At 37.4% G+C, this 241,059-nt stretch overlaps 5 protein-coding genes across 6 annotated transcripts; 3 read left to right on the top strand and 2 right to left on the bottom strand.

Annotated features, from left to right (window-relative positions):
- The first annotated feature begins 4,086 nt into the window (after window positions 1-4,086).
- On the top strand, window positions 4,087-45,725 carry LOC593868 (multidrug resistance-associated protein 5). Its single transcript, XM_030981637.1, has 26 exons — window positions 4,087-4,240; window positions 11,769-11,927; window positions 21,137-21,284; window positions 21,772-22,005; window positions 23,940-24,098; window positions 24,662-24,809; window positions 25,401-25,549; window positions 26,475-26,582; window positions 28,277-28,475; window positions 29,029-29,153; window positions 29,544-29,813; window positions 30,491-30,694; window positions 31,349-31,521; window positions 32,062-32,150; window positions 32,857-33,047; window positions 33,681-33,818; window positions 34,577-34,706; window positions 34,925-35,207; window positions 36,070-36,256; window positions 36,885-36,974; window positions 37,577-37,763; window positions 39,118-39,277; window positions 40,587-40,665; window positions 43,520-43,633; window positions 44,346-44,510; window positions 45,218-45,725. The coding sequence occupies exons 1-26, from the start codon at window positions 4,095-4,097 to the stop codon at window positions 45,308-45,310; spliced, it is 4,128 nt and encodes a 1,375-aa protein (XP_030837497.1). The 5' UTR covers window positions 4,087-4,094; the 3' UTR covers window positions 45,311-45,725.
- Window positions 45,726-49,155: 3,430 nt separating this feature from the next.
- Window positions 49,156-94,316, bottom strand: LOC105447431 (multidrug resistance-associated protein 5-like). Its single transcript, XM_030981636.1, has 26 exons — window positions 93,559-94,316; window positions 89,391-89,549; window positions 88,582-88,732; window positions 84,593-84,826; window positions 82,974-83,150; window positions 82,181-82,328; window positions 81,601-81,749; window positions 79,988-80,095; window positions 77,873-78,077; window positions 77,244-77,401; window positions 76,061-76,330; window positions 74,896-75,099; window positions 72,555-72,730; window positions 70,956-71,128; window positions 67,131-67,321; window positions 63,696-63,830; window positions 62,140-62,269; window positions 60,691-60,973; window positions 57,667-57,853; window positions 56,754-56,843; window positions 55,927-56,116; window positions 54,684-54,843; window positions 53,917-53,995; window positions 53,280-53,393; window positions 52,392-52,556; window positions 49,156-51,739 (listed from the first exon to the last, which is right to left on the bottom strand). The coding sequence occupies exons 1-26, from the start codon at window positions 93,792-93,794 to the stop codon at window positions 51,647-51,649; spliced, it is 4,365 nt and encodes a 1,454-aa protein (XP_030837496.1). The 5' UTR covers window positions 93,795-94,316; the 3' UTR covers window positions 49,156-51,646.
- Window positions 94,317-110,901: 16,585 nt separating this feature from the next.
- On the top strand, window positions 110,902-156,188 carry LOC588101 (beta-arrestin-1). Its single transcript, XM_030981634.1, has 13 exons — window positions 110,902-111,550; window positions 123,250-123,386; window positions 135,866-135,896; window positions 141,094-141,154; window positions 141,952-142,193; window positions 144,394-144,493; window positions 147,309-147,472; window positions 148,152-148,309; window positions 150,612-150,764; window positions 151,326-151,415; window positions 152,247-152,326; window positions 153,394-153,445; window positions 155,983-156,188. The coding sequence occupies exons 2-13, from the start codon at window positions 123,352-123,354 to the stop codon at window positions 156,077-156,079; spliced, it is 1,263 nt and encodes a 420-aa protein (XP_030837494.1). The 5' UTR covers window positions 110,902-111,550; window positions 123,250-123,351; the 3' UTR covers window positions 156,080-156,188.
- Window positions 156,189-176,876: 20,688 nt separating this feature from the next.
- LOC115922829 lies at window positions 176,877-182,531 on the top strand. Its single transcript, XM_030982541.1, has one exon. The coding sequence runs from the start codon at window positions 176,877-176,879 to the stop codon at window positions 182,529-182,531; it is 5,655 nt and encodes a 1,884-aa protein (XP_030838401.1).
- A 32,837-nt stretch (window positions 182,532-215,368) lies between these two features.
- Window positions 215,369-228,486, bottom strand: LOC115922575. 2 transcript variants are annotated; one of them, XM_030981632.1, is made up of 9 exons: window positions 227,557-228,486; window positions 224,649-224,758; window positions 221,102-221,329; window positions 220,346-220,576; window positions 219,331-219,466; window positions 218,945-219,144; window positions 218,475-218,640; window positions 217,794-217,912; window positions 215,369-217,083 (listed from the first exon to the last, which is right to left on the bottom strand). In XM_030981632.1, exons 1-9 carry the CDS (start codon window positions 227,690-227,692, stop codon window positions 216,769-216,771), a joined length of 1,641 nt encoding a protein of 546 aa, XP_030837492.1. In that variant the 5' UTR covers window positions 227,693-228,486; the 3' UTR covers window positions 215,369-216,768. The 2 variants fall into 2 exon arrangements, with proteins under 2 accessions (XP_030837492.1, XP_030837493.1); XM_030981633.1 differs by having other exon boundaries at window positions 222,055-228,486.
- Window positions 228,487-241,059: the final 12,573 nt, after the last annotated feature.

Genomic DNA, 241,059 nt, shown 5'->3' with positions numbered 1-241,059 from the left:
GAGAGAGAGAGAGAGAGAGACTAGTTGATGAAGCGCAATCATAGTTTACATTTATTATCATCACACTCAAAACATATTGTTTAGGTCAGGTCAGCTAAGAGGGTCATATGTCGCAGTTAGTGTTGACTTAGAGATAGGTTTACGGTTGGGTTAGGGTTTGGGTTAGGGTTGGCATTAAAGTATAGATGTAGTTTAAAATTACCCTTAGTCTTTTTTTTTTTACCTTATTGTGCATAAATACAGGGGGATCCTATTTAGTTAAAATAACGAATAAGATAAATATATATAACAAATTATTAATTTATTAATTTGAGAAAAGAATACAACGATTCACATTTTTCGTGGCATTAAACTTTCGCAAATATGAACCTCTCCCGAAATTCATGAAAACTTGAGGCCCGCTGTAAAGTTTACGAATAACATCTATGGCAAGAGCTGTGTCCAGAGCCATCTATACACAGAGTTTGGCCAACTTGGTTTCACTGGGTCACAACATGGCGTATATTCTGTTGTTTTGTGCTTGCCCAACAACGCAGTAGTCGCCATGTTGTGTCCAACTCGAACCGGGTTGGCCAAAATCTCATAATCAATGGCACTGGCTTTGCCTTAGATCTAGCGCCCGCTTTTGCGCTTGCTCTCTGTAAGAGAAATTTGAAGACGATATGCAAGCGATGAACCTCGATCACAGCTCATCAGCTCGGCTTGAAGTAAAGACGACTCAATGTGACCTACATACAATTACAGGTGAGTCTCTTTTGTGTCTTCTGCTCTAGTTTGTTTCCCCGCCGCTCCACATTCATAAAACACTGTATTTCAACAAACGGCATGTTAGTTGAAGACCTGTTGAGTATGGCTTTGGAGTAAACAATTGGCCATGTTAGTACATTGCTTATCAAAAATGAGACACAACATTCGTAGCTAATGATTAAATAGTCATAACCAAACTGACCTTAAAATCTATTTTTAGGTAAAAAGTAACATTTTTTGTGTCTAGTGATACCCTTTTTATATTTTTTATGCCGCGGATGGCTGGACACCAGGAATTTAAAAAGTGTCATCAATATCTCCTTTACCAAGTTTGGTTTGATTCACCAAATGTGGGTCAGGAGTCACTAAATTATTTGTAAAGAGTCCACTATTTCTTGATATGACTCATGGTATCTCTCTCTGCCCTTCGTCCGGTTTACTATTACACATGCATAAGCGTAGGGTGGCTATTCGAACAGCACATGAAATTTCAGATGTTTACTTACCTCAAAGACTTAGTAAATGCCATAAAGAAGACATGTTTATAACCACCAAAGGTACATGTATTGACGGCAGACTTTCATGAGAAAAAAAAGCACCCCAAACATTTGTGTCCATTTTGAATGATTTAATGACAAGGCTAACCTTAGAAAAGGAATGTTAAAGAATACTCAAAACAGCTTTTTTTGCATGAGGCAGGGATTACCTGTTGTTATCCATGTTTCTAAATAGGCAATTTACGCAATAAATAACCAACAACCGTACGAGACGGTATATTTTTTTATTATTTCTTGTTCACTTGTCTATTTTTCTTCAACCGCCACAGGACTATTTACTCTTAAATAGCTAAATATCGTTTACCAGGAGTGAACGCGGAATAATATAACTCATGCAATAGTCGTGACTCTGTAAATCATGGCTGCAAGGAATCATGCAATAAGTGTTTGGTCGGTTGTTCTTTGATTCTCATTTCAGATTGAATATGGCTAAAGGTTTTCAAAGAAAGGATGGTGGCATTGATGTCCAATATGAGGGCATAAATGAGGAAGAGAAAGTGGATATAATTTCTGCTCCTCGAAGGTTACCAGCAATGAAATGTAATTCACCAGGTGAGAGTAAATAGAAATATGGATCATAATGATGATGATGAGGATGATAGTAATAATGATATTGATGAAGATGATGATGATGATGATGGTGATGATGATGATGATGATGATTCTGACAAAGGTGAACAATATTTGTTCCTAAATCTTAATACCACATACGTGTTTCGTCGAATGTGCTCATTTCTGTGTGATGCTCTTTGTGTATAATTTTCAGCAAGAATCAGTCAGTGCCCGGTGCCTGAGACAGACCAATGTACTAACATATTCAAATATTATGCATACTTTTTAAACAAAGGTTGTTCTTGACAACCTGAAGGCTTGCCCGCAGCTTGCCAGATATAGCAACAGATAATATATGCAGACTGGATTCCTAGTATTGTAGTCCATTCATTCATAATAGGTTAATGAATGGAATACATCGCCACTAGGTCCCCAGAAAAGATAATATATTTCGATATATTAGTTAACTGGTCTTTTGTATTAAAAACTCAGGAAGGAAATCATATAGCAAAGTAACTCAAAACCATTTTGTCTAGTCAAATAGGTAGAGATAATCAAAAGGTGCCGTATCAAAATTCTGAACATTTTAAATGCATGGAGGCCACTACTGTTTTAATTTTTAAAAATTGTTATACAGTTTTCACCTTATGACAAATATGATAACCAATAAGAGGAATAATTTTGTCCAACTTACATATGTACAAATAGATGCTGTTAGAGTCATAAATAGGGCTGCTGTTCATTTCCATAGCAACTCGAACGGAAATGGGGTAGAAAATTATGAATTATGTATGGAGATTCTTCAGATGTTTTGTCCTACAATGATACAATAAAAGTCATAATATTCTTTACTGCCAAAATCGTAAAGAGCGATACAGAGATTAGAAAAGAAAAGTGCAGAGAAAGGGACAACATTTTGTACGTGTCTTTCAATATTATTGTTTTTTACCGTTAAGGGGGTGCAATACAAACCAAGATTGCTTGAAATGTAAAATGATTTGAGTATTTCCATAGCGACAGGAAGAAGAGTGAGATAGAGAGATAAGGGGGAGGCAAGCTTCTTTCAACCTCTGAAATCTTGCAAAGGGATGTGATAACAAGTCACGAATGCTTGCCATGGAAAGATTAGAGCGTTCATTTCCATAGCAACACAAACTGAAGAGAGGTGACGAACAACAATTAACCTTTTTCTTTTATTTGCCCCTTGTGTTTTTAATGCAATAAAAGTTGCGATATATGTCGTAGAAATGTATATGTACATGTATCACATAAAAGGATATAAAAGTATATTTAGCTACGTTAGCAGACACAAGACATTAAGGAAGAAGGAGGACTTTTTTTTTCTTGTTGAAGGACCATTACTCAAAAATGTGCACCCAGTGGCTTACGCATGATTTTTTTCAAGGGAGGGGTTTTAAAATCGGGCCCAAAATTTGCTCCCGAAAATTTGAAAATCGCGCCGGCCGAAAAGTCGCTCAGTGTGGGGGGGGGGGATGGGGGGTAAGCGGACACTTTTTTTTTTGTATTAAAAAAAAAAAAAAAAAAAAAAAAAAGGGGGGGGGGGGGTTTCACAAAAAAACATACACATAACAAAAACTCAAAGGGGGGTTAACCCCCACCCCCCTCCCCTCCCCTCCCCTGCATACGCGCCTGTGTGCACCTACTTTTAATACCTCGAAAATCTTCCGCTTTTATTGTTAGTCGTTGTCTGAGAATCCTCTCTCTCTCTCTCTCTCTCTGACTATCCCTTTTTAGTTGCAGTTGTTTGGTACTTTATGTATGTATGGGCAGACATTTATGAACATTCCATTTTTTGCAATAATTATCATGATTATCATTTATTATCATTATCTCTTTATTAGTATTCTGGTTGTGATTGGTAGTAGCAGTATTAGTATTATAGTTACCATAAATATCATTATTATTATTATTATTATCATTATATTATTATTATTATTATTATCATTTTAATCGTCATTGTTAGTGATAGTTGTAATAGCAATATTGTTGCTGTTGTTGTTGTTGTTGTTGTTGTTGTTGGTGGTGGTGGTGGTGTTATCATCATCATCATCATCTTATCATCTTTATATAAGCTATGATCTCGTATTTAGCGCTTAGTTACTTCGGTGGAAAGAGCTCTATAAGCACCGTTTTTATTATTATTGTTATCATATTGTCATTGATATTATTATCATTATAATCATTATTACATTTCCCCATCCATATCCAGATGAGACGATGAACCAGCGAGCCCCTATTGAGTGTGACCCGGAGACTAGTCATATCATCACCGGGCTATTGACAAGACCCTGTCAAACAAGGGCTACAACCAACAAATACAAAGACAGTCTCAAGTTACTCATTCCAATCAGGCTCAAACCAAGGTACGTCAAATAATTTCGAAATAAATTCGAAATTTGATTCCCAAGACTTGATATTAAAACAATAACGCTTAAATTTTGTAATCCGTAATACGTTGACTGGCTCATGATAATTAACTTTTCATTAAAATGATTATTTACTTTAAAAACTTGTTTATTACATGTCTTATCTTTCTTTGGATAATGTAGAACAAGTTTAAACAAATATCTGTTTTGTCATTGTTTGTTAAAGAAGAAAGACTGATTGATTTAAACATGGATTAGGAATCCTTGGTCAGTAATGAAATACTGGTTGCCAAACTAAAGACAGGTTTATGATTTCTAAAGAGCATACATATGCCTCGTACATCACATAAATGCTTTTACAACCGCTATGATCAAAATCATCATTGTGTGAATTTCAGAATTTATAATAATTTGATTGTCAACTAAATCATGATGACTCAGTTAGTGTATACTTGTAAAGTGAACCAAAATAATGACATACATGCTTGGCGATGGGGATATGATAGCAAAAGCGAAAACAAATTTATATTCAGCTATCAGTTTAGTAGTGATGATATTTTTAGGTGTCAAAGGACCAATGTTTAGTCTATACACTCTATACTGTGTTTTGTATGTCAGATAGCAAACTATTGATATTTGAGGTCGTGAGTTTATCACCGATATGTTCGTGGAAGGTTAATCAAAGGAAATCAGGATATAACCTTATTTTGGTGCATGCCAAATTTATCTTTACACAGTATATCTCTTCATATGTTTTGGTACATGATTATGCATAAGTACATCTATTTGGTGATAAGTTATTATGGCAAAAGAAGGTCACTTCTCTCCAGCAGTAAATGCTTATTATTTCTTTGTTTATTGTTTATTTCTTATTGGAGGCTTAAAACACCAAAAGAGTCAGAGAGAAAAAAAAATACAATAGGCTAAATGATTAGGAAAAGGAAAAGGGAAGAAATGAATTGCTTAAAGTGATGACGAAATTATGGGGAATATTAGTATAACTCAACCATGTACGTGTGAAAACACTGGGAAAACCCGTTGTTTACGTAAAATAACCCAAAAAATCTCATTCTAAATCATTTACTCTTGAAATATAATTTGACATCTGTGTGTTCCTTCAACAAAAACAACAAAAAGGGAGAGTATTTTTACGAATCAAATGTACAAACAATATAACTAGTACTCTGAATTTCCAACGATATATTTTCTGTAACTATGCGTCGTAATTAACAAGACAAAATTCTACGCACACTTGGTTATCCGTAATATTTAACATATGATACTTTTATATGTTCCATAATTTTTCTGCTAATTTCCCTCAAAGTTAATTCTGCATCCCTCATTTTACTGCCATTATACAGATATAGGCAAACTTTGCTTAAGCGCCAATACGTAATAAAAAGCACTAATGTGTCCATTGCATCGAAAATGTGACACCCATTTTATCTCCCTCTCAATAGCATTAAAACACAAGATGTTCTTAACTTTCACAAGTCTTTACATTCGGTAGAATTGTTGATGAAATAATATATTTTCTGGACAGCTGGAGGATCACACTAGACTTTTTCTCAGGATCTTATCTTTTGTATTGCGGAAGATAGGCTCACCTTGTTTTCCGTTTCTACTTTGCGAACGTTTATAGGAAAGTTGGAACGAACTTTGCTTCAGTTATCGAACTTTGATTCAGTTATCGACAGATTATATATTCTACATCTTGGAATGTTTCAATCCTGTGCTCAAATATAATTTATGGTATTAAGTCAGTAGTTTAATGCAGTGAGCCTTCATGCAACCGAATCCAGCTTTGATTAAGTTCACTTTCCATTTCCGTATTTAATGATTTACTGAACACTCTTGCATGTCGTTAATTATTATGATTTGCTTCCATGTTACTTAAAGAAATGGGAATGTTCAGCAAAATGTCTTATGCTATGTTAATTTTGCATGGAATATGAATCAAGCAATCAATCATAAGGTTATATGGTTCATCTTTATTGTCCATTTAACAATGGAAATTCATCGTTTTACATGATATTGCGATACACATATATTAACATAATACACTCATACAAAAATCAATAAAATAATATTTGAGTTGACAGTAAACAAAGATATAGTCATGCATCGAAAATAAGTCATGTATATCAAGTTAGGTGGAATGACTATAGGATTTTAAAAGTATCGATACCAGATGCGTATAGGCTAGTCATTCCAAACGATAGTTTTACTACATGTATATGAACTAATTATATCATGTATATGTATGGTTATAAACACTGCACAACGGTGAATAAGTCATGCATGTAACACACTATGCGCAATTCAATATGTCATTTTAGTAATGTAACAATATTTAATGCATACGTCCTAATTTTATTCACCAACAATAATATCAATAGTCATAGAAAATATACATTTATCAGATGTTGCTAGGTAGGAAAGAACATTATGGGTATGCCGCCCTACCTAACAACACATAATATATGCAATTCGCATTCTGACTATTGATTGAATACAATTATTCGTAACAGGTGAAATAAATAATTCGCATCGTGGCGCTTCACGAAGACGTATATACATACGTCTTTAATGTTTGCACTACATTACAAGAGAGACATCGGCAACAGACCGGTTTACTAATATATTCAAATTGTATGCATACTTTTTAAAGAAGGTTGTTCTTGACAACCTAAAAGCTTGCCAGATGCTTGCCCAACATAGTAACATATAAAGTAAGCAGACTGGATTCCAAGTATGTTCATTCATTAATATACAAATAATACACAGCAGTGAGGGCATTAGTAAGAATTACCCACACAAGGTACCTTTGGAACAGTCTAACACGCCCGAGGCGATAGCCGAGGGTGTGTCGGCTGTTTTGAAGGTAACGAGTGTGGGTAATTTTACGAATGCCCGAACAAAATGATGTGTATTGTTTGTTTTATAAGATTATGTTTTATTTGTTTTATAAGATTATGTTTTATTTGTTTTATAAAATGATGTTTTATTACATGATTTTACTAATGACCGGTCATTACCATTAGATAATGACCAGTCATTATCGAAATTACGCGTTAGGCAAAACAAATGCCTGGTCACGTATACGCTCTCGACCAATCATTTTGATTAGGATCCACGTCATCATCTTATAATAACAGGTTAATGGACTACCTCGTCACTACTTTCCCATGAAGGGTTATCAAAAGCATGAGCCTCATAATTCATATTCGTATCACTAGAGGTACATGTAGGCGTATCTAAAGGTCCAATGTCATGCGGTAGGTCATAGTTCGACTGGCACAATGTATACCTGAATTCCGGTGGTATCACTACTTTGGTATCACTACTTTGGTATCACTTCATATTGACATTGTGTAAGCATAATAGTCAGAAATTCCGCGTAAGGGGTCGTTCAGACATGACGCGGCAAAACCGCGGCGGATTTTTAAACATGACTTGAGTACATAAGGTCACATTTACGCATCTTATATCACAGAGCTCAGTGAATAAGGGAGTTTACAGATACAATCTGCGCATGGGCAGATAAAGGTCATTTGTACCAAAAAGGTAAAACCCACCAGAGAAGAATACTGGATATGCGCTCATGAAAGTTATGTAACATTATTCATTTATGCACCAACGGTACATTCTTATACCCCATTCACAGTGGCCTCAAACACCGCGACAGCAGCGGGACTGTCCCGCTGCTGTCGCGGTGTTGTCTTCAGTGTGAAGGCTCGGACCCGTTATAAACTATCGCGGGATAACACCGCCTCGCGATAACGCCGCGACAAACTATCGCTAGGTTCGCCTAGCTACAGCAGCGGGACAGTCCCGCTGCTGTCGCGGTGTTTACTCAGTGTGAAGGCTCTCCGCTATAACACCGCGACAAACACGTGTGATTTGTTTACTTAGGCCTAAAAAAAAAAATTGATGACTTGGCGTAACCCGCCCGACCCTATTTTTATCGCCGACCCTACGCTTTTTTTTTTGATTTTTTTTTTTTTTTTTTTTTTTTTTGATAAAGGATTCTGAAATACTGGAGACATTTTTTAACTGTTTGTTATTACAGAGCCATTCACAATTGTAAATATTTTCACAAGTTGTAATTGGCTACTCTTTTCAACCCTCATTCTTCAAGATTTTGGATACATGTTAACATGTTAACATGTTAACCTCTAGACAAGTTATAAAATGCTAGTCAATACATTGTGAAAATACTAATATTTGTGAACAGCCCCTTCTAAACCTACATATTCACCTGTTTATCCTGTTGAAGACAGTGTCTGAGATATCTCAGGCTGGGGTCTGTTGGAAACCTATTAATGCGTTCGTATGTTTGCATTTTATGTGCATGAGGGTGTATGTACATGTACATGTATGTATGCAGAGGGGGGGGGGGGCAGGTGTATGTATTCATCCCCCAGGTCCCAAGGTGATCAAGATTTCAACAATTTCTTGCTCACTTTGCTCACACAGTGTGTGTGTCCATATATGTGTGTGTGTGTGTGCGTGGAGTTATTTGAACATATTGTGGTCTACCCCTCTCATCAGATCATCCCCAAGGTCTGAGGACCTATCTACGCCACTGTATGTATGTATGTGAATGAATGGCTAATTTCATGTATGCAAATATAAGCAACAACAACAACAACAACCAAAAAAAAAAAAAAAAAAAAATCGCCCTACCTACCCTAATTTTCAGTGACCCGTTACGCCAAGTCATCAATTTTTTTTTTTAGGCTTTACCTATCACTGACCTCTTTTCTCCAGCAATGGGGAACATAAAGTGAAATAGAAATAAAGTAACCAGTGGATTCAAATTGATTTTATTATTATGTAGATATTATAATTATCCAAATACAAATATTTCACACTTCAAAAAATTAAGATATTCTGACTGGAAGCAATAAAAATGCTAGTTTTTTAAAAAGTAATATGATCGAGGATACAAAAAGCAACTTGACATGTTTACCCTAAAACCCCGCGCTGAAGTATTTCCGGTCATATCGGGGTCACTCGCGGGTCATGAGCCATGCATACACGGGTTTGTTACGGAGGTAATAAAAATCACCCGCTGCAGCGTGAAAGGGTACATGATATTTATCCCGCTGCTGCAGCGGGATAACTTTTCTACTGTGAATGCATTTGTAGCGGTGTTATGGCGGTGTCGCCGCTCCGCTACAACGCCGCTACAAATTTCAAAACCACTGTGAATGGGGTATTAGATACGCAGGTGGAAGTATTTTTTCAAGAGGGCAAACAAAAGGTATTCATGAAGTACATCTAGGACTACCCCATTCACAGTGGCCTCAAACACCGCGACAGCAGCGGGACTGTCCCGCTGCTGTCGCGGTGTTGTCTTCAGTGTGAAGGCTCGGACCCGTTATAAACTATCGCGGGATAACACCGCCTCGCGATATAACGCCGCGACAAACTATCGCTAGGTTCGCCTAGCTACAGCAGCGGGACAGTCCCGCTGCTGTCGCGGTGTTTACTCAGTGTGAAGGCTCTCCGCTATAACACCGCGACAAACACGTGTGATTTGTTTACTTACCTATCACTGACCTCTTTTCTCCAGCAATGGGGAACATAAAGTGAAATAGAAATAAAGTAACCAGTGGATTCAAATTGATTTTATTATTATGTAGATATTATAATTATCCAAATAAAAATATTTCACACTTCAAAAAATTAAAATATTCTGACTGGAAGCAATAAAAATGCTAGTTTTTTAAAAAGTAATATGATCGAGGATACAATTTCAAGCAATCGAAAACCCCGCGCTGAAGTATTTCCGGTCATATCGGGGTCACTCGCGGGTCATGAGCCATGCATACACGTGTTTGTTACGGAGGTAATAAAAATCACCCGCTGCAGCGTGAATGGGTACATGATATTTATCCCGCTGCTGCAGCGGGATAACTTTTCTACTACCCCATTCACAGTGGCCTCAAACACCGCGACAGCAGCGGGACTGTCCCGCTGCTGTCGCGGTGTTGTCTTCAGTGTGAAGGCTCGGACCCGTTATAAACTATCGCGGGATAACACCGCCTCGCGATAACGCCGCGACAAACTATCGCTAGGTTCGCTTAGCTACAGCAGCGGGACAGTCCCGCTGCTGTCGCGGTGTTTACTCAGTGTGAAGGCTCTCCGCTATAACACCGCGACAAACACGTGTGATTTGTTTACTTACCTATCACTGACCTCTTTTCTCCAGCAATGGGGAACATAAAGTGAAATAGAAATAAAGTAACCAGTGGATTCAAATTGATTTTATTATTATGTAGATATTATAATTATCCAAATAAAAATGTTTCATACTTCAAAAAATTAAAATATTCTGACTGGAAGCAATAAAAATGCTAGTTTTTTAAAAAGTAATATGATCGAGGATACAAAAAGCAACTTGACATGTTTACCTTTTGCAAGCTTGCCTCATCGAGCTAGCTACATGAGGAAGAGTGTGTAAAGTACAGCTAGCGCGCGCAATTTCAAGCAATCGAAAACCCCGCGCTGAAGTTTTTCTGGTCATATCGGGGTCACTCGCGGGTCATGAGCCATGCATACACGTGTTTGTTACGGAGGTAATAAAAATCACCCGCTGCACCGTGAATGGGTACATGATATTTATCCCGCTGCTGCAGCGGGATAACTTTTCTACTGTGAATGCATTTGTAGCGGTGTTATGGCGGTGTCGCCGCTCCGCTACAACGCCGCTACAAATTTCAAAACCACTGTGAATGGGGTATTAGATGCTCAGAGTGGAACTTCTCCATGTGTAAAAGATCTGTGGATATTTGGGGTCATTTGTACCATGTGCTATCTGTAAACTCCCGTATTTACGAGAGTCCTTTATTGCGTGCAGTTGTCATTCATAAATACACGTTATGCTACGGTCACAAATGTTCGTAAGAACGATAATTTGGTACGAATCTCCCTGTTTTTCAATTGTCTTCCCGAATTTCCATTGTCTGAAAATCGTTCGTACGGCGTTCGTAGCAGTTCGTAATGGCATTTGTGTTAAACAAAGTCGCGGCGGCTTTTTTGCGCAAACAGGGGAAATTTTCGTGGATGTTCGCAAACATTAAAATGATCACGGATTTGAAAAGGGGATAATAAGGGGTATGTTTTTGAGGTAGCAAGTCAATTCACGATCAAATGGTCATAAACTTTCATGTATATATATGATGGGGTATCCAAAGTTTGCGCTCATTAAACAAAACCAAAATAAATCAGTGATGTGATATTCGATCCATGATTGCTTATATTCTTCAAAAAATATTTAGACCAATACCAAATGTTATCGTTTTATTACTCTGCTAATGATCATGTGATATACCTTTGAAAATAAGAAACCAACAAGACCTGAATTATTTTTTTTCAGACCCGGGATCCGGGTCGGTATTTTTTGAAAGTGTATTAAGAAGGTTTACGGTCAATTATGAAGTAGGAATTGTGAGTTAAGATTAGTTTAGCACCCTACGTGATTAACTTTTCTGAGTTATGTTATCATTTTGTCCAGGTCGCAGGAACCCTCTCCATTAGATCAAAGTGGGTTTCTTTCATATGTATGGATGAGTTGGATGTCACCGTTGTTCTACAAGGCTTACAAGAGCACCCTGGAGTATGGAGACCTTTGGACTATATCTGATAACGATAGAGGCGAGATCAATGGAAAGAGGTAGGTGGAGGTATGATGCGATGGGGAATGGTGATGAGGATGAGGTGAAACACGAGGTGGATGGTGATGATGATGATGATGATGACGATGGTGATGGTGATGATGACGTGGTGATGATAATGGTGACGATGATAGTGATGACGATGGCGACGATGGTGAGGATAAGTGTGACAATGATGATGACGATGGCGATTTGTAATCATGTTTCTATCTTAGATGGGTAATTACTGTTATTATTAATTACTGTAGGATTACCAGGCCAATTTCGCAACTTTACTAATCGAATTAATATTGCGTCCATTCAATTTATTACATTTCAACCCTGCCTTCCTATTGGATAGTTCAAATCCGTCATCTGTGCATTCCAATTCGTGTTTAAGTCAGACAAATTATGTTTCTCATTCAAATTCATGTTTATGCACGCTTTTCGTCATGAATATCAAGCATTCATTCAATAGGCCGGTTTACTGAGTGACATATTCAAATGTAGGGATGTTTCTCTCCTGGGGACCTAGTGACGAGGTGTTCCATTAGCCGGTTATTAAAGTAGATATTCATTGATTTTAAAAACTAACTATATTTTCATTATTGTTAAGTTGAAACTTTGATTCGACGAGGTTATCAAAATTCAATGCTTGGAAACATTCGAAGTAATAATTATTATAAATGACAAAACGCTTGAATACAGACCCGGCATAGCACCTGAAGAGCTCGCCGAACCCTGCTGAGATGTGTGATATCACAGTATGGACATGATTTGCACAAGCAGACGATGTCCCATGACATCTCACACATTTTCAGTGCCTGTGTTTTCATCTTTTCTTGAGTTCTTACTCTTACTTCACTACCGTCAGGCTAAATGAATACTCTATTGCCTCACTCTAAACCCCGCTCATGGTTTTATTTTGATGACAAATGCAGCGATACAAAAATAAAGGAATCTGTCGCTTGTAAACAAAATAAGACGCCATTGTATATTCAGCTGCACATACCGCTGTATGTTCGGCATTTCAAGAGGGAACAAATGCCGTCCTTACTGTCATTACGGTTTTTTTTTCAATTAAACGTCTGGTTTCTTTGATTGTTAATTAACCCCTATCATGTGTATTTACAAGCAAAAGATTTTAGTTATCAGAATCAGGTCCTATCCCCTTTTGAATGGTTTGACATGCCATTACATTTATAAACACTAAACTCATTATAATTTGACAAATAATAGCTTTGCAATTATGTTCATTCTTTATGAGATGTCGTCTGCTTGGGCAGTATTGGTCCATATAGTGACGTCATTAAAACATCGTTATTTTTCCGGCGAATCTCTCGTATATCCCAACCGCGATGGATGTGGTTGTATTTGTATTTTTATAAATCACCCGATATGTAGTTGACCTAAAACTTGTACAATGGCCATCTGTTAGCTTACCAGTTTCTAGTAATACATTAGCTGACATATTTGTGATTTTCTTTGAATTTCACCTTTAAAAAAAGAACTACAATTCTTATAATTCAGTCTGCATAAATTACTTGTTGCGATATCGGGCATGCCTCGCACTATGAACATGATGGACAAAGAAAGAGGACAAAATATACAGTTCCTCAGGTGGACAAAGGAACATCCCTTCACTGCTATTATGTAAAAATGAGTCAAACAGGTGAATATGCATGTGACACCTGTTCTACACATTTTTACATAATAGCAGTGAAGGGATGTTCCCTTGTCTACCTGAGGAACTGTATATTTTGTCCTCTTTCTTTGTCCGTCATGTTCATAGTGTCGGGTACACTTTTGGGTTGTCAAGAACTACCTTTCGTTAAACAGTATGCATACAAATTTACAAATTTGAATATGTTAGTAAACCGGTCTATGCAGAATCGAATGAATCTTAGCACATGCGCTAGACGGGATTAATTTGAATGATAAAAGTGCATAATCCCGTGCCCAAAAAGCTAAATTGAATAACAGTCCCGCTGAAAATGAGTGTTTGCGCTAAATTGAATAGATGTTTCATCAAATGGACGGAAAAGCTGCGAAATTGGCCGGGAAAAACTACTTTTACTTTAGTCATTACTAATTATTACAACCCTTCTAATCATAGAGCGCTATATAAATGCCAATATTATTTATTTTTATTTATTTATTATACTAATTATCTGCGATATGCTGTGCTGAGAAGCGCAAAAAAACTCTCCACTCGTTAAAAATATTTCCACAAAAAATGGGAATATCGTTTGCAAAATGCAGGATGACTCCTTCAAAGTCATCAAAACACCTGATGACTTGTTTGATGTTGGGCTAAATCACATCAAATATGAAGATTTTAAACTCTCCATAATGTAAATGACTTATAAATATTATGATCAACAAATGTTTTATTATTTAAATGGAACAAAATGAGACATCTGTGATTCAATCACATAATGTTAGCCCTCATTTATTTGATAATACATTATCAGAGCAAATGTTACATTCATTCTGTATTTAACATGTTAATATCAGATCTCTTAATAAGAACTTTGATAATCTAAATTTGTTATATGAAGATACATTAAAAACAAAATTTGATATAATTGCCTTAATATCAGAAGTGTGGAATGTTTCAAACAAAGGTATTTTAGGTTTAAATCATTATGTCCTTGAGGTAAAGTGTAGAACAGGTGGCACAAAGGGGTGGAGGAGTTGGAGCTTACATTCACTCTTCATTAAAATATGTTATTCTTGACCATGAAGTCACTCACACAGAAAGTCTCTGGTTAGAAACTGACCTGAATGGTAGGAAAATTACTGTAGGTATTATTTATCGTAAGCCCAATACTGATATTGATCAATTTCAAAACTCTTTGCTGGTAACATTAGAAAGATTGAAAATTGATAAAGCAAATGTAGTTTTACTTGGAGATTTTAACATTAATGTACTACACAAGGAAGGAATAGATATGAAAGCAGAACAATTTTTAACTTCTTTACAATGTTTGGGTATGCAGCAACTAATCACTTCACCAACAAGAGTAACTAAAACAACTTCCTCTCTTATTGACCATGTGTACACTAATGTAACAATTTCTTCTATTAATGCTGGAGTTATAGAAACTGATATATCAGATCATTTCCCTATCTTTGTTGCATTTGAGCATCTTAGAAAGGCAAGTAAAACAAGCCACAAAAAGTCTGTGTTTCGTACCTTCAGAAATTATGATATTAATAAATTCCATGATGATCTAGGTAAAATTGATTGGAACAATGTAAGTGGTTGTACAAAATTAAATGAGTCGTACTCTGTATTTTACGACTTAGTTACGCAAGTCTGTGACAAGCATGCACCAATTATATCATCAACTTCGAAGAACCTAAAAAAGGGGGAAAATGCTGGAAGAAAACCATGGATGACTAATGCTATTTTAAAATCAGCCAAGAAAAAGCACAAGTTGTATTCTAAACTAAAGGCATCAAATTTCCAACAGAAAGACGAGGAAGAATACAAGAGGTATAGAAATGTTCTAACTACAGTTCTACGAAATGCAAAGAGACAATATTATAGTAACCTCTTCTTCATTAATAAGAATGATAGTCGTAAAACGTGGAGAACAATTAACGAGTTGTTGAGTGGTGGAAATGTCAAAAATAAAGTGACCAATGTAGAGAAATTATTAAGCTCAGGTGGTGGAGAAAATAGAGGGATAACTTCTGACAATGAAATAGCTAACGAATTTAACAACTTTTTTGTAAACATAGGTCCAAAGCTGGCAAAGGAAATACCACCAGTGAATTCTGACTTTACAGAATATTTAGGATATAGAACAGAAACATCACTATTTTTAAAACCAATAACAGAGAATGAATTGAAATGCCACTTACAGACTTTAGATACAAAAAAAGCATGTGGCTATGATAATTTGCCAGCAAGAATGTTGAGGGATGCTGCCCTATCCATTTCAAGCTCATTAACATATGTTTTCAATCTTTCCATAGAAAGAGGTAAATTTCCAGACGCACTGAAAGTAGCAAAAGCGAGACCTATTAATAAAAAGGGGCAAATCGATCTAGCTGGTAATTACAGACCTATTTCAGTTTTACCTATACTGGGTAAAATCTTTGAGAAAATAATAAATAATCGTGTAATTGACTATTTGGAAGCAAACAATATCTTGTTTCAACACCAGTATGGTTTCCGTAAGAAACATCTTGCAAATACACTATTGAAATACTTTGATGAGGGTAGAACAACAGTTGGCATCTTTATTGACTTTCAAAAGGCATTTGATACTATAAACCACAGCATTCTCCTCAAAAAATGTCACACTATGGAATACGTGGGTTAGCCTTGCAATGGTTTGAAGATTATTTGTGTAAACGATCACAGTTTATACAATATAAAGACAAAATGTCTTTGAAATTGAATATAACATGCGGTGTCCCTCAAGGCTCCGTTCTTGGACCAACATTATTTTTACTATATATAAATGACTTACCTAACTCCACAAACTTTTTCAATTTCAGATTATTTGCTGATGACTCAAATCTTGTTCATACTTTTAATCCTAGACAAAAAGAAATTGATTTAGAAATTGTAAGTGAAAATTTAATGAAGGTGCAGGAATGGTGTAATGCAAATGAAGTCACAATTAACCTACAGAAAACAAACTATATGATTATGAAATCTATAGGTAGATCAATAGACAAAAAGGGATCTGTGAGAATATCAAGATCAGATATTAAAGAGGTATCTGTTGCATTATTTGTAGGAATTGAAATTGATTGTCACCTTTCATGGAAAGAACATATTCAGACAATAAACAAATGCATAAGAAAGAAAGTAGGTATTCTGTTTAAACTGAGACATTTTGTTCCCAAGAATATACTTGTGTTATTATATAAGGCTTTTATACAGCCTCACCTCTCTTATGGAGTAGAAGTATGGGGGAGCACTTACAAAAGTAATCTAAATTGTATATATTTAAGTCAAAAAATGGCAATGAGAGCAATTACATTCAGTCCACTTAGAACAGACTCCAAAGCTCTTTTTCATAGTCTAAACATTTTAAATATTTTTCAACTTCATGAACTTCTTGTATCAACATTTATGTATGATTTGGTAAAAGGTTTTTTACCACACTCTTTAGTGGATTATTGTCAGATGATACAGCACAGATATGCAACTAGGAGAAAAGAAAGTGGCTTACTGTATCAACCAAAATGTAAGACAACGCAAGGGCAATTTTGTATTTCGTTTGTAGGAACAAAGCTGTGGAATGATCTGCCAGATGAAATTAGATTAAAAACATCAAGGTTATCTTTTCGGAGACATCTTTCCACCTACCTTCTATGTAAATGACGTGGGCTCAATCCCATCCCCTTCGTATTTTCCTTTTATATTACTTGTCTTCCTTTTATATATGTATACACTTCCTTGTTAACGATTATAGCGGCCTTAAGCTTTTACAGGATTTGTGCATGTACGTACATGTGTATGATTATTTTTATTAATACATCCTTTTCATTTTTATGAACACATTGATGATTTTATTTCTTCAAAGATTTGTCTTCTTTCATTATAATGCTTTAACGCTTAAGCTTTTTTATTTTTATTTTTTCATTTTAGTAAAGAAAAAAAGTTACATGATATTGTATTATTTTGTTGTATATATGTAAATACAAAACAAACAAGTTTTACATTCATATGTAAAAACAAATTAACAAAAAAAAATTTTTGCCAAAGAATGGAACTAGGCTCGACTAGCACTTGTGCTAACTTCTAGTTCCCATTAACAACTTCACCTAAACATAGTAATATACATATTTACGTATATATCTTTTGTACATTTAATAGTATGCAGATGTATGTCTAAAAAATATCGTTTTAAAACCATTACTGTTCAATCGACATTATTCTTGTGTTATGTATACATGTATCAGTATTATTCTTTGCATTATATGATTGTTCATATGTACTGTCATTATTGTGATGTGTTGTTGTTAATAAATTCAAATTCAAATTCAAATCTACCATCCCCTCCCCCTGTTTTAATGTTTTAAATATCCCCTGCATCATCAATTGGTCGTCTCTCCCCTTTAATTTACCTCTGTACCTCTTCCCTCCTCAGCCCCCTGCCCCTGCCTACACATGAATACCTTTCTTTCTATTTCTCCCTCTGCCCCTCTCTCCTAACTCTCTTTTTCTTTAGTAACTTACCCCCACCATAACTTCCCGCAGCCTCACCCTCTCCCTCCACTTTCTCTTCTTGCCACCTAACAACTCACGATTGGATTCATCTCTCATTTACTCTTTTTATCTCTCATTTATTATCCGTCTGACACCCCCCCCCCCCCTCTCTCTCTCTCTATTTGGTTGAGCAGTCTGGTATTGTTGAGTACATTTATCAGGCAGCCTAGTGCGCTCTAATCACTCAGAATCCATTTTCTAGGCTCCAAGACAAATGTAGGATCTATTGTCCTCATTTTTAATGAGTCGTCTGTGACCTATATAAAAAATTCCCCTGCTGGGAGAAATAAACTGAGAGTTAGGCAATGTTTCTTTTCTATTATTGTCATATTTCATAAAACATACTTTGGATGAGCTCCTTAAGTAATACTTTACTTTGTAAGATCCGTGGGAAAAGTGGCAGTCCGACTAGTGCATTGTATTTCTACGCTTGATGTCCAATTGAATTGGTTTGTAAACCCCAATATAGCTTTAAAATGATTTTAGACGAAAAATTATATACTGATTATGATACATCTGTAAAGTGCTTAGACACATCGTTGTATCGATGTATTGGGCGCTATATAAAAGCGGAATATTTATCATAATTATTATTATTATGTAGATGGTGTTTTGTATATTGTATGAATAATGCATGTTAGAAAAAGATCCGATTCCCTCTTTACTACATGTTTCCAAATTCACAAATAGGAAAATTTGCCAGTAGTTGATCTATCTATGGAGTTTAACACCCCGATCTATGAAAGGAAAAACATGTCTTTGAATAGTTATTATTTCGGGAACCTTTTCTAATACATGTCTCATCTTCGTTTCATGTAGCAGGTAATCATAGGAATACTTTAAAGCCCCTCTAAAGTTTCGGGAGCCTCAACAATTTGATGGCAAACTTTCACTTAAATGATATAATGATGTAAAAGAGTATGTATTTAACACACACATCTGAAAGTATTATGTTAATAAATGTGTTTGAAGACGAATATTGATGAAGTTTCTGCGTACAACAGAAACACAACATTTTGTATTCTTCATCAAATATTGGCCTCAATAATGTATATATTTTGAAAATCCTTAGAGAAGTGTGTTTTTCTTCTTTCACATATTTATACAATTTAAGTGACGTTTTGCTACCAAATATTTGAGACTCCCAACACTTTAGAGGGGCTTTAAGTGTGAAGAGTTCTATCACGTGTTGGAAATGAATGTCAAATTTAGTATTTGTAACACCTTACTTATGCGGTTTTCTTTAAGACAGCAGGTGCGTGTGTAATAAAAACAAAATTTTATTATGAAATTTTATCTGAACATGAATAGGACCTTTGACATTTGCGTTCCTGGCAGTGACCCGTATAATCGCACACTTTGACTGAATCTTGAAGCTCCCCTCATCACATTCTCATTCTCTCTCTCTCTCTTTCTCTCTTCTCTCTCTCTCTCTCTCTCTCTCTTCTCTCTCTCTCTCTCTCTCTCTCCCTCTCCCTCTCTCTCTCTCTCTCTCTCTCTCTCTTTCTCTTTTTCTCTTTCTCTTTCTCTCTCTCTCTCTCTCTCTTTCTCTCTCTCTCTCTCCCTCTCCTCTCTCTCTCTATCTCTCTTTCTCTTTCTCTCCACATATCACTCTCTTCGTTTTCTTTGTAAATCGCTTTCTCTTCATGTCTCCATTAATTAAAAACGCATACAGTCTAGGTGTGTAAGTTCGTTCTCCTTATTGATGGCAATATGAGTGTGGGTGTGTGCAGGAGGCTTGTGGTCTCTTTGCATGCATCGTTTACTATCATTTTTGTTTCGGACTGTGAATCTGTTCTAAAATAATGTATGAATCTGTCCAGGGGGCCCGGCCCCCTCCCCTGGGGAAAAAAGTGTAAAACACGTTACAAATAGTGCTCAATACCCCCCCCCCCCCCCCCCCCCCCCCCACTGAGCGAATTATCGGCCGGCTGTTTCGCCGCTAAATATTTTCTCAATAATTGGGCCCCTGCCGCCGGCTGTACCCGCCCCTGATCTGTATTAGAAAAGACCAAAGTCTTGTCTACCCCTTTGTATCTTAGAAAATAGAAATGAGACAATTAGTTTAATTGTTTCAAGTAGAATCCCCATGGCTGGTCTCCTTTGGTAATCCATAAATAGATTTTCTTGAAAAGGTTATCATTTAATTGAGTAGAACCCATGGAACTTTAAATTGGTCTTTGAAAAGTGGAAGCGCCGTGGGTTATTGGTGAATTCCCTTGGCTCTTGGACATGACGTTTTGCCCGTATTTGTCTTTAGCGAAATGAATTACGTGGGTAAACTTGGTTTAGACCTCTATAATAAAAGGGTCACTGTTCTTTGCAAAGTCAAGTCAGCATTCAACGTCAGGACTTGTCCTTAGAGCCACATCCATTCCAGGATGATTAATAGAGCAATACATTCACATCCAAGAGGTTCGTCCCGTTTGATAGATGGGGCAAGGGCGTATCCAAGCTTTGGTGTCAGATTTACAACTGAATATGACCCCTGGTGCTGCCCTTTCAAGTGTACTATTTAATATTTTGAACCTTGTTTAGGGGGGCCATGAATGCAGGTGAATTACTTATTGATTTGGCTATTAAAATATAAGATACATGTAAGACATATCCGAATAAATATTCATTTAATTCGTATTGTGATGTAATCAACCTTTAACAAATATCATAATGAAAGAAGAAGGAAGAAGGAGAAGAAGGAGACGAAGAAGAAGAAGAAGAAGAAGAAGAAGAAGAAGAAGAAGAAGAAAAAAAAAGAAAAAAAAGAGGAGAATGGCGACATTTATTCGTAACTTAATAACCCAAAGAGTGCTCGCGCCGCTCATATTTAATAAAATACAACAGAAAACAAGTCATCGGAAATAAAGTAATAGTGATGATAACTGATAATGATGCATTTTGGTATTTTGCCTATAACATTAGGATGGGCTAAGAAGAAATGCATGTGGATATCACATCCGTTCTATTTAAAGTGGATTTGCTTTTCTTTATCAGGTTTGAGAGATTGTGGGAAGATGAGGTAGAAAGAAAAGGAAAAAAAGCTGCTTCTCTTGGATGGGTTGCACTGAGGTTCGTTAGAACGAGACTGATTGTTGCTTTACTTGCATTAGTTATCTCTACTATAGCTGCCTTTGTTACCTCGGTAAGTTTCTCCTCTTGGAAGGATGTGTTTCCATTATCCATATCTAAGCTGAACAAATTAATTTTTCAGCAGTGAACTGAATATGTCATTCTTAAACAATGATTGTTTTGATAACAACAAAAAATAGCTTGCAGGAATTCGTTGGATGATATCAATTGATAGGAAGACTATGATGACTGACAACTTGGGGGGAATGGGCTAAATTTATCGTGTAGGTAGGTGGACCTTGGCCCTGATTCATGATAGTTTTTTTTTTGATAAATAACAAAAGCTCCTGAGATAGTGGCATTTGATAGGCTGAGAGGAGATTTGTCATATCATTTTAGAATTTGTTATTGATAACAGGTTTTATGAAACAGAGCCCTGATCTGATGGATTCTTAATTTTCAAGCCTTTTCGGTACTGACGTAGCCAACAAAAACGTCCCTTTACATGCATAATGTTTTTTAAAATGATGTTTATGTTAGTTGTTTGTTCTTCTATCCAGGCTGTTCTTGTTCGGAAACTACTTGCATACACTGAGGCTGTTGAGGTTGATTTACGGTATGGTATTCTGCTTGTATTCAGTATCTTCATGATGAATATCATCAGGATTTGTGGCGATGTATTCTTCTGGGTGTTCAGCTGTCGGACGGCTACACGGCTACGGAGCGGCGCCTTGGCATTGGCGTTCCGTAGACTGGCATACCTACGCAGTCTCCAAGACTGGAGCGTAGGAGAAGTAAGTGGTCGATGAATGCACTTAGAATAAGTACATTAAAGATAAACGCCACTACCATTACTTAAATAACACTTGTTAATACCTTGTGAGATTACTTAATACATACCTGTGTCCCCTGCTTGAGAAAATCATTTGTTAGCTTGTCAGAGACTTTGGATACAAGGACTACTCGCGTGCACTCCCGGCCCAGGTATAATTTAGTTTTTTAAAAACACCTGGATTCGCCACTGACTGGTGAATTTGAGAAGGCAAAGAAAAAGTCGCTCCTCTAAAAGGATGTTTACTGACTATTCACCACCTACTTTTCATTGATCATATGTGTAGATTACTGATTGTCATGAATAAACCAGTTCGCAGTTAGCTTTGGTTTACCCCAAAATATCCACAGATCTCATATACAAGGAGAGGCCCCACTTTGTGCAATTCAGAATAATCACTGCCAAAATGATGGAGGTGCTTCACGAATACCTTTCGTCTGCCCTAATGTGAAGAACATATCCAATTATGTATCAGAGAATGTGACGTCGGTGAATAAATTAATAATGATTACAAAACTTTCAAGACACAAATCCAGTATTCGTTTCGCTCAGTGGATTTTACAATTTTTGTACAAATGACCTTTATCTGCACATGATAGTGTAGATCGTATCTACAATTGGCTCTTGAAACCACTTTCTGAAGAAAAAAATTGCAGATAACCTTAAAAAAAGGATATGTTCAATCTTTTTTGCCGATACAAATTAGGGTTCTTCCTTTAAAACGTTGTTATAACACTTAAAAATAAAATTATTCTCAATCTTATCGTTTCAATTCATTAAAGTAAATAGTTGTTTAAATCTAACTACACTGTAAAAAAATAATAGTCGAAATAACTCAATAAAATTGAGGAAAAGAATTGCCTTATTTTTATTAAGTAAATATTACCTATGGCATCTTAAGTAGAATTTACTTATTTAGCTGAATAAATTTTAATTCAGTTAAATCGAGTTACATTAACGTAAATAATTTAAGTATTGTAATCATTTTAGATAATTAAAAAAAAGCTATGATAGGATTACATATTTCATATATTACATTAATCTAACAAGTAACATCCACTAATCATTCACTTCTTCTATTTAAGATTTAACCGTATATATATATATATATATATCTACCACCATCACAAACTATTACATACGCTTCAATTCGACACAGATTGAAAGGCTCCAAATTTTATATATACTTGATCGTAGCATCTTAAAAGGAAAATTGGTTGACAATTTCCTGAAATATCAAGTTTTGATTTGTTTTGAACTGGGTAACAATTAAAAATTGTCTTGTCTTTGCTTAGCCATGTTAAATGAATTAGTAAATGTTTTAAAGTCCTTAAATTTTCATTCAACCACAAAAAAGAATTGTTTTATTTAAAAAAGAGTTTAATTTGGTCTTGATGAATATTCATAAATTATGTAAATATTTCTATTACGCACTGCATCGGTCCTTACTTTAAAAAGATAAGAATAATCAACATAAATTGTTTGAGTAATACGTATAATTTCTGATTTTGAGTTAAAATTACTAAATTAATACAAGCTGAAATTACTTTACTAAGTTTTTATGTATTTGATTTTACTTAAATATTCCACGTATGTTCTACTAATTTGAAAGTTTGAGTTAGCAAGACTTAAATTTAGTGCGTAAGTGGCAAAACTAATGTTTTCAAGTAAATTCTACATGGAAAAAATACGTAAAAATTACCAATGAACAAATTCTTTTTTACAGTGTAGCTTTGTAGCCATTGGCTGAATTGTGCGTGTTTACAATAACATTTCATCGTAGGGGCCTACAATATAATTCACATTGCATTACGCCATTGGCGATTGAAGCTAGGTTTAGATTGATACATTTTCTCCTTCATATCATTTTCATTTATATTTGTCCGTACTGTTCAGATAGTCAATGTGTGTGCCAATGATGCTTGCGTCATTGGTAACTTCCTCATCTCATCCTTGGTGATGTTGGTAGCTGCTACCATAGCAACGTATCTCATCATTGGACCTGGTGCTCTCATTGGAACGGTCATCACTTTCTCCCTCTTCTTCCCATTACAGGTAAGACATTCCACACACGGGTCACTGTGTTTTAGGAGAGATGAAATGGCACGAAGAGAAAACAATTCAATTTATTAACACAAATTGTCATTGGTGTCTCTGAGTGTAAGATATGCCGTTTCTAATAATGTTTCATAAAATTGAGGCTGTACCAAAAATAAGTTCTAAGTGCAACTTAGTAAACATCTTTCGCGGCACCCATGTTCAAAAGCGCTGCTCTAGAGAACACTTTAATCTTGCACCCAAAGGTACCTTTAAGAGCTGAACCGTGAGGGCCTACGTAAACAGATGCGTCACTATAAGGGGTGTAGGTTCTGACACCTCCTCCCCCCCCCCCCCCCCCCCCCCCCATTTATGTTAGCATTATACCTGTCGGGCACATGAAGAAAACAATCAACCCTATGTCGGCGCATTGAAATTCTGTATTCTGTTGTTGTTTATTGCCCAAATTTTCGGAAAAATTCAGTTAACAAGATCCCGACGATAGCGACGCTCTTTTGTGAACAGCAATAAATTGGAATTTGCATTACATTTAGATCTGTATCTGTTCTTTCATTTTGAAGATGATTTTAGGGCGTGCAGTTTCTATGATAAGAATCAGATGCATCAGGGTTACAGATGAGAGAGTGAAAAAGATGAACGAGATACTCTCCTACATCAAACTGATCAAGATGTATGCATGGGAGAAACCCTTCATGAAGACCATTGCAGGTGAGTTAAGTGAAAATGATGATGATGACGATCTTGATGATAATGATCATAAAAATAATAATAATGATCATGAATAATGATAATAATGATAATAATAATATGCCATACTTATATCGTATATCACAAATATGTCCCTTTGCGCTGTAATGGAGAAAAGGAAAGAAAAGAATATAAAAGATTCAAATACGCTCAGCAAAGTTAAATATGGAAATTGTTTTTTCCAAAAAAGAAACCTTTTAAGATTTAATGTTTAAATTTAATTAAATTTTAATGATGAGGATGGTGATGAAGAGATGAATGATACTTACCCACGTCACGATGTAAATGTTGGAGAAATAAAACCTTGCAAAGGTAATTGCAGATAATGTATTGTTAATCGAGGGAATTTAAATGACAATCTAATACAGTACACAATAGTAACCATGGTACATACCTACCACAAAATGCATATTTTCTCCTGGTCTTGTATTTGATATATGTTTACAGTGTTACATCCATTATTCAGTGTATGTATTCAATTATTCAATTATGAACCCCCCCCCCCTCGCCCATAAAAGAGAATCATTAAAGTTCTATTCCACTTGATGTTAGGTATTCGAGCCGTTGAGAGGCGTTTGTTGGAGAAAGCAGGATTGATTCAGAGTTATAGCATCAGTATTATCCCAGTCGTACCCAGTCTAGCATCAGTATCATCCATTCTGATTCATGTTGCCATGGGCAACACCCTCTCTGCCTCGGAGGTGAGTGTATGATGCATTATGAATATATTCTCAAATGACAATTGCTAATTTTACTACCTATGCATATCTATTATCTTTATTAGGAAATGGGAGTTTCAATAGGTATCTCTTGCGACTATTAATAGCTTAGGCGCAGTTTTGATAACCACAGTTAACAAATGACTTATTCATACCCCTTGTAAGCTTGATATTTTTCGTGCCTTTCGTAACTCAAGAATGAAGGTGGACTGTTTGAAATAGGGCCTTTAAAAATACTTTCTAGATGGAAGCTAATAATATGCCACATTCTCAACAACAAAAAAATCGGGACTATTTTTTTAATTTTAATAATTGCTAGCTGTATTTACTGTAAATCTTTGTTTGGTTTTGTGAATACGTACTTTTTGTCATCATCGGAGTTCAAAATTACAGTGGCTCTTAGTTCAAATTGAAATGGAGGAGAAGTAGTGAGAAGAAATGAAATGATGATGATGATAACGGTTGCCGTTCATCGATTTTCTTTTTCAACTTATTGGTTTAAATGTAAATATAACACTTCATTTGCCATTTAATTTAACATGGCATGCAACCAAATATCAGGTTATGAAACTCCGATGGTGTATTTTGTCCAATGTTTCCAAAAATAATTGATAGTACCGTTAAAGACGCACATGGATATTTTATTGTTGGTTGTATTTTTGGCGTTCAGTCAAATTTGACTTTTTACGCCGAGTCTAGTTTTTAGTTTAATCAGTCGACGTAGTCGATTCGTTAAAGTTCCTAGCTTCGAAACTATGTGCGCATGTGCTTCCTTGTTCCACTGCTTTGGATGTATCATCCCGACAAACCCTGCTACGTATATTGATTGAGTTTATCAATCCTACACGGATGATAGTATGGCTATTGAAATTTTTAATACATTTTTTTGTTCATTGTTATCCGTCAGGCCTTCACCCTGGTGGCTCTTCTGAATGTAATGAGAGTGGTGATAGGACCGACTCCGTTTGCTGTGAGAATGGTAGCAGAAGGGTCCGTTGCTCTCAGAAGACTTAAGGTAATCATGATAACAATGAATTACATTTATAAAGGCGCGATGGCTCAATGGTAGAGTAGTGGTTTCGTAACCGAGAGGTTCCGGGTTCAAAACCAAATCGATGCGCTATATAGCGCCATATGGCCCTTTGGTAAGTCATTGATCCTCATTATCAAGTCCCTCGGAGAGGACTTAAAGCCATCGGTTCCCTGGTTGCTTACTGGTTGCAGTCAGGTAAAATAAACAACCAACCAACAAACCAACCAACCTACCTCCAAACCTTTATTATTAGTGAATACTGAATTATGCGATATATAATAATTTATTTTCACCACAGGACCCTGTAACATAAAGAGTTACGATTGGTTGTATCTCCCAAATTTTAATCCCATCTTCTTCAATCAATCGCATTTTCACGTTAAGTAATGTAAATATACTTCCCTAGAAAGAAAAAAGCGGTAACTTTATAAAGGTTTTATGTCACAGGTATAAACGAGGTTTAATAAGATACACTTAATTGCAGGATTAGAGATATTAAATGTAAGTCGGTTTTCTGTTTCAGGGCTCTGGTTACTGGAGTCTATTTAATGTGCACCACACACCATGAAGGTATTCTACGACATTATAATCTGTACTAATCAGATTCATTCATCATTTAATTAATAAAACATGTTATATACCTCACTTAAGAAATCCAGCCATCTGATTGGTCGAAATTGCATTCATAAACTTTAACTGTTCCTGTAATATTCCCGGTAAAATTCCAAACCCATGTAATAGTTCTAAAAAATAGTTCTAAAATCCCAGTAACCATGGTTACCGGGAAAATAGTTCAGTCTGGGTGAAATACCCATGGGTTTACATGTTAAAGAATGGTCTGAGCGATCGAGGATACCGTACGTGTGCGAAGAATTGGTCGGTAATTTCAATACAATTGAATCTCGATCGATCTTACCGACAATTTTATCTTGCATTGTTGACATGAAGACGAAAATAAACTTCCAAAAATAACATCAGCCGATAGATCTTGATCTAAGTTCGTGCCAATGCATTGCAAAAGTAAAAGAAGGGCCCGTTTAATGGAGCTGCCGCGAAGCATCCAGCACGCGAAGCCGTTTTCAATCCATTTTAATGTATATATTAAAGAAAACTGCTGGTTATGGTATCAGTGTGCGATGGCCGAGCGGTCGAAGACGGTGATTTTAGTCAAATCATCGTTGGTACGCAAGAGATCGAATCCCATCTTCGACAAAGGTTTTTTATTTTTTATTTTTTATTTTTCAGTCTACTCTCAAAAATACACTCATAAAAAACAACCGTGCAGATAAACTAGATAAAGACCAAGGTGGTGTCATAAGTTGACTCTTTTTTTTCGGCATATAAAAGTATTAATGACTGCACGCCTCGGGCAATAGCACAATTCTAACCTTCCCTTGATCGTATAAAAACAACTATTTCTCTCAAAGCAGTAATTAATACTATACTAGTACACTAGAACATGTGCTGATAATATTGCTTCTAGCGCAGAATTAGTATGATATTCCTAATTTTATTAATTGTGTTATTCATCAGAAATAGTGAATTTGATGGGGAAAATGAATTTGATTCAAACGCACTTGGCCTGTACATCGATGTATTAATATTTGATCTAAATAATTACTTACATTTCTAGAAGTTCATATTTTCCTAAATCATTTTTCTTTTCCCTTCTTGAGGCTATTATCATCTTAGAGAGGATAGAACCTAACCCAAGACTGGAAGATACTTCAGACATCATGGTCGAGATCAGAGAAGGAACATTCGGTTGGGATGTTGTCCAGAGAGATAAGAAGACCGGGAAGAAGAATGACCAGAAGGACACTCATATTCCTACAGAGAGAGAACAGATATCACAAGAAGACAAGTATCATGAAGGTACACTTTGGTCAACTCATATACATCCTTATCCAGGTTTTTTGCTCATTTTTTCTCGAAAAGATGGTCATGAATCATGTGCATATCCTTATGATATATACCTTATAAATTACAAATAATACACAGCAGTGGGGGCATTAATAAGAATTACCCACACGGGGTACTTTTGGAACAGTCTAACACGCATTAGCAAAATAAATAGAGAAGAAGTCAATGAATTTGAGAAAGAAAAAAAATTTATTCAAGTTTGTATAAATGATATAATTTCTGAATGCAAATGTTATGTTCTATGTTTACTATCTGATGCTCACAAAGATCATCTCTTTTTTTAATTTTTAATCAAAATCTCCTCGTTAGGTTTCAGTAAAATTAAGATTGGCCTGGCGTTAAAGTATATTATACCCTCTCCCTCCCCTCTCGCTCTCTCTCTCTCTCTCTCTCTCTCTCCGTTTCTCTCTCTCTCTCTCTCTCTCTCTCTTTTTCTCTTTCTCTTTCCCTCTCTCTCTTTCCCTCTCTCTCTCTCTTTCTCTCTCTCTCTCTCTCTCACTTATAGATGACATTATGTCTAATACTTGCCTTACCAATGGAGTCAGATTGACTACGCTTCCCAGCGGAGTGATTTATGATTCGAGTAAGATCTCTCCTACACTATACAGTATCAACCTACAGCTCAAAAAGGTAAAATTTAAAAACAGACTCTATCTCTGGGCGGGTAAACTTCATTTATCTATTCAAGATTCATTGACTTAATGCCTCTTATTACACTCCACTAAATGAATTAATATACACTTCATTTATTAAATCTAAACATACGCAATATAAATTGCACTGGCTTTGCTGAAGTGTTAACATTACAAAGTCAGTGGTGCTTAAATAAGGGTATTAGATTAAGCCAATAAAACGTGTTTTTTGAACAGTGAATGCGTAGGCATTAATTATTGCAGTTATGTACAAGTTGCCTATCTAAATGTCAAGGTGCAACTAAAATAGGTTTCCTTTCAGGCTTTGCGATCTTGTAACATTGTAGTGATTTTGTTTACCCGCAATTACATTTTGTTTATTGTATAGGGTGAAATCACAGGTGTTTGCGGTCTGGTTGGGAGCGGGAAATCATCTCTTCTTTCTGCTATCCTTGGTCAAATGCACACCTTAGAGGGCGTCTGTCAAGTTGCAGGACAGTTCGCCTACGTGGCCCAGGAAGCATGGATATTCAATGCCTCTGTGAAGGAGAATATTTTATTTGGTGAAGAGATGGATGAAGAGCGTTATAGGATGGTGATTTCAGCGTGTAGTCTTGGACCAGACCGTGATGTATTAAGAGACGGCGATGAGACCGAGGTAGGTAGGTGCTCATAATCAAAAGGGCGTTGATTGCTTCGGCATTGGGGTAGTACCTGGCTTTGAGTTCTGGTTTATAAAAATGCCTTATTCAGCGACTAATATCACATGCTTTAAATCTATGAGAAAAGGATTAAATACACTAGTTTCAATTCTTCAGGGCAGTACTATTGCACTAGATAGTTCGATGATTTATACAGATACTTCAAAATGGTTTACTTCGAATCATCGGTAATCACGTCGGGTCGAGTAGTTACCCGACCTTTTGTAAAAATGTCCCCCTTATTCACGAAATTTGGGGGCTAAAGTTTGTGAAACAAACCTTTCTCATCTACAACTGGTCTGGTCCAATTTACCCCAACATTTGTGAAAAAAAACCTGGTAAATCTACAAAATTTCGCATGGTCTTCCGTTTCGTTTTACGAAAAGTCGTGTAACCCGACCGGACGCGATGACCCGATGATTCGTAATAAGCCCTCCAAAACTGTTTGTATCCCATTCTATCTAAAGTTGAAGTTAGAATAACCTTTACTTGAGAGAGAACATTGGAAAATGCTTAAGTCTAAACATCACAACTTGATAATTGAATTGCGTATGTGCTAATATATGTATACTATAGATTGATGATTATACATTATAATCATTATATATTCAATCATTCTTCTTTGATTCCAAAGATAGGTGAACGAGGGGTCAATCTGAGCGGTGGTCAAAAGCAGAGAATCAGCCTAGCACGAGCAGTCTATGCTGATCGAGATGTATATCTGCTAGACGACCCTCTTAGTGCTGTAGATACACACGTTGGTAGACATATCTTTACCAACTGCATCATGGGAACTCTGAGGGACAAGACGGTGTTATTTGTCACTCATCAATTACAGGTCATTACTAAAGAATAATTATAATGATGATGATAATAATAATGATACTACTAGTAATAATAATCATAATAATGATGATAATAACAACAATGATAATCATATTATATAATAATTATAATCATAGGAAGAAGAAGAAGAAGAAGAGGTAGGAGGAGGAGAAGAAGGAAGAGAAGAATGATAATGGGGACTTATTTAATATATAGCATACATCTTTGTGATGCTTATGGCACTCCAACCTTATATTACCCCCGTCATAGCCGAGAGGGTGGCAAATGTGGATTAATCTCTTGTTAAGGAAGTTAATGCCGGGCTGGCGTTCGAAACACCAACCTGGGATTAGTGAATAAACCACTTTACCATGAGACCTTCACACAATTAAAGCGACCCTCCGTGATCGTACTCAGCATGGAACGTAGTGCCATACCCCTATCTATAAACAAAACAAAAAGAGAGACCCGTTTCATGTCTTGTTATCTATAACAAAATGCTAAATTTCCATGACAAATTTGCTCTCAGCCAATCAGATGCCATGATTTCAGTAGCGTATAACAGCAGTAGCTTGTAACTTGTTATTGATATAAAGTTTTATGAAACGGGGCCCAGTATAAGCTTTTACAAATGATAATATTCTGTGTTTGTGTTAATGCTTGACAGTATCTGCAAGCCTGTGACACCATCCTGGTGATGTCCAATGGACGTATCGCTGAGCAGGGTCCTCATGATGACCTCATATCGGAAGGAGGGGAGTATGCACGATTCATCACTGCTCATAACATCAAAGATGGCGAGACGAGAGAGGGCGCAACTAACCTGGAAACGAACAAACAGTTAGTCTATGAACAGATGATATTTTAGACATGTTGCTTATGTTGTATGCTGATTATAAAATAAGACCGTTTGGTATAAAAAAAAAATATCCAATTTGTATTAGTTCAGTTGAAATCAACAGAATCTGATGTAGGAATTTGTATACAAATTAAAAAAAGAAAAAATATTTGAGAATATAAGTCGGTACATTTTAAGAGTAAAAATGAAATGCCCCGACGGTTTTAAGTTTTAGTTTATACAATTTCATGGCCATGAGGCATATTCGATCTCAAAGTGGGTATTGGATCCGAGGAAATTGGTGTTGAAGGCTCATTACTTCAGTGATCAATCTAGTACTCTTTTGTTTTATGGTCACAAGTTTTACAGACCTATGAATATTTTTAAAGCCTTAACATTTTGAAAATAAACTATTGTAACAATGAAGTGTATTGTGAAAATATAATATAATTTCTGAAAGGGTCTTATTTGCTATCTGAAACCTATGTTCAATACAGTCAGAGTATTCTTACTACTAAGTTACTGCTGGAAACTCTTTGCAGGCATGTGATGCGACATATCTCTGAAGTACAGAGCTTACCAGGTGATCTAGATGGACAGAGTGAATCATCGATTCATGAACGTGATGAAGGTACTTGGAAGTAAATCTACATATTATGTATTGATAAAATGGCTCCAGCATGAATTGCATTAAAAGGAGTGAGCCTGGTATGGTATTGTATTTTTTCTCCAAATCACAATATAAAAAATAATGCAAATAAAATATAAAAATATAAAATATAAAATCAGGGTAAAGTGAATGGCTTGAGCCCACTCATGCAGCTTTGTCAATACGACAAAACTGTTCTTCCTTGGGGTCAAGAAAAATAAACGAAAAGTAAACTTACAGTTTAAATAATACAGTAATTCTACTTAAAGTCGTAAAATTGACAACTAATGGATACGTCACTTGACTGTGAATCACATGGTGCGTGGTTCGAGTCCCGTCACAGCGCGGATGTCCTTTGGGAAGATATTTATCTACATTTGTCACCCTTCACCCAGGTTTAGTAAATAGGTACCCGGGAGGACGATATTCCTTGAATGCTTGAGCACCTCATCATGGTAACTCGGCAAAAGCCAGGGTAATACAATCATTGCAGGGCCCTCACGGAAAATTATTAATACTTATGAGGCTACCCTTGGTATTAAAGACATGTCATTATTTGTATAGTTGTTATTATTATTATTATTGATATTATCATCATTATTATTATTTTTGTCATTATTATTATTTGAACGTTTGTTCGTCTTCATAGTTGTTTAGGATAATCAATTCCCTCTAATTGTATTTTCAGACAGTCCGTTGTCTGCAGAATTGACTTCTACCAGGGGGCCTGGATGGCATACATACCATGCCTACGTAGAGAGCATGGGAGGTTATCTCAATGCCACTGGTCTCTTTCTCTCCTTCATAGTGCTAGTTGGTCTACTGGTATTCAATAACTGGTGGCTTGGGTACTGGATTCAGACCAGTAACTCCAGCCAGGTGAGTGTTGTGTAATTCAGAGCACTGTTTTGGAAAGATTAATGGAAGAGATATGATAAGACTTGATTTTAAAAAATATCACATTCATCCATATTAAACTATGCAAACCTCAGTGTGACACAAGTACTCTTCAAGCATAAGTGTCATTTTTCAAATATTTATTTTTGGTTGTTTTGATTTTCGTTGCCCTGTTTTATTTCACATAATATACAATCTTTGCTAAAAATAATATGTTAATTATTGGAGATCTTATACATTATATTTGTTTTGCTCTTTTTGCAACGCTTCTGCTGAACTTTGGAACAAAATACCTTAAAATGTCAAAAACTGTCAGAATGTTAACCAATTCAAAACTTGTCTTAAGACACATTTATTCAAAATTGCTTTTGATGATTATATTACTCTGTACACATTGATGTATATTTCATATGTATTGTAATTTGTAGGTTTATTTGCATTTTTTTGTTGTTTTGTTTGATATGTAATTGTTTATCATTGTATTTTGTTTGTTATAGCGCTTAAGGACTTCGGTGGTAAGTGCTTTATAAGCACCGTTTTTATTATTATAATTATTATTGTTTTCGTCATCTCTGACTCTCAGTTTTTCTGATATTTCACTGATGCTGTGTACAGGGGAATAGCAGTGGATTGGAAGGAGATGAGATGAGTTTGTCAGAGGATGCCAATCTAGGTTTCTACGCGCTGGTGTATGCAGTATCTCTGGCTGTCGTCTTTGTTGTGGCAGGTCTTAAAAGCCTAATCTATATGAAGGTAAACATGATGATAGTCATTGTAGCAAGAATAATGATGATGGTGATGATGACATGGTGACGGTGATGGTGGTGATGATACCACCATCATCACCACCATCACGGTGTTGATGGTGGCGATGATGATGGTGATTACGATGATGATAACGGTGATTAGGATAATGACTAGAACAATGATGATTTTGATGATAGTGATGATGAAAATTATGATAATAATAATGATAACAATAATAATACTAATAATAGTATTAACATTAATAATAATGATATTGATGATAACACTAATGATAATAATAATGATAATAACAATACATAGAATTACAGGGACAGCACACTTGTAGGCAGTTTACACTGGTTTGAACCAACTTTTACATTCATAATCTAACTGATAAACACGTAATGGTATTTGTTTTCTGTGAAAGTAATATATAGCCAGTTTGGCAATGGCATTATATCTTGTACAGGCAATGTGAAAGAGTAAATATATAAATGGGAGTGATTTTATATTTATTTCATGATGACATGATTCATGTATATTAAAACTTTCATTCAAATTGTTTTTATTTTATTTTATCTTCCTTGAGGCCTCTTAGATGTATAAATTATATAAGATGACATGAAAGCTCTTCATTGACAATTTTCCCTTCAAATTGCTTTTGTTTTTTTCCTGGTAATTCCTTTCTTAGATTTACAGTCAATGCCCGAACACGTGTCTGCAAACAACATGTAACAGTGTTATAATCTTTTATGTGATTTCAGTTGACTATGAGATCATCATCCACCCTTCATAACAGGCTGTTCGAGCGAGTGGTAAGGAGCCCGATGAGATTCTTTGATACCACACCTACCGGTCACATCTTGAACAGATTCTCTAAAGATATGGATGAAGGTGGGTTTGGAAGAGAAGTTCTGGTAAAGTTGGAGTAGAAAAAAGTGTACTTCTTAATTTGTTTTAGTCAGTTTTGAACAAGGTTATAATAGAACAAAAATATTGTTCTTTAAATGCCCTCATATTCAAAATATGACAAGAAATCGAGTATGTGTTTGGACCAAACGGTTGGGCAACATGTGGGTGTAAATTATATATCACCCTTGTTTTGTCATCAGTGGACGTCATGCTCCCCGTCAACGTCGATATCGCCGTAATGAACACCATGGTCATCATTGCCTCCATCGTCAGCATCTCTGCGGTATTTTATTACTTCATGATCGTCATCATTCCTGTCTGCATCGTTTCCTACTTCATCTTCGTCTTCTATCGTCGTGGGGTCAATGATCTCAAGAGGCTAGAGAACAGTAGTCGCTCGCCATGGTTTTCACACATCGGATCAACAACGATGGGCTTGTCAACTATCCATGCCTACGATAAGACTGAAGAAGTCATTGCAAAGTAAGTATTACCCTGGTTTTACCGGCTTTAATATTTCGAGTCGTCGGCTCGGGTCGGGTGGTCGCGTTACCAGACCTTTAGTGAAAACATGCCCCTTTATTCAAAATGTCGATGGTAATGTTTGTGAAATAAAACCCTCTCTTCTACAAACGGTCTGGTCCAATTTACCCGAAAGTTTGTGAAAACCCATCGGCAAATCTACGAAAGGTCGCGTCCTTTAACGTAGATCTTCAATTGAATTTCCGCTTTCGTTTCACGGAAGGTCGACCACCCGACTTGACGCGATGACCCGATGATTCGAAGTAAGCCGGTATTACCATAGAGGCTTATTATATAAGTGAGCTTCATAATCTCTATTCTCTTTGGATAGTAAATGAGCTTTTTTAGAATGTTGTCACAATTTGTAAAGTCCATAACAATTTCTTTGAATCGTGCTTTGTTCATAACTGTGTAGTACATTACTGTATTTCGCTCATAATGATGTACCTGTAATGTAGGTTTTGTTGTTTGTTATTTTATATAAATTCTGATAAATGGTTGGTCTTGGTAAAATAAAAAGCACTGTACAGAGAAAGATGTATATGGGACTACACAGATGGTGTCGGGGCTACTAACCTTGATTTCCTAATCTCTCTATGCTCATTACTCAGCCAGTATACATTTTCTACCGAAATTGTTTGGCAATTGACATTTATCTGTAATCTTGAACATTCAGTGTAAGTTTCGTTTGATTCTGTGGGAATTCATTTTCTTTGTTTAAAACCAGAACTCACCTTTAACTTTAAACTTCTGGCAAGGCAATGAAGCTCATGAAATTACCGCGGACTACACACCTGGAATTTTTAAACTTTTATTTTCTCAGGTTCTTGGATCTGTTGGATATGAATGCATATCCACTAATGCTCTTCAGAATGGCAATGAGATGGGCTGGAGCTCGCCTTGAACTACTGGTCCTTGTTATCATCACCATTACAAACCTAATGGTCGTCCTGAAACATGGATCAGTGCCTCCTACTCTTGCAGGTTTAGCCATCTCATATGCAATGCAGGTAGGCTGTTGTGGTTAGGAAGAGGGGGAGAGGGTTGGACAGAGAGAGAGGGCGAGGGGCGGGAAAGACAGAGTGATAATATGTTTGAAAACAATGTTTGAAAACAATATTTGATAAAAAGGAAGAAATTGATTTTGAAAATGGGTGAGTAACGGTATAAACGACATAAAAGAACATTTCTTGACGAAGGGAACAATTCGTCCCTATTTTCACGAAGTGACGGTAGTGAATGAAAATCACATACAATTTGCATGCGGATTTTCCTCACTACCGTCACTTCGTGAAAACAGGAACGAATTGTTAGATGCTCTGAATACCATAATAGAGTTATTGCAGGAATTCGACACCCGGTTGATAATATGATGTTAAAAGAAATACACTGTACTTGGAAAACATTTTAATTTCTGCTTTCAAATCTAATATAAAATTATTAGCATAGGTCGGGGCTGGGCTACAATCACCGTTCCAAAAGTCCCTTGGGAAAGTTTTGTCGATGGATTTCATATTTTGTCGGGTAGAAATTAACCGTCAAAAAGAGAGGAACATGTGTTCACCGGCTTTACCATATATTGATAAGCCTCTGTCAGATAAATTTTTTCTTCTTTGTCTGTTTTTTTATTTTTCCTAGCTAACGGGATTGTTTCAATTCACCATGTCCATGGTAGCTGATGCTGAAGCACGCTTTCTTTCAGCTGAACGCATCCTTCAATACACCAAGGTATTCAGGCTATTACTGGTCAAATGTATCTACAATGATTTCTTGAAAAACCAAATGAAACGAACATTGAATTTTCAAATCTAGCTATATCAGATATGTAGTTACGATAATAAACTAGAGTTTCCGAAGTAGAATAATCAAATAGATCAGTATAATTTGGAGAAAGACTGGATGTAATACAAAGGTTTTGATTTTTCAGTGATATGCGGAATGTAGTCGCATTAAAATATGCTCCAACGCTAATAATTCTCGCTCTTTGTGAAACCCACAATACTCGAATCTTCCCTTTTAATCTTCTTATTATGTATGACATTTTGACGTTTGTGAGAGGTTATGTATTCCCAGAACTTGTCATCTAACAAAGTCTTTCCTACTATTGAATAGGAAAAGTGGATGATATAAACAACTTTTCAAATAACAAAAGACTCCACCATTAATTATATCACAAGTATAGCAGCATTGTCAATGGAAGTTTCTTAATATTTTTCCCAAATTCCGTTTTTGTTCGAATTTCTAAATAGGACACACTCCCTTTAAGTGATCGACCGCAATTTCTTTTTTTTTAAATAACACCTGTTATGTTTCAAATTCATTATCCCCAGCTCCTGGAGTTGGAGGCCCCTGACGAGACGACAGAGAAGCCTGACAAACAATGGCCTTCACAGGGAGCCATCAAGTTTAACAACTTCAAGATGCGTTACCGTGACAACCTCCCTCTGGTGCTGAAGAGCATCACATGCAACATCCAGGCAGGGCAGAAGATAGGCATCGTAGGGAGAACAGGATCGGGTGGGTTACTAAGGGCACCTGATGTGATAAACTTATACCTTGGGGGTGTTTCACAAAGGTCTAAAGTCAAACTTAACTCTAAGTTGGACTTAAAAATCATGGAGAGCCATTTGTAGCCTTAAAATAAAATATATTTAAAAGCGAAAATTGAAGTATTTTACACTTTTTATAAATTCCACATCAAGAACGTGAAATCTCCTTGATAATAGAAAATATGAATGATTTGAATCAACATTTTATGCCATTTGAAATAACTTTATTTTACGTCTTTTAAAATATTTTCATAGCTGCTAACGGCTTTCCATAATTGTTAAGTCCAACTTAGAGATAAGCCATAAGTTCAGCTTAGGATCTTTGTAAAACACCTAACCGGTTTGATATCCATCTACCTTCAATGTATGACTAAATGTGAATACCTGCACGTGTTATGTTGACGTTGATATTTATTTCACCTGACTGCTAATTAATTAATTACATACTTCCAATTAATATCCCTTGTAAACTTGATACTTTTTGTGTTTTTCGTAACTCAAGGTTGAAAGGTGGACTGATTGAATTAGGGTCTAAGTTGAATATTTTTAGATTTTAGTATGTCACATTCTCAATAAACATAATTGGGACAAATGCGTTTTCCACATACTTAAAAAACTAGGTAAGAATATTAATAATTCAGTTGCTATGCTAACTATATATATAATCAGCCATGGACTTTCATCTCTAAGACTCACCCGCAGAACTTGGCACCTAATTAATGTAGGCCACGTATAGGCATCAAACTATTGGTTTGTGTTTATCCCCTAGATTGATCCCTTGGCTCGAGACCACAGATCTATACAAACACGAAGCCATCACGCCTCTTCATAATTTTGTCCAGCGTTTTTTGTTTATTAGCAGAGGCAGTAGAGGGCATATTTGTATCCCGAATGGATAATAAGAAGGGGAAAATGTTGATTATATTTCCCAAAAATGTTTGAAGGCTCGTTTGGATAGGACACGGCATAACCGCAGCGGGTTTTTCTTTTCTTAGGGTGTCAAGTGTCATACGCTTCACATTTCTGTATGTTATAACACAGAGTACAGTAAATACTTTACACATTTAAACAAAAATGGGGCGGTGTACCGCTTCATATCTGAAAAAAGCCTTAAGGTTGATATTGAAATATCTTGCTCGTTGAAATACCCATTCAAAGGTTTCAAGTCATATTCAAAACCAAAACCAATTTATGTCTATGCAAAAATGCTTGATATAAGCTTGATAATCCAAGGATTTAATTGCCTTCATGAATTCATTTATCTGCCTGCACATCAGTCTTTCAACTTCCGTTTGCGATTAAATTTCTTATCATCCCTCCAGGCAAGTCATCTCTAGGAGTCGCTCTGTTTCGCTTATTGGAGGCAGTAGAGGGCAGTATTTTCATTGATGGTGTCGACATCAGCAAGGTTGGTTTGACCCACTTGAGATCGAAGCTATCGATCATCCCTCAAGATCCGGTTCTCTTTATCGGTACAATCAGGTGAGGAAGCATACATTCTACCCAACCTAGCTGAATGCCTTTACACTGCAACCCAAAATCGTCGATTTTTCTCACATTCCAGTGTTTTGCTGGTAGATGCTTTGCTCTGCTATGCAACTACCGGCAAGCGCGGCGAAAAATTCACATCTGGAGTGTGTTTTATTTTATTAACCGCCTGCCAAAGTGTCACCAATTTTTGCAATATAAATCAAAACTTCGATACGACTCCGGTTTTTCGTCACGGGACTCTCCTCGCTTCTGCATATTTTCAGAGTTCAGGGTTTACTCTCAAAATGTGTTGTATAAGTCACAAACAATGATATTAACAGTGACCTTTTGTTACTTTGATCTTCTGTAGATATAAACATGCTTTATCAGAGAAGATTTGTAATCAAAAACTTTTCTTCAAGTGGTGTGATTGAGCCAAACCTAAAACCTTTCGTGAAAAATGAGAATCAAAGACAGCAATCCTCGGATAGATCATCCGTCCCCTCCCCGAAAACCTACTCCTGGGACAATTACCACTTGTACTCATTTTACATTCGCCAGGGTTAATTCTCGGAGGGTCACCAAGATATTTTCTTAGGGTATGGATGAAAATCGTTTTACTAACATATTCAAATGGTATTCATATTTTTTAAACAAAGATTGCTCTAGACAACCTGAAAGCTTGCCAGGGGCTCGCCCGATATAGCAACAAGTTACGTATAGAGACTGGATGATTCAAAATATTGAAGTTCATTCATTGAATACAGGTTAATGGATGAACACGTCACTAGGTCCCCAGGAGAGAAACATCCATACCTTCTAATATGTTAGTAAACCGGTCTATTGGTGCAGAATCTATTTAGTATTTGAATAGATGGTAGATAAGGGTAAGTAATCTAAGGATCTCAAATGTACTCGTCCTGATACTAATATATATCTATAAATGAATGTGTGTTACCATACAGGTAGGTCCTATCAGGTTAGGCAGGCTTCCTGAACGCATTATGCTTAGGCTAAGATGGATATTGTAAATATCTTATGACAATGACGCCGACTTATTAAGAGTTGCAATTGATCCGCATTGATCACAAGTCTCTTTGTCACAGAGCTGGAATGGATATCAAGTAGTGATTGATTTAAATGGATCTCGACTGTTTATAAGACGGATACCACAATAATCGTGCATGCATATTTTTCTCTTTGTATTATTCACCTGTTATACATATGTAAAGATTTTACTAAATTTCTTATTATCAAACATACAAGGTAGTGGTTTTATTTCGCAGAAGATAAATCGGTTTTCTCTAACTTCTTTTCTCAGATACAACTTGGATCCTTTCAGGGAGCATGAAGACGAGGCTTTATGGCAGGTTCTTGACAAAGTGTACATGCAAGAAAAGGTTAGTAGCTTTCTACATTAGCTGGATAGGTTGTGGCAATCTTTTATTGTGTCACGCTCATAATTCTTTCACAGAAGACTATTCCTCTACTCCAGTTGTCATGCAGCAGCGTTATATGAACTAATTCACAGTTCACTTGCCTACATTTATAGGATTGTTCATTTGATTAAAGTGTTCTATACGAGACCATAAAAAATACCTTTTCATTATTTTGTGTTTACAGTCCAATCCTTTGACTGTGGACAAAGGTCTTAAAGGAAATTGCACACATATAATAGCGGAACAACCAGCTAAAGTTTGCCTGGTCCTACCGATTGTATGGATTTTGAAGAAAAAAAAACACGAATCATTCTCCAAAAGTGTACCTAAAGAAAAACAATTTCCTTAATTGCTGAAGAAATTACCTCTTTTTCTTAAAACCGACGAAACTGATATTGGGTTTACTCTGCATTCCTTCAGCGAAATTCTATTGTCGAAGGAAAGGACTGTCTTTGAATTTGTTAAAATTATTTGAAGCCAGTTGGAGATTTTACTATCTATTTTTGATAATAATAACTTTTTTTGTGTAGCACTCATGCCTGTCAGACTTGACACTCACATTTTCTCTACAAACATTGTCCTGGCCTTAGCAAAGCAGCCATTATTGTGCTAAAGCATTTTAAGGTACCCATTTACCTTACTTGGGTCGAGTGTGTCAAATGCAGATTAATGTCTTGCCAAAGAACGTAAATGATTTGGCATGAATACGAACCCCGGACCATGTAGTTCACGGTTCGAAGACTTATCAACTAGACCACAGGGCCTCTACACCTTCGTATAATAAATCTATGTCAACTGTGTAATTTTGACTGAAGTTTAGCAATGATGATAATGATAGTCAAATTTGTATTGCGCATAATACTACATTTCTAAGTGATCTGCATTGTAATCATTATTACCATGGTCAGTGAATCCAATTGATAATACGCACATGATAATATACACGTTCCACTCCCTGAGGAGTATTGCAATGTCACTCGTCTTTACTAAAGATAATTATATTCTTCATCAAAAGAATATATATCGATAACATAAATTTTGTCTAGTGATGGGTTTTCTGGTAGAATCAAAGCAGTTCACATTCAATTACGAGTACCTTACTATTTCACAGATCAGTTCCTTGACGCACGGCTTGGTTCAAAACAGTTCACATTCAATTACGAGTACTCTTACTATTCCACAGATCAGTTCCTTGACGCAAGGCTTGGTTCAAAACAGTTCACATTCAATTACGAGTACTCTTACTATTTCACAGATCAGTTCCTTGACGCACGGCTTGGTTCAAAACAGTTCACATTCAATTCCGAGTACCTTTACTATTCCACAGATCAGTTCCTTGACGCACGGCTTGGTTCAAAGCAGTTCACATTCAATTACGAGTACTCTTACTATTCCACAGATCACTTCCTTGACGCACGGCTTGGATCAAAGGAGTTCACATTCAATTACGAGTACCCTTACTATTCCACAGATCTGTTCCTTGACGCACGGCTTGGTTCAAAGCAGTTCACATTCAATTACGAGTACTCTTACTATTCCACAGATCAGTTCCTTGACGCACGGCTTGGATCAAAGCAGTTCACATTCAATTACGAGTACCTTACTATTTAACAGATCAGTTCCTTGACGCACGGCTTGGTTCAAAACAGTTCACATTCAATTACGAGTACTCTTACTATTCCACAGATCAGTTCCTTGACGCACGGCTTGGTTCAAAACAGTTCACATTCAATTACGAGTACTCTTACTATTTCACAGATCAGTTCCTTGACGCACGGCTTGGTTCAAAACAGTTCACATTCAATTACGAGTACCTTTACTAATCCACAGATCAGTTCCTTGACGCACGGCTTGGTTCAAAGCAGTTCACATTCAATTACGAGTACTCTTACTATTTCACAGATCAGTTCCTTGACGCACGGCTTGGATCAAAGCAGTTCACATTCAATTACGAGTACCTTTACTAATCCACAGATCAGTTCCTTGACGCACGGCTTGGTTCAAAGCAGTTCACATTCAATTACGAGTACTCTTACTATTCCACAGATCAGTTCCTTGGCGCACGGCTTGGATCAAAGCAGTTCACATTCAATTACGAGTACCCTTACTATTCCACAGATCTGTTCCTTGACGCACGGCTTGGTTCAAAGCAGTTCACATTCAATTACGAGTACTCTTACTATTCCACAGATCAGTTCCTTGACGCACGGCTTGGATCAAAGCAGTTCACATTCAATTACGAGTACCCTTACTATTCCACAGATCTGTTCCTTGACGCACGGCTTGGATCAAAGCAGTTCACATTCAATTACGAGTGCTCTTACTATTCCACAGATCAGTTCATTGACGCACGCCTTGGATCAAAGCAGTTCACATTCAATTACGAGTACCCTTACTATTCCACAGATCAGTTCCTTGACGCACGCCTTGGATCAAAGCAGTTCACATTTAATTACGAGTATTCTTACGATTCCACAGATCAGTTCCTTGACGCACGGCTTGGATCAAAGCAGTTACTATTCCACAGATCAGTTCATTGACACACGGCTTGGATCAAAGCAGTTCACATTTAATTACGAGTACTCTTACTATTCCACAGATCAGTTCCTTGACGCACGGCTTGGATCACAGCAGTTCACATTTAATTACGAGTACTCTTACTATTCCACAGATCAGTTCCTTGACGCACGGCTTGGATCAAAGCAGTTCACATTTAATTACGAGTACTCTTACTATTCCACAGATCAGTTCCTTGACGCACGGCTTGGTTCAAAGCAGTTCACATTCAATTACGAGTACCTTTACTATTCCACAGATCAGTTCCTTGACGCACGGCTTGGAGTCCTTGGTAACCGAAGGAGGGGATAACTTCTCTGTAGGGGAGAAACAACTCCTGTGTATGGCAAGGGTACTACTTAGAAACAGCAAGGTATTCATAGTGTTGCCAATGATTTTGTTTTCTTTGTACATTTTAAGAAAATCGCTAATTGTTTGTTTAGCATGAAGATGTTGAGTAACATAGTTGACAGAAGATTGACAAAACTCAAGCCCCATGACACTTTAAACCTATTAAAATATGTTGTGTTCAGGCCTTCTGATAGTTTGTTATACGGGGGGGGGGCACCTTCTATAAATTAGTTCTTGTAAATGCCGATGGGGTATGACTTCTTTTTATTTGATGCTTTTGGAGAAAATGGATTGATTATAAAAAGGGAATTGCCGTAATGAGGTGTACATGTTTATTTTATTCATCCGATGAACGACATGGCACCGTAACATGCTATGATGTTCTTTTTTTCTTTCTCAAACCATTATTATAAAAGAGTCGATATTGTAATAAAGTAGATAATCATTGATGACTAACTTGCAATCCTGGATATTGTCTCTGATCCCCTCCATCTGATGGAGTATGAAGCTTATACCGGTACTTCTTTGATTTAAATTGTTGCTTTTGTTGTTGTGCTTCCTGCAACATAAATACATCTACATAGCATTCAGTGGTCATTTCATGCTTACCTCGGAAAAATCTAACAAATTACAACAACAAATCCTGGTTATCATCACCGTGGTAACAAAGTAACACAAATCTCTTTCTTCAGTTATTTATGTAGGTGCAACAATCAATACCCTTCCTCTTTCAGATCCTATTCTTAGATGAGGCGACTGCAGCCATTGACACAGAAACAGATAGCTTGATACAGCAGACAATACGAACAGCTTTCAATGACTGTACCACACTCACCATAGCACATCGACTCAATACAATACTGGATTCTGACAAGATTCTAGTTATGGATGATGGAAAGGTAACTTGTTTTGTCTGACTTTTATAAGCTCTGATTTTGTGTAGAGAAGGGGCAATTGCTCATTGGAAAAGCAGTGCTTTCGTAGTTGAAAGATCCCGGGTTCGAAACCAAGTTGATGCACTGGTGTCGATTTGGTTTAAGGCATTATTCATCCATCCTAAATCCCTAGAAGAACACGTGAAGCCACCAATCGCCTGGTTGTGACATTGCAAGCATACTCATGCTTTATACACAGTAATGGAAACAAATTTTTAAAAAAACATCAAAATAACAGCATTCAAGAGGGAGGTTGATAGCTTGTGAGACTACCCATTCAAGTTTTGGTGGATAGAGGAAAATTAATTGCACTAGTGTGTGCATAAAGTGCTTTCAGATGACTTATTAGAGGGGAAATGAACATTTGAAATAATGTATGTCCGACAAGGAAAAAATAGTGATGGGGACATAGGGTTGTGGCACATGTATGTAAGCGTATGTCGAAAAGTATTTGAAAAGCAGATTTTGTCCAAATCCGCCACTTTGGCTGCCGGACTAACTGAGCATTATAACTCTGTCTACCTTTAATTAATGTACGTGTGTAAATTGCGGGTATTGCAGTTTGTCAAATAAGAAGTAATGCTTTTGATTCAGTACGTTTTCAACTTTCAGGAATATGGAATAGGGGACTTCCAAAAGATTTAAAGCGATTTGTTTCGTTTCTCTTGTAGATTGTTGAGTTTGATTCTCCTTCCGACCTCCAAAGCGATCCGACCTCTATCTTCAGCAAGATGGTCCTTCCAGCAGAATCTCAGAACGAGTGACCTTCAGGACTGGTCTAAATGGATGAAAGCATACAACACTTCATTAAGTGTTTAGTTGATCCCTCCTAGCATGCTAAACAAACCAATCTTTATATTCTTCAATAAGATTTTCAAAACAAACGAATTACAGGCCTGGAAGAAAGCATATAGCGAGCACGTCATAGCGTATATGTTAGGTTTGACCCCTTCTTGGATTCTGAACAATCCAATATTTATTTTCTTCAATTAAAACAAAAGCCATTTCATATCGAACGACCTACATGCCAGGATAAAAGCACACAACAAGCACTTCATTGAGATCTTACACGTTGAGTTTGATTCCTTTTAGCATGCTGAAGGATCGCATCTCTGTCTTGGGTATTAGATGACCGTGTGGTAATATGCACTTTTAGATTTGCGTGGACTGCTACGTGTGACGTCCACTGTCAGTGCCTTAAAAGGACGTCACACGTAGCAGTCCACGCAAATCTAAAAGTCCCTATTAAAGCTAACAAGTGATCTGAATGAAAGCATTTACCCCCTCTACGTTGACTATACATGTCAACAGTAACACCGTAAACATTCTGATAGAGGACAGTCATCTCTGTAGCAATCGCTCCGGTGATTTTCTATCTGCACCCTAAAGTCGGCTCAAGAAATATCTGTGCAAAACTGTAACCGACCGTTTTTGTACAATGTGTCCAAGAAAGAAGAAAAAACGAAACCGGGTTTCATAACAGAAAGGTATGAATGTTTTCATACGGATTTAATGCAATGTAAACTTTACATCCAGGAACTCTGACGTGATTCAGAGACAATTTGAGGCCGAATAGTGCTGCATCTACAGTGTTTCCCAGAAAAAAACGAAACCATATTTCATGGCAAAACCTTTCTTTCATAATGTATAATTACCCTGAAGGGATATACATTTATGAAAAGCTCTGCTTCTCTTTCATTTGATACCAAACTTATTATTCAGAATTTATGCATGATTGAATTAAATGTAGTTTTCACACACACATTGCAACTTTGAATGAGTTTTGAGGGTATATATGTACAGGAGTACAGTAAACATATTATATGTGTGATAGCGATAAGGGCGATTTACGATAAGTGATTCGGTAATATTGTTGAAGGTTGATGAAAAAAATGCGTAATTTGCGTATGAAATGTCACTTATTATATTCCTTCTACTGTATTTAACCCTCTTGCATGAAAACAAATCCTGAAACAATTCTCAAACCATCAAGATATTTATGGTTTTCTTTGAAGGCGTCACTGTGCGAAACCCTCTATTCAGTAAATTATCCCAACCATTTTTGAATTTTCCAAACCGTTTTTCTATGAAAAAAAGACCTAAAGATAGGCTTTAATAAATCTGTAAACACTACAATGTTTGGAATGGCATATAGAGCCAATTCATTGCTTTGTGACGATTTACATTCATCTAAAACGTAATTAGATAATAATAATAATAATATCAGATATTTGTAAAGCGCACATATCCACCCTGTTATAATATATTCAGGAGAATTAAGGGATCGATCAGATTAGTTTTTCCCAATTTTTATCTTTAATAACGGTCTGTTTTTACTCAAACTTTCATATTATCTTAATTGTACATCTAGTATTAAAGTCACTACCGTAACACCATTGTCTATCATGTGAATAATGTTACCGAGTCCCTTTAAGATATATTATGGGTTGAATGGTAAAATAATCAATCAATCAATAACATTCTAATAAATACATTGTTTACTTTTTATTTTTAGTAAAATAAATAGGTTCAGGGAGATGGGGGTTTAACTCTATATCCCATCTCTATGCTTGTGGTGTTTCAAAAAACTTGTTATCAGTGACAAATGACAGTTTTTGTTATAAGCTACTGAAATCCTTGTTTCTGATTGGTTATCAGCAGATTTGTCACTGATTTTTGTCATTTGTCATTGAAAAAAGGGCTTTGTGAAACAGGTCCCTGTACAACGTGCATTAATATGCGTGATACCGATGATGGCGATTAACAACATAACTATAAAGATATATTATGGGATTATGGTGAAATAATCATACAATTACATTTTTTTTAAAATACGTAGTTCACTATTATTGCTAATAAAATAAATAGGTATACAGGAATACAACGTTCATAATTATGTATGCGTGATACCGATGATGGCGATTGACAAACTTTAGAGCTATCTTTAATGTTGCTTGTATGGTAACATAATCATTCAATAACATATACTTACATTGTTTACTGTTATTGCTAATACAAATTGATAGTGTTGCAAACTCAGCATTTGTATCATTCAATTATTTGAGATGAGACTTCTTGTTGTTTGTTAGAACCAGCCTCGGGCAATATCCCAATTGCAACCTTCACTTGAGCGTATAAAAACAACTATTTCTCTCAAAGCAGTCATTAATACTATACTATAATACTAATACTACTAATACTGCTACTACTAACAACAACAAAAATAATTAAGTGATAATGATAATAAATTATAATCATGGGAAATATTGCGGGGAAAAAATTTGTTCATAAATATCTACCCATACATACATAAAGTACTAAACAACTGCAATTGAAAAGGGATAGTCAGAGAAAGAGAGACAGAGAGAGAGAGAGAAAAGAGAGAGGTTTCTCAGACAACGACTAGCAATAAAAGCGATATTTACTGGAAGATATTCGCGGTATTTAAAATAGGTGGATATTTTTGTGTAATAGTCCTTTAAAAAGAAAAAAAATACACCTTCTTCCTTAACGTCTTGTGTCTGTTAATGTAGCTAAATATACTTTTATATCCTCTTATGTGATACATGTACATATACATTTCTACGACTTATATCGCAACTGTTATTGCATTAAAAACACAAGGGGCAAACCATATCATACCATACAAACCACCATTCATTTACCATACTACCACTGATACCATGCAGACCATCATCCATCTACCATACTACCACTGAGACCATACATACCATCATTCGTGTACCATACTACCACTGAGACCACACAGACCACCATTCATCTACCATACTACCACTGAGACCATACATACCACCATTCATTTACCATACTACCACTGAGACCATACATACCACCATTCATCTACCATACTACCACTGAGACCATACATACCACCATTCGTGTACCATACTACCACTGAGCCTGTACAGACCACCATTCATTTACCATACTACCACTGAGCATGTACAGACCACCGTTCATCTACCATAATACCACTGAGACCATACATACCACCATTCTTGTACCATACTACCACTGAGACCACACATACCACCATTCATTACCATACTACCACTGAGCATGTACAGACCACCGTTCATCTACCATACTACCACTGAGACCATACATACCACCATTCTTGTACCATACTACCACTGAGACCATACATACCACCATTCGTGTACCATACTACCACTGAGACCACACAGACCACCATTCATCTACCATACTACCACTGAGCATGTACAGACCACCGTTCATCTACCATACTACCACTGAGACCATACATACCACCATTCTTGTACCATACTACCACTGAGACCACACATACCACCATTCATTACCATACTACCACTGAGATCATACATACCACCATTCTTGTACCATACTACCAATGAGACCATACAAATCACCATTCATTTACCATACAACCACTGTTTTACTACCCTACAGCCACCATTCAGTCGAAGTTACATTAGCAGAATTTTGGCTGTATATAGTGAGCATTATTGATAATGTTAAGGCTACACAACCATCCAAATAAATAGATTACTTGACTCAAGAAATATTTTTTTAAAAGTACTGTATTTACAATATAATATCTCTCAGTCACTAGTACTTTTTTTTAGTGGATAGCATTATCTCCCAAAAATGGTTGCATAGTAAGACCTTCTTTATTTGTTATACAAAATACAATATAATTAAAGTATAAGTTTACCTAGCAAAGAATTATTACACTAACCTGTGATATGATACTGTCTCTCAATAGACCGGTTCGTTATAAGCACACGGTTCAACTGACCCGGATTATCCACAGATATTTGATATGATACTGTCTCTCAATAAACCGGTTCGTTATAAGACACGGTTCACTTGACCCGGATTATCCACAAATATTTGATATGATACTGTCTCTCAATAGACCGGTTCGTTATAAGACACGGTTCACTTGACCCGGATTATCCACAAATATTTGATATGATACTGTCTCTCAATAAACCGGTTCGTTATAAGACACGGTTCAATTGACCCGGATTATCCACAAATATTTGATATGATACTGTCTCTCAATAGACCAGTTCGTTATTAGCACACGGTTCAATTGACCCGGATTATCCACAAATATTTGATATGATCCTGTCTCTCAATATACCAGTTCGTTATAAGCACACGGTTCAATTGACCCGGATTATCCACAAATATTTTAAACTTGGAGTAGTCCCAAATTGTGCATTTCAAAATAACCACCGCTGCCAAAGTCATGGATGTACTTTATGAATACCTTCTGTTTATGATATTGATAATAATACTCAGTTTTTATATAAATAACGCTGTTTACCCTCATGATAAGAATACTCCCACATATGTGCCACATAACGTACTGTCAGTGCATTATAATTATGATCACATAAGTTTCATTCTAAGTGTATTTCAGTACTAGGTGGGTTTTAAAATGTTGTACAAATGACCACTATCTTCCCATGCAAAGTTAGCGACTACAAACTGGCTTATAGTTAGACCGATTATAATTAGTTGTTGCTAGGTTGGACAAACATTATAGCTTATCATACCTAACGACACGTTATTATGTACAATTTGCATGCTGAATATCAAAATACAATTTGTTCGTAACAGATGAATGAAAAAACAACAATTCGTAACGAGGCACATAACAAAAACATACATATTAAATTTGACTACAAAACGAAAAATTGATATCCTAATTGGCCTATCGGGTCCTCAGAAGAGGGAAACAAAAGCCTACATTTCCACACATCTGAACATACTCGAGATTCTATTGCCATGAATATTCTGTTTATTGAAGTTTGAGCCTAACTATTCCAAACGCTACCTCAAACAATTAGAAATTGATGAACTGACTCAAAGTGAGAAGAAGAAAAAATCGTACATCAGGAGCGTGTGTTATGTATATGGTTTGGTGTAAAAATGTCAGATGTAAAAATGTCAGAGGTAAACAAATGTCAGAGGTAAACATGTCAAAGGTAAAAACTCTAGAGGTGAAAACGTCTAGAGGTAACAATGGCATGTACTCGTATACTTGTACTGGCTGTAAACACGAAAGGTTGTAAAACCAAAGAGATAATACAGCTGGAGTTACTATACGTGCTTGTCTTTGAAGAAAAAAGAAGCTTCTGTGCCGCCAAACAAAGCATGACAAATATGTACATGTACTTCCCATGCGGGTGATGAAAACATTCAGATAGCCTCATCTTGCACAACGAAGAGACACTAACAATGGGCAAAGTGTTGGGTTTTTAAAAGTTGCATCACACTGCCCCTAAATTGTCCTAACATCCCGGACCAAATGGAAATATTTCGAGTGGGCATGTGAGGGCATTAATAGTAAATGTTTTATTTTACAGAATAAGCTTTCATGATAGAAATACTGAATTACAGTGCTTGGAATGAATGAGAAAGAGACTTGAACTCTGCACATGAAGCGTATGTTTGTGACACTTTCTAGGCTTTATATATCAAGAAGTTTTTAAACTTTGAGGCTTTGTTACTATAAATGATTATAATGCAACTGCGTGTTTACTTATTGTGCTTCTTGATTCATCATATTAATTGAGCATAATAATACTTTAAAATCTAAACATCTTTTTCAATCGCTGTTGTCTACCTCGGCGACGTGAAACCTCCGACATCGAAGAATCAAAGCATTTCAGAGATTCATTTGTGCATCCTTTCAATTATGTCAGCTGTATGCAATCAATATAGCGAGCTGGGACTCCATTTTGTAATACCTCTATGATTCAACTAATGCCAATTACACCATCTTATATCTTAGAAATAATTTGTCTTTAGCTAGCTGTTCTCAGATTCAGCCATGACACTGTTTTCCTGAATGGCTACCATGTTGCACAATTGTTCAATGTACGTTAAAATATGTGAGGTAAATATAAAACTATGGCAGAAATAAAAGATTCCGGAGGTACAAACAGTAATTAGACTAATATGAAGCATTTGTATAGCGCACCATAACAATACGTCAAGCTCTAAACATCTTTCTCAATCGCTGCTTTCTGACTCGGCGGAGTGCGACCTCTGACGTCACCTTTCCTGGATAGACTCTTGAGCTAGGTGTTCTGAGATTCAGCTGCGGCTAACATCCCCCTGAAGATAGACTTTGGGTTTGCCCGTAGAGCTATGGGCGAGTCGAACTCAGCAACCTGGGGTATGGACACACATACAGAACAAATATGACACATGAATTTATGAAGATGATATTTTAGGCCAAATGAAAATAATTTCTAATTTCTCGTTTCCTCCTCTTTCCCTTTCTTTCGGCTCTTCTCGTTTTGTTTTGAAATTGAATTAACCACAATTTGAGTAAATCTATACGATTGGGTAAACTAATTTGTTGATATATGCAAACCGCATAATGCTTCTAGTCTCCGTATTGATGATATGTAAAATAACCAAATCTGTATTGAACTTGACCTAGTATTTCTATTTACAGAAACATGTAACACCTCAATTGGTACTCCGGAAAAAATAAAGTCGTCTTGGTTCTATTAACCCGTAAAAGGCGTCCAGCTGGAGTGCTAATAAATAATTCTGACAGTAATTTTTGCATGGAAGATATTAATTTCGGGGATTTCACCCCTCTCGAGATCCAAAAGTGAGAAGGGGGAAAGGGAGGTGGTAGCTTATTTCCTTCTTTTGTTGTTGTTGATGTTTCTTATTTTTCATTTAAGCTTCGATTCCTAATTTTCGTCTTTTCATATAACAACAAGGGAAGACGAACAAACACAAATACACACACACACACACACACACACACACACAAGAAAATAAATTGAGAGGATAAAACCCCACTACCTTTCCATCATCCATGACAAGAATCTTATCTGAGTCTAGTACTGTAATAAGTCGATGTGCTATGGTGAGTGTGGTACAGTCATTGAAAGCTGTTCGTATTGTCTGCTGTATCAAGCTATCTGTTTCTGTATCAATGGCTGCAGTCGCCTCATCTAAGAATAAGATCTGAAAGAGCATCGGTAATGTAATTTGTTTTCAGTTTGGTACTAGAAAAAGAAAAAAAAGAAAACATAGTAACGTGTATCAAGGAAACAGAAAGTGAAATAGCAAATATTGTGAGACAGACAGAGAAGGACACAGAGAGAGAGAGAGAGAGAAAGAGATGAATATTGAGAAACAAGAAGGACGTACACAGAGAAAACTATGTAAAAGAAAAGAAGGAGAAATAAAGGGAGAGGAAAAGCGGCTAGAAAACGAAAATAGAAGGCCAAGGGGTTGTATGGATAAGACAATCATTTATCAGCCTTTATCTTAAAGGGAGTATAGCTTGGCAAATACTGGTTAACGTCATCTACGTCTCCTTTTGGACAACTGCACGTAATCGAATGGACTTGATTAACGGTAGTCAGCGACTTAATCTCTACATTGTCAGCGTTCGCGAAACAGACCGAAGTCCTCCTCACGCTTCGGTTTCGCGTATGTTGCACTCAAGTGATCGCTGCGGTCGCGTCGTCCGTATTGGCCCCGAGTCAGGCCACGGGAATGGCACGTAGTCTCGTCAGGCTACACTCCCTTTAAATGCTTTAACAAGATGAGCTGTTTAGTTTTGTTTGCTTTCATATCTGAAATTGTAAGCGGCTCGGACTATAAAGTCAGACAAGTTAACATGCTCTCGTTTTCACATTGGTGGTAGATTGGCGAGCGCACACAACAGTTTGAATTTCCCACCTTGCTATTCCGAAGCAGTGCCCTCGCCATACACATCAATTGCCTCTCACCAACAGAGAAGTTATCTCCTCCTTCTGCAACAAGAGCATCGAGACCGCCATCTAGAGAACTAATCTGAATATCATGAATTAATAACAAATAATAATAATGAGCATTACAACTTATAGAAAGCTCCTATAATAATAATAATAATAATAATAAATTTAATGTGATGTTTGAGTATTAGTCTAGCGTCGTTTACCTTTAAATCCACTCCAGTTCACAGAGTATTTGGTATAGCGCACATTCCTCACAGGTATAGAGCCCAATCATAATTTGTTTTCCGCTTTAATCCGATTTAATAAACAATGACAATGATAGAGTGTAGACATGCTCTAATACCAAGTAAAAAACTATATTGGTATGTTTATTTTAGTATGTTGTTCTATATACTATATTTCATTACGTGAACTAATCGATAATCAACTTAGACACGTTTCAAATAAACGCTGACTCATCAGTTCATTGATGCTTATAATATGTAATGCCCTACTTCAACAGAAGGGAGAAAAACTTGATATCTAGTGTGTGTAGTCTATGTATTCAGCTTCGCGATCCAGGAACTCAAATAATTAAAAGAAATGGAACCAGTACAAACCTTCTCCCTCATGTAGGCCTTTTCTAATGCTTGCCACAGATCAGCATCATTATTTTCACCAAATGGGTCCAAATTATATCTAAATAAACAGAAAAAATATATTTCAATTTTAACAAAACATCTCATAAAAACAGAAACAGGAAACTTGATAAAGAAGCAATCCAATCCAAAAGATATTTGATATAGCGCCTTTTCCTTGCAGTTATAAAGCGCTGCACACACGCTCCACAATGTTTGGGCCACAAACAAAAGCAGGCGCTAGAAAGACAGACAGATATAGTCTAGAGAGAGAGAGAGAGAAAGAGAGAGAGGTACATATGAGAGAAGAAGGAACCCAAAATCGCGTTCCAGAAGATCTAATGTAAAAATATAATTGTATTCCAAAAGGTTTCCCAAACTATCCCTTTTATTGCTTTTGAGGAGAACTAGTTTTAGGAAGTATACCTCTTTACATTATGGAAATTACTTGTGTTTAAAGGCGAGAAGAGCTATGTAATGTTGCTAATACAAGAATCAAATGGTGATGAGGGACTAAGAGACTACTGTGATGTGAATGTCGTATTCACAGCCGAGATGACTGCGCCTCGACTATCCGATTACTTCCGGGGAGCCAGGCCATCTATTGACGGGTTAGTTGTTACAAGCACAACAAACTACGATGCATTTGTTACTGGCACGTTATTACCTGATCTTATTGAGAATAGTAATAAAATCAATGATGCTATCGTCCAGAAGAGATTTATATGACGAGTGGTGATCACTCTTACCTTACGGTACCGATGAATAGGACAGGATCTTGAGGAATAATGGATATCTTAGATCTCAGATCAAATAGACCAAGTTCCGATATATCGACATCATCGATAGTTATTGTTCCTTTAACAGCCTCCACTAGACGAAACAAGGCAACGCTCAAAGAAGACTTCCCTGATCACAAGATAACAATCCAGACATGAATTATTCATAATTACCTGTAAAATTACTACTACCAATACACTTTACTACTACTACTACTACTACTACTATGTACCTCTACAAATCATAATAAATTTATTATACTAGTACTGATACTTCTTCTACTATGACTACTACTACCACTACTACTACTCCTCATTACTACTGCTACTACTACTACTACTATTACTATTACTACTACTACTACTACTACTGCTACTACTACTACTACTAATACTACTATTACTACTACTACTACTACTACTACTACTACTACTACTACTACTACTACTACTGCTACTAATACTACTACTACTACTGCTACTACTACTACTACTACTACTATTAATACTACTATAAATATTACTCATACTACTACTACTACTACTTCCACTACTGCAAGTATACTAATTATTTTACTGATCATTTTCATTTTAAATTAGACATCACATTTTATCAAAATAAGTTATGATGGATCATTTAATGAATTATAAAGGACGTAAAATGTACACATGTCTAAATACATAAAAGCAACAGCAATCAAAGGACTGGTTGTCGATTGCTGTTATTGAGAGATTATAAAAGCTTACAAGAGACAGTCAGAGATAAACAATAATACTACTTTAATACTACTATTATTATTACTACTACTACTACTACTACTACTACTACTACTACTACTAATTACTACTACACCAATAACTACTACTACTAATTCTACTACTAAAACTATACTTATACACTAACAACTACTACTACTACTAAATATACAACTCTTACGATTACTATGATTACTACTACTACCACTAGGCCTATACTACTACAGTAATTATATTACTATAACTACTAATACTACTACTTCTACTCTTCTACGACTAATACTATAGTAACTACTACTTCTACTTCTACTACTACAACAGCCAGTATCATTTCTTTTGTTGTGTGAGGAGCATGTGTCTTCCCCCACAGGCAAACCTTATACATCTAGCTACCCCCTATCTCGACCCTCTCCTCCTCCTCCTTCACCACTCTCTCCAAAGTGGTGGAAGTACCCACCTGATCCGGTCCTCCCCACGATGCCAATCCTCTCTCCTGCCTTGATAGTGCACGTTACATTCTTGAGAACCAGCGGAAGGTTTTCTCGGTATCTCATCCCGACATGATGTAGTCGGATCTCCCCTCGACTTGGCCAGCCTTTCTCGGGCATCCTCGACTTGATGGTTTCAGGAGCCTCTGGTTTAATGTCCTGTACATTTGATAGAATGGAAAAAGCCATAGATGTTATCTGTATTTTATGCATGTGTATACATTCTACCCACAATGAAAAGTGTACTAGCGATGGTTTTATATTTTTCTTGCGCATGCATGGGACCTCAGATCCCTTTGAATAATTTGTTCGAATTTAATATCCTAGCATTAGAATAATTATATAAACCCCTAAGTTTTCCCAGCAGTGTAGTATTTTCTGTAGCTTTTGTACCTCTTGCATTACAGACTGTTTGGAGGAAACTGACAATTCCTTTTGTAAATGTTGATAGCTTACACTAGATTTGGGGCTTATATGCTACATGGTCAGACGTTCGTGCATGAATTTAAAAAGTCAAGGAGAAAATAAAATACAGATTATTATAATTTTTTGGTCAGTTGATGCATGTTAAGGCGCAATAACATTCATTCACAAGATGATATTAAAAAAAACGACATAGATGAATATTCATATTTATCGTAATATTTAAATCATATTCCGTTAAGTCTCAATAAAACCTATCAAACTATTCGAATGAAAATTATAATTGCAAGTACTTGGGATATGATCTATAACTCAAGTGGTGTTGTGAGGGGGAAGGGGGAGAATGCATATTGTACACACAACATAGACCTACCCTTATATACTGCATTATCCTTTGAGCAGAAGAGAATCGTGCTTCGGTATCTGTCAGCGTATTCATTGTCAACTGGAACTTCCCTGTTAGCTGTGAGCAGAAGGCAGTAAACACATAGAAAATAAATCATACTGATTAAAGAAAGAATAGTTTGATACAAATTTATAAATAAGAGAAAGAAAGAGATAGGGGTTGACAAAAAGACTATTATACAGAATAATAAACTAATTTGGTGCCGCAATTTTTTTATTAACGTCACAAAGTGTGGCTGATAAATATTTAAAACCACTTCATCATGAGAACAGCATAATTATTTTTCCGACGAAGTTATAGGTAATTATTTTCTTTAACCCATTAGTTAGCCCAATGAAAATCATTGGGTCATACCCGCTATTTGGTCTAGCTAGTGCGATCTACCTACCGTCGCTAGCGCTTTCCTTTTTAGTTTTCCACTGGTTGGTGATTGCCCTGTTAGACCTACCTCCTAGGGGGCATCATGGATTTTATCTACACATATATTGGCCCCCCTTATTAATTTGGCCGACTTTCGGCGCCCTTCCATTTGGCGTCATTGATTCCTTCTACCTACAAATTGGCACCGCGGTGAGTATCCATTGATTTGGGCTAGTGTGACCTATCTTGAGTTTTTAGCGCTCATTTCACCAGACTATTGGCATTAGTCTGTCCCTGTAGTGCTTGATGAGTATATTTCGATCCTAAAACCAATTATTTGATATGATTGATATACATTATATAAACGCGATATCCATCAGCAATGCGTCTTTTACTAATGACTTCATCGACATCATCGACTGTGGCTTCACATGTTCAGTTCTAGCTCATATCCAAACGGCAGGATATGTGTATTAATGATCCATGGAAATATAGTGCTGAAATTGAAAGCCAGACATACCTGCATTGCGTATGCGACGGCAAAGCCAGCGGTTGAGGCCGGTAGTTTACCGTGATAGAGAACAACCATGAGATTGGTGATGGTAACCATGAGAACAACAAGTAGCTCAAGACGTGCTCCAGCCCAACGGTTCGCCATCCGGAACAGCATCAAAGGATATGCGTTCACGTCCAGTAGATCGACGAACCTGCAATACATGCAAAGGGAATGGACTAATGTCAATGGTTGTTGTTGTGTTCTCGACTCCTTTAATGGAGCTCTCACACTCTGCCGTGTAGGCCTACCGTCCACCTGCCGGGCTATTAAAAAAACAACAGAGTCCAGAACGTTGGTTTTGAGCGAACTTGTCCCCGGCCGCAAAAAAAAAAATCATAAAATTAATCTTTTCACCGTTTCGTTGCCATCTTCTGACCGTTCTCACCGGGCGCATACCGGGTGTTGAACGTGCTTCTACCGTCTTCACCGCCCAGATTGACTTTTGTTGAACATTTTGGCCGTTTCCATACCGGGCCCATACCGGGTCTCGAACGTGTGCACCGGGTTTGTAGCAGCCACCTACCAGTCACTTAGCGTCCCCTCACCGCTCGGAGCGTCCTGTGAGCGAGTCCCCGGACTGCTGACGTCATGACACGACTGCCATAAATACCCCGATTTGAACGGCAACGGTCAGTCCGCTCTCCATTTTTCATCACCGTTCTGTAACGGGTTATGAGCGTGTTGTGAGCGTGTTCATACAGTGTGACCGTTTTTTATAACGTATTCATACCGTCTTCATACCGTTCAACACCGTCCTCTTGCCGCTTACTTGCGGCCGGTGCCAGCCGGCCAAAGTTTTGAACATGCCCAAAACTTTCGCCGGGTCCCACCGGGTGTAAATAAGCGCCAACGCCCTATTAACGTGTTGCCCGCTTTGATAACGAACCACAGTGTGCCCTCGCCGTTCTCCACCGTCCGCAGACATTTTCGCGCACGGTGGCACACGGTAGGCCTACACGGCACATCACCTAAAAGTAGCCCGCTCGGCAGCCGGGCGGCGAGTTTGAGCTAATTTCGCCCAGGCACCGAGCGGCGGCCGCCCGGGCACCGCTTGTTTTTAGGGCATCGCTCGGTCGCTGCTGAAGTTTTAGCGCGGAGTTAAAATTCGGGCGGCGCCTGCTCACTTTCACTCGCCGCTCAGAGTATGCTCGGTGCCCGGGCGGCTAATTTTTTTTTCCCAAACAGGTTTGCCAATGCTAATATTTCCGGTCATCTGATTGGTTGATATGTTACGTCATTAGCAATGACGTAACCGTTAGGGTGAGTGATAGGGTTATAGAAATCATGCAGAATCACTTTTTATCAACCATCGATGGCTCAATTGGTAAGGTCAGCGTAATTCAATCTCAGAGTTGTGGGTTCAAGTCTTAGTTTATTCTGTTATTTCCTTTATAAATAGTGAGGCAAAACAATAGAAAATCAAAGTCTAATTGCTTGTGACCTCTTTCTAAAGTGACTCTCACACTCTGCCGTGTAGGCCTACCGTGTGCCACCGTGCGCGAAAATGTCTGCGGACTGTGGAGAACGGCGAGGGCACACGGTGGTTCGTTATCAAAGCGGGCAACACGTTAATAGGGCGTTGGCGCTTATTTACACCCGGTGGGACCCGGCGAAAGTTTTGGGCATGTTCAAAACTTTGGCCGGCTGGCACCGGCCGCAAGTAAGCGGCAAGAGGACGGTGTTGAACGGTATGAGGACGGTATGAATACGTTATGAAAACGGTCACACTGTATGAACACGTTCACAACACGCTCATAACCCGTTACAGAACGGTGATGAAAAATGGAGAGCGGACTGACCGTTGCCGTTCAAATCGGAGTATTTATGGCAGTCGTGTCATGACGTCAGCAGTCCGGGGACTCACTCACAGGACGCTCCGAGCGGTGAGGGGACGCTAAGTGACTTGTAGGTGGCTGTTACAAACCCGGTGCACACGTTCGAGACCCGGTATGGGCCCGGTATGGAAACGGCCTAAATTTTCAACAAAAGTCAATCTGGGCGGTGAAGACGGTAGAAGCACGTTCAACACCCGGTATGCGCCCGGTGAGAACGGTCAGAAGATGGCAACGAAACGGTGAAAAGATTAATTTTATGATTTTTTTTTTTGCGGCCGGGGACAAGTTCGCTCAAAACCCAACGTTCTGGACTCTGTTTTTTTTTTAATAGCCCGGCAGGTGGACGGTAGGCCTACACGGCAGAGTGTGAGAGCTCCATAAGCTGCTAATGACGTAGAACATATCAGCCATTGAGAAGAACGGAAATATAAGAAATTGCAAACCTGTTTGGGAATAAAAATTTCGCGCCCGGGCGGTCGCCGTCCAGGCACCGATCTAATCGAGCGTTCGCCGTCGAGCGATTTAGGTCAAAAATCGAAGCCGCTAAGTCAAAAGCTGCTGAGCGTTCGCCGCCCTGTCGCCGCCCAGTCGCCGCTGGGAGATCTGTCCGTCACTTGGCGGCGAGTTCAAAATTGGTCAGCAACCTTTGACCTAGCGGCTTTGATTTTTGACCTAAATCGCTCGACGGCAAACGCTCGTTAGGTCGGTGTCCGGGCGGCGCAGGCACCGAGCGTATTTTGGCGCCCCGCCGATCACCGGCCGGCTGTCGGGCAATTTCCTTAAAATTAGCCAGTGGCCGGTGGGAGACCGCTTGGGTATCGGTCGGTCATCGGTCGGTCACTGCCGGGACGCCGGCCGGAGAAGTTCTCCGATTTCGCCCAGTTTTGACCTAAAATTGACCGGCGACTGACGGGAAATCGACAGGGCACCGCTCAGGTATCGCTTGGGCTCTACAGCCTGCTCGACTTCTCCAAAAAATCATTGGGCGATGCCTTAATTCCAGCGGCGACCGAGCAGGATACTAATCGGTCGGTCGCTGCTCTGATTTGTGACCAAAACTTTACTTTGTATTTTCATTTTTTGCCGTATGACTTGATTTTACTGTATTTTATCAAAAGCTGAAATGAATGAAGGAATGGTTGAATGGACTCACTTCGTGATAACATCATTGGTCTTGCCATAGGCATGGATGGTGGCCAGTCCCATTGCAGTCGATCCGATGTGAGAAAACCATGGAGATCGGCTCACGTTTTCCAACTGCTTAAGGTCGTTGACGCCCTTGCGATAGAAGGACATGATGAAGAAGAAGATGACGATGACTGGGATGACGGCGCATAGGAAATACGGGAATACTATGCAGATGGTGATCAACGATGCAACGATCGTCAGGACATAATTAAGACTCATTTCCATGTTGATTGGCAGCATCACATCCACTAAGAATGGAAAATGAAAATAATTCTTTGAGTGCGGTCGCTAAATCTTTCGAGAAATCAACCCAAAACATGTTCGGATTGCATGGTACGTCATTGTAATAATCGCACATGTCAACAGGTGATGAAAAAGGTTATTGAAATCACATTAGGTTGAGTTTCGACGTCTCTTTGTTTATCGGATTTATGTTGAGATAATCTATTCAATAAAAATGAGTGTGATAAATACATTCAAATGTGCTTGGAAAATGTAATAACTAGTTACGAGGCCTGCTCATCAAAATCAATTCCGTATTAGAAAAGCCCAAGCAAAGAATTGCCCTCCCCAAGTGTCGTATATGTATATGCCTACACAAAAGGGCAGAGCTATGTTGTCATGGGGGCTCTCGCAAATGGTAATCATGAACTCTGGTAATGATGCAATATATCTTCAAGAGATTAAACAAAAACATTTCATATTATAATTTGGTTTAAAAACGGATGTAATAGCTGTGAAGTATTAAAGCAAAACAAAAAAACACCAATATTTATCGACCTCGCTGTTCCAATCTCGTGATTTATGCTAGACCACGTTACTTTATAAGATTTCCAGGAAATTTGTTTGTTCTTAGCTTATGCTTTTTATTTTGCTGGTAACAAACAGACCTACTGGATGAAAAACGATTCAACATTTAACTGAAACTCCTTTTTATAATTCTCTCCAAATAATGTTCCATAACCTAAACTCTGGTTTTTAACGAGTTTACTTATCACAACTTTAAAGATAAACTTTAGTACTGGTGATGCGATTGCAATGTGAAAGAAAAGGTGTGGAAAGGATCAGAAACAGTTGATCATGTAGCATGTAAGTATTGGTGTGCACTGCAAGGTTCTGGATTCATCAAAATCATAATAAATTTGACCGAGTCTTGGTAAAGTAACAGGCACTCACATAGAAAGCTATATATGGGACAACACGCATGGTGTCGGGGCTAGTACTACCTTGATTTCATTGTCTTTCTATGCTCATTACTCAGCTAGTATACATTTTCTACCAAATTGTTTGGCACATGTCATTTATTTGTAATCTTGAACATTCAGTGTAAGTTTCGTTTGATTCTGTGAGAATTTTTTTTTGTTTACCAGTACTGGAGTTTATCTTTAAATTCACATATTGAAAGTCTACTTACGCTCATCTATATCTTTAGAGAATCTGTTGAGCACTCGTCCAGTAGGTGTGGTATCAAAGAAACTAATTGGACTACGTATAACTGCTCGGAATAGATTATTGTGTAACGTGGACGATGCTTTTAGTGTAAGCTATGAAAAAAGTGGGTAAGATAGAGGCTAATAATTTGACAACAATTAAAACATGATACATTATTGATTCCACATCATTATACAGTGTCTTCAAAAAGGAAAACTATACTCAGGACCAATATTTTATAATAGTAGGCTTAAAGTTGCTGAATCATATTTGCGTGATATAGAAGATGGGTTCTTAATGTAGGCATTTCATTCAAAGTTAGGTTGTAAGTTACTGACCAATGTCCATTAAAAAATACAAATCGTCTTTGCAAAAGTTTTGGAGGAATGGTTTTCAAGATTTTTTTCTCCATAATTTGTGAATGCATTCAATTGCAATGGAAACAATTTCATCAAACATTTTGGTTAATCATTCATTCAATTCGCTGGGCAAAATCATTTGAAAAGCAAATACTGCTGTTCAGCTGAACACGGCCAGATTCTATTCATTGAGAAGTTCACTTTTAGGAGATGATTCACAACCAAATATAGAGAATAAATCCGGTTTTCTTTTTGTGTTGACGTACTTATGATTCCCAATTGCATAACTTGTGTGACGCCATTTTAAATATTGACGTAATGTCGTGTTGCCAAATTTGTTCTTGACTTAACGATAGTGTTACTTGGAAAGCTGTGTTTCTTTCATATTTTGTGGCCTTCTTTTGTAATTTTTTCCCTACATACGCTTCTATTATAAAAGCATCATGCTTGTAATGTTCATAATCGAACTCTTCTACAAAATACTTTTGTTTTCAAAGTGTGAGCCGTAACACCATTTTGAATCGGAGAGAGTGTCGTACCCAAGTTTGCATATTTTGTTTTCTTCGATAGACACAATAAAGGGGAAAGAAGGTCTCGGATTTCTAAAATGTGCGACAAAGATTTTTAAAAAAAGGCCCTCGCATTTTTAAATAGTCCCTCCAAGTGTAAACACATGACGTTAGATTGCCGAGTCCATACCGGCAGAGGTTATACAAAAAAGGAGTGAGTTCTTCCCACCCCTATATCCTTGCTCTTGGATATTTGATATAATTTACCACTGCAGGTTAAGATTTGAAATAACAAGCATTCAGTACACTGTCAAGAGTAAAACTATTTCACACCAAATACAAAACATGTTCCAAATGTGTTGCATCAACATTAAACGTAACGTTGCAACAACATGACTGTAACGTTGCATTAACTTGAACATAATGTTGTGTTAACTTAAATGTAGGTACAAAGTTTGAAATAAATTTAAAGGCGTTTGAACAATTTCCAAAAAGATATACTTTTTCAAGAATTTCTGTGGAATAAGCTGATTTGATGATAGTTATTTGACAGTGTCCCTTTCCTTGGTTACATGTGCGATCACCAGCTTTACTGCGGGGTATGAGGCATGTGAACAGTTTAACATGACGTTTAAAATAAATTAATAGGACCACGTAAACGCCTATCATACCTTCATATAGATGACACTCTTACTGGCAGCCACAATGAAGATGAGAAGTAGGGAACCTCCGTACACCAGCATGTAAAACCAGAGATGAGGGTCGTTTACTAGCGATGGTGCTTCCTCATCCAAAGTCTCGTTGTACTATGTATTAAAGTCATGTTACAAATATGAATAATGGATGAACAATACAAGTGTCACAGTGGTCTCCCACCTAGCCGAGTTGTATTAGCGAGTTATGGCGACTTGTGGTGGGTTGCCTCAAAGAGGCACTCGCAATAACTCGCGAACAATTCGGTATGGCTTAGCGTAACTCCTTACAACATTCCCCGACTCTCTCCAAAGTCGCGAGCACCTCCAAAATTTTGAAAATGCTCAAAAAAATTAGCCGATTCATTGTAATTCGAGGTAAACTCGCCTACACTCGTAATATACTCGCATTACCCGTAACAAGCTCGCGCTGCACTCTTCATAACTCGTAGCAACTAGCCAGGCGCGGATCCAGGGGGGGCCGAGCGGGCCTTGGCCCCCCCCCCCCCCCGCAAAAAAAAAAAAAAAAAAAGAGAGAGAAGAAAGGAAAAGAAGGGAAAGGGAAAGAGGAGAGAAGGGAAAGAAAGAAGATAAAGAAAAAAAGAAAAGGGGGAAGAAGGAGATCGGGGGAGGGGGGTCGAAAGGGCCTTGCCTCCCAGGCTGTTGAAGGAAAGGGAAAGAAATGACATAATTCCGAGATTTTTCCTCACTTTTGAGTAAATACGTTTCTATGTGTTTGTTTGAAAATGACAAATTACTAAATTTACAGCCAGGCAAGAAATATGATTCTTGAGATTCCTGCATGTCAGGCCCAAGGTGGGGCGGGGATCGGGAGCCTCGAGCTCCCTCCCCCCCCCCCCCCCCCCCACTTTTTTGAGAAAAAAATATTAAAGAGAAATAAAATAGAATGAGAGCAAGAAAGAAACAATAGTTAACTGCCAGTGTTAAAAATTAATGAGGCATCTAAATATGCTCATCTGACCGTGATTAAATGCCTAGAACCCCTAAGCTCCCGGGGGCTCTGCCCCTGGATTCCACCTAGGACCCTACGGCGGGCCCTTAGATGCTCATCTGACGGTAATTTAATGCCTAAAACCCCTGATTGGGGGGGGGAGGCTTCGCCCTATGGAACCCACCAGGGGCCCTAAGGCGGCCCCTAAATGCTTGCGGGGTCGGACAAGGTATCAAAATGTGTTTATCTGACCGCAGGCGCGTAGCCAGGGGGGTGGGGGGGGGGCGGTCCCCCCAAATCGGAAGAGGACGTAGGAAGAAAAAAGAGCAGACAAAGAACACATTTAAAAAAGGATTAAGAGTATAGACAACGGTACAACGCATCGTCTTCTTTCTCTAATGATTTAATGAAACGTAAAAGCTTCCGCGCTTCGCGCGAGAGGGGGGGGGGAACCTGAATTCAGACGAGGATTAAGAGTCGAGAACTGTACAGCCAATCGTCTTCTTTCTCTCATAATCTTAATGGAACTTAAAAGCTTCCGCGCTTTGCGCGGGAAAGGGGGGGGGGGACCTGAATTCGGACGAGGATTAAGAGTCGAGAACTGTACAACGAATCGTCTTCTTTCGAATGATTCGCGCGTGATGTAGGGGGAACTAAATTGCGACGAGGATTATTTTCGAGAACGGTATAACGAATCGTCTTCTTTCTCTGATTCAATGAATCGTAAAAGCTTCCACGCTTCGCGCGGAAGGGGAAAACAGATTTCAGGCGAGGATTAGAGTCGAAAACGGTACAACGAATCGTCTTCTTTCTCTAATGATTAAAGTAAACTTAAAAAGCTTCCGCGCGAAGCGCGGGAGGAGGGAACCTGAATTCAGACGAGGATTAAGAGTCGAGAACTCTCCAAAGAATCGTAATAATTTAATAAATCGTAAAATTTTCCGCGCTTCGCGTGGGAGGGGAAAAACTAAATTCAGACGAGAATTATTTTTGAGAACGGTACAACGAATCGTCTTATTTCTCTAATAATTTAATGAAACTTCAAAACTTCCGCATTCGCGGATGAGGGAGGGGGAAACTCGCCCCTCCCTGCATCGACCCCCCCCCCCCGCATTACGTCACTGTTGGTCACCATTACGTACCAATATTTGGCTCGCATAATTTCAAATTTGGGCCCCCCCCCCCTAAGAAATCCTGGATCCGCGCCTGCAACTAGCCACCTTATAAAGAGTGTAGCGCGAGCTTGTTACGAATAATGCGAGTATATTACGAGTGTAAGCGAGTTCACCTCGAGTAAAAACGAATTCACCTCGAGTAACAACGAATCAGTGAAAATTTTGAACATGTTCAAAATGTTCGGTGATTCGTTGTAGCTCGAGGTGATCTTCTCTAACACTAATATACTCGTAGCAACTCGCCACCTTATGAAGAGTGCAGCGTGAGCTTGTTACGAGTAATGCGTGTATATTACGAGTGTAGGCGAGTTTACCTCGAATTACAACGAATCGGGGAATTTTTTTTAACATTGTGGATCTGCTCTCCACTTCGAGGAGAGTCGTGTTGTAAAGAGTTAAGCAGGGCTCCCACTTAGCCGAGTTGGAGCCTCGAGTTGTGGCGAGCTGGCGCAAGCTTATGGCAAGTCATTTTATCATTAAAACATATTTCTTGATATCAAGAATTCGATTTCGTGATATTAAGAATTGAATTCTTGATATCAAGAAATATGTTTTAATGATAAAACGGCTAGCCATAAGCTTACGCCAGGTCGCCACAACTCGAGGCCCCAACTCGGCTAAGTGGGAGCCCTGCTTTACGCTAAGCCAAACCGAATTGTTCGCGAGTTATTGCGAGTGCCTCTTTGAGGCAACTCACCACAACTCGCCATAACTCGCTAATACAACTCGGCTATTAGTGGGAGCCCTGCTTATAAGACAATCCGTTTCATTTTCAGATGCCATTTTGTGTACCATCTGTTCGGGGAAGGGGTGTCGGATCAAATTTCACTTTTTGTTTGGGATCGGATGATCCGCAGATTGCGCACATAAATTTTACCGAGGCTTTATTTCTTCAGTCGAAGAACCAGGATTTTGGTTGAAGTCGATTGGTGCTAAACATTGACGGCAGAGTATATAAGAAGAGTTGGGTTGGAGTTTATTATAGCAATCACCAACAAAAATTATGAGCTTTAAATATTTATTCTATGAAGAGATATTGCAGTTTAAATACCTGACAGATAGGAAAGCATAATTATGTATATGCTCAGTGGAGTATCTACGGGGTTAGGGGGGCAGTATGGGCACAGGCGCTCTATTAACTCCGAGCGACATTTTGTATAGAGGATTGATGTCTTTTCAAACGGCACTAGTCCATGGACTTGGGTTTAAACCTGGGACCTTCAGGGTACGAGACCCTGATCTACCACTGAGCCCACTGTTCTATAGATAGCAGAGGTCGGCACTCACCGGTCGGTTGCTACTCTCTTCTATCCAGTAAGCTAGCCACCAGTTGTTAAATGTTAGCATCCCAATCACCACGATGTAGGTAAAGATGATTGAGTAGGCAGCAATGTAGCCTCCCATTGCTTGTATGTAACCCCTGTAGTCCTCCCAGGTCGGTGGTCCACTACACCGTATTTCTGATGTCATGAGCTGACCTGTATTTATAAGGTACATACAGTGAGACATCTGTAGACTTGAAATTAGTCATTTTTAGGAGAGCATGGTCATATGACAATGATACTACTACTAATTGCTTCTTATAAAGCGATAAATAAAAATTAATATAAGGAATTGGTGATTTCAACAGCCACAGCACTACTTGGGATATAGAGAAATGAACGAAGATGGTGAGACATGGGCAGATGCTAAACAGCTGTCCCTCATTCATGACGCTAAGCTTCCTGCCTCTTTCAACAGTGCAAGGTGGAGACGTGGCTACAACCCTGACCGGATATTTACATCTACCAGGATTGCTATTAAACCAGTGTGAGAAAGTCGTTCTCGACCCAATCCCCCACTCTCAGCACCGACCGATAGGGCTTAAGGTTAATGCAGTCATTACTCCACGAACAGTGCCCTTCCGACATCGTTTCAACCTGAGGAAGGAAAACCTGGGGAAAGTTCGCTAAGGAGTTTGACTCCTACATCCAGGACCTACCTGCCACCCCCAAAACTACGACACCTTTGTAGAGTTAATGAAGAAATCCTAAAGGCGTAACATCCCCCGAGGATGTCGCACAAGCTACATTCAAGGCTTGACGGACAATTCCAAGGTGATGTATGAAGACTACATCGAACACTTCCAGATAGACCCCTTTAGTGAGGAGACACTGGAATCTGGAGAACATCTGACCAAGGAAATTGGAGAATCTAGAAGGAGGAAGTGGCAGGAATTCATTCAATCCACTGACATGACACATAGCAGCAGGAAGGCATGGAGAACGATCCGGATATTGGGCAACGACTAAACAAAGGCCCAACCAAGATCTCAAGTCACTGCCAACCAAGTTGCCCACCAACTCCTAGTGAATGGCCGGGGAAACCCTGACCATCACCCCAGAAGAGCCAGACTCCCTAACGTCACAGACGCTCCAAGCTCTCAAGATGTCCCAGGCTTCACTAGACCGTTAACCATAAACGACCTGCTTGCTGCCATCAAAGCAATGAAAAACAACAAAGCTGCTGGACTTGATGACGTCCTCTGCGAGTAGGTCAAACAACTTAGACCAGGTGCCCTCAACTGTCTTCTCAAAATGTTGAACGAATGTTTAGGCACCAACAACATCCCAAAGCTCTGGAGGAAATCCACAAAGTTATTGCCCTATTGAAGCCTGGCAAAGACGCAGCCAGTCCAAAGAGCTACAGGCCTATCTCACTACTTTGCCATACATATAAGCTGTTCGAGCGGCTTATCCTCAACCGCCTCGCCCCATTCGTGGATGAACATCTCATTCCGGAACAAGCAGGGTTTAGGCCAGAAAAATCATGCACTGGCCAACTCCTAAACCTCACTCAGTTCATTGAGGACGGGTATGAGAGTAAGGTAATCACCGGAGCTGATTTAGTTGATCTCTCTGCTGCCTACGACACTGTGAACCACAGAATCCTTATCAGGAAGATCTTTGAGCTGACAAAGGACGTGAGACTGACTGGACTCATCCAGACGTTGCTGTCCAATCGGCGATATTTTGTGTTTCATCAATGGCATTCGCAGCAGATGACGCTGACAGAAAAATGGCCTACCACAAGGAAGTGTACTTGCACCGCTGCTTTTTAACGTGTACACGAACAACCAACCGATCCAACCCAAACACCAGGAGCTTCCTCTACGCCGATGATTTCTGCATCGCCACCCAGAACCAGTCTTTTATGAAGTTGGAGGAGTCCCTCAGTGATGCCCTGGCCGGTTTCATCCCATACTATGCGACCAATCACCTGAGAGCTAACCCTGATATAACTCAGATAAGCGCATGCCACCTCAAGAACATGGATGCCTACCATCAACTAAGGATCAGCTGGTGTGGGAAAAGGCTTAGGCACTCTCCTAACCCAGTCTACCTAGGCGTCACACTGGATCGCTCCCTTACCTACAAGAACCACATTGCCAACACAAAGGCAAAAGTTGGAGCCCGCAAAAGCATCCTCAAGAAGCTAGCACCCACTGTGGGACTGACGCCAGAACAATCCGGACGACAGCCCTTGCGCTTTGCTTCTCTGCAGCGGAGTATGCTTCACCAGTATGGAGTAGATCGGCCCATGCACCCAATATCAACCCAGCTCTAAATTCATCTTGCAGAGCGATCACTGGCTGCCTTAGGCCAACTAAAATACCTGCTCTGCGGTATTGCCCCTCCACACGTCAGAAGGTTGGTTTTGTCCCAGAAAGAAAAGGGCAAACAAGAGAACAATCCACTCCACTCACTTTTCGAACAAGCCGGTGGGCAAGCGGCTCAAATCCAGACGCAGCTTTCTGCACTATGTAGAGCCCCTTAATACCAGCCCTCACAACCAAATGATGACTTTGTGGTCTAACCACCTTCAGGCCACTCCACATAAACTCTCCCTCAGCCCGAAGGAATCCCTCGCAACCGGCTCCAGTGAGACTTGGCCTACCTGGCTAAGCCTCAACCGCCTAAGAACTGGCTACGGTCGATGCAGAGTCCCTATGCAGAGGTGGGGTCTAGGAGACGAACAAACAGCATGTGAATGCGGCCAGGAACAGACAATGGAACACCTGCTAGTCTGCCCACTCCTGCCAGAGCCATGCACCCAAGATGACCTGGAAGCTGTGAATTGCCGTGCCAAAGCCTATGTGGACCACTGTACGGGACTTGTGTAGTGACTCGAAAAGAAGAAGAATATAAGGAATGTTGCTACAAGGCCTTACTGAAGGACATATTAGGTGTCGTGCCGGGTTTCGAACCCACGACCTTTACATATCCATTAAAATGATCATGGCAATGCATTAGAGAAATGTATTCAATTTCAAACTGAAAAGAGAAATGGGTGTTTCCAATTGACTTTTGTTTTAAAAAACTTAAACACCATTATTTGTTCTATTTGCAACCAAAATCGAATTCTGTAGAACTTTGCAGAAATATGTCCTATCTGTGCAATTTAAAAGTTAGCAGTGTCCTAGTATTCAAGTTATGCAAGGAAACCCGTCTATTTTCTAAACTTCACTCTCAGACACTATTGAGTGACTGACTGACTTCTTTTTTTCTTTGGTAATTACATACATAAAATGAGCAATAAAGGATACATGAGCATTTGTCTGCATCAATAACTAACTTCTTGTAATGGCCAAAATTAAACTGATTGAATCTTTGCGCAGCACAAAACGTACGACCATGCGGTACAAGGGTCTGAAAATCAGGCAACAATCCCTAAATTCGATTCAACAACTAACGGTCGTTATTTTCGGACAAAAAGACCTTTTCAAGCCTTTTTGTTTTGAGGGAAGTTCTAAATTAGTATTATCTTTCAAATGCCGTTGAAATTTGACCTTTTCATTTTTTGGCCTGCAAATGGGACATAGTTCCAGAACATCACTACCACAGACCATTACTAACACACGTACATAAGCGCCACACAGCCCAACCCACACAAACATATAACAAAATAAAGTTCTTTTTATGGGGAAAGTATGACGCTCCACACTCTTTAGCGATATCCAGGCAGGCGGGAAATAAAGTTCCTCACATCTTTACACATGAAAAAAACAGTTGAAGAAAAGAAATGCTGTGGAAAATGACAGAAACTACCGAATCATGAAATAATAACACTAACCATCATCTTCTTGAGTATCGATAGCTGCGTCATCATAACTCGAAATACTTGATGTTGATGATCTCTTTCTTTTGCGTTGTGTAATTGGTGGCATTGTTGTGCTTGTCGATGATTTCCGTCTTCTTTGGTTTCCACTGTTCGCCGTCGGCGACGAAATTCGTCTAGTACGCTCTCTGATGTATTAAACACACACAAAAGAGGACGGTGTGAGTTATTATATCGCCTCCTATTGTTTTGCTGGTTTGACTAGCTTATTTGAAACGGGCGAGAGAGATAATTTGCCTCATGCTCACTTCGATTTTCTGATCAAGAAAAAAGAATAACGCAATTTATTTAAAAAAAAATTAAGACAAGTATATATGCAAGATAATGATTGTAAGGTTGCTCTCAAAACGTCGCGGAGTATGGACATTTTTATATCCATCACAGTACAAAATATTTTTGTTTCGGTTTCTTTTACTTTCAGATTTGCTATTGCACATTTCACGTCAACAATAGGAGTTTTGTTTTAATACATGTAATTTATATAAACACAAGTACATAACATATATGACGTCACTTTGGTTTGAAAAGTAAGGACTATTAAGTGAAAATGGGAATGAGGATACGAAGGAGCCCAAGATAGAGCACAGCTTGTAGATTGTACATAGGCTCCAAAGGTTATTACAATATTCTAAGTTGAACAGAGTTGTGAGAACGAACTAGGAACAGTTGAATAAATGAACCATTACATTATACATTGAATGTAGTTGAATTATCAATACTGTAACGAAGACTACATAGATGAATATCTTAATGACACCCTCCAAATATAAACACCAGCTCCTAACCTTAACTTAAAGGTAATACAAAGTTTTGTAAGGGGTCATGAATTTGGTTCAAATGAACATATCGGAAGCATATGCGATTTTATAATATTCAAGGATCGTTGTCGCGGTTGAAATCGAGTCTAAAGTGATGAAGTTATAAATAATAAACTCTTTATGTTGTATAGCTTCCCATCAAGACTGATATTACTTTAGCTTAAAACAATGTTTCTTGTCTATAATCGACCGATTTGCTATTCCTGTTTGTAAATTATATATCAGAACTGTATAATTATTCTGAGATTTTCAGGGTCGCAGCTACCATGGAATGGCCTTAGGTAATATTTGGAATATTCAAAATTTTACCTGGAGCACCGGTAAATGTTTGATTATTAAATTTCTCAAAAGCAGAAGTGTTTTAGGGGCTAAATTTTTTAGTGCTTATAAAACACCCACAGGGGGATCCAAATATATCAAATTTTAAAGAATTACTATCCATCCAATTTTCAAAATGTCCCAATACTTTGAATTACCTTTAACAACTGACAATATATATTATCCCATATCTAGACTGAGGTATCTCAATTATAGATTCTGCCATTTCTGCCAAAAAGCGCACTCCAGCACTTCAGCATACCAGCATTATGTTCATGTTCTTCGTTTTAATATAACAAGTATCAATGTACAGTTTGATGTATTAGTGTAAAATAAAATACTTGTCAATTTCACAATTACAAGAAGAACCAAGTTAAGGATTGCATCTATTATATACCTTATGAAAACGGATTGTTACCTGGTTCTGGAGGAAAAGACTTCGTCTTCTTCTTCGAGTATATCTTCGAGGTACGTGCAGTGTGTGGTGATAAGTCGAGCATATTCTCCTTTCTCTGACATGAGTTCACTGTGACTTCCTTGTTCCTTGATTCGGCCATTCATCATCACTGCTACAGAGTCACAGTCTTGTAAGTACTGCAAGAAGAAATACAATTATTAGGATCACTGAGCACTTAGTTGTTTTCGTTAAACTAGAATTTGAGCCACTTCTCTCTAGCAATATTACATATACGTTCGGTCTATTAAATAAAGGTTGGCATATTTCAAACCGTGAGTGGGTGGAAAGGCATTTGTCAACCGTCAGAATTTTTATAGAATGAGTACAGATAAAGGGAGCCTGGGCAGTTACAGCCAAGGATGTGCATGATACGCGACTTTATTTTTGGTGGGTGATTTTTCAATGAATAGAATTCCAGGAAGATTAACAGATGGATAAGAACTGCCATGGATCACATGATGCAGCTCAACAGATTTCGTATTGGTTTTGGTAGAAGTGATGCAAACATACACAAGTGGGGATATCTTGACTCTATCAACAGACTACAGACTACAATGACAGCCCTCAGACCATGGACCATCTACTGAGCTGTGACATGCTGAATGATGGTCCTCGGACCATGGACCATTTACTGAGCTGGGACATGCTGAATGACGATTCTCAGACCATGGACCATCTACTGAGCTGTGACATGCTGAATGACGGCCCTCAGACCATGGACCATTTACTGAGCTGTGACATGCTGAATGACGGCCCTCAGACCATGGAACATCTACTGAGCTGTAACATGCTGAATGATGGCCCTCGGACCATGGACCATCTACTGAGCTGTGACATGCTGAATGATGGCCCTCGGACCATGGACCATTTACTGGGATGTGACATGCTGAATGACGCTTCTCAGACCATTGACCATCTACTGAGCTGTGACATGCCGAATGACGGCCCTCAGACCATGGACCATTTACTGAACTGTGACATGCTGAATGACGGCCCTCAGACCATGGACCATCTACTGAGCTGTAACATGCTGAATGACAGCCCTCAGACCATGGACCATCTACTGAGCTGTGACATGCTGAATGATGGCCCTCAGACCATGGACCATCTACTGAGCTGTGACATGCTGAATGACGCTTCTTAGACCATGGACCATTTACTGAGCTGTGACATGCTGAATGACGGCCCTCAGACCATGGACCATCGACTGAGCTGTAACATGCTGAATGACAGCCCTCAGACCATGGACCATCTACTGAGCTGTGACATGCTGAATGATGGCCCTTGGACCATGGACCTTCTACTGAGCTGTAACATGCTGAATGATGGCCCTCGGACCATGGACCATTTACTGAGCTGTGACATGCTGAATGACGCTTCTTAGACCATGGACCATCGACTGAGCTGTGACATGCTGAATGATGGCCCTCAGACCATGGACCATTTACTGAGCAGTGACATGCTGAATGAAGCTTCTCAGACCATGGACCATCGACTGAGCTGTGACATGCCGAATGATGGCCCTCAGACCATGGACCATTTACTGAGCAGTGACATGCTGAATGACGCTTCTCAGACCATGGACCATCGACTGAGCTGTGACATGCTGAATGATGGCCCTCAGACCATGGACCATTTACTGAGCAGTGACATGCTGAATGACGCTTCTCAGACCATGGACCATCGACTGAGCTGTGACATGACGAATGATGGCCCTCAGACCATGGACCATTTACTGAGCAGTGACATGCTGAATGACGCTTCTCAGACCATGGACCATCGACTGAGCTGTGACATGCCGAATGATGGCCCTCAGACCATGGACCATTTACTGAGCAGTGACATGCTGAATGACGCTTCTCAGACCATGGACCATCGACTGAGCTGTGACATGCTGAATGATGGCCCTCAGACCATGGACCATTTACTGAGCAGTGACATGCTGAATGACGCTTCTCAGACCATGGACCATCGACTGAGCTGTGACATGACGAATGATGGCCCTCAGACCATGGACCATTTACTGAGGTGTGACATGCTGAATGACGCTTCTCAGACCATGGACCATCGACTGAGCTGTGACATGCTGGGTGACGGATGGAATGAGAGGAACCTGGCAGCGGCCATCTTACTTTTGGAAAATCGGTGTGATGACTCGAAATGATGATGAATATTTTGCTGGTCGAAACAACCCATCCATTGCATAATGAAATATTTCGAGTTAATTAGAACCAGCAAGCTCTCTGAAGCGAAATCACGAATAGCTTAAAGAAAGATCGTATGAAAAACTAAAGATCTATACCTGAAGCTGGTGTGTGACGAACAAAATGGTTTTCTCGTTTAAGACTCCATTGATGCACCTCTTGAAGATGTGTTCTCCGACGTGTGTGTCTACAGCACTCAACGGATCATCTAGGAAATACACGTCATGATCAGCATACACAGCACGGGCAAGACTGACCCTCTGCTTCTGACCACCACTCAAATTGATTCCTCGCTCACCGATCTAAGGAAAGGATAATGACATACATAATACCTATAACAAGTGCACACTTTGAATATATCCTCCACAATTATACTTTCACGATATCTCCATGATTGATTTGTTTCTCATGAAATAATTGGTGAGGGTCTATTCAATAGGATGGTACTAAAATTATTGACAATATTTTACGCTTAAGAGAGCACTGGTTATAAAGTTTGAACAACTCGCGGAAATTGTTTTCAGCTAAAAATGTTCAGTTTTTATCAAGAGCAAAGCGCTTATCAGATCAAGAATGGATTTGAACCATCAGTTGATCTTTGGCCTTACATCCGCAGTCGCGTACCGTACCTCTCACACGTATACAAACAAACAAACACACACACACACACACACGCACACACAAGTTAAACAAACACATACACAAATACCATACACCCAACGATCGCGTGTCCACGCACATAAAATTGCAGGTAATTGTCTTTTCAGCACTGAATTCCCATTTTTATCTTCGACAGTGTGTAATGTGGTAAAGAAAATGTGCACATTTTGTTCAATTTGCATAAAAGATAGAACAAAATCTAAATATTTACACAAGTAATTTATTTCCTTTGTTTGTCACATGTCTTTCATCTGATTTTCATGATGCGTTGCTGTCAGTGTGAGACAAGCCAATATGTTTTACCGCCATGTTTAATTGAAGAAAGCAAAACAATACTTTGTCATTTGATATGTTTCTTTTCTTAATATCTATTTTCTTGTGTAACACCTTGTCTCCTGGGTCTTGTGATTTTAAAGGTGAATACGAAATATAAAGAAGAAAACAGGTTTATGTTTAGGTTCTCTTTCTCTCACTACATTTAGTCATTCCAACGCTATCAAGATGTTTTTCCTACTTTAAGTTTTCCTTCTCTACCTAGATGTAGATGACCCTAGCACTGATGGTGACGTGGCTACCCTGTGTAAGAAAGGCCCAGTTTATTACCTCTGTTTCATCTCCATTGGTTAAGATCGTCAGATCTTGTTTGAGGCTACAGGCATCTAGGACCATAGCATAACGCTTCTCGTCCATCAGTTTTCCAAAGAGAATGTTCTCTCGCACTGTGGCGTTGAATATCCAGGCTTCCTGCGCAACGTAAGCGAACTTTCCCCTGACCTTGCAAGTGCCTTTGACCTTCTCCATCTGACCTAAGATGGCATTGACCAGCGAAGACTTCCCGCTGCCGACAGATCCGCATACTCCAACCAAATGTTCCTAAGATTGAGCACGATTGTGCATTAAATATGGGTGATTAATTCAATTAACGTCAATAATTAATAATAATAATAATAATCAAAATGAAAATACCATGACATATATGATTACAATGTAAAGAGGAGGAGAAATACCTTGAGAACATGAGGCTTGTGACGTGGTTTCCATTAGCATACAAACATCCCTACATGATACCTATAAACTATATCAAATATCTGCATTGAAAAGAATTTCTTTATATTACGATAAAGGGCAATTGAACGCATTTTTCTTATAAAAAGAGAAACTGATTATTCATTTAACCATGCGAAATACTCAGTTGTAATAAATAATTCGACTATTATGCAAATTGGAATACTCCACCATTTACCTCCAGTTGTGAAATGTAGGCTATATTCTGTTTTAAAGGTACTCGACATTAATAGGCGAGCACTAATAGGGGCAAGGACTTCAAACAAAATCAGTTTTGTAAAATGATAATACCAAACTTCCCTTTTTACACAATTTATAACTTTGCCCACTAGGGGAACGGTGCAGATATTCAAATTTGACAGAAGTCCAAAGAAGTCCAAAGAGAGTTTTTCCAACAACAAAAATTACCATGAAATGTTGGCTCGTGCAAAGCTCCCCCCCCCCCCCCCCTCCCTATGAAAGCCTCTGGGTCAAAGTAAGTCTGTGAATAGAGCAAAATCGTGAAAATGAGGTACATTGATGCGTACGGGCCTGAGGCGCCTCCCTCTGTGATCAAAAAGCGAATGGGCAATAATGCTTGAGTAACACTCAGTATATTCAAAATTAAATCAGATTTTTCCCGTATATTTCTTCTACATAATGTTTTATGTTACAAGAGAATTGCGAAGATTGATATAGATCAAATGGCAGGTAAGAATCGATCCAGGGACCGTACACTCACATTTGGGAGGTCAAAGTTGACATCGAAAAGTACTGATACAATATTATTCGAGAATTCATCAGTCACACTATTACACTCGTGTTGTTTTACGTCAGATGTCTGTTCTTTAATTCCATTTGAATCGGCAGCATTGTGTGATCCGTTCTTTATCATCACTTCTAGAGAGAGAGTAAGAAAATTTTATTTTGGATTTCCTGATATTTGTAACCCTTCAGCATAAATTAATACATCAACTGTTTAAAGCCATTTTTGCCTTCGTTTTAGAACAAACACTTTTTGGTAGTTTAAGGCTGAATCGTGACGATCTACGGTGAAAACAACTTAAATGAAAACTTAAAAAAAAACTGTCCTGTTTAAAGTCTGTGTGTAATAGATGATCTCTTTCTAATTCTGTCATATGAATAAATCCACTTGTGACGACTGTCTGATTATAGCATCTGCCTTTTTTAACGTTATGTTGAATGATAGGGGTTAACACCTCGGCATTCGTTATGTTCTAAAATAATGACTAGTTTGGAAATAAATAACCTTGAACCTAATGTTGATCTTACTATTACATGATGACAGCGGTGGGATTAACCACGTGATCCAAGTGACTGGTGAAGATCTTTTACATTATAAGAACATACCTGGTTCACCGCTACCATTCGTGTCGATAACTTCATTTTTGTTCTCATCTTCGGAGGTAGTTTCCATGGTGATGTCATCTTGGATCGCATCTTCGTTGTGTGAGATGTCATCCCATCCGAACTCTCCTCCTCTGATTTCAACCATGTTCTCACTACTATCTTCAAGCTTCTCATTCGCTTTCGCTTGGTCCATGATCATGATTGACTGTGATTAAACGCATACGATTTTACATTGTTTGAATGAGACACAGTACTCATACCTATATATAAATCGTACTCTTCGAATGAAACTACAATATCATTAGACATGAATATATATATATATATATATATATATATATATATATATATATATATTTCCTGATGGAGGTTCCTAATGGTTATTATGAACGATGAAATAGAAATACCTAACCGCCTGACGTCTTAATCTTTTAGATTAGTAGCCAGCAATCGGGGTTTTTCTTCACCTGAAAGGCCTACGCTACGCTAGAGTTACACATTTTACGCATTTTATACATTTTACATTTTTACACATTTAGTATGTAGATACACTGTTGGTCGTAATGGTGGAATAATTATTTTTACCCCAGTTTAGGGAAGGATTTTAAAAAATTATTTATTTCTAATAAATCTAGATAATGGCATACATTCTCAGATTTTATTGAATATTAAATTGCGTGTGTTTGTTTTGCGTGACTGCTAAATCATATGTGTGCTACTATGCTAATCAGCTAGGGAACCTACGTCCTTAAATCATAATTGACAGTAATGAGGATTAATGCCTCACAAAAGGGCACTAATATAGCTGATCGACACGATTTTTATCCTGGGGCCTCACAGTAACGAGGCCATAGCTTAGCCCCTGAATCATGACTGTACGCAGTGTTTGCTAGGGTACGCGGCCGCCCCCACAAATCCCCCAAAACGAAGAAAATGCAATAAATTGTCAAAAATTCATTGCATTTTTACCCGGCCCCACAACAGGAAAAATTCCGCTGTGCGGCCATGCTTTGAACCATAATGCATGGCCCTACAAAATCTGAGAATGTATGCCATTATCTAGATCTTTTTAGAAATAAATAATTTTTTAAAATCCTTCCCTAAACTGGGGTAATAATAAATATTCCACCATTATGACCAACAGTGTACATGCATCAGCAAAAACAGTTTAAAATATTAATCCTAGGTCGGACCACAGTCAGATGTTATGCTGTTGGTCTTCAGCTAATACAAATATTACTCCTAGAATCACAACTAATTCTGATAAAACCAAAACAAACAAAAAATTGTTTGGTTGTCCTCGATTGCTTTTCTGGAGTAGGGGCGGGCGGGCGGATTTATTTTGTTTTTATTTTTTTTGTTTAATAATTTCTTTTCCATAAAAAAAAAAATCATTGGGATTGTCAAGCATTTAAACAAACAAAGTCTATAAAACACTTTAATATGGTAAAAGACTAGTTTAATGTACAATGAATATCACGACCAACACAGAAAGTATTTTGGGCTTTGAAATACAGCACCTTTTAAATCTCCATTGTACTACTTATATCTACTTGCGCCCTCTATGTAGCAAACAATGCCTAATCGGTGACCATTGGTCCCCAAGATCCTCTTTTTCTTATGTTAACTGAGAGCTGATTTGATGAGATAACCACCTGTCCAGTGACCTTGCAGGGTGGTCTAATCCCTCCTATAAACTAGTACAGATGGGCTTTATAATGAGTTTAAGAATGCTCAGAACCTGATATGAATGAACGGCATTTTGACATAGAAAAATAAAAATGGCAAGTTTAATAAATACCTAATTGCGTACTGAAAAGACCAAACTGGCAACGGGACGCATTTTGATCCTTGCAAATGCATAAAATGGTATGTTTGGAATTTACGATTGCTCCCCCCCCCCCCCCCAAAAAAAAAAAAAAAAAAAAAAATGAATTAAAAAAAAAAAAAAGTGATTTAAAAAAAAAAATACGAGCGGCCCGAAAATGACGAGCGGGCGGTCGAGGACAACCAAATGATTTTTTTTTTTTTTGGCCTCGTGGTGATTTTCATTGTGTATTAAAAGATAAAATTATAATGGACTCCCTCTCTCTCTCTACCCCCACCCCCACATACCTTCAGTCGATCCAGTGCAACGTTAGATTCAGCCAGCATGCGGACTGCAAAGGGAGCAGGTCCAATAACAGCCCGACAAACGTTCAGAAGTGACACGAGAGTGAACGCCTGTGAGAACGCGAACCCGGACATATTCGTTAAAGGTAATGCAAAGTTTTGGGAAATTTCGAAAATTGGATTGATAGTAATTCTTTACAGTTCTGATATATAATTTCCAAACGGGAATAGCAAATCGGTCGATCGTAGTCAAGAAACATTGTTTTAGAGTTAAGGTAATATCAGTCTTGAGAGAGCGCTTTACAACATGAAGAGTTTATTATCTACAATTTCATCACTTTAGACTCGAATTTCAACCGCGACAACGATCATTGAATATTGTAAAATCGCATATGCTTACAATATGTTCATTTGAACCGAATTCATGACAATTACCAAAACTTTGCAATACCTTTAAGTTCGAAGTAGAATTAACAAAAACAACTTAAAGTCCCGAATGTAGTGATTAACAATATGAAGACAAAAATCAACTTCAAAGTGTTTGAATCATGCGTAAATCTATTTTTAAGCTGCTTGGGAAAGTATTTTGGTATTGTATCACATCGGAGGATTAAAAGTTTAGGAATTTAGAATTGCAAATTGCACATTAAGGCGTCCTTGCGTCAACTGATTTGATCATTTATAAAGAAGTCTTCTGTAAAATAGCGTATAATACACAGGACTGCACAGGATAAGTTGAGCCGTGTTCTATAGCATCGACATTTTATTTCCTAGGCCAGTTTTCCACCAATGCAGAAGTTCTTTTTTTCCCCAGCCTCCCCCTAAACATTGTGCTAGGCCCTTGCGTCTGTGTAGAGAGACATCACTTTTGCCTGCAGTCCTTTCTATTTTTTATCATTGAATATCCATGTTTGGCGCAGTGTGAATGACGCCCCGTGCAGTAAGCATAATAATAATAATAATATTGGGTTTTTGTTTAGCGCTCATATCTGTCAAACTTGACACTTCTGGCGCTCCCGATTATTACACTGGCTTTAACACGGCTGCCATTACGGCGCTCTGGCATTTACCTCCCAAGTACTCATTTACATCACCTGGGTTGAGTGTGGCAAATAAAGATCAATGTCTTGCCAAAGGACATTAGTGCCGCAGCGGGACACGAAACGCGGACATTGAGATCCACAGTCCAGTGACCACAACACATCTCACCAATCAATAGGATATTCATTGTTCACTGTCTTTATACAATTATTCATCTATTTTCATTTGCCTTTAATAATGTGCCCTTTCCTTGTCGTTTCTTTTGTCAAACACTAAATCACACAGCTTCATACTAATGTATTAATGATAATTTTAGAGGGGCTTCCCATTACAAGCCACGCTTTTCAATAAGCCCCTTTTTCACATGCCATATACAAATAGTCTTACCTATAATATTGTTCAAAGTGTCAAATTGGTTTAATAAATCGTCGATCACGTAATTAAACTATTTCAATGTTTATAATATTGTTTCCATATGAAATACCCTCCATTTTGATATACTAATGGATGTGTGTATACATTCAAGCATGTGAAATAAATAAATTCAAATTCAATTTAAAAAATATATATATTACCTCAGCTGCAGTGAGTGAGTTGCCCATATAGATGTGGATGATGATGGATAGGACTGAAGCAAGACTTGGAATGATGGGAACGTTGGATAGACTGAAACTCTGCAACATTCCCGCCTTTTCCAAATGCGACTTTTCTTGGCGGCGTAAAGCTTTACATTTGTGTAAGAAATAATGAGTGGTGGCAGTGTTAAACCGGTGAAAATACAACGATAACTATTTTGCCAATCCATAAATAAAAAATAATGTTCTATCTTTATTAGCTGCACTCATTCGTGTTAACACTTACTTCTTTAATGCAGTTTGGTGGACAATAATATTTTCTCATTAGACCCCAATCTCCACACCCTACAGTATACATGTAAGTAGACATTTGTGATTCATGTTAGTGGCAGCATGACGTTGTTCTGTTTTGTGTTTGGCTTTTATTAGTATCTACGATAACCATGAATTAACCAGAAGCAGACCATGACTTTTGAAAATGAAACAGAGGGATGCTTGCACAATTGTATGCATGGCTGATGCTATATTCCGAAAAAGAGGGACATGCATCGAAATCTGAAGGACAAAAAGATGAAAATACCTTTTATTGACTTGGCGAATGGTAGCTCCCAGGCATACATCTTGATCAGTTTAATGTAAGTGACAAGTTCATGCATCTTCTGGACACGGACATCGATGATCTCGATACATTGTATTCTTATCTTCGATATGGTCTTACCAGCTATGACCTATGAGTCATGCAGAACAAGACACAGAAAGAGCAATAAAGAAACTTAATTGAGCGAGTACGGATTTCTACCACACATATTATACCGAGTGTAAGGATTCTAATTACCGAGTGAACTTCATAAATGACTTTCGGCTTACGCTAAGATACTTTTAGTTTGCTTTGCAGTGACTTACAACACCTAAGATGGAAGTGATTATTATAAGTTGCAGAAGATTTTCAGTAAATATAAGATACGCGGGCCTGGCCTGTATTCGACTCCGAGTACGTCCAAATGCAAATCAATAGAGTTTGACAGCACCGTTATTCCAAAGTCTTATTAAGAGGTTCTTACAAAGAAAATAATTATGAGAGTAAAGAAATACATCTTAGAATATACTTTATATGGAGTCTTACAGGTGTAATATTTAGTTCACTTTATGTGCCCTTAGAAGCTGTTTTACAATTATTTTGCACAAGGCAGTGTCATTCATCAGGAGAGTTTGGCCAACCCGGTTCTATTTGGGCACAAAATGGCGAACACTGCTTTGTTGGGCAAGCACAAAACAAACGCACATACACCACTTTGTGAACGACTGAAACCAAATTGGCCAAACTCTGTGTATTATCGATGGCTCTGGGCCATGGCTAGCACCGACGCCCTCACCTGCATAGGGACGAACAAGATGAATGTTGCGAGTGTCCCGATCAACGCCCCAGTTCCGACTATGAACTGTGTTGTAATGAGGGTTGCTAGAAGCAAGGCTGGGGAGGAGATCAGGAAGTTTCCTACCACGCATACGTTGAAGAGACGTTGACTGTCGTTGGCACATATGTTCACAATCTGGTAGTGGTAGATTAAAGGAGTGAAGATAATATAACATCATTTCAGGAGACATGATAGCTCAGTAGATTCGACGCGCTAGGGTGTACTATAGATTTATGAATCCTCAATTACAAAGTTCCTTGGGTAAGGTTATTACATTTGCCATGTCAATGTATATTAACTAGTTGCTTACGTATCAGTCGGGTAAAATAATGATTTTTTAACCTTACAAAAATCGCTACATTTAAAATGGCAAAAGATGGGAAATATGAATGGCTGGTGGATGATGAAAAGCGGGAATTGTCCGAATATATGGGACTTGAAGTGCTGTTTGAAACCTGTAATCTGCATCCTTAAAGGTAATACAAAGTTTTGGGAAATTTTGAAATTGGTTGGATAGTGATTCTTTACAATTTTGATATATTTGGATTCCCCTGTGGATGTATTATAAGCGCTAGAAAATTTAGCCCCTAAAACGATTCTGCTTTCGAGAAAAATTGAATATAACAATTTACCGGTGCTCCCGGTAAATTTTGATAAATTTTTAAATAGCGCCTACGACCGTATAATGGTAGCTGCGAACATGACAATCTCAGACTATGTAGTTGTGATATATAATTTCTAAATGGGAATAGCTAATTGGTCGATTTTTGTCAAGAAACATTGTTTTATAGCTTAATTAGTATATTGACCTTGAGAGGGAGCTATACAACATAAAGAGTTAATTATTTACAATTCCATAACTTTAGACTCGATTTCAACCGCAACAACGATCACTGAATACTGGAGGATCGCTTATGCTTCCAAAATGTGTATTTGAACCAAATTCATGACCCCATACCAAAACGTTGTATTACCTTTAACATTTTGGACGTATGGCTACGAATGACCGCTTTCCTGCATTTGATCGATATTTGGGGGAAGGGGGGGGGGAGAAATGGTCGCTGTATGGGGGCTGGACCTTAGGTAATGCTATGGTCACATTACCCAAAAGTAGGCTGCTCGGCGGCCAAGCGGCGAGTTTTTAACCAATTCTGCCCGGCGGCTGGCCGGCCACCGAGCGGCGGCCGCCCAGGCACCGCTCGTTTTTAGGGCATCGCTCGGTCGCCGCTGAAGTTTTAGCGCGGAGTTAAAATTTGGGCGGCGCCTGCTCATTTTTCACTCGCCGCCCAAAATACGCTCGGTGCCTGGGCGGTCGCCGCCCGGGCACCGACCTAATTGCTGGGCAATGCCTAATTCCAGCAGCGACCGAGCAGGCTACTGATCGGTCGGTCGCTGCTCTGATTTGTGACAATAGCTTTATGCAGATGGTATCAATGAAATGCCTGATATGGATAAGTTCATTAAGATCCGAAGGAGGGGGGGGGGGCTATGACTGTCAAGACGAGTTTGGAATCCCTGCAAAATTGGCAGTTATCTTTTGTTGGAATTTGATAATATGAACAATTAAGATCTCCTACCTCCCCGACACTGTGTTGCTGTAGACTCCTTAGGTTAGCTAGCTTGCGAAACGCCATAGTCAGCATACCGCTCCGTAGACGTGTGGCTGTTCGACAGTTGAATGAGCGAGAGAAGACGTCGCCCGTTATCCGGACGATTTGGAGGATGAAGATACAGACAACGAGTACGATGCCGTACCAGAGGTCGACCTTCTCCTCCTCAGTGTACTCCAGTAACCTATGTACAAGGACAGCCTACAAACACACACATAATTATGATAGATTACATGGGGGAATCTTGGGAAACATCGGTCTATATGCACATCCATAACCAGTGGCGGATCCAGGGGGGGCCGAAACGGCCGCGGCCCCCCCCCCCTATTGGCGGCGCAAAAAAAAGGAAAAAAGAGGAAGAAAAGAAAGGAAAAAGAAAGGAGGAGAGGAAAAAAGGAGAAGAAAGGAGAAGAGAAAAGAAAAAAAGAGAAAAGAAAGAGAGAGAGAGAGAGAGAGAGAGAGAGAAAAGAGAAAGAAAAAAGAAGAGAGGAGCCGGGTGAGAAATGAAGAAAGACAAGGAAATGGCACAAAGTGACAGAAACAACGAGTTAGGGAAAACTGGGGGGGGGGGGAGTATGCGCGTGTAAAATGCACGCGAATGGATGGGGGGGGGGGTGACTGTCCGTATTGTAATTTTTAGGTTGTGCAAAACTGAGTCTGAATTCAGCTTATTTTCAATAGTTCTAAGCATACTTGTTTATGAAAAGAGTTGTGCAAAAACACTTCTGAAAAGGCTGCGCCCGGCCCCTCCAAAGGGCGGCAGAATGGTAATCAGGAAATTTTGGGGGTCATTCCCGAAGGCTTGGGGCCGTTATTGAAGAGGGGCCGGCCATATGTAAATGGCATCGACGGTAACGGTGGATAAGGGAATAAGGAGGAAGGGGTTGCACATGACTGTGAACTGCAAGCGTATACTGGGAATGATCACCCTATCATTTTAGTTTTTGCAATCCGGGTCGAAATCCAGCATAATATATTTATTTTTAAAAGGTTCATGTAAAAGCACTCATGATGAAACCCCGCCCGGCCCTACAAAGAGGAGCAGAATTGTAATCGGGAGACCGGGGGTTATTCCAGAAGGCTTGGGAGACGTTATTGGAGTGGGGGGGGGGGGTATTGAATAGAGGGGGCAGGCTACATTAAATCCTGAGCCGCGGACTCGAAGTTAAACGTTTAAAACAGACCTGCGCTCAGAGGCGTTGCTAAAGGGGGGGGGGGTGGGGTGCGACACCCCCACCTGTCAGGATATTGTCGGTAAAATTGTGCAGCTATCGGGAAAAGTGAGGAGAGGGGAAAAAAAGGGGAAAGGCAAAGAAAAGAAAACAAGAAAAGGAAAAGAAAGGAAAGAGAAGAGAAGAAAGAAAGAGAAAACAGGAAAATGACAAAAGAAAATGGAATGGAAAAGGAAAAGAAAGAAAAGAAAGAAAAGGAGAAAAGGAAAAAAAAACGAGGAAAAAAAAAACGAGGATGAAAGAGAGGAGAGAGAGAGATGTAGGTAAGGGCCTGAGGGAAGAGGGGTGTGAGTAAGAGAGAGAGAGGGGGATGTTGGGTGGAGTCGCCACGTCGAGGGAGCAGGCAAGATACGCATTATAATTTTGTTGCTGTGTCAGGTCCGCAGTGTCGATGGGACAGAGAAACATTTTTGAAAATTCAGACAATGATTAAGAGTCGGTACAACGAATTGTCTTCTTTATCTAATAATTAAATGAAACGTCTAAGCTTCCGCGCTTCACGCGGTAGGGGGTAACTGAATTCAGACGAGGATTATGAGTCGAAAACAGTACAACGAATCGTATTCTTTCTCTAATAATTTAACGAAACGTCAAAGCTTCCTCGCTTCGCGCAGGAGGGGAAAATGAATTCAGACAAGGATTAAAAGGAATAATTTTTAATGAAACGCCAAAACTACCTTGCTTCGCGCGGGAGGAACTAAATTCAGACATGGACACGGTACAACGAATCGCCTTCTCCTCTAATAATTTTATTAATCTGAAAGCTTCTGCGCTTCGCGCGGGATGGGCGAAAATGAATTCAGACAAGGGTTAAGAGTAATGATTAAGGGTAACGTAAAGGTTCCGCGCTTCGCGGGGGAGGGGAGAAAACTGAATTCAGACAAGGATTTGAGTAGCGATCGATACAACGAATCGTCTTCTTTCTCTGATAATTTAATGAAACTGAAATCAGACAAGGATTAAGAGTAGAGAACGGTACAGCGAATCGTCTTGTTTCTCTTATAATTTAATGAAAATGTCAAAGCTTCGCGCGAAGCGCAGGAGGGGGAAACTGAATTCAGACAAGGATTTAGAGTAGAAAACGGTACAACGAATTGTCTTCTTTCTCAGATAATTTAATGAAACCGAAATCAGACAAGGATTAAGAGTCGAAAACAGTATTAGTCTTCTCTCTCTAATAATTTAATGAAAGGTCAAAGCTACCGCGCTTTGCGCGGGAGGGGGATCTGAATTCAGACAAGGACACGGTACACCGAATCGTCTTCTTTCTCTAATAATTTAATGAAACGTCAAAGCTTCCGCGCTTCGCGTGGGAGAGGGGGAAACGAAACCAGACAAGGATTAAGAGTCGAAAACAGTACAACCAATCGTCATCTTTCTCTAATGATGTAATGAAACGTCAAAACTTTCGCGCTTTGCGCGGGAGGGGCGAAACATGAACTAAGAGTCGGAACGGTACAATGAATCGTCTTCTTTCTCTAATAATTTAATGAAATGTCAAAGCTTCCGCGCTTCGCGCAATAGGGGAAAAAAGGCATAAATTAAAAAAAAAAGGGCGGATGTTGATATCGGACAACATATATGACGCGAGCCTGCCCCCTCTCCAAAATTGTGCCCGCTTGTAGGTACCGGTAAGGTGCTATGACCTTGTCAGTTATGTTGAAATATTGGTCTATGCGATTTTAAAATTTTCGGCCCCCCCCCCCCCCCCCCCTATTGGAAAATCCTGGATCCGCGCCTGCATAACCTGTTATATAGGGAATGGTGGCCCGATCGGAGTCACAGTGATTTTTTTAGCTTTTCCCCTCCCTGGCACAGGTGACACCACATGTTTGATGATAATAATAATAATCAAGGTTAACAAGACTTGTGTGCTCGGCAGAAGGGCGCGAAGACAACAACAATTATTCGCATTCCTCATTTCTTTAGTTTTGTAATATAAGGACAGCGAAATATAAGAGAAGTATAACCAAAGAATTGATATGCAAACTAAGTTGTCTTCTCCAGATACGATGATAAGAGGTCAATGCTTCAAAATCGAATTTCAAGGAAATTACTTCTGCATGCGTCTGTTTGCGTCCGGATCTGTAGGGCACACAAGATGCTTTCAAGACTTGCTGAAACTGTACTGTATAATAAACTAGATTTAACTGGTTTTACAGTATTTTTGATTTGCTTTAATGACTGGAAACTCTGGATGAGGAGAAAATGTATTTGACACGTCCGACCGACTTCATAAAGAATGGATTACATTTTTCAAATGGTTGAAATCTTTCAATCATAGATTTAACAAAAAGAGGAAGAGGAGAAGAAGCATTAAGGAGAAGAAAACAAATGAGAAGAGGAAAAAGAAGAAGAATGACGAAGGGGAGGAGGAAAGAAATGAACAAAGAATGAAAGTACCAAAAAATAAAGCTCAATTCATACAGTTTGTTCAGGGTCCTGTTTCATAAAAAAAAAATCTTATCAATAGAAATGCCAAATTTCTATTACAATTTTATTCTCATTCAATCAAATGCAAGGATGCCAGCAGCTTATTGAAGTTATCATAACTCGTCATTAATAACAAGGATCATGAAACAGGGCCCGCGAAACAAACGAGGTTAGGTTCCTTACTTCATCCATAATTTATAATCGTATGGATATATGTCCTTCAAGACATACAGACGATTGCTACAATAACTATTTTTGAGCGAGGTCTAAGGAGGAATATTAAATGCTTACAGATGTGACGAAAGACGCCATCAGCGCGACGACAAGCACAGCAGCTGATATGATCTGCCTAGTCCTTACAAAGCGAATGGCTACTCTCCCGATAGAAGCTTCCTCCTCACTACCACTCAGAGCCACTTCTTCCATCCACAGTCTCTCCAGTCTGCGTACAATCAATGATTGGGTTAAGAAACATCATTTTTGGGGGGCTTATGATGCAGTTTAAAGAATAATTGAGGTACATGTTTTATACACGATGGTGTTTAGGTTAGATTTCCCCTTTTATCTTGACAATAATCGTACACCTTCAATTCAATTGATTAGCTAGAAATAGGCATTGTGTCATTGAATCTGCAATATTGTACCGCCATCCATTCATGAACGTCTTGGTCGGAACACAAAATATATTCGTAAAAAAGAGTAGAAACAGGAATCTCGGAATGCTTATAAAATAAACCTGATGAGTTGTACGTTTTGCGGTACGTCCGATGTCCTCAAAACGTAATCACTGGTAATTTGTAAATCGTAAATGGTGGGCAAAATGATTTAGATATTAAGCTAAAGATAATGTTAGAAAGGTAGCATCGCCCCCATCCCCATCATCGTCATCCTCATTATCAACATCATTGCCGTCCTAATATAAAGATCTCCCTTTCAATTTATTTCTGTTATATTTCTTTATCCCCCTTTTAAAGGTTATGAGTGGGAGAATTGGGTCATTGGAACCTAAGGAACTAATGTATTTTATTTTAATGTTAGCAGAGTCCACTTGAATTTTACAAAACGTGGTCTACATGGGTCGTTGATAAAGAATACTTTACCTATCTCCGTTATAATCGCCTCTGTCATACTCCGACATCGTTCCAAGATCGGCATACTCGAGCGTCTTTTTATAAGCCTTGAAGAACAAGGACGTCATCCATGACAGCCATACGAATGAAAGAAGTCCACAGTGATCCAACGGTGAATATTGTTGATTTCTGCATAGGAAAGACACAATAAAGTTTTCCACTTAAAGATTTAGACCAGTTCTGGTCATGCGATTGCATTGTGAAAGAAACATTGTGGAATCGATCAGAACAGGTTGATCATCTAGCATATAAGTATTGGTGTGTACTGCAAGGTTCTGGAATCATTAAAATGATACGACTGATATGGCCAATAAAGAACATGTAATAGGAGTATTTATGGATTTATCAAAAGCCTTTGATACACTGGACCACCAAATTTTACTGAAAAAATGTTACTGTTATGGAATTCGTGGAGTTGCACTGTCATGGTTTGAGAGCTATTTATGTAACAGAAAACAATATGTATAACGATGTTTTGTTTAGTTTCCTGCCTACCAAATATGGAGTTCCTCAAGGATCAATTTTAGGCCCTTTACTTTTTCTTTTATATATATATATTAATGATTTAATCAATACAACATTTTTTTTTAATCATTTGTCCTATTTGCTGATGACACAAACATCTGCTGTTCACGTCCAAATTTAAACAATTTGGTAAATACACTTAATAATGAGTTATCAAAAGTATCTCTATGGTTTCAATGCAATAAGTTATCCCTTAATATAAATCAAACAAATTTCATGTATTTCAAGCACGCAAATTAACATGTCATTGACTTTCCTTACAACATAAATATAGATAACGTCCCTCTCGAAAGAAAGAGAACAACGATATTTTTGGGTTCATCATCGATGAAAATCTAAATTGGAATGAACATATACGTCATATCACTTCTTCTATTTCTAGGGATGTTGGTTTATTATATAAAATTATATTATTTAGAAATTAATCCCATGTTATACGCTTGTTATGCTTTATATGTATATAACATATTTCAATTTAGTATGGGCCACCAGCACCAAACCCAAAATCAACTCTATTCATTTGTTGCAAAAGAAAGCCCTTCGTATATGTACGGGTTCACCATATTTATCTCACACCAGTCCAATATTTTACAAACTGAAAACCGTATACAGTATTCGACATAAATTCGCTACAAAGTTTATTGATCATGTTAAAGTATTTAAATAATATGCTCCCTCTTTCATTTAAAAACGTTTACACTATGAATAAAGCTGTTCACTCTAACCCTACCCGTTATTCCTCAAATTTTCATTTAGTAAACTCGAAATTACCAATTGCCCATATATCCATAAGACACCATGGTCCTGACATATGGAACTCTCTCCAAGAATCTAAAATCATGTTGCTCCCTCTACTCATTTACGGCCAAAGTTAAAAGATGTTATTATCAGAATACTCAAGGTAAAAATTTTGTGTCAACTCTTCATTCTTATTATTATTATAATTGTATGAAAAGATTTACACGTTTCCGGAGCGTTGGTAAGCAGGCAAAAGTTCAGATCAAGTATGACGCTTGGCATGACGTCATTTTCCTTTCATAATAATTGACGTGAAACGGGTCACGAGTGATGTGAAAGAACTATGAAATTACTTTGCAATATGCCCGAGGCGTTCGTATATCCTTTTAAATGCTTGGGAACAGATAAACTCATCCAACCAACTGTATCAAACAATATGAATAATATAATGGTGAAATACAAGTGGAATCTTAATGCTACTTTCGACCTTGAATTCTTTGACTGCTAGTATATCGGTTGTTTCTCTATGTACGTACAGCCTGCAAAATCTTAGTTCTTGTCAGGGTCGGAAGTAGTTATAGAAATTGGGAACTGTTTTTGTTTTTAACGACATTGCAACTACAGAGTTTCGTAATATTATGACCATCTTCATCCTTTAAGCGGTTTTGTTTTAGAATATTAAAAAGTAAGTCATGTCTCACAATAAGATCTGTAACTAAATTGTCGGCATCATAATCAATACTTTTATAGAAAAATGTAATGATCAAACAACGACACTGAAGAAGCAGCAATGTTGCTTTTGTTGGAACAAAATAACAGGGGGGGGGGTCATACAATTTGCTCTTGATAAATGATATTATTTATTGAAATCACTATACTGGGCTTGTACCAAGATATTCGTTTATCTCCCTCTCTGTCCCTTTCTGTTTGTTCCTCTCCCTACCTCTACCCTTCCACGGCTTCTCTCCCCAATCCCCTCCCCCCCCCCCCTCTCTCTCTCTCTCTCTCTCTCTCTCTCTCTCTCCCTCTCTCATCCCATCTCTCGCTATCTCTCTCTCTCTCTCTCTCTGTTTCTCTCCCCCTCTCTCCCACACTCTCTCTTTTCTCCCATCCCCCTCTGTCTCCTCTGTCTTTCTTCTTTATATAATAGGAAGCCTGTATCAAGGGAAAAACAAAATACATGAATTCATTTCCTGAATAAATCTTGTAACGTCTGTCGATTCATTCAAACCCCAAACTTGCAAATCACAATATCTGCACGAAAAAATATGAGAAATGCTTTGTCATGCAATCAACAATGAACAAAGTACGCCAAGAATCAAGTGGAGATAATTGGCCATACAGAATCGTAAAGAGTGAAACATCTTTGAGTTGTCAACCAAATGATGTATTATATAAGACTGTAAAATAGGTAAGTCACTCCTGCTGTTGAGTCGACTTCACTGTACCAAAGGGAATGAATTGTTTTTCTCTCCCGTCTCGATCATGCCATATCAGCGAACGAGTTTTGATTTTCTATTCGCAATTCTATTCGTTGGTAGACAACGACTTTTTCAGCAATTTGTTTTGCTTTCTGTTTGGTTCATTTTTTCTCTCCAAAACTTACAAAAGGGAATATTATTCCCCCTCCCCCCGGATACGCAAGCGCTTGCCTCCAGTTTCTAGGCCAGAAACTGTTGGTTATTTAATAATCGAAAGAGTCGATATCCTTATCATGAATGCCTGATATAGTTTGACTCCTTCTGATTTCAAAGAACGCTCCCATAGTCGTGATCACAATCACTTTCAAACAATATCTCTTTTCTATCATTGGCAGCGGCTTGAGCGTGCGCTCAACCTAAAGATTGAGGGGATGGTGTATAGACGTCACAATGATGTGACGTGAAGAACTGTCAATGCAGATTTTTTCCCCCCAAAGTTTTCATTGTTTTCATAGTCTTGAACAGCATCATCACCCCCGATTTTGACCTCCTTCTGATTTCAAAGAACGCTCCCATTGTCGTGATCCTAATCTCTTTCACGAACAATATGTCTTTTCTATCATTGGCATCGACTTGAGCGTGCAGTCAAGCCGAAAGCTTGGGGGGGGGGGTGTATATAGGCGTCATAATGATGTGACGTGTGAACTGACAATGCCGTTCCCCCCTCCGTAGTTGTCATTGTTTTCATAGTCTTGAACAGCATCATCACCCCCGATAATGAACAAAACAAGTACTGAACATCAAAACAGACATGTTTGCTATAATACGACCGTACGAATTCCACCCTCCCCCAATGACGAAGCGTGAGACAGTCCACTCATTGCGGGACAAGGAAACCATTGGAAGGAGCTAGGCACTGGTCTCATTCGGAAAGTGTAATACGAATTTATTCCCCCATGTATCTCATATATTACGTGCTATAAATATTCTTTTTTTTAAATCACTTTCGGCATCACAAGACTCTCGAGGGAATGTATATCTCAAATCGTTTACATGGTGAGAGGGGGAGCCCCCTCCTACATCAATCCTTAATACTATATGCGCTGAGGTCGGTGAAGTATGGTTCTAGCAGATTTGGGGCTCCATTATCACCCTGCGTTCTTTTGAGATATTTCTACTACAGTGTATTATACTACCACTAACAAAAATAATAATAATGATGATGGTGATAATAATGATAATCCTATAGTAATAACAATAATACCGATATTAATGCTGCTTCTATACTACTAATAATGGTGAGGGAGACATTTATAGTGCGAAACAATCCACCCATGCAGATAGTGCTCATGGCGCTGAAAACATATTCGATAGAAAACACATGACTGAAAGAAATACATATTGCCCGACTAAAAAAAAGTGGGGGGAAAAAAGGAAAAAGAAAGAAAACATACGTAGGCTTGAGTCTAATGGGTATAAGTAGCTTGACGCTTTTCCTGTATTTAAATGTGTCTCTCCCACTGTCATCCATTTGAATACTTTCTTTATCATCGACGTTCTCATCCTGCTTGGTCGCCTCAACCTGGCTCGTCATCGTCGTCGTCGTCGTATTCGTCTCGTCCATTGAGGTCAAGTCGACCGCTGTCATTTCGACCCCACCATCTTTGGAAAGACAGGGAATATATAACATAATTATGTAAGAGTGATTGAAGTCGGTGCTATTGGTATATGGTGTTAGTAGTGGATTCAGGTAGTAGGTTGAACCCCCTCTTATTTAAACTTCGCTTGTTCATAATTATTCGAACTATGAAGCTTGTTAAAAATATAAAATATATAGTTTCTAAAATTCTTTGTGTCATTTGTTTGTTCTTCTTCTCCTTCTTTTCAATCTTCTCCTTCTTCTTTATTGTTTTTCTTTTCATTCTTATTTTCTTCTTCTTCTTCGCTTTCTTTGCATGCTTGTCAGCCTAATTTGGTACATGTGCCTCCCTTACGGCTAGAACTTACATGCTTATCGTTTGGACCCGGACATTTATAATATCTATACAATGTAAAAAAATCCAATATAAAGCTTCATAGGACTCAAAACATTTATTTGAGAAGTCAAAAGTATCCAGATTTGATAATTCCAATGACTTTAAATTTAGGTAGGAAAACAGGTACACTCTAAAAACTAAAGTGCTGTTTTTAGCATTTGGAGGGCTATGTATATATATATATATATATATATATATATATATATATATATATATATAAAACACTTTTCTGTGCTTATATAGTAACTGTATTTGCAGTGCTGCTTTAGCACCACTATAGGTGCTACTAATCTACACTATTGGTGGTAATGAACAGACATACGGGCTATTAACAGCACCTTGAGTACGCCTTACATGAGATTCATTTACATGTACAATTCTTATTTTCATGAATAAAAAAAGGTCTGTATAAATCATAAGAGGTAGTAAAATAACAACAATTACAAACTAAGCGACTAATTTCTTAATCATTATTCTTGTTGTTTATGGAACGAGTATATATTTGAGACGCTGGCTGAGACAATAGGTAATTCAGTCTGTTTGAACGAACTAAATCCTAAAAAAATGTGTATTTTCGTCAAACAATATGTAAATGACATGCACAATTTCCAGAGCTCTTCAGGGGCTAATTCATTGGCCTCATTGAATTCTTTGGCTCAACAATTGTTTTAGCACCCATTTCCGATTCTGCACCGCAACAGCTTTTGTCAAAAATGGTACTTAGGGTGCTAGCATATTTAGCACGACAAGTGAAAGGCTAACGCAGCACCTAATTTTTAGCACCTCGATTTATTTTAGTGTAGCTTTGACACTCTCTGGGTGTTTAAGTTAAGAGCCATGGTAACTTCCCCAACTTTGTATTCCATGAAATAAAGTCAAACATTAATAACTCATCTCTGTGAATTAATGCGTCATGGATTATGAGCTCAATATTAATGTCAAAATAGGCCAGTTAGTTTGCCATCAATATTGAAATATACTATGGCAACATTCACTCAACAGCCAATCAAATCAAGGTTTTCATGGAAGTTACCATTAAAGCTATCACATTTAATATCAATGGTGAGTTTTGTGCAACGGGGATCAGATAGCTTTCAAACTGCTAAATTGAATAGGAGTTCTTTGATATGGCTCACTGCAGGTCTATGCGTCGGGTCGGGTCGTCGTTTACATTTCGTGAACATATACCCCAATGTATACAGTAGGCTGACGGGGAGGATTTGTGAGTCCTGAAAAGGACTGTCGGTAATCTTTCTTTCTTGAGAGTGTGTGTAGTTCTGTAAAGGACTGTTAGTAATCTTTCTTGAGCTTATATGTCTGAGGAGAACTACAGCACCGGTTGGAGAGGATGGGTAGTAGGAGTGGCTCGACGTTTCGAACAGGTTGACTATCCGTCGTCAATGAATTCAAGAAAGGTCGCGTATACTGAATGCAAATACAAATCACAATATTTTCCAATGATATTATAAATACATGTTAACCAAAAAAACGGTCATAAACTTTGAATTGCTCACCTGACGTCATTGCATCATCTGTTTCTGACATCATGACATCACCTGATACATCACTCTCTTCTAAATGCGTGTCAAGCATTATTGAACTTTTTTCTAGAAAAGACCAAAAAGAAAATGGTGACGTCATTTATATGCAAAGTATCTTTTAGTGCAGTAAAGCCTCAGTCTGACTTTAAAGGTAAAGACCAGTTTTGGAAACGCCCCCCCCCCCTCTCAAAAAATGAAATGAAAGCTCTTGTCTGGACAAGGAATGAAAGGTGCAACACAAATGGCAGGTGAAAGAGTTGCATGGCGTGCTCTCGTGAAGACCTTAGCAGCGCTTTACAGCGCCACCTGAAGTTGATGATGATGAGTGAAAGAATATGTTTTGACCATACGTGATGATACAAATTTTGCCGGGAAACCGCCTACTAATTGATTTATTTGGTAAATTATTAATATCTATCTGGACCGGATAGATATATCACACACGTGTCCTGTACGTGTCGCGTAGTCCCATATACATCTTTCTGTGTACAGTGCTTGTTACTTTATCAAGACTGGGCCAAATTTCTTATCATTTCGATGATTCCAGAACCTTGCAGTACACACCAATACTTATATGCTAGATGATCAACCTTTTCTGATCGATTCCACAACGTTTCTTTCACAATGCAATCGCATGACCAGAACTGATCTTTACCTTTAAACACATTTACAGAGGGCCGGTTAACCCGCCATCGAACTGCCTTAAATGTTATCATTGCATTCACACGAGACAGGGTCAGCCAGCGTTTAAACCCCGTGTGTGGCTATGGATCCATCTATATTATCGAAATTCATCTACATTCAAAATAATACATTTCGAGTTTAGCGCTATCATAATTATATTTCGCAACGATTTGTCTTTTTAAGTGAATTAGCTAAATTTTACATTATGACAATAATAACGTCTGTATGCGCTTCCAAAACTTTAGATATAATTACCCCAGTTTAGCCTAATATCATTCGATGTCTCAAATTTAGTACTGTCGTCACAAGCTGTGAATTGATGAAACCAAACAGAGAAATAACGGTTAAAACATCTATCTCTTACCTGTTTTCTCCTCGATGTACACAGCTATCTCTTTAATAAAAGATGTTATAGCCTATATGTATATAGTTTAGCTGGGTTTAACAAGTTAAGCCTTTGTGAATAAATCTATTCTTCCTCCTCTTGGCAAGACTACTGATAACAGTATTCATTACACCATGATTTCACCCATTATATATATACCTCACAAAGCAGCTTATATATAGACGCATCGTTCCGTGATGTAACAATAGTGCATCATGCTATTAAAGTGAAACATGACCATGACAAAACATTTCGATTTCTTTATTCTTATACTAGGTTTTTTTCAACTTTATTCAAAAGGTTGACCCAGACGTAGGGGCATATGAAAATCAATATTTGCAGTTTTATTTAATTCAGCACGATGATGAAATATCTAGTATGGTTCTTTGGCAAGCTTCCAGGGAATAGCTGTAATTTGTAAATCAATTTCAGCGTGGACAAAGTAGATGAAGATAACGAGCTCGATATCTTGTAGAAAACAAGTCAGCAAAACTTTTGAAAACAGCGGGATTCAAATCTGCCATTTATCGCTTGCCGGGAAGCGGCTCTACCATCAGGGCTCGTTCCTTAGCCTTAGTCGCAATACCACCGGATTATTACAAAAGTAATATCAGGGAAATGCAATTATTGAAATGAATAAGTAATACAAAAAAGATTGAAAATGATACCAAGAAATAAGAGATGCAATATACTTCCAAATTTGTGTAGATTATACAACAGAAGTACTTATAAAATATAAGTGTGAGTATTTCATTACATGACCGGTGAATCAGTTTTGTTCTTGAGATTGGTACCCCCCGGATATTTTCATCTGATAGTTTATAAAAATACACCCTTATATTCTTCTTAATAAAAATACAATGTTTTGACAGTACAATATTCAAATGACAAAACTTTGACATTCCAAACGTTAAAACTCATGTTTTAATTAAAGTATATATTTTACACGTTTGAAGATAGAATTTATCTCGAAAGCAATATGGGTCTGAAAACTAGAGAATACACTTTTATCTATGGGTTGCCTGTCGTGGCAGATTACCCATCCTATCGAGGATTTTACAATGTGGAAATAAACACATATAATCAGTTCAGTTAAATGGGAAAAGCCTTAGATATAACCATGGCATATTTTTAAAAGATTTTCAAATAAAAAAAAAACAATAACTCCTTGTTTAAGTGAATGTGTAGTAAGATCATAGCCGGAGGATTTCTTGTCCTTTTTTTGCCAGCCATAGTCTACCCAATAAATGACTTGTGATGGCGCTGCCCATTGACTAAATAGTTATGACAGAGATATAACAGTGTCGGAGGCGTCATAACTACTTAGTCAGGATGTTGTCGTTGATCTTGGCAAAGAGGGCTTGGTGAAACACGTAGCAGACAAGTTGCTCACTAACGTTGATTTAGTCAAGAAGTTAGACTTATGACGCTTTGTAGGAACGGGCCACTGGGACAGCCAAGGTCCAGCTGGCTGGGTCATAAGCCTTCAGGGGGCCGTTTCTCGAAACCGTCATAACTAAAAGATCAACGACATCTCGCCACTGTCACGCAACTGGTCAGCTAAGTGTTTCACGAAGCCGTCTTTGCCAAGATGAGCGACAACTTCCGCGACAAGCGAGTTGTCACTGCTCCGAACCCGTCATATCTTTTTAATTGCTGTAAAGCGCCATCACGAGTCAGTTATGGGCCGCGAAATGTACGATTAGTTTCACTATCATTTTTGAGAAAAATATAGACGAGTTCGGTACGTAATTCTCTGGGATGCGAAATGCAAATGTAAAAAAGTGATAATACAAATTATACAGAAACTTTAAAAAGCTGAATATAAACATTAAATCTCAAATCATTAAACTATAACATATAAATAAGAGAGATAAGAATGTTACACACCGTTTTCCATAGTCGATCCGTAGTCTTTTCTTAGGATACCGTCATACCTTTGGGGCCTATGTGCATTATTATTCCCTCTCTAATAACTTCTTCTAAATAATATTTTCAATATCAAATCAATTATATAACGAGTATTTATGAGACTCTAGAATAAAAACTGGCTGAGAAAAGGTATTTTGCCTAAAATTCCTCGTCACAATAAACAAAAAAGTACGTATTGATAAACTATCATATTACGGTATCCTTCAACTAACTTTTGATTCGACTGTCGAGAAAAAAACACTTGCCGGTTTTTCTTCAATTTAAGAATCTTTACAGAAATATGCAAATCGTTTGACGATCAACATTTGATAAAGACACTATTTATTATTCATTTTAGGAGAATTTATATGTATATGTTTCTTTTTTAACAACTTTAGCCCCAAAACTTGTTTTGGGTTATTCTTGATAAATCAAATGGATCGTGACAAATTAAGACTATGTTCTTGAGCTGCTAGTATCGCGATATATCGATATCATGTCTGTCATGGCTTGTCATGGCTTTGTGAAACGGTTTATCCACTTCATGACATCTCCGTAGGTCGGCGACAAAGATATGACTGTCATGGAGTTGGTTTCGAGAAACGGCCCCCAGGCCATCACTGTCCGTTTCATGAAACCAACTCCATGACAGTCATATCTTTGTCGGCGACCTACGAAGATGTCATGAAGTGGATAAACCGTTTCACAAAGCCATGACAGACATGATATCGATATATCGCGATACTAGTAGCTCAAGAACATAGTCTTTGTCACGATCCATTTGATTTATCACGAATAACCTAAAACAAGTTTTGGGGCTAATATCGTTCAAAAAGAAATATATACATATAAATTCTCCTAAAATAAACAATAAATAGTGTCATTATCAAATATAGATCATCAAACGATTTGCATATTTCTGTAAAGACTCTTAAATTGAAGAAAAACCGGTCAGTGTTTTTTTTTTTTTCGACAGTCCAATCAAAAGGTAATTGAAGGATATACCGTAATGTGATAGTTTATCAATACGTACTTTTTTTGTTTATTGTGGCGAGGAATTTTAGGCAAAATACCTTTTCTCAGCCAGTTTTTATTCTAGAGTCTCATAAATACTCGTTATATAATTGATTTAATATTGAAAATATAATTTGGAAGAAGTTATTAGACAGGGAATAATAATGCACATAGGCCCAAAAGGTACGATGGTATCCTAAGAAAAGACTATGGATCGACTATGGACAACGGAGTGTAACATTCTTATCTCTTTTATTTATATGTTATAGTTTAATGATTTGTGGTTTAATGTTCATATTCAGCTTTTTTAAAAATTTTTGTATAGTTTGTATTATCACTTCTTTACATGTTCATTTCATCTCCCTGTTTCTCTGATCTGACATGATACTATCTATATCTTATCGCGTGCTCTCTCTCTCTCTCTCTCTCTCTCTCTCTGTCTTTCTCTCCCTTTCGCTCACTATATTCTCTCTTTTCCTTCCCAATACCATTCACTCTCTCATATATACCTCCTACCCCAGGGGATCGTCCCCTCTCTCTCTCTCTCTCTCTCTCTCTCCTCCCCAATCATATGCCATTTTCAGGAGCTCTTCTCGCTAACCATCCGTCACATCCAAATTATCGCAACATTTAGGCATAAAAATGATGTTGTACTTTCGATCTATTTTTTTTTTTTTTTTTTTCAATTCCAAGTTTCTTTAGCGATAGATAATCGCTCTTCTTCAAGAAACCACTTCCCCTTCTAGGCTTCGGCCAGCCGTTCATAATATATTGGCAATTTTAATAATTCAAGGTTCATTCTCATTGAGCATTTCATGTATATCATTATCCTGTTTTTTATCATTCCATTCTGTATTTGTATGTTTTTAATGTGTTTATGAAGAGTATTGAATAAACTTTGAATTTGAATTGATCAATTGCAGCTTTGTTTACCCGAAATGATATGGATAAAAAAATAATACATTGCTGTTTTCAATTAAAAAGGGTACTTTAAGTTTAATTGGTTCGCTTACAATGATTATGGTTTGAATGGAAGAAGAAAATGTGACTTAAATTTCAAAATATCTAAGAAACGTTCACAATATAAGCCTATCCATACGCCTACACGTACATGGCTAATTCGGTTTCACCCCCCCCCCCCCCTCTCCAAAGATGAATAGAAATAGATAGCCAATGAAATATGACCAATAATGCAATGATAAGGTCACCTATCGAATATTATTGGAACTAAAATTACAGACACGTGAAGAGCATTTTTTTTCTTGTCCTCTTACCGAGGTGTTTTATTTCACATATTTCACATTTCCTATGAATATTTACATCAATTTATATTTTAACATAATTTTAAAAAAAGACGTGAAGAGCATAACCCTCGTGGTAGATCAATGCTAAGGGATTCATGCTTTATAAAGAATGAGCATCCAAGAGAACTACGGACCGAACTCATTTATATTTTCTCAAAATGATATTCAAACTAATCGTACACTTCGCGGCCCATAGAATAGCAACAAACTGACTTGTGGTGGCGCTTTACAGCAATTAAAAAAGATATGACGGGTTCGGAGCAGTGACAACTCATTGTCGCGGAAGTTGTCGCTCATCTTGGCAAAGACGGCTTTGTGAAACACTTAGCTGACAAGTTGCGCGACAGTGGCGAGATGTCGTTGATCTTGTAGCTATGACGGTTTCGAGAAACGGCCCCCTGAAGGCTTATGACCCAGCCAGCTGGACCTTGGCTGTCCCAGTGGCCCGTTCCTACAAACCGTCATAAGTCTAACTTCTTGACTAAATCAGCGTTAGTGAGCAACTTGTCTGCTACGTGTTTCACGAAGCCCACTTTGCCAAGATCAACGACAACATCCTGACTAAGGAGTTATGACACATCTGACACCGTCGTATCTCTGTCATAACTATTTAGTCAATGGGCAGCGCCATCACATGTCATTTATTGGGTAGACTATGGCTGGCAAAAAAGGACAATAAATCCTCCAACTATGATTTTTCTACACATTCACTTAAACAGTGGGTTATCGTTTTTTGTATTTGATAATCTTATAAAAAATATGCCATGTTTGTATTTAAGGATTTTTCCCACTTAAATAAACTGATTATACGCCTTAATTTCCACATTATATACTCGTCGAAGGGATATGTATTTTGCCACGGCAGGCAAGCCATAGGTTGAAGTGTATTCTTTAGTTTTCAGACCCATATTGCTTTCGAGATAAATTCTATCTTCAAATGTGTAAAATGAATAGTTTAAAACATGTTTTTTTAACGTTTGGCATGTTGAAGTTTTGTCATTTGATTATTCAACGTACACCTAAAACATTGGACACAAACTTCATTACATCGTATTTATCTAAGAATAATATATTGGTGTATGTTTATAAACAATCAAACGAAAATATCCGGGGGGTACCCATCTCAAGAACAAAACTGATTCACCGGTCATGTAAGGAAATACTCACACTTATATTTTACAAGTACTTCTATTGTATAATCTACACACATTTGGTAGTATATTGCATCTCTTATTTTTTTCGTATCATGTTCAATCTTTTTTATTACTAATTCATTTCAATAATTGCATTTTCCCTAATATTACTTTAATAATAATCCGGTGGTATTGCGACTAAGGCTAAGTCTCGGCTCCTCTTCTCGCCGATGGTATCGATCTCACGAGATACTAGCTAGTAAGCTCTTCGTGAAATGGTTTAGGAAGATCACAGACATCTCCGTAGTTGGCGGATAAAGTTATGACTGTCTTGTCGTTGGTTTCTAGGAACGAGCCCAGGTCACCGTTGATCGCCGGCGACCCTTGGAAGCAGAGCACGCCAGCTACGCCGAAAAAAATAATGCTGTGTGTCGAGAAAAAAAAAATCATCCTTACCCATGTTCTAATTTCATTCCGGTGTTGCTGTTTTCGATTTTCTTTATTATTACGGATTTGTAATTGTATTTTTAATTCCAGAATTTTATCTTTCTTTTTTCTTCCTCTTTCTGTCTATATTTCTTTCTCTCCATCTTTCTTTTTCTCTCACTCTATCTTTCTTTCTCTCTATCCATGTTTCTTTCTTTGAATTGAATTGAATTGAATTTCTTTATTGTCATGCACAAAATAAAATGAAGGCATAAAAATCGTTTTACAGCTCACATTTGTATAAATATAACAATACATTAACATATCATAGACAGTAACTACAAATAACATAAATAACATAACAATGTAATGTAATTTAACCTTTCTGTTGAGAGCCAGAGGAATTATTTGATTATTTGTACTCCCCTGGCTCCCAACAGACAATATTAACTTAAATAAATAGCAGAAAATGTACATGACAACAATCAATGTCATATAACATATAAATATATCAAGTCACAGCAAAGATCTAAAAATCCATTATGCATCAATTGTTAAAAATTTCAGATAAAAACTGTTTATTTTGAGTAGCAGACATAAACTTAAAGTACATCATACTGGATGGCAAAGAGGAAAGACAAGAGAGAGAACGAGAGAGTGAGAAAGGAAGTGAGAAAGGGAGAGAGAAAGGGAAAGAGAGAGAGAGAGTAGAAGAGAGGAACGGTTCAGTGTGAGATGATGCATATACAGTTTCATTCAAAACATTGCTTTGTAATAGACATTATTTATATTGCACCTGTGCTTAGTACTGTTACATTTATGAAACACTGCTATGCATGCCAACAAATACAAATACAACTGTATGCTAGTACATGTACAGTACATATAGATGGTAGATACACTGTACAGTTGAAAGAAGAAAATTGATGCCAGATAGAAGAGGCTAGAAGAGAGACAAGAAGGAAAGAAGAAGAAGAAGAAAGAAAAGTGGAGAAAAGGAAAGAGAGGGAAGAAAGGAAAAGGAGGAAAAGTGAAGTGTGAGATATTGAAAATATTGTTGAAATAAATTGAACTGAATTGATGAGTCCACATGTCACTTACACGCTACCAACCACCCAACCATAACTCTGTCTTTCTTTCTTTCTTTCTAGATTTTACTTTACTCTATCTATCAATCGCATTCACAAGAACAAACATAATAGACACAATAAACACCAAAGCTAGTAACACAAAATACAAGGTCAAAATTAAGTTGTGTGTTCCTTATATTGAACATAAAATAACATTAATTTGGGTTTGAAGTGTCTGTAATTCTGTCTTCTGGAGTTCTGGTACTTCTCAAATGAGATATAGACAATATAGAATAATCATAACTAGTACAAACTACATGTATATACTTCGAAGTCGCTTCTTACTGTGGCATATAATATAAAAGAACACGCTAAGTGAGTTAATATCACATACAGTGTAAATGACCGCTCATCATTTAAAACTATTGCATTTCTTGTAAGAGAACCAAACTATGCAAAAAGTACACTCCATCAAAGCAAAAACAACGATGTGTTTGAATATTTTAAATATATAAGTACTTCCAAGTCGCTTCTTTCTATGGCATGTAATATGAAAGAAGACGATAAATGAGTAAATATCACATGAATGACCCCTCATCATTTAAAACTATTGCTATTAGGTTTATGATAGTTGTGAATATGTTTATACATCTTTTCTTCGTCTTTGTGCCTTGCCAATTCGGCATCCACTTCCTGAACAAAATGTTCAAAACTATCATAGACCTTAGTGAACCCTGGAGTCACACATCTATTTGTGGTTGGACAAAATGTGATGTATTTATCGTGTACTTCCCAACGTTTTTGTTTTCGATGCAACGTACTTCTTGCGTAGGCCTCCACAATTTGGTATGTTACATGCTATACATGGTTTTGACGTTGCTTTTGGGACCGAACATGACGGTTAGGGCGGTGGGGGAGGAGGAGGACGGTAGGGAGAACGTCTGTGCATTTGGTTGAGCTGGCACAACGACCAAAAATAGGAATGCCAGAAGGCCCTGGTTGCATTGCTGGGAATGAGATGGGACTCAGCTTTGGAGCAAGGCGCAGTACCTTTGGAAGCGGTGGCTCATCTTGACTTTGGGATGATGGTCCATGTTGAGATAGCTGGGAGAAGTCAAGGGCCCGCCTCTTCTCACCATATCGCCTTCCAGATTGGTTGGGAATGGACTCATACTTCGTCTGGGTGAAGGATGGAGGTGGAAGGAATGCAGGTAGCTCCACAGCTTCTGGGATGGGGGCTTTGGAGAGTACCTTCCTGTGGGGCTTCACCTTTGGTTGAGCTGTGACAAGGTAAGTGGACCGCTTCTGCTCCTTCGATATAAACGATGTAATAGACTTTGCATTTATATTAGGCAGCAGGATATCCAAGGCAGATAGGAGTGGGTCATCCCTAACCCTGTCCGCGATCCTCTTGTAGCGGGCCTTTATTTTGGAGGCTGCTTTCGTAGGAGATGACAGGCCACCCACAGACGGCTGATTTTTTAGCATTTTGATGAGTAGGTATACGACCCTCGACGCATCTGTGATGGATGCTGCCTGGGCGAAGCGCATCCACCCGAACTTTGTCTGTTGAGCCGAGCTACTCTCCTGGGAGTGACTGCATCTCCCAAACAGAGTGTAGCCCCAGATAGATTCATACCTTTTGACAAAGTTGCGGGCACTCTTAATAATAATAATAATAATAATAATAATAATAATAATAATCTTTTAAAGTCCACTCCAAATTTTATTAAGTTAAACCTAAAATGGAAATTCTTTTTGCCCAATTGATCGTGAGCCCGGCAGTCACTGAGCAGCGCCAGATCGACATTGCTCTATTCCTTATTGTTGAACGCCAAACAAAGTGCAGCAACTTCTGTCTTTTAACGTCTTTTGGTATGACGCGGCCGGGGTTCGAACCCACGACCTCCCGGTTATGTAGTCTAGTTCTGGACCCTATATGATTTTTGTTATTCGCCGAATATAAACGCGCGATTAGTGGGGATATGGCGGTCAATAAGGATTGGCCATCACTCGGCTTAACGTTTATAGTCGGCGAATAACAGAAATCATATAGGGTCCAGAACTAGACTACAGGTTGTGAGGCGGACGCTCTACTGACTGAGCCAACACACCTTGTCATGATCCTGCAGTTTTCCTGCAGCTTTGGCAAGCTCCTGCCTAAGGGGAGCCGGGATGATGTGCTGCTCCCCTTCAAGGAAGGAGGAGCGCAAGGTCCTCGACTTCTTGAAATCCAGGCAGATGAAGGTTAGTTAGCCTCATCAACACGTCATCCATAAGGGGGGAGACCTCTTCGACCACACGCTAGTCTTTGCTGCGGACAACGTGTTTTACAGACATAGCATCTAAGGGGTCATGAGATTGAGTGGTAGGACCGTCTTCGTCAATCCCTTCGTCCTCAGACTCGGTCTCTGACTTACCCTCATTTATAGTAAGCCTCTTCATCAGCTGTAAATAAATAAAAGGAAGCAAAATGAATGATTAATGATTTCATCAAGAAATAGTTTAATAATTTAGCACTGATTGCCAAAATCGTTATTGGTTGACTTCAAGTTCAGCTGTGAAATGGAAAACAAAAAAAGAGATGAATTAATAAAATTTTAAAAAATCAACCTTTAACAAAAAAAGACACACGATCATTTGATCATGAGTTAAATAATTATATACAGTATTGTTTTCATCATTTCATTTTAAGCAAATATAATAATATTATATGGTATTTTATTTAATTAATATCATATAATTCCAGTATCTTCAAAACAATATTCTCTACTTTCTGGATGTAGTTTGTGGACTGGGAGTAGGCATACTCGACGCCCAACAACTCTTCCTCTGCGGTCATAGGAGCAGAGAAGTTGGGCTCGTAGAGAACATGGTCCTGGCCGAAAAGCGCCCTCCCTTGCTCGTTGATCCTTTGCGGCTGGCGTGGATCGATGCAAGAGGTCCACATTCCTTGCCCTCCAGCCACCTTAAAGGGGCACGTTCCCGCCAGTGTAGTTATCGCTGCTCTAGTCATCGCCATCTTGGTTCCGAAGATCGACTTCTTATTTGCATACAGCTGTCAATCAAAGTACGCGCGTCCTGGCCTGCCTTCGCCAAGCCAGCTGATCGCTGCCGATTGTGACGTCACGAAAGTGGGCGGAAACAGCAGCCGAATCTTAGAGCCGAACTGCGATTGGTATTACTTCGGCACATGTATGCGATAATCGGCATTGTGCGGGCATTCGGAACATGCCGTCTGCGTAAGAGCCGTATTCTGTTGGTGTCAATAGGCAGCTGGCACCGTCCGCCAGCGGGTACGTATTTTGAACGCCCTCTGGAATACGGGGAACATGCCCCTTTAAGCTTTTCCATACGGGCGTTCCATTGGACCGCGAAGGCGATAAGGTAGACCTGATGGTGAGAGGAAAAGGAGACAAAGAGAAATGCATTTATGATTCAAGATGAATAATAAAAAAAAATACATACTTTGTTAACCCTAAAAAGATTAGGGACCCCCCCCCCCCCCCCCCCAAGTGTTCTTATGGTTAACACTACCATATATGATACGTCCATGGAATGGTAAAACTGAACAACTCATTAAAATAGTATGGTATTTACCTGGAAAGGTACAATCCCGCATCGCTTTGATGAGGTCTGAACAGAGGGTTTTTATCGATATCCAGGCCAGCCGGTCCCTTGAACTCAGCCAGGATGTGCTCAATTGCACAAGGCTCTCCTGCACATGAAAAAAGAAAAGAAAATGCAGTTAGAACCACAAAAAAAAGTTGTTAACAATGAAGGGAACTTGAATGTTGAGACTGGTTGACACAGGATACCTGCAAAAAAAACCATGAAAACAAACACACAATCATTGTGATAAACAATTACTTGGGAAGGAGCATTATCATTGAATCGTTATTGATTATTTTTCATACATGAGCCATCGAATTCTGTTAAATGATAGAAAGAAATTTACCTGGACACCGCGCGTCAAGCGTCTGACATAGCAGGAAGCCTGGTGGGGTGTTACGAAAGCCAGCCATCTCCTCGTCGGTGTATTGAGTGTAGTGCTTGTCACCATTGCGGATGGCTCTGATCTAAGCTGGCTCATGTCGTCAGCGTTGTACGCAAGTATGGCACCTGCCAGGGAGCTCATGAATATGCCATACTTGGAGTGAGATTGCTTCACCACCACAGAATCCCATCTGTGGAGCCAAACATCCTCAAACAGTGACTCAAGCCACGAGGTTCCGCCGTCCCTGTGACGAAAAAAAGAAAAAAAAGAACAAGAGTCCCAAAAATGTAATTATATTTAACTTTTAAAATAAGCAATGATATATATTCAACTTGTTTTAAAGTTATTTAATTTTGAAATTAATTAATTTTATGAGGGCAAGTTAGAGTTAGATTATTACTATTCAATTACTCATTGGAGTTCCAGTATACATGCATTAACATACATCTTTTGTCACAAAGAAATTGACATACATGCAGCAGTTGTTGTCTGCATAAAGGACTTTGGGGGTGGGGGGCATTCGCACAACGGAATCGGGCAACGAGGCCACGGTCCATCCTGGAGTAGCATTCTTCTGATTCAGAGGCCACAACTATAGTAGTCACAAATTGCCCCCATTCATTGAGGACACTTGTGACGTACTGCATAGTCCCCTTCTCGTCACCGTAGATCTTCTTAAGGACCTGTACACAGAAAACAAAGAAAGGAAATGTCAGATAGTAATGTGTTTGTCAATAATCTAACATTATCTACATACTTACATATTCTATTCACAAGAATTTTGCCAGACTAATAAATGTATTTTTTCCTTACTAATACGTATCATATAGGCTTGATGTTGTACTTATCATTTTTGTTTATGTATATTTATTTGACTAGTGTTTCTCTACTGAAATTACTTTAAAAAATAAACAATCGTAATAAATACCTGTTTGGTGCCATCAATGCACAAGATTTCTCCCGTCACGCTCCTGATAGAATCACGATACACCGCCATCTTCTCCATCTCCATGATAAGGTGGCGCGGCGGAGAGCTCGGGGAGAGGGAATAAGTACAGGAGGGATGGGTGGGGTGTACTTCATTTAGTTCTTTAGGGAGATAAACCGTTGGACTACCTTCCTAGCTATGTACAAATTTCGGAAATTTTAGGGAAATGCCAATAATTAGATGGAAAAATCATGATGATGAAAACCTTACATTCGCTCTAACTCACGATTTTCTTGGTCGATTTCGTTGGTTGAAATGGCTATGTCTTCAAGTAGATTTTGATAACCAATAGAAAGTTGCATTGGTCATATGTTGTGAATTCTGTATTTTATATATTATAGCTAAATATATCTTCACTGGACATGACCTAACTTTTGCAGTGCCACGCATGCCTTCTAAGCTCGATGCCTGCAGATATTTGCGACCAGGTGCATAGAGAACTGAAGGGAGCAGACGGTGTTGCGTAACATTTCGTAATATTTGGAATGACAGAGAGGGATGTGCATTGATATGAACAGCTGGTGAAGGAATTGATAGCTGAAGAGGGTTACATTTCTTTTTGTTAAGCCAAGTTAATCTTGAATATTTTTCCCTCTGAAAATTCTTTCGAGACGGTATCTCCATTCATTACAGTTACCTGCTTTACGTAAGCCAAGTAGTTTGTTGGTGGATGCTTCACATGCCTCTACCTCGACGATGATTGCCGTTCCAAGTACCTGTTATTTTAGATGATTAATGATAATAATAATAATCATGATAATAACAATAATAATAATATTTATATAGTTCGCATTACTAATGTTTCTAAGCGCTTTACAATGATACAAGTCGATAACAAGAAGGTAATAAAGAGACAAGATATTGGAAGTCTACTAGCAGCAGGACATTATCATTCCAAACCAGCTTGGCGGTAGCTAGGTATGCGGCATGACAATCATGACTAGATTGCTAAGAGATTTGCAAAGGCTGTCTGTCTGTGATAGTACAGTATCTATTGTAGCCACAAACCGCCTAGTGGTTAAAGAGAAGGTTGAGTTCTGGGAAGAGGTAAAAAATAATTTGTGAGCGTTATCATTCTTATCATGCAAGGGTGGAAGTACATCAGATAAGACATGTTCCCTGAAAAGCATGGCTCTTCAAATGCCTTCATATTCTAAATATTGTCATGTAACATCGTAAAACTCCGGGGTAGGATTTTTACGCCACGTGTTCGTGTATTCCCATATACATCTTTCTGTGTACAGTGTTTGTAACTTTACCAAGACTAGGCCAAATTTCTTATCATTTTGATGATTTCCAGAACCTTGCAATACACACAAATTCTTATATGCTAGATGATCAACCTTTTCTGGTCGATTCCACACCGTTTCTTTCACAATGCAATCGCATGACCAGAGCTCAACTTCGTCTTTAAAGGTAAAGACCAGTTATGGTCATGCGATTGCATTGTGAAAGAAACGTTGTGGAATCGATCAGAAAAGGTTGATCATCTAGCATCTAGCATCTGCAAGGTTCTGGAATCATCAAAATGATAAGAAATTTGGCCCATTCTTCGTAAAGTTACAAGCACTATACACAGAAAGATGTATATGGGACTACCCTATATCTCTCACAGACCATGAGAGAAACAAATTTACCAAATATATGAATTAGTAGGCGGTTTCCCGGCAAATTTTTTATCATCATGTATTAGTCAAAACATATTCTTTCACATGATTGGTAATGAGAGCTTCCATTTCATTTTTTGAAATTGGGGCGTTTCCAATACTGGTCTTTACCTTTAAGGCTTTTTGCGTACACAGCCCATGGCCCATATTTGATTTCCGCGTGAAACATTGTTCTGCAACGATTGCACGTGTGTAAACAAAAAATGAATAAAAGAATGCAATCAGTGGGGAGGGATTAAATTCGAAATCCTCTCATTTCATTGTATTTATATTTAAGTAATTTGTCATATTATCTTCATTTACAAACCCAAAATACTTGCCGATGCTATGATTTATTAGAACATAAATTGTCTTAAATGCTGTGATGAATTATAAATACATATAAGGAATTTAAACATCCAATATAAAGTGGTGATTGCATAGGCCGAACAAAGTCGCTACATGTATCTGTACGGTATAGGCAGACAAAGCTTGTACATTGGACGTTCAATTAGTATCAATGTATACCTTTAATATTGTAATATAATTTTCACCAAGACTGCCGGTGAGGATTGCTTTCCCCTTATTAACGGTTAATGAGTAGTGCTCTTGTTCATCAAGGGGCGTACCGTTACTATGGTTTCTAAACGCAAAGGAAAAGTGCGTTCCCATTGTGGTGTATAGTAACGCAATTTTCCCCACAGCCAGTGCTTTTTTTTTGACCGGGCTTTTATTAATGTATTAGACCATTGACTTGAAACTGTGTATGCTCGTCATATATTAATATGCATGGTAGAGAACACCTGTTAAAGATAATTGTGGTTTGTTTATTAATTGTACAGTGTGAACATTATGCCTACGTGTTTTAGTTGTGTGTACGATGCGTTATATCAATGGCGTTAAAACGTTCAGTATGGGCGTCACGTGCCCGTAAAGCTTTCCGGCACCGCCACCAGGGTACGTACGACGCACACAAATTTCACATGTTGCTTTTTGTCTCCCCACTTGTTCAGTATCTTGATTATCATACGTGTAGGCTGTATGATTGGTCAAGGGCATATTGAAAGCTCTCGCAAGCTTCATTGAGAGCAGCTATAAGAGTTACTAGAACGAATGGTTACAATTCTAACCGGTGACTTTACTGCAAGCACGCACGGTATCACTGCCCGCCATTTTTAAAGTGCTCGTTGCTATATATCTCGCAACATCTCGGATCCGTTGCAGTTGAATCTTGTGAGCACTTGAAGGCACTCTGAGGCAAGCGAGAGAGAAAGGTTCCCTGTAAGTGGTCTTCACTTCAGTCACAAGCAGGTACTGTTGCTAGCTATTGATTTGTATTCGTCGTGATCGTGACTTTGCATGTTGGGAAAATAACATGATACGTTTTCAAACGCTAAAAAAGAAATGTGTTCAGAACACGACTTCCAAGAAATTGAGTCAACGACATTCACATTATTCCATTGAATTATCTATAGAAGTCGTGATCTGAGTTTGTAACAAGTCATTGTCAAGTTTGCACATTTCATAATGTTGTGAACGAGGCTATTTGATGTCATCTTTCGGAATGTTTTGACCATAACACATTTATTTCATTTCGTTTATTTCCATTTCCAACAAAATAAATAAATACATGGGATTGCATTGTACATAGTAAAACAATGAAACTTAACAATATATTTGTATTTAATAAGCACTGCAAAGTAAATATGAAGTATCTAAACTCACTGATTGTAAACATGCATTTATATTGATTTTCAGGGAATAAATACCGTATTTTTGTTTTTGATGTGACCACTTCGAAACTAGATTGGAAAAAGAATATTTTAATGCGAAATTTCCCATCTTTGTTTGATTGATCACGTGACGCTCATCATTGCAACACTCATCTTCTCAAATCCACGCTTTCTCTAAATGTCATAATATCACTTGAATGTCTATCAGAGTTTGGCAATAAGAGTTTCTAATAAAGAGAATAAACACAACTTTGGCAAATAAGCACTTAATGTTTTTTTCCGAATCAGCTACTGTATTAACAGCGAACTGTTGATTTGAATACGTAAATGAACCTAATATATCGTGTTTATGACTGCAGTATTTTGACACCTGTCTCTTCATTATAACTCTGAATAAAATAGTCTAAAAAAGTCGGAAAATAGTGAAAAGCAGTGCACAAGGATCTATTTTCAACTCTGAATACAATGATCATTTTTCCTTTGTTTCATATACTTGGCCTAAAAATGCGTTTTTTTTTGTTGTTTTTTTTTGTTTGTTGTTGTATGTTTTCCATTTTCCATTAGAAAATAAAATAAAAATAAAATATTTTTTTGAAAATACCATACAATTATAGAGAAAATAGCAACAACAACAACAACTATTTTTCGCATGTGAAAATCCACCAGGGTACCTTTCTATTACTTTTTCTGTAACGCAAAACTTTATTTGGAAAAGCGTGTAAGAAAATCAAAGTACGAGGGAGAATTTACATTTTCTACTAACATTACATCGCTGTGAATTTTAACGCTCTTAAATACCGGTCATAAACTTTTTCTGGAATATTGTAAAAACAACGGAAATATTGATCGAATATGGTCCCGGAATATGGTCTATCATTGAAATTCCTTCCCAATTTTACCTTAAAAATCTGAGAGAATATTTTGAGCAAACGAAATAATAGAATAATATAAAATGATTTGCCAAAGTCCTATATTTTACTTGTCAATTTCATGATTAAACAAAATTATATTTCTCGATATTGAAACAAGAACATTCGGAGTGGTCACAACATAAAAAGGAAACAAAGAATAGATACAATTTTTCACTCTCTGTCTCTCCCTCTCTCTCTCTCTCTCTCTGTCTCTCTCAGTCTCTCTCCCTTTCTCTCTCAGTCTCTCTCCCTTTCTCTAGATTACAGACTACTTTATGATCAATGCAGTGTATTCATTTCAATTAAGGTTAAAATAATGCTGATTCTGGCATCGTATTGAACTCTTGTCTACGATGTAAAAGCTCAAATCAAAAGACTTGTTTACTATTTAATATCACTGTATTTCAGTGTATGCATACATCTCTCCCCATTGGTTACCGGCCATTTCATTCATGGAATCCACTTTTGCATACATGTGTTGCTTTGTCGGGGAAGCCTCTGAAAGAATTTTTAGTTGCCAGGAGAAACTGTAGTTCAAAAAAGTACAATTAGTATTAAAGCAGACCAACGAAATAAACCATAGTGAAATGGGCGTTGTTCGAATTCCCAAAGGAGAAACTCAACAATATACAGTATCTAACATAAAGAAGATATCAAACAGGGCACTTATACATACAGAGAGATGGAGAGAACATATGAGAAAGTGTAAAGGAGAGGACGAGATCGAGGAAAGAGGGAATATATAGCAAGAAAACAAGTGAGAGAGAAAAAGAAAACGATAAAGTAACCATTCTGGCATCCGTTTCTTTGAATCGATTTGATACATCTTTCATTTCAAGCGCTATTGTTATTATTATTATTTGTTTATTGGTGCGTGTTTTCATGGTATAATGTTAATGCACGAGACGATAATAAGTATTTTTAGCATCAGTGAGGATTATAAAGAGGAAAGAGAGAAGGTATTAAGTCCTGCATAATGAAGGAACAGTATGTATCGTAACAAAGCAAGCTTCTTTCACCAACAACCTAACTGATGATTTGCAGATGTTTCATGTGTCGTTTCCGCCCTCCCTCTCCCCCTCTCTCCCTCTCTCTCTCCCTCTCTATCTCTCTCTCTCTCTCTTTCTCTCCATCTCTTAACCTCTGACTTTAACTCGCTCCAAAACTAGCTCATTCATTTTTGTTCTCTTTCATTCTCCGTCCTTATCCTTCTCCTTCATTTATCTTTCTTTTGAATTTGTTCATGCTATCCCGTATATAATGTGTTTCAAGCAGCCATTGTACATAACGTCCTTCGCTTCGATTATAGCCCTTCCTTCCACATTAATGAAGTCATTGTACTTAGCTTTTGTATTTAAAAAATTCATCTTCGAGTACAACATCCATTATGCTTAACGGAGGAGATGAACACAAATATCAAGGGAGTTTTTGTAATCACTTATAATAAAATACAAAAAATCATTTACGCGTCACATGTTATTAACTTCGTCTGTTGATTTTAATGATTATTTTGATAAATTATTCACGACGATTTCCCATACACTACAGTCAGCAAGACTGTATTTGATGTCTAGACATTACGCTGCTGTTTTATACTTCTTCAGCTTTTGTTTTGTTTTATTTGAATGGTCATTATTAAATTACGGAGGTCTATTATATACCTTAGCATGAGGACCAAGATAACTCCGCATTTCTTTGGAATATTTAACGAAGACGAATTAATACAAATGTGGGTGTTTTGAAGAAATAGCAATGTATTAATAGGGAAATTGAGAATTGTTGGAGCCAGTATTGTATTGTAGCTAGCATTTTTCAATTTTATTTCTGCCTTTGACTGACGAGATACATCCGATGTTTTTGTTTTATTATATTGTATTCTATATCAAGTTGAGGTTGAGACAGATATGAATATTAATTGAAAGACGCCCTCCCCCCCCCCCCCCCCCCCCCTCCCTATGTTTCGGGGAAATTATTATAGGAAAGTGTGCGATTAATGTTTACAAGTATAGTTACAAAATATGCAGTAACCTCCCTCCTTAATCTTACCTGCCATGTTTTGAGATTGTCATCCCCATATGTATATGAATATTATAACTGAATCTATTCATTTAGATGAAACGAGAACAACAAATATCTGATTTCTTTTTTACAAAGCATCTGGGTAGTTTATTTTCTTCAATGATTCCGTATATTCTTTTTTTTTCTTCAATTGCATGCACAAAGACAAACGGTAAAGTTAACTTGTTGTACGCTGAATACAGATAAAGATATCCCCCTCCACACGCCACCCCCACACGCCAACCAACCAAGAGGGGGGGGGGGGGTGTGAAATGTAAGATTCTTGTGTTAAAATCCTTCTAGACAATCGTTGTTATATTCTTCGCTCTGAAAATGTGATGGAATGAAAGCCTGTTATGCGTGTTTCTGTCTCCTGTATAGAGTTGCTACTATATTTGCATGCATAATAACAAACAAATCAACATTTTACCTTAGCGAAGGGTGAGGGGGGAAATCAGCATAACATTCATTTCAGGAATATGGAGATACAGAGGGATTTAATTAGTATTAACACAGAGTCGAAGCTAAAGCATGCCTGATGAGGTTTTATTGACCATACTCTACGCGATGGAAAAGAGAATGCAGTGTTGAGTTGGTATTTCCAGAAAGAACAAAATTGGACATCTCTTTTGCTATTCGGTTTCTACCTCATATTGTCATTTTGTATTTAATAATTTCTTATATTATATCTCTCAAAGCATCTCTAAGTGTTGGGAGCCAAAACAAAATTGATGGCAAACATTCACTTCAATTGTATAATGAAGTGAAAGAGGATGTCATTTAACACTGACTTCTACAAGGATTTTCAGAATAAATGTGTTTTAAACGAATATTGATGAAAGATACAAAATTTAGATTTTCAGCGTACAACACAAAACCGTATTCGCTTTGAAAATCCTTGCAGACTTGAGTGCTATTATGACATCCTATTTCACATCATTACACAATTTGAGTCAAATTTTGCCATCAATTCGTCAGAGAATTAGGGGCTCACAACACTTTCAAGGGCTTTAAACTGTTTACTACCCGAAGACAATACCTTCTGTTGATTAGAGAGAAAAAACATTGTATATTGGCTTCATTCATATTTTCCATGATAAAAGATATCAGAAATGTCTTTGGAATTGACTTCTGTAGTTACTATGTTTAATTTAGTTAGGGTACATGCTATAGTGGTTTATTCGTCTGACTCTCAAGGGTTCGCATCCGAGCCCGGCATTAATATCCATAGGCAATACTTAAAGGTAAAGACCAGTTATGGTCACGCGATTGCATTGTGAAAGAAACGTTGTGGAATCGATCAGAAAAGGTTGATCATCTAGCATCTAGCATCTGCAAGGTTCTGGAATCATCAAAATGATAAGAAATTTGGCCCATTCTTCGTAAAGTTACAAGCACTATACACAGAAAGATGTATATGGGACTACCCTATATCTCTCACAGACCATGAGAGAAACAAATTTACCAAATATATGAATTAGTAGGCGGTTTCCCGGCAAATTTTTTATCATCGTGTATTAGTCAAAACATATTCTTTCACATGATTGGTAATGAGAGCTTCCATTTCATTTTTTGAAATTGGGGTGTTTCCAGTACTGGTCTTTACCTTTAAATCCATATTTGACATCCTCCATCGAGGTGTGATTGGTTACCTGGCGATTGCTGGTTTAACAATAATTTAATTCATTTCAATTCGTATTTATATCATTTCCAACAGAAAGATAAACAAATGTATTACAGATATTATTATCGAAAGTATAAACAAAATATGTGTACGTGTTCATTTTTGCTTTGTAACTATACAGATACACTTTACACATAATCAAATTATTACAAGAAATTCTTAATTTCTGAAGAAATGGGGGGGGGGGGGGGGGTGATCAACTAACATAATAACCGGTCCCGCAAGAAAAGCAGTAGTTACTCTAGGTAAATAAGACCTAATTATAGTTATTGTCATTAGTAGTAGTCTTATTTGTATCATTATTATTATAATTACTATTATTATTATCATCATTAGTATTATTGGCATTATTAATATTATTATTATTCATATTATTAATATTATTATTATTCATATTGATGTTATTATTATTCATATTAATATTATTATTATTCATATTAATATTATTATTATTCATATTAATATTACTATTATTCATATTAATATTATTATTATTCATATTAATATTATTATTATTCATATTATTAATATTATGATTTATTTTATTTTCAAAGTATAGTTAAGACCTTGGAAAAATAATGACGTATCAAAAACATTGAAAGAGCACCCATATTGCTGCCGTGGGATTAACTCAACCCATTGAAACTGAATTTCTCCTCGTACTGCTCATGAATCTATGATAATAACCGATGATTTGATTTGCCTTGGGGGAAAAAGAGATATTAATTCGTGAGACTAAGGGAACATGAACGAACAAAGCAAGGTCACATCCATTTTGTTTTCAATACATTTTCGTCATTTCAAGGTTACTTTGAGTTTGTTTGTTGACATCGCTAGAATATGCCTTTTCAGCGGTTCACCTCGATGCATTCGGTAAAGAAGAATGATTTCCCCTACATGAAAGCTGAAGCTTCTTTCACCATTTTCATCATACACAACTGATTCGTTCCCATGGTTTCAGTAGAAAGACAGCTTATTTCACTCGTGTTCCCTTTCCATACTTTTCCCCCTCCAGATTCGACTGTTTTCTCTCTCTCTTAATTCTTCTGTGATGCCATATTCCCAGCAGTCACTTGCCATGAAATTTTAAAATTGTCAAACTAAAAACCGTTATGTCTTATAGTTAAAAACATCAAATGCATCGTTATCGTCAAAGTTTCTAACCTCCTCCTCCTCCTCCTCTTCCTCCCGTTGCTCAGCTCAACATGAAAGTCAATAGATTGATAATAATATTATATGTATATAATATAAATATGATATACCCACCTCCTCTGCCTACCTATAGTCCTCTTCTACTCTCTCGCTCTGTTGGCATCCTTGTCATACAAAACTGATTTTGTGTATTAAACTTACCCAACAAAAGCTGTTTTGACTGTATTTTCCATTACTGTAATTGTCTATGATTATGATTAGATCTTTTTTGGAACTTGATCTGTAAACTTTTACCAGTGAAAAATGAATCTCTGAACAGACAATAAATGGTTAATGGCAATTTGAATTTCAAACAGAATTTCGGTTCCAAAGTGTGTTGTCTTTCGACAATTAAATCAAAGTCACATTTAAAACCTAATAAGATAGACCTACTAAAGGCCGGCAGGAATATAACACGTTTGCTAATATCTTTGATGTTTTATCTTTGTATTTGATGTCAATGATAAAAGAATAATTTTGCAAGTTTTAGATGGAAACTTCTTTCTGTTTTTACCTATCTCGTGCTCTGGAAATGTGTAACCCCAGTCCGAGCAACTGCGAGGGCTCCGCTTTGCATAGATTCATTCGCGATAAAACAAAATTATGCAGAAAGCACCATCCATGCAAACGTTGTTTAGCTGTAAAATGATCTTAACCCGTTCACTACCGAACTCTCTATTTCCCATAGTTATAATACAGGGACTACTCGGTTCTAGTAGACAATGGATCAATAATAGATGATATCAGACAACACAATTCCCAAAGTCCTTCACTGGATTCCATCAGTTCAATTAATGAGGATAAGAAAAATTTCCCCACCTCTTTCCTGTCTTTACAGGAAAAGAACTGTGAAGGGATACCACGACGCACGTAATAAGTTAGTAATTAAATTGATCAGCCCATATATACCTATAGAACATCACCCAAGTGTGGTGATTAAAATTCTCATTAACTAATCGATTTTTTATCGGCTAAAGTCCAGGGCTTGTCAATGAAGTGATATCAAAATTGAATAAATGGCATACTCGAGACCTAAAATGAGGCAGTTATTACCTTGACAGACTTGGCAATATTCGTTTCCAAAGTGTTAGTTATTACGCACAAATTAAATATAATCAATTATATTGGGCATAATACAATTGTTAGCTGTTTCCGTCGTATAGGGTTTATCATTATTATCACAGTGCACACCGTATTGAAGACACCATAACTTATTATAACTTCACTAATCCATTGTTATAAGCACAGTATTCATCAGTATAGGGAGGTAAAAAAAATTAGGCAATGGGAATGGAATATTTTAATAAATTCTAAAATGGCAACTGAACATTTTGAGACACTATAAAAAGAGAGGATAGGAGGGAAAAGGGGACGATTTTAATTTAATTAAGGGAAAATGGCAGAGGAAAACGAAAGCATGAGGGGGTAGAAAATAGAAAGTGCCTGTGTGTATGGGAATAAGAGAGAGAGAGAGAGAGAGAGAGAGAGAGAGAGAGAGAGAGAGAGAGAAGCGGCATGAGGAGAGACCATGGGAGAGACAGACCGAAATAAAATGATAACTGACTATGTGAACAACAAGATGAGATGAACGTGAAGAAAAAGAGGAGATAGTGAAACAGAGAGAAAGACTGATAGGAAAGAGGATGGTTAGGAGAAGAAGAGGAATAGGGGTATATCCGGCAATTCACGTATTATAACTACATCAGATCAACTGCAAGTAGACTACTATGCAATTGTGTCTGTGTCTTCAATGGGGGAGGGGGTTGTCGTTTTTCTAAAAGTAGGCTGAGCGACTGCAATGTAGACTATATATCTATAACAGGCGAATTAGTCGGAGAAAAATAATTTCCACTTTCATCTTTGCATACTTTTAGAAGCTGTCAGACTCCATTTAGATTTTTACATTAAATGTTTTGAATGTATGGGGGAGGTAAACAACGTGTCTCTATTGTCTACCATAACAATAAAGGTCCATTAAGATATGCGCCGCAAAACGACGATGTTTTGTTAATGATGACGTAGAGTGTAATTTCTGTATCTCATTTATAACCTAGAGCCACATCTGAAAAAAAGCCTTTTGTATTGATGAAGTAGAAATGTTTTATTTCGACAGTTGATATATCCACCGTAAAGGAGCATCTTTATATAGACTTACTCTCATGTGGAATTACAAAAGAACAACAAAATGCTGCCATCATGTAAAGCTGAAATATCATCAAAAAAAGTCGATAACAGAATTACAATTGTCCCGTTTAAACGTGCACAAAGGAGCACTAATGAATTTCTATCATTTGGTACAAATTGTAGGTTTGGTACAAATTGCATTCTGCTAATTAAGAGGAAGCCGTTTTGATGCACAAACAACTCGAACATTAATTTTGTGTAAATCAAATTAAGTTAAGTGGATATCGTAAGGTTTGATATGGTCCGATTACGATTTTTTTTCTTTCTTCTTCTTCTACAGTTCTCGTTTTAATGAAATAATTTGAAGTGAAACATATAATGAATGACCCTCCATCTTAAGCAATACCTCATCCATCATTGCTTGTATACCGAGGGGAATGATATTATGATGTCAATATATTAACATCCGTCTACGGGTGTCCGCTCCGTATGGTATGTAAACTCGCCCGAGACGCCAGAGTAAATAGGTTTGTTTGTTAATGGCATCCGATCTCTCATCTCCATTAGACTAGCGCACACCTCTGATACATTGACATGGCTTTACAACCATTGGTGTAGCGTAGTAGGCATGGTGATGGGCGGGGGGGGGGGGGGGGGCTTTTTCTAAAAGTGGGTAATGGGTAAAGGGAATGTCTGGAGCGTGTTGTCAGCTCTCTCTCTCTCTCTCTCTCTCTCTCTCTCTCTCTCTCTCTATCTCTATCTCTCTCTCTCTCTCCCCAGGTACGTGCTCTTTTCCTGTCTCTTTCTCTCCCTCTCTCCCTCTCTACTTTCCTCCTCCCCTTGTTATATTTCTCTCCCACACATACACACACACTTTTTTCAACAGTTTTTTATTTTATTATTGATTCCAAACAATATAGAATAATTTTAGAAATAAAATGCAGTTGTTTTTCCTTGACATGAATTAAAAACATGTTCATTACATAAAATGTACAATTGATGAAGAAGAAAAAAAATGATGATAAAAATTTTAAAAAATAAATATTTGAAAAATAAATAAAAGAAAAGAAAGCACACACACATACACACACGCACACACACACACACACACACTCTCTCTCTCTCTCTCTCTCTCTCTCTTTCCCCCTGATTTTTGCTCTATTTTTTTTCTTCATTAAAAAGAATGTAGCAATCAATTGGAGAACCCACTGCTCCCGTAGCTAAATATGTCTTCTAATAAGATTGAAAGGTAACCAAGGCAATTTCCTTGTTTCTTTTGATGAACATTTTACGTCAGGTTTTACTTGAATGTGGTTTATTCGGTTCAATAATTCATTTTTTATCGAAACAGTCCGCTGGATTATTGTCTCCAATCGAAAATATCTCAAATTCAGCAATTGTCTTAGGGTATAATACAATTAGGATAGCCATAGACTATCATATGCTAAAAAGAAAACAATAGCATCATTAACACGTGCTTTTCCAGTGAGAGAAATAGGCAATTTTCGTAATGTGTTCAAGGTTGCATACATCAGTTGTTGCTAGGTAGGACAAACATTATGGATTGCCCTACCTATAGCAACAACTAATGTATGTAATTCGCATTCCGAATTTTGAGGTACAATTATTCGTTATATGTGAATCAAATAATTCGCATAGAGGTATTTTACGAAAATTTAATTACGAAACAGCTTATTTGCCTTCGCTTTCCATACATAAATAATGAGATACAGAATTGTACGCACAGAAAGAAAAGGTTCGTAAAGCCTATTGATATGTTAATACCGAGATAAATCGGTTTCAGGCGCTGCATGAATCTATTTATTAAATTGTTAGGAGTATTCACGTTTGATACGGTGGCAATTAAAACTACAACTTCCAATTAGCTTCATCACTTTTATTAATCTTAGTCTATATATTACTTTGCAAATTCCTCATTAAAAATCGAATTGCAATGTGACAAATTAGGGCTATCTCCATATAACAATTTAAATCGCTTTGATGTTTTATATTTTAATATGTTGATATTCTCCTTATAATAATTTCTTTAATCATTTACATCTTCTCATCTTATGCCATGCCAATATACTGAATTAAGTGATACGGGTGAATTATGCTACCGTGGAGCAACTCCACGCTCACGCTTTAATCATGCCCTTGGTCGGTCTTTGTGTAACAAAAAGTATCAACAATAAAAACGACGAATGAATATTTCCATAATCATCTCAGTGATGTATTCAAGATCTAACCGGTGGAAGTACGTTCTTTGATGGCTCAGAAAACAAACTCCACACTAGCGTATTCAAAAGAGTAGCAAGGGGGGGGGGGGGGACAATTTGCCCCTCCCGATATGTATATTTTTTTAAACAAAAGAGAGAAGTTAATAATGATTTAAATTGTTCTTGGAATCGCTCGAAGAAGCACGTTCCCTTCAAAATTACTGCTCATTTAAGTTAAACGCTGCATGATATATAGGCCTATATATATTTTTATTTATTTATTTATTTTTTATTTTTTGGGGGGAGGGGGGGGGGGGGTCACCCAACGCACTAAACTATGTACATTACGGTAGATGCTGGCGTTTTCCCTTCCTGAGGCCAAGGTCTGGCTGCGCCATTGATATACCGCTCTCTGATTATCATTGCATGGCTTGTCTATCATGAATAATTCGTTAATAAACGCGCCACCAGAACTGCATTGTATGAATATGAATTTGTGCAAAGTGACTATACTCCAATTAATTTGTATACTGTTATGTACATTCTCACAGTTATCTACATTGCATGAAATGGCGGTTCATGGTTATAGTTGGCATGGCAACGCTTAATGGGTACATCGACCGCTATACATTAATCAAATAACGATGTCGAATCCCTCTGCTCATTTATATTGACTAAAAATATTCCTTCTCTCTCTCTCTCTCTCTCTCTCTCTCTCTCTATCTATCTCGCCTCCCCTCTCTCTCTCTTTCTCTCTCCCTCTCTCTCTCTCCCCCTCTAAATATATATATATATATATATTTATATATATATATCCCGCTCTCTCTCTCTCCCTCCCCCCCCCTCTCTCTCTCTCTCTCTATCTTTCTCTCTCTCTCTCACTCTCTCCCTCTCTTGCTTTCGCTCTCTCGTTATTTTTTTCCTACTCTGCCTTGTATGGCTTTGACTATTCAATCATTTACATAAAGGGAATCCACCGAAGCCTGTGTGATCCATTAATCAATCCAGGCTTATTTGTAGATCTTACATCCATTACTATTGTATTTATCTTGTTTACTGTGAGGATGTTTTGCGCTCTTCTATGTTACAGAAATTCCACGAAATTGTTGAACGAGCCTGAAGTACTATCATCGCGCTAACACCGAAAAACACTTTTTCTTACGTCACACAATCGGTCAGGAATCAGCGCAACATGTCTGCAGGGTCAAGAGGGAAGAGTGCTACAAGGTAGGCAAAGTCATTTTAAATTCACAATTAGTTCTATTTTTGTTCATTGTATTATTATAATGATATTCATTTCTCAATTTTCGAATATATATTATTTTTATTTCAGTATCTTTAACTGAATTAATTTATCCCTTTCTTTCTTTGGAATGAAAGAAAAGCGTATAGTTTTGTACTCATTTCAGGAAAAAGACATTTGATCGGCTTATGTCTTTGACGATGTTCACCTTTTATCAAAGAAACCTCAATACAATTATGGTTTGAATATAGGTAGATTTGAAAAATAGTTTTTACCGCAAAACTGATGTTAGTAACTGTGGAATGGTCCACGTTTCTTACACCACCTAATTCATAGCAGATATAAGGATCTAGAAAAGCTCTTTCGCATGAGAGAAAACATTGTGGGCCGGCCGTCGGTCTTATGAACCTCCTGACAGCTTTTAAGAAAGTTTGCTAGACCGGCATTGTTGGTCTCGTGGGCCGTAGATCTTGCTGGCTGTAGCATACTTAATACACTATTTTGTCGGTAGGAAGTTATATATGACGGTACATTACAAAACGCCCCCCCCCCCCCCAAAAAAAAAAAAAAAAAAAAAAGAGAGAGGATATTAGGCCTACTACATTTTCCCGGAGATTGGGGTTTTCCGACGCCCCTACAATTTCTACTCCGACTACATTTTTAAACCCAGGACTAAATTTTATTTACACGAAAGAAGTATAGCTGTCGATCACAGATGATATAAAAAAATGACCCAATTTCCAATTGGAAGATGGATTATCTGATCCCGAAAAAAAACACCATTATACCAAACGTTAGACCAAATGCTATGGTATAGAAAAAGCACTCTTTAATATTCACCTTTATAAACTCATGAGTACTTAATATAATTTCCATTCAGATGTATAAATGTGATTTTTAGTATTGTAATTTTCTTGAGGCAACTTCGGTGGCTAAATTTTCTGCCATCAAAGAAGTATTAGATTTTAAAAGATTGTACTGAGTTCTCAAAAGTGGTCAAAAATATTACCATCCATATATATATATATATATATATATATATATGGGTACCCGATATGACAATGCGCTGCATGTCGAGCAAAGGCGGTTCATCCAGAACTGTATAATTGTTTTAAATGGGGGCACGCTACAAGAGTCCTATCTCGCTCCCCGGGGCAACGTGTCTGACACGGCCGGTTGTAGCAACTACTCTGAAGATCAAGATTACAGTAATCTTGATCTAAGGAGACACAAACGAACGGTTAATACTAATACGATATTTTCGTAATGTAATCAAGTTTAATGCACAAATCTTTGTTAAGTGCCTCGATACAAATTATTTAATTCACCTGTTACGAATAATTGTATTTCAATAGTCAGATTGCGAATTACATACATTACGTGTTGTTACCTAATGTTCAGTTGGTAGAGAAATGATGAACTGGACTTCATCCAGAAATTAAGGGTCACCATTTTTGTTAATGATTTCAACAAGTTATTTATTTTAAATCATCAATCGAATACAATTCGCCTCCCCCTTTCCTTACTAATCCATGAACTTCGGCAGAATATACCCTTTCCAAGCAGGCTTGGGACATCGCATTATTATTACAAAATGATAATGATACTGCTGCTACTACTATACTAATAATAATAATAATAATAATAATGATAATAATATTCCTTAGTATATACTAATTTTGAATTTCAAGGGAGTCTGACACCCCCTTTCCGATGGTAAATTGTGTCAGGTTAATCAGTTTTCTTTGATAAGCAGCCTCTGCCCCTCCTTCTGGTCACCTTTTTGTCACTGAATTAGAGGGTCTTAGTAAATTTGAGGGGTCAACTCTTATGGATGACACGGAATGACTATTTCGGGAAACAGAGAATCAGAGAATATTAGCTGTGCATGTAACTATCATTCACCATCAATCATGAGCGAAATATTGAGAAATAGATAGAGAGTTAGAGAGAGAGAGGGAGAGAGAGAGAGAGAGAGAGGAGAGAGGGAGAGAGAGAGAGAAAGAGGGAGAGAGAGAGAGAGAGAGAGAGAGAGCACTAGCGACAAACCTGACAAATTGGAGGACAAAAATAAGCGAGTGCGTGATAAAACGAGAGGCGTGAATTAGCTGCACTCGAATACACTCAAAAATGACGTTTAGGTCGACTATTGATACATTTCATGCCTATAATTTCCTGTCAATTTCCTGTTCTTTCACTGCCAGTGTGAGTAGCCAGGAACTCATCGGCAAGGGAAAGCATCGCAGAAGGAACCCTTCCCTCACTTTTGTGTACGAATGGATAAAAGAAATTGGCCTATTTCTGTATTCATGGTTCAGACTACTTACCTGTTATATGTTTTAGACATCATATTAACGAAAACATATCTTTCTAATAATATGGTTTCTTTAATTATATGAAGATGCCTTGAACATCCATTCTCACAAGGGGAGCGGGTATTAGATTCACCCCGCAAGAGATTTATTATTCTCTCTAAGGGAGGAGACGTGTACACTGGAGAAACGCGCTTAAAAATTAATGTCTGTTCATTGTTTGGTGTAGTTTTTCATCGATTATAATTGGGCCGTGTCATTGGAAACACCAGAATATAATTGTACTCAACAGAAACACATACAGTAAAATAATGACTTGGCTGGCAACATGAAAGGTTTCTCTATCTAAACCCTACGTGATTATTTCACGGCATGGCACAGCATCTCACCAGACTCCTGAGACAAGGTTATCTTTAAAAAAAAAAAAAAATTATCAAACGAAATAAGACTGCGTGCCAGCTTCATAAAACGCCTTTCTATAAACACGGAGAATAAGCCTAAAATATGGACGAATTCGCCTCTCAACTATATTTATATGTTTTTAAAACGTTCCCTTTGTGCGGCAACAATTTCCTTTAGTGTTTTTAGAATCCAACGTGTTGTTATTAGTTTTTCATATAATACTCATTACTCCCACGCTAGAGAACATCGTTGAAATGATAGATGGGAAGGCCATGAACACCGTTGACATTTTAAAAAGAGTGTTTAGGATTTAACCTTGAAATTGAAAGAAGTGTTAGAATGTAACGTGTTGAATACCCCCAATCAAGTCAGCTGGACTTCAAATGGAAGTGCTGAAACCTGCTATTCGTTTGACCATATCCTTTCATTACTGTGTGCTCTATCTTTTTCTTTTTCCATTTCACTTCGTACTATTACATGCATTTTATATGTTGTATTCTTATTTGTACAATCAAGATGTATCAGCTTTTAGCTGTGAATTTGAACTTTTATCAATAAAGATGCGATTCAATTCAATTCAGTTTAGGGAAATATCTGTGCGTCCGATACGATAAACGCTTTAGTGTTTATTTAGTTAACCCCAAAATGAAAAATTAATAAAAAAAAACCTCGATATTACTATTGATATATATATATATATATTCCTTTCTGGTATTATTGTACCATGAGCAAAAATACATTTTCCACCATGTAATACAATATTCGATAAACTAGAAAAAGTCAAAATTATTTTGGTTTTTATTCGTTTTACTTTCTAAGACGGATTCGTTTGGTATCACTTTTTATTAGTATTGACCTCCTGTCTCCAGTTCTCTTTATTCCTTTTAATAAAACAAAATTGAGTAAATTGAGTTTGATTTGGTTTCGAGCGGAAGATTGAGCCTCCATATTGAAACCTCCACTGTGTGTATCTTCCTTATCGTTACTGCGGTGAGAGCTTGAAAACACACGGCGAAGAGGCTTTGCTCACATAAAATCAATTGTAAGCAATGATCAAACGATTCAATGATGGAATGATCAGTAAATACATGCAGAGAAGCAATAGTATTGTATGATTGTGCGTAGAGGAGTTTATAGACCCGGATGATTACCTCTGTATCCATCATCCCATTGAATTTCCTTTTCTGTTTGCTCTCATGCACTTTTAAAGAGAAAGAGAGAGAGAGAAAGTTGGCCATGTCATCACGTTGAAATGAATATTTTTTTTATATGGAAATGAAAGAAAATGGCCAATAGGATGATGATTTCAAATCTTCCAAATCTGTGATAATATCAAGCTGATTTTTAATCATCGTTATTAAGATGATTGCCAAAGTAATATTTGACCATTAGCAGTACAAGTTTTTTTTAAATAACTCCAAGATATGAGCGAAAGCAGCCTATTATGGGTTGGGACAGGGCATAATAAAGTATGCATCAATGAAGAAATCTTGTTTCATAACTATGATACGATAGTGATTTGGCAAAGAGGAAATAGATTTTTAGCCGTTGCAGAATACATGGAAATAAATGTTTAGATAAGTACGCATAATCAACCTTCAAGTAAGAATGTATCGACAAAATCACGGTCTTTCTCTGGCATAGAGATGTGGCCAGACAGATGTTATCTTTCTCTCGTTGATCATTGACAAGGATAGAAACCAATGGTAGATTATTTTCCATGCAGCTTGAGAGCAGTGTTCATGGTATTCTGCCTAGATTATGTTTGGACAATATTGAATTAAATACCGACTTTAAAAAAATCAAACCACACCCATTAGCTGTTGTGAAAACTGTGATGAACTTCAAATAATTCATCCTTTCAACAGAGTACCACATGAATAATTTAGGATTCGATTAAAAGTCTGAGGGAGGTAACTAAGGAAACCGTTAATACTGCACGTTTAAAAGAAAGTGTTTGGGGAGTATGCCAGTATAGTGGAGTATGAGTGTGATGATGGTATGCTGTAAGGACATTATAAACAACAATACAATATCTACCGGTTGTGAAGAAAGAACCAATTTTCAACTTTAATTACCTATGAAGATGAACCTTTTCAGCGATTTGATGAATACATAAATAGTTTGTCTAAATAAAGTGAACGCTATTTTGGTTGAACACTGACTAGAACCGTTCAATTTCGTTAGACTTGCTTCAGATCCAGCGCCTTGAGCAAATACAATCGCTGTACAAGAACCCATCATTATTATTTGTTCATCATCATCATTATCATCAACATCATCACTATTATTACAACCACTACCACAACCACCACTACCATCAACATAATTATGGAACATAGACTGTGGTTATGTTACCAATGTTACTGTTTTTAGGTTCGTAGCAAGCCAGCATGAAATATGTGTACTTATCTTTACGATTATATAACTTCCCAAAATACTACAAACTTAAACATGCTCTGTGGTATGTTATGAAGCTGATTAACATAATTTCCGTTCTATTGCATTTTGAAATCGATGGGTTTTACCGCCGACTCGCATCGTGGTCTTTTTATTCAATTACCTGAAACCACTTTCGATAATACACATCAAAATAAAATTGATTACATTTGGTTGTGGCCATGACAACAAGTTTATTTTCCTATCTGTCAGCCTAAATGCGGACCATTTTTTTTAGTCTGCTTACTCGTTCAGGTCTTCTACATTTCCACCTCTCTCTCTTTCTCCCTCCCTCCCTCTCTCTCTCTCTTTCTCCCTCCCTCCCTCTCTCTCTCTCTTTCTCCCTCCCTCCCTCTCTCTCTTTCTCCCTCCCTCTCTCTCTTTCTCCCTCCCTCCCTCTCTCTCGCTCTCTATCTTTCTCTCTCTCTATCCCTGTCCCTGTCCCTCTCTTTCTCCCTCCCTTTCTTTCTCTCTCCCTATGTCTCTTCCTCTCTCTCCCTTTCTCTCTCTTCCTATCTCTCTTCCCCTCTATACCTCTCTCTCTCTCTCTCTCTCCCCTCTATCTCTCTCTTCCTCTCTCTCTCTCTCTCTTCCCCTCTCTCTTCCTCTCTCTCTCTCTCTTCCCCTCTCTACCTGTCTCTCTCTCTCTCCCTCCCTCTCTCTCTCTCTCTCTCTCTCTCTCTAAACACAGTCTTTTCTTCTACAATGTTCTATAATAGAACATGTTCACATCTACCTCAGATAAATGATGAAATCTCACTGTAAAAGATGTTTATTTCGGATTCAATCAAAGTTGTAAGTTTTTTTCACTACCACTGTGGAAAAAAAGAGCAATTGTAGAGTGGCTTCAGAGTCTTCTGAAACATTAACAATTTGTTTAATTCTCTCTCTCTCTCCCACTACACTCTCTCTCTCTCCCACTCTCTCTCTCTCTCTCGCCTTCCCCTCTCTCACTCTGTTCATCACACCCCTCTCTCTCTCTCTCTCTCTCTCTCTCTCTCTTTATCTCTCTCTCCATCCCATCTCTCTCTCTCTCTCTCTCTCTCCATTCCTCCTCTCTCTCCCTCTCTCCTCTCTCTCTCTCTCTATCTCTCCTTCCTCTCTCTCTTTCTCTATTTCTATTTTCCATCCTTATGCAGGACCACTATGTAAAACAGCCTGCGAGCTGATCAATTTTATCCTGTTAAAAGATGTTTTAATAAATAAATATATAAATAAATAAATAAATAATAAATCTCTCTCTCTCTCTCTCTCTCTCCCCCCCTCTCTCTCTCTCTCTCTCTCTCTCTCTCTCCCTCCCTCCCCCCTCTTTCTCTCTCTCTCTCTCTCCCCTCTCTCTCTCTGTCCATCACACTCTCTTTATATCCCTGGCTGTGTAATTGAATAATGAAGCTGCAACTCGTCGTGTCTGATAATGGCACCTGCAAGTCTGACAGTTTACTATTATTTGGATAGATTGTATATAATGGAGCCATCCAGTTCTGTTTAGGTTATTTATTGCAATACTTGTTAATCATCCCTTTCTATATATCTATATATCTATATATCTATCGACCACTCGTTCAGCCCCTCCCTCTCTCTCTCTCTCTCTCTCTATCTCTCTATCCCCCTCTCTCTCTCCCTCAATTATCTTCCTCTCTTCCTTCTCTTACTATCTTCCTCACCCTCTATAATGCTATTACATCCCTGAAAAAAAATACTATGTATATATCATAACATACAAACAAGCGCTACGTGATAATATATGGTTTGACCCGTGTTTGACCAGTGTGCTTTTTGCAGGTTTATCGTGTTGGCTCATTGTTTTGTGGTCTAATGTCCATAACCATGGGTTCATAATTATGACGGACTCTAATATTTGCTTTAGTTTTTAACTCATTCTTGTGTCAATTTTGTATTAGTATCTCTGTCGCAAAACTTTAAATCTTCTCTTACGTCCATTCGTGTGTGCTGACCAATCAACAAAATGAAATCCGTTGAGATCTATTGAGAACATCTTGGATTTCGGGCATCGCATTTATCAGTTTTTTTCTCAAATACTTGACATTCAGTAACAGTGACGTAATAAGCCAATATTGTTGAAGGAGTAGAGCCAAAGAGATTCGATCATATATGTTCATACTATGTCCTCCGACAGAGTATTGTGACCTAAGATTGTGACCTTTGACATACCGAGAGCAAGAACGAACTCCAGTATCAACATATTGTATTGGGAGGGGTGCTACACCTCTCTCTCTCTTCCCTTAAATAAGAAGACTATATTATACAGTTTGTATTTTTGTTAATCCCATCATAGTAACGCCACTGGTAAAGTATATATATTATTTCTAACATGGCATAGCGAGCGAGCCAGAAAATTATAAGGTTTATACTTTTCAGTACTTTTCATACAATAGCACTTTTGATACGCACACCAAAGTCCAGGCACCTTTATTTGTTTATGTGGTAGCATTACGTCACCAGTTTGGGAGCGACTTTCGACCCTCAAGGGAACGTCCTCTCATTGATCATATTATAATAATGGTTTAGGACCTGCAGAACGTATACAGCCTTTTCACACACAGCTAAAAATCATCGTTTCCAGAGATGATTAGAATCACTCAACAGTTTTAAACATGTTTATAGAAATATTTTCCCAGTGTGAACATCGTTTATACGATGTTGGGATAGATACGAAGTCGCGATGCATACGCCCCTAAAAGCAGGCTGCCGATACGAAGTTCGTACCTAAAGAGCTTGACATTTTGTGTGTGAAAGGTTTTTCGTGTTTAAACGTGTTTAAACTGGATGGAGCGACCGCTCTGTTTGATATGACCTGACCTTCAATGCGCAATGGCACTACTGCGCATTTTACGAGCAGTAGTTAATCACGAAACGATTAACGATCGCAACGAAATTTCTGTGTGTGAAAGGCTCGTGATTAGTTTAAACACGTTTCAAACACGTTTATACTAATCATGTTTATAGAATTTTAGCTGTGTGTGAAAAGGCTGCAAGTAAGAAGACTTTACATTTTGTAATATCAAAATATTATACAATTTAGACCACTTCAGAATCTAAATAGTGTCTCTTATAACGTTAACTCAATATTGACCATAAACAAAATGTTTTCTTCGATTTTTTTTCCTATAATTTTCGGATGGGGAGGGGGCGACCCTCTTGAATCTCTTCCATGGGAAGTATCCCGAAGTGCCCCGATTGCGCTCTTCTGTCTGCAGTGGTATATATCTTCCCTTAGTTTTGAACGTAATGTTATGATATTATTTAAGCTTATAGCATGTAGGGTAAAGGCATAGGCAGCTGTTTAGGTTAGGAGAAGATTTCCCTTTGCATTCGATGGACACAAATATTTAAAAATTATGTCTTGTTTCCAGACTATACAAATTTGGAGGGGAGTTACTAAGAAAATTCAGTATTTACTGTAACATGTTTGATGCGAAAATTGTGATATTTTACTTTTATTACTGCGATTGCAGCCTTGGGTATTTCGCACCGAGGTATCTTTTTTCAAACACACCTCTGTGCAGAAAATTCAGCTAAAAGAAATCTGATATGATTGGAGAAATATAGACAATTTACTTGTTCATTAAGCTGATTTCCGGAGAATCTAACAAAAATCAGAGAAATATCGCTAAAATCCCAGCAAAAGAGTATAGATATTAGGCTCGAGTGAAATCACTCCGGGGAGCCAAACAACTCTCAATGGTGCCATGCCAAGTGTTTCCTTCCCTATTCAAATGCCAAATATTGAAATATAAGAGATAAAGGGATAGAGACAATATAAGTGAAGGTAGAGGGGTATAATAAGACTGACAAAAGGATAACATCACCCCTCTAGAGTCCAGACCCCCTCCGACGTTTCATGGACCCTAAGTTTGCCCCTCTTCCATGACTGATGTATTGATATAATGATACGCATTTCATCAAGACTGAAAAGGTGAAAGCAGAAAGAAAAAAAAAATTAAAGACAATGATAATAATAATACATTAAAAGCTTTAAAAAGGAAGAGAGGACTTTGAAAGCTTGGTGTGGAGTATGTCTTTCGCACGATGTGACTTTGATACGTGGCCCTTTTCAATAATGCAACAAAGCCACAACGGCAACAACTCTTCAACATTCAGTCTGCATATATCATTTTCAGAATTTGTGTGTAGTCCTACTGTAGGCGTATTATTCTTGTTGTCATTCCTTATTTAGGGATTCACCATACCAGACGGTTATTTCTGTCTTAGAATTAGTAGAAGTAGTAGTAGCATAAAAGTAGTAGTAGATGCAGAAATGAATTATGAAAGAGTGAGATTATTAATCTCGATTGTAGAAATCTTCGTCGTTTAAGCAGAATAGTTGGGTGAAGAGTAATAAATACTAAGGAACTCCTTGATAAAACTGGACGTAGATCTGAATGAAGTAACATGGATTAACTCAATTAACTCAAATTGTGCAGGAAAGAGAGATACCTGTAGGCCCATCTCACAACTATTGTCAGTTTTCATTTGCTCTTCTAGAGGTTTCGAAACTATGCAACTATGTATTCCCTACATGGTTATAATTTTATTGCGCTCTTTTTTTTCTCTCCGTGTTTTAACCTTCAGGTATAAATATATCATGCGTGCCGCCGCGTGACGTGAACAATTCAGCGCAATATCTCAATAACATCTTCTTGCATTTTTGGGTACAATTAAATGTAGCTAGCTTTTGGCGTGATGAATTTTTTATTCAGATCTCTATTCTGATAGGCTGCACAATATTCATCCATGGCAAATGGAATATCATGCTTAACTTGCGCTTTTTGTGTTTTCAATTACGGTGTAAAGCGAAATGCATGAAACTCATTGTCGGATCGCTGGTCCTCTCTCTCTCTCTCTCTCTCTCTTTCTCACACTCTCTCGCTCTCTCTCCAATATGTTGTTACTCATAAACAACGCCCCTCGTATAAAGTTATGTTCAGTTCTGGTAGTGAAAGAAAATAAAGATGTCGTGGTGTAGTGGTCCATTCACTAAACTCTTAATCTAAGGGTTGAGGGGTCGAATCGCTGCCCGTCACTATTTTTCTTTGGCAAAATATTATTCCACTTTATCCACCCTCTACCTACGTGTTAAATGGATGCGCGGTAGAATGCAAATATCATTGTAGATTGCTCGGCATTGTGAGCGTCTGTAAAATGGCGCCTGCCTAGAATGCTCCCCAGGGAATGGAGAATGTGCATACATCGTTTGCGGCAAAGCCTGAATCCGATCACCTAGGTATTTTTTTTCTCGATGCGCTTCGAGACATCGCTGACTCATCAAACAAATTATATAGTAATGAATTTGATGATGATGGTGATAATATTAATAATCATAATCATAATAGTATTAAAAATAACGATAGGATTATTATAGCGCCTTTTCCAGTACATACAAGACGCTGTTCCCTCAGTGTAAGGACGCATTAAGAATTGTAGAGGTATGTTTGCAGACGTGTAAAACAAAACAAAAAGTAATATCAGGGGGAAGTACTATTTCTCAGAAATGCAAGGAGTTTGTTCCATAGGCGTAGAGCAATGGATTAACGGATGTGAAGCCAGCCTGTTTTCGGGATTTGGGAAAGAAATTCGGTTGACAAAGATCTGAAAGTCTGAACGAGTATCCAGTATTGTATTATATTACCTCAGTAACTGGCAGCCAGTGTAGTTTATTTACTAAGGGGGTAGCATGGGACCATTTCGGTTCTTGACAAATTAGCCGAGCACACTTATTCTGGAGACATTGTAATCTTCCCATGTCTCGTCTACTATACCCGCATCAAGCATTCCCCTTCGGTATAGCCACAATCAGGGTGCAAAACCAGTGGTACTTGGGTCCAAAAATGAAGTATGCAATAGAGCAGTTTCATCAACCCCAAATTGTTCATCCATATACTTAAGGACTGTAAATCAGTAGATCATTTCAAGGCCTGTCTGAAAACTTATCTAATGGCCAACTTTAAATAATATCATCTTTTTTACCATGTATAATATAATGTAAGCATAATTGTATCTAAGTATATTATGTAGCTCATCGTAAGCGCCTTGAGCACCCTCTGGGTGGATATGTTGCGCGTTATAAATGTCTTTATTATTATTATTATAATCAATAATCATTTCTGATACGTTTATTCAATAATCCTCATATGTTCGGTGATCGTTGTTGGTGGTGGCAATTAAACCAGTATTCATAAAAGGCTCAGATATATAAATGTCGGTATATATAATATTTATAAAACCAAAATCCACTTTATTTATCTAAATAATGTCATCGTTTTTTTTCTAAAATGCTTTGCCAAGAAATGTTTTCGAGTCTGCATCCCTTGCAGCGAAATCTCATGGTCATTATTGAACATGTGTTATTTTACAAGTCTCTGTAGTTTGCTAATAATGCGTATTTTTACTGGAGGATTGGAAGGAAATGAAAGAGAAAAAAAATCGCATGCTCCTACAACTCTCTACATTTGATAAACATATTTTGATACCTACAACTCCTATATTTTCATAAAGACACATCGGTTGCCTGTATCAGAATCATGGCACTTTTAATAGACAAGTTTTTTTTCTCTCACTGTATTCATCTTATATTGCAAATTTGCTGAATATCCGTTGGGTAATATAAATACAAGTCTTTTTTAAGTCGCAGTTGAACGTCATGGTTAATCATCTGTAAATCTGTCGCTCTATCTTATGACGTCATCGCTAAATTTGGTAGCTTAATTTAGATTGCATTATCTATCATCTCAGTGTATTATTAGAAAATTTGTCAGATATGGACACAACAAAATAGTTTATTAATACATTTATTTTGTTCATGTATTGTTTTTTGTTCCAAACTTTGGGACTTATATAGAATGATGTAAGCATATAAATGTCCTCGTATATTATGGGAATTCCTGTGATTGATATCGGTTTATAATAGAGTTTGATCACTATTTTGCATAAGTTAAATTTGGTCTGCGAGTTGGCATATTACAATCATTTGTCACATCAAAGGTTCTATTCATTTTCAACTTCCGTGTTGACAGGTTGAACAAAATTAGTCCAAATGATGATGAAAAGCAATATTAAATAGGTTGCGACGATCGTATTGGGTTAAACAAAATGATTATATAATTATTGGTATTGCAAGGTGAACGAAAACATGATGTTTCTTATTAAACGTCCTCTTACTAAGTTGTTAATTTGCCATATTCTGTGAGGAATGTACTTCACTGCATTTGATGATAAAAATACCAAAAAAAAAATAAAATGGGGAGGAGAAAAATAATCATTTTTTCCATCTTACTTCTTGTTTTCAACAGAGTATTCAAGAAATCCAGCTCCAATGGAAAAGTAAGTATGAACCAACCATGTAAACGTGTTATTGTTCAATTCTGGAGGTTGCTTCGTGTTTGTCAGTCTACTCGGTTGTTTGTTTGTCCATTTGTATATTTACTTTCTTAAAGGGACTTGGTAACATTGTTTAGATGAGAGATAGTGGTGCTAAGGTAGTGACTTCAATGCTAGATGTACAATTAAAGATAACCTGAAAATTTTAGTGAAAACGGACCATTAGTAATGATACACACTGGGAAAAACTGATCTGATCGATTCCTTAATTCTCCCAACTATATTATTATAATTTAATTACATTTTAGGTACACGTAAATCGTCACAAAGCAATAAATTGGCTCTTCATACCACTCCAGACATTTAAGTGTTGACAGATTTTTAATAGCCTGTTTTATGTCTTTTTTCATGGAAAAAAGGTTGGGAAAATTCAAAAATGGTTAGGAGAGTTTACTATTAATCACCATGTTGCACAGTGACGCCTTCAAAGAAAACCATAGATATCTTCGTGGTTTGAGATTTTTTTTCAGGATTTTTTGAATGTCAGAGAGTTAGTACAGTAGATGGAATTATATAAGTAACATTTTAGACAAAAAATAAGCAATTTTATCAGCAACCTTCAACGATGTTACCGAGTCACTTTATATATTAAAAGTCGGGTGACATCCAAATATAAGTTGATTCCTGTTGATATACAGGGCTGCATACAACTCATATTTTGTTATTCTAACATCTAATATATATTCCATTCATTTTTAGTTATTTGTATAATACAATAACAACCGAGTTATGAAATTAGCATCATTTAAATTCAAGTTATTTGCTTGACCTCAATGTACCGATATGGTTATTTGTATATTGTGTATGTTATTTTGAATAATTTTGTATTACAATTCAGATCAACACGATTCGTTTTCTAGATAGATGGTCAAGATAAGACTCACTGATTGCATAATCAGATATACAGTGACATGTAGCTTGCGGCATTGCGATGCTGATCTATAGAGATATGCATCATGACTTGTGGTGTGGAAACGTGCATTACATCACGCTTGCATCAAAAGGGGGCGTTTTGATAAGTGGCGTATCCGGGAGGCAGGGGGGGGGGGGAGGGTCACACACCCTCTCTATTAGAACGTCTTACACGTGCTTTTTCTTACGAATAGTTCGGAATTCATTGACTTGATTACTCACGAAGAGCTTCATTTCATTATTACAAAAAAAGCATACGTTTTTATACACGGTAAACATAATTATAAGAATTTCGAATTGTACTTTTTTGTCGAGGATTGACAGATTCTATACAATGTATGAAAACGTCTGCTGTAGCACTACGGCCTTCCCTGCATGAATGGTTTCTATTCTACCCTCCATAACCAATTAATTTGTTTGCTTCTCGATGGTGACATGCAGACTGAATTGAATTGAATTGACTTGAAGGTTTAATTTGGTTGTCATCGCATACAGTGGGTGGATTGAGAAAATGTACAATAATACAAATATGAAAATTATCATTGAACTCACATAGATGAAGCATGTATCTAAATGCATATATTTCACTAAATGCATTTGAGAATTGTCCAATACGAGAAAGTGATATCCTAATTGAATTAATCTAAACTGGAGAACTGGCAAAATAAGTTAAATATTCAAATTGATGACCGGTTAAGATGCATGAAGAGGGAAAATATGTAATGTGGTTGTTTTGTTGGAAATAAACATACTTGACAGAAATAATAGTAATTGACAAAAATCCACCAATGCCCGGACGAAATGAATATGATGAAACAACTTATCACATGCCTTAGCTTTACAGCAATATGGAATACTTGGTTAATAATAGATTTTGCATTTCTTCAGACTGTCTCTTCAACTCAATGAAACATGCTGTTAGAGCATGTTCTCTTTTGTTCCCATCTTGTTATATTGTCATGGCAACGCACTGCGATGGAAACCACTAAAGTACACGACGATGTCAGGTTTACTAATCCATATATGTCGAGTAGCTATGGTAATGATTAGACAGGCACAATTATTGATGTGAAGCTATTTGAACGTGTGCCACAACTCTCCCCTTTTCGCAAAAAGAGCAATATGACAACGTCCATTAGCTGTGTGACACGGGAAGGGAGTAAATAAACAAGATGTCAGCCCCAGGAGTCTCCTAGCGAGGCGGTCACCATGGTTACGACAATCTGGAGTTGTTCTACGGTCAAATTTGACAAATTTATAAATTACTAATCAATTGGCAAGAATCCGATACACAGTCGTCACATTCGTGGTTCATTTCACGTCAATATATAGATGGAGAGGGAGAGTGGGAGTGTCGCAATAAAAAATAAAATTCCAATGACTGTTTATGATTTGATAATAATTGACGAATAAAAGTCGACATTGAGCGTGCTTTGGTGAGCATCAAAGTACGTAATACCAATGTATCCCTAGATTTAATTCTTCTTCATTTTATTATCATTTTGATGTCATTCCATTCTTCTTTCTGTACTTCAATTCAACTCTTCTTCCAGTCATTTACTCTCATGCGCGTCTATATACCATTTTCGTATTGCCATTATTAAATTAACTGCTGAAATCTTCGATAAGTGCCGTGTTACCTTGCATTGTAAATTGATTTATATGTTCATAAACAGAATATATGAATTTTAATAAATACAATACAAAAAATACAATACAATACATATTATTTCAATCACCTGTTACAAATGATCGTACCTCGATAATCAGAATACGAATTGCATACATTAATCGTTACCAAATTACCAAGTTACACAAATTACCTAACGACACGTTGTGTATAGAATTCTCATTCTGCCTATTAAAATAAAATAAAAATAAAAATAAATGAAATAAAAATTATTCGTAAAAGTTGAATGAAATAATTTGTACAGAGGCATTTAAAAAAGATTTTTGCATTATTGATTACATTACAAAAATAGCCTATTTGCGAAACCGAAGGGATGGGAGAGGCGCGCAACATCTTTGATGTAAATATGTTCATGTTTATTCAGGGTTCCATGGGAGACCAATACTTATTGGTGAATGGGCTACCCTGTCAACAGATTAGAAATAAATACAAATAAATAGAATTTAAAAAATACATATAAGGCTTTATGTCCCTTTCTTGGGCTGAAGATTCGGGGATCCAAAAAAGTTTCTTTTGCACCCCTTGTTTTTAGGCATAAACATTGTCATTGAGTCATCCAAGTGGACATCGTTTACTTGGGATGCCGTCATTTTTCCAGATAGTCTATCTTTGGTAGCTATCCCCATGAACTTCTTTCTCGCATGTACTGAATCTTTGGAGTTAATTGAGCTTCCGAGTTTGCATGTGCTGTTTGAGACAAAATGTCTAATGCACCTAATGAACCTGAGTCATGTGAAATGGTTCAATGAGCAATTGAGAAGCAATGTCATAGATATCACGATACAAGAAGATATAGCAGGTCATCCTGTGGATTCAAACAAGATCATGTGACAGATGAGATACATTGGATCACTTTAAACAAAGAAGCACAATGAAGCACTGAAGCATGAAACAGAATTTAACACATGAATATGGCCTAACCCACACTCGGTGCATCAGCCCAAACGTTATTTACATGGAGATTTCGACAAAATTTTTAAAAAACCCTGATGCTCAGTCATCCGTATCAGAAAATTTGTGAATAGAGTATCACCGAGCGGTACTCTTTACGATGCAATAGATTATAAAGATAAAAGTTGATTTCTGGTCATGCGATTGCATTGTGAAAAAAAACTTGTGGAATGGATCAGAAAAACTTGATCATGTAGCATCTAAGCATCTAAGTATTGGTGTGTACTGCAAGGTTCTGGAGTCATCAAAATCATAATGAATTGGTCTTGGTAAAGTAACAAGCACTGTTCACAGAAATATGTTTATGGGACTACACAAATGGTGTCGGGCCTACTTACCTTGATTTTCTTATATTTCTATGCTCATTACTCAGCCAATTCACATTTTCAACCAAAACTGTTCGGCAAATGACATTTATTTGTAATCTTGAACATTCAAGACAAGCACAATAACTATATGGTTTCACCATGCACAAATGAATTACGCCCTGCATGGCCGCCACATTGAGGAGGAATCTCCCTTTAAAGAGTATATGAATACGCCAATGTACTCCGTTCATTATTTGATGGGTGCAATAATTTAGTGACAATATTACTGACTTAGCTCATTAATGTTTTCGAGTATTCATAAATACATAGTACATACACCCTGTACAGTACATCAATGTTTGCACTTTATTCTAATAAAATAGTCAGTCACTCGCTAATAATTTACACAAACGTTCATACCCAAGAAAGTAGTTCCGGAACTCGTGCCTCCTTAATTAACCATTTTCGTAATGAAATCAAATTTAATGCAGGAAGCACATACGGATTGTCATACATAACAACACGTAATGTATGCAATCCGCATTCTGACTATTGAAATACAATTATTCGAAAATACCCAAATCAAACAAACAAACACAACATAATTTATAAAAAGCAACAACAAAACCAAAACAAAACAATAATATTAAAAAAAATAAGAACAACAAAGCAAAATACAGCAACATAGAATGCAAAAACTCAAAAAAAAACGCTGACACGTTCGAAACAATTTTTTTTTAATATTTAGCGAGCTATTCTACTTGTTTCAAATGTTGAGCAGATTTATTAAAAAGTTAGTCAGATAATCATGCTTCAGAGATTTCCCATAGATTGGTAATAGCAACATAGCACTTGGACTCTATTCAAATGATTATGGGACAATGAAGAATACATCTCATAAGAAAAAGACTAGATGTTGAACGAGTCACCTTTAGGAAAACATATTACGTAATAGCGGTTAATTAGAAGTATAGCTGTGACGGCATTCCGTGTCCGTGTGTTATTGTTAACGAATCAATAAATTAGCGTGTTTATAAAGCACATCAACAGCGGGTATAATTAACGCTTAAAGATACCGAGAAAGAAAACATCTGCTTTATTATGTTTCATAATTTTGTTTGCTATACAATTTCATAATTATTCCTTCCTTTTTGTTAAAGAGTTGTATAGTTTCTCTTAATTTCTTCTGTCTGATATCAGTTATTTGCATTTGTTGAATACTCAGTTTTATTTAGCATTGTCTTTTTATTCATTGCTTTCCTTTTGTTTCTTTTCGCAGATCACAACGTATCTAGGAAAGCGTGATTATGTGGATCATTCAACACATATTGACCCGATCGGTAAATACACACCAGCTATGGTATAACTTTCAGGAAAAAGACATTGAAAATATACATTGGGATATTTTAAACGCGAAAAAAATGAAATATCATACAGGAAGGTTAAAGAAAGATATTTCTATAATTTACGTTTCTTTGAAATTTTTAACTCGTTTTATTACGCATTGATATCCTAATTTAAATTTATTACTCGTATATGATTCGTTAAACTTTTTCTCATACAGACTGGGTATTTTATGTAGAATACTGCCAGTTATACGTTGTACTGTTCTCATAGCTGAGATGGTCGTATATGTTACCACTGTGGCCTGGTATTTAAGGTGTTGAACGGTATACTTCATAGAGAATCAACATAGTTTGTCGCTTTAATATGGATGAATATCTGTGCTACTAAAGGGATTGGGTAACTTTGTCTCATGTTATTGAACAAAATCCTGGATTTAGCTCATGCTGCAATGATAATTATAAACCTGTAGGTCTGTCAGGAACCCCATGACTTTTACAAGCCGATCGCCTGTCTGATTATCAAGCTATTTATGATAGGAAAACGAAATAAAATTTTCCTAACGAGTTTTCATAACACTATAGTCTATTGGGAAAAATGAGAACGTAAAACCGGTCACTCAAAGATTTTTACTTTTTTTTAGGAACTTCATGATCATTTTGAAGCGCGATTTTTTTTGGGGGGGCATCGATATTACACCATATCACAGACATTGATAACACGTAGGGCTATGAATCTCAGATTTAACATTGTTAAATGATGCCTTTAAACTGTACGTTCTGTTTGCCCCTAGATGGAGTGGTCTTACTGGATCCAGACTACCTCAAGGATCGCAAGGTGTTCGCACGACTAGTCGCCATCTTTCGCTATGGTCGAGAGGAGCTTGATGTTCTAGGTCTCTCATTCCGCAAAGAACTGTTCCTAGCCCAGAGACAGGTCTATCCACCTCTACCAGAAAACGAGCGACCTTTGACCCGTCTTCAGACCAGTCTAAGCAAGAAACTGGGCAACAAGGCGTACCCATTCTCCTTCGAGGTAAACTATCATAGCGTATTTAAAAGCAGAAGTACAATTTATGTAATGAATGGAAATTTAAGTTGTAGCAACAGCTGAGGCATTAGTAGCAGTAGGAGGACATGGAGGAGGAGGGGGAAGGAGTAGAAGGGGGAGGGAGGAGGAGGAGGGAGAGGAGGAGGAGAAGGAGGAGGAGGAGGAGGAGGAGGAGGAGGAGGAGGAGGAGGAGGAAAAGTGGTAGCAGTAGCAGTAGACATTACGTTCTTTGAGGACGCTGCTTTCACTATTGGCCCTCCCTATTTTGTTTTAACTCGTGAAGTACAATTCTTTCAGTTAACACTCCATGTAACAGGAAGATATGAGTTACATATTTTCTCTGCTTAGATTTGACATAGAATTCTTCTTTTGTTTGTTTAATACCATTTATTTTGTGTAAACATTTTAAAATGCAAACATGTGAAATATGAAGCAATAAAATAAGATTGAAACAAATACTGAAATGCCAGATATATCATGGTTAGACAAAAGGAGATATTGAAACAATAATTGTTATATCAGAAGTAGATATTGAAATACTATATATATATGAGAAGAAGGCATAGAAATTATATTTATATCATAAGTAGATATTGAAATACTCTTTATATCAGAAGTAGACATGAAATACTATTTATATCAGAAGTAGATATTGCAATACTACTTATATCAGAAGAAGGTATAGAAATTATATTTATATCATAAGTAGACATGAGATACTATTTATATCATAAGTAGATATTGAAATACTCTTTATAATTATCAGAAGTAGACATGAAATATTCTTTATATCAGAAGTAGACATGAAATACTATTTATATGAGAAGTATATATGATAGAAGAGGCCATCATATTATCCATCGCTTTGCAACATAACTCATTGTCATGTTTTGTCTCGGAGCGGAGGATAATTAATCTGAGAGGGTCGGCCGGAGTATAGGGGTCGAAGTCTTTCCTTTGTTTGTTTCTAGTTGTTATGAGTTTCTATATCTGTAGTATATCTGTAAAGCGCTTAGAGACGTCCAAGATGTATTAACCGCTATATAAAAGCTGATTATTATTATTATTATTATTATTATTATTATTATTATTATTATTATTATTATTATTATTATTATTATTATTATATTATTATTATTATTATTATTATTATTATTATTATTATTATTATTATTATTATTATTATTATTATTATTATTATTATTATTATTATTATTATTATTATTATTATTATTATTATTATTATTATTATTATTATTATTATTATTATTATTATGATTATTATTATTATTATTATTATTATTATTATTATTATTATTAGTATTATCATTATTATCACAGTCACAAAAACATTCGACATCGCATAATTGACGTTATGCCAAACTCAAGTAAATCATTTCAGTTGAGTCAAGAAACAACTTGATGTATGATGATCATGCAGAGGAGTTGGTACAAAGCTTAATTGTTTACTATGGTTTCCCTAAGGTTAATTGCTTCGCACAGTACACTTTACGGTATTCTGTTAAGACAACAAAATAAAATCGTACAAAAGTAACCTACATAAAAACGACAATTTTACAATACATTGGTGTTGCGTGCTTGCATGCAGGCAGGCTCCGATTGGCATTATTCAGTATTGAAAAGTTGCGACAAATCATGATGCCTATTTGTTTATTTGCTTTTTTCTTCTTTCTTTATGGCAAAGTAGATCGTGCATATCAAATTAGTTGAACCTGATTATAAAATGTGAAATGAAATATCAAGATAGTGAAATGAAATATCGAGAATGTGTTAGCGCCTTACAGGCAGCCAGCTCTTATTTTTAGCTCACAGAATTTTGTTGTTTTAATCGTATTTTTACATTTTCTGTGAATGTACTGTGCATGACTTGTGAAGGAGAACAACCCGATATCAATGAGGACTGTCAAGGACACTTGAAGTAGCGTGAGAGCGAATAATTTACCTGAATGATTTGTAATGTTTTTTGTATTAATGATCTACATGTATTTCTATTCATAATTTATCAATTTCATTGTACTGAATTTAATAATGTTCATAATTATGTTGAAAATGTATGTATTATTATCAATCCAACCCTTGGTTGCTATGAATGAATAAAATAAATAAATTGTTATAATACTAAGATATCATTATCTTGCAATTATTGTCTTTTTTACTTTTCTAGCTCACCAAGAATTCGCCTTTCTCAGTTTGCCTTCAACCAGCTCAAAACGACGAGAAAAAGCCGTGCGGAGTAGAATATGCACTTCATACTTACATTGGCGGTAAGTGTGACAAGCAAAATCGATTTGAGTTCATGATATTGATGATAATATAGTCTCAATTACCCAGTATAACCTCATCAGTATTAATTATGTTCTCCCTGAGGGCTCCGTATTTATGTTATTACCAGGGCTTTAGCCTGGCTACCACAATACGGTCCTTAAGCATTCAGAGAATTTCTTCTAACCGGAAGCCCCTATATTATATAGATAAATGTCTTGCAAAGGGACATTAGTGCCGTAGCAGGCATTGCCATAGGAACACCAGACCCTGTGTGTCATAAACTGTATAGTCTGGTGACTTATCAATTCAAACACGACACCTCATCTTACACTTCCATTAAGATCAAACAAAAGAAGCAAAAATAAATGCACTCGCTGTAGCGTTATATGTCTACTTTCACAATATAAGACCTGTATGGCTGCATAGAAATGAGCGTGGGCTGTAAACTTTCGCCTACTTCCTCTTAGCGCGGGATTTTATTGCTGTCAATAAAAACTGGCCTGGATGTCAATATTTATAGATCACTTTACCTACTCTCGACTCCACTTTCATATTTTGATTGAAAATATACCGGCGTTCTGGCTTATTAAAGTTAATATTCAACACTTTCGACAGAGGTGTAAAGCCACGAGTAGTTGAAATATTTCATAAAATTAATTCTTTATATCGTTTAAAAAAAAGCATACCTTTCATGAAAACTGACTGTATATATAAATAGAAAATGGATTCTCGTTCTCAACATTAATGAAATTCACAGGTTAAAAACAGGCCTAACCTCAAACTATACAGATATAATTGCCAAGAAATATCATTCCATTGTCATTTGGGGGGGGGGGGATTTCTCCTATGGGCAGCTCAGAATGTGTGGTCCTCCAAGGGCCGGTATATAATTATAGACATACAAGTAAATCTTAGAGATTGAGCGGGCCGGTCGCATAGAAATGCCTAACCAAGTTTCAGTCCCCATCTATCTCCTTGTCTACATCCATATGACATTATTTTTTCGCCATCTTCTAGGCTCTTTCAACAGGACTCTTTTCAAAAGATAATGAATGCCATAGGTCCATGCTATAATACTCTACAATATAACGGGTGTAAAACTAGACCGTCATAATCATTTAGTTGCAGGATTGTATAGTTAGTTTGTCGTAGATGGCGTACTATGAGTTATGTCGATGGGGGTGATTGAGTTAGCTGTCGGGAAAGGAGCTGGTAAATGTCCCTGCGAGTGTGCCTCAAAGCACCCAACTGTGGAGCCCTCATATCTTATGATAGTTGCAGGATTGTATAGTTAGCTTGTCGTAGATGGCGTACTATGAGTTATGTCGATGGGGGTGATTGAGTTAGCTGTCGGGAAAGGAGCTGGTAAATGTCCCTGCGAGTGTGCCTCAAAGCACCCAACTGTGGAGCCCTCATATCTTATGATAGTTGCAGGATTGTATAGTTAGCTTGTCGTAGATGGCGTACTATGAGTTATGTCGATGGGGGTGATTGAGTTAGCTGTCGGGAAAGGAGCTGGTAAATGTCCCTGCGAGTGTGCCTCAAAGCACCCAACTGTGGAGCCCTCATATCTTATATATAAAACGGGGAGGGGAAGGGCGGTGCAATACAAATTTCATTTTTCGTTTTGTTGAGTAACAGGAACTTTAGAAATTTAATGACTTTTGTTGTTGCTTGTCAGATATATTTTTTAATGTGAACAAATTGGGAACCAAGAATACAATTAGCAATACCAGCTTTTTTAAGCATAGCAGATAATAAACAGAAATGGAGGGTCATGCCCGCCGATGTCTGTAACAGACCTGACACTTGAAAATGATGATGATGATGATGATGATGATGATGGTGATGATGATGGTGATGATGGTGATGATGGTGATGATGATGATGATGATGGTGATGATGATGATGGTGATGATGATGATGATGATGACGGTGATGTTGATGATGATGATGGTGATGGAGATGATGATGATGATGATGATGGTGATGATGATGATGATGATGGTGATGATGATGATGATGATGATGGTGATGGTGATGGTCATCATGATGATGATGATGATGATGGTGATGGTGATGATGATGATGATGATGGTGATGATGATGATGATGATGATGGAGATGATGATGATGATGGTGATGATGATGATGATGATGATGGAGATAATAATGATGATGATGATGATGATGGTGATGATGATGGTGATGATGATGATGATGATGGTGATGGTGATGGTGATGATGATGATGATGATGGTGATGATGATGGTGATGATGGTGATGATGGTGATGATGATGATGATGATGGTGATGATGATGATGGTGATGATGATGATGATGATGATGACGGTGATGTTGATGATGATGATGATGATGGTGATGGTGATGATGATGATGATGGTGATGATGATGATGATGGTGATGGTGATGGTCATGATGATGATGATGATGATGGTGATGGTGATGATGATGATGATGATGATGGTGATGATGATGATGATGATGATGGAGATGATGATGATGATGATGATGATGATGGTGATGATGATGGTGATGATGATGATGATGATGGTGATGGTGATGGTGATGATGATGATGATGATGATGATTGTGATGATGATGATGATGGTGATGATGATGATGATGATGGTGATAATTCAGATGTTACTGACTGATAGTAACAAAGCTTCATAAAGATACTCCGCTAGAATATTTATAGAGGGACTCATTTTAAACTGTGACTCTTATTTTTGGGGGAGGTTGATCCAGCAGAATTCTTTTAAATGATTCTTTTGTTAAATATGAATCTAGATGATATTAACGAGGTCCCGAGTAAGAGGCGATCAGTGGAGCTAGCTATCCGCAAGGTGGCCTACGCGCCTAGACGACAGGGGATACAACCAAGCGGAGAAGACTCCAAAGAATTCCTCTTCAGTAAGGCACCGCTACGTCTGGAGGCAACCTTAGATAAAGAGGTAGGTGATGTAAGAACAGTATCTTGACGGTAGGGGATCGTACTAAACTTTTGAACTCGAGTTTCTTTTTGGTTACATGAAACAATGATATTTCATTGATATGGCGATTATATAAATATAAAATATTCATACATATATATATATATATATATATATATATATATATATATATATATATATATCCCTTATTGAAAAGGATGGATAGTCAACAGCCTCATGACCATGCATTCATCAACTCCTTTACTTTACTGTTTGTATATCTTTGACGTCAGAATAGGGAGAAAACAATATTATCACCTTCTTATTTTCGGAGCATCTCTTCTTGAAGTTCTTTTATTTCTATTTTTATCGGTTTGTCTTATTTTGGGCGATCAGTTGTGTTTTACACATCTGCTGGCTGAAAACGTCACCATTTCGTGACGTAACTTGATTACGTAATTATTCTTCTTTGAAAACGCATCTCTTGCTACACAAAGCGCAGCCAACCTAATTTTCCAAAGACGGGGGGTATAAAACAAATATACACTTTATATTCGAGACACCATCTTAACATAAGGGATATTTACAACCAAAATAACCCCTTTTGATTAACAAATCAAGTAATGCTTACATTTTTTTTTAGTATGGACACAGTTAGTATTTATCTTGGATTCGTCTCTTTTTTTTCTTCTCATGATAGGTATACCACCATGGTGAAACCATATCCGTCAATGTCCATGTCTCGAATCAGTCATCAAAGAGCGTCAAGAAGGTGATCGTCACCGCCTTCCAACTCGCAGACATTCAGCTCTTTGAGACCGGATCTTTCAAATGTGAGGTGGATAAATACGAAGCCTCGTAAGTTGGTCTTATAATTTTACAAACGCGTTGTAGCGTAGACTCGGTTTAGTAGAGATGGGAGTTGATTTGAGAGGTTGACTAGATATGAGGGAGCGTTGATAATGACGGGGTGGTCTGCAAGGGAGGGGTTTCCCCAACTCCTGCAAGAGGAAAATATCTTTCAAAGTTATTTTCTTCCTCACTTTATCCCCTACCTCGTTCTCTCATTTCTCTCTCTCTCTCTCTCTCTCTCTCTTTATGTTTTTCCCATGTGCTGCTAGGTATGACACATCGACATGTACATAATCATGGGCTACCATCTCATCAATTATTCTTATTGTTGTATCTATAACATAGTTTGATGGTCTCTAGTTTTCTCGATGATTAGACTGTCTACCCATAGGAAAGTGAAAAGTATGCCGCAGACCTGCCGCAGACCTGCCGCAGACCTGCCGCAGATCTGCCAAAGAGTATGCCGAAGTATGCCGAAGTATGCGGCAGAAAGAAATTTTGCTGCAGACTTGCCGCATACCAGTATGCCACAGGAACAGTCTGCGGCAGATCTGCGGCAGGATGAAATTTTGCAGCAGACTTGCCGCATACTAGTATGCCACAGGAACAGTCTGCGGCAGATCTGCGGCAGGATGAAACTTTGCTCCAGACTTGCCGCATACTAGTATGCCACAGGAACAGTCTGCGGCAGATCTGCGGCAGGATGAAACTTTGCTCCAGACTTGCCGCATACTAGTATGCCACAGGAACAGTCTGCGGCAGGGCGAAACTTTGCTCCAGACTTGCCGCATACCAGTACGCCACAGGAACAGTCTGCGGCAGGTCTGCCACAGGAAATCCCATTAAAGTCTAATAGGGCCAATTGAAACCAATCATCTCATGCATATTCATTATTACTTTACACGTGTGACAGAAAAATACATTTATCATGCTTTGTTAAGCAAATTAAGACAATGCACATCATTTTTGTGATTTCTATTTTCCTTTTGCCATTATTAACCAATAGATTATTTTGTCTGATCATGTTACAATTACATTCACGTTTAAGCAATAGATATATTGATTACTAACCAAGAAACTATGATTACTAACCAAGAAACAATATACATATTTAGTATATATATATGTGTATGAGCCTGTATCACTTTAAAAATTTAAATGTTACTCTTGAATACACTTCAAATGATCAATGTGATGAAGTTAATACAATTGAGAATAGAATATACCTAATTGGTAATATCGATATATATTGGTATTACCTAATTGGTAATATCGATATTGCCAATATTGATTATGAAGTATCAATCAGTTTATTACTGGTTCTTCTACATGCATACTTTATTGCCACGTACTGGATATGAAAGAGTATGCGGCAGGTCTGCAGCAGGTCTATATGAGATATGAATATTCATGACGAAGAGTCTGCGGCAGGTCTGCAGCAAGTCTGCGGCAGGTCTGCCGCAGACTTGCCGCAGACTCTTCATCATACTGAAAGAGTATGCGGCAAGTCTGCGGCAGACCTGCCGCAGACTCTTCATCATACTGAAAGAGTATGCGGCAGGTCTGCAGCAAGTCTGCGGCAGACCTGCCGCAGACTCTTCATCATACTGAAAGAGTATGCGGCAGGTCTGCAGCAAGTCTGCGGCAGACCTGCCGCAGACTCTTCATCATACTGAAAGAGTATGCGGCAAGTCTGCAGCAAGTCTGCGGCAGACCTGCCGCAGAATCTTCATCATACTGAAAGAGTATGCGGCAAGTCTGCGGCAAGTCTGCGGCAAAACTAATTTACATGTGAAAAAGATGACTGTCTGCGGCAGGTCTGCTGCAGGTCTGCTGCAGATCTGCGGCAAGTCTGCCGCAGGAGTATGCGGCAGGCTCATTTCTTTCCTATGGGTATTAATATATCAATATTGATAAATGCATTTTCTTCTGAATAAGGTTACCGAGTCTGTATATGTAAGAAAGCAAATACTTAATGCTTGGAATAGTTAATAATGTATGATAATATATGACTTATTTACCAAAAATAGTCTCATCAGTATTAATACCGTTATCCCTGAGGGCCCTGAAATTGTAGTAGCCGAGGAACCCAGCAGAGGCGTTCAAGTATTTAAGGATTTCTTTTTCTGCCTACCAACTCATTTACTACACCTGGATGAAGAGTGGCAAATGTAGATTATTGTCTTGCCAGTGTCATGGTTGGACTCGAATCGCGAACCATGTGATTCACATTCCGGCGAGGTATTCACTAGACCAAAAAAACTTAGTTCATATTACTCATTATATTTTGATTTGTTTTGATTAACAGAACGGAACTTGAGGGAATGCCAATCAAACCAAGTCAGGTTCTAACCAAAGTGTTCAAGGTCACACCGCTGCTAGAAAACAATCGAGACAAGCGAGGTCTGGCCTTGGATGGGAAACTGAAACATGAGGACACAAACCTCGCCTCATCTACATTGTAAGTTGGTTCACAAAAAGTGGGTGTAGAGAAGAATACAATTTTACAGAGAGAGATAGAGATAGAGAGAGAGAGAGAGAGAGAAAGAAAGAGAGGGGAGAGAGAAAGGGAGAGAGAGAGAGAAAGAGAGAGGGGAGAGGGAGAGGGGGAGAGAGGGGAGAGAGAGAGGGATAGAGGGGGAGAGAGAGAGAGAGAGAGAGAGAGAGAAGGGCAGAAAGATGGGTAGAGAAAGCGAATAGGTAAGAGACCAGTAGAGTCAGAAAGAATTGTAATACTTTCCCAAATAATGTTAATGGCATTTCAATCACTGCTCTCTTACGACGTGCAGGTAAAATGCAATCACTGATTTGAACATAAATGTGGTTGTACTAAATGTTCTTTTTTGATCTGAGAATTCTGAGTCAATTTCATCTGAGAATATGTAACTACATGGTTTATAAATTTTGATAATTTTGAAATGCATCTATGTTTATTCTTTTATTCATATAATAAGTATAGGTTTAAGGGATTTTCATGTAAGATGCAGAATACAATCTAAGTTGTATATCTTATTTCTTGTAGTTTCCGAAATGACGTGATGAAGAAGGAGGATCTTGGCATCACAGTCAAATACAAGGTTGAGGTCAGGCTTGTAGGAGATATCTTTGCGTCGTGAGTATTCTACACATTATATTTTTGTAGAAAATAAAGAAAGTAGTGTTCGTTGCTTTACACTGATAACCAACGGTTCTATACAAAATTAATTCTAGAAATCCATACTACCCGCACATAGTCAGCACGCATATAAAGTTGTTAAACGTGACTGTTTGGAGTAATTCAGCATTCAACTTTCAAGGTGCTGATATAATCTAAGAGGTTTTATCGATCGGGAAACATGCAAGTCTACTCAAAGACTCCGCGCCTCGGTCGGTACCTGTATTAAAAAGCCTTGAAATTGAACACAACAATTTAGTATTCCTTATTTTTATATCTATCACCGTCTGAATATGATGTGATCAGGGCAGGGGCGGATCCAGCCTGCGGCAGGGGAGGGGGACCAATTCGTGAGAAAATATTTAGCGGCGAAACTGGATCAGGGGGTGTTTCACAAAGACTAAGATCGACTTTAAGTTGGACTTAACTATGGCAGGCCGTTCATGCCGCTATTTGCTCTCAACTTTATGATCTTTAGATAATATTTTTTCCGTCAATAATAAATTATCAAAAAATGTAAATTCTGTAGATATGTGACCATGATTGTATGTCCATTGACAGACCAATGTCAGTAAATGGTGAGAGAAAACAGTGGCATGAACGGCCTGTCATTGTTAAGTCCAAATAAAAGTCTATCTTAGTCTTTATGAAACACTCCCCTGGTGTACTTTATATGAAAAAACATAATTTGTTGTCATTTTACATCATCGCACGAATTAACAGGAGCAATGTAAATGTCACTGAATCTTGCAGTTGTATATATGGCACCCCTATTGTCTTTCCTTCCAGGGACCTAACCGTTGAGATGCCGTTCATTCTATCTCATCCTCCACCGCCGGCACCAGAACCAGCCATGACATCAGAATCAAGTAGGTTGTTTTCCTTCATTCCTTTTGGATGAAAAACAAACCCCATACATGTTACATATTAATATGAGTACAGGAGATTGTCTTATAAAGAGTTGAAATTAATCGCAACTTATTTGCGTTTGGTATCAATCGCAACTATGTACATAAGACATAGGGGATTACAAACTTGCGATTGATCAGAGGACTCTCGATTTATTCGGCTCCATCGCAACTCTTTTTAAGTCGGGGCCCTGGGCAGGCGATTACATTGCGAAAGAAATTGTCTGGAAGCAACTATAGCAATGGTTCATCATCTAGTTATTCTAGTACATGCGTAAATTGCCCATTTTCGTAATGATTGTGATCAAATTTAATGCACAAATCTGTGTTAAGTGCCTTGTTAGAAATGATTTCATTCACCTGTTTAAAAAATGTATTTCAGTAGTCAGAATGTGAAATTGCATACGTTCCGTGTTGTTAGGTAGGACAAGCCACAATGTTTAATTAAAGAATGCAAATTCATCTAAGTTTATATTCCAGCTTTTCTCATAACATGTGATATTATCAAATCAGGTAGAATCAAGTGTATATCGTGAAATAAATAAAAGAAATATACAATAGATATTAAAGAGAAAAAAGACAAACAGGAATAAAACTAGACGTTTCTGGCGAACATCGTTGTTTCAAATACATAATAGAAAATAATCAATATAGTAATGCCCCCGGTCAAAACTAGCTGGCATGTTATTTGATGCCACAATCTTATATTTGATTTTAAAGTATACATATTATCATTAGCCTAAAACATAATGCGTCGAGTAGCGAAATAATAAATAGGCGTCGGACTAATTCCAAGAACAGGAAGGGGAAGAGGGGGGGGGGGGGGGGTAATGTATGTTGGCAGGCTCAAGTGAAGAGCTGACCCCCTCCCCTCGACCGGCCTATGTCGATGCATTATATATGACAAGTATAGCTCAATGTCTATGTAATAGCTTCTACTCCTATACAATGACAAAGGTCATTTGTTTTTCTAGTTCTTCTTTTATTTATCTCTATTTTACCCATGCTTCTTTTTCCATTTTCTTTAGACAATGAACAAGGAGAAGTCCTTGATCCCAACCTTATCAAGTTTGATACATCGTAAGTACTTTCTTCAATCTACAGAAACCGTCTATATTCACATCAGAATATCAATGTTAGATAGCTATAATTGTTATAATTGGTCCATAAATTCCGGTTTCAAGAACTCACCACACAATATACATGATAGATAAATTGCTTAATTATTTTCAAATTCATTGACCATCTATTCTCGTGTTTGTGGCTCATGCACATATCAACACAATCGCATTATGATATTAACAAAGAAATATTTAATTATTTCCTTTCATGATCAGTGCTCTATACTATACTATACTGAAGCATATATCTAACGGCAATCTAACAACAAATTACTCACATTTCGAAGCATTTGGCGGTAAATTTAAAACGTAAATTGGACATGGAGTATTAACCATACAAATATTAATAACACATATAACTTGTTAACATTTTTTTTTTAACATTTAGAACTTTTTTAAGATTCAAGATTTAAATTAGGTTTCAATTAATCCCGTTAAAAAGTCCAAAGACTAAAAATGCGAGTTTACATCATACATACAATTATATTTTTTTTTAAAAGCATTCATATAAAGAAAAAAAATAGAAAATGGTGAAAATATATCAAAACATCAAAAGCATTAACAAACAAAATACAAAAACAGTATATTGCTAGCATGTCAGGCATTGCCTCCTGTTTTGTTACTGAAAGAATAAATGTCCTAGGCAAATGAAATGTATACAGATACGTGAACTCAATTAACTGTAACATAGGAAAAACTGCAATAAAAAGCAATACAAATTCCATTCAGGTGACATAAAAAGTGCTAAAAAGTATTAAAAGATATTGAAATTGGAGTCTTGGTAGTGTTAATCACAAATGTGACATGAATACAGGTTATGTATAAACGCATTGCACAAGAAGAAATTGGAAGTATTTAGGTATTGTTGGTCACAATAAGAATAGCAGAAAATTAAAGGAAGTTGTACGGTAAAACATCTCCAGAACAGAAAGAGGTGGAAGAATTAATGGAAGAGCCTGCGATGTTAATCATCATGACGGCAAATATTGCACATAATTATTTTGCTGAAATAAATGTACATAATATATAACATACTGATAATTACAAAAGCCTCTATTATTATTCAAGGATCGAATGAAAGAGTACCTCATAATAGGCAAGGACAAATCAAGTGCATTTTGTACAGTCACTGACCCTGCATGCTCTCAGGCTTAGACAGGAGATGTCCGAATCTGAGAGAAGCGGATGCACGTCTCCTTTTAAGAGAGGAGACACCAAGGTGGGATTGCAGTTCATCATACGTTCTAGTGTCAGGGTAGGTAATAATCCTAAGAGCTCTCCTCTGAACTCGCTCAATGCCGTCAGAGTGGGTGTTTTTAATCCCTGATGTCCAAACAGGTGCTGCAAATTCTAGCACTGGCCTGGTGTACAGCATGTAGATAGTAGCAAGATCCTGGTGGTATACACCATTCCTCCGAAGCTTAGTCAGGAGATAAAGTCTTCTGGAAGCCTTAGAGATCAAACGGCTGACCTGCCCATCCCATTTGAGATCATCCTGAGGAAAGACACCTAGGAGCTTAAGGAATGAGACAGCTTCCAGCGTGGTAGAGTTGATGTCAAGAACGACGAGTGGCGAAGGTTGGCGAAAAAATTAAATCTGCATAGCTTTGCACTTAGAAGAACTCGGAACAACGTCGTTGTCTTTGCACCATTGGACCAAGGAGTCTAGATGCGACTGCAACTCAGATGGATGCGTTTTCTTCAAACCCTCCACGATTGTCAAGTCGTCCACATATTTCCATCTGTTAACACTGTCAACTGCTGCACCATTGATAAGAACAGAAACAGGACCGGTCCGAGGCGAGTACCTTGGGGTACCCCACAGGAAATGGCTGGTTAGTGTGAGGAATTCCCATAGTAGCGTACAGTCTGTTTTCTGTTATGAACGGATGCTGCAGATGGTAGGGATGGTAGAGTGGTTAACACCTAGGTCAATCAACTGGTTCATAACGATGGTGTGGTTGACATGATCAAAAGCCTTAGAAAAATCCAAAACGCAAACGTTAGCGAGAGTGCCACCCTTGTCAAGCCCTCTGTGGATGTCAAGCAGGCTGACCAAGTAGTGCGTAACCGACGATCCACGAAGATTACCAAACTGGCGGTGGTCAACGAACGGGCGGATGCTGCTCATGATCCAGTCCGCGAGGAAACCTTCAAAGATACGCGCTAACGTGGACGTTAAGGCGATTGGCCAGAGCTGATCAAAGTTGGTACAGGATTAGTTTTGGGAATAGATGCATGTTTCCACATGTCAGGGAAGCAACCTTGACCAAGGCAAAGATTAAAGAGAGTGGTCAAAGGTTCAGAAAGTTCATAAGCGAACTCCTTCAACAGTCGCGAAGGGGAGGGGGGGGGGGGGTCATCGGAATGACAGGCCTTGGCAGTGCTGAGTCCACAGAGGCCATTACACACCGGGCCTTTGTATTTCGATCACAGAAGGGGGTGAGAGCGTTGGTAGAACATTAACTTTATCATATTGAATTTATCTCTTTACAGAGGAGCTGCCCCAAATTACGCTGATGATGACCTGCTTTTTGAAGACTTTCATCGGATGTGTGTGAAGGGGACCGAAGGAAAGGACACGGAGACATAGATAAACACATTCATAACGGAGGCCATACAAGACCCACTTACATTCGAAATTTAATCGGATTTCTCAGTTAAACATGGTTAAAAACGTTCATCATCGTCAAGATATTGAAGAAGTTACAAATTAAGATATTCTTTTTCAAACATCACATACATAATGTACATGTATAATTATACTGAATAATATGGATATTTATTTTATTAATCAGAATTGTTCAGAAATGCTGTAAGCTACACTATAAAACAAGAAACCAATTTAAACTTGGTTCACTTTACTCATTATTATCAATTAACTTAATTGTAAGAATAATGAGCCTGTGTGCCAAAACCCATGTCCCGAAAATGTTTGACTTCAAAAGGACTTTTGAATTAATTAGCATAACAGACTTCAAAGATGATTCCCAGTGTTGCTGAAGGCCATGGATTTATTAGAAAATTGGTTATCTATTCGGGGCACTTTAGACTGCTGATATTTTGTTCTTATTCTGTTTTTTCTGAGAGCTTTTTTGAAGAAAACAAAAAACAAAAACTTCGTGCTATTTTCTCTTTGGTGCGACCAATTCGTTGGACACTTTAAATACATCGATTTCCCGAATTTAATTGCTTTATGATTTATTTAACCTTACATGTATCTGTAAATAATGTCTATTTAAGCACTTGCATATGTGTGATGACCGCAAACAAACAAAGAATCCATAGCAATAGACGTTTATTACATCGATCATAGAAAGTTTCTGCAAAGGCAACGTTGGACATGTAATTTCTTAAAACGCATGGATTCCGAGACCCCGGTGTAGTGGTCCACCTGAACATACTGTGAGGAGAGACCCGAGGGCAACATTTATTTAGTTCATGCTAAATACTTAATAATTATAATAATAATACGAAGAAGTAGAACATGTGTGTTAAAATTACTATGTCCCATTTGCAGGCTAAAATGAAAAGATTAAATTCCAACGGTATTTGAAAGATAATACTGATTTCGAACTTCCCTAAAAAAGGGGGCTTGAAAATGTCTTTAAGAGGGAAAATAACGACTATTAGTTGTCGAATCGAGTTGAGAGCTATATAGCCAGTAAGTAATAGTCTGATTTTCAGACCATTGTACTGAATGGTCGTACGTTTGATGCTGTGCAAAGATTCAATCAGTTTAATTTTGGCCATTACAAGAAGTGAGTTATTGATGTAGACAAAAATGCTCTTGTACCCTTTACAGCTCATTTTATGTATTATATTACTAAAGAAGAAGAAAAGCCAGTCAGTACTGACAGTGAAGTCTAGCAAGTAAACGGGTTTCCTTGCATACTTTGAATATAAGGACACTGCTAACGTTTCAATTTCACAGATAGGACATACATGACATATTCATAATTCCTGCAAAGTTCTACAGAATTTGATATTGGCTGCAAAAGTGACATAGTTTCTTTAAAGGGATCGTTTAACAATGTCTGAGATACACGGTCCTAATACATGTTACCAGTGCCTGTGATATGGTGTAATATTGAAGCCCTAACAAAATCGAGCTTCAAAATGATCAAGAAGTGACTCAAAAAAAGTAAAAATCTTTGAGTGACCGGTTTTACCATACCCGTTTTCCCAATAGACTGTAGTGTTATGAAATCATTAATATCTTGATAATCAGACTGGCGATTGGCTTGTAAAATTCATGGGGTTCCTGACTTACCTAAAGGTTTATAATTATCATTGCAGCATGAGCTAAATCAAGGATTATTTCTAAAGGATCTAAGACAAAGTAACCGGATCCCTTTAATAGGCAAGATTCGAGTACGATAACACTGAAATGTCTTGGTTTATGTTGATTATTTGATTATTGATCTAACAACACAATGGCGGATAAAGTTGTGCTTGAGAGGCGTGAAATTAATTTTTGTTTTGAGGGGGAGGGGTGTATCATATAATTATGCACCCATATTTTTCCGCCCCATCTTTAACATAATCCTGAATTCGCGACACAGCACCTTATGTATGTATGTAGATTTACGCTCAGTCTCACTTATTATTTTTTTGTCATGAACAAATATTTTAGGCTGGCAAATACCTTGGCTATGTCTAAAGCCAGAACGTTGACATTTATTATGATAAGCATCCGGGTGCCTTAGCGGGTAATGACGTATATGATCAATGTCATGACCCGCGAAGGTCATTGCTTATAAAGCAATGACTTGACGTACGTCACAATGCAAGGCAACTGAACAAGAAATATGTACATAACAAAAAAAAACTTTTTACTGTCTTAACGTTAATATTCAAGTTGGAAATGGCAATAGATTTGTGTGCATAGTTTCGTAGATTAAAGATTTTATGGATATTATCTGCACAGTGTGATACTAAGAAAAGATTTTTGAATGCTCCTCTCTTCACCCTCTTCTTTATGTAAGCATACGAGTATATCCAGAAGTGATATATATTTTAGAATGTTTATGCTTATTGAAAGAAATAGATACAAGAAACATGGCTTATCATGCAATGGTCATGTTATGTTTATGAACATTTTATAGATTATTGGTTGAATAAATATTGTCGTATATTTTCGAACATGTCAATGTTCATTCTATAATACAACAATTGAATTTTGAAGAGGACGTTGGGCATAACATATTTTGAAATTTATTGAGAGAAGTTTGTTGCTCTGTCCACTATGTTGGGAAATTTTTATTCTCAGGTTCGAATGCAATAATTGGTATCTTTACTTGCCACTATGATACATGTATAAATAATCACGCTACGATGAATTAATTTCGCCATGTTTTGTTGATATGTACAATAACAAACAAACAAACAAACACAAATTGAAGTTTTATTCATGAGGCATAAAACCCTTCTATTCCGTTTCTGCATACAATGCCGCAATGAACAAAATATATTCAATAAAGTGATGGTTAGACTCTCCCTCCATCCAGGCTACCATAATTCGCCATTTAGCTATAGGATAATCGTGGTGTAGCTATAACGAAGCGTAGCATAGCAAAACGCTTGTTTGAGCGTTCCTACTCAAATATTCGTTTACCCACTATTACCAAGGGGACTTCAAATAATAACATGGAACTCGGCGTGATTATTTATAAATATTATGTCAAATAAACCTCTTGCATTTCATTTGAACTTTTGAGGGTACCATTAATTCTACAAGTGCAATAGTATCCATGTCAAACTGTGAACAAGGCATTCCAGATTTTATTGTTAGAGGTGGATCATTAGTAGTCATTTAAAACTATTTCGTTTATCGAACATAACGAATATTAACTAGTTTTTATCTAAAATTCTTATATCGCACTATTATTCAGAGATTTTATCTTTTGTATAGCAAACGGATTTTAAAATGGCTTTTATTCTGTGATTGACGTGTGATTTATTAAACGGTTACATTCTACTATATATTCATGTTTGGTACTTGTCTTCAAAACGAATGTGGTTCAGAAATTATTTCGCAGTGAGTTTCGAGGTAATATGGATTCCTGACAATAGTTAAATAGTTAAGCTCTCGTAATTTATGTAGGCCCAGAGAAAAACAAAACAATACCATACAATAAAAAAGAAAGAAAATAAATCCTACTCCTACTCCTCCTCCCCATGCACTCTTTAATCGATTCCTGCATGTATGCAATTGATAAATGCTACGTATTACCATTTACTGGGCTCTACACTAACTGTAATCTTAGTCTGATTGCAAATTCATGCTTTCTTCGGTAGCCTGGAACTTCCCGATCTTGTCCATGCTACGAATAATTGTAGTTGCCTGACATACCCTTCCGCTTGTCAGGAAGATAGAGAAACTGCCCAATGCGATCACTGCGAGAGGAACGTGTCCGGAAACGAAGGGAAGGGAGAGTTACATAAACAAGAGATAAGGAGGGTAGAAAAGAGGTTGAGAAAGAGATAGAAAGAGAGAGAGAGAGAGAGAGAGAGAGAGAGAGAGAGAGAGAGAGGAGAGAGAGAGAGAGTGAGAGAGAGAGAGAAAGAAAAAGAGAGAAAGAGAAAGAGAGAGAGAGAGAGAGAGAGAGAAAGAGAGAGAAAGAGAGAGAAAAGTTGGTGGTTCACGGAGAAAAGAGGAGTATGATGGGGGCGAGGTAGTAGTGGTGGTAGGAGTAATATAAGTAGTAGTAGTAGTAGTAGCTAGCAGCAGCAGCAGCATCAGTAGTAGTAGTAGTAGTAGTAATAGTAGTAGTAATGATATAACTTATAAGTAGTTTATAATAGTTAAGTAATTGAGGTTGGTAGAAGCATGGCCCATGGTACAAGCCTAAATTACACGGTATGATTAAATATTGCCCCTCTATTACCTCTATTACCCCTACCGGCACCTCGCAAAACGCGACCTACATAAAATAAGAAATATAATTTCATACAGTAAATTGTAAAGCCCCCCCCCCCCCCCCTCCCCCTCCTCCGATTCAACAGATTACTACCCTAATCGCTTGCCATCCTGGCGCATACGAAATACTTCAATTCTTCTTGTCCCAGCCCCCTTTAAATGTTTTTGGCTCATTACGCAACTGCTTCCCATAGATTTTTGATTCCTCGTTCATTGCTGAAACAAGTCAGAAGACACAAATAGTCATTGCAGTGGGGTCGAGGGAGTTAGTAACGAATCAATAATTAAATACATTTTCAAATCATTTAGCTACCCCTCTATAATTATGTTTAACAAACTTCAATAAAGGGGCGTGGCACGGAGAGCTCGGGCAAGGGGATTCCCCTTGACCAGCTGCGACTCGTTTCGATGACTGCGTGTTTAATTTCAATATTTGTACATGCACGAGACCCTGGGAAGCCGCACGTCCACTTGAAGCAGCGAAAGTAAAATTGTTATCATGTGATTTGCTGCGTTTGATATACGGGCAATACAAGTAGTAGTACTTCTAATCTTGTATGTGTCTACCGAGTCTGCTAGCTATGTTGTGTGTCGGCTGCATGCGTTTCACTACTAATTACTACAGCTACATGTTGTAAGAATATAACAATTAACACTAATCAGACTGAAAGCTTCAGTCTCTGATATCAACGGTCGTTCCGCTAAGACTACACCTGGCTCCACTGATGGGAAAAAAGGTTGACAAATGTGAGTTTTATTAAAAATTAACCATACTGGACGCTTATTTCTGTCAAAACAACACTGCATGCTGCATTCACTTCTGCTACATGAACAGATAGTTGTGCCGAGGTCTTTAATCGGATGAAAAGAACCAGGACTCGATCTGACCCAGGCGCGGGCCCAGCCCAGAAAAAGGAGGAGCTATAAAGCAGCTACGTCAAGGTGAGTATAATGTCTATGTCTGTATGTAAAATGACCTTTTGATTGTGAATTCTAAATGTAAGAATTAGCTTGACATATACTGGTAAACGCTATTTTGTTTTGTGTACATGATGATGACTTTGATTAATTGTTAGTCTGTAATCTTACTTTAAAAAATACCCCACTATATATAGGGACTCCTCAACTATACTGTGCAGCAAATTTGGGGTTACCTATATAGTTGAAAATGAAATAAAATGTTCCTTTCTTCATATATATATATCTGTACCAACTTTGGGGCTTTGTTTGGGCTAATACACACAGAGACTATAGTAATGAGCCAATTATACACCATAGCTTATATGGTCTCTTATACACCATAATCTCTTATACACCATAGCTATGCGGGGTATAATGTGATTTGCAACAACCTGTACATAGTGCATCATACATGCATCACAGTTGTACATTAACTATAGTTTAGACTGGTGTGTAGTGATTCAACTGTTAGAAATAGTTAATATTGATACGAATTTTATCAAACTAATCCAATTTTATGTGAAAAACATTGTTTTAGGTTCTACATGTGCAAAGTCCTGACATTCATTTCATTGTTTAAAAGTGAGGCATTTATGCTGGGATTCATTGAACTTTTTAGGGCAAGTTGCGAGCCAAACAGGCGATAGAGACTGAGATTGATTCTGAATTGTCAGAAATAATAATAATATTAATGGTGGCTTGTTATATAGCGGACATGTCTGTCACATTGTGACACTCCTGGCGCTGCCCATCTAGTGAATGGTTAGGCTTTGGTAAAAATGTATGAAAATCAGGAAGACAAGGATTCTCGAAATGTGAACCAAGAATAATCCTTCATTTCTTTGAGGGGGGGGGGGTGACAATGCTGTCCACTCTTGAATTTATGAAAATATAATAATCCATGAAATATGGTATGAACTCTGAACCAATCCTCTTTTAATGATCAATAAGAGATGTAGTTTTACCTTGTGGATGGACCTCTTTGAAGGCCAGCTTTTAGCTGAAAAAGGTGATTCTTTGCATGTGGGGAAAATAAATAAATAAAATAAAAATAAAGACCATTTTGCAAGGCAAAAATTGCCCAGTGTTCAAAATTTTAGCTCAGCTACTTGCAGCAAGGTCTGGGCTAAATTATTTGTTGATTGCTTTGTAATGCAGTTGTGGATATAAAAGTAATCTAAATTCCAGAGTATTTACTTATATTCTTGGGCAGGTTTTGTTACCCATGACATGGAAAAGAAAAGAAAAGTGTTTCAAACAATTAACATTAATAATAATTACTTCTTGGAAGATCAAATAACACTTTGATCCAATAATTGCCGACAATTTGTTTTGCAATTGAGTCAGTTCCTCAATTTCTCACTAAAGAGTATGAAAACAATTACTGTTGGTTTATCAAATTATCCAAAGTACATAATTCTTTACATCAAGCACTGAATAAGTCTGTATTTCATGCAGGCATGCACAATAAAATGCATAATATTGAGGTTTCTTACAACCCATATGAGTGAGCTTCAAGTATTATATCTGTTCCTAGAATGCCTTTTGTGCTGGTCACTTTTGTGCTGGTCGCTTTTCTCTTTTGTTTTCCTATGACATCCAAACCTCTTGTTTAAACAAAATATGTTATCTTCCTGATTCTAATACACTGACTTCATGTTATTCTTATGTATACCTCTTTTTTAAAATATATTTTGTTTCTTTTTCAAATTTGGTCTCTCTTGTCTTTCCCCCCCCCCCCCCAGATTGCTTAATATTATTTCCTCTGCTTTTCCTTCACAACCTCTCTGTTTCTGATTTTATTTCATCCTTGTCATCTCTGTCCCATTCTGATTCTCATTTGTCCGTGGCTGTCTTTCGATTCCTGTTTATCTTTCTCCTTGTACATGTCTGTCTGTCTCAACTATTTTCCTTTTTCCTTTTCTCTTTCTTCTGCTTTGTTCTGAATCTGCTTTTTTTTCTTCTCCTGCTTCTTTTTCATTATGGTCAACCATCTGGTTCTCTGTACTCAGTTCTTCTCTCATTTCAGCGACTCTTAAATTACTTTGCTTCCTCCTTCTGACCCAGTTTTCTTATCTCATCATCCCCTTTCCTCTTCCTTTTCTGTCCTTTTATCTTTCTTCTGCTTTTTTCTGCTTTTTCTGCTTTTGTCTGTTTTTCTGTTTTTTTCTAAATCTGCTTCACTTGTCTTTTTTTCATATTCTTCAGAATATGGAGAACCAGATCTGGTTCTTTATATTCTGGTCTTCTCTCGTTTAAAAGGGATTGGGTAACTTTGTCTCAGATTTTGAAACAAAATCTTGGATTTAATTGGCTCATGCTGCGATGATAATTATAAACCTTTAGGTCAGTCAGGAACCCCATGACTAGTTTTACAATCCAATCGCTTGTCTGATTATCAAGATATTTATGATTGGAAATTGAAATCCAAATGGTTTCCATAACACTACAGTCTATTGGGGAAAACGAGTATGGTAAAACCAGTAACTCAAAGATTGTTACTTTTTTGAGGCACTTCATGATCATTTTGAAGCGCAACTTTTTTTAGGGCTACAATATTACACCATATCACAGACACTGATAGCACGTAGGGCTATGCATCTCAGATTTTACATTGTTAAACGATGCCTTTAACTTAATAATAATAATAATAATGGGTTCTTGTATAGTGCTCATGTCAGTCAGATTTGACCCTCCTGGCGCTCCTGATTATTACCCTGGCTTTAGCACGGCTGCCATACGGCGCTTTAGCATTTCAAGGAATAAATTCCTACCAGGTACCCATTTACTTCACCTGGGTGGAGTGTGGCAAATGTAGATCAATGTCTTGCCAAAGGACATTAGTGCGGCGGCGGGACTCGAACCGCGGACCTTGTTATCGACAGTCCGGCGACGTATCCACTCATCCACAACACCTCTACAATACCTCTAATTACTTTGCTTCCTTCCTCTGACCCAGTTTTCTTATCTTGTTTTCCCCTTTCATCCTTTTCCTTTGTTCTTTCTTTATACCATCCTCTTTCCTCCCATTCTCCTTACTCTCATCCTCTTCTATTTCACCTTCTTTTATGGTCTCTCCATATCCAGTGGAGAACTGGAAATTACTGGATTCACATAGGTGATAGAATGTCAGGCCAAAAGGCATCAACAAAGAGGTTAATTTAGTGATAAGCAAGTCATACAACTAACACATTTTTTCTTCAGTTATTAAAGTGCCAGACTTGTAGAAAACTGTACAACTTGGATATTTAGAAGTAAGAAATTGTAAATTGAGGATTCTCTTTTTCTTCTACCAAAGAAGGTTGAGTTCTGGGAAAGGTTACAATACAAGGAACTTGTGAGCCTTTTCAGTTTTCATTCTTTTTATGTTAGTGTGGAAGAGTTTCATAGAAAAAAATATCCCCTGTAAAGGATGCCTTTGAAATGCCCTCATATTTGAAATATTACAAGTAAAAGCTGAAGGTTGTAAACCACAACTTAAAATACTTCCCCATTTTGTAAATAATTTTTGTTTACGTGTACAGTCATATCACAGTGCAGGTGACTCTTAAAATGACTCAGCCAATTTCTTATCATTGTAATGATTCCAATACCTCTCCTATACACCAAAAGCTACATGATCAACCTTTCCTGTTGCTTCCACACATGCAGATTCTTTCACATTGCAATTATGACCATACCACAACTTTATATTTTTAAGCTCTTTTTCTGTTCTACATTTCCTCAGCTCTTACTTTTCTCCTCCCTGATATTTTCTGTATTATTCTTCACTTTTATCCATTTTGCATTTCGTTGTCTTCCTTCTGAAATTAAAATCCAAAACTGTACATTGTACAATTGTATTTGTTTAACATTCATCTCTGCATTTCTTCTTCTTCTTCTTCTTCTTCTTCTTCTTCTTCTTCTTCTTCTTCTCCTTCTGTTTCTCCTTCTCCTTCTTCTTTTTCTTCTCCTTCTTCTTCTTCTTCTACTTCTTCTTCTTCTTCTTCTTCTTCTTCTTCTTCTTCTTCTTCTTATCTTCTTCTTCTTCTTCTTCTTCTTCTTCTTCTTCTTCTTCTTCTTATCTTCTTCTTCTTCTTCTTCTTCTTCTTCTTCTTCTTCTTCTTCTTCTTCTTCTTCTTCTTCTTCTTCTTCTTTTCTTCTTCTTCTCTGTTTGGAGCCAGATGTGCATTAAGTCATATTACTTTAACACACAGAGCTCATGCCTTCAGTCTCTGAACAGGCAAGCTCTTCTCCATTATCATTTTCTTGTTTTCATCATCATGAAATACTGTGAGAAAGAATAAATACATTATTCATACAAACATAAACCCTCAGACTGTTATTCAGAAGACAGTGAAATTACCAACTATCGACAGGTATGCCCATAGGACCTTGTCATTGAATGGATCAGTAAATTGTTTTTCCGTTGTAACATGGACTTCTGTCTTCAGCATATGATATTTTATTGCTTAATTCACTGTTTCTCCTTAACTCATCTTCATGGATGCCCTGTTTTGTTTTTTCTTGAAATGATTATAAATGCAGGTCATATCTATTCTTCCTAACTCCTGCATATAAATATGCTAATTCTGTTCATAGTATAATTTTATTAGTATGATCCAGAAATAGAATACATAAAAACACACATGTTATTTAATTAGAAATTGGCCATATCATTTTTACATTCTGATGTGTATGTCCTTTATATATATGTATAAAGCATATTGATTATTTATTAATGGAAAAACGGTTTCATGATGTAACACTTCTATCAAATTAATTGACTAATTCTATCATTCTTTTCAAGAATGCCCCCCCCCCCCTGAATTGAGCCTTGTTTTTGAGGGCTATGATTTAGAATGAATACTACCCCCTTTAATCGTTATTTTAGTATCTCCTGTCACATATCAATCAATCTTCATGAAGCAGGTGTTATGAGTGGGAGGGCTCTCTAGTTCCCTAGTCCCATAAAAGCCCATCATGCACTTGGCATTCACAAGATTTAAAGGGGCAGTCCACTCTTGATTTTAATATAAGCAACAAAAATAAGAGAAACAAATTAATGAATGTTTGAGCAATGTGAAATAGGAAACGTATGAATTTTGGATGTTGTCTTCAGTGAAACACAAACACTGTGATGTATCTTGCTTGCGAGCTCCTCCCTGTTTGCCCTATACAGAAATTGTCTTAATTTCTCATTTTTCTTAGTTACTTATGACGGAATAGATTTGTTTTATACAGGGTTTTATAAAAACATATTTGCAATAATTGTAATTAGGGTGTATGTATGAGTGAATATTTTCTTTAGGGAAAATATACATTTTTGAAGTTTTTTATTACAGGGCAAATGAAAGGGGAGCTCATAAGATAAATCACAAATTTGCCAATTTGTGTTCGATCAATCGCACCTTAAAAAATGCATAACTTTCATATTTATGATAGGATTTTGCTCAAACTTTCACTGACATGTTTCTCTCATTGACCTGCTCCTATTCAAACCAACTCAATTTCAGGATGGACTTCCCCGTTAAGAGACTCGCAAAGCCTTTTTCTCAGAGGGAATATTGGAGAGAGTGTACTTAATCTGTAAAATATGAGTTTGCTCATAGTTATACAGCGTAATGTGCTGTCATATTTATAAAATACATGTATTGGTTGTAGACGTAGGAACATTGTATATTTTGGGTTATGTACATGTTATCTTAGGGAGGGTGTCATGAAGACTTTGAAATAAAATAAAAATGTGAAGATTACCATCCAGTTTAAAACAAACAGCTTTATGTTCATAAAAAGAATGCCATACAATATCAATGATATGTACATGTAAGATTAAATGTGGGAGAAAAAAGTAAAGGGTTAGCAAAAAGCTTGAAATGGAATCAAAGAATAAGGGTCATTGGCTGAGAAAGAGAGAGAGAGAGAGAGAGAGAGAGAGAGAGAGAGACAGACAGACAGAGACACAGAGAGAGAGAAGGAAGGATATATAGGGAGAGATGGAGAGGGAAAGACAGAGAGCAACGAGGAAGGGAGAGAAGGGGGAGTGGTATAGAGAGAAGGGGGTAAACAGACGAGGAATATAGAGGGAAAGACAAAGAGCCATGAGAGAGGGTGAGGGAGGGGTAGAGAGGGGGAAGAGATAGAGAGGAGAAGGGGAGAGAGACAGAGACAGAGACACAGAGAGAGAGAGCGATAGAGAGAGAGAGAGAGAGAGAGAGAGAGAGGGGGGATTGGTGGGGATTAGAGGGAGAGGAAGAAGGAGAGAGCCATGAGAGAGGGTGAGGGAGGGGTAGAGAGGGGGAAGAGATAGAGAGAGAGAGAGAGAGAGAGAGAGTGTGATAGAGAGAGAGAGAGAGCGGGATTGGTGGGGATTAGAGGGAGAGGAAGAAGGAGAGAGCCATGAGAGAGGGTGAGGGAGGGGTAGAGAGGGGGAAGAGATAGAGAGGAGGAGGGGAGAGACAGAGAGAGAGAGAGAGAGAGAGAGAGCGATAGAGAGAGATAGAGAGAGCGGGATTGGTGGGGGTTAGAGGGAGAGGAAGAAGGAGAGAGCCATGAGAGAGGGTGAGGAAGGGAGAGACGGGGAGGGATAGAGAAGGGGAGGTGATAGAGAGATAGTTTAAGAGAGGGGAGGGGTTAGAGGGAGAGGAAGAGAGAGATAGAGAAGGGTAGGCGTTAGAGAGATTAAGAGAGGAGAGAGGGGAGGGGTTAGAGGGAGAGGAAGAAAGAGATAGAGAAGGGTAGGCGTTAGAGAGATTAAGAGAGGAGAGAGGGGAGGGGTTGGAGGGAGAGGAAGAAAGAGATAGAGAAGGGTAGGCGTTAGAGAGATTAAGAGAGGAGAGAGGGGAGGGGTTAGAGGGAGAGGAAGAAAGAGATAGAGAAGGGTAGGCGTTAGAGAGATTAAGAGAGGAGAGAGGGGAGGGGTTAGAGGGAGAGGAAGAGAGAGAGAGTGATAGTGAGAGTGAAAGATGACTTTAAAATGTGCAGACTGCCTGTCGCTATTAATTACTGTGATACCCGCAAAACCCCACAAAATCTACAGAAACATCCATATGTCAAGCTTTAGCTTAAATCACCAATAGGTAAAACATATTGCACAAAATATCACAAAACTATTAATTTTGGAAGTTATTATCACTATAGAATTATGAATTTCTAGTTGGACAAATCATGAGTGACACTGATGTGGAGGCAGAAAAATTCCTATTTTCCAACACTCAACATGACTTTTTTTCCTTCACAGGAATACCTGTAATATAATGTTTGTATTGCCCCAATGTACTTACTAGAACACTGCATACTGATATGTTAGTGTAAAGAGAAGAGTTTGTTCCCAAATATAACTTTGAACATTATTTTGTATATTTTCTTCTTCCTTTCTTCTTTCTCCATCACAGAGCCGAGGAGAAGAGTAGAGAAGGACCGATGTTTGCACCCGTCTGTCATTCCGTCTGTCATTCTGTCTGTCATCCTGTCTAGAGCACCTCTGGGTTTTTTTGTTTGTTTTCTTTGGAGACAGTCATCTTGACCTTGACAAGGGTATTTTTGGAGAGCTATAGTACCCCTTCGATTACCATCTCCATCCAAGGAAAGAGGAAGAAGACTGAATCTAATCCGCAAACTGAACATAATCCCAGATGCAAAACATTTACCCAAGGAGATTCAAACACATGCTCCTTGATTTAGCCATCTTCTCTTGCACACACACACACACACACGGACACACACACCCACGCAGGCAATCACCCTCCCTTTCTTTCCCACGTAAGGCAGTCTGCTCTCTTTCTCAGTCTCTCTGTGTGGTGTAGAACCCGTGTGCCTGTGATGTCACCGTTGACTGTTATCGTTTAATATTGTCTGCAGGCCGCTGTGCTGTGAGTGTTATCCAGCTCCCGTGTGCACTCTACGCATCCTCATCGTTAACAAGGAGAAGGGCTACACCTCAGAGTGAGGCAAGCAGGATACACTAAGAACCACCCAAGAGATTTGATAAACCAATAACCTCTCATCTTGCTGTCAAACTCTAATATTCTCCAGGGTAAACAAGGTTGGAAGGATACGTAAGAAAGCATCTATGGACTGGGATTTTTACCTTATTATTACTGCATAAGAGCCACTTATCTTGCCCTGGATACAGCTACTTGATAAGAAATCACAGGAGAGGATAGCTTCTAGTGGAATTTTAACAACGACTGATAGTATAATTTCATACTAAAGCATTGATTACATCTACTAAGAGAAATAAACATTTGAAGGAGACTGAATCCAAGAAAGATAGACGGAGAGAGAAAGGAGCCGAAATCTCAAACTGAACTTAGCATAAGACTTAGAAACATCAATTGCTTAGCCTTTGGATATTGAATATCAGGCGCCATGGCAACAGAAGGAGGAGAGACCAATAGTTCATTCCAGGACCAAGACAAATCCAATGGAGTGGATGCAGACAGCAGGTCCAAACAGGGACCAGGAACTAGGTAAGATCCTTCACTCTCACTCATGTTCCTGGTGTTGCTGAGATTGAAATTGTTGTTGTTGTTATTGGTGGTGGTGGTGGTGTTGTGGGATGTGATGTTTATGTTGTTTGTGAGGTTGTATCTTTTCTCAGTCGCTATTGATGAAGTTGCTTGTACTGTAATGATGTATTAAGCGCAGCTTTTTAAAGATCGTTTTAGTGATGTTTAACACTTTTGACTGTTAGGACTTAATGATTTCTGTTAAGAGATATATTCTTTGTGAATAAAAAGAATAAATTGAAATTATTGGTTTGTGCACCAGCAGTAAAGGCTCTGCACTTGATCCTGGCAGTAGTCAAACTGCTAACTTCAACTAACTCTAACACTAACCTGAATCTGTTTATTGAGAATGTGACATATTAAAGATAATGTCTAATAATGGATTCAACAAAGGCCCTAAATCAACCAGTCCATATCTCATTCTTCAGTTAGGAAAAAAAAAATCACAGGTATGAATTATTGAGTTGCTAACTGTACATATACCTTTAATATAACTCTAAATATTAGGTGCATAATAAATATTGAACTCTACAATACTTTGTAAGCAATGTAAACAAAGGGTATACAAAAGGCTTTAAATTACTTTAAATTCTGGACATCATGTACTTTCAAAGAATGGGTGGCTGTCACACATCTGCGTGAAGAACTCTACCACGTTACTAAATATACACTAGAGAAAAGATGCTCTCATCTGTTGCCATGTAATTCCATAAATGTTGAAGGCATAAATGGAAGGAGTATCATTCTAGTATAAGCAATGGAAAGGCATAGCACTATTGCCATTGAGGAGACATTATGTCTGTAAAGTAAATGAATAGTAAATGTTTGTGAAGGTTTCCACTCCTCTCCCCATTATGTTTTGTTTATTTGTTTTACTTCCATGCATTTCCTCTACATATACATGTACTTCTCTTTAATCCCCCTTTCCTCTTTATCTCTTTCTCTCAGTCTCTCTCTCTCTCTCTCTCTCTCTTTTTTTTCTATCTCTCTCTCTTTCTATATCTCTCTCTCTCTTTCTATCTTTCTCTCTCTCTCTCTCTTTCTATATCTCTCTCTCTCGTTCTCTCTCTCTCTCTCTCTCTCTCTCTCTCTCTCTCTCTTTCCCTATCTTATTATTTCCATGTTCCCATCTCCCTTTCCTCCCCTTCTTTCTCTCTGTATCCCCTTCCTTGCAAACATACATGCAGACCTTCTTGTAAATGTAATAGAGTTTGTATACATTCTTGCCTTATTACATCTCCACCAATCCTTCCAATGAGACTTTCACAGTAAAAGATATTTGAGAAATCCCCACATATGCTAACAATAGGTTTGGTCAAAATATTAGCAAGAAATTGGGATGCTGTGACGCCACAGAGTAGATATAAGGGTACATAATTAAACTGTTTTCAATGAAATGAATGACAATAACAGATACAGCAGAATGCCATGGTATATCCCTTCCATGCTAGTCTCAAGTACAGACTGCAATTATATGACGTTTGAAATGAATTTGGTGTGGCTTGTGAAGTTGTGCCACACTCTTGTGTAAAATGTAAATCCTTTTAATATTGTTATGTCCTTTTTTTCAAATTCAAAGTTTATTCAATACTCTTCATAAAAACATTTAAAACATACAAATACAGAATGGAGTTATAAATATAAAAAGACACAAAAAAGTGATAACAAATACAATGGCAATTTATAAGAGCATTTGGGATAGGCAGAAAGGAGGGAAGTTCCTTATATAAAAGCCTACCCCTAAAAACACACATACATGAAAACGAGAACAAAAGAACAGAACAAAAGAACAGAACAAAAAACAAAGAACATATTAAAACTTACTATCATGCACGATCAGAGTATATAAAAAAAAATGTCAAAAATTGGCCGATACTATTGATACTGATTATTATACTTTTTTAACAGAAATTGTTTATATTTGATTTTAAAAAGATTGAGAGTTTTGCATTTTTTAATTTCCTGAGGTATACTATTCCATATTAATGGTCCTTTAAAAAATAGTGAATTTTTCATACAAGTCGTTCTAATCTTGGGGAGGTGATAATTTAGGGCATTTCTAGTATTAAAATTATGCACATCACAATTCAAGTTAAAACATGTAGATAGATGTCCTTGAACAGCTTTATGACAGGACATATACATGTAGCTAAATATCATAGCCAAAATAGTTTTAATCCTGTCAGTGTAGCTACGCTTGTGCTTGAAAACAACTTTCATTAAATGTTTGATTTTGAAGGATACATTGCAAATGGGGACATCTATATTTATGGTACTTGGGGGATGGGACTATTAAATTTCAAATACTCTTTGAAATTGGACACTGATTGCCTTAAAGGCACTCAGTAACATTTATGAAGGTTGATGAAAAAACTGTGTAATTTTTGTATGAAATGTTGCTTATTTTATTCCTTCTTCTGTACTACCCCTCCAACATGCAAAAAATCCTGAAAAAATGGACAAACCACAAAGATATTTTTGTTTTTCTTTGAAGGCGCCACTGTGCGACACCCTCTAACAGTAAATTCTCCCAACCATCTTTGTATTTTCCCAACCGTTTTTCCATGAAAATAAGACATAAAACAGGCTTTTACAAATCTTTCAACACTTAAATGTCTGGAATGGTACAAGAAGAGCAAATTCATTAAAACCATGAAAATGTAGACAAAATATAAATATCTTAGTACACTATCATTGATACTTAGTAGCTTTTTTTTACCCTTGTGTTTGCCAGAAAACAAAATGAACTTCTATATAATGTATGTGGTTACTGTCATATGTAATGAATACAAAAATTGATGATTTTCTAAGAATTAACCGTTATAATACGTGTACGCCATAAAATTAAGTTTGATCTATCTGTGTTCATTAGAAAAACAGGTGGTAAAATTGCAAACATTAATTAGCAAATATGGGATTTGATACCCAGAAGGGCACAAATTTTGGAAGCAAACAGAAAAAAATTGTTCTAGAAATATATATTAAATAGAAAGTAAAACTGAGCCATGCTACGGGCATGTTATTAAAAACATGGTGCTTTAATTCAGCTCCACTGTGATATTCAATTCCTAAAGTGGGTGGTCAATCAACATCATGCTATACATGCAGGATTATATACTAGCTTTGATGGATGCAAGAAGCAATCTTTGTCTTGTTTATGAAAAGTAGTAAGTGCTGTGATGAAATTGTTTTCTATAATGGCAATGAGTTGCTGGCGTCATCATCTCCTGTATAGAAGAGAGATAGGGGATGATATAGATATGGTATGATTGGGCCAAGTGAGAGGTAGGAATAATTCAATTAACCACAGATAAGAATGGGATCGGAAGGTTGGAAGGAGAGGAGACATTACGCTGTTAGTCTTGATCGCAAGGACTCCCAGGAGTATTATCTCTCCTTTCTTGCAAGACATTTGCTTGTTTCTTGCTTGCTTTTGAAGATATAAATGAAATCTATAAAAGGTTGGGGTAGATATTATTTGTTGTATATAGTTCAAATTTTGAATACAACATTAGATGCAGTTGTTTCCTTTTTCTATTTTGACACTTATAAAATCCATTTTGTACAAAACTGATATTAGAATCGGTTTGGATTTTTTGTGACAAAGCTAAGGTAGGATGTCTTTCTCTTTCAAAATGGAATTGTGACATTTGAAAATTAAGTTAAAAGTAATGAATGATATCAAAATGAACAGCCAAAAAGGTTATCCCTCGCATTAACATGAAGTAACCTTTCAAGGGCCCAATGATGACAATAAAAATGTGTAAAATTATCTACAGATGACAGCTTTATTCTGCCTTACTTCCATGTCTTAAGGGTAAATAATATTGGTAAAGTCAAACAAAAGTAAAGAGTGTGTGTTAAAAAAGAACTCTTTCATTCAGTTTGTGTATTTTTTGAGGTTGTTTTCTAGTAACGAAATTTGTATGATCACGTATTAGTCAAAACATATTCTTTCACATGATTGGTAATAAGAGCTTCCATTTCATTTTTTGATAGGGGGGGGGGGCATTTCCAAAACTGGTCTTTACCTTTAATCTATTGAACCTGAAAATCTCTAGAATATTCCTTTTAATGTTATGAGAAGGGATTATAACAAAGAACATGACTTTCTATTTAATATGCCAAGTACTGTCAATAAAAAAAAGGAATAAGGAATGGATCGTAGCCCTCAACTCTTCATTATATCCAATCAATTTAAGATTTGTTCAATGAAGTTGTCAGTTGATTGAGAATGACTGCATGTACACATGTCGTGGTAAAGATCAAGTGACAGGCAATTTTGAAAGGGTTGCATTTGTTTTGCAAGCTTATCTTTTCCAGACTCATGAGGTAAGCTCCGTAAGCTCTCCTATACAACAAAGCTCTCTGATGTAAACGTAAGAGTCTATCAGTGATATATGAAGAGGAAACAATGTCGGCTTGATTTAGACCTCCTTTGATAGAAGCACCCTCATCATAAATTGCATGTTTTTACTCCAAACATTTGAGGAATTGATATGTCTACATGTATGCAATAACTTGGTTGCCAGTGAGCACTATTTAAAAAGTTTAAAACCACTTATGTTTATATTGTTTGTTGTATTGGAGGAAGATATTGATCAACTGATAAGTAACTGCATGGAGAGGTGGTACAAAGAATACCTTGCATGTTTGATTTCATATGATGGAAAATTGGATAAAGCTCTATAGGATACTGAGAATTTAGCATTAAGCATTTAGAATTTTGTTTACTTCGAAATGTTACATGTAAATTTGGTCATTAAAATGGCCAATGGGTGACAGCTAGTGTTTTCAAAATGGCAGATACATATATATACATAATTGAATCGTTTCATGCTGAATGCAATTTTTTAAGTAATTGATTCTGATCCAGCAATATGAATATTGAATCATGAGGAAAGAAAGATGAAAATAATTTCAGTGGTATGAGGAAATTGAGAGGAGAAAGCTAGATCACAAATAGCAAGGAATTAACACACGTCTTGTGAGTGCGTGAGTGAGTGAGTGAACTGGGATGTGCATGCATGCATAATACATGTGATGCGTTTAGTGCGCGATGGCTGATGGAGCCTAGCTGTTCAATCAATGTCACCCAGCCTTAAATGGATCAAAAATATATGATAAAACAAGAGTTGATCAGACAGTGATTTGTGGGATTGACAGCTTGCCATAAATCTCTGATGAAATAGTTATTAGGCAGACAAGTTTGATACTGAATACTGTACGACTGATAGCTTAGTCTGTAGACGCAGACTCTAATTTGTCACTTTAACATTTTCCATAAAGTCTTGAACTGAGCCTATCTCTGTCAATCTCTGACTCTGTCAGGAGCAGCTACAATACAAGGTCTGTGAACTGTGGTCTGTTCATAGTTACCTAGCTCATACCTTATGCTGAATGACAAGGGTTTGTGCTAACAAATCTGGGAAAATTGATTGATAGCCTTTTTCTGTTAAAGAGTTGTTCATGGGCTTTTAGCAAGTTCGCACTGAAGATCCCAAAGAAACAACAAAGCATTGCAACAGCATTATTGAAATTAAATGAGAAATCCACTCTATTATCAAGTTGGTTTGAATAAAAGCAGAAAAGTAAAAGAAACGGGTCAGTGAAAGTTTGAGCAAAAATCAATTACAAATAAGAAAGTTGTCTATTTTTTAAGGTACCATCAATCATACACAAATTGGCAACACTGTGATGTATCTTACGAGGTCCCCATCATTTACCATGTACTAAAGAAGAAAAAAATAATCTCTATTTTACCTATATTTTCATACATACATTCACCCTAAATATAATTATTGCAAATTGTTTCTATACAACTCCTGTATGAAACAAATTCTATTCCGTCATCAATGACTAAGAAAATAAAAGTTTATGAACTTTTCTGTAAAGAGCAAATTGGAGAGGAGATTACAAGATATGTCACAGTGTTGCCAATTTGTGTTTCACTGATGACAACTTTAAAAATTCATAACTTTCCTAGTTTTAATTGGATGTATTGCTCAAACTTTCACTAACCTTTTCCTCTCATTCTTCTCCTGTTTTTAAAACCAATTTAATATCAGGGTGGACGTCCCCCTTTAAATCGATGTTATCAACACTAATACTTACAACATGACTTATGTATCGAGAAAATAATTGGTCTCTGCAATACGATGGATCCACAATTCACAGCGCCATATAGCTACACTAGTGTTAAAGGAATAGTTGAGTTCTGTTTTCAGATCGCAAATGCCTTCAAAATGCATGGTTATTGCTCTTATTGTTATCTATGACTGTTATTGGCAGAAATTGAATTTAGGCCCTCTGCGGCAGGTTAGAAGAACGTGGTAGCTAGGGAAACGAATTTGTAGTTGTTGGAAGAATGTCGGAAGGCCTACCAGTTTTCAACCTCCTTCATAAGCTTATAAGCTCCATAACAGGCAGAAAGTGAACTCTATACTATGACCTCTGTTAATCATCGCTTGAATATGTTCATCGGAAGTCTTCATGTGATTATGATATTATAACTATAATGGAAACAATTGGACATTTTCAGACTGAGTCAATTTGTGCTACACGAATGTCGGTATGTGGAACATGTGACGACAATCGCATCGAGATCATTGCAAGGGATGGCATAGGTATGTCATTAAGTATGTGTGCACATTAAATGAGCAGAGACTTGAAAGAGCGATGAAGAGAGCAAAGAAGAGCTGCATGTGGAGTGTTTGGAACGAGTAGCCTAGTCTAACGAAGTTAAGCAGTTACACTGAAGTGATGAGTGACAGTGATAGAAAGGTGTAAAATGAATTTACACAGTAGCAGACGACATAACCTACACAGTAATACACTACAGTAGTCTAGGATGAAGACTAGTCACTGTCTATGTCAGATATTATTTAGACCCAACTACAAGTATTCCCACAGGGCCATATGGCATTAACATTAGTTGAAAACTGGGGCTTTAGTTTATGAAGAATACTAGCCATATAGTTATTGCTTCACTTCAGAAGTTCAGTTGAATTAAGTCAGTCATGAATAGTGCGACGTATGATCCACTATTTAGTGGTAATCTGGATGATGACCAGGGACTATTTGAATTTGGATTGGATCTGGAAGAAGCCAGAGGTACTAAAGATGATGTTGGGAATGTACCACTAATTGAACCAAGTGATAGTATTTCAAATGTTGGTGCACCAAGATTTGCACCCAAGATGAAGAGTTATGAGTCACACTCGGTTGTCAGTGGGGCAAGCAACTGGAGTGCTGCATCTCGGGCTAAAGTCGAAGCAGCAGCAAGCCATGCAGAACTCAAAGTAAAGGCAGAAGTTCTCAGAAAGAAACATGAACTAGAAAGTGAGATACAATTACTGCAGAGAAGGAAGGAGCAGTTAGAATTAGAAGCAGAAGTAGCTGCAGCAAGTGCAAGATTGGAAGCTATTCAACAGGTGGAAGCTTCACAATACCAAGGTCAAGGTCAAGTTCAAAGACAGCTTGCAAGTGAAACTTCACAAAGACAGCCAGGATACATTCCTCCTTCATCTGTAGCTCATGAGAGAACAACTCAACGTGCTGATAATGTACAAGGTGAGAATCAGCCAGTGTTTGACCTTTCAGCATATTTAATGCAACAAACTAATGTAATTCAAAGACAAAATGACCTCACCAAGGTTCTAGTGGAATGCCACCAAAGAGCATCATTGCCTCAGAGAACTTTGTTACCATTCAATGGAGACCCGTTGCAATACAATTCCTTTATGAGAGCATTTCAACATAGTGTTGAGGAGAAGACTTCGAATCCTAGAGACAAGTTATGTTATTTAGAACAATTCACGAGGGGTGAAGCTAACACCATGGTCCGAAGTTGCATGTACAATGCAGATCCTGAGATAGCCTACAAGCAGGCCAAGGAAGTTCTTCAGAAGAATTATGGCAACAAATACAGGATTACAAATGCCATAATCAAGCGTATGGAGGAGTGGCCAGAAATAAAGACCGATGATGCAGAGAAGCTCAATAACTTTTCGCATTGCTTGACCGAGCTCCTGAACACTGCCAAGGATTTGAAACAGTGCAATGAGATAGATCATTCTAACAATGTCAAGATAGCTATCTCCAAGTTGCCATATCGCCTAAGGGAAAAATGGCGCCATACTGCTGATTACATTCAGGAAGAAAAGGGAAAGTGTATCCAGTTTGAAGATGTGGTGACGTTTGTGGCCAAGGCAGCTCGTGTGATATCTAACCCTGTGTACGGAGACATTAAAGGGCCACAAAGAAGAAGTGACACTACGCATTCCAATGTTAGCCAGCCCGGAAAAAGGAATGAAAGACAAGGCTTTGCTACAAGCATTTCTAGTCAAAGGTCAAGTTCTGACAAATACTGTCTTTATTGCAGGGTATCAACGCACGATTTGGAGACTTGTAGAAATTTGGGAGCCAAACCACATGAAGAACGCATCGAGTTTTGCAGATCACAGGGCTTATGTTTCTCCTGTCTCAAGAAAGCATCACATTTTGCAAAGGAGTGCAAGAGTAGGCTGAAGTGTACATTGTGCCAAAGGACGCATCCATCAGTACTGCACAGACAATTTCAAAAGGGAACCTCAATTCCAAACCAAGATGGTGTTCCAAAGTCTCAGAAAGAAGTTCCAGTACATAAGGACACAGTACATGAAGACACTGATGCTACTTCTACTAACAGTGGAACCCCCGCTACAGACAAATCAGAGAATGGTGTAAAACGCACATTGTCAAGTTTCAGCAGTGGATCCGGCAGCCTCCCTGTTGCGATTCCCGTAGTGGTGCGCTCAAGGGAAAGTGGAAAGCAAATACAGACATATGCATTTCTGGACAATGGAAGCAATGCAGTTTTTGTTAGCCAAGACATGAAGGACAGGCTCCAGCTATCTGGAAAAAGGAAAAACATACAATTGCAAACCTTGACACAGAGTAAGGCCGTAAACTGTGAAGTAATCAACGATATAGAGGTTCTAGACTTAAAGCAGGAGAACAACCTTCAAATCAGAGAAGCATTTGTCCAGCAGTCTATTCCAGTCGGGAAAGAGGAAGTTCCAACACAAGCCAAGTTGAGGCAGTTTCCATACCTCCACCATATTCAGTTGCCAGAAATTGATGAGGATGTGGGCATACTAATTGGAAATAACATTCCAAAAGCGTCAGAACCGCTGGAAGTTATCCACAGTGAACATGATGGTCCTTTTGCATTTAGAACCTTGTTAGGTTGGGCAGTGTGTGGTTTATCTAAGTCTGACGAGTCACAAAGGATCTCAGCTCATCATGTTTCGGTTCAAGCAGATATTAATCAGCAGCTGGTAGATATGTTCAACCAAGACTTCAGTGAAAGGGTGATAAATGATAAACCTGAGAAGTCAAGACAGGATAGGCAGTTTATAGACTCAGTTGAAGGATCTATTCAGCATGTAGATGGGCATTATGAGATTGGTCTGCCTCTAAAAAGCCAAAGTATGAAGATGCCTAACAATAAACCTCAGGCTGAACAGCGTTTAGCACATCTACAGAGGAAGTTCATGCGTCAGCCACAATTTCACAGAGAATACAAGGACTTCATGCACAAGGTAATAGATAAGAACTATGCTGAAATGGTGCCAGACAAGGAACTTCAGAAAAAGAATGGTGAAGTCTGGTACATCCCACACCATGGTGTCTACCATCCTCAGAAAAGGAAACTACGAGTTGTATATGACTGTGCAGCTGCCTACAGGGGGCAGTCCCTAAACCAAAATCTTCTACAGGGGCCGGACCTGACAAATAGCCTGTTGGGTGTTCTGACCAGATTCCGTCAAGACCACATTGCAGTCATGGCAGATATTGAGGCGATGTTTTCTCAAGTAAGACTACGGAAAGAAGACAAGGATCTCCACAGGTTTTTGTGGTGGCCTGATGGCAATATCGAACGACCAATCAAGGAGTATCGCATGAATGTCCATGTATTTGGGGCCACCTCCTCACCAGCGTGTGCCAACTATGCTTTGAAACAGACAGCAGAACAGTGTGAACACGAAGAAGTTGCACATATCATACAACACGACTTCTATGTAGACGATTGTCTATACTCATCCTCTACTGTTGAGAAGGCTGTAGAGCTCTCAAAAGGGCTACAAGCCACATGTGGAAGAGGAGGTTTCCACCTCACCAAATGGAACAGTAACCATAGGGCAGTTTTGCACGCAATACCAAAGGACGAGAGAGCCAGCAGCGTTCAACAGCTAAACTTTGAAAAGGACAAGCTTCCACAGGAAAGAGCTCTTGGGATACTTTGGAATGCTGAAACAGACTCATTCGGCTACAGCATCAAGATCAAGGATCGGCCGCCAACAAAAAGGGGCATGCTATCAATCATCAGCTCAGTGTATGACCCATTGGGTTTTGTGTCTCCTGTGATCTTAACAGCAAAACAACTACTACAAGACCTATGTAGACTCAAGATAGGATGGGATGATGAGATACCAGCCAAACAGATGAAATTGTGGCAAGGCTGGTTAGAGGAACTTCCGATGTTGTCAGAGTACAAGATAGAAAGATGTCTGAGGCCAGCCTCATATGAGCAAGCAGAATCTATCTCCCTCCATCATTTTGCAGATGCCAGCGAGGTTGGATATGGGACGGTCTCCTACCTCAGAATGGAAAATAATGAAGGAGAGACCAGGTGTTCATTCCTGCTGAGTAAATCAAGAGTAGCACCCCTTAAGCAAGTATCTATCCCGAGAATGGAATTGACTGCTGCAAGCGTGGCGGTGAAGATAGATCAGGTGATCAAAAGGGAGTTAGAGATACCAGTCAAGAGGACCTACTTTTGGACCGACAGCCAGACTGTATTGCGCTACATTCACAACTCAACAGCAAGATTCCAGACATTCGTAGCTAATAGGCTAGCAGTGATTCAAGATGGCTCTAGTCCGGACCAGTGGCATTATGTCAAATCAAGTCTCAATCCAGCAGACGCAGGCTCAAGGGGGTTGAAAGTACAAGAATTACTGTTGAATGAAGAATGGAAAAGTGGCCCAGAGTTTCTTCTGAAGTCTGAAGAAGAATGGCCTAAGACACCTGACATGTCTCGTGATGGAAAGGATGAGCAGCTTGAGATCAAGAAAACCTGCATGGTGGGTTTAACAAGGCCTGGAGGAGAAGTTTCAACAGTACACAAGTTGATCACATATTTCTCAGATTGGACAAGGTTACGAAGGGCTGTTGCTTGGTGGCTAAGGCTCAAAGGAAAACTGAAAGAAAGGGCCAAGTTGTCCTCGGATAAAGTGTGTTCTGACACCCTTACAGTAGCAGAAGTGAATGGTGCAGAATTGGCTATCGTTCGGTGGGTGCAGTCTGAGTCCTTCCAAGAAGAAGTAGAAGCCTTGAATCAGAAAGGAAATCAGCCAGGAAAGGCCATACGCAAGAGCAGCAGCATCATAAAGCTAGATCCAGAAATGCATGACAATGTACTGAGGGTTGGCGGACGACTAAGGAATGCCGAGATTGATGGAAATGCAAAACATCAGGTGATCTTGCCCAAAAAGCACCATGTGTCTACCTTGATAGTAAGACATGTTCATCAAAGTGTAGCACACCAAGGTCAAAACCATGTGCTAGCAGAACTTCTTCAGAAGTATTGGATAATTGGAGCAGGTGTGCTGACAAAGACAATCATCAGAAAATGTGTTACATGCAGAAGGTACCAAGCCAAAACAAACACACAAAAGATGGCAGATCTTCCAAGGCCTAGGGTTGCAGCATGTGAACCACCCTTCACATATACAGGCATGGACTATTTCGGACCTTTCGAGACGAGGCGTGGTCGAAGCATGCAGAAACGTTATGGTGTTGTGTTCACCTGTATGACCAGCCGAGCGATACACATAGAAGTGGCAAGTAGCTTGGACACCAGTTCTGCCATAGATGCCATAAGACGATTTGTTAGTCGAAGAGGTTCTGTCAAGACAATGTATTCAGACAATGGCACAAATTTGGTGGGTGCCTGTAGTGCATTGAAGCAGGCTCTACAGGAATGGAGTCAGGAGCAGATCATGAACTTTTGCTGTAATCGTGGAATTCAGTGGAATTTCAATCCACCTGCTGCATCACATTTTGGAGGAGTATGGGAACGACAAATAAGAACTATCAGAAAAATCCTTCATGCCATACTACATGAGCAGTACTTGAAAACTGCCCAGAGTGATGAACAGCTTCACACCTTAATGTGTGAGATAGAGGCAGTTATAAACAGTCGGCCCCTAACCAGAGCTTCAAATGACCCCAGTGACCTGGATGTCATTACACCTAATCATCTACTACAGGCCAAGATGACTACAAGTCCACCCCCAGGGCGCTTCTCAGAGAAGGATGTATACTCTAAGAAAAGATGGCGGCAGATGCAGTTACTAGCAGATACCTTCTGGCGGAGATGGGTACGTGAGTACCTTCCTACCTTGCAGCAACGGCAGAAGTGGGCCCAACCAAATCGCAGTCTACAAGTGGGAGACGTCGTCTTGATTGCTGATAAGGACGCGCCTAGATGTTCCTGGCAGATGGGACGAGTGGAGGAAGTATATCCGGGTAAAGATGGTCTAGTTCGCAGTGCAAGGATAAAGACAAAATCCACAACACTCACGAGGCCAGTGATAAAGCTGTGTTCGCTCCTGGAAGCAGAATAGTGCTCAACTCGTATCATTTGGAATGTGATAGCATGTTTTTTGTGAAGTTTGGATCGATCACTGTGAATTTAATTTGGATCAAAAAGAGAAATTGGTGCGAGCCAAGCGCCGCCAATGAAAATTATTCTGTGATCAACGTGAATTTATTTGGATCAAGAGCATTTTCAGCAACTATGAAGCACCGAGTGTTAAAAGCAATTCATCAATCGCGAGTCAAGTTTTTTCCTTGACAGAGAATGATTTGGATTGTGATAAAATACCTTTTTTAAATTGGTGCGAGCCAAGCGCCGCCAATGAAAATTATTTTGTGATCAACGTCAATTTATTTTGGATCAAGAGCATTTCCAGCAACATGAAAGCACCGTGTGTTGAAAGCAATTTATAAATCGCGAGTCGAGTTTCTTCTGTGATGGAGAATAATTTACTCCATCAGATAAACAAGTTGGATGCAGATTCAAGTGTTTGAAGCGTGATAAATGATCAGCTGATAAAGTAATTTCAGAAGAATCTCACTAACTGCAAACTTCGAACAAAAAACAAGACATATGAAGAACAATTTGTGATGTCCATGTTCCATAAACTTTCAGACTTTCAGAGAATAGCAACAAGACAGGAGGACATTATATTAAATGTTTGCATTGCATGAGTATTTAAGATTTTGTAAAATTGAATAAGTTTTTTATTTGATGTTTTGTCAGACTAAACAATGTTTTTTAAACGTTTGATAAAATTGCAAAATTATGTTTTGTATTTTGGCAGATATTAAAGCACAAGTGGTGCAGTGACACTATTTGTTTGATCAGCCACCTCGATTTCATAGGCAAAGAATTTATATAATTCAGATTTGGAATTATCAGTTTGGAGAAAGTTTTAGATTTCCAAAGGTAGATATGCATTTTGTGCAGGAACAATGGCTGAATTGTTCAATTCGAATTAGTGTTACTTACAGGTTGTAATACAAGACAATATATGTACATGACGCTCTAATTTAGGTTGGATTCCATGTCACACCAAAGCTGGATAAAGTTGAACTTGTTTTGTGAATTTGTTGGGATAAAAAGACCATTAAAGTAATCACTAGAAAGAAGTGCACATACATGTACAATTTGGTGATGTGAATTATCGTTAGATTGTTATATTTTTTGAATACCTGACAAAAAGACATTGTCATATGTTTTTCAAACATTTGTAACACAGATTGTATATCAATTAATAATTGTACGAACTTTAATAACAAAGATTTCTTAAATGATGAGTTTGTTTTAAAGTCATAGTTTGCTCAGCATAATGTTTGTTGACATTACATCATACGGTAGTTTGTATACAGTACCATGTGAACATAGAAAGAGTTGAGAATATATGACGAAAGTACCGTCAATCCCTGTTTAAGCAAACACTGGGATCAGAACACATTATTATAGCCATGGGAGTTTATGTATTATGTTTATTATGATCAAAGGCTCATGATTTTGAATGGCTTTGTAAGGTATTATTGATTTCAGTTTCAGGTTAAAAACTGATACTTTGGGTTAATTGGTTAATGTTTCTAATAGTTTGGGAGTAAACAAAGATTATGATAACTCCAAGACTCGTATCTTATTGTTAATTGTGAAGATATTGCATGGTTAATTGAATGTTTGTTATTTTGACTGGAATGCAGTTGTAAGGAAATCAGTTTTTTGGTTTTGAGACACAGTTAAATGTTGTCGTTTGAAGAACTACCAATGGCAAAGTATAGCATTGGTTTGATGAGTGCAGAGCTTGTATTTATAACGTTTCAAGGGAAAAATCTGCATAAGTAACGAGTAGGTTAATAAGTAAATATAGCTGATTAATGTTTGTTTAGTTGCTATTATAAAAATATCGCTTGCCATTATGTTTATTTGAAGGTCATAGAGTTAAGGTTATAACACAGACCTACAGTGGAATCAGTATGCAACTTGCAAGGTCAAAACTAATTTAGTGTTAATATATTTTAAAATGCACAGGAAAAGGAGACCTGATATTGGATTAAAATGCAAATTATTGTTTGTTGATTGGAACTCATATGCAGGTGTAGCAAGAATCCACTGTATGTCTACATTATTAGATTGTTTATACCGGTAGGTTTTATGAAGATGTTGAGTGATGATTTCTAGCAAACACATTTTATATGAAGCAGTTTTGGTTAAACAGATTGATGACAAGAGTCATTCATCTTTGATTCGATTAGTTTGCCTTTTACAGGAAGTTGCATTAGTTCAAAGGAGTTTATAATGTAAACAAATAGAAACGATAAAGTGTGGGCTATCAAAGAATACAGTGTATTACTTTGAAATATGTTTGTTTGATGATAAGACAAAGGTTTTGAGTTTTTTGTTACAGCCAGTTGGTTGTTATAATGTTAATTTGCTTTGTTGTTTAAAAAATCAAAATGGACAGAAGCAGGCATATTCTAATTCAGGTTCATCTTGTACAGGTAACTTGCAAATGGAGGTTGTAGTTTATTTTAACAGAATATCTGATCAATGTGACAGATTAGCTCAAACGCAAGAGGTTCAGGTAAATTTTGGACAGCATAGCTTTATGTAAGTGAGCAAACAGGGTATAGAAATTGTGTCGCCCTCGGGCATTAACAGCTACATATGCGTAATGATAAAGGAAATGCAGTTATGTAAGGATTACAAGGTTGTAGTCAGTTTGATAGGAAATCTGTTTCATATTTAGGTGCACGTATGTAACTCAGTTGTTGGTGGTATCCGGTAAGCTACACTATTAAAGGTGCATGTATGCATAAGTGTGGATTGTAATTGTATCAAGAAGTACAATTAAGGGGCCGGGATGTTATTGGCAGAAATTGAATTTAGGCCCTCTGCGGCAGGTTAGAAGAACGTGGTAGCTAGGGAAACGAATTTGTAGTTGTTGGAAGAATGTCGGAAGGCCTACCAGTTTTCAACCTCCTTCATAAGCTTATAAGCTCCATAACAGGCAGAAAGTGAACTCTATACTATGACCTCTGTTATAATCATCGCTTGAATATGTTCATCGGAAGTCTTCATGTGATTATGATATTATAACTATAATGGAAACAATTGGACATTTTCAGACTGAGTCAATTTGTGCTACACGAATGTCGGTATGTGGAACATGTGACGACAATCGCATCGAGATCATTGCAAGGGATGGCATAGGTATGTCATTAAGTATGTGTGCACATTAAATGAGCAGAGACTTGAAAGAGCGATGAAGAGAGCAAAGAAGAGCTGCATGTGGAGTGTTTGGAACGAGTAGCCTAGTCTAACGAAGTTAAGCAGTTACACTGAAGTGATGAGTGACAGTGATAGAAAGGTGTAAAATGAATTTACACAGTAGCAGACGACATAACCTACACAGTAATACACTACAGTAGTCTAGGATGAAGACTAGTCACTGTCTATGTCAGATATTATTTAGACCCAACTACAAGTATTCCCACAGGGCCATATGGCATTAACAATGACATATAGTGCCCTTTTAGAACCTAAAATTCCTATGAAGGTAATTTTAGACCCCAAAATGTGTGAAATTAAGTCAATACGATCATACCAATTCAGCTCCACTTTAAAAAAAACAAGGTGACTGTTAATTAATTATTTAATAAAAAATAACAATACATGAGCCGGCTAATTGTGGGTAATATGAGCAACACGAAAATGCCAACAAAAAAGCCAACATTGGCATTGGCTGAAATACGACATAAAAAGCGTTATTTCATTTTTTTCAACTGTTTTTTCAAATTTTTCAAAATATCTAATATTTGTGGTAATACAAAAGTATTAGAAATCATTATATTTCAGCCGTCTCTGAATTGATTTTGATCAAACAAAGATGATTTTATCATTTAAATATTATATTCTTTCAAATTTGACACTCAGTTTTTCATTATCTCACAACAAAATTATTTTGTGTAGCGCCCTCTGCAACAGAACTCAACTATCCGTTTAAGCTGATTTCATGTGATGCATTATGGGGAAAAATTGACAAAATTGTCAGCTGTGGTTTTGTTTGATAGAGGGATTCAATCATAGTTTTTGGAAAGGAAAATTTCACACGGATTCCAAAAATCTTCTTATTGACCCTTCTTGCAACGTTTAGGTCATATTGGATGTTGACCCACGAGTTGAAAAATTGGCCTTTCACAGCTTGCCGGTGGGGGCGCTGTTCATTGTGAATTGACCCTATGGAAAGATTGCATGATGAGAAGATCAAACCTGGGGGGGGGGGGGGGGTGAGGGGTAATGAGACCCAGTTACTCTTAGTTTGCTTCTAATAGATAGACACTAGTCCAATCACAGAAATTGCCCTATATAATAGAAGGATGATATTATCTAGTTGCCAGATTGTGTCTTGGATGTTCCATGCAGGTGGTGATTACCAAGCCACACATGAGTGCATGAGTAAGGCTTTATCCAGGGGTTCTGTAATACTAAGTGCTGGAATTTACATGTATGCTTGCCATGCCTCAGCACAGGATACTGACATCCTCGGACAGTGTAGAACTGGTCGAAAAGTGAGTTTTTCTTAGTTGCTCCTTTCTCATTTTTTCTCATTCTTTCTCATTCTTTCTCATTCTTATCCTTTTCAAATACATATAATTTCATATAGCTGAAATGGTGAAAGGTCATTTTTTCAATGATTTTCACTCTTTGCTACAGTGAATTAAACAATTATAGAGGTGTTGTGGTCCAGTGGATAAGTCTCCTGACTGTGAACCACAAGGTCCTGGGTTCAAATCCATTTCAGAGCACTATAATGTCCTTTGGCAAGCCATTAATCTACATTTGCCACTCTCCACCCAGGTAAAGTAACCAGGGACCTGGTAGAAAGAACTTACTTAAATGCTTTAGTGCCTTATTATTGCAGCTCAATTTTAGTCAGAGTAATGATACGATACTCTGTATAACGCATAGTAAAGTTTATTCTTATAGTAGCTGGCTAGCTGCAAGTTATTTAAAAAGACCTATTGTTATGATTATTATTATTATTATAAATAAAATGAAACATTATGAAAAATTATCTTCAGAAAACTTCCTACATTTTAAAATCTACATGTTTGCTATGAACCCCAAAAATAATAATTGGTGATCGGCATAGATTTTCTTTGCAAATCAATCAAAATTGTGGATTCTAATGCAGTACATGCCTCTAAGAGAGGGTAGAACAAAACAAAACAACAAAAAATCATTTGTACACCTTGCATTTTCAAGTCCTTTTTCATGTTGTCCATCCAATTTGTAACAATAGAAGGATTCTCCATCAAAATATGGATCATCCTGCACATATACAATACAGCATGAATGTCAACTAGATTCCGTTTGATTTTAGAGCCTCAAAACACCTAGGAATACAACTGAACTAGCAACATTTTTCTACTGATTTTTTGCAATCATTTGATTACTATATGAAGGAAGATGTTTTGATACACTTATTTTAATTAGTGGTATTTTTTATTGGAATGATCGGTCATGGGTAAGACTGCTGAAATGCCCAATTCCTTGAGGGAATAATTCAATTTAATTCAATTGTATATCACCAAAGCAATTAAGATATAGAATTAACCATTGAAACTATACATTGTTACATAAAAAGAATAGAATACATGAATATGCATGGGTACAACAATATAAAAGTTGCTTGGCAGGTTTAACAGCCAGAAGGTAAGTGACTTTAAAAATGGCCGCCCTAAAGGTTGTAAAGCTCCATTAGGATGGTCTTTCTGCTCGTGATATTGCAGTCAGGTTTAACATAAAGCACAATACAATGCAGTACATATCATTCAGAAACTCAAGAAGACAGGTGGTGGAATTCCCGCTCAGGTGGGACCCAGAAGAAAGAGAATGACCGCTTTAAGGACAGACAGATACAACAAAGAAGTTGTGATGAGAGATCATTCTGTACAACATCTTGTCAAGCAGATCATCCTGGTTTTCACCCATACTACCAGGAACAGGCTGAAAGAACGTAGACTACGTGGCAGGATTCCTCTTAAGAATCTGCTCATCAGTAAGCAAAACAGGTTGAAATGTCTTCACTTTGTCAAAGTCCCTGTCAACAAACCTGTCAGCTTCTTGAAAATGTTGCTCTGGTCTTGCGCATACATACGATATGTTTAGATTAGATGGGTATTGGAGAGTGTGGCGTACCTCAAGGGAGAAGTATAAACCAACCATCAGGCATGGAGGTGGGAGTATGTGGGTGTGGGGTTGTATGACAGCTGTTGCTAGTTTGGGCAATCTGCATTTTATTCAAGGAATAATGAATACTGACCTATTTGTTATTTGTTTGTTTCAGTTCTTATTTGTTGTTGTGTTTATAATCCCAAATGGTGTAGGTGCATAATTTAATGTTGTAGACAGCTTTCAGTTGATTGTTCTATCAAAGTAATTTGTTTGTCCTTTTACTTGAATTGAAAATGAATCTCAAAAGTATTATATTCTGCATAATAAAATATCTTTCTTCATTGAGATTTGTTCATTTGATGTAATAATCATATCTTGATAAATTAAGTGAAACCTGTAGGCACATCTTTCCAGGATCTAACTAGCTTGATTTTAGCAAAAAGTATTTTGTGAATGTCAGGTCTCAATAGGTCTTGTCCCCAAATATGTGAATAACTAAAATGTTGAGTGTCTTGGTCTAAGATTTTCACAAAGCCATTATCTGCCATTAGTGCTAAGAACCAGAAAGGAATTACCTGTAATATACCCTCGTTCATTTAAGATTCTTTATTCTATGTTACAGAGAGTGTCGTTTTTTAAAATAATAACAAATAATGACAGAAGTACAAAAGAGTTTATTCATACAAGAGAGATATATGTCATCCTCAATTTATGTGAAACGTAGCTTTTTGCATAATTTAAGAAATTGGTACTGATTAAAGCTGCCATAATAGTGATGTTTGTTCAAATGCAGATTTTTTCTTCTTCTTCTGTTCTTAATGATTTAATTATGATTGCATCTTGCAGCCAATTAACATTTTAAAATTACCAATTGCAAATTCCTAGCGGTTGTTAAATGATTGTTATCAAGATCTTTTTTTCCAATAATCCTCCTTCATACCGCTGACTTTGTTTCTGTGGTTTGATTTAAATTGATGATAACATGGTTAAAGCAGTCTCTCAATGTTTGTTATTAACCATGTCAATGATACATCAGTTCGTAATCTGTGGTAAACGTCGTCACACCCAAACTAACTATGTCCTTAAAAAGGTAATGAATACATTATATAGATTTTAACGGCATCACAAGGCAAACTCGTCCAACAGAGACAATGTTTTCGATTAGTTACTTGAGAGAATTGTTATAAGGAGAATTAAATTGATTTAGATTTTCAAGATATAATTCCTCATTGGATTACACTTTAAGATGTGTGCCTTTGGCATTCCTATTGCAGCTTCATGTAGCATTTAAAAAGTTTTGCTTTGTTCAATTGGAAATATACACGTTGGTGAATGTAGTGTGTTTGTAGGTGTGCATGTGTGATGGGGGGGGGGGGGGGGGGGGGAGAGGGGAAAAGAGAGAGAGATGGAGAGAGAACATTATAGTATAAATAATGATAACAATAAAAACAACAATAATAATCATAATGATAGTATTAATAATAATGATATTAACAAAAATGATGGTGATGATGATGGAAACAAAGCCCCCTAAATCAGGTGTGTAAATGACCTGTCATCTATACTTTCTACTTCTTCATACATCTACTTTCTTCTTCTTTTCTTGTGTGCTTTTGCTTTATCTTGTTATTTCAACCGTACTATCAAGGCAAAGACAGAGTTTGCTCCAGGTCAGTCATTTGTATAATTGGATCTGGTCGGAGGAATCTTTGCCCTCAATCTCAATTTCAATAACTCTACACAGCCGCCAGATGTCCGCAAATCACCGGGGTGACCCTTTTTACCATTTCACCCCCCACTAATCTGAAGGATAGGTTTCTAGATCGAATGCTAATGAGAATGCTAATGTATCTATGGACTAATAAGCCATGTAGTTGGGGGAAAATTAGCTCGGCATGACTGGAAAGAACGGAGATGTACTTACCTGTGCAGAAAGCCGAGAGATTGGAAAAAGTAATTTCTTGAGAGATTCAATATTTTTTGTCATTTCTCCATGCTGAAGAACTTTGTCATGCAAACTTATAATTTGTTTGAGGGCTTTCCTTTTATCAAAGTGAGTTGGTTGAACTTGGAAATCTGTGTCGCCTCCAGCACTTTGACATGAAATTGTTTGTATCATGATTTGAAAAAGCAGAGTTGGAGAGAGAGAAAGAGAGAGAGAGAGAGAAAGATTTAGGTAAAGGGGGAGAGGGAGAGAGAGAAAGCGAGAGAAAGGTTTAGAGAATGGGGGAGAGAGAGAGGGAGAGAGAGAAAGGTTTGGAGAAAGGGGATGGGAATAAGATGATAAACAGAAGTAGAAATTATGGAAATGTAAGATTTCATTAAAAAAGCATTGTTTTCGTTGATAATTCCTGAAATATATATCTTGAAATCAATGTTCCAATAACGCCTGAGAGAAAGTGCATGATTTCTACAGAGGAGATTTCATATATGTGAGCACCTATCAGAAGACAGTTGAAGTGTTTTTTTCATCTGATATAAATACACTTGAAATTAAATGAAATTATCAATTTACAAAAGAAATATAATCATAATCATAGAGAGTTTCAGTAATGGTACTTGGTAGACTAAATTAATAGTAGCTTTAGTAGGATAAGGTACTTGAAATATGATTACAAAGAGGATGCCAACAGAGTGAGAGAGGACCAATGGTAAGAGTGCTGGGGAGGTGGATAGAGCAGTGAAGAGATAAAAAGAGAGAAGGTCAACATTAGATCGTAGATGATAATAATCAAGGAAAAAGAATACAATGTCATATAGTAGACAATCGGTGCAAGAATTGTCAAAGGTTCTGAGGTGCTTCTTAAATCTGCTACTTCATTAGGCTCAAACAGTCCTTCCCATATCTGTGACCATGTTATTCAGCAGCAGACTTTAATAGCATGCCTAGGTTTTATGATGATATACTCCTTTCCCCTTTAGAGTGCAAAAATGTTGCATTTTAAAGTGAAATGGACACAGGTACATACTCTTTCTATCTGTTTTCCTGTATGTCTTCTATCTTCCACTCCTATCTGCATTTCTTGTTCTTCTTTGATGTACACTTCATCAAGGACGCAGATCTGATCATCCGAAAGCTTTTTTTAATAATTAAGCAAACAAATGGGTAGTAGCAGGGAGATGTGCCCTCTTACAGCTAACATCTAGCTGTGATTTACTGTCTTGTTGAATACCTGTTCAATTGTTTTCATCTATTTATGTTAGTAGTGATCGGTTTGGCCCTATTGTTCTGTGACTAAACCTCAGCTATTTACATAAAACATGTCCTCAGTGAATAAACTGGATTAGAACTTCATGTTGAACACATATATCCTCAAGTCTGTTGTTTGAAACTATCGTCAGAAAATACACACTTTTCTAAGAGTATGCTGCATGTTTCACTATGTATATGCAGTGGTAGATTATATTTTATATGGGGCCCCTCCAACAGAGCTAAAGCATATATAGAGCTCCACACATTTTTGTATATATTGATTTAGAATATGTCATACTCTGTAAGATCAATGTATATATTTAGTATCTGTGATTTCAACCTTGAAACTTCTACTATTAACATTATATACCCAACGCTTTTTCCCCAGCTATATATATATCTACAGGAAAACTAAAATTGCAATTCCGACAGAACTGCTTGCTTAAAGGTAATACAAAGTTTTGGGAAATTTTGAAAATTGGGTGGATAATGATTCTTTACAATTTCGATATAATTGGATACCCCTGTGGATGTATTATAAGCACTAGAAAATTTAGCCCCTAAAACACTTCTGCTTTCGAGAAAAATTGAATATAAAAATTTACCGGTGCTCCCAGTAAATTTTGATGACTTTCAAATAGTGCATACGGTCGTGCAATGGTAGCTGCGACCATAAAAATCTCAGAATATGTAGTTGTGATAAATAATATCCAAATGGGATAGCTAATCGGTCAATTTTAGTCAAGAAACATTGTTTTATAGCTCAATTAATATCTTGACCTTGAGAGGGAGCTATACAACATAAAGAGTTTATTAATTACAATTTCATGATAACTTTAAACTCAATTTCAACCGCGACAACGATCACTGAATATTATAGGATCGCATATATGCTTCCTACATGTTCATTTGAACCGAATTCATGACCCCATACCAAAACTTTGCATTACCTTTAATAACACACATAGGCTTCTAATATTTCCAAGCCCCAAACCTGACTATCAAATTCATTTGATAATATCAAGAAACGCTGTTTTATGGCTGTTACTTCATCAATCTAGAAGTTATGTTTATTATTACTATTGTTATCATTGTCATTACTATCATCATTGTTGATTTAACTATCAACTTTGAGAGCGATTATTAGCAAAGAGCTTATAACTGCCATTCTTTTTTAACTTAGTTTGTTGAAAAAAGTAGAATTCACTCAACCAAGGACCTCAAATTTGTCACGGAGTGGTCTGTTTTGACTTAAGTGAGAATGTTCATTTCCACTATACAATAATCAATAAGATTATTAATAGAGGATCAAGGAAACCAAGCACTTTTGGGAGGTAATATGTTTTGTTTTTTGTTCTCAGAATACCATATATGATGAAGATGCTCTTATCTTTATGCCTATTATACTGATCCTATTTAAAATTAATTACTTTATGTATAATAATATAAATTGAGTGTAGCAGTACACCTGAATATGAGGCCAAGTCAAAAGTGAAATGTTGCAAAATAAGTGTTATCGTTAACAGTGATTTCTTCATTTGTTTGGAGGATAGATTGTGTGAAATGATATCAAGGTGGTCATGTATAAATGCCAATGGTGTTTTGTCCAATTCTTTTGTTTTCACCTGTTTAAAAAAAAGATGAAATGTGTTTTAATCAACTGTTTGTGAGATTATCATTGTGTTTGAGTTTGATACATGTTATTACAAGTTAATTATTTGTTCACTCCAAGAAACATTATATCGCCTATAAGTACTGAGAAAACAATTCCATCCACAACAGTGCAAATCACTATCTACACAATCATGACAAAATTAGCATTGGCATTGGCATTCATGCACGGCAGCCATATCATCATTCCAAACACAATCCATCCTCCAAACCAATGAAGAATTCACTTTTGACAATAGCATTTTTCAACATTTCGCTCTTGATTTGGCCTCATATTCAGGTAGACTGCGCTTTCCATGAATACAAAATCATTGCAATAAAAAGGCTTTTCATGATCCCGGCATCAAGTATGATAATAAAGTAACGAGAGCTATATCATCGCTCAAACTTGAATTTCAGAACTTTTTTTAGGAGTATGCATTCCAGGGCTATGTTCACATCAGCCTTAGATGTCTCAGGTCAAAGGTTACATGTAGCTGAATATAAGTGTTCTGTTCACATCAGCCTTAGATGTCAAAGGTCACATGCTACATGTAGTTGAATATAAGTGTTCTGTTCACATCAGCCTTAGATGTCAAACATCACAGGCTACATGTAGCTGAAAATAAGTGTTCTGTTCACATCAGCCTTAGATGTCAAAGGTCACATGCTACATGTAGCTGAATATAAGTGTTCTGTTCACATCAGCCTTAGATGTCAAACATCACAGGCTACATGTAGCTGAAAATAAGTGTTCTGTTCACATCAGCCTTAGATGTCAAAGGTCACAGGCTACATGAAGCTGAATATAAGTGTTCTGTTCACATCAGCCTTAGATGTCTAAGGTCACAGACTACATGTAGCTGAAAATAAGTGTTCTGTTCTCATCAGCCTTAGATGTCAATGGTCACAGGCTATATGTAGCTGAAAATAAGTGTTCTGTTCACATCAGCCTTAGATGTCAAAGGTCACAGGCTACATGTAGCTGAATATAAGTGTTCTGTTCACATCAGCTTTAGATGTCAAAGGTCACAGGTTACATGTGACTGAATATAAGTGTTTTGTTTGGTGTTTATGACACAGAAATAGAAATATAAAACAGTCTCTCACAGAGGAAGCATAGACAAGATAATGCTAATTTAGCTTAGCGAAATTTTGTGGAATGCAAAATGCATAATTGTTTTGAAAACTATTTTTTATCACACTGAGGTTGAAACATTTTCTTAACATATGTAGCCGGTTAATACATGCACTATCTTAATAAGGTTTAATGTTTTCTTGAATAAGTGATTGAATTATGCAAGTACACATGTATATATTGTAAATAATCTCCATATTACATTTTTGTTGTTTTTTTTTGTCAAAAAAATGCAATTTTTTGTATAAATAATCTGTAGATACATGTATCTATGACTTTTTAACCTGGTATATCCTCTTCATAATTATATTTGGAGTGTAGAAATTGTGCTACGGTATTACTCAACATGTATACTTCTACTGTCAAGTTTTATTTTTTGATAATGATATATTTATTTTTGCCAAGTGTGTGCTAAGAACAGGGGCCAGACTCGACTAGCACATGTGCTATTATTTGGCTCCTTTTCATCACCTTCTATATTCTATGAGAAAAGACATATGTCTAGCATATCAATACTTTGTTAGGTTTTTCTTTAATATGATCTATAATATTCATTTATGAACATGTACCATTCACGATGTATTCAAATGTTTAATCACTGATGTTATTGATGATGAATAAATAAAATCAAATCAAATCAAATCAAACTGACATTCAGATATGACAGAAAAGAACCCATAATTACTTGTAACAAATATCAATAGCGGAGTGTATTCTGCCTCTTGTGTTCTGGACACATCTCCTAGTGCCACTACATTCGGCTAAGCTCTGTGTTCTGTTCACATTACAAATCATACAGGACATGTTATTGGCTTGTTCATTTTATGCTTAGATGGCAATTTATCTGCTGAGAGACAGAAGTGGATCAACTCTCTGCAAAAAGCCATAATTCAATGTCTCTCTCTGGCTCCTAACAGATAAATTGATGTAAGAAATGTCATGGGCCGCATTGCTGAAAAAAAGAATGTACAGTCAACCCCGCACAAATCGACGTTGAATGTGTCGCATTACATCTTAAGTCAAAGAAAAAATACCCAATTGACCGTTGATGTGAATGTAAAGCTATATGTTGACATTTGAAATAGAATAACCTTTCTGAATTCTGTGTTAACTGCACTTTCTGTAGACTATTCATGCTTTAACACAGAATATTTGTTATCCAAATCGAGAACAATTAACAACAAAAGAAGATAAATGACAAATTCTACAGTTATGACTGTATGTGTTATCCAATATGCCACTATCATTGAGATATGAGTTATGTTATAAGATTGTTCTTTATAAATATAATCCCAATTATCCCTGATTTAATGAATGTTTAACAATGTTGATGATACATTACAGTACCTGTCTTGGCAGTTGAGTGGTTTAAAGGTAATACAAAGTTTGCGGAAATTTTGAATATAAGGTGGATAGTGATTCTTTACAATTTGGATATATTTGGATGCCCCCGTGGATGTATCATAAGCAGTAGAAATTTTGGCCACTTCTGCTTTCAAGAAAAATTGAATATAAAAGTTTACCGGTGCTCCCGGTAAATGTTGATAAATTTCAAATAGTGCCTACGGCCGTACAATGGTAGCTGCGACCATGAAAATCTCAGAATATTTAGTTGTGATATATAATTTCCGAACGGGAATAGCTAATCGCTCGATTTTAGTCGAGAAACATTGTTTTATAGCCTATTTAATATCTTGACCTTGAGAGGGAGCTATACAAGATAAAGAGTTTATTATTTACAATATCATAACTTTAGACTCAATTTCAACCCCGACAACGATCACTGAATATTGTAGGAACGCACATGCTTCCAATATGTTCATTTGAACCAAATTCATGACCCCATACCAAAATTTGGTAATACCTTTAAACACTTTTCATGAGGTGCAAAACTTTTGGTTTGAATTCCTATAGCACACCACCCATACCCTTAAACATGGCATTTTATCTTCCTTGCTGCTGTTAACCCAGGTGTTGAATATGTACTTCTTTGGATGTGAATGACATTGTGGTTTGTTCAGCATTATGTATAGGTGTCATGGTCGAGTGGATATGTCACCGGATTGTGGATCACAAGGTCCGTGGTTCAGGTCCCACTGCGGCACTAATGTCCTTTGGCAAGACATTGATCTACATTTGCCACCCTCCACCCAGGTGTTAAATGGGTACCTGGTAGAATGTGAAAGTCAATGTGGTTTAGATGAGCAAGTGTGCGTTTGTAAAAATGACGCCTGACTGGAATACTTCCCAGGGAGTGGAGAATGTGCATACATTGTGTGTGGATAAGCCTGAGTCCGATGACCAGGGTAATAACATATCTCTGTAAAGCGCTTTGAGAGGGTCTACGGTCCTGAAAAGTGCTATATAAGAACAAACTATATGTATGCCAGCAAACCGTACCTAGCTACAATGATCTCTAGTGGAACAGAGACTTTGCTCCGTACAAGCATCATTGTATCAAATGGGGTAATAATATACTGTAAAAAGTGTAAAGTGCTTTGATCAGTTAGATGTCAGAGTAAGGATCACCATAAGCTATAATGGTTGGACATCTTCTTCTTTACGAAGGTACGAAGCACCCATGAAGAGGACTTCTACAATTTGCTATGTTCATATCTACATAAGATAGTAATCAAATAAATGCCTTCTGAAAACATACAGTGAACAATATGCTGCTAATCAAAGCTTATTAAACATGATGATGTAGCACAGAAACAAGAGAGAGGGAGAGAGAGAGAGAGAGAGAGAGAGATGGGAGAGGAGAGGGGGAGGGAGAGATGAGGGAGGATTAACACGACTATGAGCTAAGTAATTATTCATATTGAATGACTTTTTACGGCCAGTAATCTTTGAAGGAGAAACAGATGTGTGATTACGAAAGCATTGAAGGTTTGCAGCAATTTAATTGCATCTGGGAGCAAGATGTTTCTACTGGGTAGGGACATGAGCGGGTCAATATTGAAAACATAATTACTCGCAAAATTGGATGAGAGAGATTTGATTAAAGCCGGGGCATGTCTGTCTATCAAGCAGGCTGTCAACATTCTGATGGTTTAAGGTGTCTTCGTTTCTCCCCAACTTATTGTGTATGATATAATATGATCTTTTCATGATATTTCAAGGTCAAACATGTAAATGTAGGTATTCTATTTGTTATATTTTAAGTTGTCTTCCTCCCTATGACCCTCTGCCTCCATCCTATTCTCTACTTATCACTTACTCCACCTCTCTCTCTCTCTTTATTATGCCTTCACACTCTGTTTGATTTTTTGCTCAGGATTGTCATCTCCTTATAAGTCTATCTCTCTCTCTCTCTCTTTCTCTCTGTGTTTCTCCTCTTGTGCATTATAGGTTTTTTTTCTATTTCCTCCGTCTCTCTCTTTCTTGCTGTGTGTCCCTCCTCATTTCTCTCTCCCCCCTCTCTCTCTCTTTCTTTCATTCTTTCTCCCCCTTTCTCTTTCTCTTTCTCCCCCTTTCTCTTTCTCTTTCTCTCTTTTTCTTTCTCTCCAACACTTCCTCTGCTCTATGTCTGTGTATTTCTACGTCCATCTCGATGTTCTTCCATCTCCACGCTCTATCACTCTCTCTCTCTCTCTCTCTCTCTCTCTCTCTTGCTTGTAAACATACAACCACTCTATACATACACAAGCTGAAGCATTCTCTGTAGTCGAAGGGACCTGTAGACAGATTTCTTCACCTTCATTACATCAATATCTGAATACTCTTGACACCCACTCTATCCAATTAAATATTATCCTACAGGGGAACAATGCATCCAATAATACTTGCCTCCCACGTCTTCTTTGAGAAGAGATATATGTGCTCATGATATTTTACAAATCATCATTTTCCTTTATGTTGAATTATATATTGAGAATTCAGGCCTGTCCTCATCAGCCCGAGTTGGCTAAAAAGCCCGCTATTTCTGAACTGGGATATTAGTCAATCACGAAATAGCGGGCTGTTTGGCAGGTGAAGATGCGAATAGTGGGCTATTTGCTCAGGTAATCTTCCCGAGATATCTTGGGCTAGTCTGCACTGAGCAAAATTCTCTAGCTCGAGTTTTGAGCTGATGAAGACGCAATTTGTAACTTCGGGCTAATTTCTCGGATCACAAAATAGTGGTTTTATTTGGCCAACTCGGGCTGATGAAAACAGACCTATTGTGTAATTATTATTACACATGTATCTCCTCTCATATCAGGTTTCTTATTCATTACTGCCCCATCCCTAGAGTGTCATGACAGCTATTTGAAACAACTTTAAAATAATGAAAAATCCAGAGCAGAATACACAACAGTACATACACCACACACATTATTTACAACATGCATACAGCTCTATGTAGAAGATGCAATGTAATATTGAATATAGGTCAAAACTCCTATGGATGTACGTTTTAGACTGGGATATCATTTTGTGCAGCTTTCCATGTCTCACGATAGCATCTAGCTGTCTTGCTGTTATCGACCACAACATGTCCCATTTAGTGGGTTATACAACATGGATGGGCCAGGGGGCATGGGGGACGAGTTAGTGCAGCCCTTAAAGATAATACAAAGTTTTGGTATGGGGTCATGAATTTGGTTCAAATGAACATATTGGAAGCAGATGCGATTTTACAATCTTCAATGATCGCAGTTGAAATCAAGTCTGAAGTGATGAAATTGTAAATAATAAACTTGTTATGTTGTAAAGCTCCCTCTCAAGACTGATATTACTTTAGCTTTAAAACAATTTTTCTTGACTACAATCGATCAATTTGCTATTCCCGTTTGGAAATTATATATCAGAACTGCATATTCTGAAATTGTCATGGTCTCAGCTACCATGGATTGGCCTTAGGCGCTATTTGAAATATTTGAAATTTACTGGGAGCACCAGTAAATTTGGATTATTCTATTTTCTTGAAAGCAGAAGTGTTTTAAGGGCTCAATTTTCTGGTGCTTATAATACATCCACAGGGGCATCCAAGTATATAAAAAATTCAAAGAATTACTATCCATCCAAATTTCAAAATTTCCCAAAACTTTGCATTACCTTTAAGTAGCTTCATAGCAAAACGTAGTGGCACCATGGAAGCCTTCAAAGATCACATAATGTCATTTATAGAGTGCCTTTTGAAAGATACAAAGTGCATAATGTCACTGTGATGTAGTAGCAGACAACCCTCCCATTCTTTACAGCACACAGAATTACTGAAATGCCAGTTTTTCAAAATATGTGACTCTAAAAGTTCTTTTCCTCTCTACAGGACCTATGATAATATGCACTCGATCCGTAATATATTTTGAGTAGTGCCCCAAGGGTGAAGGCACGTAGGAGAAAAACAGAAATCAATGATATTTTCGTATATGAAAAATGGGAAAGGTGACGATGACGGTGTCACAAATCCACTGACCAACCTGCCAATATGAGATTTGCACTGGTGTATAGTGATTCCATGTTTCAAACATTCATAACTCTTTTATTGGTACTTTTTGTACACTGTAATTAAGGGCATTGTTTAACAATGTTGAATTTGAGATGCATGCATGGCCCTATGTGTTATCAGGTGTCTGTGATATGGTGTAATATTGAAGCCCAAAATATATAATTGAGCTTCAAAATTATCATAAAGTGCCTCACTTGAAAAAATAAAAATCTTTGAGTGACCTGTTTTACCATACTCATTTCCCCCAATAGACTTTAGTGTTATAAAAACTGATTTCCAATCATTAATATCTTGATAATCGGATAGGCGATTGGCTTTTAAAAGTCATGGGGTTCCTGGCTGCCCTAAACGTTTATAATTTTCATTGCAACATGAGCTCAAATCCAAGATTTTGTTTCAGAATCTGAGACAAAGATAACCAATCCCTTTAAGCTCTCATAAAAACATCCTGGATCTACCTGTGATGTTTTTCCATACCAGATTCCTTTCCCAAGAAGGTCAAAGTACCTCCCATCTCCAGCAGGCCTCTCTTGTGCAGGCATTTCAGCCCTCTCTAGATCAATATGGCTTGTTGTGATACGCCAACACCAATATATTATAAGCGGGACTACAAGAGAGAGGCCGCTCCTAAGAACACCTTGGAATATATGATTTATAGATCCTACAATGCAAATCAGGTCTTAAATGCCATAGCAAGTTTTCTTGGTGCTAGGAGCTGGCTTAATGTTAATCACTCGAAAATCCATCTTGCATTCATTGATCTGAATTATTGTGGGGCATGGCTGTAATTTGAAGGTGCAATAAGAAGTTCTGCATGCATTCCATGATAAATTGGTTGAGGTTATGGAATCAAAACCTTCATTCGATAATTTTTTGTTCATAATAATACAATTCATTCTTATCCAACTCGTCTTTCTGAGAATTTTCATTTAACTAACCCCAGATAAATCAATCAGACATCATGGCCCCGATTTATGGAACAATTTATCCAAAATAATTAAATCATGCTCGACCCTTTATTCTTTTAAAGCGACACTAAAACGTTACATTGCGTCATCATGAAATTTCTCATTTAACTTTGTCTCTGAATTTGAATATATTTTTAATTTATTAATTCTTAAAATAAACTAGTATTGGATTTACAAAAATTACGTACCAGAACCCCATTCGCACTTGCACATGCACTTTCACTGCACCCCCTTGATCAATTTTGTGTGTACAATTATATAATTTAAGAGTTTGCCGCTATTCTCTCGAGGCCGCCATCGAATTCAAGCTTACCGCTCATGATGGCGGTCTCCTGCGTTTTCTGTTCATCATCTTTTTTCATTGAAAAATATTTGTGTTAGTATGCATCTTATTTAATATACTTAAAATTGTATAATTATGTAAAATGAAGAAAAAATTGTTACTTTATGTATGTTCTATTTTGAAAACACAGAAATAAAAACAAACAAACAAACAAAAATTCTAACTATTTATTGGATAGGCAAAGCATTATGATCTTGACAAGGCCTTGTTTCCCCAAATTTCCCTTTTCCTAGCTTTGCAAGTGTTTTTTTTCTTCTTCCAATAGCTTACATAAATATACTCATGCTTCTTGTGGTCTTACAAGTCAGGTTAAGTCAAATAGTTTCCAGTTCCTAGCCTTCATTCCTGTTTTGACATCTGGCTCTGTTACATATTTCTTTTTAATACTAACTATGATAACATTAATAACAATTACATAGTGTGTTTGGGGTTCATTTTGCTAATAGTGTGTTTAATTAAAGGTGATGTCATGTGTTGTGACCACTGTGAAAAAACCCTCTAAGAAATAATGGAATTGTAAAATAGTAAGTACACCCTCTGTTCCCTCTTAAGAAAATATGTCCTTCTGGTTAAAGTACAACTTCTCTCTATACATGTGTGCTAGCTCATACAGGCTAGGCTCTACTGCTAGATGGGACTTCTGATCAAACATACTGATAAATCTTGCTCTCTTTGCAATATTTGTTTGTTATATTGAAAAATTCAGTTGTACTTTTTTGTTCAGTTAGATGACATTTGATGGATGTCACCCATTAGGGCCTATTTGCATTCTTCCCCGCAAAAATGAAGCGTAAGTGAATGTGATGCGGAACCTATTTACCAGCCTCACTCTGTGATTCTGTATCAATACCATTCCAGTGTTGCAGAAATCCACCAAATTTCTATATTGCATCAGATGGTTTGGGAAAACAACAAAAATTGACTGAGGTTTGTGAAAAATGAAATGGAAGCATACAATGACAAAGATTGTTCAATAACATATGTTGCACTAGTGGCAATAAATTTGAACCCCCCCCCTCCCTGTAAAAAAACTACCTGTTCTACCTGTATGCTATATTGTAGATGGTTTAACAGACTGCCATTTGAGGAACTTGAAACAATTTCATCAATGCACCTAAAACCTGCCCATTAAACCCTCTTTTAAGGAAGGTGCAGGGGATAACAAAAAAGGAATTGTAATTAAAGATGTATCTTAAAACTTCCATGTGAGACATGTGAATTGGAGAAACTGTGGGGGTTTAAAGAGAAAGAGATTTAGGCCTCTCTGAGCTTCTTACCACCAAGCTAATCTGACCCTGACATTTACCAGATCCTAGCTGTAGCCTGTTTAGACGAGAGGAAATTTAAACAAAATTTATATTAAGAAACGTTGTATGAAGAAACGTTGTATGATGAATCATTATTTCTTCTCAACAGTCTTTACAGCGGGACTGCACTACTTGTAGCTACTTGTGCCCTCTATATAGCAAACAATGCCTAAGCGGCACCTGTTGGTTCCCCACGGTCCCCTTTATCTTATGTTAATTGAGAGCTGATTTGATGAGATAACCACGTATAGCCACAAAGCGAGGTCTAATCCCTCCTGGCCAAACTAGTGCAGATAGGTTTTAAGAATATTAGGCCTATCTTCATCAACTTAAGTTTGCCTGATAACCAACCATTTTCAGCCTCGGGATTATCTCAAAGCTCTAAATTGCGTCATCACCAGACTGATACTGGTACACTCATCACAAACTAGCTTGGACGGGCACAATTTAGCCCCCTATTTCCCAAATAACAGGATATTTTGGAAACAAGACCAAATATCCCGCTACTTGCAGTTTCAGGCTTGATGAAGACGCAAATTAACTGGTTAATTTGCGATCAGGATAGTTAAAACAGCGGGTTATTTGGCAAGCTCAAGCTGATGAGGACAGACCTACTGTCCTTGAGGAGAGAAAAATGAAAATCTTTTTACATTCATAGTCTCACCTGTTGCTTTGTGAATCTCATCAAATATATAACTCTGTATGTGCATTTCCATTAGCGTAAAAAAGCTTGAGCTTGAAGGTATCACAATTGCACGATCAGAATCAGAGATTGAATTTCCCTAGATCCATTAGCCTCAGTTGAGCAATGCTTCGCTCGTTCAAGGAATTAGCTTAAGCCCAGAGCATTACATTATCTGAGTGTGTCTAACTGTCTTCACTGCCGAATTAGCCCACTCATTGGCCTATGAATAGCAAGATATTTTAAGAACAAACTTTAATTTACTTCAGATGATAGCTTGAGCAAATGTCCCGTGTGACTTGCTTCACTGCAGTTTAGGCTAGTTGTAGTGAGCTACTTTGAAAACTCAAGCCAATGAGACAGGCCATAGTAAACAGCCTCTTTTGGGTAATCGAAATGAGTGGTGTATATAATATTGAGAAAATGACATGCCCAGCGTATTGTAGAATCAAATGGCTCACTCGTAGGGCCTACATAGATTTTTATCCATTTATTTTTCATTTACAAGTAACTAGAAAGATGCTTCATTTAAATTTATTTTACAAAATATAAACAAACATTATGAAAATAATGATACATGTAATAATATTAAGTTATTTGTATACATTGATGTCAATGCTGTCTTCCAAAAGAGTATTGAGGTGCTATGTCAGGAGTGGCAGAGGTTATAAAGTATTCTTATAGTGATGGTAAGAAACTAGGACACTTACAATTTATGCTTCATAGGATTGACTAACTGCCATTATAGATGACATATTGGGAGCTAGTGCACACAAACAAAATTTATCCAAAGAAACTGAACGTATTGTTATACGCCCTTCTAGCTATCATCATTACGTCAAATGCCTGGACACAGAAAATTGCATCCATAAGGAGCAAGGCTCTTGCTTGATGCAAAGTACAATAACGTGCGTTTCATTTTGTATGCATATTCCTCATATCGATATGTACATGGAGTTTAAAGGAATAATCATCCTGTTTGTATGCCCATTCCTCATATCGATATGTACATGGAGTTTAAAGGAATAATCACCCTGTTTGTATGCCCATTCCTCATATCGATATGTACATGGAGTTTAAAGGGATAATCATCCTGTTTGTATGCCCATTCCTCATATCGGTATGTACATGGAGTTTAAAGGGATAATCATCCTGTTTGTATGCCCATTCCTCATATCGATATGTACATGGAGTTTAAAGGGATAATCATCCTGTTTGTATGCCCATTCCTTATATCGATATGTACATGGAGTTTAAAGGGATAATCATCCTGTTTGAATGCCCATTCCTCATATCGATATGTACATGGAGTTTAAAGGGATAATCATCCTGTTTGAATGCCCATTCCTCATATCGATATGTGACCCGGCACCACAAAACCAACAAAAAGTCGTAAAAAATTATTTTCCTGATTTCATCTGATTATGAAAGAAGAAGTTCTCCTCATTAAAATGGTATATTATTTGTCCAAATTGAAGCTTCCTAACCCTTTCAATTTAGTGAATGAAAAGAGCCGGTGAGGGAGGTTACTGGTATTAAATTGTGAGAAAGAGAGCTTTAAAGTTTGGGGCTATTCAAGCATGCGGAGCAAGCAAACCACAGGGAAATCAATAGAAGGGTGAATCAAAAGGCCATAGCAACCACTATGAAGAGATTTTCAGATTAGGCTGAAATTTGGCCTGATGGTCAAACATAGTCTGTTCATTATGTTTCTGAGGTTTCAATGTGTGGACTTTGAGTCTTTCAAAAGTTATTATGTTGTAAATGTATAGAGTTGTAATTGGACAGATTAAGTGAACTGCAACATAGTGCCGAGACACCTGCACTAGACAATGCCTATTCATGGTGGACCCGGAGTCTTTTTGTTCCCCCTTACATAACACTGCTTGTCACCTATCTTGTTTTGTATACATCTGGGCAATTATTTGTAACCACATTATGAACTTGCTTTATACTTAATTCCCATACTGTTTTCTTTCTCACAGGAGGTTCAAAGTATTTTTACTATGACTTGCTCTTTCATTTCCAGTAGCCATCCTGATGATAATTAATGGAAGCAATTCATAAATACCAGCCAGAAAGTGGTATAAAAATAAAGAAAGGCAGGAGACACACAGTAAAGACACCAACATAGAATAACGAAAAATAGAAAGAATGAGAGAGAGAGAGACAGAGAGGGAAAAGAAGGGGGAGAATTATGATAGCTGTAAGCAAAATGATGATATCAAGAGTGTGAATGTGTGTTTACAATAAGAACTTGATTTCAAAACTCTTATGGGAGAATAAATTTGGAAGCACAGAAATGAAAACAAAATTATTTAGGGAATGTCACAACTCTTTCTCATCCTGTATCACAAGTTTAAAAATGCAACAATTCTCTCTCATCCTTTATGACAAGTTTGAAAATGCAACAACTCTTTCTCATCCTGTATCACAAGTTTAAAATGCAACAACTCTTTCTCATCCTTTATCACAAGTTTAAAAATGCAACAACTCTTTCTCATCTTTTATCACAAGTTTGAAAATGCAACAACTCTTTCTCATCCTTTATCACAAGTTTGAAAATGCAACAACTCTTTCTCATCCTGTATCACAAGTTTAAAATGCAACAACTCTTTCTCATCCTTTATCACAAGGTTAAAAATGCAACAACTCTTTCTCATCCTGTATCACAAGTTTAAAATGCAACAACTCTTTCTCATCCTTTATCACAAGTTTGAAAATGCAACAACTCAAGCTACTCGAAGTCGTTAACGGAGAATATAAGACGAACGCAAATCTGGAACTCGGATGTGAAAGCGGATACAAACAAAATGGCGCGCCGCACTGATTGCTATAACGGACCAATCACAGCCCGCGTAGCACGACCCGTTAGCAACGACCGACCATTTCCGGACTACGATAATTTCGCTCGGGAAAAGTGATCAAATTTTGGAAGAGACCGAAGGCTGTGCGAAAAAAACTGGTCTAGAAAAACCGTTTAAAACACATCTTCTACTATGTTTTAGACTTCCAAATTTTGATACTAGGTACAGAAAAGACCACTCTTTCAGAAAATGCAAAAAAACAAAAATCTATATTTTTCACCTAAATTGACATTTTAGCTGATTACGGAGAATCGCTGGTTGCGACTTTTTGTTGGTTTTGTGGTGCCGGGTCACATATGTACATGGAGTTTAAAGGGATAATCATCCTGTTCTAACACAGCAAAGGAAGGCAACCACAAGAAGGCACAATTTTTCAGGTATTTCTTGTTTAGAAATAAAAATGCAGACAAAAATCTGTTTTGATCAATTTTACAATGTAAGATATGGATAAGCCTTGTTAAAATATTAATACGAATCAATATTCACATTTTCCATTTTTGTAAATGACTTCCTGTTGAACATTGTTGAATTGCTTGCTGTTTACAGCAGTTTGATGAATAAAGGCTGCATAATAGTGAAACAGTAGAAGGGTGCAATTGCTTAAAAATTTGAGGGCCTTATGTCTTTTTTTGAATTTCTTATTGTTTTCCACCTCCAACTTCCCCACTTTTTTTCTCTTTCCTAAGTGACACTCTCTGATTACTTATTATCCACTTCTTCTCTTCCTTTTTCATTTGGTTTTTCATTATGTCTTTATCTTTGTTTCTCTTTGTCTCTCTCTCTCTCTCTCTCTCTCTCTCTCTCTCTCTCACACACACACACACACACATATTCTCTCTCTCACTCTCTCTCTCTCTCTCACACACACACTCTCTCTCTCTCTCTCTCTCTCACTCTCTCTCTCTCTCTCTCTCTCTCACACACACACACACACTCTCTCTCTCTCTCTCTCTCACTCTCTCTCTCTCTCTCTCACACACACACACACTCTCTCTCTTTGCATCATTATAGATTGAGTCAAGAAGTAGTGTCTTTATATGATGTTACTCCATATGATGGTTACAGGATGTCTAGTACAAAGAGTGTTCCCATGTTATCAATCAACCTGTTTGGAATTTCCAAAAGAAATATGTATTCCACAATATATTGTGAAAAACTAATATCCAATAAAAATAAATTTGGGCAGTTTAAAGTACCTAGTATACAGCACTACAGACATTGATGTTGAACATTATGATACCGAATCCAAGTCAATTTGAATAGACCATATTCTTAATGTTACCAAATTTAATGCATACGTCTTTATGAAGTGCTTCAATACAAATATTTCATTCACCTGTAATTGTTTTTCAATAGACAGAATGCAAAATGCACATATAGTGTGTTGTTAGGCATGAAAAAACATAATGTTTGTCCTACCAGGCATTTTGACTATTAAAATATAATTGTTCCTAATAGATGAATGAAATAATATGTATTGAGGCAATTCACAAATATACATGCATTAGATTTGGTGACATTACGAGAATGGTCTATTAAATGTCTCTCTCTGTTCGAATGAGTTTATATGCTATGACCGTTCAGCACTCCATCTCTCTTTTTCATCAATACCACAATGCTGCCCTCTACAGCCCAAGCTCTCAGATTATAACGTTCTTAACTGGAATGGATGGTGTGCACTTCAGCTTGCTATCATAAGAGAAAACCAGAAGAAATGAATGCGTGTGAACACAAGCAATTTTAGTGTTGGATCATATATTTTACAGTGCCATGAGCATTTTTGTGGAATGGATATGGCCCTTTGTGAATAATTTATCAACATTAGCATTTTTAGTATTGTTCCTGTTATTAGCTACGTTTGCATGCATCTTCATGGTGGAAGTTAGCGAACCCTAGAAATTATAAAGGATAATGTGCTAACAATGACAAGTTCACAACAGACCAAAATTATAACAGCTAGACAGCCAAGCAATCCATCATTGTTAGAACTAAAAGTTATTAGTGATTATTATTATTGATATTATAATTTTATTTTGTCCATGTAGAAATGAGTAGCAGTAGTGATGTAGTAGCAATAGTATTTGTAGCTATAGTAGTAGTAGTAGTGACATTTTCGTTCTCTGTCTCTTTCTCTCTCTCTTGCTCTCTCTTGCTAATTCATTTCATTTCTTTTTTGTCATTGTATGCACTTAGAAACATTGTACTAAGTGGCTCATAAATGTTTTATATTATTAGTACTATAGTATTATAGAAAAAGGAGGAAAAGTGATAGTATACAGAGGATTTTTCATAATGGTATTGTTATAAGTACAAGTAGTTCTTTTCATACACAGTTATGACAGTACAGATGCATGATCTTGAATGTAATTTAAAATCAAAACAAATTTAACCCCGTTACAATTTTGAAAATTTAAGTTTTTACTTAGCCAACACTGTCGGAACAAAAAGAATTGTACAAGCATGCTTAAATTCCAAATTCAATTTCCTTTATTTGAGCTACGTGTATATCTTTATTTGATTATAAGCCATTTTGCAAGCTCTTCTCTTAATATGAAGGTCGTTTAGCGTCCGTGTTTAGCCCTCAGCTGTAAGCAGGATCATGCAGGTGCTTGTCTTCATGGTCATGGCGTTTCTAATAGAACTTGATCGATGAGCATGAATTCATCTCACAATTACAAGACCTGAGAGAAGGATTTTGAAAACAATCTTTCATTTAACATCTGGACAAAACAAGAAGACCATTTATAACCTAATAAATTTGGGGCATTAGAAGTTTTTGGCATGAAGAGTTTGCCATAGATTGTTAGAGGCATTTACATCTTGCTTGTTGAAAGTCACCAAATGGTTTACCCATAGGTCATAATTTAAATCATGAAAAATTTGGCGTGTTGATGTGAAATTGAATAAAAGTTTTCATGCAATGTGTCCCATAATTGTCCCACTTCTAGGTTGTTTCATGAAACTTGTTCTCTATAGCAAATACTAAATTTCTATGACAAATCTAATCTCAGCCATTTAAATGCCACTCTTTCAGTAGCTTATTGAGCCTGGGCTCAAACTAAAGGATGGAAAGAGCTCTTCAATTCATTTTTAATGGTTGAATTTATTACAAGAACTAATGCCACACAAGAAAAGTAGAACAAGATGTGATTGCATAGACATTTTATACCCATGACCTTGAAATAAGATAGTACCTCATATTGATCAAGAACTCAGAAAAATGCATTACATGTCAGCTCAAATAGATGAATTATGTAGCTGTCATTGCATTGAAATAGATCATGTGATTCTAATAAGTTTATATTCAAGATTTACCAAATTCAGTCAAATTTTCAAACCATGTCCAGACCACGATGAACTGAATTGAATACTGATCGTCAATTATATTTTGCTTCCGAACACCATTTGGCATGAATTGATGATATCAGACAGCCAAGACGGCATCTGGAAGACAGGATTGGAGAATATTAAATTAGAGTTGTAGTCAAACAGGCATCTGTCTAGGAATTGTCCCCGTTTTATAAAAACTATTGTTGCAGCTTTGGTTTTCAATTATTACCAGTTGGTGCTCTTTGCATGGTCTAGTATAGTTGTGTGCTTGAGTTAATTTCAAGGGTTATTTATCAAAGTATTATTTATCATTTTACTTTTCCCTTTCCTACTCCATCCCTTCATCTCTTCCTTTCATTCTGTGTTACACTTTCACTCCTCTCTTTGTGTTCCCCACTTTAAATCAACCTCTCTACCTTAAGTTTTCTCTCTCCTTATTTTATTTTCTCCCCCCCCCCATTTCTTTTAGATTTCTCTCTCCCAGGTTTCTTCTTTTTAATCTTTCATTTTTTCTGCTGGATTGTAATTCTGGTCCTTCTTTTCTTCCTTGCTTTCTTTCAAACCAACTATCATTCTTTAGAATTTGGCAGGATCATACATCAACACGATAGTTTAATCAGACTATTCTTTTCTGCTCTTTGACTGTCATTCGCAGATTACATATCAACACAATTATGAATATCTCAACTTTCTCTGTAATCGGTGTCACTGAGGATCTGCCATTATTTTTTCTATAAAATAAATCAAGTTAATGGAAGGTGATAGGAAGCATTTCCTTTGATCACTTCCAAGGATTGAAACAGCCTCAAACAAATGTCATTCTACTTACTAGTTTTGTTGCCATGGTAACAGCCACTGGAAGTTGAAATTGAAGTGAGACGATTTATCAGCTGGTCCCTAGAGGTCTGGGGAGAGAGGATGCTTGCAGGTGAAGTGATCTATTCGTTTTGCTATTAAAGGTTCTACTTGAGTTTGCAAATCTAATTACACTGAATTAGCCTGAAGTTTTATAACACAAACCCCCAGTGAATGTCTCTACAAAAGAGGTAGAAAATTATCAGCTTCATGTCATGTGTTCTACATCTATTTTCAAACAGGGAGGTCAAATTATAATTCTGTAATTCCGGTATAGTATCACCAAATATACAAATATGAATGCATGTAGGATGAAGGGTTGGGGTCAGGGGAAGGGGAAGGGTTGGGGTCAGGGGAAGGGGAAGGGGAAGGGTTGTGGTCAGGGGAAGGGGAATGGAAGGGGGCCAGGAAGGAGAGGGATACTTTTCCAGACGATGTGTGTCCTAGAACTTTAACATGATATTAAAGATAAACTTGAGTTCTGGTAAAAAAAGAAAATGAACTCTCAAAGAATCAAACAAAACTTACATTGAATGTTCAAGATTACAAATAAATGTCATTTGCCAACCAATTTTGGTTGAAAATGTATACTGGCTGAGTAATGAGCATAGAAAGATAAGGAAATCAAGGCAAGTAGCCCTGACACCATTTCAGTAGTCCCATATACAATGTACATCTTTCTGTGTACAGTGCTTGTTACTTTACCAAGACTGGGTCAAATTTATTATGATTTTGATGACTCCAGAACCTTGCAGTACACACCAATACTAACATGCTATATGATCAACTTTTTCTGATCCATTCCACACCTTTTCTTTCACAATGCAATCGCATGACCAGAACTCAACTTTATCTTTAATGAGAACATTATCTTCTAAAACTTAAATTTCACTCCATTAGATGGCTTTAGTGTTTTTTTCTTTAAATAGATACAAGGGATACAAGTTAGTTTATAAATATATATGTATATATATATATATATATATATATATATATATATATGTTTTTCCAAAACTCAGAGTAGTGCAAACCCACCTTGTGTAAGCATAGAAGTCCCACTAACCCTTGAGCGTGGCTCTTGTAAGAAGCTGGCTTCTGAATCTTATTACTCTAGTGACTTTCTAGAATGCCAAAGGTTTGTCAGAAAGGCACCTAAGGTCACACTTGATAGATCGTATTGTGGTAGTGAGAGCTTTACTTGTCTCTTCTGAATATGGGATGGGGAACAAGGAGGAAGAAGGGATCAAGGGGGGGGGGGGGGTTGATAACAGATTTGCATCCAACAACATCAGTTTTCTACGACCCTGGTCATGGATGACATTTACTCTTGCAGATTCTAACTTTATAATATAATAATCTGGATTTATATAATGCTGAATACGAAACACTGTCTCTAAGCACTGTACTGATATCATATTAGCCGGGTCATGGGATTCATTCATGCACAATGTGCATCATCTCCACTCCCTGGGGTGCGTTTCTACCATATGGTCACCTCGAGGGCAAAAAAGACAAATGCTTTTGTTATCCTACGAGGTCCCCATTTCTCTCTTAGGTATGTAATGGCAAATGTAGAGTAATGCCTTGCCAAAGGATATTATTGCCATGTCGAGTATTAAGCCCATGACCTTTGCATTTCAAGTCAAGTGCTTAAACCAGTCGGCTACGTCGTCTCTATGAGTACGATCAGTATATAGATACTACAGGTCAATAATAGGTCAAAAAGCTAAATTGTGGTTAAGAAAAATCTGCTTTTGTCTCTGGCAAAAAAAATTAAATGATGGGGAATATGAAATAGGTGTAGTACATATTTGGGTGTGGATGCCTTTGTGTGTACACACATTTTTATTTTGCATCTTTGATTATTTCTTGACAGTGGCTGAATTGTGCATGTTTATTACAATTTCTAAATGTAAGATCCATATAACATTGTCTCCTTAGGAGCAATAAAGACACTTAAGAATATATCTGATCACTTTAAAAGGCCACTATGGCAATGGAATTTGTACAATACCTTTAAATCGTACCTTGTGGAATCCCTAATTTATATGACCGCAGGCTGTGATTGGCAATACTGACCCATCCTAAAAGAATTATTGATCCAAGCTGCAACCATTAGGAGGTATGTGAGACCATTCTATGACTGTGGCGGTGCCAATGGTATTGATTGAATTATGAAAACAAATGCAGCCTCTAGACCCGTTGCCATTTAACCCGTACAGTACTTTGGCCAGTATATATCTTCCCTATATTTAATGTCTTGCAATGTCTTTGTATATGAGCAATAGTCACTTTGTCCTCTGAAACCTAATAAGCACCAAACTTAACCAGAGAGAATTTTAAATAAATTAATAAAGTAAACTATTATGGTAGAATTATCTTTTGATCAATACTTCTTAATTGTTCTTTAATTAATATCACTGTACTTATTTATTATCTTCTTTTTTTTTGTTGGGGGGGGGGTATGGTTAGCTAAAGAATTCTAGAAGTTTTGACCATCCTGTTGAAAGCGATGAATAATTTGCCAGAAATGTTTTGTAAGTGATAATGATTTTGTTTAAATGTAATATTCAGAATGAAGGAGTGACAGAAATAGCTACTCTTTTACATTTCCAACAAGTTATTAGGCACCACGATGAGATGCAAAGGGATAAAAGTACAGGCATGCTGGTGGTAAGCTCCATAAACCTCTTGGAAACAATTAAAGTAATATTATGGTTTCAGTGAAAGTTAGTGCACTAGTTCCTGTGGATAAGGCATTCCTCCTCAAACATCTCAGTCTCTTGTGTAGAATTGAAACCATAGGTCCCCTGGGGCTTATTTATCTGTTTTCTTAATGAAAGAAGCAATTAATAAAACAATCAGACTTGGGGAGTGTTTCACAAAGACTAAGATCAACTTTAAGTTGGACTTTAATATGGCAGACCGTTCATGCAACTGTTTGCTCTCACCAGTTACTGTCATTTGTCTCTCAAAGAACGTACAACTCAAGGTCACAAGTCTACAGAATCTATATTTTTAGATAATTCATTATTGAAGGAAAAAATATTATCTAAAGATCCTAAAGGTGAGAGCAAACAGTGGCATGAACGGCCTGCCATATTTAAGACCAACTAAAGTTGATCTTAATCTTTGTGAAACACTCACCTGGTATAGTAAAAGCAGGGTATTTTACCGACATCGCCACAACTGCTGTTATGTATTCTCAATCTTTCGGTGAAGGCATACATAGAGTGATTTCCGGTTCCTGTACCCCAGCATCATCACGTGCGCATCTTTATTTGGTGATGCATTCTGGGACATGGCTGTGGAGTGTCCACACGTCGGGAAATTATAAGCAGCAGATGGCAGTAGACATTAATCTGAAGTAGTGTCAGTAGCATACCCTTGCCTTTAAAGAGCTAACCAAAACAGAAACTGATACATCAGTCTGTAGGGCTCGACGTGCTCGAAGAGCTAGAAACCACATTCATTTATATCAGCTTACACACAGTTTATGGACTTCTGACTCTCAACAGACAGTGTGTTATAGGGGTGTTGGAACATACTGCCGCCTCCGCTCGAGAGATGGACAGAAATTAAGAAAAAAGTCTTCCTTAGTATGTAAACAGTTAAATTATGATGGGATATGGAGCATGAAATTGGAGAAGCATCTACCCACACAAAATGAACACCTGTAATAATATCATCATACTAGGATGCCCAGACAGGATTAAAAAAAGTGCAATTGCCAATTCATCAACAACATCATTTGATATTGCAGCAGGATCCATACCATATGGATACTCCTATACCTGCTGTATGCTTGAAATCGGGGAAATATTTTTTTGAGAATGTTACAAGGGAGGATGTTTTACAAATGCTACACACTTAAAATAGTTGGGCAAAAAAATGCCCAACTTTTAACCAACACTGAGCAACATACGGTCCACACAACTATTGGTTAAAATCTGCCCAACTGATGTTGGGTAATCAGTTTGCTATGTGGTTGGGCAAATTGAATTGCCCATCAGTTGGTGACCCATCATATTTTACCCAACTCTACAATTGCCTAACAGTTGGTTATATTTTCAGTTGGGTAATTTCTTGCCCAACCAATTTTACCCAGTTAGATATTGCCCAACCTTCTATTTGCCCAACTTTTGAGTAAGTTTAATGTTGGTTAATTAAATGCCCAACCAGTTTTTACCCAACTCCCAGTCTGCCCAACTATCAAAACACCCATCTATTGGGTAATAATTGCTCAACAATTTCTCTGCAACATCCATTTGCCCAACTCTCAAAACACCCATCTATTGAGTAATAATTGCTCAACAATTTCTCCACAATATCCATTTGCCCAACTATCAAAACACCCATCTATTGGGTAATAATTGCTCAACTATTTCTCCACAATATCCATTTGCCCAACTATCAAAACACCCATCTATTGGGTAATAATTGCTCAACTATTTCTCCACAATATCCATTTGCCCAACTCCCAAAACACCCATCTATTGGGTAATAATTGCTCAACAATTTCTTCGCAATATCCAGTTGCCCAACTCTCAAAACACCCATCTATTGGGTAATAATTGCTCAACAATTTCTCCGCAATATCCATTTGCCCAACTCTCAAAACACCCATCTATTGGGTAATAATTGCTCAACAATTTCTCCGCAATATCCATTTGCCCAACTCTCAAAACACCCATCTATTGGGTAATAATTGCTCAACTATTTCTCCACAATATCCATTTGCCCAACTCTCAAAACACCCATCTATTGGGTAATAATTGCTCAACTATTTCTCCACAATATCCATTTGCCCAACTATCAAAACACCCATCTATTGGGTAATAATTGCTCAACTATTTCTCCACAATATCCATTTGCCCAACTATCAAAACAACCATCTATTGGGTAATAATTGCTCAACTATTTCTCCACAATATCCATTTGCCCAACTCTTTAATTCGTCTGTTGGATAATCATTGCTCAACATTTTTTCCATAACATCTATTGGCTCAACTCTTTTTCTCATCTAAAGGGTAATAATTGCTTAACTGAAACACAAATAACATACACAGTAAACACATGTTGTTGTTTTCATCAGAAACGTAAAAACAAAACTTGTTAACATCAACTACAACATTACAATTTTTGGTGAAAAAAATACAACCTTTTAAAAAAAGTAAATGCAAATATAGCCCCTGTTTGGTGCAGCATGACAACTTTGATGTACACTGTATGTATTCCATGTACTCTGATTTCATACATGAATATGTGCATCATATATATTTTGTGGGTGTGGCATAGTGTTCATTTATCCTGACACACCAATACTCTGCCTTAGAGTGTTACACATGAACACATTTTTTTGAAGTAAAAAAAAAAGAGGAAATAAATTCAAATCCCTCTAGATTATTTGACATGTGCAGAAGTACCACATGAAAGTTTGGCTATCTGTGATGGTGAACAGGTACTGATCAAATAACAAGGATACACACTGCCTACTATAACTTTTTGATTAGATTAAAGACAACAAAAATCAATTGACCCTACCTGCTATACTCAGTTTGATTGATTTTATTGATATTATCAATAATATCAATACAATTTTGCAAAATGTAGATAAAAATGTTGACTTCTCTACTTCTGCTTTGCGCGATGTAAATTAATGCATGCAGTCCATTCAGCAGAGAGTTCAGCGTAGGGTCAATGGACGATACACATTACATGAAAATTAATGGTATATGTAATTTACAATCATATACCCCACTTGCTTTTTTAAACGCAGAAAATATCATAGCTCATGTTTTATGAAGAAATATATCATTTTGATGTACGAGTTATGAAACAGTACTCTTGGGATTAAGACCAAACACGATAAGCATTTGTATACGCCAGTGCAAAAGATTTATAGCCAATAATATGTTTTGTATTTATACTTGGCATATATTCATTTGTTTTCTTAAACTTTCAAGGTGGGGATGTTAAGCAATGATTGGGATAAAACAATTAGGCCTTTATCATTTTTAAAATGTACACAAAGACTTCTGCTGTGTATAAATTCACTCTTTTTTTTAATATTATTCAGCGATCCTCACCCCACCCTCAAATCTTCAGTCTTACACAAACATGTCTAAATTATGTAAAATAATGTGCTGAATCCAACTCATAACAGTTTGTCTTTAAGGTTATTTTGTCCAAAATAATACTTTTTTCCAGTTTTTTTTCTCCCAAAATAAACTGGTTCAAGTAGCCAAAATGTGCTAAACGATGATGTGTCAGTTTCATCTGTAGGAAATATATCACCAGTAATCAATCTTGGCGTGAACACATCATGATGGCTTATGGCATGTTCATGAAGGCTCGGACCTCCCGCAGCTTTGGTGTAAGATGCTCCCCATCGGTAAACTGGAACACCACAATCTGGAGAAATTTCCAAACAGAACAGCTTTGCGGCTGATATTCGATATCCATCACATAAAGTGCCTTAAAGCACAAGTCGACTGCTTTAAGCAGTGTTGCGGCAGGAAGTATCCTCCTCTCTACTACGACGTACGCCTGTATTGGTGTGAGAATGTTCCCACGCACAACAACAAATGGCTGTGACCTGACTGCTTCATCAATGTTATCAACATAAGTCTGGATGTCGAGAACCTCCTGTAGTCCAAAGAGAAATCAAGAAGAAATCATTTGTAATTATATGGATTGATATATATATATTTGATGCTTGTCGAATGCTTCTGCTTATGAATCCACAATCACCTACAGGACACCCAAATTTGTTTATGCATGTTCATCCCTGTCCCATCAAAACATTACTGGGTATTCTTAAATATCCCTGCGGCAAAGGTCAACTGTACCCAAACTGGTCACGTTCAGAGCATTACATCAACTAAGCTGGAAGGCATATACAGCCTGTTAATATAAGCATGCATTTTTCACATGTCATTTGCAGGTTAAAGGACTTGCTTGCATTCATGAGTGAAATGCGATGTGATGACAAATCTGAGGCCATTTGTAGTTGTACCACAGATAATGACGAACTGACTTATTAAGATTAAAGCGCCTAGTGTTGCCCCTGCAGGGCCTCCTTGGGGACCAGCGTGCCCATTACTAGGAACTTGAAAATGGTTGCTTTTCAAGTTTTACACAAATAAAATGTTATGGCAATGCCTTATCTGGTAAGAACATAGGTATTGCATTTCAACCTCAATTTCATCAGTTGTCCTAGGTTTGAAACTCTTAACAAATTAACTATTGAATTTGTTTGTAATGAAATATGATTACTATGGCAAGATTTTAAACGCAAACCAAAATATATGCCTTACATGTCATTACTTTACCACCTCCCCAGCACATATACTTACTGGTTGAACGTCAATGAAGGACGACAATGTTTCTGCAGTGGTGTACGTTCCTCTCTTGGAATCTTTCCTTCCTCGGAACAAGACTGGGAGCATGTAGAATCCAAGATTGCTCTTTTCCTCTAAAAAGAGGGAAACAATGAAAGAGTTAAGTAATTAAGTCCCAATTACATATGAAGAAAAGGTGCAACAGCAAACAGGTCAATTATGGAACATCTTACAAAATGTACAGTTATATACAGCAAATTAAAAATAACGGTCGAATACAACAATTATTTTCTACAAATATGGGTAAAATCACTCAACGTAAATGTCAGTCAGTAATTTGGAGCTCAGCTTTCTGAGTAAAGAAAATCAAAATTGCACAAACTTCAGCATAGCCTTCCCAATGAGCTTTAAACCACCATCCCCACCCCAAAAAGCAAACAAACAAAACAAGCAAGTAAAAGTATGCTAAACCTTTGTCATGGAATCATGTTTTTATCATATGTTGTACATGTATTATATGTTTCAGAGCACTTTTATTTATTTCAGTTCAATTCCTTACAGGGGGGATATTAGACTCAATGTTTGGTCCTGGCCACAAAAATAAACATCATATAGTGTAATTGAAATAAATTCTTTTGACTTTCTCTCAAGTCATTTTCACTAATACTGTCAAATGTGTGTTCTGACACCACATACCAAGACTGAGTTTCCCAGGGTCATGAATGTTTTCGAATTCGGCTCTTGCACTTCTCCAGTTGCCAGTTTTCTCGGTGAAGTCCACTACTTTGTTACAGAATGTGGGCCACTTCTGGTACAGTGCGTTTGCTTTCTCTGGGAACAATTCTGCAAAATCTCCTTCAATCTGTAATTGTTAGGATAGTTATAGAAGCCAGATGAAAGGTAGGATATCTTTCATTTGCATCTTCTCTTTACCATTTTGCAAGGATTTGAATGGTACACACTAACAATTATCGGTTCAATAGGGATGCACGATTTCTGTAGGACCGTGTATCTCAGATTGTTAAACGATCCCTTTAAGGAGACTGCTAAAGTAAACCTGCCCATGCAACCAAAAAACAAAAAAGTTACTTCTCAAAACATGCGACTCTAGTTTAATTTAATGTCCTTTCTTGTCACATGCAGAAGAAAAATCAAGGTCCACATACCATTCCAGCATCGAGAAGTCTGGGATATGTGGTAAGAATGTTCTTCACACAACAGTCACTTCTCTTGATCCAGTCATGTCTTTTTGTTGCTGTTTGTTTCATGTAGTCCTTCACCATGTCCTCTGGCTCCTTGTTGTTACGCAGCCATTCTTCCATTGTCGTGATGTTATCATCGTTCACAGACTCAAGATCGGTATCTCCTGGATATAATGCAACAGAACAATCAACAATTAGCATGTATCAACAAGTTTTTGATGATTGTATTGGAAGGGGGGTTTTAGTTGGCATTGCTCATGCCCCACCAGTTTGTTATGGCACAGCATGACTTCATCAGACGGATCTGAATAACTCAAAACTTTAACTATATGAAAAAGTAGCCAGAATACCTTGCTTTTGAGACTCTGCCTCGTCTTCAGCTACTGGTACCCTCAGGGACTTCTCCTTTTTTCTGACATACCTCAGATGCTCCTCCAGGTAGCCTGTTGCTGGCCGTCCCTTGGCCCCCACGCAGTACCAGGCCTCCTGCTCAAATAAATTAAAATTCCTTCATAATTCAACTTCAAAAACAGTAATGCTCAACAACATTTGTTAAACATTAATAATAATCAAATAAAAGCACAATAAAATTCCAGTGTAAACTGTACATTTACATATTTTGTTACATATGTCAGTGTTTGCAATAACAAGGTTTGTCCTCTTAAGTACCTATTTCTAACTGCACACTGTTATATTCCAGCAATGTCATCAAGTCATTGCAAAAACAAAGTGAATGATGGATAATTCTGTGAATATCCATTACTCAATGGCATGCAGACAAAAGTCTAAATATTAAGAGATGTGTCATTACTGGATAATATAACTTATAAACAAGTGGTAAAAATAAACAAAAATATTGCACGATTTAGTGATTGATGCCATATTAGCTTTTCATTATTTGTAAGCTTTTCAGGCCTGTCTACTGTCAAATTTACTATTGCCAGAGATGCTCTTACAATGCTTGTGATAATGTGATACAACATGCAATTGATTGAGCATCTCCAATATAATAAATACAAGAATAACAAAATTGAGGAAGCTTCATAGCAAGTTACACAAAATAATATGATCCAGTATTCCAAAAGTTATTGCATAAACACATAATTTATTTGATTTAGACCTTAAAGTAGCTTATTGCTTCTGGCTCAAACAGAAACTTCTCATAAAATTTCACTTTCTTGTAAATGGGGTCTGTGGGGTAGGGACAGATGGAGGTATGGATGGACAACCTAAGAATTAAGGCACCTCCAAGTAATAAATGCCCGCTGTGGTAAGAATCAATCCATAAATCAGTCCAGAAAAAAGTGGTGATCTGAGCCATACCTGAGGTCACATTAAGGAAAGCAATTCATGGACAGGACTTACATAGCCAAGTGGAGATTCTGGATCTTTTAAGAAAGGAAAGCTTGTCACAATGGCATGGGCCATTGATGCCTTCACAAATGAGCTTGGCTTGGTACCATACTCCCGTATCAGGTACTGAGTCAACATATCCACAACAGTATGCCGGTCCCTTTTGCTGCAGAGATTTGTAGCATTGATGTTCCTTAATGCTGCTCTTCCCATGGTGGTCTCTCTCAATATACAAGCAATGTTCTGCAACAGATAAAGGATTTTTTGTTTAAAGATCAGTAAATTCAGAATAAACAAGTGAAATGTGACAGCATGCAGTCGGTGGGTATATCTCTGGCTGTCCGACCTCCTACAATAAGCCCATCATAAATCACTCACTGGGCATTCCTTGCAAACTTTGTTCTGATAAAAAATTTCAATGAAACCTTGAAACTGACCTTAGACTAGCTTAAAACCCATAACCCCAACCAAACATTTTCCATAACATTCCTTTATTCATTCATACCAAAATGTACCTACCAAATCATATCACTAGCCATTCTGCAGATGTAGAAATAAAATGGTATTTTTAGTAAAAACTTGAATAACCTTTGAACTGACCTTTCACCTTTGAGCCCTGCTGCTTGTCAGAAATACTGACAGACAGATAACTCCAAGACATAATGCCTCTGGCACCCTTATGTGTTGGAGGCATAAAAACTGATGAATGATGGTGACTCGACATGCCCACGCTTCAATTGTATCAGCCCACTATATACATAAACTTACGAAATGCACTTTCTTGACCCGTTTCAGGGGAGGATGTTGATCAGGACTCTTGGATTCTGGGGAGTCGTAAAGTGGCGTATCCAAACTGGGCTGGGAAGGGCTTTGTCTGGGACTCCACTCACTTCCTGTTACACAAGAGAGATCTGAGCAGTCATCTAAGGAGAACACTGATGGGCTTCTTGTCGACGTTGATGCTTGTTCCATGCTTTGTTGATTTGCAGCATGATACTACAATAAATAAATGAAAAATAATTGAACTTTCAATGTACATGTAAATGACTGATTATTCTTTACATTATTAATGACACAAACAGCCCCAGGTTAGACTTTAGTATCAAGTTTATTCCTTGAAGGGGAAAATCATTCTCACTGTTTCTGTACCCTTGTCCTATTTAAAGCAAACCCATAATTGAAAAGTGGTCACTCATGAGCCGAAGCTTCTTCAGTACATCTATAATATAATAATATCCAGTTAGGAACTTTCACTTTAGGCAGGAACATGCATTGGTAAAAAATAGCACATTTCCGGGGCCTCAATGAAGTACATATGCTAGAAAAACTTGGCATGAGTCATGGTACATTTAAGAAATTACAACATAATATGAATGAATGCAAATATAACAGACACATTTTCAGATACAGAAACAATGAAGTTAATAACGAGTTAAAAAATTCAAACCAGATATTTACTGTAAAAATTGTCATTGGAATAATCAAATTTGTTAGCAAGTCAGTACAGATCGATCAAGGTTAGCTTCTTAGCTATTTTTTCAATCAAAATGTGTAGAATGATACACTAAGAACTGATTCATAGATATAATTGTAATTGGAATAACAGTTTCTTTCTTTTGCTTTGTTTTGGTTCTGTTCTCTAAGACAAAATTTGCAAGTGCACCTGTAATGTCTAGTTGTAAAAATATATCACTTGCTTGCAACGGGTTGCCTACACGTACCTTCTTGTTCCTAGATGAATGAATGGTGCACCACAATATACAAGCAGCGCCCTCTTCCACTATAGGACTGGACAGCATTGACTGGCCTGTGATCAAACAGGTCACACCATTCAACAGCAGCTTGTGATTCCTCTCTGCCCACCTGTACTGCAAATGCTTCAACATGTCTGTTGAAGTACAAGGTCTGATACAGCCGAAGGAGCAGATACAACTTTTCTTGCACCACTACAATATGCTGAACACGTCCAAACGTGGGTCCATCATCATCAGTCCAATATAGAAGTACATCAACACCTGCCCGGAACTCATATCCATGAATGTCCACTTTCCCAGCAACTGTAACTTCGGTTCCCCTTCCACAGTTAATTTTTTTGCAAAGTGCCTCATCATCAAGTAGATCACCAAGCATTGCTGCAGCTTGCTGTGACACATTGATATCTTGGCTATCCAGTGACTGATTTGATACTGACCTGTAGCACCGTGCCATTTGGTATCTGTTAGCCAATGTTTTGACAATGTTTTGGTAGTTGCAAGATACACTGGCAATCTGCTTGAAAGGTCTGTGCATTGCTTCAAAACGCAATGCTGAATACTGGGTCAGTGGCCCAAGGTGTTTCAGTGCACGTGGGTAATGCACAAGAAAGTGCTGCTTCGGAGTTAGACTAGCTTCAGGGAAGAGCTGCATGAAGAGCCTGTGGTGATCATCAATCATTGCCTTCAGGACATAGATGGCAGACTTACTGATACTGGGACTCATAATGATTTTGAAGATGTCAATGATTGACAGTAAGAGTTCCCACTCATCACACATCTCATCAATCTTGTCTCCTAACATGAGAGGGATGTTGTATGCAAGGCACGTCATCTGTGCTGATGTCTGTCCACTGGCAGAATATGGATTCTTCAGTGATGCCTGCCTGATTGGGCTTGGTCTGTTTTTGCGGTCCACAAAGCCAAAATTGAATGAGGATATTCTACTGTTCACCTCATCCAGTGTTATGAAACCCTTCTGAACAAGTTTACTCAAAACAAGGTGCATTTCCAGGGGCAAGACTCCCTCTGTAAAATCATGCATTACATCTGGACATAAGTTTTGGGTGGAATGGTAGTAAGGCAATTCATTCAAAACTGTTGCATGCTTCAAGCCAGATTCTGACAAGGGCTTTTGAAGATCTGTATCATAGTTTATTTCATCACGGAGATATTGGGCATCCTCTTTTGGCTGTTTCTGAAGCAACGAGCGATGGCCTCTACAGAATCTACAGTAATAGTTGGCACGGAAACAGGTTGTACATCCCAGCATGGCATGAATGCCAAGATTGTCCCCTACAACTTGGAATAAGTAGGGTTTGACCCTACCCTCAAACTCTTTGCACTTGATAGTGAGTCCATCAGTCCACATCTGCTGCAGATCATCCTTGATTACCTTCAAAACTTCTGAGATGCCATATTTACTCAAAAGCGGAGATGTGATCATAGCTGTGAGCATGATATTTTCTAGCCTAGCCTGGTATTTCCTGGGAAGGGATAACACACTTGTATAAAAGGCACTTACCTTGTGTTTGCCGCGTTTTGACCCAAGCGGATTGGCTGTCTCAAACTCATCATTGTACAACAACAGAGGCACTAAGAATTCACAGTCTTGTCTAGCAGTAGCTTCCTGCCTTTTATAATAGTGACCATCTTTGAATGAATACAAAACATCATTATCTTTTGATCCTTTTTGAGACAGTATGGCGTTCATTACTCCTGGTCGCTCTAAGTATTGTTTAATAGTGTCAGCTAGTGGTATATATTGAAAGGTTTCTTTTTGTGTGCTTTGCAGTGGATCACCTGTCTTTTGATCAATTTTTGGTTTTAAGCAAGTTCCCAACAACACCTCACAAGGCTGAATGAAATCACCTTTCTCAGAGAAATATTTTTTCTGTTGAGTATCTGACATGAGCTCTGAAAATGGATTCTTTGAATTCTCGAATACATCTTGTATATCAGATCTCAGCTCACTGTTAGCTGCATATTGTGGCTCACTTAAGATATCCATCACATCCTGTTGCACAGTTTGTAACACAGAAATAACCAAATCTTGTGCGGTTTGAATGACCTTGTTGGTGTGTGAAGCAGGCACATTAGTCCTTGCCCTGAGTTCTGCTACAAACTTTGCTGCAATATCAGGTAGTCTCTCTGTTTGCGTTTCAAAAGAGACATCTTCCTGCTCACTGCTTTCTCCAACAAACAATGCCTTTTCCTGGTGCAGTTGTTCCAAATTCCCTTCAGTGTTGTTATTCTTTCCTAGAACAGATCCTTCATAACAGGTTTCACTTTGGTGATCTGGAACTGCTTTTGTAGTTGTGCTTGACGTCTTTATCCGTGCAGCGTGCTTTGAAATGAGATGTTTTCTATATCCCGATAATGTACGAAATGTTAGTCTACATGCCCCTTGCATGCATGTTATACTTACATTTTTCCCCCTGGTTGTTGTATGTGTGTATTTTAAATGATGGAATAGGCAAGAAATATCCCCCCTAATTAAATCAAGACACTGAAAGCATCTGTAACTATCCATAGTGAGATATTGTGCCACATCTAGGGCCTACCTCTGCACGCCACCCAGCGAGAAACTTCAATCGAGGTCCAATCTTGGGTATGAAGGATGTGATTATACTTTCACTTAGAAGGGGAAGGGTTTCCACATCAACTTCATTTTCTGGAGAAGAAGAGGGAGAGATTGATAAATAAGGCTTAGTGCAGCATAAACTGATTGTTTTCATATAATACCACAAACACACGTATGGTTGCGCAAATTAAACAAAAGTATATGTTTTAGATAATGATAAGCTGTAAACATTTGCTCATGTTCCAGCTAAAATATCTTCCATTTTGAATAAATCGCATAATCAATGTTTTTTGTTATTCCACAAGAGTCTATGAAAATCTGAATTTTCAAATGCGATTTTCTCGAAAATTTGGTCTTCGTATAGAAAACTTACTTTTAGATCATACTAGCGAATTGTATCAACTAATTGCTATTTATTTTCAGGTGATGTTACTAACATCCACACAATCAAATTAAGAATGGAAACCTTTTCTAAAGTCATACTAGTAATCACCTTAGTTTAGTCAAATTGTGCCTAATTTTTAACAATGTAGGGGCCTATTTAAAGTATAAAGATTAGTTGCATCAGCAATGAATTTGATTTCAAAGAAAGTCATTCAACTTACCAAATGAATCAGAATGATTTGAGAGTTAGCATAGCGGTCAATATATGCTGATTGGTTAATTAACATTACTAATTCATTGATAATCATATGTGTCTTCTCCATGTGCACTGTCATGCCTATTACTTCAACTTTAAACTGCCATACCGGTAATTGTTTTGTTCAACCTTTTGCGGCTGCCATGATATTGTCTGCATTAGTAGCCATGTTTCTCAGCTTTAGTATGACAAATAACCTAGCTTTATCTGACCAGGGTTTCTCAAAAAGTCTAGCACTCAAGCCTTTCACAGGCCACTTACAGTACCATACAACCATATATAAATTATAGTGTGTTACCTTGAATAGAGGCAACTGACAATTGTTTATCCTAGAAAAGATAATTTGTGGTGTTTAATAATTCTTTTGTACAGCTTATTGTTCAGTGGTGTGAAACATTAAAAAAAATGCATGTGCTGGAACATTTCACTGATATGAAGCAAAATAGGACAGTTAATCCTGTACTAACGAATGTCCTTCCTCCATGTGCACCTCCATCCCAAAATCGAATCAGTTCGTTGGCTTTGCAACTTGCAAGATACATGTACATGTCCCAAGTTTGGATGGTAATCCGTCCATCGGTTCTAATGATTTCATTGAAATCTGGACATGTAGTAAAATAGTGTACAATTTTGTGGGCATAATTTGGTGGCTTAAGCATCTGTAATTTTTCCATATTTAAAAATTATTTTCAGAAAAAGATTTTTTTAAATGAGAAAAAATGTACCCATGTTAAAAATTGTGCCCATTCGTGTACTACAGCGAGGTCACTGCAATTTCGAAAACCACCACAGCCTCTTGGTTTTGAATTAGGCTATTAATATGGGCTAAAATGTGGGTCAACTGCCTTTTAGTTATGACAAGGAATATCGCAATAGCACATAATTAATAGCCCCATTTAAAACCAAGAGGATGTAGAGTCTATGCTCTGTAAAACAAAGTTAGGCAGATGTTACTGGGCAAATCAAAGTTTGGCGCGTTTTTGTCAAATAATTTCTCCCAACCATTTACTGTATGAAGTTACCTAATAAAAGGTCAGAAATAAGTTGGGTAGGTGTTACTTGGTAAAACTGATGTCGGGCAAATTTTGTCCAACAATTGGGTTATTTTCTACCAACCATGTAGTTACCGATGAAATAATTGGGTAATATTTTTGGGCAAATTAAAGTTGGTCATTTTTGTCCAATAATTGGGTTATTTTCTACCAACCATGTTACTGATGAAATAATTTGCCCAACTAGTGTCGAATATACTACACATTATGGTGAGAATTGGGTGAATTTCCTATTGGGGTAAATTTTGTTGGTTAAAAGTTGGGTATTTTCTTTTCATCCAACACTGGGTAAATCATGCAAAATCTTTAATTTACCCAATAGTTAGTCGGACACATAAGTGCCCTCATGTTGGGTAAAAATTGGGCACTTGCCCAACATTTTTTTAGAGTGTTTGAATTTCAAAGTCCTGTAGAAAATGAAAGGGCAAAATCCTTAACATGGCAATGGGCAAGACAAATTGTCTCACTTTTTGAAATCTAGACTTCTAGATCTACAGGAAAATGAAAGATGATCTTCCACAAAATAATGTTCATAAAATTGTACATTATTTGACAACTTCAATTTTCTGATGAATCATTCAGTTCAGTGTTGATTATTAAATATAAGTAGGCCTAGATCTAGATCTAGACCTAGACTAGATCTAGTATAGTAATACCAATTTCAGATAACAGAGATAATTGTTCAAAATTACACCAGTCCCACGTACTGTATTACTATCTGGGTACACACCTACAAGTATGTGGTCCAATGTATTGGACCCACAGAACTCTTAAATACGTATTAAAGAGTTCTGTGATTGGACCCCATACAACCCATGATCCATAGAAAATGGAGGGTATTGTGTTATGTATGTATTGTAGCAGGTTTTGGCCTTTGGGTTTTGTAAAATCTTGAACAAAATATTTTTAAATATTCATTTGTGATCTAAAATTCATGGAAACAGTACAATTTGAATTTGATATCTAGACCTATATCAATCAAATATTAGTTTGGATTAGTAACACATGCATTAAAAGAGCAAATTTGAGGCAAAGTTTAATAGACCAATTGAATTGAAGCGTATTCATTAACCATTGCTGAGGCATATAGAACTAGTCTACATGTTGCTCATGTGTTATGGATATGGGAACAAGTCTACAGCAAGTACCTGTTGATCATGTTCTAAACTTCTAATCTCAATAAGATGTGAACGTACCTTCTAGTATCTTTAACACTGACGGACATCCCCACCTTTGAACGATTTTGGTGAGAGGGTCTATGAACCCATCTTCACTTGAACTATCTCCGCAGCAGTTGTCGAGCTCCATTTTTAGACCCTCAGGCTCTAGCATGCAAGACTCCGATATGATGCGTATATACGTACGTACGTACGTACAGTACAGGCTGCTAGTTACGTTGGTGCATCATATAGCTCGAGCTCCCGGGCCGGGACGGCCGCGCCGGCTATACCGAGTAAATAGAAATAGTACTGCGCATGGCATGCTGATCGCGAGCGACCAGGCCATGTGCGCGCTACCCCAAGACCAATACCAGGCAAACTTTACCCAAGTCTGGTTAAACGTAAGTCTAGTCCCCATCGAAGGTTTCCACTGCCATTTACGCATGCGCGTAATTGACGATGATAGCGTGTACGTTCCATGATCATTACTTACGTAGATTATGTAACTCTATAGGCCTACATGGTTAAGATGGCTCAGTTTTCACAAAAGATAAATCTTGGACTCTTTCAGCATCAAACTCGCACAAATTCATCGTCGCTTCAACACTCTGTTATTATAATTTTAAAATAGTCTAGAAGTAAATGGTTACAATTACAGGAGAGATAATTTCAATTTTTCATAGCAATATTTACACAGCATATTGTGAGCTAAAGAAAATTGAGCTAAATATATTTGGTAAAAGGCGGTGGTCAATTACTACCCTATATAAGCAAACAAAAAAAGGCGCAAAGTGAAATTGGGTAAGTGGTGATGGGTAATTATTACTCAGCATATGAGCAAACACAAATATGGGCAAAATAAATTGGGTAAGGGGCGGTGGTCAAATAGTACTCAATGTATGAGCAAACAAAAATTGAGCAAAGTAAAATTCGGTAAGTGGTGATGGGTAATTATTACTCAGCATATGAGCAAACACAAATATGGGCAAAATAAATTGGGTAAGGGGCGGTGGTCAATTATTACCCAATTATGAGCAAACAAAAATTTGAGCAAAGTAAAATCGGGTAAGTGGTGATGGGTAATTATTACTCAGCATATGAGCAAACAAAAATTTGGGCAAAGTAAAATTGGGTAAGAGGCGGTGGTCATTTATTACCCAATATATGAGCAAACAAAAATTTGAGCAAAGTAAAATTGGGTAAGTGGTGATGGGTAAATATTACTCAGCATATGAGCAAACACAAATTTGAGCAAAGTAAAATTGGGTAAGAGGCGGTGGTCAATTATTACCCAATTATGCGCAAACACAATTTGAGCAAAGTAAAATTGGGTAAGTGGTGATGGGTAATTATTACTCAGCATATGAGCAAACAAAAATTTGGGCAAAGTAAAATTGGGTAAGAGGCGGTGGTCATTTATTACCCAATATATGAGCAAACAAAAATTTGAGCAAAGTAAAATCGGGTAAGTGGTGATGGGTAATTATTACTCAGCATAAGAGCAAACACAAATATGGGCAAAGTAAAATTGGGTAAGAGGCGGTGGTCATTTATTACCCAATATATGAGCAAACAAAAATTTGAGCAAAGTAAAATTGGGTAAGTGGTGATGGGTAATTATTACTCAGCATAATTATGAGCAAACAAAAATTTGAGCAAAGTAAAATTGGGTAAGAGGCGGTGGTCAATTATTACCCAATATATTAGCAAACAAAAATTTGAGCAAAGTAAAATTGGATAAGAGGCGGTGGTCATTTATTACCCAATATATGAGCAAACAAAAATTTGAGCAAAGTAAAATTGGGTAAGAGGCGGTGGTCAATTATTACCCAAATATGAGCAAACAAAATTTGAGCAAAGTCAAATTGGGTAAGTGGTGATGAGTAATATTCCTCAGCATCTAACAATTACCCAACTACTTGGTAAATTGCTCTCAACTCCTTGGAACGATGTTGTTGCTAAATGTATAATAATTGGGTAAATATAATGCCCTGAAACAGATTGGGATAAAAATTACCCAACTTTGGAAACGATTTCTCGACCAACCATCAGTTGCCCAACGAAATTTACCCAACTCGCAGTGGGAATGTGCCAAAATTACACAACTACAGGCAAAAATTACTCAATCCTAATTTGCAAAATAATGTTGGTAAATTTCTAGGCGAATTTCTACCCAACCATCAGTTGCCCAACAAAATTTACCCAACTCGCAAAGGAAATGTGGCAAAATTACACAACTACGGGGCAACTGGTTCCCAACCCTCATTTACCAATACTGTTGGTAAATATCCGCCCAATAATTAAGTAAAAATAATTGCCCAATATTGGTTAAAACACTTAAATGCTTAAATGGGTAATAATAGCCCAGAATAACGAATTTTTTTAACCAACCAACAATTACCCAACTAAATTTACCCAACATTTTAAGAGTGTAGAGTTCCTTCTGCCCTGCATGGACTATTAATCAGGTCAAGTCCTTGACTGCTCTTGTTTATGTTCTCCTTTTATGTGTATGTCTTTGTCAGAATGTACCTGTTCCTTTATTGCCGAAGTATCAATAAAGTGATGTACCAATAATTCTGCTTCTGCTTTTGTGAATCATGAAATCACTTGTTGGTTTGGTTTTATTTTCCATAAAACAAACACAAAATATATCATATACCTAGGTATACCTACAAACATAAACAAATATTTCTTCATAAAGAATACAACTGGAATGCTCTATTCAAAGAAAACAAAATATGATGGTTAGATTCCTTATAGAGGTCCAGAAAGAGAAATGGGGGGGGGGGGGGAGGGAGGGGGAGAGAGAAAGAAAAAAGAATTGAATATACATGAATGTAATAAAAAAAAATCATTTGAATATAAATATAACAGAAATATTACAAATATATTGTATATCATAAACACATATTAAATTAAATTCCTCTCCTTACCTGTTTATGTTTGTTCTTATCTTATGAGATATAGTGGCTATCCATAAATTGCTTGATGGGGCAGGGGGAGGGGTTATCATCTCAGAGGGGAGGAGGGGTTATCCTCTCAGAGAGGGGAGGGGTTATCCTCTCAGAGGGGGGAGGGATTGTCCTCTCAGAGGGGAGGGGTTATCCTCTCAGAGGGGGGAAGGGTTATCCTCTCAGAAGAGGGAGGGGTTATCCTCTCAAGGGGGAGGGATTGTCCTCTCAGAGGGGAGGGGTTATCCTCTCAGAGGGGGGAAGGGTTATCCTCTCAGAGAGGGGAGGGGTTATCCTCTCAGAGGGGAGAGGGATTGTCCTCTCAGAGGGGAGGGGTTATCCTCTCAGAGGGGGGGGGGGGGAAGGGTTATCCTCTCAGAGAGGGAGGGGTTATCCTCTCAGAGGGGAGGGGGGGGGGGGGTGGGGGAGGGAATATATGCCACTGTCAGTATGTTCATATCTAATGCTGATTGGGATGAGGATTCCAGGTTTCTTTATGTCTTCTTAATATTTATATATTTTGTTCTGTTTATATTTTAATTTTGTTTATGTTAATGTTTTTTTCTCATTCCTTTTGTACTCAGAGCTGGTGCTATTATATAGCATTTTGAGGGACTTGCCCAAGGGTGTTATATTTTCACGAAGCGTGCAGCGCTGAGGGGGAAATATGATAACGAGGGTAAAATATTCAATAAGGGTTTTATTTGACAATGCTTTGCACTTTGCAGCCATAGACTGAATTGTACATGTTTTCTCAATATCATTTTACATACAATGCTTAATACGTTTTTAAAATCGATTATTTTGTTCTTTACATGAATACAAAATATTAAAGGAGAGAATATACAAAGTTAATGAATAAAATACAAAATGAAATTGTAAAAATAAGGAGGTATTACAATCACAGATTTATGTTAATAAAATAAAGCCTTCAACGTAATTAAAATATTTCTAGTACTACAAGGAATGGCAAGTTGTGTTGAGTTATGATAAACATCAGAAATGAAAGGTTAAAAACTGAAAGATTATTATGCATTTCAAAAGCATTTTGATATATTCAATTTTAATGATATTGTCACAGGATCAAGTCATATTACCCCCTTGCTGTCCAATAAATGTTATATAACACACCCAATATCTGTTTAATTAGATAGCCTTGATTACACATTGTCATATAAAATGAAGGTAGATTGTGATCTTATGCCTTGAATATTTCTTGAGCCATCCAGCCTTCCATGTCAAATATCAGTGGCTACGGCAATGTCAAACAATAGGTACTTGCTCGTGCGCACAGGGTTGCTTGGATAAGTAGTGACGCAAGAGAATACTCCTTAGACCAGGTGGTCAATATAATAACATCAAAAATGACCAGTGGGGTGTTTCACAAAGATTCTAAGTTTGACTTAAAAATTATGGAAAGCTGTTAGTATCTTTGAAAATATTTTGTAAAAGTTATTTTTAAAGGCATTCAAATTATTCATGATTTCTATTATCAAGGACATTTCATGTTCTTGATGTGAAATCTATAAAAATTCTAAAATACTTGAATTTTAACTATTGAATATGTTTTTTATTTTAAGGCTACAAATGGCTCTCCATATTTTTAAAGTCCAACTTAGAGTTAAGTTTGACTTAGGATCTTTGTGAAACACCCCCCCCCCCCCCCCCCCAGGAGTGATAAATATGCTAATAGCGAATCCTCAAAGTCTTAATCACGTGTCAAGCTTTGGACCAATCACAACTTGGTATCTGTTATTTAACCTTAAATATCCCTCATCATGGCCTGTAGTTTTTCAGCTGCAATACTGATTTATTTTCATACCCTCATGACACACCGATTAGATGTGCATCATGGGATGGGCTACAGTCGCAGGGGTGAAAAGATAGATTTTACATGTTTTTTGTGTGTGTTCAGTTTGAGCTCCTTGATAAAAATCTTTTGTTTTGGTTGATTTGCTCATGCAATCTTGAATATTGCATGTAAAGAAGGCTTTCTGGGCTTTCTTATTCACATGAATGACTGATTTGCAAGAGAAGTGTAAGGGGCAAGGTTAGATCTGCTTTATTTGCAGAGAATACATTATTGACCCCCCCCCCCCTCCCCCACGGTTTATTGCCATTTGGTCTAAAACCAGTTTGTCTACTACCTATTTAGTCTTAGACCAAATGACTGTTAGCCTAAATAGTCATTAGACCAAATGATAAGTAGAGCATATGGATAGTAGACAGGATGGGTGTAGACCAAACAGCAATTCACCCCCTCAACATCTATATTCATTTTTCATTTACCCTCCCTCCCCCATATATTTATCATATCTTATTTACCTTCTCAAGCGAAGCTACTTTACCCAGGCTTCTGCAGCTTTCCATAAGGATTGATAAGTTTCAATACAAATGTCATTCTGTATCTCCTTTATTGTGGAAAGATACTAGCGGCGTGGTCATTAGACGGAAGAATTCTTGGCCTCTTCCCCACTACTGGAGGCAAAACAATCAAACGCTTAATCACCAACGAAAGTGACTTGAAATGACTTAAGCATCTACTTTATAGTGCCTGAGTAATTTAGTGCTTTTATTCAGCGTGGTGCATTGCTAGAACTTTAACGTCCTTGTACTTTGATATTGATATATGTTTTAGTTGTTTTTTCTGTTTATGATCTATAAATTAAATACTAAATGGTTAGGGATTGTCTATGTGGGATATGCCAAAAGTCTGTTAAGGTAAATCAAAAAGGTCTATTATGCACACAGTGTAGAAAATGGGTACATATATCATGCGCTCATGTGTCTGACGCATCATATAATGATCCCTCTGAACTATTCATAGCGTGGATCTGCACATGTTGTGTTTTGAAACAGTTACCCTTTTATCATAATCATCCACCAGAATTGGAGAGAAGTAAACGACAGCAGAAACTGGATAGGCATTTTAATAAAACAAGTAATCAATCCAGTAGAATATACTCCAAATTATGTGATAAAGGTGTCAAATTTGTTCATTTGAACATCGTTAGCTTATTGAAGCATTTTGATGAAATTGGGTCTATATTATGCAATAATGATATTCACATTTTAGCTCTAAATGAAACCAGGCTTGACGATTCAGTTGCAGATAGTGAAATAAGTATACCTCATTTCAATGTTATTAGGAATGATAGAGATAGAAGAGGTGGAGGAGTTGCCATATACGTACATGAGAATGTTACATTTGAAAAGTTAATAGTGCCTAGTTCAGTAGATCAACTGGAAGTTATTTGCATTCTGATTCGTTTGAAGCATACAAAGCCTTTTATTTTTATAAATTGGTATCGACCGCCAAATAAAACACGTCTACTGGAGTCCTATGAAGAATTGTTGTTATATTTAGGAGGATTTAATACTCCAATAATATTAATGGGCGATGTTAATTATAACATTGCCAAGCTTCCACTTACTTGCGATACTCGTAAATATTCACAAATTAATGATATATATGGTTTGTGTCAAATTAATAAATCTGTTTACACTCGAGTAACGCCTGAGTGCTCATCATTAATTGATCACATGTTAACAACTTGCCTAGACAAAGTAAGCTCTTTTGGTGTCTTACACAATGGTTTGAGTGATCATTATATGAGTTACTTAGTCTGGAAAGCTCACGTCAACCATAATGATTCTTTTGTAAATTATGTAACATTTAGAAAATCTCATGAGGTAGACTTTGAAAAGTTGAATGCCGATCTTAGATCGCAGAAGTGGGATGAGGTAGAAGAAGGTATTGACCTCGATAAAGCTGTAAACAAATGGGAAGTACTCTTTTTAGACACAATAGACAAATACATGCCATTGAAGAAGAAAAGGGTACGCAAAAAACACTCCCCTTGGTTGAATGAATGTATATTTAAGCTCATGAAAGATCGTGATAAAATGAAAAGTAAAGCAAAGACGAAAAAACAAGACGTTTACTGGAAACAATACAAACACTTGAGAAATAAGGTAACGTTTGAAATAAGGAGAGTAAAGAAACAATATTTCATTGAAAAACTAGGTGCTTGTACGGATAGAGCGAAATCTTGGAGAGTATTAAAAACACTAATTCCCAATACGAAATCAGCTACGAATTTTTCCCTCCCTATCGATGAATGTAAAAGAGTAGCAAATGATTTTAACGAACATTTTGTCAATGTTGGAAAACAATTTGATAACAGTAATGGTAATAAATGTATCAGTTATGAAGAGTTTGAAAGTACCGAAGCCATTGAGAGCACAGAAAATACCTTTTCTGTTCCTGTAATTACACAGTCAGATGTTCTGAAAGAAATATATCGATTAAAGAATAAGAAATCAGTTGGGGTTGATGGAATAGATTCTCACATGCTGAAAGCCTGTGCACTGGAAATTGTGAAACCTCTCACATATTTAATTAATAGGTCATTGTCTGAAGGTACAGTCCCTTCCAGATGGAAGGTGGCTAAGGTCATCCCCCTACATAAAAAGGGTGATAAAGCTTTAGCCAATAATTACAGACCGATATCTTTATTAACGTGTTTGTCCAAAATATTAGAAAAGATTGTACAAAAACACTTAATCCAATTTCTGCAAAAAAACAACATTTTAACTAAAGATCAATCGGGATTCAGGCCGAAACATTCTACCTGTACCGCTCTTACAAAGGTTACGGACGACTGGCTTCAATCAGTTGATAAGGGTTTATATACAGGAGCACTTTTTGTTGATCTGCGAAAAGCCTTCGATTTGGTCGATCACAGAATTCTCTTGAGAAAATTGTCTAATGTTGGTATAAATGGTATAATGCATAAGTGGTTTTATGAATATTTGGTTAACCGTAAAATGTTTACTTCGATAAATAATGTTTCTTCAAATGAATTGATATTAACGTATGGTGTGCCTCAAGGCTCCATACTTGGTCCAATTTTATTTCTAATTTACATCAATGATTTAGCTAATGCTTTTCATTATTGTCATCTGCATTTATATGCAGATGACACAGTTATTTATTTCTCAAATGTAAACCCTATTGTTGTACAGTCTGTTCTTAATAATGAATTAATTTCGCTATCTGATTGGATGTGCCATAACAAACTTTATATAAATTGTGAAAAAACAGTATCTATGTTAATGGGAACGAAGTCAATGCTTCATAAACATCAAACATTAAACTTAAAACTAGGTGGTAATGTTATTAATCAGGTTAAGAACATTAAATACTTAGGAATGAATATAGACTCTGAATTAAAATGGGACTTACATTTATGTGAAGTAATTAAGAAAGTAGGAAAGATGGTAAGCTTTTTGGGGAGGCTGAGACACATTTTAAATGAATCTTTTCTTAATCTAATTTATCAATCAATAGTCATTCCTCATTTCGATTATGCTGACATTATATGGCAATCCTCCCAAAAAAACTATCTGGACCAACTTCAAAAACTTCAAAATAGGGCTGGTAGGATAATCCTTAAGATAAACCCTCATAATCATACTTCAACTCATCAAATTCACGACCTCTTAAAATGGGAATCCCTAAAAACCAGACGTAAAAAGCACATGTACATAATGCTGTATAAGATTTTCCATAATTTAACTCCAGACTATATGCAGAATAATCTCTTTTACAAAGAAACCAATTATGCCCTAAGAAATATCGATAACTTAGTCTTGCCCAAACCTAAAACTAATTATTGTAAACGAACATTTTTTTATCGCGGATCTAAATTATATAATGAATTACCGATTAACTTACGTAGACCGAACACACTCAATTTATTTCGACAGGGCCTAAATGAATGGATGCTAGATTTTGATGTATAAACTTTTGGTGTAAACGGGGAGGGGGAGGGATGGTAATAATCGTATTCATAATGTGTTATAGAGGGTTTGGGAGGGGGTTGTAGATAGTGCGTTTGTAATATTATATTTTTGTAATATTTTGTGTTTTATTTCTATGTTTGATTATTTCTGGACCTCTAGGAAGAACAGAGCCATTTTAATAATGGCTCTGAATAGAGCTTTCCAGCCGTTTTTTTTTTTTTAATTCTTGATTTGTATTATTTGTAAATTGTATTCTTGTATGTATTGAATTTTTATACGGAAAATAAAACCAAACCAAACCAATTAAAAAAAAATGGATTGTGGAGCGAATCAAGAGCATTATTGTCCTTAAACTTGATAAAAGAATTTTATAATTTTATATAACTGTAAAAAAATGTTAGCACATTACAATAGGAGAAGACCTTTGATAATTGTTTAACAGGTCCATTGCAGTTCAAACTCCAGTGATTTCTATTGGCTTTGCCTTGAAAGTTGTCAAGGCTTGATTGATTGTCAAAGACTTCATATAGAATGCTTTCCTTATATCATGCCAATGATGCCATTGTGCCTGGTAGATGATGTATTCTAAAACAGGTGCATCAGAAACATGCAGGAGTAAAAAAAAAAATGAATCAAGAGAGAGAGAGAGAGAGAGAGAGAGAGAGAGAGAGAACGTGAGAGAGAGAGAAAGAGAGAATTTAACAAGAGAGAGAAAGAAAGAGAGAGAGAGAGAGAGAGGGGGGATAAGAGAGAACATGAGAGAGGGTGAGAATGAGTGAGGGAGTGAAAAGAGATATATATAGAGAGACAGAGACAGAGAGAGAGAAAGAGAGAGATAAAGAGAGAGATAAAGGGAGAGAGAGAGAGAATTTAACAAGAGAGAGAAAGAAAGAGAGAAAGATAGAGAGAAGACCAGTCTTATTGGGATTCAGAAGTCATTGATTTATGGTTGATGCTCCTTATGAGACACTAAGTGGATTAGATAATGTATTTGATTATAGTTGGATAGACGTATTTTAGAGCTGCGCTGTTTGAAGAAAAGTGTTATAAGCTAGTATAAGCCATTGCATGAATTCCCAAACTCCCACATTTTTAGATTAGGAATTGGTTTGTTTAACCATTTGCATTGATTCCCAAATCCCCAAATAATAAATATAAAACATGACGATGTGCAATGGCTCAGTGGTAGAGCAGTTTTATAGCCAGGAGGTCAAAGGTTTGAAACCAATTAGTAGCTGTACTTGTGAGCTTGTGCTCTTTGGTAAGGTATTAATCCTCATTACCAAGGCCCTCAGAGAGGACTTAAAGCCACCCGTTCCAAGGGTGCTTACTTACAAGCATGCACATACTTTTCTTGCAGTCTAGTCAAACAAACAAACATACAAGATTTTGTTTGTTCATTCAATTGCACGAATCCTTAAATCAACAAGTTTTTAATATCAGAATCCAACTGTTTGCAAAGAAGTTTATTTCAACTATTGCATGTATCCCCAATTTGCAAAACAAATGGGAATCAAAAGTGGTACTGAAGACATTAGATATTATGCAGATGAAGGAAATCAGTTGCAATGGAAGGAATGTCCAGATTTGTGTCTTGCTCTTATACTGTTATTTTCATATAATAGAGACAAGTCAGGAACATTCTCCCATATAGCAGTAGCATTTGAAGCAGTCAAAATACTGATTATTTATGGTACAAAAAATGCATCCGGGCCCTCATAAATGCATTGAATGTATTTAGTATAGATGAAGTGGTTGCCTGTGTATTCTGTGTAGGCACGGTGTGTGGTTGAATGTGACAGGGTCATGAGCCCCCATCACCACACAGCTGTCTGTTATGGTTATCGTAATATCATTATCATTATAGTTGGTGTTATTGTTGGTGAAATTGATGTAAGTAGTCTTGGACCCTGGCTTTATATAAAGAAATGAGAGCAATTGTATGGATAGGATTGACAGAAAGAAGCGTTGGGATCTTTTTAAAAGTACACACTTTTTCACAGTACTGTACTACATTGAGAAACACGTTTATTTTCCTTAAACATAAGGTAAGGTAATTGGTTCTAGTAAATATGAATGGATTACTTTAATGCATGTAATTGAATCAACACATGTACGTCCCCTTTATGGGAACATTCAAATCAAATATTTCAGTTGTTAACTGTTGTGCTGCTCTATAACCTTATTAGCATGGAAACTGATTGTACTGTATGTAGCAATGGATGTGTGTATGGATTGAAGACTGAAAAGTGAAGAATGTGTTTAATATCTGAAGTCCAACATTCGAGCACCCGGCCAGTGGCCCCTTTCACAGGAGATAGGAAACCATTAGAAGTGAGAGGCACAGACAATGTAAACAAGGAGGGAGAGACATATGGAGGGAATGAGAGTGAGAGATATAATTATATATATATATATATAGAGAGAGAGAGAGAGAGAGAGAGAGAGAGAGAGATTGAAAGAGAGATATTGAGAGGGGGAGAGAGAAAAAAAAAGAATGTGAGGGGGCGATAGTGAGAGAGAGAGAGAGAGATAGAGAAAGAGAGATAGACTGAGGGAGTGTGAGAGAGATAGAGAAACAGATAGACTCAGGGAGTGAGAGAGATAGAGAAACAGATAGACTCAGGGAGTGAGAGAGAGAGAGATAGAGAAAGAGAGATAGACTGAGGGAGTGAGAGACAGAAACAGAGAGAGAGACTTTGAGGGGGCGATTAAGAGAGAAAGAGAGGAAGAGGTTAAGGTTTGGGGGACCAGTGAGCACCCAGTGCCCTCTTCTTTGTTAGATGTGAAGCCATTATTAGGAGTGGGAGGCATGTATAGGATAACCAGCAACACAAATTGAGATATACAAGGATAGTGCATCGGACAGATTTAGGGCGCGTTTATGCTTGATTTTGACGGCCAGAATCAGGCATCTGTTATGCGTTTAGTTTAAAACACGATTGCGTTCATGCTCACTTTTGTAGAATCACCGAAAAACGGCGACCACAATCGCCGATCGTAAACTCACAAAAAGATGTGTTTACAATTTGTAAACGCGTTTAAATGGGGTCAACGCACTGACCTCTAGTGGGTCTACGTAGTATGCACAGTGCAGGTTGCGAATCCAGCTGCAAGGCCAATTAAGGCCACACAAGGAGAATTGCCTGGGGGAGCCAGAGAAGTAAGCATGAACAGTACATCGTGGAACTGCGATCACGATGAGCGTTTACGATGAGCGTTTCAGATCGCTCATTCTGCCTTCAAAATCAAGCATGAACGCGCCCTTAGATACAGAGGAGAGAGAAGGATAAATTTAGATAAGGAGAGAGAGAGAGAGAGAGAGAGAGAGAGAGAGAAGGGGGAAAGACTAATGTACATGTAACTATTGATTCAATAGAAAAAATTGAGAGGGGTAAAGTAGGAAGGGTGTTTAGAGAGAAAGGAAAAGGTAAGATATGAAGGAAAAACTATGCTTTATTTTGTAAATGATGGAGGGTGGAGAAAGAAGGAAAGACTATTGTTACTATAAATTTGATGGGGGGGGGGGATTGACCAAGAGCAGAGAGAGAAGGCAAATGGGAGATGGTCCGCTGCGTGCAAAAAGGCTGTTACTGCCCTTGAGACTATATAGCTTATAGAATGGCCTTCTTGCTGCAACCAACAAAATAACCTATAGCCTACAGTATTGGAAGAAGAAGAGGAAAAAGGAGGAGGAGGGGGAGGAGGAGGAGGAGGGAGGGAGGGAGGGAGGGAGGGAGGGAGGGAGGGAGGGGGAGGGAGGGAGGGAGAGAGAGAGAGAGAGAGAGAGAGAGAGGGGGGATGGAGATGCAATGAGGCAGTTACACAGACAATCCCTGCTACTAGTACTATGAAGTCCAATGTACTTATTCATGCTTTTGGGGTGTGTTGCATATTGCCAGGGCACTGTGTACATGCAGCAGTGTCCCATATACTTCACACCCCCATATGTGATCAATGATTCTGTTACACACCATTAGAGACCCGCGTGAGAAGTGCCATTCAGGATAAACAATTATTTATTCTCATGCAGAGAGCCAGAAGGGCATTGATTTGTATCATGTCAGTGAAGCCCATAAAGTTGGTATAATATTTTCTAATCTCTTTTCACGAAAGAATTGTGACAATGTGATTGATTTTGTATGGATAAAGTTTATATATTCTCAGAACTTTATACAGTACTGAAGCTGTGACATCATAAAATCTATTCTTAGAATTTCTCAATTTTTTCTTCATTTTCCGAAAGAGCATTTACAAATAATGTACAAATGTCGAAAACCAGATGAAAATGTTGAGCATTGGCTGAGATATGACCATCTGAATGAAATGATTTCCTATAGGAGCTCAGTGTTATATTGCTCTGGTTCATAAAGTTATGAGCCAGAGCATTATAACACTGAGCTCCAATAGGAAATCTACTTATTTCTTAATTTGGCTGGAAAGAGTATATCTTAAATTATCTAAATACAAATAAATGATTTTAGCCAAGCATGATTGAGGTACAGCGACACAAAGATAGTTACAAAGAAGAATAAGAATTCAGAACGCGAAAGAAAACAAGGCATTGGTAGAGGACGCCAATGGAATCAAGACTGTAAAGATGGAGTGTTCATCAAGGGCTGATGAAGAGGTAATTGCTAAGAAAGAAAGAGAGAGAGAGAGAGAGAGAGAGAGAGAGATGGGAGAGGTGGTATAGATATGCACTTGCCCTAAATAATTTGCTGCCTTTAGGGTAATCAATAGAGCATTGTAGCTAACCCAAGTATGTATTGAGCAT

This window comes from Strongylocentrotus purpuratus, unplaced genomic scaffold (assembly GCF_000002235.5).
Source record: "Strongylocentrotus purpuratus isolate Spur 01 unplaced genomic scaffold, Spur_5.0 spur5_scaffold_12, whole genome shotgun sequence".
NCBI lineage: Eukaryota > Metazoa > Echinodermata > Echinoidea > Camarodonta > Strongylocentrotidae > Strongylocentrotus > Strongylocentrotus purpuratus.
Note: the sequence above shows the minus strand (reverse complement) of the source record. Positions and strands in the feature narration are given on the sequence as shown.

Bases quoted from the DNA above. Each gene is read 5' to 3' on its own strand.
- LOC593868 (XM_030981637.1), top strand. From the start codon at position 4,095: ATGAACCAGCGAGCCCCTATTGAGTGTGACCCGGAGACTAGTCATATC. The intron at 4,241-11,768 runs GTACGTCAAATA...CATTTTGTCCAG, and splicing joins CCAATCAGGCTCAAACCAAG to GTCGCAGGAACCCTCTCCAT. The intron at 36,257-36,884 runs GTAGGCTGTTGT...TATTTTTCCTAG, and splicing joins CCATCTCATATGCAATGCAG to CTAACGGGATTGTTTCAATT.
- LOC105447431 (XM_030981636.1), bottom strand. From the start codon at position 93,794: ATGTTATATATTCCCTGTCTTTCCAAAGATGGTGGGGTCGAAATGACA. The intron at 83,151-84,592 runs GTAGGAGATCTT...TACCACTACCAG, and splicing joins AGCAACACAGTGTCGGGGAG to ATTGTGAACATATGTGCCAA. The intron at 62,270-63,695 runs GTATGATAGGCG...CTTTTTTCATAG, and splicing joins AGAGTGTCATCTATATGAAG to CTTACACTAAAAGCATCGTC.
- LOC588101 (XM_030981634.1), top strand. From the start codon at position 123,352: ATGTCTGCAGGGTCAAGAGGGAAGAGTGCTACAAG. The intron at 141,155-141,951 runs GTAAATACACAC...GTTTGCCCCTAG, and splicing joins AACACATATTGACCCGATCG to ATGGAGTGGTCTTACTGGAT. The intron at 151,416-152,246 runs GTGAGTATTCTA...CTTTCCTTCCAG, and splicing joins GTAGGAGATATCTTTGCGTC to GGACCTAACCGTTGAGATGC.
- LOC115922829 (XM_030982541.1), top strand. From the start codon at position 176,877: ATGAATAGTGCGACGTATGATCCACTATTTAGTGGTAATCTGGATGAT.
- LOC115922575 (XM_030981632.1), bottom strand. From the start codon at position 227,692: ATGCTAGAGCCTGAGGGTCTAAAAATGGAGCTCGACAACTGCTGCGGA. The intron at 219,145-219,330 runs GTATTCTGGCTA...CATTATATCCAG, and splicing joins GGCAGAGTCTCAAAAGCAAG to GAGATACCGATCTTGAGTCT. The intron at 217,084-217,793 runs GTAAGTATATGT...TTTGGACTACAG, and splicing joins CCTTCATTGACGTTCAACCA to GAGGTTCTCGACATCCAGAC.